The sequence below is a fragment of the Aythya ferina genome (assembly GCF_964211825.1).
Source record: "Aythya ferina genome assembly, chromosome: 8".
In the NCBI taxonomy this organism is placed as follows: Eukaryota; Metazoa; Chordata; class Aves; order Anseriformes; family Anatidae; genus Aythya; species Aythya ferina.
The window spans coordinates 12,269,859-12,513,994 of NC_140304.1; the positions used below are offsets into that span (position 1 = coordinate 12,269,859).

Genomic DNA, 244,136 nt, shown 5'->3' on the forward strand with positions numbered 1-244,136 from the left:
GCTCACGTGCCACAGAGCCACTGCCGTGCAGCCTCTTTTCATTTCTGGAGGAGTGAGGGATCTGCACAAACCTACAGGTAAAAGAGAAGCCAGGGCTGCGAGGCTGAGGTTCAGCAGCAGCGCAGGTTTTCAGGGGGAGCCCAGCAGCGTGAGAGCACAGCCGGGGAGAAGCAGCCCAGATATCACCCAGGCTGCCTCCTAACAGCAGCGAGCTGTCCGTGAGCAGCTGCTCTCAGCAGCACTGAGCTCACATCTCCAGATAACTCACCCTTGGAACCAGAGCCACGATGTTTTGGCCTCGGTAGCCACCTCTAGTCAAAGCCCCTCGCTTGACGGGGCTGTTCCTGCCTTCATTAAATAGGATTTGCTTCCTCCACCCTGAGCCGGCGTGGTTCAGGGAGCGAGCATCACCTCCTCCTGTGCGCCCAGATGGCCCCCCAGCAGTGGGTCCAGCTGTCAGCGTGCCACACACAGCAGCGAGCCCAGGGCTTGGGGACAGCATCAAGGGGTGCTCGGGGACCTTGTGGTGCCACCTTGCAGACATCTGCCCTACGAGCATCGCAGCGCTACGACGATGCGAAAGAGCAGCCATCAGGTTGTGGTTTTTCCTTTTATTTTCATTAGTTCAGCCTCACCCTCCTCTTTTTAGGGTTGCCTGCATGGGCATCTCCAGCCCTACTGCCCTCCCCACTCCCTTTTGCTTTTGCCCTCCTTCCCTTTCCACGCCCACCGTGCGCTTGAACACACGGCACAATTTAATCCACAACCAGCAGCACCAGAGAAGCCAAGCCAGGCTGAGGTTCAGCTTAACGGACCGAAACCCACTAAAAAAACCCAGCCAGCTGGTCCAGCCCACAGCTTCCCAAGCTGCTGCTCCGAGCCAGCCCCGCTGTGCAACCACCAGGACAGCTGCGGGGCTGCCAAGCGCCCAGATTGCCCCAGCGGGGCAGCGAGCCAGAAACCCACAGCCACTCGCTGCTCCTGCCAGAGCCCTGGAAATGCAAATAAAAGCGTGGCAGCTCGAGGGGCAGCGTGCTCAAGCCCAGGCTGCACCCCAGCCACGTTTCACATCTGTCCCCACGTGCACCAAGGGTGCCGACACGGCTTCCCCTGCTCCCGCCTGCCTGCAGCACGCAGGGGCCTGGCTTTGCTTCGGGCTTCTGGGGGCTGCTCTCATCCACGGCACAGAGACGCAGAGAAAGGGGAGCTCGTGGAAAAATACAGACGCCAAACAAGCTCGCCCTGCCCCAAGCCCCTGCGGGGCAGTGTCCTCCCACCCTACAGCACCAGGGGCTGAGGGAAGGGGCAGAGTGTGCAAAAGCAGCTTTCTGGCCTCGTTTCAGCTGGGAGGAGACTGCCACAGACCATCCTTGATCTGCTTCCTCCCCAGGCTGAAACCTGAGCTGGTCCCACAGCCTGTAATAACATCTCGGAGTTAATTCACCGGGGCTAAAGCCATCTGTGGCTAAAAATAAGGTGTAATTCCTTCCTAAGGGGCTCACGCAACACACCTGCAGCATCTTCAGCTCGCACAGCTGCTGGGAACAGGGAACAGGCACCTGAGCTTGAGGCCAGGACAGCAGGGAGGAGAGGGAACACAGCACACAGATTTCTCCTGGAAATCCTCAATTTGAGCACACCAGCAGTTCCCAAAGTACCCTCACCTCTCCAGGTCCTTTCCCCCTGCCCGCAGCACCCTCTTGCACCCCTCTGCTCCTGTTTGTGTCGCACAAGGCAGCTATTCCTGCTGCACGGTGCGAGACGATGCTCCCCGAGGGGCAGGGAGGGCTTGCTAACTCGCAGCACCTTTGCACAGCTCACGCTGGCTCCCAGATGTGCAAAAAAAAGGCGAGAGTTGCTGCTGTGGTGTAACACCACGCGCTCAGGCTGGGACAGGTCCTCCCAAAATGCCACCTGTGTAAGTGAAACCCACACCTTGGCGAGAAAAATATTTTTAAGGTGTGATGGCACTGCTTTTTTTTCCAATTGATTCGAGACTTGAAGGAAATGAGCAATGGACTGCAAGCTCACCTCAATGCCCCAGGGACCAGGGTGGCTGGTGGCTCAGCCATGGCCACCCCTGCTTCATCCAGAGGCTGCAGAGGTGCAGCTTTTTGTCCCCAAGTGCTGACCCCCGCACAGGGCACTGCCTGCTGAGTTGAGCACAGGAATGAACCCTGCTGGGAGGCAAAGCCCCTGGATTCATTTCCTTCCTCTGCTCTTCCTGTTTCGGAAAGGAAAAAACACATTGCTCGCGAAGCAGATCTGCGAAAATCAATCTGCAAATCGCATCAGCTATGGCAGAGTGCTCCGTGAATCGACTGCCTGGGTCCCGGGGGAGGCAGCATGGGAGGGAGCACTCGGCTGGCTCGGGCAGGCACCCCTACGTCCTCACCCCTGGCTCCCCAGGTGGCACCCGTGCCTCCCCTGGGATGTCAGAGCATCGTGCCCATGGCAGCTCGACCTGGGGAAAGGGAGAAACTGAGGCTTTTGGGGAGCTCTTCCCTGCTCTGTGCCATTTAACCAGAAGGGGCAGTGGGTACTGAGGCAGGACAAGCACCGTCCTTCCTCTTTTTCCTCCTGTAAAGCCCAAGGTGACCCGAAGGAGCTCCCCAGGTGCTCCCAGCAGGCAGCATTCACCAGCTGGAGATGAGCGGGGCCGATTTCCAGGGCAGCCCTGTGGTGTTTCACCTGCTCCCGTAGGGCCTGGCAGCTCAGCACAGCACAGCACTACACCACCAAGCAAAGGGCAGCAGGAAGGTCACTGCCCAGGGACGTTTAGGACAGGGGAAGGATGAAAATAACTAAAACCCAAGCTGCTTGAGGAGCGGAGCACAGACTGCAGGTGCTCGCCCAGGCCAGCCCGCCACGTGGCTCCCAGCGTGAGCAAGCACAGCCCCACTTCACAGCCCACACACATCCTCGGCACCGGGAGAGCGCGCCTGTAGGCACCACCGGAGGAATGAGAAAGGGAAGGGGTGGACGAGAACCACCCCCGGCAGCTCCCCTCCGAGCTGCTCGGGAAAAGCTCCCAGCTGCTCGGAAAGCACCGGCCCCTGGGCTGCTCGGGGACGCCTTCGCCAGCAGGACAGAGGTCTGGCACGCTGACAAATGCACCCGGAGCCTTCGTTTGGCTCTGCAGGGGGACCTGGAGCACCCACAGGTCACCTCTGGGTGCCACCGGTGTCCCCACGGCTCCCCAGGGCCCTGCCAGGAGGAGCAGCCCCGGCGCCCCCGCCAGCATCTGTTCCTGGGGAACTTTTGTTCCCGATTTATCCCCTGTCTCCTGGAGCTATTCTAGGCAGGTACAATCTGCATCGCCATTGTTATTCAGATGATGTACGGATAATTTTAACCTTTCTGTTCCATTTGTCAAGGTTTTTCTTTTTTTTTTTTTTTCTTTTTTTTTTTTTTTTTTAGCCTCCTTGCCTGCCAGCAGAGCGCTGCCTCTCCGGCAGCAGGGGCTCCCCGTTCTGCAGCACCCATTTCCCTCGCTAGGGCAAAGCTCTACCTCCCCCAAAAATCACTTTGGGGGTCTTCTCCACAGCCCTAGACAGATGGGAAAGCAGCAGAGGGGCTCAAGCACTCAGCCCATGCCATCCATCACCTCTGCAGAGAGGTCTCATCGTGGTATCAGCCTCTCAGGGACATCCCTTGGGGACCCGCACACTCAGTCCTGCTTCCAGAGCCTTTGGGGTAATTCAGATTTAAGCCAAAAAAAATTAAAAACTGTTAACGCAAGACTTGTGGCTCGCCAAGGAGGAGCCGTGCTCCTCATAAGGCTACCAGAACGTAGCACGGTGATGGGAAATCAAAGGAAAAATGCACAAAGGGCACCACCAAAGCAGCTCCACCCTCTGCCTGCAGGCTGGCCCGAAAACTTTTAGCACTTCCAACAGCTCTGCACAGGAGCGACGTAAGCCCTGATTTCAGCATCTTTGGTGGAAAACCCACCCGAAAGCTCCAGGCCGGGCAACAGGAGCTGCAAGCACCCGACCTCCGCGTGCAGCACAGACAGGGCGCGGGGCGGTTCTTTACAACAAGGTTTTATTTTTCTTTCCTTTTGACAAAAAACATTGAAGTTGTACATCGCTGCCCGTCGGTCCGCTTCCCTGTCCGGGTCCGAACGAGCACGGTTTGTTACAACATCCCGCCCCGGCGGCGGAACATCTCCCACCCCCCCTCGGCTCCTGGCGGCCACACCAGGGGTCTCTGCCCTCCGAGACCCTCAGGGGGGACACAAGGATGGGGAGGGGGCGGCCGGCCCCGAGGGGAGATGCTCCGGGGCTGTCCCATCTCCCCACACACCCCCACAACCCTCTGTCCCCCTCCTCCCTCCCATGGTCAAAAACGACCACCGACGGCGGGTCGGGGGCTCGGAGCTGGAGGAAAGGTCCAAAAAGCCAGGGAAGAGAGGTCGTGCAGCAGCAACGTGAGTCCAGCGACTTCAAAAGGAGAGACGCGGGCTGCAACAGTGCCCGGGGGCTGGTTCCGCTCCCCCCTCGGCGGAGTCCTTCCCGCGGTTCTCCCGGGGTCCTTTTTGGTTTCGCAGGCTTGCTTTGGAGGCGCCGCCTGGTCCCCGCGTGTCCCTGCCTGCCGCGGGAGCAGGAGCGATGGCTGCTGCGGGAGAGGCAGGATCGGGGCATCTTCGTGCCCCCCAAGGGGAAAAAATAACAAAACAAAAAAAAACAGGCTCTGGTTTGCTTTGTACAGTTTCTGTATGTTGGTACAACACAGCTCTCAGGTAGCAAAGCTCGGGTTCACCGACTGGTGTCACGTCGCCTCCTTGCACGCCCAAATCCCTGCCACCGGTGGTCATGGTCACAGCGCCAGACATGAAGAGCTGCCTCCTCCCCTGCCCTCGGGCTCTTCCTCGCTGCCTTTGGAAGGAGAAAATGCCAGCACCTACATTTTAGGGACCTACAGCATCTCCTCCTGCAGCACTGCCAGCCCCGTCTGCGTCCCTGTCCCCCACGGGGCATGGCTCGTCCCCAAACATGGAGGCTGGGACAGTGACAGAGGTTTTTTTGGGGGAACTTTGGGGACCATTTTGCAGCTGGAAGTGTCCGATCAGAAAAAATAAGGGGCTGGCAGGGCCAGCAGAGGTGCACCCACCGGGCAGTGAGGCAGTAGGGGTTTGGTTCCACCACGGAAACCCCTTTCCTGGGTGAACAGAGGGCGCTTTGGCCATTAGAAAAAGGGTTTTTGGCTCACGACGAAGCCCGGCACGGGGCGGGATTTGCTTCTTGCAAAGCAGAGCAGCTCTGGGGGAGCTCCCTGGGGGCAGGGACTGATCTGCACATGCAGGAGCGGGGCCGTGTGTGCCCATAGCATCTCTCGGTGGGGAGCAATGGGGACCAAAGCCAAGCCTGGCCGGCCAGAAGTGCCGGGGGCAGCCCTGGGGACACCAAGCAGAGCATGAGAAGGGCAGGATGAGGTCCGTCACCTCCCCGGCGGGCACACACCACCTGAGGGCACCAACTCAGCACCATCCAGACCTCCGGCCCGCAGCACTCCGGAGGGCGCAGCACCCTCCTGCTCCCCATGGCCATGCTCTGGCTCCCCACAGACAAAACTCACAGCCAGGGCGGGCCACCGGGCACCACGGGGCCATGTAATTACCAGATTAATTAATGACCGGCATGGGGCATCCCGCTCCCGCTGCCACCACACGGCACGGCCGGGCCACCCCTAAGGCAGAAAGCGCGATTCCCACCGCTGTGATCGCCAAGGGACAAGGGGACCGAGGGGACAAGGGGACCAGGGGGACGTCCCTGCTTCTCCGTCACATCCACCGACATGCAGCGAACCCCGCAGAGGCTTGGTCAGATGACTAAAACGAATCCATGTATGTGTATATCTTTATATATACAGCATATAAATATATATACACACACATACCGTATGTACACGCACAGGCACACCTAGAGTTAGTTCTCCGTGTAGAAATACAGCTAGGTCGCTGCCAGACGGGGTACATTCGGCAGCGCCGAGCCCCCCTCGCTGCTCCCGTCTGCCCCAGTACAAACCAGTTGGCGTTGGCGTGGCCCACAGGGGCAGGCACAGCCGCTCCCAGCCGCCTCGTGCACCCTGGCCCCCCGTACCTCGCCCCTTCCCCGGGCCGGTCTGAGACCCTCGGGGATGGAGGCTCAAAGCCACGGCAGCACAAACCCGAGCGACTGAGCCCTGGGACCCCCTTGCTGGGGTTTTTCCGGCCGCGGGGAGCAGAAAACCATCGTCACGAGCCTTCCCGGGTCCTGGGGCTCTTGCTCGTCCCCAGCCGGGGCCACTCCACCTCCGGTCAAATGCTTCTCTGTGCAGAAAAAAAAAAGTGATCGTAATAAATGAAAGTCGACAGATTTTAATTTTTTTTTTTTTTTTGCACAAAGACTTTTTTTTTTTTTTCCCCATTCCGGTCAGTTGGGTTTTCTTCTTTTTTTTTTTCATTTTTGTTTTTTTGTTGTTTTTTTTTTCATTTTCCCCTTGCGTTTGGTTTTGGTTTCGTTTCATTCCCAGGCGCGGCGAAGAGCATGCATTGGGGAGGGCAGGGCGGCGGGGGTGGCGGCGGCGGCGGCGGCGGGGGGGGCGCAGCCTTCTAGCACTTGTCATCTTCCTCGGTGTCGCTGAGCACGTCGATGCTGGCCCCGCACATCACGCCCTGCCCGGCCCCTCGCCTCCGCCGCCGGTAGTGCCCGTTGGGCATCTGCCAGCTGTGCCGCAGCGGCGGGGCCGAGCCGATGGTGTTGGAGCGGCCCAGGCTGGTGGCCACGGCCGCCTCGAAGGTGAGTGTCTCCTCCTCGCCGCAGTCCGAGGCGTGCGAGTCGTCGTGCAGGGCCAGGTAGGGCTCCGAGATGTAGCGCTGCGGGGTGGACGGCCGGCTCGGCTTCCCCGCCGGGGAGCTGGAAGACTCGGTCAAGCCGGCGGCGTTGGGCTCCTTGGAGAGGAGCGGGGACCCCCCTTCGGTCTCCTCGGGGGGCGGCGAGGCGTCTCCGGCGGCGTGCCGCAGCATGGAGGCGTAGGAGAGGAGGGGACGCGGTTTGGGGGGCACCGGGGGGAGCTGGCGGCGGCCTCGCCGGGGCGTGCTGGTGTCCGAGATGGAGGGGATGGAGCTTTCGCTCAGCGAGCCCGTTCCCTGCAAGGCACCGAGACACGAGGGGGAATGCAGGGGCTGAGCTCTGCTCACGGCGGCGAAAAGCACAAAAAGATTTTGGCATGCCGCGGCCAGCGAGAGCAGGGTGTCTGCAAAGCCATGGTGGGAAGTGCTAACTGCTCTCTGGCTGCCGGTCGCTCTGCTCCAAGCGCTGCCATCTCCAGCTTTTGCAGCTGGGACACCCCAGCCTTGGCAGGGAGCAGGTGCCACGGTGGTGGGATTGGCTCCAAAGGCACCAAGACCCTTGTCCCCTCTCCCCACCACACCGCAGGGCGCACCGGGCATCCCCAACCCACCAGTGCCACGCCAGGGGACACGGATAGATGCCACCACCGGGAGGAGAGACACCGCAGAGCCCCCACAGCCGGGGCTCATCTCCCCAGCTTTGGCAGGGAGCTCTGTTTTTAAGCCTCCTTTTGCACTTCTGAAGGTTTTCTCCACCCACCTGCCTGTTGGGTGTCTGTGACCTGCCCTCGCTGGGTGACCGGGACTCGCGCCGCCGCTCCGGGGACTCGTCGTGCGCCTGGGGACTCCTCTCCTCCGAATTGCAGCGGGAGATGTCAGGGGACAGCAAGTGCTTGCGCTCTTTGGATCGGCCCCGCTCCCTGCCGCCCGAGCGGTGCCCGTCGGACCTGTGGCCTGCAGCAAACCCCATCAGTCCCCGCTCTCCGTCCCCAGCAGCAGGGATGAGAAGGGACGGTGCTGGGCTGGTTTTTGGGGATGGGAAGGGGCTCGCAGCCGCCCGACCCCGCTCACCCGAGTCGGCGTTGAGGCGCCGGGCGGAGAGCTGGAGCGAGGAGTGGTAGCTGCGCCGGCGGGACTTGTAGGTGTTGTCGCTGCTGCGCTCCATGGAGAACTCGTCCAGCCAGGAGGTGTTGGTGCGCTTGTCCCGGATGGTGGAAAACGACCGCCGCATGGAGCTGGTGTCCGTCACCACCTGCAAGCAGCCCCGGCCGGCCGGGGATGGGGTGAGCACCAAGGTGGGAGCTCTGTGGGATGCTCCAGCAGGACCCCCACCACCACCCGCAGCTCCTTAACGCAATGGGGAGGTTTTGGGGAGCGGCCAGCCTGGGCACAGTCCCCCAGGATGATCTCAGCACGGATCGGGGGCAGGAGGGAAGTGGGTTGAGCTGAAGCGTGCTGCTCAGCAAAGCGTGCGAGCGTGGCTCGCGGCACGGCCAGGTGCCAGAGGAGGGGCGGCAGCATCCTGCCCATGGCACGGGGACAGCACGGGTGCTGTCCTGGCATCCCTCCCGCCTCGGAAACAGGACCAGCAGAGCAAACAGTGGCAGTGAAAAATACATCATTACAAGGGAAGGGAGGCAGGGAGGGCCCTGCCTTCTCCAGTGGTTATTTCCCCAGCTTTTACACATCCCTCCCTGGTCCTGTATTATCCCCATGTCCCCTTGCCCTGCACTCACCCCTTCTCTCCCCATGCACACTGTTGTTTTATCAATTTTCCTTTCCTTTTGCTCTGCCATTCTTCTTCCTACCTTCTCCCTTCCTTCTAGCTTGCATTCTCATATGTTTTGTGGAAAGCATCACCCCCTTATATATTTTCCTTTGCTTTGCTTTAACAGCTTTGTACCTCTCCAACCTTGAGTCCTTCTCCCTGTCTCCTTTCCTCCTCCCAACCATCTTCCCCCACTGCCAAATGCTCAGGGAAGTCCACCAAAAAAAGCTTCCCTTCCCCTTCACGTCCCCAAAGCACCCTGCAGCAATGCCACGCTGCACCCACACCCACATGGGGTGCTTGCACCAGCACCTCTGTCAGAAACCACTGGCTTCACGGTGAAGGGTTGCAAAACTGACCCCCCAAAAAGCTCCCGTGCCTCGGCCAAGGCTGAATACGAGACAGTACAACAGAGAAACCAGGCAGACAAACGAGGAGGTGAAATGTGGCCTGGGCTCCCCCGGACAGACTGTCCGAGGACACATGCGGACAAGCACATGTGGCGCGACAAGGGGAAAAGAAGGAGAAGGCATTTCATCCTCTGGGACCTTACAGCCGGGCAGAGACCCCAAAAACCTCACCCAGAGCCTGGGGCTGGAGGAAAGGAGGGGTGCCCCATTGCCTGGGGGCCCTGCTCCAGGTCCTGCTCCACCATGGACCAGGTGCTCGGTGCTCCTGGCTGCTGGCTCCTGGCACCCCAAAGATGGGGAGATGGGGCCACGGACCACTGGGGAGCTTCCTCATGGAGAGAAGCACCAGCGTTACCTTTGCTCGGACCCGGCACCCGTGGGGGCTTTGCTTGGTTTTACCTGGGGATCCACAGTGAGACGAGGCATGGAGGAGGCCCTCCCAGAGACAGCGTGGTCCTGAGTGTCCACGGGAAGGTAGCTGCCACGGTTAGAGGGCTGCACTCTTTGAAACTCCCTAACCTCTGGCTCCTGGAAACAAACACACAGCCACGCTCTTGGGATGGGGTTGGGTCACGGCAGCGCGCTGCTCCTGCGGCTCTGCAGGGGACAGCCCGGGTCCACCAGGGCTGGGTTTCACAGGGGGCCAGAAGGGTCTGAGACAGATTGTCAGGATCAAAAAGGATTTGTATTTCACAGCTTGGTGCAGGTGAGCCCATATGGGGACCTTCACGCTCATCTGATGCCCACCTTGCACCTCTTTCCTTCTGATGGTGGCAGTGGAAGCCCTGCCTGGATCAGCCCGTCCTCCCGGGCTTTGCCTCCTTCCCAATTCCCAACACAGGGGAATTTGGCACAGGACGTGGCAGCGGGGACGGGGAGGGCCACACGTGTGCGTGGGACAGAGCTCACAGGGTGCGACAGAGCACGGGGACACGGAGCGGGCTGGGGACGCACGGGGGCACAGCGCTGCGCCCGACGGGCGTCGGGGTGGTGCAGGGCTGCACACGCACAGACACGGAGAGGCAGAGATATGTATATGTATATATGTATCTGTATATATGTGTACGTATATATACACACACACACACACACGGACACGGCTGCCGCCCGCCGGAGTGACGGTTTGGGAGCTCGCGTCGGCTCGGGGGGCAGCAGCACTGACAACAAAATGAACACGGATCCGAAAACATCAGATACCATCGCTCAGCACGGGGTGACCCGCTGAAACGAGCGCTCAGCGGGGGAAAAAAGAGCAGCCTGCGGAGAGAAGGATATTTTACTGCAGGGCATCGCGCCGCGCTCGCGGCTCCGGCTGCAGGAGGCGAGGGGCCAGAGCCCACCACGCCGATGGTCCCACACCTCCCCGTGCCCACCAGCGTCCTCCTGGGACCACAGACAAGAGCCCCGGAGGCAGTGCGTGACTTTACCAGAGACTGGTGCTCCTGGAACTGCCCGTGGGCCGGGTCCATGCACGCCAGCTGGAAGATCTCCTGCGGCGAGAGCGGGCTCAGCGAGGGGAACCCACTCCGGCTGCTCCTGCAAGGATGGTTCGGCTTCAGGGAGAGCACAAACGGGGTGCTGCCATCGCTGGGGGCCCCCACGCTCGCCCCCCAGGCTGAGACCCCCAGGGCAGACACCATGCTCCTTGGAGAGCTCAAATGGTGCCCAGGAAGGAGAGGACAGCGGCACCGCAGGTCCCATGGCAGCCAGGAGCCATCCCAAATGCAGCACCAGTAATTCAACCATCTCCTTGCCCTCAGCCAGGGTGCTGGGGTCCCCTGCTGGCCCTGCACCACCTGGGCTGCCCCCCAGCTTCCGCGCCACCCCAGCCTGCAGGAGAAACCCGTTTCATGTAGTGCAGAAGCTGGTGTGAAAAACAACCCCGTGGGACAGCGAGAGGAAAGGCTCAGTGCTGTCCTGCAGCCAGCATTTGGGTGGAAACGGTTTGGGGTCAGAGCGTGCACTTAGAGCTGGATGCTCCTGCTACAAGGTGTCCGTGCAGACACCTCAGCGTTCCCCCTTCCAGGAGCAGAAAAGCTGCAGGAAAACCTCACCTCTCCTCGGGGCGATACTCACAGGCCCGAGAGGGTGTCCTGCTGGAGGTACGGCAGAGCCTTCGCGTTTGAGATGATTTCCTGCGGCAAAGAGGAGGGCTCCATGCGCTGGAACATGGGCGCGTTTTTCTGTGATGGGGGAAAGGGAGAAGCTGAGCCTGGACGAAATGCAGACGAGCGTCCTGCGCTTCGCCAAGCACGGCTCCGCCGCTTGGGAAGGCGATGGGGTGCTCACATTCACTGCTGAGGATGCACAAACAGGGCAGCTCACCTGCTCCTCCAGCTGCTGCCTCTGCTTCTTGGCTTTGCTCTGCTTGTAGTAGTCCATGATCATCATGGCTGCGTAGATCTTGCCAACAGTCAGGTCAGAGGCTGAGAGCACAGCAGGGGAAGGAAGGGGGGATGCTTTTATGGCAACAGGAACTGCGGGTCTGAAGGCACCAGCGCTCACCTCGGGAAGAGCCCTGCTGTGGTCGCCCTCAAAATCTGCTCGGTGCTGGAGCAGAGAGGGCACCAAACACCCGGGTACCCAGGGGAGATGGAGGTGGCTTGGCAGCACCACGATAAACCACCAAGGCCATCATCAGATGTGGAGGAGCTGTGAGGAGGAGGGCTGGGCCAGGTGGCCTCCAGCAGTTCCTCCCAACCTCAGCCACCACGTGGATCAGCCAAGTGGTGCTCAGCCTCCTGCCCCTATGTGCTCCTGAGATGACTTACGGAAAACTCTGGGTTCATCAAAGGTTTTTTTTTTTTTCAGAAGGACTCCCACGAGCACAAGCCCTCATCCCACCTCTTCCCCAGACAGGACCGGGGCTGCAGAACTTGGCAGAGACTCACTTTTTGGCATGGGTACCAAGAGGTCGAGCATCTTCTGAGACAGGTGAGGCCAAATGGTCAGGATCTCCTTTTGAAGCTCGGAGTCTAACTGCTGCCAGTCTGCACCACCTTCAACAGCAGGGAAGCAGTGGTCAGCGCGCACCAAGAGCTGGCGCCTGGGCCCATCCCAACACCCCCTTCCCACCCCGAAGAGGGGCCCCCTCGCAAAGACAAGCAGCAAACCAGCTCTCGGGGCTGGGAGAGCCACGTTGCATCAGCCAGCCGGCTCTCCTGCTCCTGCGGGGAAACTTTCCTGCCATCCCCTCCATATGTGCCGCCACCTCCCATCCCCTGCCCTCCCACTCAAAGCTGCCATCCTCGAGCTCGCCTTGGGTCCGTCTCTGCGGCTCCGATCCTACTGCAGCCCACACACACCTGCTGCTGCCCCACTTTCTCTTTTCTGGGGAGCGGATCATGTGCTGGTGCAAGAGCAGCTCTGCCTGGCTGAGATCCTCGAGCAGGAGGGGAGCAGAGCTCTCTGGCCAGCGGCGAAGGGATCTGCCATGCTGAAAGCCCTGCTAACGCGTGCCAAAGCAGGGAGTAAATCCTGGGAGAAGGAACGTGGCCAGGCTCAAATCCCTGCTTTATCATCCAGCCAGGGTTCAAGCCTGGTGTTTCAGGGCGCGGGCTGCGCACCGGGCTTCTGCTGAGCTCGCCCTGGGTTGGATTTTCTGAGTTGTTCCCAGGGGACGATTTATTGCAAGTGGCATGTTTCCGCAGAAAGCTTTTGATCCGATGAATCAGAGCATTTTCAGCAACAACAACAAAGCAGGTTTTTTTCTGCTCTGAACATAAAATGTTCCTTGCGAGACGGATTTCTGCTCCACAGCCCTAGGAGGCCAGGCACACGGGACTGTCTCCCTCCTCGGTTTGGTTTTGCACCAAAGAGGAAATTCTTTTCTTCCTTTAAACTCTGGGCATCGGGATATTTCTGCTCTCTAGCAGCAGCTTCTCTTGCAGAAGGAGGCAGATATTTGCCTGCCTGGGTGCATCACCCCCATCCACGAGGCTCAACCCCACTTTGGCTCTTGTGATGCCCGTGGGACCTCCCCCAAACCTCCTTGCTCTGCCCTTTCTCGACCCCCCGACGTTACCTTTGGCGATTTTGATGTCCAGGGCGGTGCGGATCAGCGCCATCAGGGTGGAGGTGAAGTGGACCGTCATGTCCTCGGCCACGGGCATGTTCATCAGCACCAGTCTCTGCGCAAGAGAGAGAAGAAAACAGCGGACGGAAAACAATATCGAAAAACACATCGACCGGGCTGGAGGAAAAGAAATCAAACGTTAAACGAAAGGAAGAAAAAAAATAAATAAAAAGAAAAGGAAATTAACAGGAAATAAAAAATAAATAAATAAAAATAAAAAGCAACAAAGAGTGTCAAAACAGCACAGCCAAAAAAGAAGGGCAAGGATCACCCCGCCGCCCCCGCCCCCGGCTCCTTCCACCCCAGGACACCGGCTCACTGCCTTCCAGGGCTCCTCCTGCGCCCCAGGAACGGCCCCTGGGCCCCCTCCCCAAAAAAACGAGGCTGGCACGGGGCCGCCGCGGCACCTCCCGGCACTTTGGGGAAGACGCCGCTGAGCCAGCAAGGCGTCGGAGATGCTCGGGAGGGGGAGAGGGGGCTCAGGTCTCCGTTCCCGGGTGGTTTGGCTTTCCAGCTCTCAACCCTTCCCAGCTGGGGCAGGGGAGAGGAGGGTCCCTAACCTGCGGGGACTTCGGCTCGGTTCCTCTCGCATGCTACATCCTGGCGCCCCCTTTTTGCGTCTTTCAGAGATGAAGTTTGCCAGCACATGCACAGGGTCCGAATTATCCGAGGGTGGGGAAGGGGAAGGAGGGGGGGTGAAAAAGTGCAGGAGGAAAGAGAGGAGGGCAACCAAGGCAGGTCAGACACGCCATGCTCCTTCCCCACCCCGGGCAGGCGGGGTGCAAACCGAAGTGACCAGATCCACTTTCCAGAGAGTATATTTTGCTTTGAGAACACCTGGGGTCATCCCTTCCCTTCCCAGTCCTTCATCCCCCGGCTCCTCGTGTCCTCTCCCTGCCTTCAACCCTCCCTTTCTCTCCTGGGGGGCTGGCACACGTGTGAACCAACACACGAGAGCTGGAGAAGGGGCAGCCAAGCAAAGCTCCAGCTCGCTCCAGGCGGGCAGCACGTGGCTGCACAGCGCCGGTTCCTGTCCTAGGGGCTCCCACCCCAAATCCTTCAGGGTTCCCTGGGTGCCTGCTCTGCTCCCACGGGGCCAGGGCTGCCCCGGGAGCTGTAGGGGGGAATCTCAGAGGTTTGGCTCCGGTGTCTGCCCCGCACGAGCCGTCCTTAGGATGTCTCGTGCCGATGTGCCTGGCTCTTCACGCCCCACGGGGCTGCTCCTGTGGTTTGTATCCTTGCAGCCCAGCGGGATCCCACCTCCGTAGGCTTTTAGCTGGCTGGGAATAGGGTGGCTGCCAGCCCAGGGGATGAACTTGGGCCAGCGTGGTCCTGCAAAAACATCCCACCTTCCTGAGAGTGCTACGGGGCCGCTCCTCACCCTCTCCACCTCCAGGCTACCCCTACCGCTGCCCCTCTCCCTGCTCTCCCCCAGGGGTCTTCCACCCCACAGCTCCCCAGGCTTGCAAGCGACAATGCCAGCATCACCTGCACGGGCAGGGGAGACCAGAAAGCGTGGCCGGGACCCCTGCGGGCACACCCCAGGAGCTGAGGACGGGTGGGAAGCCCCCGGTGCCTCCCCGGCTCCCCCAGCCCCACCTCCCGCCAGCTCCTGCCGGGCTCTAGCCCCCCGTAGAAGGAAGGGTTGATCTACCTTATAGGCCACTTTGGAAGGACATCTCTTGCCGAGGCCTAGCGGTGGTGACATAAGAGTCAGCATTTCATACATCTCAGTGTAATGGATTCGGCCACTGCTCATGGAGGGGGAAGGGGAGGGAGGGAGATGCAGAGAGAGAAAGAGAGAAAGAGAGAGAGAAAGAGGAGGCATTCCCAGAGAGCGGAAACAACGTACGGACAAAATAGTACAGGGAACAGGAGAGAAAGAAAGAAAGAAAAAAAAATAAAAAAAAAGAAAGAAAGAAACAACAAACGGACAAACAGGAAAAGAACAGGAAACCCGTTAATCAAGGCAAATCATACACGAGAGACTGTCCTGCTGCGGATTTATAGCACTGCTCACACAGACCCAGGAATGCCGGCGGAAAGCGACTCACCCCTCTCTCCGCTGCTGGCCTCAAAGCGCCTGCCCCGCCAGCAGCCCGGGGGTCCTCGTCCTGCCTCACCCCGTCCCTACAGCCCCCCGGCAGCCCCCAGCTCGCCCCACGGGTTCCGGGGCTGTGTGCGAGTGGTATAAATCAGATACACGGCGCTCGAGCCATGGGTTATCGGGGGTAGGGCGCTTCGCCCCACAGCGACTCAAAAGCGCTCGGTGGCCGCCGTGTCCTGTCTTCCCTCCCGGGGGGGGTCTGGGGGTTGCTTCGGCCACCTAACCCATAGCCAGAAGGCTGTGTATCCCCATCTCGTGGGGTCTATGCAATTGGGAGGCAGCGTCTTGCATAGAAGGCAGTGGGCCAGGGTCACTTGTCAAAGGAAGATGCCCAGTTGCTTCCGTCTGGCTCTGCGGATGGACCGCGTCCCCACCATGCAGCAGTGCAAAAAGGCATGCTGTAAATCGGCTGGAAAAAGAAAAAAAGAAAATCAGGAGGAAAAAAAGTTGTGCATGCCATGCTCCCCGCCCTGGCTCTCTCCCGCATGCGGCTGCAAGTTCCACCAGGTTGGAGTTTAAAGAGTCTCGGCAGAGGCAGCTGTTTGGCCCTTCCAACATCGATTGAGGTGCCTTTGGGTTTCCCCCGGGGGGAGCAGCACGGAGGGACCCCCGCCTCGCGCTCCTCCACTCTTAGGGCCAGCCTAGGATCGCCACAGCGAGGGGTGCTCCAAAAAATGCCCCGCGATGGGCTGAGGGGTTTGGGCTGTGCCTCCCTCTCGCCATACAGCCAGCGGGATGCTCAAATGCGTCTCCCCGGGGGGGCGCCGGGCTCGGCCACCTCTTCTTCCCCTCGTGCCAAGCTGCTGCAATATTTGGGGTGGCTGCGGGGCAGGGGACACCTCAGCAAAGCAGAGGCACCGACCTCTGCTGCTGCATCGCAGCGGGGCTGGGAGGAGGGTGCTGGAAAACAACGTGCTCCTGCTGGGATGCTGGCTGCGTCCCCAGCCCCGTGCTGAGAGCAGAGAGAAAAGGCAGCGAGAAAAGGGCCAAAGAGCCCCCGCCAAGATGAGTCCTGGTGGTTTGGGGGTGAACATGAGACAGAGACCACCCGCAGTGAGGGTTTGGGGCACAGAGCAGGTGGGACAAGCCGTCCCCTTTGAGACCTGAGATGTTAAAAGGGTCGGAAGGAGGATGACAGCAAGAGCAGGGGCTGTTAGGTGGGATGATGAGGAGAAAAGATCCAGATCCAGCAGTCCGTAAGCGGCACCGCTGCAGAGCTGGCTGTGCACTGACTTGCTGTGCCTCACCGCGAGGTGACTTCAAGCCTTCACACTTGAGAACTTTGTTCGGAAAGGAAGCAGGACAGTGAAATTGAACCCGCCGTTCCCTGCGGGGCGGATTTCAGCACCCACAGCATATGCCAGGCTTTGTCTTGTGCGCTGAGATTCCCTGCACCACGAAGGAGGAACAGATTCCCGTGAAAATAAAGAGATTGCAGCAAACCCCAGCAAATATTGCATGAGGACCGTGCTGTTCTCAGACGGGCTGCACGCTCTGCATCTGCCCGGAGCAGACGCCTTAAAACTGCGCTGTGCCCAGACACCACGTCCCCGTGGAGGAGGAAATTTAGGGCAGATCTGCCCTCCCACGGGTAGGAAATGACCATAACTGTGCCGTTGCTTGCTGTTGGGAAGAGAGCACAGGAATACGGAGCGGGGAGGGAGTAGGTTCGGGAGCAGATGTCCGTAGGGACACGAACACCAGGGATGCTTGCAGGCAGCAGAAGCGATGCCTGCTTTCCTGGCTCATTTCTGCCTGACTGCCAGAGGCAGACGGGGTTGAAGAAAGGCAAGAAGAGCCCCAAGGAGTGGAGCAAGACACGGTTACAAGACCTGCTCTCCCCAGCACAAGGACAGTTTGCTGGATCTCCACGGGAAGGCTTTCTGCATCGATGCCCCCTTGTAAGCCCACCTGCAGATTCACTTCCACACCCTGCTGCACCCCCATGCAGCACCCCGGGGATGCCCAGGCACCACCTTGCCCAGAGCACCCTGTCCCCCACGTCACAGACACGTTTTTGGCTTTTCTGCTAGCATTTGTTGCCAAATTGCCTGGTAGGAAAGGGGTGTGGGCTTGCATCTCTGCAAGATGAGTGTAGGGTTGGCATTTGGGGATTTGGTCGACGGTGGCAAAAGCGTGACGTCCACGGGGGTCTTCCTTCTTCATCAGTTCCCTTCTGGGAATTGCTCCAGGCCAGCAGGAACCCCTGAAAATCTCTCAGATCCTCAAAATCCCTAGCTTTGGGGGGCAGCATTTTCCAGTTAAGCCCTGACATCAACTGATAAAGAGTAGGAACTCCTCCTGAAGGCGTCTTCTGTCCTCGGGACCTCAGCACAGCCCCAGCCTTTGCCAGGAAGGCGGCAGAGAAGAGTGGAAGGGCTGAAGGGACCCCGTCCTCGAGGGCCTGAGATGTCTGAGGGTCTTGAAAGAAGCACCCACCTTTCCTTACACCTCTCCCAATAAATGAGATCATCATGTCTGGTTTCCTCTGCCCTGCTCCTGGTGCCAGCCCATCCCATAAGACTTCGGGCAGCAGTGGGGTGAGGCTCTCCTCCCTCGCAGGATGAAGGCTGCGGCCAGGGGTGCCTGAGCTCCCCTCGCACATCTCGGATGCCCGACGGGTGAAGAGGAAGGAGGAGCTCTGGTTCAGCCTGTTGTGCCATGGAGATGGGTGGCGTGGCACTAGGAAGAAGAAGGCAGCAGGCACAAGGTTTTGCTCGGTTGCCACCCCGAGGAAAAACGTAAAAGGAGGTGCAGAGATGCACAAGGAGGCCTGGCCACCACCTTGGACTTAAGGCTGAGAAGCCGGCTCAAGCAGGGGGAGAGCTGAGCTCCAGAGGCTGGGAAGGAGCCCAGGTGGCCGCTGGCCCCCGGGGGAAAGGTGCAGCCCAGGCTGGGGCTGGGACAGACCCCATGGAGCCAGCCTGGCCCCACAAGTGCCCCCACACCTCCTCCCAGCGGGGCTGGCAAGGCATGGGCACGATGCACAAGAACCTGGCTCCCCAAGAGGGTGCCACGGGATGTCCCCAGATGTCCTACAGGGAGAAGGGTCACCCTGGCGTCCCACCCTCCCTCTCCCAAGCAACAAAAGCCCCAGATCCTCCATCCCCAGGAGCAAACCACACCTGAGCCCCCTTTCCAAACAGGCATTGGAGGGGAAAAGCCCTGATCCCACTGATGCCACCGAGCGGGGACGGTGGCACGCGTCCCGGCGGAGCTGGGGGCTGGCTGGGGGCAGTGCAATTTATCAAACACCCCCAAACCCCCCCAGGAGGCTCCGGGCCCCCCCTGGGGGGGACAGCTGCTGGCCCTGGCAGGCCGCGGACCTCTTTAAACTCGAAGGAAAGCAACGTGAGGGTTCCCTCGGGAGGCGCGGTGGCGGTGGAGCGGGGGGAAGGAGGGGTGGATGGTGCGTCCCGTGGCCAGGTTGTGGCGGAGGACTGGGAGGCAAACCTTGCACGCCACCCTGTAGGGGCAGTTCTCTCCTAGGCCCAGAGGAGGCGAGATCACCCGTACTAATTTGTACATATCCTTATACGAGATCCTGCCGCTGCAAAGGAAGCACAGGTGGGTTAATAGGACACTGAGAGGGTGGAGAGCTTAACCAGGGGGGCTAGGACCAGCTGCGGGGCACAGCTCTTCTCCTTCTGGCTCCGTCAGACCCAGAGAGGGGAAAGCTGGGAGCATCGGTGGCCACCTTCTCCATCACAGGCCAGCTCACGCCTCCTCGCTCTGCCCCACGTGCCCCCGGCCACTGACACCTGGTGCTGGGACAGGGCTGGGATTTTTGGGGCAAGGGGGGGAGGTTGCAGCCGGTTTGGGCCATGAGCCCTGCTGGTGGAGCCGCGTCCTCCCCAGTGCCACCAGCTCTCTGCTCCTCCCAAGGGCCCGGGAGGCCGGCAGCCGAGCGAATCGTGTCTCCGGTGTCTGGGGACCCCGAGGCAGGGAGACATAATGTGACCGCTGGCTCTGGTGCTAGCACCTAGGTCTCTCACCAGAGCACGCTGTGCCAAGGGTCCACATTATTGTCCCGTACACGCACCTCTTCTCCCCCAGGCCCAGTCGTTATCGTGGCAGGATACATCCCGTATCCACCCACCGCCAGCTGGAGTAACGAAGCAGTCGATGCAGGAGCTGTGCAGGGCCGGGCGCAGGGGTGCTGAGCCCCCAGCCCCAGCTCCGAGCCCTTTTGGGAAGCGCACGGGGGCCGTGCTGAGGTGCAGCGTGCTGCAGCCTCCTGGGCATCCTTGGACAAGCTGGGAGGGAAACCGCACGAGGAGGCAAAGAGCAGCAGCGCTACCGTCCTACCCTTCTTTGCCTCTGGTTTCTCCTCGCCCTCCTCCCCCCGTCCCCTCTCCATCGCTGAGCCAACCGTCTGGGCAGAGCCAGTCCCTGAGCCTGCCTGGCCTTGGACCCGCGTGCTGTCCCCACGAGACCCCTCCTGGGAGAGCTGCTGCCCTGCGTGGGTGCCGGGACCCCTGGGGATGTACTCACCCATTCCTCGCCCCGCAGCGGGGGCCGGGGCTGCCCCGGTGGCCCCAAGACCACCAGCTCTCGTGCACGGCCCCTAACCACCGTGGTTTGCTCAAAAATCAGAGGGGGGCTTCCTCAGGGACTGTCCTGGACAGTCTCCTGGGGTAGATTATGGTTTTAGGCTCAAAAAGATAAAAAATGAAACTGTGGCTGGAGCTGGCCTCTCACGAGGCAGGAGGCCAGCAGTGGAGGTGAGGTCTCCAAAGGGAACATGCATCTGCCGAGGGTGCTGAGCCAACATCACCCTGGCACGGTGGCGATGGGACACGGCTCCACAGAGGCTGTCCCCAGGCTGGGGGTGGCACGAGCCACCCTCACGGTGCCAGGGCTGGCAACCTTGGAGAGGTGGGGGCTGGCTGGGGGAAAGGTAAGCCCATGCCCAGCCTCCACAATCCCCAAGCCCCTCAAAAACTCTCTGAATCTCGTCTGCAGGTGACCTGGTAGGAGCCCAGCAGGCCCCCAGCATGTCCCCAAGGCCTGGGACAAGCCACCCTCTGCCCTGCCCCAAGAGGAGCTGGGGGCGCTGGGAACCCAGCCATGGAGGCTGCTTGGGCAGAGGCTGGGGAGGATGCTGAGAGGGACCTGTTCATGGGATGGCAGGGGAGGAGAGGGGGAGCAGGAGCCTCCAGCTCTCAGGATAAACACCACGGCCAGCCACGGATGTCTTCAGGCTCTCAGCTAAGGTGCCTGTGCCACCAGGCGTCGTGGGAACTGGCTGGTACCTTTGTAAGGACCGTGAGCGAGAGCAGCCCTGCCCTGGGCACTGCAGCTGGATTTCGGCAGCAACAGGCAGAGGCACTGCTCAAAACCAGCTCTGAGAGGCTGCCCGGGAGAGAAGGAGCTGGCTACATACCACGCTGCTCTGTCATACTCTGCCCAGATCCGGACAAACTCATCCAGATGGTGAGGCCCCAGGATGGAGGAATCACGGGTCAGGTATTCGAAGTTGTCCATGATGACGGCCACGAACAGGTTGAGCATCTAGGCGAGGGGGAAAAGGGTGGAGAAAAAGGGAAATGGGAGAGGGAGCAGAGAAGGGAAGGGAGAGAGAGAAGGAAGGGAAGTCAGAGTGAGATGGAATTAAACGAGGAACCGAGAACGCACAGCACGGGGCCGGGGAACTCACCAGGAACGAGCAGAAGAAGATGAAGGAGACGAAGTAGACGTAGGCCAGGTCGGTGCCACAGCGCTCGTTCTCGTTCTGCCCAGACGTCGCTGTTGTGTCCGGCTCGCAGCCCTTGCCCTCCAGGCAGGACAGCATGATCTCCTGCCATGCCTCCCCGGTGGCACTCCTGCGCCCAAGGCACCGCGCTCAGCACCCCGCGGCAGGCAGGATGGAGCAGGGAGGGCAGACCCCCCTCTGCGAGCCCCCCACATGCAGTTCCCTACCTGAAAAGGAGCATGAGGGAGCCCAGGAAGCTGCGGAAGTTGTTGTGCCGGTTAATGTGGCTTTCCTCATCCAGCTTGATGTTGCCAAAAACCTGCCGGAGGGAGAAAAAGGTTCGGGCAACACCGCCGGTGCTGGGGAAGTGGCTGCGTGCTCACCTTGGCTGGGGGTGCACGATGTGGTGTGGGATCAATCCTGCCCCAGAGCCCAGGTGGAGAAGCAGCCCCATGAGGGCATGCGGGCACAAATCCTGCCCAGCAAGGACAGGAAGTGGTAGAGGCTGCTGGAGGCTGAGCTGCCATGGAAATGGGGGCTCAGAGGGTCTGGGATGAGCCGAATTTGGCCGCTGGAGATGACCCGCGATGCTGGAGTCGGGCACAGTGGCACAAACAGGGTGGGGAAATGCTCAGTGCCCAAGGGACAGACGGACCACTAGCTCACCACAGACAGACAGACACTGGGGGTTACCAGCCCAAGGCCCTTCCCAGGAGGTCCCCAGGGCTAAAAGAGGCAACGAATCCCCAGATTTGTGTAATATCCTAACAATGACCCACAGCCAAGGCCACGATAGGACAAGGAACGCTTGCAAAGTGCCTCAAATTGGAAAAATGTGCTGTTATTACTGTTAAATATTTATTCCACTTTCCGTGAATCTAAAAATACACCAACTGCAGAGTATTTTTTTCCCTGTACAGGTTTTTTTGCAATGTGTAATTGTAGAATATTTTCTGCCTCCAGCTATTTTGCTCAAATAACGCCCACAGACTTTACTGCTTGGGGATTTGTTCACAATAGTGTTAAAAAATAAAATAAATCAAATACTACCACACGGCAGGGAGGGGGGCTGAGTCAGATGGCAGTTGTTTAGCGCGGAGAACACCTGGAGCCGGTGCTGGGATGTGTGGGCCAAGAGCAGCCACGCGCCTCTCGGGGCGGGAGGAGGCCAAACACCAGCGCTGCCAAGCAGCCCGAGCCGGAGGCGACCGCACTGCCCACTCCCCAAAATCTGCTCCCTCCCCTCCCCGACCCCTCCTAGCGCTGAGAGCGTTGATTATCGCGGTGGCTGGCTCACCCGGCGGCTCCGGACCCTGAGCGTGAGCAGAGATGCTTTGTGAGAGCCTCAGCGTGGGGCTTAGTCACCGAGGCAGCCCCGCCGGCACGTGTTTGACCGGGAGCTTTCACTCACGTGCCACTTCTGCACCAGGCTGGAGCGTGGGGAGCTCACGGCTCTGCACATCTCCCCTTGGTAGGTTGCTGCAGGGCCCTCAAATCGGGATCCCACCAGCATCGAGCCCACAAAAACCCTAGGTGGAGGGATGGGTGGGTGCACGGCTGCGGGTGGCCGTGCCATGGTCCCTTTGGTTTTAGAGGTATTGGGTACAACCCCTAAAAGCACAACGCCTGTGGGATGAAGGGGTGGTGATTTGGGAGCAGCTGCCACACGGGGTGCCCAGCTGAGCCCCCACATCCCCAGGGGTACAGGTGAGGAGGGCAGCTGAGGTCCCAGCAGTGCCACAGGCTCTGCGGCTCCCAAATGAGCTCTCCCACCCCTGGGACCCCCCTGGGCACCCGGGCCAGCTGCTGTGCAGCGTGGTGCTGAGCACACGGCCATGCCAGAGGGCTGCTCGCCGAGCTGTCCGTGCCCACCTGCATCCCGATGATGGCGTAGATGAAGAAAAGCATCGCGATCAGGAGGCAGACGTAGGGGAGGGCCTGCGAGGGAAGCACATGAGTCATCTCCTTCAGCTCGGGTCCAGCTCCAGAGGCATACAGAAAGAGTAGCGAGCAGGTAAACTGCTCCAAACCAGCTCTCCTGCGAGCCAGCAGGGCAGCAAGGCCCGGGGAGCAGCACCCTCAGTAGCCCCGGGCACGGGGAACTTACCTTGAAGGACTGCACGAACGTCCAGAGCAGGATGCGGATGGTGTAACCCTGGCGCAGCAGCTTGATGAGCCGAGCCGCTCGGAAGAGCTTCAGGAAGCTCATGTTGAAGCTGCTGGTGTTCACCAGCTGCGAGCAGAGGAGGAGGAGGGGGGTCAGGGGATGGCAAGAGCCCCCCAAACCCTGCCAGCCCCCCCCCAGCCCAGCCCAGCCTGTCACCTTGGTGTCCGTCAGGATGATCTCCGTGATGCTGCCAATGACGGTGATGAAGTCAAAGATGTTCCAGGTGTCCCGGAAATAATTCTGCAGGAGGAAACAGAGAAGGAGCAAGGATTTGAGATCGGGGTGGCCAGTCTGAAGGGCGCTGGGACATCCCCATTCCCATGCAGAGCTCACAGGAGGCACGCAAGGATCCCTTCCCTGGCTGCTCTGGCACCGGGATGCCCAGCCCGCTGGTGGCCACAGGTGGCAATAACTCATCACACCAACCCCTGGGGCCACAAGGCTGCTGTGTCCTCCAAGGGTTGCAAAGAAAAAGCAGCCCGGGACTTAAAAGAGCAGCTGGGGACTTGAGGACCAGGAATTAGATGGAGAGGTCTCGCTGCTGGTCAGGTCTGGCTCAATGCACCAGCACCTGGTGGCTCCCAGGAACAAGAAACCACTGCTACCAGCACGGTGGCAGCAGGGACTGCACGGTACATGGTCCATGCCCCAAGCACAGCAGAAACGAGGCAAAAAGCCCTGCAGCATGGCTTTCCCCAGCACGACACCCACCCGCAGCAGTGGAAATCTGCTTAAAGCTGAGCAGTGCCAAGCTCTGGCCGCAGGATGCCTGCTGCTGCAGGCTGAACCGATCGATCCCTTTGGGCTTCACAACCTGCAGCAGCTCTGGCTGCTGGCCCGGGAAGCCTGGAAGGACTGTGCTGACCGAGAAACCAGCATCTAGCAGTGGGAAGTCTAACGGGAGCCAAAGAAGTGGTTCCAACCGCCAGCCTCCAAACAGCTCCCAGGCTGAGACCCAAAATAGATGGCATTGGCCTGGTGTTATTAACACCTTCCCTCCGTGAACTGGAGGGATGAGGTGTGCTAAGTGCAAATTAACGCCCTCGTCAACAACAGGATCAGCCACTCACCAGGAAGCCGAAAGCAATGATCTTGAGGACGCACTCCAAGGAGAAGACCATGGTGAACGCAATGTTCAGGTACTTCAGGGCCAGCTCGTAGGTGTACGGAGCAGAGTAGTACTGATGGAGACAGACATTGCAAACTTGGAGGGGGCCAGCCAGCCTCTTGTGACTGATGTCTGCCCCCAGGAAGATGTGGAGGCCCCTGCTCCTTGCCCACAGTGCCTAGAGACCACCTTCTTCATCCCCTCCCCACCCCTCTCCCAGGACAGGGGCTCTACTTCTGAGAAGGAAGAACAGAATAATTGCAGATCTTCCTGCAGCAGAGAGAACCCTTTACAGGATTTGGAAGTTTTCTTACTCCTTTTCACTTTTTAAAAGTTTCAAGAGCTGGAGTGTGGAGAGAACAGGTTTTCATGGTGGGAAAGTGGAAAAAGTCTCCAAACCCAGGCTTGGGAACAAACAACTCTGTTTGGACAAGCAAACTACGTGGTCACATTTTTCACCTGGACATGGAAACTTGCAGGCACTTGCTCAGAGCCCTCTGAAAAGCTGCTCTGGTCCTCTAGTGGACCACTCACAGTCACTGTGGACCACATACTAAAGACACCAGGAGCTGAGGCTGACCCTCTTGTCAAGCAGCAAAAAGATGCTCAGGCTCTGCCTCAAAGCATCTCCTAAGAACAACCTCAGTACCCTCTGGTCCCACTCAGGACAGGATCTGATTTTCCTCCTCCCCGCCACCCTAAGCAGGGCAGCCTGACCCTGCCCGGCTCACCTTCATCATCAGCACCACGGTGTTCAACGCGATCATGGCCATGATGGTGTACTCGAAGGACGGGGAGACCACGAAGTGCCAGACCCGGTACTGGAAGGTGTGCCGGTTCTGGGGCATGTAGCGCGTCAGGGGCTTGGCACTGATGGCAAAGTCAATACAGGCTCTCTGGAACAAAATCACGTGCGTCAGACCCTGACCAATGGTGACGTGGGGAACACTGGCTGCCACACTTCTTTTATGGGTTACTTGCACCACTGGAAAGCCTTTTAAATGCCCGGGGAGCCCCACGGTCCCAAACGCTCCCCAGACTGTACCTCGTTCTTCTCCAGACTGCACTCCTCCATCATTTTGTCTCCTTGCTCTTGGAAGGTGATGATGATGAGAGCCACGAAGATGTTGACAAAGAAGAAGGGAAAGACCACAAAGTAGACGACATAAAAAATGGACATCTCCATGCGGTTGCTGCGGCTGGGCCCGCGGTCCTCCTCCGTCACGTCCACTGAATGCTGCAGCACCCTGTGGGCAGACAGGTGAAGAAGAGCAACCAGAGATGTGTCCCTTGGGACTGCCGCTGTACAGCACCTCCCATGGGATCCACCTCGGGCTGTCCGTGCTGTCCCAGGCTCTCCTGGGCATGGAAAGAGGGCTGTTCCTACAGCCAACACTAAAACTGACCCACAATTAATATATCATATCTTATAGCCATGCAGGAGCAGGGATCATCCATCATCCACTTTCTAAGGAAGAAGCTAACACCAACTTCATCTAGGGGTTAAAATCTCTTTTGTCCTGCCCTAATTTCTCAGCCCTCCCTGCTACTATCAGTTCCAACCCCCGTCCCACCTGGGTATATCCAATTAACCCAACCAACACAATGGGGACGTGCCCACCCCATTCAACGGAAGAGGACAGAGAAAATACTCACTGGGGCCAACCCTCGCCCGTGGAGACTGTGAACAGGGTGAGCAGTGCCCAGATTATGTTGTCGTAGTGAAACTCGTGTCGTTTCCACTCCCGGCACTTCACCTCCATCTTGTTCTTCTCGTGGTCCACGTAGTTCCCTCTGCAGGGTTGGGAGAGAGCAGAGGCCTTGCTTTACATCGCCAGACAGGAGATGGGGGCTTTAAACCTGGGGGCAGCATGTGGTGAGGGGACACCACAGAGGGGGAGAGGCTGGATAAGAAATAGAGGGAGCAAAGAAATGGGAGAGGAGGAAAGACAACAGGATGCAGAGTGCTGATACACAGCAATGGGACAGGACTCGGACTACATCGCCCATCCCAAGAAACTACAGCCAAAAAATGAGCAAAGGACTCCACCGCTGGATACCCAAAGGGACATTGCCCAGCACCCTGCCTCTGCCAGAGCTGTCGGCCCACTGCGTGGGGCACCTACATGCAGTCCTTCTCCGTGTCCTTAGAGCTGTCAGTGCAGTAGAAGAACTTCCCCTTGAAGAGCTGGACGGCAATGACGGCGAAGATGAACATGAAGAGCTTGTAGACGATGAGGATGTTGAAGACGTTCTTGAGGGAGGTCACGACGCAGTCGAAGACGGCCTGCAGGAGAGGGCACAGCTCACCGTGGGCAGCAGCCCTGGCACGGGGCAGGGCCCAAATCTTCCTCAACACTACCGGGTGGAAGACGTCTCCCACTCCCAGTAGGAGAGAAAGGAAAGAGGAAAGAGCCTCTGCTCTCTGCAACCATGGTGGTAGATGCCCAGAAATGAAGTGACATGAGCCAAAGACCATCCACCCACCAGGAGGAAAAGCTGGGGCAAAAAACTCTGCCTCTGGGGTGCCACCCTGGGCCTCATCCACCAGCCAAAAATATCCCTTCATGGGGATCACTCAGGGCTCCCTTGGTCTCTTAGCCCTTTCTGGCTCCATACCCCATCAGCTAAAGCAGGGAAATCCACGATCCTACCTGCACTGCATGAATAATCCCGCTATTCAGCAGGGAACCACCCCCCTGCTGTGACACGAGGACAGCACAGCGTGCAAAATCTGGGCTTGTTCGTGAGCTGCTCTGGTGGGAAAGATAATGAACTTTGGAGAGGGATCTGAGCTCTCCCAGAGCCGGGGCCGTGTACTCCACCAGCAGAGCAGCTGGGCTTTGCTGCCTGCTTTCCGTGCCAGCCCCGATGTCCCTGGCAGAGCACCCGGCTCGGATCTATCTGCTGGGCTGGCTTTAAATAACTCACGGCACCGCCAGATGTGGAGCAGTCTGAGAGGAGCCGTGTTTGGAAACAGGGCTCCTAAAGCACAGCAAACGCCCTGGAAATGGCTTGTTTAATCACGACGCTAGCGCCGGGGGCGGGCAGCGTTACCTTCAGCTTGGGCAGCCGCTTGATGGTTTTCAGGGGCCTCAGGACCCGCAGCACACGGAGGGACTTGATGGTCTTGATATCCCGGCCCTTGTTGGTCCTGCCGCGTGGGAGGGAGGCGCAGGCACCCAAAAATGAAGAGGAGACACAATAACCTTCGGGACCTGGGGCTGGGTGCTTTCAGAGCTGCCCCCAGCACGTGCACGGGGAGGGGACTGGGGCCATGTGCCACAGCACCGGGCAGCAGTCACAGATGTGCTGCTGAAGGAGAGCTCAGCCCAGCTAAACACATCTCCTTCCATGCACATGCTTGTCAGAAATGAAAAATAAAGCCAGCCTCTCCCCTGGAGGATTAGCACCTTTGCTGGGGCTCGGCTACCTTAACGAATCCCCTTACTGTGAGGAGATGCCAGGTCCCCAACCCCTCCGGCAGGCACAGGACATTTCCAGATGGGGCTTACAAAAAGCCACCACTTCTGCAAATGGTTCTGCTGCTGCCTGCCAGAAATCCCCAGTAAAATAAGGGATGAACCCAACAGGCAGGTCCCTCACCAAGGGTTTTCCATCCTGGTTCAACCTCAGGATTCAGCACCCACACCATCTGTGGGTTTTTTTGCATAGATGCCTCATCCTAAGGTTTTCTGCCTTTTTCCATCAGTGCCCCCTGATGTGGTCAGCCCTCCCCATGTCAGGGTCGTGCTCACCTCCACCCCAAGCCAGCTGAGCAAGGCAGAGCTCCCCAGTGGTGGTTCCTTCCTAAAAAACCCTAAGGCACCCCCTTGACCCTCATTTCTCAAAAAAACACCAAGGAAAGGACTTACAACGCCAGACACTCCAAATTACACAGCTCCTTTGCGAGGGTTAATGCAACAGGGAGCACAATAACAGGCGTAATCATTAACAGATTTAAACAAAGCCACTAATTAATGCTCCTCCCCAGGAGTGTGGCCTCACAAAGGGGTGGGAAGGGATTGCACCAACAGTTCCAGGACCTGCTCTGCACCTTTCACCTCCCAATTTTTGCCCAGTGTCAGGGCCTGGACATGCAGCTGGAGCATCTGAGAGGGGGGGTGTGGGGCAGATCCCTCTGCCTTTAGCTCCGACAGTGCTTTCTCCATCCCCTGGGTGTGCTTCCCACCATCACGGGGTGTGCACGGACACTGTGACCCGTGGTGAATGCATCCTCCTCTAAAGGAAGGGAGATGCATTGCTTACAAGGAAAGTCCTGCCCGCTCTTCCATCCTTCCTGCACCTGCAGGGTGCACAGCAGGGCGCTCAGACCTCAGGGAATGGCAAACAGGGACACAACTAAGGGGCAGCACGGATGGCAGACAGACGGATGCCTGCACTCCCTCCCCATGTCCCCACCCCACGGACACTCAGGCGGCATAGTTACCCCAAAGCATTCCTGCCGGAGATCCCGAGCCACCGAACAGCATGAACAGAGGGGAAAAAAAGAGAGGAGAGAGAGAAAGAAGGTAAGGAAAGCATCACGGGAGATGCATGAGGATGACCGCAGCCCTCTTGAGCAGCTCAGCTCATCTCCGGCGGTGCAGGAGAAGGCTGCCCAGAAGAGGAGGTGCAGGGGAGGTGGCAAGAGCCAGGCACTGACCACTGCTCAGCCTCTCCACCTGCTGCAAACCCACAAACGTAGGTCTTACAGCCTGGCAGCTCCGCAAAGCTGCCCGCTAATGCCTCCTCCGAGGGTGCCACGGGAGGCAAAAGCCGGCGGGGTCTTTAGTTATGGCTCTGGTTATTCCAGCTAATTTAATTCCAGCTCTTTGGAGATTTATGGCAGCGTATCAGGCTTTTTATTTAGGCTGCGCTCGGGCTGATGCATTAAGCTCTCCGTGCTGAGAGCAGCCAACAAGAGGCAGGCACAGGCAGCCTCTCGCTCGTGAGGCGCAGGCTCTGAGCGGGCAAACTACAACATCATCTGGAGACGTGGATGGACATGAGCTCATTTTTTATTTTGAGGTGGCACTGATGGCCAGGGGGTGATGGTGGCACCATGGGAGGGTGATGGTGGCACCACGAGCCAGCTCGCAGACCTCCTGCTGCAGCCACAGGGGAAACCCAGCCACAGAGGGGGCAGAAAATACAATTCAACACCAAAGCACCCTGTATAATTTTCTGCCAGCGAGTGCTGGAGCTGCCCACGAGCTGCTCTCGCCACCTAACAGCATCAGCCACCCCGCGGGCATCGCTATGCCTGCCGACAAGGAGATGGGCACCTGGGGAGACATCGGTTCTCCCCGTACCGAAGAGCTTAGCGAGGCAGAAGGAGGGGAGAGGAATTCAAACAGCCCTGTGAGAGTTTTTCTCCCCAGACCATGAACCAGGCAGGTCGGGACAGTTGTTGCCGCAGACTCCCCGTGGCTCTGGGGGTGGCAGCATGTCACTCCCGGGCCCTGATGGCAGATGCAGGCATTCTTATAAATGCTTCGCAATTCAAAACCCATCGGAAACCGCTGCGCTGCCTTTGTTCCCCTCACCCCCGAATTTATGAGATCATCTCCTCCAGCAGGAGCCACCGGGGGACACGGGGGAGAGGGACAATGGTACAGGTTTACGTTATAAAGGGCCCTCCTCCGTGGCACGAGCAGCTCAGTGACTGCCCAGCCAGAGGGGCAGGTTACGTGTGTTTGCTGCAAACATCCGTGGAGATGCACAGGCCCCTCGAGACTTCAGCTGCCTCAAGTCAGAGGGGACCTCTCCATCCCTTGGAAGGGTGGCTGGGGACAGGAAAATGCCACGATGCTGCCCACCAGGCAGTGTCTGAGTGTCACAGCGAGGAGGAGCTCAGAGCAGGACGCATCCCATCCCTGAACTCAGCACCAGAGCCCAAATACCTGGCGAGGATGCTTAGCAGGTGAAAGCTCCACTTCTGCCACCCATTCCCTTATTGTTAAGGGCCCCTTTCAGGTCTGGTTCCACCACCAGACTCTTCCCAGCATCTCCACTGCTTTCCCTCCCTCGCTCCCTGCCTCCTCGCTCACTGGTATTAGACAAGCAGGGAGCAAGGAGCCTCTGAGGCTACCCAAGTTTTGGCTACCAGGGGTACAGCCGGGCTTTGCACACTATTGTGAGGAGCCGTTCCTAAAGCAGAGCACAGAGAAATCCCCCCAAGCCCATCAGGGTCCTGTAGCCACACCACGTGTCCGCATCCTCCCACCCCAGCCGAGGCAGAGCCCAAAAGACAACAGCCACTTACGCCAAGGCGAAAGCCACCAGCGCTCCCACCACCACGATGAAGTCCAGGATGTTCCAGAGGTCTCGGAAGTAGGAGCCGTCCTGCAGGATCAAGCCCTGGTCGATCATCTGGGAGGGGAGAAGAGCGGGCAGGAGATCACCAACTCGGCCATCGAGCGCCCAGCCAAGCTGGGAGACACATCAAGGAGCACCGTGTTTTGGGGGAGCCTGGAGGCTGATGTAAGTGGTGTTGAGCTCTCCTGTCTCCTATTGCTAAGAACCGGGCTTTAAAATTTCTGTTGTTCACGTTTAGGACCAGAACTGAAAACTGAGCTATTTCCCCCGTGAGCCACCCCCTGCAGCAAGGATGCTGTGGGACCTGCTGCCTCCAGCACAGCCTTATCTTACCTTGATAACCATCTCGAAGGTGAACACCCCGGTGAAAACGTAGTCAAAATACCTCAGGACCTGCGGAGAGAGGGCAGGGGTGTTGCCAAGGGGGGAACCAGTCCCTGGGCACATCGCTATCTCCCCACTTTAAGCTGGACAAAGCCCTGCTCCAGACCCCTGGGCCCTACATCCTCGTGTCTGAACGTGCTCCCCCCGTGAGGCTGTGGTCCTACATGGCCCCTAACCACTGCAATATTTTCTTGAAGGCCAAGGGGGATTTGCCAATCGGAGTTGCTCAGCTTTCCCTTTTTTTCTGCCCCATCCAACCTGCCCATCTCTGAGATGCTGCCAAGGGCACGAGCCGTCCCTATGGCCACATGTGCCACTCCAGCTCAGTTTTACCTCTCACTGCCAAACCCCAAACACCCCTTTTTCACACCAAACCCATGTCCTCCTTGCCTCCTTGTTCCTACCTTCTCATTTGCTCTTCCCCCAGCCCAGCCACAGCACCTCGGAGCCCACCAGCAGCCCATCCCCAGACATCACCGCGACACCACAGCGGGCATCCCTCTCGTTTGGGGATCACATGGGGCTTGCAGTCACCTTGTTACGGTCTGAGTTGGTGAGGACGGGATCCTCAGCCGCGAGGGCGATGCTGCTGGCGGCGATGACCAGGAGGATGCACATCTCGAAGTAGCGCAGGTTCACGATGTAGTGGCAGGCTCTGCGCACCCTGTGCCGAAACAGCGCCCAACCCACTCACCACCGGCATGCCCCGTGCACCCAAATCCCACCCCACATCCCCAGCTAGTGACCTTATTGGTACAGGCTCCCAGGGCTGGGTCATAGCAAAGGGTGGCAGAAAAATGGAGGGGTGTGCAACTAGCATTGAATAAAATCCCAGCTAGCACCCAATGGTCAAGAGGAAGCGATGAGCAGAGCTGGCACAGGGGGAAAGCGCTCTCAGGCAGGGAAAGACACCGTTAACCAGGTTGTTGGGAGATATTTAGCCCCCTTCCCAAAGGTATCACCTCTTTTCCATGAATACGAGGTGTCTGTCCCCTCACAGCCCTCCCAAGCCAAAAACAAAGGCCAAAAATAAAAGAAATCTCACGGGTTCGTGGTGCTGAAGATGAACATGGAGCTGTGCGGCACCATCGCTTTGCCCGTCTCGCTCTTCTCCTTCTTCCGCTTCTTCTTCTCCATCTCCTCCTCGTCCTCCTTGCTCTCTGCCTCCTTCAGGGGGCTGGCTTCCCCGTCGGTCTTGTTGCTAACTGCAGAAAAACGAGAGCCTTTGCCAGGTACGGGGCGAGGGCCAGCTTCTGCCTCCAGCCCTGCCCTGCACCCTGCCGTGGGGACCCGGGGAGGAGAAGGCACCCGATGGCCAGGGATGGGAAAAGCCACGCAAGTAGCTCTCTGCTCCCCCCAAACTCCCCCCCAAGGCTCTCAGGAAAGAGAGAGGGGTCCTCACTCTGTACCACAGCGGACTCTTGGACATCGATCATGATGGCGGTGCTCTCGGTGGCCTTCTCGGTGTTGGCGGTGGCGGAGGAGAGGTCGGGCTCGCTGCGGCTCACGGTGCGGCTGGCCCCCAGCGCCGCTCCCCCCAGCAGGGCTTGCTCGCTGGTGTCTGGGCTGCTGCAGTCCTGCTCGCCCAGGCTGCCCTCCAGCCCCCGTGGGGGCTCGGGTGCCGCTGTCGGGGGGCTCCCCTCCTCAGCAAGGACCCTGTTAGTCCTGTGGGAGGAAGGGGAGGACAAAAAGGTGTATGATAAGTGGAAACTGATGACCTGAGGATTTACAGAGACTACAAGATTCCCCTCCCCGAGCTACAAACCTGGTGGGCTCCCCGCTCGCCTCCGGCTCGCCCTGGATCAGGTCCAGCGCCGCGGCAGCATCCCCGCGCCGGTCCCCATCCTGCGCCCCCTCCGCGGGGCCGGCCTCCTCCAGTCCCATCTCCTGGCTGCCCGAGCGGCTCCCCAGGGCCGGATCCTTCCCCTCCATCCTGGCTTTCCGGTGCCGGCTGCGCCGCTGGCTCTGTCTCATCCGCGCCCTCTCCTCGATGCCACCTCCTGCCCCTTCCTCGCCCGGCTCACAGTTCCCGTGGCACGCTTTTTGGTGCCACAGCTCCTTGTCCCGCCTGGCCCGGGGCGATGGGCTCCTCCTGTCCTCCCCGCCGCCCGCCTTGCTCCCTGGGGCCGGCTGCTCGGGGCCCTCGGCAGGCGGCCGCTCGCCCTTGCCGCCCTGCTCCTCGTCGCACTTCTCCAAGGCGACGCCGTCGCCCGGTTTCTTGCGTCGGAAGATGCTGGCGTGGGGGTTGATGAGCGGGGGCTCGTCCTTGTTGATGCCCTCCTGGCTGGACATCTGCATGTGCCGGCGCAGCTGGCTGGTGCGCTGCTCCCACACCGACATGTGGTGCCGCCGGCGCCGCTCCCGCCTGCAGCGGGGACAGCCGGGGAGCGGGGTCAGCGCCACGAACCCCCCATGTTGGCATTTCACCCCACAGCACCCCAACTGCATGCACCCACCGCCCCGGTGACGAAACATGGGGGTGCACACAGGGGGCTTGGAGACACAAACACCTGCCTGGTCACCGAGGGTCAGTCCCCTTTAGCCTTGCAGCGTCCCCCTGGTGCTGGCAGGGGTTGGAAATCGGGCTGAAGCTGGACCCCTGCCCCTCCAAAAGACCTCTGCCCCATCCCAGCCAGGTGGTGACCACCGTCCCCTTGCTTTCTTGGGGACACCACTTAAAATGTGGCCGAAGCCCTCCTGCTGCAGCCAGGATTCTGGCACTAGCGATGTTTTTAATCCTCCAGCTCCTTGGAGCCAGGCTCCTTTTTGGAGCATCGCTGCCCTCATGATAGCTGAGCTTGGGTGGCAGTGCTGAAGGGATGGGGATGGAGAGTAAAAAGGGAAAAGGCGCCAGGTACAAGGCTGGCCTGCTCACTGAGAGGTGCCCCTCTCCGCCCTCCGATGGGACATCTGCAGTGGGGCACCCCTGGACACACAGCCCCTTTCCCTGCCTGTGCTCGGTGTGCAGCCAGCACGTCCCACGGGGAGCCCGTGTGCGAGGATTTGGGGCTAAAGCTGTTGGCTTCCCCCCCGTCCGGGGGTCCTCTGTGCTCCTGCGGGTGCGCTCTGGGGGAGCTGCGCCTCCTGGGGCTGTAAACGGATCCTTTCCACCGCCATAAACACGAACACAGACACCCCGGCGAGGACAGACGTTCCCTTCCCGACACACGGAGACACGCACGTGCACACACGTACACTGCTCACCCACGGAGCACACGCCGGTACACACCCACGGGTACACCGACACGCACACACACACTGCGGGGAGGCTCGGCACGCACAGAGCCACGAGCGCACGCAGGGACACGGGTGCAGGGCAGCGCCCCGAGGCACCCACAGGAGGGGCAGGGGCTGCCCAAAAAAAAAACACACGGGGGGCCACAGAGGACACGCGACCCACGTACAGGTGGCTGCTGCGCGGCTCCCACATCGACATGTGGTGTCTCCTGCGCCTGTCTCTTCTGGGGAGGAAAAAACAAACCCATTGAATCCCCAGCACCCCTCCTGTGCCGGCCCAATTTGCACACCCCGCCGGGGCTCACACACCACTGGGTGAAGGGATGCACGCAGCGGTGCTCACCCCAGGGCTGCGGATCTGCTCTGGGGAGCAAGAGGGATGTGGCCAAGCGAGCTACCTCGCCAGCCACTCAGAAATCCTGGTCCTCAGGGATTTAGCAGCTCTTTCCAGTGCAGAAGGAAGAGCTGTTCACTCCTACCCAGCTCCACGCGGTGCTTTGACAGAAGAGGTGATGTGCCAGGCCGGCCCCGAGCTGCTCAGAGCACCACCACCCATTTCCACAACCGTGCGTGCTGCCCTGAGACCACGGAATGGGATACGAAGCTCATATATGCAAATCTGCATGTGATTTACATTTTCTGCTTTCTGCAAACGCCGCATGTGCGCTGTGAGCAAAGACACCCCGACTGCATGCGATCGAGCACACGTGTGCGCGCAGAGCTCACGCGCGCGAGGCGGGGTGCTCCCTGCTGCTTTCCTGCAGGGCACCCGCAGCCCCAGCATCCCCCCGCTGGTGACTGCCACCATCATAGGAGCGAAGGGACAGCCCGGTGCCACGCTCAGGGTGCATGCCCGCTGCCTGCCACCGTCCCCGCAGCAAGTGGCCGCGCGGCACCGCTGCGTCGCGGCACCCGCGTGCGTCCATCTGGCCACCCACTCACCCAGCAGCCCGAGCCATCTGCACCACGGGCACCCGTGCGCACACGCTGTGCTCCAATCTGCACCGCGGCCACCCACGGCAGCCTGGCCACGTGGGAGCACTCCTCCCGACGGCAACCGGACCTCTCCGCCGGCGCGAACGCGTGCGCTGAACCTGCCCGTGCCATGGACCCACCGAAGCCATCTGCGTGCACCCAAACCCGAACCGATCCTGGAAAACATCACCCCCAGGGCATCACATCCCTCTCCCCTGTCCCTGGAACTAGGGACCCTGAGGAGGGGAAGGAACTAGAAAAAAAGAGCTGCAGATATCACTGTCTCCCATTTCAATGCCACAGAAACAACAACAAATTAAGATTAAGAAAAAGTAATCTGCTTTCCTAGCCAGCTGGACATGACAACGGCAGGAAGACCAGCAAGGATGTGCGGGCAAATCCTTCAGTGCCCTAATATATTCCATCTCCAGCCTCTTCCTCTTTTATCTCTCCCTTCTCCAGCCCCTTCTGCAGCCTAAATCCTTTTATTTCTTCACTTTATCCAACGTGTTCACACTGGCAGCCAGAGCCAATGCCCGTGAGCTGGTCACAACACGCAAACTCTGCCATCTCTCCTATAAACCCCCCAAATCCTGCTTGCGAGGAAGAGAGGGAGATTTCTCTCTTATTAGGAATCTCTCTTCACCCCCAGGCAGGTCTTATAGGCACTCGTGCCACCCCAAAGCCAGCAGGGTGGGGGACCATCGCATCCCATCCCTGGGAAGCCGAGGAGCTCAGGCAGCTCCCCAAAATCCGAGCTGAACCTCGCTGCTTCCTCCATCCCCACGGGTTGGAGCTCGCCTGGGTTTCTCTCGGCAAATTTGCAAAGAGACGCAGCCGTGTGTGAGCTTGGCTTGGTTTCAAAGCATAATGAAACCTAAAATTCCCTGGGAAGGGATTCTATGAAAAAAAATAAAAAAATAAATCCTTCCAGCCGTACCGAAGTGTACTGTTTTGGGAAACAAATCAAAACGCCTCGTTCCAATGTTGACTTAGAAAGTTTTATGTGATTTAGACCATATGACAGGGCAAAATAAAAGAAAAATAAGGTGTCTAGGAAGGAAAAACAGAACTTTCTGCTGCTGCAACGCAGATGCAGGGCTCCTCAACAACAGAGTGTCAAGGGTTTCATGTGGGTTTGGGTTTTTGCCTTCCCCAAATCAAATTCCCTTACCATGAAATGCGATTTTTGCAAGCCTGCTCCATCCCGTGTAACCGCATTACAGCCGGGGAAGGAGCCGGGGGGGGGGGTCAGACTTTGGCACTGCTGGGACCCCCAGCTCCCACCCGCTGCTCTCCCCCTGCCCCACCACAAAGAAACGCTGCACAGGAGCGTCCTCCACCCATCTCCTCCTCCTCATCAGCCTCTTCCCTCACCCTTAGCAGCAACCTCACCTATCGAGGCTTTGTGTTTTGGGGCAGGAAGCCTCTCTGGGGAGATTTCTGCTGTATGCAGGAGGTGAGGGAGCATGGGGCAGCCCCAGGACCTGCTTTGGTGGCCTGGTGTCTGCCTCATGGAGGGCGCACATCCATCTCCTCCTGTCCCCCTCTGCACCCCCGGGGAGGGGAAGGGGGCTCAAGGGGCTGTGGGGTCACTCACTCGATAGCTGGCATGTTGGGGGCGGACATGGGGCTGACTTCCTTGGCTTTCTGAAGGGCGTGCTTCTGGTTAAAGGCCTCCTCTTCCTCCTGCTCATCCTGCAGAGGAAACGGAGGGGTTGCTTAGGGGGAGGCCGGCGTTTTGGGGGAATGTGGGCCCATCGGAGGCGGTGGGGTGAGCTTCGGTGCCAAGAGAAAGGCACAGGGACAGCCTTCGTTTGTCTCACGCTATGGGGATGCAATTTCCCCATCACACTGGATCTCACCAAAGGCGTTAGTGCTACCTGGAGAAGTGAACCCAGCCAAAACGACCCCAGATGGCATAGACCAGCACAGCCTGTCCTCCACAGCCACAGGGTGAAGTGGGGCAGAGAACGGGAAGCCAGGGACCCACAAACAACCCCAGCACAGACCATACAGCTTTAACGAGCCTGGCCACATCTCCAGAGCAAAAAAAAAAAGGTCCTTGGGAGTCATCTTAGCACATTCAGCCTCTCCAAGAACCTCATCACCTCCAACTGGTGCTGCCGGCACACCACAGGGGCTCACCCAGCCCTCTCCCCCCGATCCACAGCCCCCAGCACGTGGGAGGACAGGGGGATGGGAGCCCCCTGGATTCTCCTGTCCCATTCTGTTTGCTGGGAACAGGTTGGATTTACCTATGGGGGCCACCCGGTGAGCCCACAGGAGCCAAGGAACAAGCATGGGCTGTGCAAAAAAATGAGCAGCGTGGGATCTCTGGGCTTCTTTGAAGAACAGCAATGACCCCTGCAGCTCTTGCCTGCTTTACCCAAAGGGCACCCCAACATTTCAGCCTTTCCCAAATATTCCCCAGTGCGGTCTTAAAAGCAGCCAAGCCCAACAAGCTTCTTGAGCACCATCCTAAATCACATCCTAAACCACCCCCGCTGCCCTGAGAGCTCCCACCAGCAAGGAGGAGCAGCTGGGACGTACCTTGGTGAGCTCCTGAGCGTTGGCCAGGTTGTCCACCGCGATGGCCAAGAAGACATTCAGCAGAGTATCTGCGGGCAGCTAAGGATGCACAAGCCTCGTGGTAAGGACATGGGCATCTGCAGCCACCCCGGGAGGGTGGCCCTGGGGGCTCCTCGCCAGCTCGGGGACAAACTCCTCGCCCATCCCATCCATCCTGCCCGCAGCACATCTCCAGGCAGCTCCTCCTCTGCGCCCGAGGTGTCCAGGGCTGCCCCACGCGTGGTGGGACCCCCTCAACGGGGAGAGGAGGAAGGGGCAGAGGGTTGGGAGGGGTGGGTGTCCCCGGGGAGGGAGATGAGGCGGGGTTGCCCTGCTACAAGCACAGCAGCCAGGCGGATACAGTTTCCGAACAGGGTGAGGACGATGAAGTAGATGGAGGACCACATGCCCGAGCGAACGCCTCCCTGCGAGCGGATGCCGTTGTACATCACCTCGTTCCAGTCCTCGCCCGTCAGGATCTGCACAAGAGCAAGCCAGCAGGTCGGTCACCGGCCACCCTCGTCACCCTGACACCCTCTTGTCACCTGGACACCCTCCAGCCACCCCACCAGCACACACAGGGCAGCCTTGAGGGAGAAGCTATGGGGCTTTGCTGAGGATTTGGGTCTCCTCGGAAGGGTTTGGAAACTCTTCCACCTTGGAAGAGTTGATAATAACGGAGAAGAGAGCCAGCTGCTCAGTTTTGTGGTAGGAGAGAGAGCGAGGGAGTTCTGTCCTAGCAGCTAGACCCGTTTGGCTTCAAGACCCCATCCAGCAGTGGGCAGACGGCCCCAAGGCCATGGGGTGGTGTCCCCCTGCAGCCTGGCTCCTACCTGGAACACCGTCATGATGGCTGCGGGGAAAGTGTCGAAGTTGGCCGACGGCGTCCCGTCGATGAAGTTAAACCTGGAACCACAAGGACAAGAACAGGCTGGGGTAGGGGGCAGCGAGCCACGGCTCTGCGCCATCAGCTCGTTGGTGCTTCCAAGGCCTCCCCTTGCTCCAAGGAAGGTTGTTCCCAAAATATGCCCCATCCAGAAGGACCACCCAGCCCCGAGCACATCCCAAGCAGGGCTTTTGGTGCAGGAGAAGTACCAGCAGAGGCTGAGAGCGAGGCTGCAGACTTCCTAGATGCCCTTTCCCCAGACTCGCTGCGACCTACCTGCCTCCGAACAGCTGCATGCCCAGCAGGGCGAAGACCACAATAAAGAGGAAGAGGAGGAAGAGCAAGCTGATAATAGACTTCATGGAGCTCATCAGCGAGACCACCAAATTCCTCAAGGATGCCCAGTACCTAGAAAAGAGACGTGGCTGGAGCACCCGCAGCAGTGCTAGCAGGAGAGCAGAGACTGGATCTGGGGGTGGCTGGCACCTACTTGGTTATTTTAAATATCCGTAGGAGACGAAGGGCTCGTAGGACACTGATCCCAAAGGAGGTTCCTGGTCTGAAGATGGCCCAAACCACTTCAAAGATGCTTCCCACTGTGACCTGAGAAGTGGACATGGCCGTGAGTCAAAGATGAGCTCAGGATGGGAAATCTTCCCGTGCCCCATCCCCGTGGCCACGTACCCCACAGTCAAAGCAGTTGAAGGAAGAATGGAAGTACAGGCGTGGCCCCATGCCATACATCTTCAAGGACATCTCCAGGAGGAAGAGCCCAAGGAACAGGAACTCTGCATAGTCTGGAAGAGAAAACCCAGTCCCTTGGGACACGGAGCATCGAGGAGCACCAGTAGCCCACGTGGCACACGGCAGAGGTGGGACACGCCGAGGAGCACGCTGCTTCCCCCAGCTCTCAGGCCAGAGGATGGGGTTGGGAAGCAAGCCTGCCAAGAGCTAATCTGCGAACAACAGGGCACCAACCCCACAAATTAATCTTCAGGGTAGGTACACTGGTGCCCCAGTGGTTAGAGAAGGCCAGAGAGGGCTGGCACGGAGCAGAGCAGCTCCTCAGCGTTATATGGTGGCGGTTGGGGTGTCCGCAACGACGTTAACCACATGGCACTGTAGGGGAACATTAGCAAGCTGGACGTAAATCATTGCACGGCTGGAACTTGGCCAGGGTAACCAAGCCAAGCAGCCATGAGCCAGGGAGAAGCTTCTCAAGCTATTTCACCAACATTAGAGGGCCAGAGCCTGGCTCTTCCCCTTGCCCAAAAGCTGCGCCTCACCACGACCAGCTGCCATCCCACACCGTGCCCTGCTGGGATCCCGGCAGGCCTGAGCATGCCAATGCAGATTTGGGCAGGCCTGCTGCTTGACAGGGACGTTTTCAAGGTGAAGAAGAGTAAATGTGGATGGGAAAGCAGCAGCGTCCCTCCTGCAGCAGCTCAGGAGCAACACACGGCTGCCGGGGGTTGAGCACAGTGCAGCATGCCAGGTTGGATGTGGATGTACCGAGCACCACCGCTCACAATTTTGGGATAAATCCACCTGAATCCTGCAATCTGCCTGAGAAACCCATCAGACCCAAAGGGCATGAGGCCAGGAACACTTCTCCACGTTTCCCTGTGAGGCCAAGACTGCTACCAGTGGCCAGGGTGTGTTGGAGATGAAAGGCTACCCCAGGTGCAGGAGGTTTTGCCATCCCACGCACGCTCTGCCCCCGGCACGAAGGACTCACAGAGGAAGTGTGTGAGCCAGGCGGGCTGGTTGTGATGCACGATGGCCACGCAGGCGGTGTTGAGGGCTACCAGGCTCAGGACGATCCAGTAGAAGACCTGGGATTTCACCATGTGGCGGACGGAGATGCGCAGGAGGCGCTCCTTGTGCCGCAGATAGGAGGCACCGTCCACCCTGGCGCCTTTCAGGCCTGAGCGGCTCAAGGGGTTACCTGAGGGGGAAAAAAGGAGAAGATACCAAGGTGAGAGGACGAACCGGGTGCCCCAGCCCCGCAGGAGCCAGGTCGGGGGGAAAAAAGCTTGGAGCAGCACCGACCCAGGGTGGGATGGAGAGGTCTTCTCTGCGCCAGCCTCCGCTCGCCCACCGAGGCGATGTCGACGCAGTGCTCGTCGCTGGAGTCGCGGTTCATGGTGTCCGTCCGGTTCCTTTTGATGGTGGCTCGCCTGAGCACTGGCAGGGGGAGAGGAAGGGGTGCTGGAGCTGCGGTGGCACGGCTCTGCCAGCAACACACTCATGGCTCCACACCCCAGTGCTTGGCTGACCCGGGTCTGGCGGTGGGATGTGCCCCCTGGCACGTCTGCAGACCTCCCTCCACCCACGGAGGAGGGTTTCAGCCTCCGTTTGTGGCCAGCCACCAGGAAGGGCTTGGCTCCTCTTACCTTCTAAGGCTGAGGTCCCGGAATTTTTGTTCTCTTCGGCCAGCATGACTTCCTCTACGCAAAACACACAGTTCAGCATCAGGAGACAAGACACCAAAGGTGGAGCACACCACACGTCACTGCCCGGTACCTAAGCACTTTGCCCAGCCCAGAGGTGGTCGCTACAGGTTGCAAACTCTCATCAAGCATTGGGGCAGTGTCCCAAAGCAAATTCTTTGGGGTGGCAAGGGGCAGCTACTGCACATTGCATCAGGAAGAGAAATTACTTCTGATCAGCCTGGCTTCTGTAACCAGCCTCCATAAATAAGCTGAGTATTGTAGACAGAAAGTCTCTTTTCTGAGTCATGCTCTTGGAGGAGACCCCTCTCCGTATCCTCTGTGTCTCTGAAGGGCTCCTCACCTTCTGCTAACTCCTCGGAGGAACAAAACATCTGCCCTCTACTCACTCACAAGCTGATTTTATTCATGAATTCATGAGTATAAAGAAAAGAAAGCAAAAAAAAAAAAAAAAAGAAAGAAAAAAAAAAAGCAAAAAAAAAGCTGGGGATTTATCTGAGTCTTGTGGATGCCAGGAAAGCTGGGTCCCAGGGGCAGGCAGTGGCACGGCAGAAAAGGGAGCTGACTATGGCGCATGAGGCAGAGCTGAAGGTGAGCAGTGCTACCCTTGTTTAGAGGAACGATAGGAACCTGAGAGCCATCACCTCTCCAGGGGAAGAAAAATAAAAATAGAAATAAGGTTAACAGGTGGAAAACCACTGGTGCCACTCACTGCTCTGCTTCCCCACTGCCCACCTCTGCGTGAAGCTCCAGCGAGTACCAGCAGACGGGGACGTGTTGCGCAGCAAGGCTCACGGCTGTGAGGGCTCAGCTGCCTCTCCTGGTGGCACTACGTGCCTCACACCCCAAATATTACATTTCTGTGCCACAAAACGTGAGGTTTCATCAGCTGCTGGGGATGTCCCTGCTCACAGCCTGGCTGGAGAGCTGCTGGAGCATCACTCCTGCTGGGGCTGAGCCCGTCCGTGCGCCCAAGGTCACCACGCGAGCACCCAGACAGCCCTGGAGTTACCCTGGGTGATGTCCAGAGATCCGTCCCCATCTCAGCCACCCTCAGCACCATCACCCCCGAGGTCCCCAGCCTTTACCCGCTTTGTCTATCCAGGCCCTGTAGCCATTGAGCTCCCGCTCGATCTGCTGCTGGCGCCGCAGCTTCATGAAGGCTCGGCGGTTCTCCACGCGCTCGCGCTCTTTGGCAAACTCCCTGGGACAGGGCAGAGAGGGAGGTGAGAGCACAACCAGGGGGTTTTCCTGCCCCACGGATATCCCATCCCGTCCACCTCGCCACCCTGCAGCCCCCAGGTTGGGCACTGCCACCTCCTGTGTGGCTTTGTCCCCTCCTTCGCCTCATGTCCAGCTGCCCCCTGATGTCCCCTGTGGCTGTTGTCACCCATCCGGTGGCCAAACCCAGCGAAGCAAGGGGAGACCAAGAGCCTGGATGAGCAAAAATCTGCCAGAAGGGACAGTTCCAGAATGGGGGAGTTATTTGCAAGGGACATGGGATGAGCAAAGAGGGAAAGGGAGCAGCGCCCTCAGCTCCTCTCCCACAGGGCAGAGGATGGAGCACGGGGAAGGAGCCAGGGGAATTTGGAAGAAATGGAAATATTTGGCAAGAAACACAGATGTGGCAAAGCAGGCAGCCCCACGCACAGCATCCTCACGCCAGCACCCTGTGTTACTTGGAAGGTGACTTCAAGGAAGTCCCACACCCATGCTCGCACACCCCAAACACCTGGGGCATCTCCACCCACACATTCCACCTCTACTGCTGGACACGTTGACACGCAAAAAGTGTCCCGCCCTGCAAAAAGACATCCCCCAGCACACCCTTTCTCGCACAAGCATCACCAGGATGGGCCCTGCACCAAGCACCCCCGCCCCACTGTGCCCAGATGAGCAGCAGATGGGGAAGAACAAACAGCTCCGCTCCCGTTCGAGGCGAGCATCTCTCTCCCCAGAGAGCAGCAGCAGCAACCTCCAGCCTCCAAATACTCAAAAGAAGCGAAAGAATCGGTCTGTCTGCTGCAGAGGGAGTTCAAGTGCATTACCCCAGCTGAGCTATTACACCCTTAATGCTGTGTGGGCTTTTGCATGTGCGCGCGCGTGTTTGTGTGAAAAGCCCTGAATGTTCCCTGCATCTCTTGTTTAAGATCCCCAGACAATTCGAGCATTTTTAATTCCACCCCAGGAAGGTGAAGTTTCCTGCCGCTCCGGCATTAAGCATCAAATGCCTCTCCCCCTCCAGCTCCGGCTTTCAGACTGAAATGAGACTTTCTTCCTAGGGCAGGGAAGGGGGAAGAGAACAAAAGGGGAGGAAGAGAAAAAAGCAGCCTAAGCGGAGGGAAGGAGGGCGGGGGGAGAGCGAGGAGGAGACCTCCCACAGCCGGCGGGGAAAGGCGCTCGCCGGTTTGGGCACGGCATGTGAAAAACGCTCCTCGCCTGGCGCGGAGGAAAGGCAGGATGATTTTGGCTTCATCCCCCACGCCGCTTTCTGCACAGCAGCGAACTCGAGGTGCCAAGAAGCGGGGAGCTGCCATTCGCAGCCAGAGCCAGCGGGGACGCTGCCTTTGTCCCTCGGTGTCCTTTGTCCCTTGGGTGTCCTTTGTCCCTCAGAGCTGGGGGGTGCCAGAAGCAGGCACCAACGCTTCCCCGTGTCCAAGTGCTTGCTCGTGCAGCCCTAGCTTGCAAGAAGCTGGTGCCACGCACACAAACCCGGGGACACCGCGGTCCCTTCTGCTGCGGCAGCATCTCCGAGGGAGCCGCTTCCCACACTGCTGCTCCCTAATGGAGCCTAATTGCTTTTGTCCATTAGGAGGAGGAAGGGGGGCAGAGAGGAGGCATAAGAAGAAGAAGAAGAAAAAAAATAAAGTTAAATTCAAGTTAATGAATTATTACATCTCAGAGAGACACGTTACCGAGCGGGGCAGCAGCGGGGGCTGGTGACATCTGAGAGTGGGTAGGCGATGCTGACAGATCAAGGATTGCTCAGAGCCAATTTGCAGCAGCGGGTAGAGATAACGCTGCGGTGCGAGCACGGGGCCGGCCGCGCTGACTGGCAGCCGCCTGGGAACGCTCCAGGCACGGGGCTGGCCCCCCGGGAGGATGCTGCTCCCTGAGGTGTGCGGGTCACGGCTCAGGGGATGGCACCGCTCGGCTCTCCAAGGGGCTCCGGGGGGCCAATTTGAGCAGGGCATCCCTCCCCAGGCCAGGGGGGCTCTCCAAATCTGTAAAGGCAGGGTGAAAGTGTGCACAGAGAGCCTGATGTAGGGGTTTCAGCCTCCAGCCTCCTCTCTTTCCCCCATGGAAAAGCCTATGCTGAGCACGGGGATGTGTTGGACCTGGTGTGGTTGCAGCTGTACCCTTTGGAAAGCCAAAAGCGGGCACCGAGGGATGGAGGTGGCGGGGGGAGCTTGGCAAGCAGTGTGCCATCATCCTCCTGCAGGCAAGGAACCATCCAGACACCATGCCCAGCCTTCCATGGCGATGGGAGCAGATGGTTTGCTCCTCCCAGGGAAGAAAATTCCCGTTTAGAGCCCTGGCAGTCCCCTGACGCAGGGTGAGAGCATCCTGGTGGGAGACCCCGGGGGCATGGCCACGCTCAGCAGCCTCCTGCCCCAGGCTCCTGCGCCCTCACGGCAATGCTGCTTCAGCATCACTGCTCTGCAGGGCCCAGATCCAGTCTTAATAGAAGAAACATGTTAAAGCATCCACAAAAGTGCCCCATTTTGGGGAAATAAATAAATAAATAAGGGGAAGAAAAAAATATCATGGGTGCTGCAGCCCACTTGTATCCTTCCAGGAGCTTCTCTGAGCCCAGAGATAGCACTGGTCACACCAACACTGCGCTTTCCATGCTTTGAAACAAGCCAACCATCTTCAAAGCCATCTATTCATCACCTTTCACTGCCTTTAAACACACCTCCAACAAATCTGCTACCAAAAGGGTCTTGAAATGACCCGAGGCAGCAGGAAGGATGGGGTGGGGAGAGGAGAGGTACTGGCTTACATGCTGGAGAGGAGGCAGCAGCAGCATGCTGCTGTGGAAAAGCCAGCTGTGGTGGGCTGTACGACAAGGAGAACCATCTGTATGGCATCAGGTAACACTTCTGCTCTGCTCAGCACCAGCAAGGTCTCAGCACATGGCTCCTGTCCAGTTTCAAGCACCACGATTTGAGGAAAAACGCCCTCGCTCCAGGAAGGTGTCAGAAAAGGTTACGGGACAGAACTGACACCAGGTGGTTTGGAAAACAGGGATGAAAAGGTGCAACTCAGGAGGATCGGATGGTATTTACCCAAGAGACGTAAAGGAACCACAATAAGCGTGCTGAACTAATGGTGCAGCCTGTAACCTGGCACCCGAGCCTAAACAGAGGGTGGCAAGAAGGGAGCAGGGCTGGCAGCACCAGGCAGAAAGTCTGGTGGTGGCACCGAAGTGACAGAAAAGGCTGGAGCAGGGACCCTGAGGGTCCAAAACCCCTGACTGTACTCCTGTGGGCACACTTACAGCATTTAAGAGAGGCAGGTGCTGGTGGTTGCCTTCTCCCCGGGAGAAAGCTCGTGATTTAAAGCAGATTTTCCTATGGGTGCTGCTGGAAGTCTTCTACCAGGGTGAGGAATCTCCAGAGGAGAAGTCACAACTCCCAGCACCACAGGGCTCCTTCTATAAGCTGGTCCCTCAAAGGGATGCGGGCTGTTGTGGCTCCACGTCAAGCCCAAAATCAGTGGGGACACAGCCACCACTGGCTGGTTATTTTACGGGACACCTCACTTTTCCCAAGGAGCGACGCTGTTACAGGCACTGCTGCTGACGGGCAATAGGAGGAGAGAGCAGGCACCCTGGAGATCTCTCAGGCCTGGGATTTGGGCAGCTTTGAAAATAAAATCCAAAAATTCAAATAACCGGGGGATGAGCCAGAGTGGAGACAAGACAGAATGGAGACACTGGGATGGCAAAGACACATTGAACCACTGGGGCCAGCAGCACAGCCCCTCCATCCAAGCCAGCCGGGTTTTCCAGCTTCAGGTTTCCTTTCGAGGTACAGGCTGCAGTCTTTGGATCTAAACTCACAAAACCCACGGATCCCCACGGCTGGAGTCGTTCCTAACCTCCCAGCTACGGCAGCAGCATCTCAGTGCAGCCCCCGCTGCATTCAAGGTGCTCAGAGCAGTGAGAAACATGGGAGAGGCTCACACTGCGCCTGCTGGTGGCGAAGGCAGCCCACTGAGCGCATTAAATACCTCCCCTCTTCTCCCCAGCAACTTCTTGTCTGCACTTGGCTCCAGTCAACAAGCTCTCACCCATCCCAGAGCAAGCTCCACCATCGTTTGGGATCGGGGCCAGGCATCTGTGTCACTGCAAAGTCCCTTGAGGATGTCTCTGGTGGAGCAGGTGCCCTGCACTTCACGGGGCTGCCAGCCCCAGGGCAGCTCAGCACCTCTGCGCACGCACTGCGCTCGCTCTCCGGGAGCAAGCAGCACTCCGTGACCCGAGAGAAAAGAGCAGCCGAGAGCTTGCAGAGCTCGTTGTTTCCAAACAGAGGAAAACAAGTCAAAGAGGGCAAACAGCACATGGAAAAAGGGAGCCAGCCGCCGAGTGGCAGCTCCAACGTTTGTCCCGAGGTGACAGCGCAGGGCTTCACAGCTCCGTCCCCCCTGCTCGGAGGGGGTGGCATCGAAGGCAGCATAGCAGGGTCAGCCCTTGCTGCCAGGAGCGTCTGGCAGCCCAACGAGAGCAGCAGAGGTGGAAGCTCAGGGCTTTGTTCCGCTGCAGGCAGGGCAGCACCGGTGCAGGCAGCGCTGCTTCGAGCGCCCCGGGCTCTGCCAGCAATCGCTGCCTCCAGCTCACACTGCATCGCTCCTCCTATCCCCTCCCCGGATTTTGTCTCTGTAAACAGGGAGGGTTTTGTCCCCCCTTTGCACGTGACAGCAAACAGAAAGTGTGGGACCAGTGCTGCGAGTGAGCTGCAGCACAAAGCAGCCACCGATTTCCAACGTCTCATGGCGCTAACTTCCCAGGAACTGCGGAGCGCTCTAATTGATGGCTTCCAAGCGAACACAATGGCTCCAGAGCTAAGCATCGAGCGTGAAACCCACAACGCATCCGCTAGGTATGTCACTCTGCTGCTGCGAAACAAACAAACAGCCTCCTACGACGTGCGGAGAGCTGGCAACGTGAAGTGATTCATTCAGGGGATCCTGCCCAACCCACCCAACACCGGCACCAAACACCCTTGTAACGTGGTGTTGGTCACCGTGGGTCGGCACCTTTCCAAGGCCAGAATCACCTGGGTTGGAAAAGATCTTTGGGATCATCACAGAGTCATAGAATCACCTGGGTTGGGAAGGACCTTTGGGATCATCGGGTCCAGCCATCAACCTGACAGCTATTGCCAACCAGGACAACTGAAATTAAGGAAGACCTGGAGCGAAACTCCAAAAACAACACATGAGCTTTCCACTGAGTGCTTTGTGAAGAGCATCAAACCCCAACCTGTCCCCCCCCAGCCTACAGAGCAGATCCCCAGGAAGGCACAGAGCCCAGCAAACGCAACGTGGCTGAGACCTGCTAGCAAATAATCCCCAAGGAGAATCAACGGGGAGCGCCACACATCCAACGCGCCGCTTTCCGGGCACACATGGTGGCATCCTGCTGTCACTGCCGACGTCCCCACCAGCTTTTCCGTGCTGTGGCAGTGTGTCTCCCTGCTTTCCCCTCCGCAAACCACCCACCTCCCAGGCGTTGATCCTCTCCTTCCCAGCGCTTGGCTTCGAAGCACCTGATCCAGCTCGAACGCGGGGCCCGGGTTTTGCACGGAGCCGTCAAAAAATAAAAAAACCCAACCCTGCCTCCGTCGAAAACGTGCGCTCGTTCCTTCAACGCCCTTATTATTAATTGCTAAAACTTAATCTTATTCATCGTTTGTTATGCCTCAAAATTGGAGAGGAAAAAAATTCAAATTAAGCCAAGTGAAAAGATTTCAGAGATGGTACAGAAGGCTCCTGGAGGAGCTGAAGAATGCTCTCCGGAGACCGGGAGCGCAGCGCTAACCCAACCTGAAAGAAAGAAGATCTTAAGACAAAGAAATCTTGCCAAATTGATCCTTTAATTATAACATTAGTCGTTTCTTTCAAAGGCTTAGTGCAAGAGCTGGGGGTGGGGGGCAGAAAAGACTTAAAGGGAGAAAAGACTTAACATCACCAGGATGAGTGGAAGCAATTAGCAGGGTTTAAATTACTCTCTTGTTTGGTACAAGGCAGATGGATCTCATTTTTCCTGCCATCGTGCTCAGCTTCTTGCTCTGCCATCGGCTCCCAGAGGACCTCTGGTTGGCACTACCACAGAGCCTCCCTGGGTCAGTCCCCATCCCTGTCCATGCTGCAGACCACGAGGTGCCACCGCACCGGGCCAGCATCACTGCTCCCACCAGGTCTCTGCAGCTTCCAAGCACTGCCACGCTGGAGATGCAGCCCGAACACGTGGATCCAAATTGGTTTGCACGGAAAACAACCGAGGAAAATGAAAAAAAACTCTACAAATTTGCAGACCTCTGCAAATCTCCAGCACGGGGCAGCTTTTGCATCCCCCTGGCTCGAGGCTGAGCCCAGCCCCGGGACACACGACCTGCTGTGAGCCTCATTCTTCCTGAGCTCCTGATCCACAGCCTGCGACGAGGCAGAAAGCAGGGCATCTTGGCTGGTGCTCCATCCTCGCTCGCTCCAGCTCTTCTGCCAGGATTATTTCAGGAGCTGTGTAGCTTTAAAAGCTGAGCAGTCACATCTCCTTGGGCTCTATACCTGCAAAATGTTCTCAAAGCGGAATGGGGCCAATTTTTTTCCTTTTTTTTTTTTTTTCCTCTCCTTTCTGCTTTCAGTTAGAATTAATTGATCCGTAATTGCACCCATAGAGGGGAAAAGTTAATAGACACAGTAATAAATGCCAAAGCCCCAGAAGAACTTGCTCTCCAAGCCCCTGCCTGGAGCGACTCCATCTCCTCTTAATAGCCTTGCATGCGATTCCAGCACATGTGTGCGTATTTAGAGAGAGAACTGAGGAGCCTCGCTAGGATGGAAATCATTTCTTTTCCTCTCCCACATACATTGTGCTCGGGAGCAGATGGATCCAGGCTGTTTACATCACGGAGGTCATGCCTCAGCCTAACAGTTGGGGAACTGACTGTTGGGAGAGATGCGCATCGCAACCAGGAGATTGCTAAATCTGGGCTCCGGCGAACTTCTTCTGATGGTGGCACATTAAACAAATGTCCTCCTGCAGCCTCTTGGCACTCAGGACCTGCCTGGGGCGTCTGGTTGGTTCCTCGGTGAAAATAGTTGCGAGATGAAGCAAGAGGAGGAGGCTGGAAGAACCAAGGGGACCTTGTCAGTAGTCAGTGCAGGTTGCAGGTTTCTGCTCCTCATCGTGGGTCACGCAGATGATTTTTTGGGGTTGGCCAATGCACAGCAGCATCACTGTAACCCTGTCTCAGCCAAAGTCATGGTAAACAGGAGGGCAGAGTCCAGAGAAAGACTCCTGCCTGCTTTTCCCCTACAATAGCAGATGGGACCAAGTACGTGGGCCACCAGGAATCGCTGCCGAGCACAGCGCCCCGAGTTAGCAGAGCAACCGTGTTTTCAGCTGGCCACACACAGCCTTTTTTCCTTCCCCCAGAGCAGCGCTATTACACCAGGAAACATTTCTTTCCCATGGAGATGTTTCCATGGAGCTCGTCCCCAACATGACCTCCTCCTCCCCGCTCAGCCCAGCGCAGGGGGATGCGGCCGGACCCCGGCTGCAGGGCACGGTGATGGAGAGGTCACCTTTGCCTCCTGGAGCGGAGCCCGGAGCTCTCCTCCAGCACAATAGAAGGGTGAGAAGCATTAAAAACAAAACCTCAGCAAGCAGAGTGAGGCAAGGAGCCCTCACACACCTTCGCTCAAGGACGCACGGGGCGTGCATGCAGAAGCACCGAGCCTCACACCCCTCCACCAGCTCAGCAAGAGGACAGCCAGCCTCGCTGCCAAGGGGGTCCCGAACCCACGGAGGTGCTGGGGACACCACAGCCCCCTTGGTGGCCTTGCACCCATGGCAGAGCCCAGCTTGCCCAGCCCCGCGGGAGCTGAGCAGCCGTGCTTTTCCCTAGGTAGCTGGCACGCCACGAGAGCATCTCCATTGCCAATTAGGCCACCCGCCCACGCGCATCCTTCCCCAATACAAACCCTATCAGCGATAAACAAACAGTGGAAATGCCAGCCGGCGCCTGGGAAGAGCCCGAGACAACTGCATCCAATTCAGTGGGCACGGGAAGGGCTGCCCCATACGGTCCTGGTGGGGGCAAGCACCCAGGGAGGGGCAGGGCACAGCTGGGTGTCCCCGCGGCCACCCCAGACTTGGCATCCCCAAGCTGGACGTGGCATAAGGAACACAAAAGTCACCCAGTGCTGCTTGGGATTCATCATCCTCCGCAAGGCAGCGTGTTACCTCGCTGCAGCCTGTCCCCACAGCCCCTGCACCTGGACCTGGGGAGCTGCAAGCCACCTGGAGATGCTGAAGCCCTGCCTGCTTCTCTAGAAGCATGTCCAAAACCACCACACCACCCCTGAATGCACAGGGATATTTAGGACAATGATAGAGATGGCCAGGACCAGCTTCCACTTCGATACCCGCATCCCAAAATCACAAGCCATTAAGAAACAAGCACCAAGGAAATGTACTACATGGCTTTAAGCTCAAGGAGAAATGTGCTGCTCACAACACCAGCCTGCACACACAGGGAAGTCTTTTTTTTCTCACCAAACGCTATCTCCGAATCCAAAAGAGCAGCTCGGAGTGCCCACAAGGCTACGTGGGGATGTTGATCATACACCAGGAGCCCAGCACAAACCCTCACAGTGCCCCCTGCCCTCACCGCAGCCACCCCTCACTCCCGACAGCCTCGCTCCCTCCCCGCTCTCTAACCCCTGCCAGAGCTGAGGATGCGCCAGTGCAACCTTGGTTCATCGTCATGGAGACGAGAAGCCTTTTTCTCTCCAAACCCAGCTTGATGGCTTGGATTAAAATCTCCGTTCCTTTGGGAAGAGCACCGAGGTGCCCCAAGCCCATCCTGTGCCCACCACACACCAGCAGCTGGCAAATGCGCACCTCGCTGCAGACACATCCCGAGCTCGTACCCATTTCCATATCGCTCCCTCATGCCCTGATCCCACCAGCAGGTTGCAGATTTGTGCCAACAACAACTCGCACATGACCAAAACCACAAGCTCGTCAGGAAGGAGAACCAAAGCATCTCCAACGAGGGTGATAAACAAGCACCGGGCGGTGCGGAGACCATGGGGAAGGGGGAGGACACTGGTGGAGATCCCCACTCCAGCATCTCTCCCCAGGGAGCACAGGAGATGAGCCACATTTTGAGCAATCCCCTGCTGTGGGGCAAGTGTGGAAGGGGACAGGGGGACCTGAGGGGCACAGCAGAGCAGAGTTTGGGGCTCAGGCACGGCCCGGAGGAGGACAGCATCTGGCTTACCCCGACAGCACTCCCAGGACAAGGTTGAGGACGAAGAAGGATCCAATGATGATGAGGGGGATGAAGTACAGCCAGTTCCAGGTGGCTCCTAAGGCATCATTGGTCTGGAGGGGAAAGAAAACACAGGTGTGAGGTTACACCCAAGGCAGAGGGTGGCACTTCTCCCCCCACACTGACCACACCACCCTCCTCCGGGCATTACAACCGTGCCCCTGAACCTGATGGGCTCCTGCTGTCACCCCGCTGAGTTATCCCACCCCGGCCCCAAGGAGCAGGCTGCAGCTCCAGGCAATTATTCACCGGGGCTTTTAATAAGGCAGTGCCCCCCCCGGTACCCTGCAGCCGCTCCCCGGCCCCATTTGTCCTCGGGCGCCAGGCAGCGCGCACATGACGCCGGGCTGGAGGGTGATGCGGCAGAACGTGACTGTCTGGGGGAGGTGGCATCAATCTTGTTGCGATGAAAGGCTCTTTCTCTTTTCTCTCTCCTTCTTCTCTCCCCCCCCCCCCTCCCCTTCCCTTCCCCGTGCTAATTAAGCCCTCATCTTCGTCTGACTCATTGGCACTACGTCTCCCCGCCGGCCAGCGCAGGAGCCGAGCCCATCTCCTGGAAGGGAGGAGAAAGCCACCATGCTCGAGCCTTCCTCCAGTGACCAAAGTGTCCTCACCGTGCCAGCACGGAGGATCCCAGCGCTTGACCAGCACACGGAGGGGGATGCTATGGGCAGAGACCCCGGTGCTGCCTGCCAGCCCCTTCCCTGGACACCCTGAATGGGTGCCTTGGCTTTGCCCCATCCCATGAGCACCTCTTTGGGGTCAGGGCAAGCACCTGCGGAGGCTCATCGCCCTCCTCCTTTGGCAGCAGGGGCACCACACATCTTCTCAAGGTCCTACTCCACCACAAGCCCCATTCCTTGGGGCCAGAAGTGAGCACGAGGATTGGGAACGGTGTACGGGAATCTCAGGCAGCCAACGCTCACCACCACCCTCCAGGGACACCCAGATCTCCTCGAGTCCTGGCTCCAGGCCACTGCTCTCCAACAGCCCCGTTTTCCAAGGCATCAGCCTTGAAGGCACTGTGCACCCCTTGGACCAAGCCCACGCAGGACTCCAGCCTGCTGTCACAGTGCCGTTGGGTGCCTGCCACCCATGCTGGGACCGGTCCCTTTTGGACCTGGCCCCTGCCTGAAAGCCAGGGGATTTCCCCCAAGATGCAAAATAGCTGAGTCTTTAATGGGTGAACATCTTCCCCCAGGGCTGGGCACAGGGCAATTTCCCCAGGGTCACCAGCAGCGCCCCGACACCACTGTGCTCTGCGGGCACTGCCTAAACTGGTGGCACTGGGGACCAGCACTGCCCTGCTCCAATGGCCAGAATTTGTCCTTTTACTCCCCCAAGGATCTTGTGGCCTGAGGGGCTCGGCATTTCCCACTGCTTCTCCAGCCCATCGTGGCCACCTCTGCACCCCAAGGCTGAAGCAGGCCAGCCCGTGAATAACGCACTATTCCCACTGGAAGGCTCCTCGAGCAGATGCTCTAATGGTTGCCCTAACTCTCAGCCTAAATTTATTTGTGGCCAGTTTATACCCATTTGTTCTCTTGCCAGCATCGGCCTTTGGCTTAAAGAGCTCTTCGTTTCCCATCCCGATGTGTTTATAGATAGCGATCACGGCCATCCCCAGCCTCCGCCTTGCTAGATAAAGCAAGGTTCCCCCAGTTTTCTCCTAAATCACTGCCTCTCCCTCCCTGATTTTCCTAGTAGCCCCTTCCCTGCTCCAGCCCATGGTTAATGTTCATCTTCCCTGGACACAGGAGACCCGAGCAAGCCATCCTGATGGGTCCCATGGCATCCCAGCACGATGCTGTGAGCCTTCATCATCCTGATGGCAAACCTCTCCTCCTGCCCCTCCGCCTCCACCCTGGCACTTCCAACCACAGCGACCTGGGTTCTTAGGGGGTGTCTTCACTCTCCTCCAGCACACACGTGTCTCATCCCCATGAAACCCCACCAGCAGGTCCCAAAGCCCCATCCAGCCCCACCTCGGAGCTGCTCCCTTCCCACCAGCTCCTCTTCGTCACCTCTTTCCCATAGCAAAAGCCTTACTATGACGAGCAGCTCTGCACGTTTCCTGCACTCAGAAAACCTGTCCTCTGCTGCCAGGTTAGCCCGGCATGACCTACCTTTGGCAAACCCATGATTCATTTTCCTCTTTTGCCTCCAAAATCTGTTCCGAAATGGCATGCAATTGAGGTCAGGCTCGCAGCCTTATTCCTGCCTGCCTTACTTTTTCCTTCCTCCCCCCGCTTTTAAATATAGGCATCGCATTCGCTCTCCTCCAGTCAGCTGGTGCCTCCCCCAGCATGCCGGAGCTGTTATAAATACGCGTTACCAGACCTGCCATTTCGTGTGCCAGCTCCCCCCAAAACGCGGGGGGAGGTGATGCCCAGCGCCACGGTGATGGGCACCATGGGCTGGGGCCATGGCCATGCTCTCGGTCATGCTGCCCAACCTCTGTTTGCCTCCGTGGTTGTGTTCACCAAAACTAGGGTGAGAAGCCCATCCAGCACAGGAACCATGCCCCAACATCCCCAGCCTTCTTCTTCCAGTGGCAGAGTGAGGAACCGCTTGCTGCCCCTTCAAGCATCCTTCATGAGGTCCATGTTGGCTTCAGTTTTGGCACTTCTTCGGCACAAAGGTGTTGTTCTTTTTACCAAGCAGCCCCTTTTTCCCAACCCTTTGGAGCACAATTTACTTTAAATAACCTTCCTCAGCCAATAATTCATTGGCCTGGTCCCCTGTGCCTTCCCATAGGTTTTTCCCCTTGGTCATCCATCACATGCAGAGGCCAGGGCAGACACACCACGGTACTTTAATCCCTAGTCTACACAATCCCTAGTGTCCTCGTGCTGGAGACCAGGTCCCATCGCTCACACAAGCCCTTTGGGAAACCAAGGCACTGCCTGATGGCTGATCCTTCTTCTCCCCTTCACTTTAAAGCTGCAACCCTCTTACTATAGAATTTTAGATCCATCTCGGTTGGGAAAGACCTTCAAGATCACCAAATCCAAGCCAAGTCTCCCCATTCCCCTCGGTGCCACATCCACACGTCTCCTGGATACCTCCAGGGATGGGACACCCCCACAGCCCTGCACACCCTATTACACACCTCAGCACCCAAAACACCACCACCCGTGCTCTTCCACGGCCACCTGCCCAAGAAATATGCTCGCTACCACCTTCAGGAATACCTGAGACTCCACCGTGTGCCTCCAGCCTACAAGGGACCCAAGCCACCCCATGGAGCTCTGTCCCCAGGGGTGATGGAGCCAGCCCTGCAGCCACCCCAGCGGGCACCCAGGCACCCCAGGGAGCAGCTCTGCTCTTTGGGTAGCCCCTGTGCTTCCGAAGGGCAGGAAAAGGCGCAGGGAGCTGCAAAAGCAGGTCTCACTCGGGGGCCAGAAATCTAAAGAAGTCTAAATATATCCCGCCGTCGAATGCAAAGCACAGGCTTGCAGCCCACACGTACCCTCCCTCAGGCTGTGCTCGCATAGGAAACTTCAGGATTTCTTTGCTGGGTTGGGGGGGTGAAATAATAAAACAACCACAAACTCAATTTCTCCTACCTAAAAATAAGCAGAAAGCGCCTTCTGCCTTTGCAGGGCACCTTTCGTCCTTATTTCCCGGTGGCTTGATGGAAAGTGGAAGGAGAGGAAGGGCGATGGGTGGATGGAGAAGGAGCAGAGCTGTGCTCTGTTGGAGGTGGTCGCTGCGCCCAGCACCCACACAGTGCCCTGCACACACTGGTGGCCCGCACGCAGCCACCTCCCCTGTCAAAATTCATCTGCATTAGGAGAGCCTCCACGATTTCTGCTCGAATCTGGAGCGAGACAGCAGGTAATTGGATTGGGGTGATATACAGCCAATGCCGCAACCGCCTGGCCACCTGCTCGGGGACACGCGCAGCACGGGGCACCACGATTCGCACACCAGATCCCTGGTTTGGCATCTCCTGATGGCTTTTTGGGGTGGCTGGAGCCATCCCTCCTCATCCCCACAAACCGCAGCCACATCCAGGTGAGCCACACGCACAGACCAGCAGGCGCAGCATCGCAATCCAGCAAAAAGGAAAGACAACAACAACAAAAAAAAATCTCCCAGCAGATTCCCTGACCTAACCAGCTCCCTCAAGACCTTGACACCCGCTGCTGCTCTCCCCAGCGCAGTAACAGATCTCCTTCTTCCCTTTAATAGCAGTAATTTCATCTCCCGCATGCAGGGCCATGCCTCACTCCCCGCCAGCCGCGCCTGGTATCCATCAGCGACCCCGGTGCTGTACAAGATCTGAATGAAAATGCTTTTCTTCTCCAAATTAGGTTAATGAGGAAATTGGTACATTTCCTTCACCGAGCAAGGGCCGGCCCCCGGCGGGCCGCATCCTGCCCTTGGTGGGCGCCCCGACGCTGTGCCCACAGCACCGCACAGAGCCCAGGGGGAAAGGGGATGGGGAGTGGGAAGAGGTCCCCAAAACAGGACACGGGATGCTCAGCGAGGGCTGAAGCGCATGGGCACACGTCTTGCTGGGAAGGAATGGGGAGAGGGGGAAAAAAAAAAAAAACAAAAAAAAAAAAACAGCAAAGAATGGGGAAAAAAACTCCGTTCTATTTCATTTTTCTATTTTCTAAATTTTTGACTGGGAAAAAATGATGCTAAAAGCATTATGGAAAAAAATAAGTGTTTTGGAAATTCCTGAAACAGGCGTGGAGACTGGTTTTGGCTCTGTTCGACTCTGATCTGCTGAGAAGTCGCAGCCAGGCACCCCAGCACCGCCTTCCAGGGGCTGCGAAGGAAACCTTTGCTGGGATGCAAAAGGCAATTAGAGGCTCTGGGCTTAATGAGGAGGGGTCCGAGCCCCCTGCCCGTTCTCGTTGGGCAGTGCCAGAGCATCCCAGGCTCTGCTGCCTTCAGCAGCCGGCCCAGGGCAGAGACTTTCCCTGGCAGGCAGGCAGAGGGTGTGGGCAGGCAGCTTGCAACAGAACATGCCTGCGAAGCTGTGGATCCAGCAGACACAGTTTGTTTCTTGCTGTGTCATTTCAGCGTGCACACACATTTAAAAAAAAAAAAAAAAGCAGGAACATTTGGCAAGCTGGAGAGGGTCTGGCTTTAAGTGCTAACAAAGAGCCGAGCCAGGAGGGGAACAAAAACCCGGCTTTCTGCCCGTTTCTGCTCAGGGTGCGTGCAGCAGCAACTAGCAGGGCGCAGCGACCAGGAGCAACCTTGGGGTGGGGGGAAAGCAGCTCAAATAGTTAAAAGTTAGGATGGTTTTAAGGCTTTGGGGTGGAACTTCCTCGGCTCCTCCTTCCCGAAGCCCTCGCTTGCCTTTTAAACCTGTGGTTAAGTTGCAGGCAAGGAGCAGAAGGGGCTCTGTCCTGTGGTGCTGGGGGCTTTTCGGCTTCCCTGGCCCCCCAAAATAGCCACGGAGGTAATAAGATCTGCACCTGCTGAAGGCATGGTGTGTCGATTAAATTTTGATCCCTCTCCAGCCGGGTTTTTTGGTTTGTTTTAATTTGAAGCACACGCAGCAGGACTCCTTCTCCCTCGGCGAGGGCTCCAGCTCGAGCGCCTGGCGGTGTCCCAGGGCATGGAGGGCTCAGCCACCGAGAGCTTTCCTCCTTTTGACACCTCTCCCACCTCCTTCACTCGCCAGCATCCCTCCCTCTGCCTCCTCTCCCTTGGAAAGGCACCGGGCTGAATGCACCTGAGCCATGCTCAGGGCCTGCCAGTGCCAAAAATGTTGGTCTCGTGGCACCCCCTGTATTTTACCACCCTCTTTTTCCCCAGTCCTGCCTCCTGTGTTGCAAAAGGGATTTGGGGTTTACAGCAAGCAGCTGTGGCCTGCTTGCTCCCTTGACGCCTTGCCATACATTTTTAATTAGCAGCACGGATGCTCTTCCAGTGCTGCTAGGGAGGCAGAAGGATTTTACCCATTAGTGCTGATGGCCGTGGCCCTAGGCAAAAACGGAGCCGGCTGCTTGCACGATGCAGCTTCAGCACGGCTACTGGGGCTGTGCCAGCCCTCCTGTCTGCCTTGGGTTGCTCCAGCCACCCTCATTTCACTGGGGCTGCCTCTTCCCACCTCAGCATCCCTCCCCCAGTGAGGAAAGGAGGGTTTTTTCCACGCTCTTGTCCTGCACCGACACCTGGCACGGGCTGCGGTCCCTGCACCACGCAGCCAACATCCCCAGCTCCATCAGTGCTGGGGGCAAAGCACACAGCTGGGACAGGCGAGGGTCAAACCCTATCCCAAGGCCACGTTCCTCAGCCTGTGTGAGCACTGGGTGCCCTCACTGGGTGTTTTTGCCCCAAATCCCAGCTCCCAGCAGCGTGGGGGAAGTGGCTGCCAGCAGCTCCCAAAAACGCGCTCCTGCCTGCTACCTGCAAACAGCAGCCGAGCGCCTCTGGAGCTGGAGCAAACAAACAAATCCTGGTGAATAAACAATAAACACAGCCCTCGGAGCCGGTGTTGTGGAGGAAGTCATGATTTCAAGCTCCCTTCCCTGCCTTTTCACCAGGCTGAGCGTCCCCGCCGCGCTCAGCATCCCCGCGCCACTGCAGCAGGGAGGCAGGACAGGGGTCCCCTCTGCCAGCGGGGGTTTCCCTGCGGTCCCAGCAGAAATCAGGCCTGGTTTCAGAGCATCCCAGGCAAGGGGGATCTGCTCCAGCAGCAGGAAAAGCAAAATGTTCCTCAGCTTCCATTTTGGACAGCTGGAGGGACCACCAACCAAAACCCACCTCAAAAAAAGAATGAAACCCTTCACGCTCCCAGGGAAAGACACAGCACCCCGCAGTCTGAGGCTTGTTTTTCCTCCCCCCAAGCACACGCCAATTTCTGCAGAGCAAGCCTGCCTTTCACGCAGGCAAGGCTGTTGAAAACAAGGCGAAAGCCAAGCGCATCCACAAAATAACACACGTGGAAAGCACCGCGGGGCTGATTAGCTTTCCGCGACGCTTTCTACAAATTGTGAGAGCCGCGCTCCAAGACCTGGCAAAATTGGGGGAAAATGGGTCTTAAAATCACGAAGCAGCTACGCGGGGGAATATTAGAGTAAGCAATTTCTCTGAGAGATTGCAGAAGCGTTTTCCCTGCCACCTCCTCTCCCCTGCAAGGCTGCCTCGCTCACCTGAAGGGACTCGGTCCCATCACTTGACACCAGCAGCGTAAGGCAGAGACCCCCTGGCCGACCCCCCCAGACCTGGAGGGGGTGAGAACCCCCCTGGGGACCACAGCCCCCCATGCACATGCCTGCTCACACCTCCACATTTGCTTTTTCCCCAAAAAAGGGTCCTAAGCCCATTTTGCTGCTGTCACATGCGGGGACAGAGTGCCCGCAGCATGCGCATCCCTGCAAGACAGGGGGAGGGCGAGGGACGTGCAAAGTGAATCAGCAGCATTTTACCACCAAGACCCAAGTCCTCACTCAATTAGCAGCCGAGGAAGGTCCCTGATACTTCCCATTACGGGTAAGTAATAGCTGGTACTCTGCAGAGGAGCGGGAAGGGGAGGCAGCGCGATGTCCTGGCCGTCGGGGACAGGATGACAGAGCACAGCTGGCCGCCGAGGCGCCTGCTGCTGGGAAAATCATCCCAACACCCAGTCCCCAGCATCCCTGAGAACCCCAAATTAGCATCAATGCATCCCCCCGGTGTGATGGCTGTTCAATTCTGCCCCATTCCCCACCAAAGCAGCGAGAGCCAGGCACCAACAGCTCCTTTAGGGGGAGGAAAAATGAATCCTCATGGCAAGACAGAGCCCTGGCCACGAAACGCTCCCCCAGGCTGGGTTTGGGTGGTCCAGCAGCCCCGTGGATGCTAACCCATATCCCTTAGCACAAATAAAAAGGAACGAGGTCCCAGCGCTTGCAGCACACCACCTTTTCTGGGGTTACAGAGCAGTCTTTCTCGGCAAACATTGAAGCACATCTCCCCATGCCAAGCCGTGCAATTTGCCTCCCGCAGAGTGATGCCACCCTGCGAACCTCCAGGCGTTACGGGAGCCGGGGCAAATCCCACCCAAATGGGACGCGCTGGCACCATCTCCATCCCTCAGGATCTCAAAGCCTTTCAGGCCACGGAGCTGCCATCTCCGGCACCCTGTCCCCACACCCAGCCAGCCCACGGACCCCCCGGCCTCGCCACTCACGTTGTACAGGACTGTGGTCCACCCTTCCATGGTGATGCACTGGAAGACGGTCAGCACAGCGAAGAGGATGTTGTCGAACTGCGTGATCCCGTCGTTGGGACCGATCCACTCCCGGCACTCGTAGCCCGGGGGGCAACCCTGCACCCCGCACGGGTGGGGGGGGTCCAGCTCCTCCAGCTCGCCTGCGGGCACAGGGCAGAGCCAAAGGACGCGGCGGTCAGGGAGGAGAAGAGCCCAAACGCAGGGGGGCTGGGGACAGAGCAGGGCACGACAAGGAATTGATGCACCCTGGGTGCAAGCCAGGGGTCGCATGCACTACACGGAGCAAACCATTTTTTTTTTGTTTTGGTTTGTTTTTGGTTCTTTTTTTGCATGCTCAGGGTGCACAGAGCTGCCTTCCTCACCTGAATTGTTCGTGTAGCAGGCTCGGTGCAGCTTCCCGCTGTAGAACTCCAGGCCGATGATGGCAAACATGAGAATGGCGAAAAAGAGCAGCAAGCCGATCTGGAGGAGAGGCACCATGGCCTTCATGATGGACTTCAGCACGATCTGCAGGCCTGGGAGGGAAAAGGAAGAGCCCAGCTCAGCTCAGCACACGCTGTTCAGAACCAGGCACCCCTGCTCCCACCTCACCAACAGCCAGAGGGGCAGGGTGAGCTCCCCAGCACCACCTGGGCATCGCTGGGATAAACCCCACGACACCCCCAGAACCCCAAACTGCTCGCTGCCTGCAGCACATCACCCCTACAGTCTCCTGGGAGGGGGTGGTAAAGCTCTGGGCATCCAGGTGAGCATCTCCTCAGGGCAAGGCGAGCAGGTGCCCGAGGAGGGAAGCCACGGCAGCAGCCTACTTTATTTATTTATCCCCGTTCCTGCAGAGGAAACCTTGCAAAAAGATGAAATCTCCCCTGAATCAAGTCCTGAGAGGATCCACCCACAGCCTGCTGGCCAGGGAGCAGGACCCCAGACCTGGCAGGGGGCACCAAGCCACCGGTGGGCTGGAGGGGACGTGCCACCTGGGGACACCGGCTGGTCACCTCCCTTTGTCACCCACCAGCTTCTTCCCCTCCCTTTCCCCAATTTCCACCCCACATCACTGAGGTGAAACAAGCTCCCCTTGGTCTGGAGGAGACGGGAAAGGGACACGAACGCCCCGGGAGGAGAACTGGGATTGTCTGACTTACTGGGAATGCCCGAGACGAGCTTCAGGGGCCTGAGGACGCGCACGGCACGCAGGGTGCGCAGGTCCACGTGCGTGTTGAAGTGCGTCCCGGCCGTGGCGAGGATGCTGCGGGCAGACATGGAGAGAGCGGGGTTAGGGCCCCGTGGAGCATCCCCCACCCAGGGAACGAGGTCCCACGGGCAGGACCCGGTGTGGGTGCAGGGATCCAGCGCCTCCCAAAGCCCGCGTGCCACCAAAGCCCCCTTGGATGCTGCAACCGGGGCTCGCGGGCTGCTGCGGCCAGCCAAAGCTCCCCAACCCTGGGAACCCCCAGCGATACCCCGCCATAGATAAACACATTCAAAAATATACAGCGATGAAAGTTTGATGACCTTGGAAAGCACAGGAAGGGCTCCAGAGGTGATTTTTTAAACACAGAAACTTCCCAATCTCTAGAAAACAAACTGGGGCAGAAGGGGGCCAGCACGCAGCAGGGCCAGCAGTGGAAATACCCGAGGTGCTGGCAGTGCAGGAGGAATTGGGGGGCTTGGTGACACCGACAGCACAAGACGGTGTCACCAGAGCTCGTGGCCACCCGTCCCACCCGGGCTGGGTGAAGAAGAGGAGGAGGAGAAGGCACCAGGAGCAGGGGGAGGAGAGGAGGGGACGGGGAGGAGAGCGGGACAGAGGGCGGCAGCCACCTCGGGGCTGCTTGCAGCAATCCAAAAACCGAGGGAAATTGGGTCATTGTTCCACTAATCCACCTAATTACAGGCCAGAGCGGCTCTCTGGCGCGCTGAGCAATTAGCACTCGCTCCCTGCCCCGCTCCCCGAGGCACGCAGGGCCCGGCGCCCCTCGGGAAGGCGGCTCGGTTTCCTGGCACCAGACCCTCCCAGCAGCACAGCAGGCTCTTACAGCCCGTTTCCGTGCCCTCCTCCCCATTTTACCAGGCCGGTTTTGTTTGCAGAAGGGTGGCACAGCCTGCCCCAGCCTCACCCCGACACCACCCAGGGCCCGATCCCAAGGGACCCCTGGGCTCACAGCCACGGTGGCACCTTCTGGACAAGCCCCAGTCCCTGCTAAAAGCTGACACCAGGCAGGTGGGAGAGAGGAGAGGGGCTTCATGAAGCCAGGAGCACCCAGAAGCTCGGTAGAGCTGCTTTGTTAAATCGTCTGTGAGATCAAAATCAATAATCGATACAGCGCGGCCACTCGGCAGCGCACGGGAGGGAGAGGAGCGCGGGTGCTTTCATGTCTTTGGAGCCACCTGCAGTGACAGCAGGACAATCCAGCACTCCCCAGCCACCAGTGGAAGCACACCCTGTGCCAAACGGCCCCCAGGACCTGCAGCTTTTGCTCCTCGTGTCCCTGCGTCCCACAGGGATGAGGAAATGCAGTTGCACCGAGCTGGTCCTACAGAGCCTGGGGGAGCGATGGAGATGGAGCCATCCCAACCTCACCAGCATCTCCCCAGCTTCCAGCACCGGCCGGACACCCCACGAGCTCGGACCAGCCCTGGCTGCAAAGTCCTCTGCTAACCCAGATTGCTTTGAAGGGCTCGGGAGCCTGTGCGAGGAGCCTCCAGGCAAGGTTCATGCGATTCCAGGGCAGCCCTCCGCCGCGCCCTAAATTCGCTGCTAAGAATGGGACTCCTCTGTGGCAAGGTGACGTGCTCCTTGTCCTTGCGGGGGGACAGGGCACATCACGAGCTCTGCCACCGGGGGGGTCGGACAGATCCCCGAAGCGAGGTGGTGGCACTGTAGATGTTTCTCCCAGCCAACAGCCTAAAGATGACCCCACGCATCCTTCCCATGAAGGAGGGCGTACCGCTGGAGCTGCTGCTGGCCAGCCCAGAGTCCCAGAGCACCCACACGGCCCTGAGCAGGGGCTCAGCTGCCCAGGATTCATTTTAGACCAACCGAGGTGGCTGGAAAAAAACAAGCAGGCTTTCAGGCACGCAAGCCTGGCTTCTGTCTGCTTTTTCCAAGCCCTTTGGTTGCCCTAATAAAACACATCGCATCTCCCCATGGCCAGGCTTCTGTACACACAGACATCTCTGCTCGTAGGATGCTCCAAACACCCTCCTGCTCTGGACACGGGCGTTTCTGGACATGGGCAGCTGTTAATTGCTCGTTAACCCTCCCAGGTGTGCTTTTTTGGCACAGCGTGACCCACATCGCACCGCGCGACCCACTTCTGCTCCGGGAAGGCGCGAGCCGGTTTCAGCGCCACGCGCATCGCTCGGGGAAAGACCTGGTTCTGAAACCACCCGGGGAAGGTCCAGCCTCTCCTCCTCCCCCCTTTAAATCTGCTCCAGGGGCGTCTTTAAAAGCTTCGTCAACTCAAACGAACCGAAATGAAATTGGAAACGAGCTTCAGCAGCCAAAATGTGAAAAACGAGGGAGAAAAATCGCTCCAGCACCTAGCCCGCTGGCGAGCATCAGCCCCAGGGCCGGGCAGCAGCATCCCCTCGGCACGTGCCCACGGATTTTGGCACGCCGTTTTTGGTGCCTTGTGGCTTCCTGCAGAGAGGGGACGGCTCCGTGCCGATACGAGGAGGCAGCTCTGGTATCTGCAGAACAATTTCAACCCTCTCGAACGCTTTACAATATCCACGTCTGAGGTACTAATAATTATTCTTTATTTTTAGGCAAGGACCCAAACTAAAATTACATCTCACCATCCAAGTTATCTGAAAAAGCTGCCAGATTGGGCTATAAAAATCCCAGTGATCTCATGCTTTTCATCATATGTACCGGAGAAAAAAAAAAAAAGAAAGAAAAAAAAAAAAGGGAAAAAAAGTGAAGGCGTTTTTATAGGTCACCCAGGCAAAGGGGCGAGCTCTACTTCTTCGGAGGGAAGGGGGAAGAGAGATTCAGGTGGAGAAAGGAGCAGAGAGGATCCAGTGGAAGGATGCAAATAAGAGAGGAGGCAGGATGGGAAAGATATGCTAATCCGCAGAGTACCAGCGAATAGTGAGCAATCAGCAGCAGACAAACACATGCTTAGGAGAAAATAAATAAATAAATAATAATAAATTATAAACGGACGGAGCCGGGATGTGCTCCTTTTATTTACGTGCAGCCCCTGGAGCGCGCGGTGAGCTCCGGAGGCACCTTGGGGCTGGAGCCCTTGTCCCGGGAGGGGAGGGAAAAGAAAAACAAAACAAAAAAATCACATCCCAAGTTCCCAACAGGCAGCTCTGTCCTTAGGGACCCTGCTGATGCGTATCCCAAAGCTGTTTTCCCAAGCAAACGCTGACCCCCAAAGCAGACGGCTCCGTCTCCCCCTCGCCAAACCGAGCACCCCCCGGCAATGCCCACCCGGGCCCTGCACGGGGCTGGAGGTGCCAGCGAGCTGCCAGAGCCATCCCGGCTCCAAATCTGGGCCAGGCAGGGTGCTGGCTGGCACACAAATTAATATTTATAATTAAGTGGAAAGGCCCCTCAAGGCCTGAACCGCCACCTGACTCCGTGAGGGAGACTAGCGCGTAATTAATAGACTGGTCAAACGGCTCATGGAGAAGAAGCTACCTGGTGAATTTACCCCATTCTTCCCCTTTTTGGCCACTGGATCACCCCCTTCTCTGCAGATACCAGCACCAGTTTCCAGACCAACACACCCCAGCAGTCCTGCTAACAACAACCCCGCTTGCCCCGATATTCCCAAAAAGTGATGGATGCACCACGGGGACACAAGCCAGCCCCACACCCTGCCCACAGCATGGTTTGGAACGACCTGAAAGACATTATTTTTTTTTCTCCTTGTTCTTTCTAGGTTTTGGGGCTGCAACATGAGTGGATTGTGGGGCTGCAAAGCTGCTGGTCCTGATGGCACAGTGGCTCCTGCATGGGGAAGGATGGGGTGAAGGTGTGTGAGTGGCACACGGGATGGATCCTGAACCCGGGGAACGCAGCAGCACAGCTCCCTCTCCCTAAGCATTAGGAGCCCAGACCCTTTAGGGTTTAGAAATCAGGGTCTTTCTCCAGGAGGATGCTTCTGCACCTCCCGTGATCAAGGCTGCAGCATCCCCTCTGGTACGGGGACACAGCCACATGGTCACCGAGCCAAGTCATGGAAAATGAATAAAACTGCAACAAAACGGCGCTTTGCTCCTGGAAACCCTGAGCTGAAAATGGTGCAGAGCATCAGGGCGAGCAGCTCTGGCTCCTAAACTGGCCACACAGTAAGATGGGGGGATTTTTGTGCCCCCCAACCCCAGCCCTCGGCTCTGCCTGCCCAGGGGCCTCCCCGAGCCCCCCAGCCCTAACGCGCCCCCTGCGCCTGGACGCTCCCCATCCCTGCCCTTTGTGCGAGGTGCCGGTGGCAGGCACGTCCCGTTGCCATGGCATATGGCACATGAATCATTCACAAAGCTCGGGAATTAATTATTCATCCCAACGAAAGACCAAACACTTTTACTAATTGTCCTGGAAGGGAAGAGCAGGGGAGAGGGGTGAGAGGTGGGGGAGACACCATGGTGGAGCCTGGCTCCATCCGTGGGAAAAAAAAAAAAAAAAAAGGATGACCGAGGTGGCCATCCCAAAATCCCATGGCCATTTGCTGATGATGATGAGCCCCAAACCGACTTGCCCTAATCTTCATCAGGGCTGGGACAGGCAGGCTTTGATGGCACACGCTGCGGCCACCCTGCCGCCCCTTGGCTGTGCTCCACACCACAAAACACCCGCGTAGAAACCTCCGTGCCCGAGGGGGTGGCAAAAGGGACCCAGCTGGTTCCGACCTGGGCATTTATCCCCTCTACATTCAGCAGGGATAACCGCCAGGACATCGGGGCTGGCACAGCCCAAAGACGAGCTTCCCCAAACCTCCGCGATACAAAGGGAGGCGCAGGAAGGGAGAGCACGTGCTGGAAAGCAGAGCGACCCCCCGACAAGTAGCACCAGCAGTCAGAATGAAAAGAAAACCTTTTGTGCCAGCATCTGGCCTTCACACAACTCCACAAGGGCCTTTTGATTTCCGTTTTCCTTTTTCCCTGTCGCTGGAAGTGTTCCCCCACCCCTTCATCTCGCACGTGGCGCCTTATTGTATTGCTGCTGCGACCAGAAGAGCCGGCACACAGGGCGAAGCACACGCCTGCCTGGGAGCTTTCAGAGCCAGATTAACCCTTCTTTTCCACGAGCTCTTTCCCATCCAGTGCAGGACAACGCGGGCTGTTTTGGGTCGGGGCTTTCCGTTCATTACACCACTTCCAGACCCAGCCCTTGCGCAGGGAGCTGACGCTCCCATCGCCGATGCTCCATTAACCTCCAACCTCTCCCTCTTAGGAACCACTGGTAAAGAAGTGACCATGATCCACCAGCCCTTTCTGACCATTTCTGAGCAGTTTTCCCCCTTTTTGGTCCAAGAAATCCTGCACCAAGCAGGTCCCAAGCTCAGCTTGGGTGCCTGGCCAGGTCAGGCTTGCGCAGGATGAGCATCTCCATCCCCATCCTGGTTCTGCCCCAAAACCCGTGAAGGCAGCTCACTGCACATTTTCTGAGAAAAGTATTTTTGGCCGGGGGAGAACAGGCTGTTTTTCAGGCAGCGACGATGATTTGGAAACCAGAGGTTATAAACGGAGCAGGTTTATAAGCGTGCCTATTAGTTCCCCGGTGGAAGCTTTAGCATTAGGGAGTTTTGGGTGGGCGTTGATTTCCACCGAGATGAAAAACCTGGGTTTATTGACATAAGAAGCAAACACCGGTTGAACCCGAGGTGCCATCCATCCCTGCGCAGGGTCCCAGGAGGCAGCTCATTTTGCAGCCCCTCGTTGGGGTAATTTGTGCCCCCACGGGAACCTCAGTGAGGTGCCTGGGCGGAGATGCCAGCAGCATGGAGCACCTCTCCGACCAGACACGTGGTGAAATAAACTCAGCCAGGGAGTGTCACCCGTGGAGGGACAGGCCAAGGGCCAGCAAACATGATGCTGGGTCCACCAGGACAGATCCTGCTCCTGTGGATGTCCCCCCTATTCCCTCTCCTAGCCCTTTGTCCAGAGGCACACGAACCAAATTTCGCACCATCTTCAGACCCCGCGCAGAGATCCCATTTGCCACCCACCCAAGGCAGTGCATATGTCCCCCACGGGCTTCCTGCAGGCCACCGGCCAGCCCAGCAGCACTTCCTGGAGAAATTCACCCAAAATTTGGGGGAGCTGACGCACACACGAGTCCCTGGTGCGGGGAGGCGCCGCTGCCACTTCTACTCGCGCCTCTCCAAGCGCAAGCGACACAGGGGGGAGAGCTTTTTCCATCTGCTGAGGCACAAATCGGGATGCCAGGAGGGGAAGGAGCAGCCCCTCTGTGCCTCATAAGCGTGCCGGGGGGGGGGGGTTGGCACCTCTGGGCACACCAGCAGCCCGGCACGGGCGATCGGTTCCCTGGCACGGGGCCCGGCGCAGGAGGGAGCTGGCGGGTGAGTAATTGCTGAGCGCTGACTCAGCACTGGCTCGGCCGCAGCCAGCCCGTCCCGACCCGCAGGAGAGGTCCCCGTCGGCCCCGTCCCCACCCCCAAACACAGCGTTTCCCCTTGGCTGCGAGCCCCAAAGGATGCCCAGCAGGGCCAGCCTGCAGCCCGCGGGCATTCCCCGTCACCGCTTTGCTGCTTCGGGTGGATGCAGCCCTGCACCGTGGCTCGTCCCCCGGTCCCTGCATCACCCCGCTGTCCCCAGAGGTGCCACCACAAGGGCCTGGCCCAGCTCCTTGCCCGTGGGCACACCAGGATTTTCCTCCCAGCCCACACCTCTCCACCCTGGGCACGCAGTGCCCATCGCCACGTCCCATGGCATCACCACGCTCAGCGTCCCCTCCAAACCCCTCCTTCCACGTCCCACGCGGTGACACCACGCAGGAGCAGGCTGCAGGCCAGGAGAGAGGGCTGTGCAGCTCGGCAGAACCCTGGGTACAACGCCTGGTGCCGTGCCTCAGTTTCCCTCCATCACCCCGAGGCGATTCTGCTCAAGCCCCTTCCAATGCCAGCGAGCAGAAGCCCAAACGCAGCCGCCCGCTCCTTTCTGTGCCACCAGCACAGCTCGTCACGGCCCAAGCAGGGCTCCAATCTGGGCCACGTCCCCAGCAGGTGACACGAGCAGTGACACAACCAGCACCCGCCATGCTCTGCCACCCCCAGCACTGCTGCCGGGAGCCAGCATCACCCCGTGCCCTGGAGCCCGTGGCACCACCAGGACGCGTCCCCTGCCCGGCCACAGCCGTGTCCCCGCGCCGCCCGACTCACCCGCTGAGGACCACGATGAAGTCCATCACGTTCCAGCCGTTGCGCAGGTAGGAGCCCTTGTGGAACACGAAGCCCAGAGCCACGATCTTAATCCCAGCCTCGAAGCAGAAAATCCCGATGAAGTACGGCTCCGTCTTCTCCTGCCGGAGGGGAACGGGGGGACACGGTGAGGGGTAGGGGGACACGGGGCAAAGAGCGCCGGACATTTCACGTGGGGTGGCTTCACCTCACATCTTGCCCAGCTCCTGTCCTGTCCCACCTTCCCCAGTCCCATCCCACCTTCCCCAGTCCCATCCCACCTTCCCCAGTCCCTTTCTCCCCCCCCAGGAGCTCTCCCAGCCCTTCCTCAGCCAGCACCAACCTTGGAAACCCAAAGTTTGGAAACCCAACGCGGGGGCTGTGACCCACTCAAGCTGCTCAATTCCCCACCCCACTTTTTAGGATTTTTAAACCTTCCCAGACCCTCTCCATGGAGGAGGAGGCTGGCGGGGTGCCCTCCTGCCCCACCACCCCAAAAAAAAACAGCCGAAATCATCAGGGGGTGCCCTTGGCTGGCACTGACCAGTCTCCGCGACATGGGCGTCTTGTCGTCCTCGGGGAGGTGCTGCTCCAGGGCCAGCACGATGCAGTTGGCGATGATGGTGGCCAGGATCATGTACTCGAAGGGCGTGGAGGGGAGTCAAGGAGCAGAGCAGAGGTGGATGGAGTTCCTACCACCCTTTTTATCCCCAAAAAGCATGCACAGAGCCCGGCTTTCACCTCCAGGCAGGACATTTGCCACCAACAACCACCCTTTGGAGAGACCACGAGTGCCTCATCAGCAGGATGTGCTTAGACCCTTGCCAGCATCCCAAATCCCAGGCTTATGGCAAGTCACGGCACAGCAGCGGTGACCACCGAGCACCAAAACCCTCTCACACCTCGCCAAAACCCCGCAGCCACGTGGGCTCCGTCTCCGGTGCCAGCGGGACGGGCACCGGAGCAGGATGGCTGCCAGGAGGGGCAGCCAACCAAAGCTTGCAGGAGCTGGGATTTATTTAGGGAGAGGAGCCAGAACAGATTCAGCCAAGGCGTTTAAAAGGCCACTCAGGGAAATTAATAGTTGGGGAGGCAAAAACAAACCGGGAGAGACCTCTGCGGCGCACGGGTCCCGTGCAGAGGGTGCGGATGCGCACAGTGAGCATCTCCCCGTGCTCGGCCAGCTCAGACCCAAGTTCTCCCAACATGGGACAGTCGGGGCCGTGGCACCGTGCCCTACAACTCCTGACGTGCTGGGTTCGGGGAGCCCGAGGGGGAAAAAAAGCTTCCCCTAGGGCCAGCAGGAACAGCCGCCCAAAGCAGGGGGAAAATAGCCACACACCAGCAAGCGTCCTCCCAGCTCGGGGCCGGACAGCGCTCGGTCACATCATTTCCTCTCTCATTAAGCATTAATGCCCTGACCTTCCAGCCACCCAAACCACAGAGCACGTCCCTCCCAGCCCAGCAATGAAAGCCCATCTCCCTCCAGCCTTCTCCTCCTCCTTCGTCTGGCTTCTCCGGGAGGATCATTAGGGAGCCGATAAAAATAGGTTCCCTTATTGATTTATCTCCTTTATCCACGCTCTCGCCCCTGAATAGTTGACTCGTTTCCTTAGCAACTCTGCTAATCCCCCTGCACACCTGCAGCCTGGTGTGCTCGGGGTGGGGAAGGTGCCCCAAGGCTACGCTGTCCCCAGCCCGTGTACCCAGCCCGTGTCCCCACTGGTGGTGGCGATGCCGTGGTGGAGATGCCGAGCTCGCCCTGCCATCCCCACCCAGCAGATATCGCTCACGTGGAGACCGTGCCCAGCTCCCAGCTGGGATTTGTGACGCTGGTGGCATGTTGGTGAGACCTCACCGAGTGACTGGGTGGGATGTGAATCCCTCCCCAAGTCCAGGTGAGGTTTGGGAGCCACAGGGAGCTCCCCTTACCTCCCCTGCCAGCAGAAGCAGCTCCGTGCTCGTGCTTTTCCCCACTTTCGAGGCCAGTAGGGGCAGAAGGAGCAGAGAGAAGCCTCCTGGGCATCTTCAAGGACCCAGCCTCCAAAGGGCAGGAGCAATTTCACCCCTCCAGCATCCCCCAACCCATCGCCTATAAACCGAAGCCTCCATTCCCCAAAGATCCCTACATTTCCCCCAGGACCTGCTCCCCTGCAGGGCTTTCCCTGCTCCCAAGCTGTGAACACGACGGACCTTCAGCTCCTACACCATCAGGGGGCTTCACCCTGCTTGCACCAAGCTGCCTCCTCACTGCTACTGGGAGCCATCCACACCGGGCGCATTTTGGGTGCCCCCATCCCCACACCGTGCTTCTGAGCAACCCAAAATCCACCTCTGCCTGTAGGACACAGGGACTTGGTCCCCACCCAGGACCCTCCTGAGGGCTGAGCCCAGCAGGATGCAGCCAGGCCGGAGCTGCCCGCAGCGACGTGGGCGCAGGCGCCTGCCTGCCACGTGCAGCCAGCTCCGGGGAGAAGCCTTCTCCTCAGAACTGGAAACCAAAACCTTTTTCTTTTTTTTTTTTTTTTTTTTTCACCCCACTCCTTTTTTTTTTTTTTTCTTAAACAAAAAAGAACCGCATCATGTGATTTTCCTGCCTTAACATCAGTTTTTTAACTTTGGTCGCCGCAGCAACGGGATGCAACTTGGCGTCGCCATGACAACAGCTGCCTCTGCCCGAATTCGCCATCTGACGGGCGGCCGCGCTCCAGCCCCGGCTGCCAGAGACGGCCCTGCCCTGCACCCACCCGCCCCTCCCCGAAAGACCACGCTTCAAAATCCCCGACGGATGAAGGAAGGGCCCCAAAAAAAGGGCCCCGGAGGAGAGGAGATGCTCCTGGGTAGCGCCAGGAGGTGCCCGAGGGCGGCACGGTGCGGTGGAGCTCTTCCCGCAGGGAAATGGTGGTGGAGGGGAGGCGATGGGGACAAAGAGGCCACCACTGTCCCCAAGGGACGGTGCCCAAGAGGCTGATGTGGGGGTGCTCGCTCACCCCAAATTGCTGCCGTGTGGCATGCACATCCCTCGCGGTGGCCACCAAGAACGGCCTTGGGCACCGGGAGGTCGCCGCGGGCGCAGAGGAAGGTGATGAGGAAGGCTCGCCAAGGGGCTGGGGACGGAGCCAGAGATGGCACCCCCTGTCATCTGGCCCTCCTGGGGAGGGAGAGGGATCTTGTCCAGGTCAAATGCGATTAGGCGGATGAAGGACGGAGCAGGGAGAGGAGCTGCAGCCCATCTCGTGCGCTAACTGAATTGCGGCTCTCCAGGCAGGCAAACAAATGAAATCAGGGCTGAGGGCCTGGCCGGCAGAGCGGGGCTTTGTTTCGGGAGGAGAGGAGAAGCGAGGAGGAGATGTTCCCACAGCCAAAGCAGCGGCTGCCTCGCGTTTTGAGCCTGAGCAGAGAAAAGAGCAGCTCCGGCAGAGGTAGCAAGCCGGGCTTTCGGCAAAGACTCGCTCTCCCCACGGAGCTGAATCCCGGCCCCGGTTCATCGTATTTCTCCTCCTTCCCCTCCATGCATCATCCCTATTTACACCGGGAAGCCAAACTGCAGAGGCTGCTGGTTATAATTATACAGTTACCCAGCAGATACCCAGGCCTGAATCACCGGTTATTTTTAGCCCTATTACCTAGTCAACTGGAGCTGGATGAAGAAGAGCCTCCACTCCTCCCCTCGCTCCATCCCGGCCCCGGGTGCCGCGGGCCAGATGCGCACAAATCCCCCTGGCCCTGCCAAAAGGCTTCCGAGGAGCGGAGCAGCTCGCAGGGCCACCGGTACCGACACCAGCTTCCACCCACAGAGACCTTGCCACGAGGTTGGTGTGGCCCAAAGCCCTGAGGTTTTGGGCACGGGGCATTTTGGCAACGCCCGGCGTGTTGGGCAGCGTGCCCTAGCGCAAAGTGAGGTGGCACCGAGGTCCTCTCCACCAGGCACAACCACGGAGCCTCAGGAGAGGCTTCTGCCTTTCCCAGCAGAAATGAACACCTTCTGAAGGCCCCCTTTTCCCCAATATTTCACGCAACGGGTACAAAGCCTTCACCAAAAAGCCCTGCCCTCGGGAGCTCGAAGGGAAGAGCCGCCGTGCCACGCTGCAAGCCCCAGGGTGGGCAGCTCAGAGCGGGCTGGCAGCCACGCAGGGAACGGCCACGGGGGCTCAGCTCCACGCACTCACTCAGGGATATGCCACTTCTTTTAGGGGAAAAAAAATAAAATAAAGAGCCAATCTCCCTCCTGCCACGCAAATGCCGTGGAAGGATAACGCCGAGGGGTTTTTGCAGCGTGGCGGCCGAGCGCCAGGCTCCGGGAGAGCGCAGCAGACGAGCTGTGGTGCCGCACCACGCCAGCACGGGACCCCGGCCCGCAGCAGCGCCTGGAAGCAAAGCTGAGCAGCAAGGGCCCTCCCACACCGCGCTGGAAAAGCACATGAATAATTTGGCATATTCTGGAAAACAAGCCCCGCCGGCCCGGCGAACGCCCTGCAGTGCTCTGAGCGGAGCTGCCGCCTGGCTGAGCCTGCCTACCCACGCCGCCGCACCGCCGCTCCCAGGGCACCATTTGGGGACGGCGCAGGGGGTCTTGGCGAAGCTGCCCCCCACCCCGGGGTGCCCCTGCACCCCCAGAGCACAGCCAGCCCCCCCGAGCATCCTCTGCAGCTGCCTGGGCAGGACTCGGAGGCAGCGATGCAGCAGCACGCCGCGGGGGTCATCTCCCCAGCAATGCTTAGCGCCGGGGGTGGCACGTCCCGCGGCACCGAGGGCGTCCCCGAGGCACCTGTTGCACCAAATAACGCCGGTTCTGCTCGGTGCCAGGGCAGGTGCCTCCATCCCGCGCCCAGCGGAGGAGCCGGCAAGTTAACCAACAAGTTGCAGGGAGAGCCAGCGCCAGCAAGAGCCGCACGTAATCACCACTGCAGAAAACGCTACGGGGAGGGTCCTCCGGGAAAAAAAACGTGGCCACGGGGAAACTTCGGGCTTGTGTCCTCGGCGAGGAGGGGACCTGGGGGTCAGGGGGGTGCCGAGCACAGGTTGGATGGAGAGGAGCACGCTGCGGTGCTGGGCACCAGCCACAGTGCCCGGGGGCACCCATGGGAAGGGCGGGAGGGAAAAGAAGCACATGGGGGTATTGGAAGGATGGGGGAGCTGTGGGGACCCGTGTCCTCCACCCATCGTGGATTCCTGGGGTGAACCATGGTCCCCAGAGCAGATCCCAGAGGCTGTGGGGAGCAGCAGGGGGCAGGCAGAGGGGCTGGCATCTTTCTGTGCCCCAGGGAGGGGGCAGCTGGGTCCCAGGGGAGTGGGATGGAGGCAGCGGGGTGAGGACGGCTGTGCCCCCGCCAGGGGCGAGCAGGCACACGCAGGTGACCGCAAGGGGACAGGGAAGCCGCCACCCTGCAGGCTGGGGGGCTGGCAGGGGCCCGTCCCCAGCAGGAAGGGTGGCTCTGGGTGGGGTGGCAAAAACTCCAGCGAGACATCGAGGCGCAGAGGAGAGGCTGTGACCCCCCGGCCACGCACCCCCGTGCCCGAGGAAAAGGTACCCCGAAACGCGCAGCGCCAAAACCGCATCGGAGAGCCCCTCGCCAGCACGGGGGGGGGCTTCCGAGTTCAAGCCCCAAGAGGGGCTGGGGTCACCCGGAGGGGGGAGAAGGGAGAAGGAGCCCACCCCAGCACACGCTGAGCAGAGCAAGGGAGGGGAAGCAGCAGCAGCAGCAGGGCGAGGAGAGCATCCCCGGGGACGCTCTGGGGTGCCAGGGCACCCCTCTCCGCGCGCCGAAGGAGAGCAGAAGGCAGGCGCTTACCTGCCAGCCAGTGCCACTCGCACGTGTCCTGGGAGGCCACCGAGGCAAATCCGGGCACGGGGAGCAAGGGGGGGGCTCGCCGGGGGGGTTGCAGAAAGGATATGGCCAGTCGATGAGCTTCTTGGCGTATTTCCTGACTATGTTCTCTTCCCCAAAGAGGAACAAGGATCTGTTGACGGTGAAGCAGTTCTGCCGGACGGGGATGGGGTTGTACAGAGCCATAGTCCGGGCTCGCTGCGCTTTGGTTTGCTTGAAGGCTCCCGGGGTCCCTCCCGCAGGGGCAGGAGCTCCTTGCCGGCTCCGGTTCTGCTCCGAGCCCCCATCTCCAGAGCCAAGCCTGCCGGCCACCGCCTCCCCGAAGCGAGCCATCCTGGAAGAAAACGCACAGGTGAGCCGAAGCCGCGCGGCCGAGGCAGCGGGGGAGAAGAGGGAGGGAGGAGGTAGAGGGGTGGGGGGGCTGCGGGGCCCCCTCCTCCTCCTCCTCCTCCTCCTCCTCTCCGGGTGATGCTCAGCTCCGGCGCTCCTCCAGCCCTCCCAGGGAGCCGAGACCCGCGTGGGGAGGGAGAGGCAGCGCCGGGCTCGGCACCCGCGGCACAGCGGGACCCCAAACTGGGGGGGGGGGGCACAGCGGGGAGCCCCCGGGGCACGGCGGAGGCTGCGGCGCCCCGTCCCTAAGCAGCCCCCGCGCCTCCAGCCGTGATGCCAGGGGTTAAAAGCAGCCCCATCCCTCCCAGCACCCAAAGCAGCCCCTTCCCTGCCCCTCCTGGCGAGCCCTGCACCCCAAAGCCCTCCATCCGCCACAGCACCCGGCACAGCAGCGCAGGGGAGGCCGGGGGAACAGGTTGCAGCGCGGTCCAGCCTAGTTGGAGCCTCGCAGCCAACTTCCCCCCGCCGGCTCCATCTTCGGCAGCCCCCGGGAGCCCCCCGGGTGGCCCAGCTCGCCGGGCCTCGCAGCGGGGCCCGCAGCCGCCGCAGGGATGCCGGAGCCTTGGGCTGCCAGGGCACGAGCACGCAGGCACCGGCGGCTTCCCGCAGGAGCCGGCCACCAAATCGAAGGCTCGCTCGCCGCGCCTCTGCAGCTCGGGGCTGGCTTTGCTTTAATGAAGTCGGCTGCAACACCACACACACACACACACACACAGACACACGCGCACACGCACCCCGCACGCACACACGCAGGCGGGCGCGCACAACACGCGTGCACGCACGCCCGGCTCGCTCGCTCGCTCCATCCAGTGCATTCTTTTGGCAAGCACGGGAGCCGCTGCGAAAAGGGAAGGCAGCGGGCGAGGGGAGGGTCTGAAGGGAACAAAGGCGCCGGCGGAGCCCCCCCTGCAACAAGCGCTCGCCGGCTGCAGAGGGGTTTCCAGCACCCGGGCGAGCGGCTGCTGGTGGAGACGGGGTTTTGGGGGTCTCTGCTTTCCCCCCCCCTCTCTGTTTGCAGGTCGGGGTGGCGAGGGGCTCGCCCCACCTCAGCCTGCACTGAGCTCCTCTCCAGGCACACGCACGGCCCCTGGGAAACCTGGGGGCTCCCCCCGGGCTGCCCTGGTGCCCAGGGAGAGCCCTCCTCTAGATTAGGCTCCTTCACCCCCCTCCCCAAATACACCCCATGCTGGTTTTTTTATTTTTTGTACCCACAGGGGAGGCGAACGGGGCTGTGGCTGCCCCCACCCACCCCATCCTGCTGGGGCACGCAGCTACCGGGGTGGGGGACCCCACATCCACCCCACCCCAGGGCTCCCTCCTCACCACTCACACCTGCACATCCCCCAAGCGATGCTCACAGCATCACCCGTCCCTCCCCCCAAAACATAAAATGAAATAAAAGCAGCCCTTAATCAGGTAATCAGCCCTCATCAGCCCAGCTGGGCGAGGGCTGCACCCACCAGGCAGCCCGACAGCACCTCGCCGCGGACATCCCCACCTCCAGGCACCACCCTGGGGTTGTCTTTTTGGTCCAAAAGAGGAACATTTAGCTAAAAGGCCACGGGATTGCTGCACCAGCACTCAGACAGAGCCCCCCGAGCCCACCAGCTCTCCAAAACACCCACCTGCCATGCCTTGCACCCACACGAGCGGTGAGGGTGCTGCCGGGGATCTGGCGAGGCCCCCCCCAAGCTTTGCCACCACAAAATCACAGCAAGGAGCGGAGCACCCAGGGCAGCCCCCTCCCAAAAGGCAGGGATTTCACCCTGCTGCTGCTGGGGGAGGCCACCCCACCACCAACTCCTTACAGCCCCACTGATCCACCCCAAAACGCTGCCCTAACCAAACCGGGTACGATTTGGGGAGCGCTCCAGGGAGCGTTCCCTCTGCTGCCTCCCCACCACCGGTGTGCCATTAGGATCGTGCCACCTCTCAGCCCCTTAAGATGCCGTTAATTAAGCCCAGGGCTGTGCTGATTGCCCCGAGCAGATCCTCAGCCCTGCAGATCCCCCACCTGAGCTTACCTCTGCATCCCCAAACCTTCTCCTGCACCACCAGGGCAGGCACCCAGAGGCTGAGGATGGAAAAGGTTGGACCCTGCACCCCTTCCTGGCTCAGAGGTGCCGTGAGAGCCTCGCTGCTTCTCCTCTGCCCCCCCCGGGAGCTCAGGCACCCCCTTACCTGGGCACCTCTGCCCCGGGCTGGGTTTGCTCTCCTCCCTGCTCTGCGCTGCAGGATGACCCCGCTGGGAGCCTCTCTCCCTCTCCGCCGGTGCTAAAGGATGGGATATTTATGAGCCAGCAGCTCCTTAAGCGAAGATTGAAGGCACAAAAAAAGAAGCCCTGGCTGTGCCAAGAGGCGCAGGCTCCGCTTCCCAGGATGTTTATTGCCATCCCCGTCTTGACCCTCACCCCGGCATCCGTGAGTCAGGGAGAAGCGTGCCTGATGCCTACATGATTCAACATGGCACGGAGCTTCGCAGCCAGCTCGGTGGCGGTGCTTTGCACTGCTTTTTATTATTAATTATTATTATTATTATTATTATTTTTGTCAATGAAGGAAATCCAAGAAGACAGGGCACCGGGGGGGGCACCAGGACGGGAAGGAGCCTGGTTAAGACTTCCAGAGGGAGGCTAACTCCCCTCCCCACGCGATGGCAAGGTGAAACCCAAGCTTTTTTTCCTCGATTTTCTCCCCCAGCAGCACACCGAGGGCTGGGGTCTCCAAACCTGGCCCTGGCAGGGGACCCCCCCCATCCCCGGAGCCCCCCGGTGCTCGCAGCGCGGTGATGCCCCGAGCGGTGCTGCCCTGCCCGCTCCGGCACCGCCATCTAGCGGCTGCTGGCCTCGCCCTGCAGCCCGGCTGAGAGAAAAAAAAATACATAAAAAATTCAAATAAAAGCACTCCGTGCTCCCACCGCAACCCCTCGCTCGCTCCTTGCCTTGCAGAGGGCAGCGGCGCCCTTACGGCACAGCCTCCAGCTCATGGGGACCCCAGGGGACCCTGCCTGTCCCCCCCCGCGTGCTGCCACCCAAAAATGGGGCAGAATGGTTAAATGCATCCCCTGTTTGCTCAGTGAACTCAAGATCACACGTGAGACCCCTCATCTCGGGGTCAGGTCCCTCAGGCACCCAGGGCACGGCTCCGTTTCGGTGACCGCAGCTCCCGGCAGCTCTTATGGGCTGCACTTGGATTAGAAAGTGTCTTTTGGCATCATGATTCTTTTTTTTTTTTTTTTTTTCATTTTTTTAAGTAAGGCTTCAACCGTGCGGAAAGGGGGAAAAAAAAAAAAAAAATAGGCTGAAATGAGAATCGTCTACATGGCTCTGGCCCCATTTCAAATTGGGACCGGGTAGCTCTGACTCAGAGGCGTGTTTATAACCACGCAGGACTGGAAGTTTTTTCCAGGAACAGATTCATTACCTGCAGGGCTAGGAAGAGGTGTTTCTCCTGCTCCCCACCGGCACAGCTCCCCCACGGGCAGTGGGGCCGGGATGCTGGTGGAGAAGGGCCAGGCAGGTCTGGGGGGGTGGCATCCTGGGGGCCCAACACCACGCTCCAACACCACGTCCTCACCTTTCCCCAAGTGTTTCCCTAAGAGGACCCATCCCAGAGCGACTCCAGCCCCATTTTTAACAACATTCACCGCTCTGCAGCCGACAAGCAAAGCGCAACACGTCCCAAACCCACGGTGGGCTGCCAGGGCCCATGGCACATCTTCACCACCTTTTTTTCGGGGAGCTCTGGGCAGAGCGTGGATGAACGCCCATGCGTCTCCAGCCCTTCTCCTCCTCCCCTCTCTCCCGGCGCTTGCGCGCACGCACAGATGCTTCCCAGTGGCTGATCTGTTGTGACATCCACCTGTACAAGCAGAAGGGGAGACGTGCCGGAGGTGTCTCCACGAGCCAGACGAGATGTCAGAACAGAGCTCAGGCGCGTGGATGTGCTGCTCCCTGTGCTCTCCCCGGGCGCCCTTCAGCGCAGGCCGGGCTCGGAGCATCCCATCCATCACAGCTGCTAGTGGAAGGATGCTGCGTGCACCGGGGGAAAGCCAGTGGTTGTGAGCTGAACAAGTTGGAAGGGGCCTAAAGACAGCCAAAAAGCCCACGGTCCTGAGCGTTTGTAAGCCGTGAGGTGCTTTTGGTGCTTGGTCTCACCACCCAGCAACCTCTGCTCCAGGCACCTGCCCCACCACGGGCTGCCCACAGTTTCCAAAAAGCCCAAACCGACCAGCACACATCACCAAAGAGCACAGGACTTGCTGGGGGCTCAGCAGAGGCTCGCCACAGGGACCCCTGTGGGACAAAACCTCTTCTCCGTGACCACCGTGTGCCTTGGGCCAGCTCTCGTAGCTTTAGGCTGGGAGGCTTCGCAGCTCAGCTGAAGAGCCCTGAAATAATTACCCGTTAATAAATTGCCTGGAGTGCCCCGCTGCTTTATTTAGCCTGGCAAGTCGGGCTCTAATTGGCATTCGCAGCCACGTCCCGGCTGCTCCGGGCAGGCACGCAGCAATCCCAGCACCCAAACAGCTCCCTGCCTGCCTCCCGTCTGTACCAGCGAGTTCCCATCCCTGCTTCCAACCCCAAAATCCCTCCGTGTGGCTTCTCCCCTTGGCTAAGGAGCATCCCAGCTCAGCTGCCAAGCCTTACGTGTGCACAGGACCCAGGAGACCAAGCTCAGAAGAGACATCCCATGGCCATCTCCTTTCTCGACAGCGGAAAGCTTGTTGCTGGTGCAAAGGGTCCTTCAGGCATTGCTCCAACTCTGTGCTACCTGAAGCAGAGGAAATCCTTCCCATCCACAGCTGAGGTTGGCAGAGACCTCTGGGGGTCACCTGGACCAACAGCTCTGTGCAGGCAGGGACCCCCAGGGCAGGACACCTGGGGGGCTTTTGGAGGTCTCCGAGGAGGAGACTCTTTGGGCAGCCTGTGCCCTGTCACCCACCCGGCACCCTTCCTCCACCAGCATCCTCTTGGCCCCCTTTACATCTGCCAAAGCCAGCAGACTTTCTCCTCAGATCTCCCCTCTGCCCCCAAAAGGCAGGCGAGCTCTGGGCTCTCCGTGCCCAAGGAACATCCTCTTATCCCATCCTCTGCCTCCCCAAAGGCTCAAGTCAAACAACCACAGCGACCTCCTGAAAATCCCCCCAGCGATAAAAAGAAAGCCAGACCAGAAAACCAAACCAGAAAACCACCATCCCCATCCCCGACACAACGAAGCCTAGCTCACAGGCTCCGCTTTCTCAGGAGCGACCGTGCTCGCCTGCTAGCAAATGGGGTGGCTTCGGTGAAATTACGCTGTCAGGACGAGAGCCAGGAGAAGATGGAGCTGTGGAAATTCTCCGGCAAGCCTGAACTGGCGCTGAGCAGCTGATGCTCCAGGCAGCCACACGAGCACCAGCCCTGGCTTCCAGCCAGGGGAAGGAGATGCTGCTCGCGCCTTCCCAAACCTGCGAAATAGAAGGGGCCAGGGAGCAAAAACCTCTCTCCGAAAGCTCCTCGGCGCTGGGAGGTGCGAGAAGCGCCCCCCTCCCCGTGGCACCAGGTGGGCACCGAGCTGCAGCTCCTCTGCGAAGGCGAACGCCCTCGCTGAGCACACCTCATCGCCTTCCTGAGGTTCCTCCGCGGGGAAAAAGCCTACTGAAAACAAAATAAAAATATTTAGGCTCGTTTCCACCCGAGGAAATGTGTGGAGGGGACAGCTGCGGTGTTAGCTGGTGTGGGATCATCTCACGAGGTGCAGTGGGGAAAAAAAAACAGCCCCTGGGAAATTCCTTGGGGTGTGGAGGCTCAGGATGCTATCGTGTGCTTTCCACCGATTTTGCAGAGCTTTTTCCAGCTTGGCAGCGTTGTGCCCCAAGCTGCCAGGGCAGCTGCTCCCTCCAGGCAAACCCTCCTGCAGCTGGGTGGCTCCACGGCGAGGATCAGCCCCAGCTTTTGGGTGCCTTTTGGGAAGGGCTGCAGCAGCCCCGCTGATCTCCAGCCCCAAATCTCCCCGTGCTGGGGACCAGCACAGCTCTCCCAGCTGAGGCTGTGCACGCACAGCCACACAGACAGCGGGGGGCTTTTGGAGACCTGCGTAACCCCACGCTGAAGGATGGGAGCAAAACAGCCATCTGGGTGTACAAAAAGGTAAGTGGGGACAAGAAACGCGTCTCATCTCTCCTCCTCTCCAAGAGATCCCTCCACGTCTCAAAGGCCACCTGGGGAAATCAAGGAGCAAGCTGGGAGCTGCTCCAGTGCGGCCCCCAGGACCTCCCAAACTTCGTGCATCAATTTTTTGGGCTATAGCACGCAGAGCAGGCCCCCAAAGGCAGGGATTTGTGTTTGTCGCTCATGTCTGCAGCAAACACCTCTAGAAGTAGGAAGGACAGGCTGGCGAGTGAGGAATAACGGGCTGCAGCCCTTCAGAGGGAGCTGAAGACGGACACGAGCCAGAAATTCCCCCATCGGTGGCGGTCAGGTGGAAGCGCAATTTCCACGGGAAAAACAGGCGAGGCTCTGCAGGGCTGCCTGCATCAGCTCCGACAGGGAATTCCTCCAGGGTGTGCCAGAAACCCAGGCTTGGAGGCGGCTCGGGAGGAAGGATGCTGCCGTTGCCAGGACACGGGCTGGAAGCGGGGTTCATTCGGGGTCAGAAACCAGCCTCAGTCTGCGCCCAGAGGAGTAAGAGGGAGAGGAGAAGGGGCAGGGGGCGAGGGATGGGCACCTCTGGGAGAGATGTGTCACTCAGCCACTGCCCGAGGCCAAAATCCCACAACGAATCCAGGCAGCGTTGCTCCCAGGCAATGAAACAGCACAGCCATGGCTTTTCCCTGCATCGCTGCTCTTGCGGGGTAAAACAAGCAGGGAGAGCCAACCTAAAGCATCCTAAGGGCATCCTAAAGCAGGAGCATCACCGGTGAATAATTTATGGACGGATGAAGAGGGTGCTGGTCCCCAGCTCAGGGATATTTCCTGGGCAGCCCCGCTGTCCCCACGGAGCCGGCAGCAGGGATGCCCCATGCGCACCCGCGCCCTCTCCATCACCTCCGCCAGTTAAATCCAGATGGTGCCACGCGCTGGGGAGCAGCAGCAGCGCACAGCAAGGGGGCCTTTTGTGTAGTGCAGCACCGAGGGAAAGAAAAAAAAAAAAAAAAGGAAAAAAAAAAAAAAGTCGGCTTCATTTGTAGTCTGGGATGCAGCGCGCGCACGTAACCAGCCAGATTGCCAAGTTGTAAAGAGATGCTGAGATCTGCTAGCAGCACCGCGCGCGTTTTCACAGCTTCTGCCACGCTCCTGCTTCCCCCAGGAGCAATGCACGAACGCGGAGCTGCTCCTGGCCACGCTCCCTGCACGGATGGCAGCGAGCAGCCGGCGCCTCCTGCCCTGCTGCTCCACGCCGCAGCTCCCAGACGCGCCCCGGGGGACCTGCAGAGCCCTCGGCTGCAGCGCTGGGGTCGGGGAACTGTTCCCAAAAGCAGGGCACAGTTTGTGTCCCTCCCCAGCCACACAAGCCAAACTCCATAAATAAACATGTCCCGCGGATTTACGCCGTGCACGGTGGCTCCTGACCTCTGCTGACTGAGCTCGAGGCTTTCCTTGGGGAAACCATAAAGTTTAGCCTCCCACAGAGCCATGACCCCATGCACACTCGAGCAGCACGTGGTGTGCCGTGCTTTCTGCTCTCTGCCTCTGTTTCCCCATGAAAATATAGGGACAAGAGCGTTGTGCCCCTCCTGTTGTTCCCTCTTATGAAGGGGAAAGCACACTGCGCTATTTTTCCACTGCCAAAAGGCAACAGTGGCAAGGCTTTGGTAGGGACACCCCCCCCCCCCAAGCTATTTTCCAGGTGCTTAACTTGAAGGCTGCACTCAGCAGAGCTTTCCAAACACTAAATCTCAGCCAAAATTCATCATTACAAACAGAATGAAAGGTAAGGAAAATCATTTGACGCTTTTCTCCCCCACGTGCTACCCACCTAGTCTGAGAGGGCCCTGGGCACATACCCACGGGTGGGTCGGGGATCCCACCAGCTGCAGGGCTTCTCCAAAGCCTAAGGGACCTTCCCAGCCTGGGGAACCACCCGATTAAAGAGGGACAGGTTGGGTTGGCAGCCCCCTGCAAGTCCCCATGGCATTAAACAAAGAACCCAACACCAGACCTCGTGTCAGAGCCACTGCTCAACGGAGGGGCCGGCGAGGGCGCACCCCGTGCCCAAGGGCTCCGGGTCACCTCCCCACCACCCCGCGGGGCTGCAGGCACAGGCAGCTAATTAGCGAGCAGCCCTTGCAGGAGCTCGCTCCTTAACGAGGCCAGTCCTCTCCTTCCTGCCTGCCCATGATTTATTCATCCGGCAGCCCCGGTGGGGTGTGGAGGATAACGAGCCCATGTGTCACCTTCCTGGGTTGTCCCCAGGCTCGGACACGCTGGTGCCCAGCCAAAAAAAGTGTTGGCCTCAAGAGAAGGCACAGCTGGCTGGGAGCAGCCTTGATTTTATCACAAAACCTGGCAGTGGCAGAGCAGGATATTGGGCAGCAGCTCATCCCTGGCTGTTTTTTTTTTTTTTGCTGAGCAGACACAGACGGGGAACACCCTTGCAATTAAATGCGGGGTCGCAGCACGTGGCTGCAGCCCGGCTCGTGCAGCAGATGCTGGGCAAGGGAGCGTGACCCCAGGCTCAGTGCTGTGAGAAACACCCAGCTCCAAGGCAAACCATGGGAGGGAGTTAATTAAAGGAAAGTAATGAGTAAAAAAGCTGCAGCAGGCGCTAGCTCTGCCCAGCACTTTGATCCTTGTCTCCCAGGCTCGTTAACATCCCCAGCTGGCTCTGAGTCAGGGGCACTCGGCCACCTCTCAGGATGAAGTGCAAGCCCTCTTGCAGCGGGGCTGAAGCCACAGCAAAAGCAGAAGGCGATGACCCCAAACACATTCTGAGGGGAACTCCATCCCACCAGGACCCGGCGCGCACAGGGGTCCTGGCCTGGCCGCCTGCTGGGTGGCAGAGCCACTGCTGCACCAGGGGGAGGTGGGGATGGAGATGTCCCTGCCCAAAGCTCACAGCAGGGACCTCAGCAGCCACCCAGGTCCTGTTTGGTTGAACTGCATCACATTTCAGAGATAAAGGACATCCAAGACAACCTTCCCCAGGCTCTCCACCTAGGGAGCCCCTCACCTGCCGAGGCTCCCTCACACCGTTCCCATCAGATGCACCCACCAAGAGACACCCCCAGCCAACAACCACCACAGGGAGCACCACGTTATCCCTCCCCATCTCTCCCACGCACCCCACAAACTCCCCAAAATCCCATCCTGGACATGCTGCAGGTCGAGCACCGCCATGCTGACCGCCCCACGGCGCTGACACCGCTGCGCCCGCCGCCCCCTGCCCACCCTTTTGACCCCGGCCCCTACTTACTCCCACTCCTTCCTCCGTGCCTGCGGCGTGCTCTGCATCTTGTGCGCCTCGTGCGCCTTGATGATGTCCCTCTGCTCGATCAGCCCACCCCGACGGCGCTTGATGACGTCTGGGCTGATGGGGACGTACTGCCCCAAGTCCAGGGCGCTGCCACCGTCGCCGTCGGCATCGCGGGGCTGGTAGAGGGCGTCGAAGCTGGCGGCGCGCGACACCAGCGCCTCGGCCAGGCTCTGGGGCTCTAGCAGGTTGCAGGACTGGGTGCTCTGCATCAGGCCGAGCCGGTGCTTGCGCCACGTCTCCTCCTCGGGCAGGGCCAGGACGTAGCGGGGGGGAGCGGCCAGCTCAGCCCCCCTGCCCGGGGCGCTGACGGAGCACGCGCCGAGTCCGAGCATCCTCGGGGCCGGTGCAGCTCATCACTCTGGGGGGGCACAAGAGAGGGTTTTGACTCTTTGACTCTTTATTCCCTCCCAGAGCAGCCCTACAAGTCCCGTTTCTCCTGGGGGAGAGCACGGCAGGGACCCCCAGGCTGGGCTCAGACCCCCTTCACCACCACTTTCCATACAATGGAAACACTTTGGCTTACAATGAGGAGAGGCTGGCTGCTCCCACTAAAAACCATAGCCAAAGATCCCTATAAACAGAGATCCTTCACTCCACTACTTTGTTTGCCCATGTGACTTTATTTATTTTTACTTTTTAAGTGCATTCATTAATTTCTTTTAAATCCAGTCCTGGGTACCCTCGCAATTCGGCGTTTTCCCAGCTCACAGCCCTTCTCCTGACCACGCTTTGCTCACTCTCACTCCTAGTCCGGCCGCTCTGGTTTATCACAACCACCCTGCAGCCCCATTTCTTTCCAGAGCATCTATTTGGGTAGGGGAGGAAGCAAGGGCAGGGGCTGTTTGCATTGAGCAGGGCTGCAGCAGAGCCCAGGGGCCAGGATCTGTCCCCAAAAAAGACAGGACAGGGGCGCAGGCCGTGGTGCTCCCCTAATCCACACGCACGAGAAGCTCCAGGGCCACGTTTTGGGACTTGGCTGCTCCCAAGGCTCGGAGGCAAGCGAAAAGATCAAGCGGAGCCATCAAACTGAAACGCCGAGGAAGTTTGAGGAAATAAATAGAAATAATTAGCTCTGCCTTCGCCTTGCAAACAGGGCTCACGCTGCCAGGAGAACAAGGCACGTTCCCTCCGGAGCGGTGACAAGCAGCGGAGGGAGGATGCCAGAACATTTTGTTAAGGCGAGGAGCTGATGAGGCTGCGCGCTAACGAGGACGCCGAGCATCTGCAGCACGGCAGCCCCTGCTCCAGCCCTCGGTCCTCCTGCTTACCCCTGAACCAAACCGGCTTTATTTTTACCCAAAACCCGAGTTAGTGGGAAAAAAAAAAAATGCATTTCTTCACCCAGCTTCTGCTGTTTCATCCCAAGCCTGGCCCCACACAAACTCAAAATCAGTGCAAGCCAACATGCAGCCAGCTCCAAAAATGCACATGCCCACCGGGATCCAGCCATAAATGGGTTAAAATTGGACAAAACAACCCAGAGAAACTCTCGCTGCTCCCAGTATCCCCCCAAAAAAGCCCCGTGAAGGTGTCCTGCAGTAGGGGTGAACTGGCTGCGGTCCCACCACCGAGACGGGCCCAGGGGAAAATTAGTTAATGACAGCTGATAATTAAAAAAGCGAAAGGCGGCGGCGTGGGTAGGGAGATTATTAGCACTGCTCGGGGGAGCCGCGTGTCGGGCTCCAATAATCAGTTCCCTGGGAGATTTGGGGAGGGAGGAGAACCAGAAAGGAGCTGCTCGCCCAGGGATCGCCCGCCCGGGTGCTTTTGTGCTCGGTGAACAAGGAGCACTCGTGGCGGCTGGCACAGGACCGTGCGTCTCACGGCGTGTACCAGTTAGCAGAAAACCAAGCTGAGAGCAGAATTTGGCAGAAAAAAGCAGTGAGTTGAGGGGTTTGCTCCTTGCCCCTGAAATAGGGAAGCCTTTAAGGGACACGCACCGAGCCGGTGAGCCCGAGCTGTGATGCCAACGGGGTGCCCCATCCTCAGGAGACGACCATGTGCTGCCAGCTCACTCGACCCGTTTATTGGAGGTTTCGCCCCAAAATGCTCACCCAGGCCGCGGGAGCAGCAGGGCAGCTCTCCCGACACGCTTCTTCTCCCCTCAGCGGCTGATTAAAGACCACAGAGCCGCGGCCAGCTCCCAGCCGAGCTGCACGAGCACGTTCCTTTTTGGGGTTTCTCTGCCTGCCTGTTTACATTGCGGTGGCAGCAACCGAGCCTCCAGCCAAGTAACTCCCTGTTACCAGAATAACCCCGCTCAGCTCACAAGGAGCTCCGAAAGCTCTTTGCAACTCTTATCTGAGCAATCCTCCCCGAATTTAAACAGCAAACGCTCAGTGCTGTGCTGCCCCACGGGGCTGAGCTGCCCCCCAGGCTGTCATTTCTGGGGGGACACAGCACCCTGAGGCCACAAACCTGCCTGCCAGCACTCCAACAAACTGTGGGGGATGCGGAGACCCCTTCCAGTGACAGCCCTCAGCCTGTGATAGGAACAGCCCCCGGCGGTGTCCTGCTGGGACAGACAAAAGCTGCCAGAGCCCGGCTGTTGTCCAGCAGCCCAGCATCCTTCCCCAGGGGTTTGGGAGGTGCTGAGAGCAGGGGGCAGCTCTGCTTCAATGGCAACACGTCCCCCTGTGGGTGTCCGTCCTGCCTGCTGAATAAATAGGGGGATAGAGGGGGGGAGAAGCAGGCAGGAGCATCCAGGAGCTGCTCCAAGAGCACCCTGGGCTTAACCCGAGCTGCCCTGTACAGGGGAGGGCACACACAAGGACACAAAACAGAGCAGCACAAGACCTCGGAGAGAGAGAGAGGCCTTTTCCAGACAGCCTTTTGTCTGGGAAACAGCCTTTGTTCCCTGCAACCTGCCATGCCCCCACGTCCCCGGGCTGAGCATCGCCTGGCCTCCCCAGGACAGCCCGGAGAGCCGTCCAAGTGACTCTTCAGCAACCCCACTATCATCAATACAATAACACCTCGAGGACAAGGCTGGGAGAGATGGTGACTGCCAGGGGACACGAGGACAGCGAGGTGTCAGAGCACGGGAGGGGGAAGCTGAGGAGGCGTGTGGTGATTTGTGAGCAGCGCCTGAAGCCGGCGGCGCCCGGGGCGGTGCGCGCACCCAGCCAGGGATCGCGCCCCGAGGAGCTCCCTTCCCAAAGAAGGGCACAGCCAGGGCTCCTCAGGATCATTTCCAGCTGCAAGCGCCGGGACAGCCTCCAGGAACACAGCCCTGCCCCACGGGGCACGCCGCCCTCCTTGCAAGGAGATTTAGCTCAAAAAAAAAAAAAAAAGAAGATGCGAGGTCACTGCTGCACCGCCTGCTACGCACAGCACGGGGCAGGTGGGTGATGCTGCGGTGCTGGGCGTGCAAACCAGCCCCAAGCAGCACCTCCACACCACCCCCTGCTGCCCCCGAGGATGGCGTGGGGTTAAGGGCACAGCTGCTGTGACCAGCAGGCATCACCCCAGCATATCCCAAATCCCCCCGACGCTCACCCCGCGGGAGGCTCCAGGCGAGCGTCTCCAAGCTGCTGGGGCCAATCCTGCCCCGCAGGGACAGGGGACGTGGTGCTGCCCGGCCTGGTGATGCAGGGCAGCTCATTTCAGAGCCAACAAACGTCCCCAGACGGTACCCAGCTCCACGCTGCTCTCATCCCAAAGGCGACCGATGAAACCGCCGAGGTGGAGAGGAGCAGGAGCTGCCAGCGCGCGCCTGGGCGCGTTGGAAGTTGCTGTGCAACAGGGAGAGGAAATGCACTGGAAAATCAATAGAGCGGTCTCCCAGAAACGCCACTGGCAGGGAGCTGCTCTCTCCCGGAGCACCTGGACCAGCGGCGGTGGCACCAGCGTGGCTGATGAGGGACACGGGTCCCTGCGAGCCACAGGGAGGGCTGAAAGCAAACCGAGGGGAAAGCACGGAGCCAGGAGGAGCCTTCATGCTACGGCTGCTCCAGAAGGGCCTGGTGTCCCCCCACCACCACCAAACTTCACCAGGAAAATAACAGCGGGGTGTTTCACCTGGCGAAGCTGGGGAGAAGCAGCTCTCGCTCCCTGTGGCGCCTTCGCCACGGTGACTCACAGCCCCCAGCGTGTGTCACCACGTAATAGACCCGCCAAGGCGGTGACAGCGCCGAGCAAACAGCACGCCCGTGGCACCGGGAGTCACAGCACCCCTGAGAGGTTAAAACAATGGGATGCTGCGGAGGTGAGCCACGGGAGGCTTTGTTCTCTGACTTTCCGCCTTCTCGTGCGCAGATGCTCACTGAAAAGGTCTTGTTGTTTGTGCAAAAATAAAAATAAAGAAGGCTCTTGCACGGATCGCACGGCGGAGAAGCAAAGGGGATGGGGAATTAGCCTGCCCTGCCATGGAAAAGGCTTGCAGAAGAAAACCTATATACATATATGCAGACTTATATGGACATAAACACATACACACACCCTATACACACCCTATACACCATGAGGTCCTCACCCACCACGAGCCCCAGGACCAGGCAGAGCAGAGCAGGGGACATCACACCGCATGGGGTTCCCCTTCACCAGCAACCCCAAAGAGCAGGGATTTGACCCCAAAAGGGCATTTTCATCATGCTCCCTTCTCCCCAAAATATTTATTTTTTCCCTGAAAGCTCACCCAGCCCCTCCAGCCCGCGAGCTCTGCTTTTCCTCTTCTTTTATCAGTTTCCTACAGTCACTGGCATGGAGCTGCTAATACCTCTCTTGCCTCTTTTCTTCTGCTCTTTATTTGCGGCGTTATTTTCTAGCTGCTTTTTCATCCCTCTGAAGCCCGGCACTTGGAATAATTTACACCTGTGTAAGCGCCTTGAGGGGGAGCAATTTGTAGGACGCCGACACCTGCGTGGTGCAAATGAGCCCAAAAATAGGGCTGAGACGGGTTCGGGGGGCACAGGCACAGCCAGGAACAGCGCCTGGGCGCAGCCTCTGACCTCCACATCGCCAGCAGCCACCACCTGGGAGGATGTAGCAGGGGAAAGCGATGCACCTCTTGTTTTTTTTGCATCATTTCTTGATGGTTTAGTAATTTAATCATTTTCTCTGTGCTCTGCCAGGAGCAGTTCTGCCCTGCCCTGAGATGGGACTTTTCCTTCCACCACCATGGTGCCCGTCCCAACCCGTGCCGTGGTACCCACCGGCATCGCTTGCTCACTTTTGGCACCTCGGCAGCAGGAGATGCTGTTTCCAACAACCTCAATTCCCCCCTTTCCTCTTGCCCTCCCGCTCCTTCCTAAATAGTTTATGAGGATTGATTTTCCCCATGCCACTCAGGCGCTGGCTCCCAGCAGGCTTCGGCAGCACCGCGGCCTCGGGAGCGCTGCCTGTGCGCAGCCAGGGCCCCCCCAGGGCCAGTAATTGGGCAACTTCTTCCCGTGGTGCCTTGGCTCCTCGGCCCCAAGCCACAGAGCTCCCAGACCCACGGGATGGTGATGGTTTTGCCCAACCTACGCCTTGGCTATGAGATGTCGAGGGGCAGTGATCTCCTGTGGCAGATTTTTGCAGGTTTCTGCAAAGCAGGAGGGATCCAAGACTTTACGCTTCCTAGCCAGCCTTCCACCTCCTTCCCTGCTCTCCCCTGGGGGGGCAGACCCCAAAATTCATCCCTCCAGGAGGGCAGTGACACATCCTCCCTTCCACAGCTGGATCCAATGCAGTCCCTTTACGTTTTGGGTTTAAATCAGGTTGTTCTCTGGCCACATATCACCAACAAAACCTCTCACGAGGGCTCCCACTTCCCCTTGCAAGCTCTCCTCTGACATCTGTCAGTCTGTTTGAGGTGCTAGTGTAGGATCCCCACCCAGGAACACGAGCCCTGAGCCACCCCAGGGCACCCAGCACCGACCCCACCCCAGGCAGCAGGGGCACCCGTGCCGAGCCGCACCTCCACACCCACACTCAGATGATTTCCACCACATTTTGCACCCAAAAATAAAATAAAAATCCCCAGAAATTTAGCACCGGAGCTTGTGAACATAAGCAAATCCAAAAAAAAAAAAAAAAAAAAAAAGAGGAAAAAAATTGTCAGCCCTACTGCAAAGAAATTTCCAAGCAGTCAGCATCTTCGCTGTGCGGGGGTGCAGCGCCGCGGATCGCACCCAGCCACCGAGGGGTTTCCAGACAGGAGGCAGCACAGCCTCGGCGCTGAAGTTGCCACTCCAAGAGAAGCTTTCGGGAGGCAGGAACACCCCCCCAAAACTGCCAGGCTCTTCCCAGCCACCTCCAGCCTCCACCTGAAGCGTAAAACACCCGTGCCCAAGAGCAAGATGTGCCCTGGCGCATCTGGAGCGTGGGGATCGGGGCATGACGGTGCGATGGGCCAGGACCCCAAAGCACAGCCTGATCCCCGATGAGGGTTTAGAGGAGGATATCGCACACCGCAGCCCCCTGGGGAGCTTTGCCATGGGAAGAAGCCGAGGGGGACGCAGAGCAGCCCTGAACCCCCCCGTGCTGAGGACCGCAGCCTGCTGGAAGCGGCTAACGCGGCGCCTTCACTCCAGGCTTGCTCCTTCCATATGCCAGCGAAAAAATCAAGTCCAAAAGCAGAGCAGCAGCGATAGATCTCTACGGCTACCATAGCGAGGAAAAAGCCCGTGGTACAGAGAGCCACGTGCCGTCTCCCAGAAACTCCCCGCGCTGCAAATGCCAAATTATTAAGTCAAGAGGAAGAAGGGGGAAAAAAAATAAACCCTCTCCATAACAGATTGCGATTGTGTTTCCTCTCAAAAGAACAACACTATCCACATTCCCTCGCTGCTGCTTCCCTGTGTAGCCCTCGCTCTGGCAGCTTGTTGTTTAGGAGCTGGGGAGGAACACCTGCACCCATGGGTGCCCCCTCGGCTGCAGCACCCAGTCCTGAGCTGGCACCCACACCCCCGGAGCGGCGCTCGATAAAAATAGGCTCTACCTGCAACAGTGCCAGTGGCACCGAGCAGCGGCATCGCAGCTGGAGGGAGATTTCCTTGGCATCCGAGCCAGCCCAGCCCCGCAGGGATGCCCTCACCCCACAAAGTCAACACTTGGGGTATTTTGGCAGAGCCCAGGGTCTGGAGGGGGGCGGAATTTGGGGAGACTCAGCCCCCACTGCAATGGGTCCCTTCCTGCCCGCCTTCCTCTCGTTGCCGGGTCCCAAAGTTTCAGAAAGCAGAGACAGAGCTGAAAATGGGAATATAAGGAGCAATAATATTTTGCAGCTCTTTAAAAAAATAAATAAATCACAAATTGTGATTTTTTTTTCAAACATTTCTGTAAGCTGATGGGACACTTACATCGCCTTGGCTGGGGGAAAGGTGGCATGCTTAAAAAATGATGTTTCTCTTTTTAAATGATATCTCCAGGAGATAGAGAGCACAAGGCAGGGTGCTCATGGTCCCTGTCAAAGGATGTTCACGTTTTCCACGAGGAATTCAGCACCACCTGGAGCAGAACCACTGAACCCCAGCGCTTACCCTGTATCTCCAGGAGCCACGCTGCCCTTATTTGCCCAATCTGCTCTCCTCTAACACTAAAAAGGCCCTGAATTATTGAGGGAGCTGATGAATAGCACACCAAGACGACCACACTAGAAGCTGCTCTCACGTCTGCCCACCACGATTTTGTTTAGCTCCCAACCCCTCGCTCTGACACCACCCCACTACTGCAGGAGGGCCAGCCGCAGGACGAGCCTTTATTAATAAAATGGATATTTGCTCTGATGGGGCATTTTCAGCCTTTTTTCTATCATTTTGCCCCAGTTCTCCTGGTGAAATACCTCGAGGACGAGAGGTGGTGCAGGGCTGGTGCCAGGGAAGCCGCCTCTGCCCCCCGCTCACCTCCCGGCACCGGCCGAGCATCGCAGCTGATGGGAGCAGGAGGAAAGAGATATCGCATGCAGGAGACTTCCAAAATTAAAAAACAGAGAGAAGGGCCTTCGGGGAAGGAGCCTGGATAATTAAAGCATTAATTCAGATCTCGGCGCCTGCTCGGAGCGAGTCGCCCAGGAGCCTGCAGGATGGAGAGCAGCGGGCTGCGAGCATCGGCCTGCCAGCACCTCGCCTCGCGCACCCGGGGGCTGCACCCAAGGGTCCCCAGCAGCACAGCAAGGGGGTGGCAGGGGCTGAGCCGAGCCCCAGGTGCCTTCCATTAGAGGGGACAGCGGTGACAAGCTCAAGCTCCCCGGGAGCGGGGAGAAAGCCAGCTAGCTGGAATAACAAGCAGGAAGCAGGTGACAGCTCCGAGGTTAATAAACCCTCCCAGCAGCGCTGGCAGCTCCCTGCACGAGCAAAACAAAGTGACTACAACAAAGTCACGACAGGCGCAGGCAAGCCGAGCGAGGGTGGTTCGCTGAGCATCCCCGCTCCGTGCCCAGCGCCAGCCTGATGGGAGAGCAGCATCTCCCCAAAGACCCTACACAAGGCTCAGGTTTGCACGTTGCCATCAGGGTAAGGGCAAAAATCCCACAGCAGAGGGAGAAAATCCACCCGGCCAGGCCGTTAATAAGCACGCACGTGTTGCCTGCCGGGGCTGCGAGGAGCAGAGCCAGGCACGGGGCAGAGGAGCCCTGCTGAGCGGAGAGAAAAGCACCAGCGCCAGAAGTCGCTGGGGAAAAGAAAAAAAAAAAACTCCAAGAGAAGGAAAGAAGGCATTTGGAGCAGGTGGAAAGTGTCTGCTCCAACCCAGCAGACACACTTCGTTTCGGTTTTGCTTTTTATGTCACATCCACCAGAAGAAAAAAAAAAAAAAAAGAAAAAAAAAAAAGACACGCACCACCGGGTTTGAAAAAGCAGCTTCCAAGCCCCAAATCCTGGAAGCGTTTGCCTCCCTGCTCCAGCAGGCAGCACAAAATCTCAGTGCTCTCCAAGCTTCTGCCCTCTCCTCCCTCTTCCTCTTGAATTTGCCTGGTGCAGACCAGCGTTGCTCCATAGAAACATTTCGGTATCAACCAAACCAGTTGCTTTGGGGCTGGGGAACTCGCCGTGCTGTGCCACCAAGCCTCGCCGTGGCGGCACGTCGGATGCCTGTGGGCTCCGTGCACCACAGAGCTGCACCCCCAGGGGAATATTTCCCCCTCTCCTCGCTCAGCTCGGTGCCCAGGCACTCGGAGAGCATCCCTGGTCCCCACCGCATTGCTCGGGTCTAGGATGCAACAGCTGAACATCCAGCAAGGAGAAGGGGAAGGGCGAGAGGCACAAAGGGATCTGTAAATCCACGCACGGAGGGGGAAAGCCAGGCGAGTGGGGGCTCAGCAGAGGATGCTGGCGGCCGCCACGTAGCAGCGCACGGTGAGACGCCAGCCCCGGCCCCCAGGGACCTGGCACCCTGGGAAAACCTGCCCAGCGTCTGCGTCTTGCAAACCTGGGCTCTAAAAATAGCCGGCGGTGCAAGTGACACATTTCGAGCAGAGCCGGCGAGCGGCAGCCCACAGAACCAGACTCGCTTAGCATCAGCGGAGATGTGTTTTGTAAACAGATTTTTTTTTTTATATTATTTATTTTTTTTAAGGTTGCTTAGTAAGGCGCTGATCAACCAGCAGAAGCATTCCTCTGATGTGGCAGAAATGTAGTGGGGGGGGAACCTGGCGAGACGAAAAATTCCTGCGTTGAACCGGGTGAGAGGAAAACCTCAGTGGCTGGTCCCGATTCCCACCATTTCCCCATGCCCCAGCCCCAAAAACGGGGCTTATAGCCCCAAATATCATACCTACAGCCCCAAAAATGGCACTTAGAGGAGGTGGAGGAGCAACAGTGGCTGTGTAAACCCCGCTGGCACCAGGTGCCCCCTCCCCAAGCCCCCCGGCAGGGCGCGATGCACGGGGGCCGGGATGACCGGCAGAGCGCGGAGCAAGGGAAGAGTCACCCAAACTGTTGCTCAGTTAATGACGGTAATTAGCCGCCGGCTTGAGCGACTCCCATTAGTTACAGCCCGATTTCCTCCGCGCACGCGACCGCAATTAAAAACTCACCGCCCGGCCAAGTTGGAAGCGGCCCCCCCGGCCTGCCCGCGGGGCTCATCGGGGACGCACGCGGACGAGGTGCGCGTTCCCTCCGGAGACGCGGATTAATTAGCTCCAAGCGGGGCTCCTCTCCCAACCCCGCTCGAAAAAAGCCTCGGCGGCGGTGGCACGGAGCAGATGCCGCGTGGCTCGAAGGGGAGAGGCTCGCTTCGGGGCTTGGCTCCGTGCCCCCAGCGCAAAATGGAGCTGGGGTTTCTCTCTGGAGCCGTGCCCGCGCCGAGACGCAGACGTCTGGCCGAAGCGGAGAGCTTCACAAAAATAATGTTGTCGGCGGCCCCTACGAGCTGCTGGCAGGGGGATGCTGCTGCTGCTGCTGCTCGGCGCTGCCCAGCCCTGCCCACGCCTCCGGGCTGGTTTGGGGTTTATTTATAGACACCAGCCCTCCGAGGGTTGCGGGAGACGGAGCTCACAGCCGCGGGGCTGCCCCGATCGGGCAAATCCAGGCGTTGATTTCACCTGCAAGGGGGGGTCTCCACGGCAGTGTACGGGCATGCTGACAGCAGCTCTCCGTGCTGGCGAGGAGGGGAGCATCCCTTCTGAGCCGACAGCTAACACCGGAGCCAGACAGGGCTGCAAGAGGGTCCCCTCGGCCTTGCCGTGTCGTTTTTTGGGATCGCTCCCCAGCAAGGCAGCCCCTCACCCCGCAGGTGCCACGGCTTATTTTGGAAGGGAAACACAGCACAGTTCATGCCGGGGACCTCTGACCCAGCCCATCCAAGCAGGGCCAGGCCGATGCCAGCCACAGCAGAGAGGGAGAACCCCTCCAAAACACCCCAAACCTCATCCCCCCGACCGCCGGGCCGGTTTCCCAGCCTGACAGAGCACTCGTCAGCCTCTCCCCAGGCACGAGGCCCCGCAGCCGTGACTAATGGCCTGTTTTGACATCCCCCAGACACTCCAGCGCTTCCTTGCAGCCGCGGGGAGCAGGAAGGAAGGAGGGAACACGGCAGCGGGGGGCCGGCAGTGGCAGCGAGGGGCAGGAAGGGGTTTTGCAGGAGCAACAGGCGCCGAGAAGAAAAGCAGCACGGGAGGGATGCGGGAAGCGGCACCGGGAAGCCCATGCGGGGAGGTTCATTAAAAAGCACCCTCCTCGTGTTTGCACAGCCGCCTCCGGTGCCGGGGGGGCACAGCAGAGACACGGCCCCAGCCCTTGGCAGGGCAGCAAAGAGCATCCCAGCCACCAGCCGGGCTGCAGCCATCTGCCACCAGCCGCACCGCGGAGAGGAGCAGCCGAACCCCGGGGGCATGGCTTGCCTTTTTTTTCTTTTTCTTCTCCTTTTTTCCTCCTGACAGCTCTTGCTTCTCTTGCTCCGCTGGCCCCGCTGCACCCCGGTGGGATGGGGAGAGGGAAGAGCACCGGGATGCGGCTCCAGATCTCCACGGAGGTTTCACAGTCAGAGCGGAGCAGCCCTGCAAAGCTGCCCCAAAACGTGCCCCGGTCTCACAGCACACATCCAGGCCTACTCCAGCCGAACAAGAGGAGAATCCTCGAGCACTAAAACATCACCCCAGTGTCCTGCCATCCCCCTCGGGCCACCAGCATCCCCAGCCTGACCACGGCACGCAGGAAACCAGCAGAAGCCCAGCCGCTGCCACCAGGGCACCACTCACAGAAGTCCCCCGGGGTCACCGTGGGCAAGGAGCCCGATGCCAACAGTAGTGGTGCCAGGGGGAGAGGAGAGGGATTGTTTTCTCTCTTCAGCTGTCACCGAAGCCATCAGTGTGGCTGTGTGTGAGTGATTCACACCAGTGCATGAAAAGCCGGTGACTCAGTCCTGGGTGCAGTGGGTGGGCGCATTGACTCAGCCGCGCCAGGGGAGGGGGCGCAGGGAGCCCAGGGAGGGTCCTGCCGGCGGGGGTCAGGGGCAGCGCTGGCCGGGAGCTCCCCCCACGAGCTCAGAGCACGGCGTCCCCAGCAGCAGGGGCGGTGGAGACGTCTGCACGGCGCCTGAAATAGGTGCCAGGGCGCGACGGGGAGGGGTTTGTGCCGCCCTGTGCCACGGCGCAGAGGAGACCCCCAGGATGAACGCGTCCCAAGCTGCTCTGAACAAACTTTCCGGGTTCTCCGGGACCTCCGAGGAGCAAGGAAAAAGTCAGACAGGCAGAGCCCAGAGCCACGGGACAGCCTGCAGCCACCACCATCTCTCCACCTGCCAAACTCAGCCAAGGATTCCCAGCCCTCTGCCACACCAGCACCAAGACCTGCCCCGTGCCACCTGGAGAGCCACGGAGCAGGGACACAAAAAGACACCTCGAGGGACCCAAATCTTGGCCCCCGGCACCCTACTGCATGCCAGCAGCACCACGCAGGCACCTTGGGGAGGAGGAACGGAAGGGAACCCCTCCAAAACGCATCCCCATTTGGACGATGCTCGGTCCCCGACTGCTCAGCGGGTGACAGCGACGCCCGGGTCCTGCCAATGATGCCACCAGCAGCCAAGGCTGCAGGCTCGTGTCTCACCGCGCCGACAGCGCCTTCCGCAGCGCCGCGCCTCGTCTGCCAAGCAGCCCCGGCGGTGGATCCGGACCAGGCGAGAGCGTCACCGCATCCCACAGCATCCTGAGCCGAGCCGCTGAGACCTCCCCATCCGCAGCGCGGCCTCACGTCGGCACCCAGAGCAGGATGAGCTCACCCACCCCAGGGGACGCAAGCAGGGGGGTCCGGGGCTTGAAACGAGACGTGTCTGCTGGGGATGGCAGCAGGGGGTCACCCCCAGCCCCCCCACCCAAGCAGAGGGAGCCACGAGCACCAAGCCATGCGCTCTGCGCCGCGAGAGCTGCAGGAGCGTGGCAACGCAGCACCCTGGTTTGGGGGGCTCCTCGCTGCCATCAGCACCTCCTGGGGGGGGTGAAAATAAACTTGTAGCAGGGCCGGGACCCTCAGTGGAACCACGGGGGGGGGACATGAGATTTGGAGAGCCCTGGGGGGGTACAGGAGGCCTCAGGGCTGGATGAGCTGAACACGCAGCCAGCCCCCTGCCACCCTGTGCAGTGCTGGGGGGGGCTCAGTGAACGGGCCTGGCCCCCCTGCCCCAGCTCAGCCCCCCGGTGCAGACCCACGGGTGGGGGTCCAGGGGGTCCCCCGTTTGCCAAGAAGCAGCTGAAGCGGGGGGGGGGACAGGAGCAGGGCCCCCCACGAGCCACCTTAAGCACACCCAGCGGCCCCCCCGCGCTCGCAGGCTACCTTAATAAAAACTTTGTCGGAGCGGGGCTCCTCTCCAGCGCTTGGCCAGCCAGAGAATCCCTCGGAAATCCACAAAACGGGGGACGGCTCCGAAAACTTGGGTGCCCCCCCCATCCCCCCGCGCACCTCCCCAGGCGCACCCCGCGCGCGGCGGGGCCGGGCCGGGCGCACCCATGGGTGCCACCGCGCCTCGCCCCCGGCTCTCTCCTTCCCCCCTGCGGCGTGGAAAGAAAAAAAATAAATAAATAAAACACCGAGATCCGAGCATCCTCGGCTGCCAGGGCGAGACAAAAGCCTCGGGAGATGGGAGGCGAGGAAATGTCCACCGGGAGGAGGAGGAGGAGGAGGAAGGCGGCTGCCGGGTGGGCAGCGAGCAGCCGGCGGCTGTCCCCGGCGGGTCCCCAACAGGTAGCAGCTGGGCTCGGCGACATCCCCGGGGACACGGAGAGGGGTGAGGGGGGCCCGGGGGGGGGCTTACCTGGGGCGGGAGGCATGGCTCCGGCTGCCCGAGCTATTCCGGAGGCATCGCGGAGATGGCAGGGGGGGAGCCGCGGGGAGGGGAGGGAGGAGGGAGAGGAGCGGGGAAGGGAGGAAGGCGAGAGGGAAGGGGGAAGGGGGAGAGAAGGAGAAATTATTAAAAAAAAAAAAAAAAAATAGAAAGAAAATAGAGACAGTTAAAATCTGTCTCCTGCCCACACAGTGGAAAAGAAATCTCTGACAATCGGAGAAAGAACTCGCGCACGCACACACACACACACCGGAGGGGGCAGACGGGGGATAACAAAGGAGGGAAGGAGCCGAGCTCCGCCAAAACACGGCGAGAAGTGTCCGGGCACACCCCCTGCACACACACCCCCCCCCCGTGTGCACACCCGCCCCCGGTGCCCACCCCCAGCTGCCCCCACCCCGGCTGCTCCTGGGCTCCTTTGGCCAGATCCAGCCCGGGACAAGGTGGGGACCCCGCGGTGTCCCCGTGTCCAGCCTCGCTGCGCACAGCTCTGTCCCCAAGCTGTCCCCAACCTCCTAGGGAGCCAGGACATGGTGCTGCGTGGTGCTCAGCCCTGCCCCAGCACCTCGCCATGCAGGGCACAAGGTGCCACCACGGCCACAGGTGTCACCCCTGGCAGGGCAGGGTGACACCGCAGGCTGGGGGTACTGGAGATTTGGGGACGGGTCATGTTTGTCCTGCTTCGCCAGGGCGTTGCATGGCTCTGCAGCACCCGTGGGGCCACGCACCCAGCACCCCCCTGCAGGGCTGCACGCTTGTGCCACCCAGCCCGGGTGCTGTCTCTTTAAAGCCTTCATCTGGAAATGTGAATGGAGCTAAGGGGAGAAAATCCCAGAGATGAGAGCTTCACTTCAAGCGCGTCTCCTCCAGTGCTTGGGTTCATTCACACGCTCACCAAGAGCGCTCGCGCCCCGGCACGCTTCCTCCACCAGCACCTTGGGGAGGATGTGCATGGCTACCCATCCCTGATGCACAAAAATCCTTCAACCCACTGCCTGTGGCACCGATATCCCAAATCCAGCCCAAGCAAGGCCATGCTGGCACGTCCAGGAGGAAAAGACACCACTTGGGCTTCTGCCCCCGATAACTCGTGCACATCAGCAGCCCCACCAGCTTCTCCCATTTTATTAGTATGGGATTGCACAGGGATGGATGCAGCTGCACCTCGTAGCACTGCCTCCCTCTGGCCCCACAGTGGCACGGTTTGGGCACAGCCCTGCACCCGCCACTCCCCCAAAATCCTGCCCCACGGCTCGGGCAGCCCCGGTGCTGCGGCCACCCCGAGCACGGAGCCAGCTCTCCCCGCCACAGGCCTGGGGTCTGCATTTTCACACACGGATGTGCTGCGACTCGGGGCCTGGCGATGCCTCGGATTCGGGTGTCTCCATGGTTACCTGCTCACGGTGGAGCTGGGGGTAATCGAGCTCGCGGGGTTCACCGTCGGGCGCGCATCGCCCTCTCCCCGCTCAACCCAGCCCCGCTTTGCCCCCCTGGGTGCCACCGCCAGCCGGGCAGGAGCAGCGAGGCTCACCCCGAGGACTCAGTAGGTGCGTGGTGCCGCCAGCCCCGCGGATGATTAGGCACAAAACCAGAGCGGCATCCCGAAAGCAAACGCAATCCCGAGCCGCGCAGAGACGAAGCCGAGCGTCTCCTCCCACCGCCCCGCACGGCTCCGGCGAGACGGGAGCGAAGCACGGAGAGGGGCGGGCAGGATGCGGAGCTGCTGGCGGCCCCGGGGAGCCAGGAGCAGCAGCACCCACCCACACGTGGCTGGCCCCACGCCTGCTTCCTCACAGGAGCATCCCTTGGCCGCAGCGTGCCCGGGGCCACCAGCCCAAGGCGCTGGCTGGAAGCGCTGTGCCAAAAATAATAATAATAATCATCATCATAATGCAGAGCTGCAAAGCACGGCAGCCCAGCGAAACAAAAATGAGAGGTTTTATTATTAGTATCTGACTTTGCCTGACCCTAAGCTTGTGGGAGCAGCCATCGAGACACCCAAACCCGTTGCCCAAACCCAGCAACGCTTCGCTCTGCAGGCACTGCCCAGGCTTTGCGCATCCTCGCTGCTCACTTGCTGACCCCGAGCCCCCTAGAGCAGCACTCTGGGGTAACCTCAAGGACCTCCAGCTTTTGAATCCTGCCTTCTTTCTGCACCAGCACCGAAGCCCAGGCAGCTTTTCCTCGCCTCCTCCCTGCGTGCGCAGCCACAGACTCCTCAGATGTGGACTAATTGGAGAGAGTTCGGAGGGCAGCAAAGAGCACACAGAGGGCAGCAAAACAACCTGTTGAAAAAAAAAAATGCCCCCAAGAGCTGGATTTGTCTGGTCTGGAAATCAGAAGGCAGAAGAGACGTGATGCAGTCTTCAATTATGCAAAAGGTTGCTACAAAGGGTGCGGGAATAAATTGTGCTCCATCCCCACTGGGAACAGGACAAGAAGTAATGGGCTGTAAATTGTAAATTAGACACTTGGAGGGGAAAAAAAAAAAAAAAAAAAAAAAAAAAAAAAAGATACTTAGCAGCAAGATTGCTTAAGCTTTGGGATAGATGGCTGGGGAGCCGCTGGGCTTTGATAGCAGGCAGACAAGCCCTGATGAGCTATGGTCTGGCTAAAGCAGCTCCCATTCTGCTACAGGGAAGGGATGAGAGCAAAGCGTGCTCCAGCCCTCGTGGCAGCGCTGAGAGCTGCAGAGCCTGCCCCAAAAAACACAGGATGCCGAGGAAAACGAAAAAAAAAGAAAAAAGAGAAAGCAGCAGCTAAGGATTGATGCGCCCTGGGGCACCAGCCAAATGCTGGTGCCCTCATTAAGGTCTGTTTCCAAAGGTCTGCAAACCCCAAAATACAAGCTCATGTTCTCCAAATCCAGACAATCCTCACCCAGAAAGCTCTCCAGCAACAGAAACTTCTGAGACTGTTTTCAGGAGGGAAAGCAGAGCTATTTCCAGCCCGGGCAGCACTGTGCACCTCCAGGGTGAGCGATGCTGCGCAGCTGGAGGCAGCTCAGGGCCCAGCCCTGTCCCTTGGGGACCACGCTGCCGCCCAGCCGAGCCATAAGCAAGCTGCACCCCAAAGGAGATGATCATTGAACACTAAAATTGTCTTCTATAAATATATATGTATAAACCTATGTATAAATATACAAAATTATCCTTTGGATATTGCAGACAGTGATATCAAACACCTCCGGGATGCTCTGGCCAGTTTTTGTCGCTGGGGTTGGTGACGGGACGAGCCCTGCCCGGTGCCACCTGGGGCCAGCACCACGCCGTGCCCAGGACCAGCACCAGCACTGCTCTCCATGGCTGAGCTCCCCCCTGCGTGCCTTTTCCTGCTGCTCATCCCTCTCTGGTGCCCAAGGTGTGATTACCCCTCATGTGTTTTAAGCGCATCTGCCACCTGGAAACCACGCAGAGCCCCGTACCCTCGCCTTGCCCCCCTCCACCTGCACGCAGCCCCAGAGCTAGGCGCACAGACGTTTACCCACTGGTGTTTTCTCCCCCCCCCGCTTGCGTCTGAGCTGCTTGACTCAAATCTGAGCCGTTTCTCAGGGTCTGTCTCACAGCCCAGTCAACACGGAGGGAGCCGGTGCCAAAAACCCAGTTCCTTCGGATCTGATTGTTTGTTTTCCTCCTTTCCCAGTTTGGGATTTTTGAAAGGGAGCCACACGAAACCAACTGCTCGCTGTTCACTGCGAAGCCTGGGGCTGCATTTCAATCGTTCGCCCGAGGATCAGGTGGATGGAGAGGAAATTAGCTCCTCGCAACAGCCCTGCGCCCGCTGGCTCCCCCAAAACCACCCCAAACACTGCCCCAGCACCTCCACCTCCTGCCCCCTTCATCCCATGCTGCTAACACTGCTGCTGTCTCCTTACCCAAAATATTAACTCGAGGCAGTCTGAGATGCCTCCCCAAACCCACCCTGTGATGCTCCTCCGCTCACAGGAGCGCCACACGGATCCGGTAACTTCCTACCCTCCTCCAGGTCTATTGATGTTAGCCCTACTCAGGTCAAAGGATGCCTAAACCTGCAGTGAATTAAACCCAGCTTTATCTCAACAACCAAGCCAACATTTCACGTTTCTGCCTCTGAGCTAGGCTTGCAGGCCAGCAGAGGATGAGCACAGTCTTTTGGGTCCTTTTTGGGGGTCTTTTGGAGCCTTTTGGGGGGTCTTTTGGGCAGCAGCCAGCCCATCACGAGAGGAGCTCTTTGCAGGAGCAGAGCAGGGGGGAGGACACAGCGTCCTGCACAACCTGCCCTGGTTTCCCCCATTTCTCCTAACCATGGGCAGAGGCAGCAGCTGGGCTCAGTCTGTTCCTGACCCCAGTCTCATCCTCACAAAGCCCCAGAGCCTCACAACACCCTGAGTACCTCCACCCAACGCCCCAAACCTCTCCCAGCCAAGCATCCCCTGCTTTGCTGGGAGCCGTTCCCACGCAGCATCCCTCCCTCCCACCCCGACACCCAAAAATGGGCTGGATTTCACCCATCCTGTGCCCCAGGGATTGCCCTGGAGCTCCCCACGGGGCAGCAGCAGCCACAAACCCACCGTGCCCAGGTCCTTAAGCAGCCCCAGCTTCACCCAAAACACCAGCAAAGCTCGAGTCCCCCCCCCAGCAGAGCCGGGACTGGGTGAGCGACGCACCCATGGGTGCTGGTCCTGCAGGGAGCACCACGGCACCCCGCCAGGCGTCGGGGCTGGCAGCCCCCGAGGCTGCTCAGGCTTTGAGGCACGGCTCCAAGAGGCAACAAACAGCAATATTAGCAAAATAACACCGAAACGGATCCAAACAGGAGCCTCCTGCCAGCAGGCGGGGAGGGCGTCTCGCCGCAGGGGAGCACCCGGAGACGCGTGTGAGCAGCGGGGAGACGCGGCGCTGAGCAGCTTTTTTGGCATCCCTCTCCTCCTGAGGCAGCTCGCCTCAATTCCAGGCACCGAGCAGCCTCTCCCCTACACCAAAATGGTATTTTTTTCTCCCCCATTACTCTACTGGAGGGACGGGCAGAGCCCTGGTGGCTGCTTCCCATGCATGGCTCTAGCCCCCGTGCGCCCAGGTTAACCCTCAGAGCAAGGGGGCTTTGAGGAACTTCGTAACCAGACCATGCAGGCAAATCCAGAGCAGAAGCATCGCCCTGCAGCTGTAACAGCACACAGAAACGTGGTGCTTTTCCTACCAGAGTGACCGGTGCCTTCGCTGACAGGTCCCAGATGTGCCCCCTGGTTGCTGGGAGCTGCTATGGGGACAGCCCATGGCCTCCCAGGCTCCCGTGGACAGAGGTGAGGGACTGGGAGGTGGAAATCCTGATAAGGTACAGATAGGGAGCATCGTGCACAGCTGAGAGGCCTCTGTGGTCCTAGCCTAGGTGAGAAATTAGGGTTTTAGGAGAGCAGGGGAAACGCAGGCATGGCTGGGGCATGAAGCTGTGGCCAGGACAGGACCTCGTGGAGCTCCTGCGCATCCCCTGGGGCTCCCACCGCAGGTCTCACAAACCCCAAAACCCATGGGGGGTGTGCTGGCAGCCAGAAAATGAGCCGAACACATCCATCGGACACAGAACTGAAAGCTGGGCGTTGGGAAAGGCAGGGAGAAGCCTCAGCTTTGAGCCCTGGGGTGCCAGCCTGCTCTGCCGCCCGGTTCCCCCCCTGGTTCTCCCCCTGCAGCGCACGTTTGGGCAGCTTCAGGAAGGCAGCAAGGAGCTGGGGAAGCTGTTGCTGGGAAACTGTTCACAAAGCCTGGCTCAACGAGGCACCAAAAAGCAGGGGGCTGGCAGCACCTGAGCATCCATCCATCCGTCTGTCTGTCCGTCCATCCTCAGGTCACCGCTCCGTCACCCTGGTGAGACCGGCCCCGGGGTCTCGGCCCCATTCCCGTGATTTCTGCCCCCAAATCACAGCGCAGCTCATCTCCACGTCCCTCCGAACTGGAGGGAGAACTGAAGGCATGAATCACTTCCTCCCCAGCTTCTCTTATCCCCACAACAAAAGCCCAAGGAGCACATCCATTTCCTTTCCCTCTGCCCTGCAACGAGCACCGAGGGGGCACTTGAGCTCCTCATCCCCAGCCTCCAGCAGAAAAGCTGTGCCGACGCCCTTGGGCACTCAACAAAACCCTTCAGAACAGCTTCGGAGCCAAAACCATTTTTGATTTTGTGATTTGGATGCTCGGGGTGCTCCATCACACGGATGGGGAACCCCCTTGGTGGCTTTAGCAGGGGCAGAGCCCCCAGCACGGCACCAAGCAGACCCTACCCTGCTGCCCCACGCCTCCCAGCCCCACATCCCCCGCCTGCTCTCAGGTCCCAAAGGATGCTCGCAGCCTCATCGCCAGCCAAAATCCCTCTGGAAGCCCCAGGCAGCTCGCAAAGCCAGCAGCACCAAGCAGATCGGTGCCTGGGGAGCACACAGCACCCCAAATCCCACACCTCGGGTCACCCCAAGGAAGCTGGGAGCCTGGGGATTTCAGCTCTGGCAGCACTCAGAAACGCAGCTCTGTCTCCATACTGAACAATCACCTTTTATTTGCAGCCTGAGACAGCCGAGTGCTGAAATGCTGCAATTTCCTAACGGGAAATCTGTTTTGTCAGCTCATGGAAGACTAAATTGATGCAACCCAAATCTCCGCCCGCCTCCCCTAAAGCACGTGGCCTCCCACCCAGCTCCTCGTCGGGAGGCAGCCTGCAGGCTTCGTGGGGCTCAGGTGCCAGCCAAAACTATTTTTTCCCTGCTCCAGAGACAGCCACAGCCAAAAAAAAAAAAACAGATTCTCAGTGGCAGAGGAGGTCCTCGCCACGGCACCAGAGGATGTGGCTCACTCCACATCAGAGCTGGCATCGCCCCCAGCTTTACAAAACGTCCAAGTAACCTCAAAAGAGTCTCATTGCAGGGACCAAAGTCAATTTAATCTTCCAAAGTAGGATTTTGGAAGGCCCTAAGGGAAGCTGTGGCAGACACGTAGCAGAAGGCTTTCAGTGCTGGAGGTGTTCCTCCGAGCTGCAGGTAGTTTACAGCAGGAATTCCAGAAACGGGATGGGATTTATGTTTGTTTGACTTTTTTTTTTTCGAGTGCCTTGGCCCAGAACTCCCTCGGCAGGAGGTGAGGGATAAATCAGCAGCCTCGTGAGCCACGGAGGGGGCTGATTCATCAGGAACCAACGAGGAGATGCAGCACAGACGAGGAAGGAGCGACGGACATTGGGCGCACCCCAAATCCCTCCCTGGGGACCCCGGGAGCACCTGGGGCATGGTGAGGGACAGCAGGAACTGCTGAGAGAGGCGTGAAAGCCTCTGGCACCCAATTTTGGCACGGCCAGGAGAGGCTGGGAAGAGGAGGCACACGGCCAGAGCACGAGACCCAGAGCTCAGCACGGGGCTGCCATCTCCACTGCGGCAGCAAACAAACAGCAGCCCTGAACGCGTGCCCGAGCACAATGGGTTTAGAACAATAGATCTGCTCCCGCACCTATTTTTTCAGGTGCAGTGGGTAATTAACCCGCGGGACTCATCCTCACAAGGCTAATTGAGAGCAAGGACTCGTTGGAGCTGCAAACAGAGCAGCGTTTGTGCGTGGTGAAGCACCTGAGCTGGCCGAGCACGGGGGGACGCATCCCCCCTCGTGGGCATCCAGCTGAGCCTGCCCGGGGCTCAGCACCCCCACCAAGGGCACGGGCTGCGTGCTGCTTCACCGAAACGGGGGAAAACAAAGGAGATTCAGCACCTCTTGAGAGCTCCAGCAGCTGCACCTGGCGCCGTGAGTCACCCCGAGCAGAGCTGCGAGCAGATGGCACGAGGGGACAGGCCTTGGAGAGGATCACGGTGCCCCTTGCAGCACGCCCACTGCTCTGGGGCAAGGGGAGGCCAAGCCTTGCCCTATTTCCACCAGCTCTGGCAGCGGAGCAGAGCCTTTTGTTTTACCAGCAGTCATTTTGAGGCCGTTACCATCTCCCCTGTGGTGCAAGCCAGAGGTCTGCATCCCAAAACAGCCACTGCCAGGGATGGGCAGCTCTCCCCAGCGTCGGAGGGATGCTCCAGCAGGATCCCCAGATACCTGCGTGTGCCAAAAAAGAAACATCAGGAAACCAAAGTAGCTAAAATTGCCCTTTTGGAGCAATTTAGTCCCTGCTCCAGCAGCCTGCTGCTCACTTACGGCTGGGGAGCACAGAGGGAGGGAGGAAAATTGCAAAATGCAGCCCTTTATTTTTGGAGGTGGGGTTTTTCCTGGGGGAAATGTGGTGCTGCTGGTTCTTCTGCCTGGCCACGCAGCGTGGTGCTGGACATCCCGGAGGGCAAGCAGTGGGGCTGCAGGCACGGCCCAGAGCTGCCTTGCTGAGGAGCTCCACGAGCATCCCACAGCTCACCCCTCCTGAGGGCTGCCAGCATGCAAACGCTCCTTTTGGGGTGGAATTCACCATGCAAGGCACCGTGTGCCATCCCAAACAACTCCCCTAAGGCTCCTAATCACGAGCTGTGGCAGCAGCAAACGAGGACTTATTGTTGTTGAAGCACCCCCAGCAAGGAGCCCCACTGCCTGCCACCACCCCACTGTGCGCGCCTGGATCCTGCTGCAGCCCCACAGACCTCACTTTGGGGTCCGCAAGCAAGCGATCCACCTGCATCCTCCCCGTGCCACCAAGTCCTCCAGGAGGCCCGGGGGGCTCAGCAGCTCTCCCCAGACTGCCCAGAAACTCTCCCTGCCCTGGGTGCCGCCGGCTGCTCCTCGAGACACCGCGTCCCTCGGAGCCGCGGCTCCCCCGGGGTCTGCAGGGCAGGACAGGAGCAGCGAGGAGCCGGCAGCGACAGGCAGCTCTGCAGCTCCAGTAAAGAGGATGAGAGAGTCATTAATTCCCATCAAATCACTCTACGCCCATGAGGTTTTTGTTTTATTACTCTGGAGATGGCAGAGGGTAATTTATTGATCGAAGCAGGAGGTGCTGCTGGAGAAGCCAAATGAACGCTGAACGCCGCGGCTCTGCGCTCACGGAGCCGGCTGGCGAGGGGGGGGAAGGTGGCAGGGAGACCCACAGCAAGCAGGATCCTACACCAAAAAGGGCCGGGAGCTGTGCCCGGAGCAGCTGTGGGGCAGATTTATGCCTGGGGAGGAATAAGCAATAAGAATAAGAAGCTGGGGAGCTGCTGGAGGTGGGACATCCCCGTGCAGGAGAGCAGCAGGAGGCTGGAGAATCAGAGCCACCCAACCCGCCCCAGAGGGCAGGGGACACCAGTTCCCCCTCTCCATCCCCAAAACAGCAGAGGAAGGCTCTCAGGCACTCACGCAGCCTCACTGTCAGCCCCAAAACCACCCAGTCTTCACCCAAAACTATTTTTCCCAGCCCCCAGACCCCGCAGGCACCCCGCCGCAGGGCTCTGCGTGCCACGGGAAGAGGCAGGCTGGAGAAAACCAAAGGGCTGGTGCCGAGCGAGCAGAACCACTAAATATTTACACAGCCTGCCATCAGCCCCCGGGCGAGGAGGTGGCAACCGTGCAATTTCAGCACAAGCAGCACAACAATTTTTTTGCGTAGCGAGAAGTGCAGGGAAATTGCTTAACCACAGACCCGAGGCGGGGAATTAAACCCATTCAGGACAAAAAGAGGGGGGACGGAGCGCCTGGGAAGCAGCCTGAGAGCTGGGGTTTGCTCTTCGGGAGGCATCCACGGCCCCACGGCACGCGGGGACCCCTTGCTGCTGCCCTAAGAGAAGCGGCATCGGGGTGGGGGGACCCCAGGAGAGCGAGGAGGGGCAGGAGGCTGCTGGAGGCAGGGCGTAATTTCTCCGCCTGGAAGCGAGCCAGGGCTCGGGGGCTGACAATGGAGCGGTGGCTGCAAGGTGGCCATTAAGTGGGGCCTGGAAAGAAAGCGCAAATAATCCCTCCGGAGATGCTGGCTCGCTGTGCCAGACGCTTACATGCTACAAGAGCCGCGTGGAGGACGCCGCTCTGCAGCCAGCGCCACGGCCACCGTAACCAGCACGGCGCACGGGAAGGTGCCTGGAGCTCGGGGCCACAACCCCGTGCTCCTACTGACACCACGGGCAGCCCCACGGGTGCATCCAACCAGCCCAAAACCCAGCCCGAGGAGAAAAAAAAGAGCAAAGCACAGCGAGGCAGGCACAACAGGTGAGCCTGAGATGGGGCGAGGAGCAGCACGGACGCACCAACACGGGACAGGAGGACAGAACTCGCTGCCTGATTTACCCCAAGGGGATTATGGCAGCAAACACCTCAACTCCCCCAAAAATAGAGGTCCCCAGAGCCCAGCCCACACAGCCACACGTCCCCAACTCGGGGCTCTGCCCCAGGAGCAGGGCACCCCACATTTTGGGAAGCTGAAGCTTGCCTGATCTCCTCATCCCAGCCCAAAGCAGGGCAGGAGGTGCTGCTGCAGGTCGGACATCCCAGGGCAGAGCAGGGCAGCCTCTCCTCGCACAGCCCAGCCAAAAGAGGGAGGAGGAGCCCTGGGCCGAGCTTAAATACCCCCTGACCCCACAGGGGGCTGGGGCAGCTCCAGGTGTGGGCATTGATCTCTGTGGAGGAAGGCAGGGACGTATCCTGCTGCCTGCCCCAGCGAGGAGCCCATTTTGCTGGCATTTATTGCTTGTCTTCACCCCAGAGCCTCTTCTCGGGCAGCTGATTTCCCCACCCGTGCTGCCAGCAGCACAAGAAGCGCCCCAGCTCCCCCCAAAAATCACCGGGATGGGCAGCAGGGGCTCCCAGGAGCTCGCCCCGGGGTGCTGGCTGGCGGCGCAGCAGGCAGCCGCTCGCTGGCAAGCTACTGCGGGCCTCCACGAGAGGGCTTTGCTGCACAAGGAAAGGGAGGAGGAGGAGGAGGAGGAGGAGATGGGGACGTTGGCACAGCGGTGGTGGCACCGTGAGCCTCCTCCTGCGGCAGCCAGGGCCCAAGCGGAGCCCACAGGGTGCCGAGCAGCACCCAGGGGTGCTGGGTGCCCTCGGTGGCTCTCCAAGCTCGCCGGCTGAAGGAATTCGCCCCGCTCCCCAAGCAGCAGCAGAGGCAACTTCCCCGGGGTGCCGAGGCTGACAGGGATTTCTGTCCCCTGCTGCTCAGAGCCACTTCCTCCTGCTGCCTGCTAGCGAAACCCCAGCCGGGTTTGGGATGAGGTCCTGGCGGAGCCCTCCCGGCCCCGTCGGTGCCCTCCCGCTCTGGGCTTGCCAAAGCAAACAGGAGGAGAGCGGCCGAGGGCAGAGTCCAGCGGCGGGCAGCACGCGGTGCCGGCAACACCGAGCTTCCCCTGGCTGAGGTCCCCAAGGAGGGGGCAGATTTGGGGCTCGGGCCTCCCGTGATATTTTCACGGCCAGGTCTTTCCATCCTCCGGGTATCGCTCGGTGCCAGCGGGGGAATGTTGTCCCCAGGGGGTTGTTTGTGCTCCTTCCTGCGTCTGCTGGATGTGCCTCGGCCTGTCCGGGGCTCGGATTAAGCCCCTGAGCTACGGGAGACGACAGCTGAGGTCTCAGAGGCGAGGAGGAGGAGGAGGAGGAAGAGTGGGGTGAAAGGATGTGGGGCGACATGCCATGGGATGAGGTGCCAGAGCATCGGGCACGTGGAGCAGCCCCGTACCTGCCTGGCCGCTGCTCCAAGCCCTCCCCTCCCCAATAAATCGCTCTGCTGGAGGAAACCAGAGGCACAAAACCTCAGCCGGAGCCTTTTTTTTTTCCCCCTGCTGTTGCAGGCAGCTCTGCGTTTCATTACCGCTCCCCGCGGGGCGGCCAGCCAGCCGGGGGGGGCCCCGCAGGGTGCATGCATCGAGCAGAAATTACAACCAGAAGGTCACCTTCATCCCCATATCCCAGCGCTCGCCCGGCCCTCACCCTGCCTCCAGGACCCTCCTTGGCCTGGATTTTCTCTTTTTCTCCCCCCGGCCCTCGCTCGGGTGCCCCCCATGCAGCCGGGAGAGGCCCCAGCAGGCGCGCAGCCCCGAGGCGCTGGCCTCCCTCCCTCCTTCCCTCCTTCCCTCCCCGCAGCTCTCCGGATTCCTGAGCGCTGACACAGCCCCGGCAGGATGCTGCAGCACCCAGCCCACACCGCCCGCCCCGGGCAGGGTGGCCCAGGAGGGGTCACAGCGGGCCGGGATCGGCAGCAGTGCGACGGGATGGGTGAATTGAGAGCAGCAACAGAGTCCCGCAGCCTTTTGGGAGCGGCGCGAGGTTTGTCTGACGAGCACAGCCCCCAGGAAGCAGAGGCCGGGGAGGCGAGCTGCAGCTCAGGCAGAAAATCCCCAGCTGGGAACAATTGGGGCGGCCACAGAGCTGCTCCCACCCTTGCCCGGGGCCAACGCAGCCGCTGCAGCCCTGGGAACGGCCGCCTGCTCCCGGGCACTCGGGCCACGGGGAGGCTTTGTTCTCGGGCGCTGGATTTAAGGTACAATTCTGGGGTTCTGCTGCTTCCAGCGGGGCACGGCTTCCTTTGAAAACACACGTGGTTTAAAACACACTGGGGGAACACAGCGAGGAGCAGCCCCAAATGCCTGGCTCCTTCGGGGACACCACGCATCGGTGATAAGCGAGGACCCGCTCATTTCAAGAACAAAACTCAAATTACGAATGACAAATTTCAAGAAAAATCAAGTGAAGATGGGAGAACTTGGGCTTTCCCACGTGGGAACCGCTAGCTTGTCCCTCCACGACATCCCAACCCAGACAGCTTCTCCCCCACCCTCTGTTTCGTAGCATTTGCAGCTGCCACAGAAACGAGGCATAAAAATTGTGAGGGCACAGAACTGCTCCCATTTCATCCACAAAGAGAGAAAATGAAGAGCTGAGGGGTTGTGATCATCATGGCTCACCTCCCAGCCCGCTGCCCAGCTCTCCCACCCCAGACAGACCCCGATGTCTGGGAGATATCCCGGGCTGCATCGCACAGCGCGGCTCGGAGGGCACACTCGAGTCTTCCCTGACTTCGGGAGATGTAATCTGCAGTGGAAGAGTTCATTAATTAGGAGCAGAGAGGCCTCTAGTGAATCTCCCAGCAAGAAGCAGGAAAAAAAAAAAAAATCCCCCACAATTCAGTCTAATTACAGCGCCCTGGGGCACTCCCAGCGCTGTGAAGCCCAGGCCAAACTTTTCTCCCCACCCTCCAGAGCAGGAACTTCAACCCAGTTCCAGCTTCGCCGATAGCGAGGGAAATAAATAAAAAAGTAAAGCCCAACATCTCCAACCTCCTGCAAGTAGCAGCAAACAGGAGGCACAGAGTATTTTTGGCAGAGCAGTAAGTGGCCAGGAGCACAGCCTATGTCCGGGAAGCACCAGCTCACACGCCCCCGGACCTTGACCCGGCCACGCTGGGATTGCGCCCAGCCTCATTTCGGGGCAACCACTTCCCACCCAAACCAAGCCAAAATTAGGGATTTCTGAGCAAAACCTCAAGCGCTACCACAGCTCCATGCCCTGGGATTAACGAGCCTGCATCAGGAGCACTCCGCGCTCCCACCGAGCCCCCTCTCCCTGCCCAGAACACCTTGAAGGGCCCCCGCGGCCCCAAAAGAAGTTCCCTTTCTCCCCCGCTCCCAGAGGAGCTGGACTCCAGCCCTCCCCAAGCCTCTGGCGAGGCAGGGTGGATCCAGCCACAGACATGCAGCAACCACACCCTGCTGCTGCCTGCCCGCGGCCCTCCCCCTGGAGCCAGGCGGGGGCACAAACAGGGACTAAAGGCTCATACAGTCGAAAATATTTAATACGTGTCGTACACGTAGAATTACATTTTTATACAAAACGAGATACATCACCGAGGAATACTGTACAAAACCCCTACGGGATCCCCCAGCCTTTATACAACAAAGACCGGGAGTTCCCGAGCCTAACAAACAGGCTCGAGGACTTTCCACCAGAGCATCTGTAAACTTTTTTTTTTGTTTCTCTCCATAAACACTTTTAAAAAGCACCATGTGATGATAGTTCTGACCTAAGCCTTTCCAAAATAGAGACTTTATTCAATAAACTTAATACTTTCCAAGCTTTAAAAAAAAAAAAAAAAAAAATATTAAACCGGCGGGAGCGCCCCCAGCGTCGGCGCCGGCCAGGGACGCTCCCCCCGGGGCGCCAGCGAGGGCGGAGGCCCGGCCGGGAAGGGGAATTCCGGGAGGGCAGGGCCGGGGGCGCTCCCAGGGCGGCTGCCGACGGCCGGCTCCCGGCGAAGGGGAAGTGCTGCGGCCCCGCGGGCCTTCCCGTGCGGCCGGGAGGGAGAAGGGGGGTCACCCCCGGGCCCGTCTGTCCTTTTTTTTCCCCGCGGAGGGGCGAGTCTGTGCGGCCGGCGCGTCAGAAGGCCACGATGGCCGTGCTCCAGGGGTTGAGGGTCCGCAGCACCGGCTCGTCGCAGCAGATCTGCCCCGGCTCGCTCGCCGCCTCGGCGGGGGTGGCCGCTGCCGTCTCGCCGCCGTCAAGGGGCGGCCGCCGGCGGCCTTTGGGCTCCTTGCTGAGCAGTCCCGAGAAGCTGGAGCCGAAGATGCTGATGAGGCTGGCCACGTTGCCCGTCTCCATGTCCTCCTGCTCGCCCTGCGGCGGCGGTGGGGGCGGCGGGGGCGGCTCCTCCGCCTCCCTCCGGGGCTTCTTCACCGGCGAGCCCGCCTGGCCCCTCTCCGCGGCGCTCCTCTTCCGCGGGCAGTGCGGAGGCGGTGGGGCGCTGGTGCTGGCGGTGGCGCTGGCACAGTCCTGCCGGGAGGCCTCGCGGTTGCCCTCGCCGGCCGCCGAGGCGCAGCAGCAGCAGCAGCCGCAGCAACAGCGCCGCGGCCGGGGACCCGGGCAGGCCGCGCCGGGCAGCCTGGGGCCGGCCTCGTCCTGCGGGGGCGGCGGCGACGGCGGCGGCGGCTCCTCGGGGGGCCCGCAGGCGGCGTTGGGGGGCGGCTCGGGCGGGCAGCCCGGCTCGCTGAGGTAAACCTGGCGGGCGCTGCGCAGCACCAGCGACACCAGGAGGTTCTTGTGCAGCTTCAGGCCGCCGCGCTGGCCCCGCGCGCTGTAGATCTTGCCCAGCGAGATGCTGACGATGCGGTGCGCCTCCAGCTTGAACTCCATGGGGGGCAGCGGGGTGGGCCGGGGCCTCCTCGTTCCGGGGCCGCCTGGTTCCGGGCCCTCCGCTCCGCGCCGCGTGTCCGCGCTCCGCCCGCTCTCGCCGCCGACTGAGGCGAGCCCCACGCGCGCGGCCGCCTTTTATACCGCCCCCGCCGCGGCCAATCAGGGCGCCCCGCCGGCCGCTCCGACCAATCGGCGGCCGGCCCCCGCGCGCCCGCGCCGGCCAATGGCGAGGCGGGGGAGCGGGTTCGAAAGCTCGCCCCGCGGAGAGGGCCCTTAAAGCGGCAACGCCGGGGGGAGGCTGGGGGTGGGCCCACACCGGCCACAAACCTAGGAGGAGGAGGAGGAGGAGGAGGAGGAGGAGGAAGAAGAAGAAGAAGAAGAAGAAAAAGAAAAAAAAAGAAGCAGCAGCAGCTGAGTCCAATGTCAAATGGGGACAACCTGCCCTTTGCAAAGCATTCCTCCCCCACCAGCCCTTGCTGCCACCCACGGTGCACCCGAGCCCACAGTGGTTCTGCAGGGGCACTGAGATCCACAGGTGGGAATTTGGGCCAGAACGAGCAAAACGTTTCTTGGAAAAAAATTTAAAAAAAATAAAAAAAGGAAAGAACAAGCCTTGTTCTGTGCAGAACCAAAGTTTCGCTACCGGCCTCGACTGTCTTGTGGTGCTGGAGAAGGAACCGGTGCTGGCTGGGGAGGGGGAAGCGCGCCTTTGGGTGCTTCAAGGAAAATGTGCCCAAATTTTGGCCAGGAACCCAGCAGAACCCTTCCAGGGACGGCTGAGAGCCCCCTGCAGCTCCTCTGCCCGCAGCCAGCCCCTCCGTTTCCCCTATGGATGAGGTTCGGGGCCGGAGCAGGGCCCTCCCTCCCCAGTGAGCCACCACCGCCCGCGATGGAGGCGGCACGGAGAGGCAAGAAGTGAAAGGACGGGCCCAAAATTAAGGAAGTTAAATGTGCCGCCCTGGAGTATCGGTTTCTATCTGCGGAGTTCCCGGCCGACACGTGACAGCTTGCTGCCACCTCTTGTTTTTCACGGGGACTCGGCCCTAGAGACCCCAAAATGAGGCAGCCACGGCATCAGCTGATGGGGGCGATGCAGAGGATGAGGGGAGCTGCTGCAGGGCGAAAAAGGGATGCTGTAATTTTGCTAGGGAAAAAATAAAAATAAATAAATAAAAAAGGAAGGACTTTTCCACTCTGCAGGAATTTCTCTGCCGCTCTGCACGCTCTGTGCCAGCTCCCCGGTGCACGCAGCTCGTAGCCTGGTCATGGCATCCTGGCGGGCAGGGTTTGAGCCTCCCCGACCGACTCCTGCCTCTGTGCTTTGTTGATAGGGGCTGCCACCACCTCCTGGCCTCCAGGAGGGACAAGGGTGAGAGCTGGTGAGAGCGGTAACAAAAACCAGGTGAAGACTCGGCCGCAAAAACATCAAGACGCGGTTGGCACAGCGGGAGCCTTCCTGCCCCCAAAACCCCAAACGCGTGTTCTCCTCCTGTCGGAAAGCCCCAGACGCTGCTCTGGACGGAGCACAGCAGCCGCCTTGCCCTTCCTTGAGAGGCTGTGGAGCAAAGCAGGGCAGCGGAGCAGGGCTTTCCCTCCCACACCCGGCGTGGGAGGCCGGAGGAACGCGGGCCGCGGCGGTGGGAACCGAGCGCCGCCGTCGCTGTCCTCGGCTTTTCGGACCTGCCGAACCTGCTCCCGCGCCTCCCAGGGCCAGCAACACCCTTGGCCTGAGCCCTCGGGTCAGCCTAACCAGCCGGGGCAGGTCTGGGCTGGGATATTTGGGGTGGCAGTCACCGCTCCTCGCCCACGGCCGGCGTGGCTGCCTGCCCGCCGGTGCCCGTCCGCGCCACGTCGCGGCCTTGGGAAGCGAGGCCAAGGGGTTGCGTGGCACCGAACGGGATGCTCTGGGACCCCCCGGCTGCTTGCAGGACCCCCTTGTCCTCGGCAGACGTGAATAAAAGCAAGAATAAAGCCACGTGTCATGCATTATTGGTGAGGGTCCTTCTGATGCCACCGGCCTGACTCAAGAGCAGCGGCTCCCGGCCTCTCCGCGGCCCGAAATGAAGCTGAATATGGGCAGGCAGGACCCGGCACGGGGATCCGTGCTGAGTAAGAGCTGAGCAACCCGTCCTGCTGCTCGCTGCCTCATCCCCATGACACGAGGCGACATTTCTCACCCGTGGCCGCAGCCTCCCAGCCTGCAAAAGGCTCCCAGGGGGAGAAAAGCCCTGCCCGACCCCGGCTGCGTTTCGTGCCCTTTGCAAAAAGAAGCGGGGTCAGGGTGCGGCTGCTTTTTTTGGGGAAAAAAGAAAAACGTGGGAGAGGAGCTCTCAGCCAGCCCTTTTAACGCAGGCGGTATTTTGGTGCCGGCTTTTCCCTGCTTTTCCCTCCCAGGCTGATGTCACGCGTTAGGAAATTGGAGGCAGCGTCACATGGCAGCCTCTGAGGTCAGCTCCCGCGCCTGGGGCTGGCTTTGTTGTCCGGCTGTCCGGCCGTTCGGGCCGTCTGTCCGGCCAGCAGCCCCCAGCAGGGCACCCACGGGGGTCTCCCGGAGGTGCTGGGTTCCCATGAGAGCAGGCATCACATCTGTCCACCCGTCCACCCATCCGTCCATCCATCCATCCATCCGTCCGTCCATCCGTCCGCCCCCCATGTCCCCCCCCAGGTCACCGGGGGATAGGAAAAGGAGGCGGAGGAAAGGGTGTGACAAGCCAGAGGCACTCTAATCTCCGCCTGGGATCTGGAAGGGGCTTTGGCAAACAATTAACAATCTCCTCCGGCTCAGCTGCCCCGTTCCTGAAATAGCCGGGGCCGGGGGAGGCGGCGAGGGCTGCCAGACAAAGGTGGCCCCCGGCCGCGAGCTGCGGCGGGTGGAGGAAACCCGGGGGGCCGAGCAGCGGGGAGCCCACGGCCCCACCTGGAAAGGCAAACAATGCCAGATAAAAGAAGCTCGGGACAGGAAACAGCTTGTGGTACAAATAATAATTGCAGCGGGCCGCGCGCGCCACCGGTTTATTTTTTATTATTTTTTTTATAGGCGTTGAAATCTGCCTTCGACATCAGCGCCGGGGGACTGGAGCGCTGCTGCCTCGCAGCTGGGAGGCCTCCTGAAGCCCCGGCAGCGTGGGCTGGGTGGTTTTTGCTGTCTGAGAAGGCAGAAAGCCCTCGGAAACGGGGTGGGTGAGGGTGCTGAACGCCTGCTTGGCGGTGGGAGGCCAGCCTCGGGTCGCCCCGGCCATCTGGTGCGCAGCGTGGCCTCGCCGACCGGCAGGGCTGCGGATGTGGTTGCCGAGATCCTGTTTGCACAGCGGCGCCGGCCCTCCGGCAGCCAGCCCCGCGGCTTGTCACCAAATGTGCGCCGGGCCCCGGGGAGCGAGCTGCAGCCAGGAGATGGAAAAACCTCACGGCGAGACCGCCGGTGGGAGCTGGGTCTGCTCCTGGAGGCACGGGGTGAGGCTGCTCATCGCTTCTCTGGATGGTCCCAGCATTATTTCATCGCATCATCCCCCCTTCTCTTTGGTTCAGGATGGGGTTCGTGGGATAGGCTCTTGCTGGGGTGAAGATAGGAATGGGATGCTCTCTCACCAGCAGTGGGGCTGGGATAAAAGCCTTCAGGCAGAGAGCTTCCCCCGAGTGAAAACGGACCCTCAGGGCAACTAAACCCCTCAGCAGACCCAGGCTGACAGAAACCTACAAGGACACGGAGGAACATTTCCAAATGGATTCATGCATAGCCCCAGCCCGAGTTCACTTCTAGATATCTGAAACCATTTGTGTCAGACCCCCGCAGGGTGCAGGGGGAGGAAGAGGCTTGTTTGGGGTTGCTTTCCACCCCCAAAAAATCGATGATTCATGCGGATGCAGCCTCAGCCTCCCGCGGTCGGATGTCAGCAGCTGATCCCCCAGGGTTCCCAACCGTCCCGGTTTATCCCTGTTTGAAGATAAGGTCGGAAGAGCTCGGAAACACCCCAAAACACAGCGAAGAGCACTAACCGCTACGCAGCGCCGGGTGAAAACCAAACACAACACAGAAGCGAAACGACGAAATCAATACAAACGTGAGGCTGAAGGGGAGGAAGCGGCTCCCTCAGCTTCTGAGAGCGCCGATGTACCTGCCCTGCAAACCACAGCAGAGCGTGTTCGTGCAGCGCAGCAGGGTGCTAGAAAGCAAAGGGTTTTTCCGGGGTTAAAAACCCCCTTCCCATCAGCAGAGATGAGAGCGCCGATACCCCAGACGGGCAGCACTCCCTCCTACACATCTTTTTCTCACAGTGACCTGGGATTTCCCCCTTTCCCCCCTGCACAAATGATTTAACATTTTCCCTTTCCTCTCCTCTCCTCAAGACCCGTGACCCGGACCCCTTGACCATCAGAAATCCTGCTGCTTCTCCTAGGGCAACCTCTCCAAACACAAAAAGGGGAAAAGCAATAAAAATAAAAGAGCCCCACACCCAGCTATCAGCTTCTTCAGGCAGCCATTTCCCTTGGAAAAACGTGGCCCCACATCTTCCACTGTTTTATGAAATTGGCTTTGGTTTCCTGGGGAAAGAACGCATTTATTTGTCCGGGGTTTCCTATCAGACAACCCTTCTATTGTAGTCCACCTTCCTGTACTTTTTTTCCTCTCTGATATGGCCACAGTGGGCCCCGTGCCATTTCCAAAGAAGTGCAGAGGACCGTGGCCTGTGGCTCTCGCTAACCCAGCGAGGCAGATGGAGGGATTCTCCAGGGAATAACCAGGGCCACGCTGGGATGCGGGTTACAGACAGCCCTTTGGCTTCCCCTGCTTCCAGCTCGCCGAAAGCATCGCCGGAGCAATTTGCTCTGCTGTCTCACCTCAAGGGATGCGCTCCCTCCTTGCCAAGCACAAAGCAGCCTTGGCAGTGTTCACCCGGCACAGGGTTAAAAAAAAAATCACACATTAATTGTGCAAACTCCACACAGAGGTGAGCGAAGTCACAGCTGAGCACACTGCGGGGCAGACTGCCTGCCCGAAGGAGTCGCAGCCTAATTATTTCTTTCCTCTCCCTGCGCCTCAATGTCACCTTCCTTTTAGCTGGCGGGCGAGTGCCGGCTGCAGCCCCGTGCACATCCCAGAGCGCAGATGTGGCCTCTCTTCCCCTGCTTCCCGTTGAGGCGCGATGGGGAAGGCTGCACAATGCCTCGCAGCTGTTCTCCTGCGCCTGCTCCAGCTCCAGGCTAACAAAAGGGGGGTCTGGTGTCGGCAGGACTGGCTGGCAGAACACGCCAGGCTTATTTAGAGTCCAAAGGCACGGGGACTTCCATGCCCTCAGAGCTGCAACCGCCGAGAAGAGCAGCACGGGCAGAGCAGATCCTCTCTGTGTCCAACCCTTCTTCCTGCAATGAAGGGAAACGGCAAAATGTGATGTCTGTGCCTGTGCTGACTCTCCCTGCTCCGTTTGATCTGTGCCCCTCTCCTCCTGCAGGGACCTTCCTTGGGCCACCATGCCCTTTATCTGTGTTGTGGGGCTGACTCTGGCAGGGCCTGAGGTCAGGGAGAGCAGCCTCAGGAGAAAAATCATCCTCCACGGACATGGGGATAACCAGGAATTGTTCAGGGTGGGGCTGCCAGAGGAAAATTCCTTCTCATTTCCTCCCAGGATGGGTTCACTGGGTGTGCACATGGGTGCCCCAGACCTCCCATTTCACATCACCCACCACAGCAGCACAGCTCCCACCATCAGCTGGAGTCAGCCCGGCCTCCTGTCACCAATCTACAAGGTAACCAGGGCTCTGGCAACCTCGTTACTCAAGTAACTTAATCACTTTTTAGCTTGAGACAAGCCCTCAGCACCACTGGCATCCTGCGGCAGGGAGTTCCAGAGGTTTGCCCTGCAAAAAAAGTAATGCCACCTTTGCTCAATTGCATTTCTCATTTTCCTCTTCATTAAATAACCGTTTATTCAGGCACTGTGAAGAGGAAAATTAATCTTCTGCCAACCAATACTTCTTCCAAAGAGTCACCCTGAATCCTCCGTGAATTACCACCTTGCTGCTGCTCATTTACTCCATACCTAATGGCATTGTGGACATTTTTGTCCAGTTGCCCAATCGGTCTCTGCACAGACAGACCTTTCACTGTTACGAACCCATGCTAGGGTGAGGCTATGGCACAAAACCAGCTTTTGCTGAACAGAGGGCACACGAGGGACAGCAACAGGAGGAAGGCTGTGACCACAAGGAGAGCTGCGGTCAGGCTCCACTCCTTCCCAAACAGCAGAAAATCCAGCTGCAAGCCCATGGGAACCCACTCCATCAGCTCTGCCTCACCTCACCCCTTGCAGACGCATTTCTTGATGCCCCTGAGACCTTCAGTGCCGCACGAGGACCATGTCTTGTGCCCTAAGAGGGCAGAAACCCCTCTGATTTACTGACATCTCCCTGCTGTCTCCTTAACCCATGCGCAGCCCAGTGCCTTCCAGCTTCTGCCTCTCGCTGGCCCTGCATGTGCGCCTGGGAGCCTCCAGCACCCAAGGCTTCTTCTCAGCAAGGAGCTGTCACCTCCTGGGACATTTTTTCTTTTAATACCTCAGTCGCCGATGACACACGACCGCACCTTTCGGGCCTTGTGTCGTCTGCCTCCTTTTCACTTCACAGTTCAGTCACCACAGGTTTCTAAAAACAACACGACACCTAATGCTTAGCCACAGACTAGTGTTTCACGTCAAGTTACCACAGGCTTAATCCTCTTCTCACAACCACCATTGAAAATCTTCAACAACTTTGACTAAAAATGCAAATGAGGAGATAAAAAAAAAAAAGAAAAGAAAACACAGAAGCATCTGAAACCCATTTGTGCTTTATTGCTTCTTCCTCTAGCTGTAAAACCTTGTCAGTGGGGGAAAACAAAAAAAAAAAAAAACAAAACAAAACAAAAAAACAACACCAAGCACCTATACTTTTGCAAATTCAGATTCAAACCAAGGCAGCTTTTCCCCCAGAATAATAAAAAAAAATCTCTTCCACGTCAAATGCATGTTCTTAACGCCAGGCTACCAGCTAGCATGGGATCACACGCACAGCCCTGTGCGTGTACAGACACGCCACAAGAATTTTCTCGATAAAACTTTCGGTGAACCCAGTTCTTCTCTGCAGACAGTTTGGATTTTGACGAGCTGGCACTTCTCGCCGCAGAAGCGTTTAATCAGATCTTTCCTGACCAGTTCTGCAGCTGTGTGCCACTTGCTGTGTGCTCCTCTCCAGAAAGGAATCAGCCAAGCACGAGGAAAGCTACCGAAAAGCTCCCCAGTGCTTCCCAGACAGAAGTCGGAGCTTCTCATGAGCAACAGCAAAAATGTGCCCATTTTGAAAAAAGACAGCAGTGCAGTTGGAGTGGCTTTCATGTGAAAGACCTAAATAATTTTCTAAATCATGTAAATGAATTTCCAGTGTCAAAGGCTGCTTTTTTTCTTCCTGTAAAGTCTGCAGCTTCCCTATGTTTCAGTAGTGCCTCCATATTTTCAGCCTTTGGCAGCTCTGCAAAGATTTACACATTTTCACAGACCAGTAAGAACCATTATCTACGAAGTGAGTGTGTAAAGGGTTCCTAAAATCTATGAAAGGTCTTCTGAAACTCTTTGCTAGTAATTTTCAGAGGTTTTTCCCTGTTTCATTCACAGCCTGGAGAAGATTTCACGGGATGAGAGCGAGTTGAAGTGCACAGCCGGTGTGCACTGAAGCAAAAGCGCTGCGAATTGCCCCCGCTAGCCTTTCACAAGTGTTTGAGCAAATCTAACCCTGGTAACCCTCGGTGCCCTGCTCAGCACACACCACGCCTTGAAGCGCACGAGCAGACCACCTACGTAACCACCACAACCAAACCCGAGAGTGAAAAGCAACTCCCTGGGAGGCTCCGACATGCTCCGGCTGCCTCCGAGGGGTTTCGCTGGTGAGGGCACACGTTCAGGCACGAGGGAGATGTCTCTGCCATGGCATCCTGCGCCTCCAGAAGTGGTTAGCACACAACATGATGAGAAACACGGCCTCTGCTGGGACATCTTCCACAGGAGGAACCCAGAATTGCCGAGCAGCCCCAGGCTGACCCACGCTCCCCTCTCTTTGCTGTTTTTCCTCCTGTGCCCAGGCAAAAAGGCCCAAATGACTGGAGCAGGAGGTAAGGGCTGCAGCACAGCACAGGGAATTATGGCAATGGGTTGTTTTTTTTTTAGTGGCAGCATGATGACTACAGCAAGGCAAGGCAGAAATGAGTCCTGAAAAAAGAGAAGCTTTGGCAGCTGGGCAGGGGGAAGGCAGGAGCTTGGAGGAGCATGAAGCACAGGTGGAAATCACAGGCTGATCATGGGGCCCTGCAGAGCATGAGGTCTTTGCGGGACAGGGACAGACCTAACTGGCTCAGCGTCTCCTTGGGGAAGCCCCTGCTCAGCGCAGGACTCATTTGCTCATTTGTCACGGCACGTTTGCCGGCGTGGGAAAGAAGCCGTGCAAGGCGCAGCAAGGACCAAGACAGGCCCTAAAGCCACCCCGCGTTGCACCACACCTGACGAGCTGCCTTTTCCCAGGCGTGGGGCTGGCCAGGGCAGGAGGCAGCTTTCTTCCCTCGCTCCACAAGCTGCAGAAACCAGTTTTACATGCGTCGCGGCCTCCCCACCCCACAGTCATGAGTAAGCGTGCTGCGGTTGCAAAAGCGACCTCCCCGGTTCCCATGCTGAGGAGGCATCTCTGCAAATGGGTTCAGAGCCTGCCCCGTAAGCAAAGCAGCGCTGCCTTTGCTAGGGGGGCTGGACCGCGGCCACGTTAGGAAGGAGCAGGCAGGGGCATGCCCTTTGGTCAACAGGGCCAAGATTTGGGGGATTGCTGCTGCTTCAAGAGCCACCATGAGGGCCAAGATCTGGGGGATTGCTGCCTCCTCAAGACCCACCATTGTGGCCGAGATTTGGGGGACTGCTGCTGCCTCCTCAAGAGCCCCAGAGGGGCCAAGATTTGGGAGATTGCTGCTGCCTCAGGAACCACCATTGCAGCCAAGATTTGGGGGATTGGTGCTGCCTCTAAAGCCACCATGAGGGCCAAGATCTGGGGGATTGCTGCCTCCTCAAGACCCACCACTGGGGCCAAGATCTGGAGGATTGCTGCCTCCTCAAGACCCACCACTGGGGCCAAGATTTGGGGGACTGCTGCTGCCTCTTCAAGAGCTACCATTAGGTCCATGATTTGAGGGACTGCTGCTGCTTCAAGAGCCAAGATTTGGGGGAATGATTCTGCCTCAGGAACCACCATTGCGGCCAAGATTTGGGGGATTGCTGCTGCTTCAAGAGCCACTATCGGGACCAAGATCCGGGGGACTGCTGCTGCCTATCCCATGGGGCTGACGTTCCTCCTCTGCCAGCTTTTCCAAGCCCAGGGCTACCGGTACCCATAGCGGGGAGCCCCACGGTGGAGAGAGCAGGGCTGAGGGAACAGCGAGGGGCTGGGGATGGAGGAACCCCAGGAGCTGCCCCCGGTGCTCCCCCAACCCCATACCACAGCAGCTCCGCGGGGCACCCTCCCACCTCCTTATCATCCCGGGGCTGAGGGGCTGCCACGACCCTCTTCCCCCAGCACCCTCCCTTCCCAAACCCACATCAGAACTGAAGGAGAAGGGGACCCCAAAACCCCTCAGGGCCCCGGGGGCCGGGCTACCGCCATGACGGGGCGGAGCGGGGCCGGGGCGGGCGCGCATGCGGTGCGGGGAGGGCGGCCGGGGCGCTCGGCGGCGGCGCCATCATGTCGATGGAGGACCCCTTCTTCGTGGTGAAGGGGTGAGCGGGGGGCAGGGGGGGCTGAGGGGGTCTTGGGGCACCCGTCTGGGGCTTGGGGGGCGAGATCGGGGCCGGGGAGGGGTGAGGGAAGGAGCGAGGGTTGGGATCTGGGGGGGCTGCGAGGTGTAAGGCGAGGGGTGGGGGGGAGAGGGGTTGGGGTGGGGGAGTGAGGGGTTGGGGTTTTGGGGAGAGGGGTTGGGGTTTTGGGGGGCTGCGAGGAGGAGGAAGGGGGTGGGGGTGGCTGTGAGGGCTGAATGGGGCGAGGGTTGGGGTTTGGGGGGAAATGAGGGGGAGGAAGGGGTGTGGGGGGGGCGGTGAGGGTTGGGGGGGTGTCAGGGTTTTGGCACTAAAATAAATATGTCCCGGCTAAAACCCCTGATTGGGGGGCTGCGAGGGGAAAATTGAGGGGGAGAAGAGGCTTGGGGGGTGGTCTGGGAGGAGGAGAGCGAGGGTTAGAGCTGGGGGCTTGGCGAGGATGAGGACGGGATGTGAAGGGGAGGAAGGGCATCCAGCCCCACGCCCCCCCAGCTGTCACCCCAAAGCTTATCCCAGCCCCCCTGGATGCCCCACACACAATCTCAAAGCCCCCCCAGTGCCACCAGGGGGACATTTGGGGCTCCCCTGCCTGCCCGGGGGCTGTCCGAGCAGCAGAAACCCCCGACGGCAGCTCCAGCTCCGCAGGCAGAGCCCGAGGCGAGACGCAAGGCAGAGGAGGGCTGGAGGTGTGCGTGCTGCAGGTGCAGCTCCTGGCACGCTGGCGTGGTGGCCCAGCTCCCAGCCAGGTGGCAAGGGCTTGAGAAATGTCACCCAGCGGTGAGCAGCTCGCTTCCAGGTCACCCCAGCTCTAGGGTTGTCCCCAAAAACGCCAGAGCCCGCTGTGGGTGGGGAGGGAGAGAAAGCGCAGCGAGGACAGTGGCACGGAGAGAAACCAAGCAAGGGGAAGGCTGAACAAAGGCAGGCACAAAACAAAAGGCGGTGGATGGAGGCCGGAGGAAAGGAAAACCGTAAATAACAGGGCGAAAGCACCTTAGCCAGCGTCTAAAATTCAGCATGGAGCCACCTTCAGCTCATGCCGTGCCGGCATCAGGCTGGCACGGTGCTTAGGGCAGAAGGGGAGCGGTGGGAGCAGCCATACAAGCGTGAGAGGTGTGGGAAGGGCTGCTGCTGTGGCCAGCAAAAACAGATCACTACCAGGTCAAGCTGGTGCTGGGGGGGAAAAAATAGGAATCGCCGTGGGTGGGGAGCAAACGGGCTGTCAAACTTTCCAGAGAGATTCCCGCGTCGCAAGGGGAAGGGCTGGGAGGGGAGAGGGGACCTTCTGCCGCTCCTGGCGTTAATTATTAGCCAGCAGATTGGGGTGGAAGGGGTTGGTGGTGGCTGGGCCCAGCCACAGTGTGTTTAGTTTGCTTTCCTGGCGTTCGTGACTCCTCCCATCAGGACATCCAGCTTTGCGTTGAATTCCTGCTCCTAGGTACTTCCCCAAGTACGCTCAGGTGAAAAAAAAAACAACTTTTGCTAGCAAGTAGTGGAGGGAACAAAGCGCGCCAGGTCCTTGATGCCAGCTGCTGATTTCAGGGCACTGGATGTGGCAGATGTGGAGCCACAGATGTGCGAGAAGAGGAGGAACACGTCGGGGTGCAGAGAGACTTCAGCTTAGGCAACAAAACTGAGTGCTTCAGGCCATGGTGCAAGGTAGAGAGAGCTGTAGCCCTCATACCCCTGCAAGGGCTGCAGGGTGCAGACATGATTCATCCACTCTGGGCTTCCCCCCACGGATAAACTCCTTTGCTGGGGATAAATACCTGCATCTTACCTGGATGCTGCGTGCAAGCTCTTGGGCTGGTGGCCACCTTTCCATGGGCTATCACAGCAGCAGATTTACCTGCATCCCTCATCCAGGCTCTCCCTGTACCTATAAACTGCAGCGTTGGGTACAGATAATGGCACGTACCAGTGGTTACCTGCTGCTCGCCCCACACCACGAATGTTCAGGGCTGGCAGCAGAGCCGGCGTTCCCATGCCGTGAACGCGCTCGTCTCCAAAAAGCTTAGAGCAGCAGAAAAGACTTCTGTTCCCCAAGCCAGCCTACTAGAGCTGTGTATTTTTTTAATGCTAAATTAAAATAAACAGTGCTGCACTCAACAGCCTGCCCGGCTCTATTGTGGGGACGGGTTCCTGTAATTTTGTTTGCCCTTGGGGTATCCTGCTCAGGTAGTCAACAGTCTTTAGAGGAAAGCTGTTGAGAGGAATGCAGAATACTAATTGCCGAGGAGCAGCCTCGTTCAGAGCTCACACTGCCCTGTCTCGCCTTCACCACACTCAGCAGAAACTGCCCCAAAAGAAATTGGTCCTTTCGTTAATTGTGGGAGCTGAGCTGGAAGTTGTTAGCGCTCATCACTCCCTGCTTCAGCAGGAGGCCAGGTTGTCCTGTGGGTAAATCCTTATCTTACAAAATCAACTAGAGATGGTTGAAGGAAAGATGTCCGGGAGGAGGCTGCGCTTCCAAACTCTTTTGGACGTGGCGCTGCCCCAGCGTGCCTGCTGATTGTAATCCCGTCACTTCTCTTTTATCACCACGACTGCAGGGAGGTGCAGAAAGCTGTGAACACCGCCCAGGGGCTCTTCCAGAGGTGGACAGAGCTCTTGCAAGATCCCTCCATCGCCACGCGAGAAGAAATCGACTGGACCACTAATGAGCTCAGGAACAATCTGCGGAGCATTGAGTGGGACCTGGAAGACTTGGATGAAACAATTAATATCCTTTCCGTGGTCCTTTGGAGGTTGGGGCATGCAATTCCTGGGTTGTAATGAACAGCTGAGCACCAGTGCTTGCTAGTTGTTACTTTTTGCAGAAATCAGGACTGTTTGGGTTTGAATTTTGCACATTGCTCAGCTTTTCTCAAACGGCAAATGAGAAATGAAGGCAAATGCGTTCAGCAAAAGGATTTCCCTCTGCCTTTTTGTTTTCCTTTTGACAAGGTGTATTATAAGGTGCTTTGTTCTAAAGAGCCTGTTGTGCGTTATGATTTTGGGTTTCTGTGTAGTCAGTCATCCTCTAGGCTGGCTTCCAGAATTATTCCTTTTCCCTTGTGTTCAGCTGAACACTCCTGAAAGCGCTGCAGAGCACTGGAGAACCAAAAAAAAAGCCAGAGAGAAACCTCATGCTGGTGCACATACCATGCTGAACATTGCTGCCGTGCCTTTTTTCCTCCAGTGGCTGGTAGTTTGCTAATGAAATTTGGGGAAAAGGCGCAGCACACTGGGAACGTGCTGCTTCGTAGACTCCCTCCAGGGCAGTCGGTGTGTGTGTGTGTGTTCTGAACACCGCTGACGGGGACTCCTTGACTCGCTCCCTACGCATCGTTGAGGCAAACCCTCGGAAATTCAACCTCGATGCCACGGAGCTGGGCGTGAGGAAAGCCTTCATCACGAGCACGCGGCAGGTGGTCAGGGTAAGGACCCGAGCACCCGGGATGGGAGCAGGGGGGTGCTTAGGTGGTTAAAAAGAAGGGAAACTGGTGTTGGTGCTGAACAGGGGAGGAGAACAAGCCTGCTACCTGCCTGCTCTCAGCCTTCCTCTTCCCCAGTGCTCCCCTCCAGGGGCTGCCTGAGCAAGCTGCTGTTGTTCCGATGGACCTGGAAGCCTGTAGAAATCGGAAAGGAAGCCTCAAAACCCCTCTGCCTTGCAGGGGGGACTGCAGCCTCCCTTCGGAGGTAAAGGAAGTGGTGACTGTCCTGAGCTCCTGTCGCTGGTTTTCAAAACCAGAGAGTCCACTTTGAACACGGACAGCTGTTTAAAGCCTCGTGTTACTTACGTGGTGACTTCAGCTTCCTACTGCTGCAAAACAGTCAAAACAACCATTAGCTCTATTTTTAACTCGGGGAAGATGGTTTTTTTTTTTTTTTAGTTTAAGCTCACTCTCGAATACCAGTCCATCAGAGAGAGGCAGAGCTGGCAAAGCTCTGCCCGCTGGGCAGCGGTTTCACACAGCTCCATGCTGGAGGCAGCGCTGAAGAGAAGCTCAGCAGCACCTGCAGGAGCAGAGGCGTTGATTCACGTAGTGGTTAGGGAGGATTCAGAAGCAAGAGGGGGATTTTAACAACCTGGTGGTAATAAATAGAGAAGGAAACATCTTCCCAAACATCTTCTCCCTGCCTAGTAACACGCTGCTAGTTAGGAAGTGCTCTCCCTATTAATAGCTACGCTGAGCGTAGCTTACTTTCTGCTTTCCCTCATGGTTTGGATGTTCCTCCTCCACGAGCTGCACTGCTGTGGCTGGCAGCAAGCTTGTTATCCTACCTGCAGCCCTGTGGGCTGGATGCAGCTCTTACGGTGAGCTGCCTGGGATCTGATTCTGAAAACACACCGGGCCCAGCAGCGGGCATGTGCTCGCTGCCTTGCCCTTGGTGCAGTCAGCTCCCCAAACAAACAGGATGAGGCAAGCCTGCTTTTCGGGTCCTCTTTTCCTGACTGAAAACTGCTGGCTCATGGGTTTTGGAGCAGCGTCTCTTGCTGTTAAACGAAATCCTTCACTGGCGTTGCGCAGTTGACTTCCATTTTCCACGGGGGGGGATTCATGCAGCAAAGCAGGGTGTGCGTTAGCCGCTGAGAAGTAACTGAGTGGGATCTGCTGCTCCGGTGATGTAGCACACATCTCTGAACAGTAAAACATACCTGGTGACATCAGCACTGGATCAGCATCATGATCAGCATATGCTGGATCATATAAAAACCATAAAAACTTCACGTTGTAATTGGTGGCTTTCTGTGGCTAGCCATCTTCTACAGGAACTCGAGCAAAATTGAATTCATAAGAGACCAAACGCAGGCACAGTCAGAGAGGTGGCCACAGGGCAGGACATCTGTCTTGTCCTATGCGATAATAAACCCGATGCAGCTGGGAATAGTGCAGGCTGTAGGCTTCCAAGACGTTCAAGGACATAACTCTTCCTTACAGCCTGTCAGTGGGAACGTTAGTGTTACACAAACCACAGCCTTTCTGGCTGTAGCAGAACAGAACGAGTAGTAAATAAGGAATATTCTCAAAATACCCTACTGCCATTGATCCTGATGTTAGTAAAAGAATGAACTGCAATGGAGCTTTTAACAACGTTTTTCCAGACTCATCAAAACTGAATGTTTTCAAAGAAAATCTTTCTTCCTCCACTCCCCCAAAGAAAGCTTGCTGGTCATAGACAGCCTGGTAATCAAACTGAAGCTGCCTGTCGTCTCAAATCTAATGCTCACGTGCTACTTCTTTCTTTGACCAAACAGGAGATGAAGGATCAGATGTCAAACTCCTCCATGCAAGCACTGGCTGAAAGAAAAAACAGACAGGTGAGAATCAGAAACGGGCAAGTTAAGTGACTGCAATGGTTATTTGGTACTTTTAAAGAGTATTTTAAAGAGGATTTATCACCTCTAGCACCTGTTGTTTTTAAGATAGGTGTTAGGGGAAACTTATTTCCATATAGTCTGGGGTCCCACATCATAAGGTAGAGTGCATAGCATTGATCAAAACTCCCTAAAAGCTGTAATTACAATATTTATCCCGTTTTGCAGCTCATCCCCTTAAAACCCTTTATTCTGGGAAGGGGTTTGTGTGCTGCAGTAAAGCTGTGTGTGAACCATGCCTGTCTTGCTGACCTGAGAGCGCTGGTTCTCGCAGGCACGTTGCTGCCCCCCTCCTTCAGGCCTGGCTGCGAGCACTAAGTCACCACTCACCATCTGTCTCTGTCTCCAGAAATGGTTGTGTACAACCGTCAGCGTTGCATCACCCTGTGGAAAGGGGAATCTCCCTCAGCTACAGGAGGAACAGAGTCAGAATCCATGCCTGTAAATGTAATCCTCCGTATTTAGGAGCCAGGACAGCACATACCCTCACAAATAGCTACTGGGCACAACAGTGTGGGAAGATGGAATTAGTTCAAGGAGTCTCAGGTTGTCTGCGCTTGTAATCTAAGGAACAGGAACAGATGCAGCTTGTGCTTCTCAGCTGATGGGGAAACTGTAAGGAGATCTCTGCACTGACTCCCAGAGCTGCCTCTGTAAAAATTGGCATGTTGTTCGTACAACAAACTTACCTAGCTGCATCAGTCTTACCGCTAGTGGCAAAAAGGACAAAATGCAGCAAGCTGCTGAGGCACTGAGCTGATTCCTGAGCCTCTTAGAGGCTCGATTGAGGCGCTTGGTGAAAAGCAGAGAAGCAGAGCCCCTTACCTCCAAGTCTGTAGCTGAGTTTTGCTGCTTTCCTTTTCTTTAAGCTCCTGCTGGCTGCAGGAGACCATATGGCCCAGCTCATGCGGCGACATCTGGTCAGGAAAACTGATTTCCCCTTGCCGCCTTCCTCTCCCTTCCCCAGCCTCTCGCCTTCCCTCCAGACCACAAAGCCCGAGCTGTGCTGGGCTGCAGCAGCTTTTCCAGGAGGCTGGCTTTCGGCTGCTGGTGACCTGACCCTGGTGGGCTGGGGCTGCCAAACAGAGGCCTTTCTGTGCAAGCTGCAGCAAAACTTCCTTCCGGGGCCCAGCTGGGAAGCCACATCTCTGCTGGCTTTGCACAAACCTCTCTGAGGTTGTAGAGCAGGTAGCAAGCGTGGTCTGGTGTGCTGGCAACTCAGCAGGGCGCCAGAGGAACGGGTAACCTGAATCGAAGAACACGATGCGTGAACCTCCTGCTCACTCTGTCGGCCGTGCTGCAGCTCTCCCCTTGCTGGAGCAGTGTTTGTGCAGTATCAGGCTGCGGAGGTTTCCCACGCTGGCACTGCATTGTTTTAGTTTGTGCCAGCACTCTGAATAGCCACAGAGCAGGAGGAAAAGGATGCTGTGTGAGCGGACGGGAGCGCTGCCGTGTCCGCTGTGCCCTGCGGATGGGCTGCAAGCAGGCACAGGGGTGTTGCTGAGGGGTCTCTGCCTCTGTTTAGGCACTCCTGGGAGACAGCAGCAGTCAGAGCTGGAGCTCGGGACCTGACAAATACAGCCGTCTGGACCGGGAGCTGCAATTAGCAAATTCACACTTCATTGAGGAGCAGCAAGCTCAACAACAGGTAAGGCAGCTGGCACCCTGCAGCCCGAACGGCTCTGCCTGCCAAATGGGCGGCACGGGGATGGGGCACGGGCTGTGGGAGCCAAAAAAAGAATTCCAGTCCCTGGCTGGTCTGGATCCAGGAGCCTGACAGCCGTCGTCTGAGCTTGCAGCATATCTCCATGCGTGTGTTCCACGTACGGTGCAGCTTCGGATGTGTCTTGGCGCAGTTTTTAACCGCTGAGGCTTCAGTCTTCTGCTGCGTACAGGAGGCAATCTGGAAGCCGTAGCGTGCGAAGCTTTAATAGTGCAAGGACTGCTGAAATCCTTGGGGAAGCAGAAAGCTCTCAGCCGGGAGGGCACACATTGCTCACACAACTTTCCCTCACTAAAAACCGAGCTGGCTGCTTGTGTGCTGCTGTTTGCGCCCATCTTCCTCAGGGCAGCGAGGGAGCAGGAGCACGTGGCTGCTGCCTTTTCCTGCCTTTGTCAACATGAGGTTCGTGAGAAAGGCTGGGCGAGAAGCCCTGGCAAGGTGCTTCCCTGGAGCCGGGGGAGTTTGCCTGGAGCAGAGCCCGAGCAGCACAGACCGCCCTGCAGCAGCCCACCCAGGCACAGGCCCTTAAATAGGCCACTTGCAGCAAAGTGCTGAAGCTCCTGACGCTCACCACCACCCCGGCTTTCAGGCGAGCCTTACCTAGTGACTGGAGGAAGATAAACAGGCTCCGAAGTAGGTAACTAGGGTAAACCAAATCCTCGGCGTGATTGCGCCCTGAAAGTGACTTAAAACATCAGCAGGCCTATTCCTGGGGCAGGCGGAGAACCAGACTTGTTATTTTTAGCTGCAGAAGCTGCGGCAGCCTCGGACTTGCATTAACCCCCTGGTAACTGCAGCGTGCTCCGGGTTAGGCACCAGCACGGCTCCTGCTGCAGGCACAGCAGGGCTGGAGGAGGTTTTGCTGGCCAGGTCCTTCACAAAACCAGCTTGGTGGTGAGTGCAGCAGGGAGGGAGCGTGGCTGAGCTGAGGCTGAGTTTGCAGGCAGGGTAGGGGAGGCTGCAGCCAGCTGGGGAGGCTCTGCTGCTGCTGCCTCTTCTCAGGCATTTCTTAGAAACACAATCCTGGAGACCTTGGTGTGTTCCAGGCACCGCAGTGGTGCTTGGCCATCCGTCCGAGCAGCTGGCCCCGATGCAGCAGACCTGTAACCGCCCGTTCCCTTTCTCCTTGCCCCCAGCTGATCGTGGAGCAGCAAGACGAGCAGTTGGAGCTGGTCTCTGGCAGCATCGGGGTGCTGAAGAACATGTCGCAGCGCATCGGCGGGGAGCTGGAGGAGCAGGCAGTGTAAGTGGGAGACACAGCACCAAAAACCCCGGGGCTGGCTGCACACCTGGGGTCCTCGCTGCCACACCTCTGCCCCCGTTCAGTCCCAAAATTTCCCAGTCCCCCGGCGCCGTCTCTCCTAGCTCGTCCCCTCCAGCACCCTAGACTGCCTTTGATTTCAGGCAGCAGAAAGCATTTCTCACTGCAGCCTGCAAGGATCCAACCGCAGTCTCGTTGCCTTGAAAGCCTGCACCTGGGGCAGGTTTAGCTGCCAGTTTACCTTGCCTTCTCTCTTACTCTTTTAAACACCACCCCTAAGGCACGCAGTAATGCTCCTTGACTCCAGGCAGGCAGCAGCACCGAGCAGCTGAGGGCAGGCACTGCCCTAACAGGAACACTGGGTGCTTCCCCCTCCGCAGGGCTTTGTGCTACCCATGGAAAACTGCACGGAGCTGCTCAGAGCTCTGCCTTGCCAGCCCTACAACATGCAGCACAGAGCTGCCTTCATAGCTAAAGCTAAAAATAACCCTCACCCACACAGAGGGTTAAAGGCGAGCTCACAAAGCCATTTGTATCCTCCCATTTACGTACAAATTAGAATTCTTTTCCCTGTGCATGGCCTTTGCAAACAAGAGCATAAAGCTTCCAGTTAGGAGACACTGGGAGGGTTGGTTTGGCTGATGGGAGGCCGGAGGGCGATGCCCCACCTGACATGATGTCTCTGGTGGACAGCAGGAACTTTAAACCACCTCCTGCAGGATTCCTGCGAAGCAGGTCAGTGTGGTGGGGCCCTTTCTAGATCACCACATAAGTGATCAGGGCTTGCTAGACAGATAATTAAGGCAATACAAGTTTTACAGCTCCTTGTTCTCCACCAAGAGAAGGTTTAACAAGTGCCCTAGAACTCCAACTGAGGGAAGCCGTCCTTTTAAACACGTTAAGCTTTCAAGTCCCACTCACTGGAGATGGCTGGGATAGCCGTGATGCTGGATGTGCTCGTCTGTCTTCAAGTGGGTTCTTGGCACTAACAAAACAGCTTCAGAAAGGTTTCAGAAAGGCTTCCAGATTGTTGCAGCTGCTGTGTGGAGGAACTGGAGGGGTAACGTCCATACAGAGCTTAAGAGCACCCTAAAAGTGCTCTTCCCACCACAGCAGAGCTGCTGCTCCAGTTGTCGTCCCCGCTTTGGGTGCTTTCAGGAAACCAAGCTGCTCGGCTTTTCTCTGCACTGATCATCTTGGCATTTTGATCAGCATGTTTGGGCACACCGAGCAGCTCTGGAGGCATGTGTGGCTTTGCTTGTTGATCAGTACCATGCTTCTGTCCCCAGGATGTTGGACGACTTCTCCCACGAGCTGGACAGCACTCACTCGCGGCTCGACAACGTCATGAAGAAGCTGGCCAAAGTGTCTCACATGACGAGCGGTAGGTCCTGGGAGGTGGGAGAGACAAGTGCTTGGGTTTTATGGCTGGGGCGCTGCCTGCTCCCACCCACCCAGAGCCGAGCAGAGAGGAGGGAGCAGCTCTGGGTGCACAGAAGATTGGAGACGGGGAAGATTTCCAAAGCTTGCAGCTGCTCGTGCCCAGACGCTGCTCTGCAGCCTGTCCTCGGCCTTTGTTTTATTTACAGATGCCTTTCTATTTATGTTCTTACTGCTGCAGTGGGAAAACCCCCTTCCCAGGCGATAGGAGGGAAGGCTCTGCAGCCTCCTGCGCCGCTTGCACGTTTCCCAGGCCACCTGCTGAGCAAAAGCTCTGGAGGTGGCACAAAACATCGCCACCGCCCCCCTGCTCCAAACCTCGCCGGCCCCGGGGCTGCTGGCGCCAGCCCTGCAGACGCGGGGACTGTCCGGGGACTTTCTGGGCTCTCAGCTGGTGGAGGAAAGAGGCGAGGGAGGCCGAGCTCGTGAGAAAAGCCCTTAAAAGGCTGCACCCGAACCCGGTGGGCTGGCGGCTGGCCGGGCGCCGCGGGCAGAGCAAACAGGAAGCTGCTGCCTGCCGGGAAGTCCCCGCCGCCCTCCTCCCTCACCCCTCTGGGGGCTCGTGTAGCTGCTGGAGGCAGCAGCGAGGGCTTCTGCCCTCCCAGATGTAGCCAGGGCCCGACAGCAGCTGCGCAGCCTCACGTCCCACCCCCAGGGTCGGAGCTCAGCCGGGGAGAGCCAGGCACCACGAGTGATGTGGCTTCTGCGGGGCGGCCCCAGCTCGCGGCGTGACCGTGGCTGGTGCCGGGAAGTCGGCGCCGAGCACGAATCCAGATGGGGGAAACTTTCACTGCGGGAGCAGAACGGTGTCAGACGGCGTAGAGCAGCAGCGCAGGGTGGTGGTTGAACGCTGGAAAAGGCACGAGGATGTGTTTCCAGAGGAAAGCCAAAGTTTCCCTTACGGTGGTGTGCTGAGCGCCCTGGAGGCGGTGCGGTGTGGAGCATCTGCAGAGCACGCACGGGGGCTGGCAATTTGTAGAAAATATCCTGGGGAGACTCATTCCTGGCAATCTTCTACGGGGAGCTGCAGCGAGCTCTTCCCGGCAGGGCTTTTTTTAGGAAGCTTTCACTGCCCCCTTCTTTTTCCTCTAGCAAGCAGGTTACTCCACAAACCAGCAGCAACACACAGCGGCCCCCTGCTTGTTCTTCCCCATCACTTTTGGAGCAGCTTATCAAGTCTGCTTGAACTTGATTGGGGAGAAACTTCAAAATGGCACGACTGTCCCAAAAACCAGCAGCATCCTGGGGAACAAGCGCTGTCACCCCGTGAGGAGCCTGCAGGGGACATGCTGCTTGTCCTGCTGTTCAAGGAGCTGCTCCTTCAGCATTTGTGGCTTCTTTAGCTTAATTTGGGGTCCTAGCAGTACGGTGAAGAAAAGCTCTCCCCCGGTTTCCCTTCGGTGTTAACGCAGGGGGTCTGACTCTTCCTTTTTCTTCCAGACCGACGGCAGTGGTGCGCGATTATCGTCCTCTTTGTCATCTTGCTGGTGGTGCTCATCCTGTTCTTCGTCCTGTGATGGACTGAACTTCCTCGGACACCTCTTCTCCACCCCCCCCTCCCCTTGTAGCATGGGGAAACGAAACTCTCGCCGTTTCCGTCCGCCCGGAGCTCCCCGTCAAGAAAACCTGCATCTGGCTCTCACCTTCCTCCTCCAAGGACCAAGGCTTGGCTCTGCCCACGTCTCACCTGGCCCCGGGGAGGGCAGAAGGAGGGCAGGAGCAGTTTGTGGCTCCCCCACAAACCCGGGGGGTGCTCGCCAGCCAAGAAAGCATTCCCAGGAGGAGCAGAGCGGGGCCGTGACACCCCACGTGAACCCACGGCCTGGCTCAGCACCGCCCCGATGGCACCGAACCGGGATTCAGCTCCCAGACCCCTCGGCAGGAGCTGACACGCTGCAGGTCGGTGAGCTGTGGGTGTAGTGTCCCTGCCACCGGCACGAGGGGTGCGATTGGAAACCCCACAGCTTTAATCTTGGGTCGCTGAGAGCTGGCAGCCGGCCGTGTGCCCGAGGCTGGATTTCTTAAAGCTTTTAAAATCGCCTCCTTTGTTATACAAGCCTCTAAAGCTCATTGACTGATGCTTTCTTTGCCCTTGTATGACTGAGTAACTGCTTCTGTTTAACAGCTGCTTCCCTTTGGCAAGTGATTTGTCAGGTCTGAAATAACTTATTTTTTTTAAGGAAAAAAAAAAACCTTTAAAGATTTTTTGATGACCATTTGAGCCCCATTCTTTCTGCAGATGCAGGACGCACTCTCAGAGGAATGGAGCTTAACTATGTATTTTAAGTGCGTATGAACTTGTAAATAGGATGTCTTAATTTTTTTCCCAACTGATATTTTTTTTGGGAACTTCCATCGTAAGCAACCAAAAGCCAGGAAAGTCGAAGCTAGGTCACGCTTCTGTATGACTCCCCAGTCCTTTTGTTACCTTGGGGTTTGTCACCCTGATGGGCTCGGCACTGGTGGATTAGGATGTAGCCAGGTAGTCGACACCAAAATGAAACAAAGCTCACCCTGGCAGTATTACTGGGGAGAAATACAGGTCCTGTGCTGCAAACATTGACTACAGAGATATGGGACGGCTCCTCTGCAAAGAAGAAACTTGCTAAAGCCTGCACCCGTATTTAAGGGTGTTGTTTTTTTCAGGAGGGAAAGATGCCACACACCAGGCTGACTTCCACCTTCCATCTGGCTCTCAGATGGGGCTGGGGGAGGAAGTTAGCTGGTGCTGACACTAAGAGTCCTGCTGAAACTGCAGGCCAGGCCCCCGGAGTCGTACTCCCCATAAGGGAAACTCAGCCCGGGCTGGACCCTGCTCCCCCAGCGGGGTTTTGGGCTCTGTTGAGGCGTCTGCGTGGTCCCTCCTTGCAGGCACACGGCGGCTCCGTGCCTTTCCCTGCCGTGCCAGGGCGGCTTCTGCACCCAACGCACATGTGCCCTTCACGCCAGCCTGCACGGCCGACCGCGGCGGTTCCTCTGTCCCTGCAGAGCATCTTGCTGCTTTTGGTTACGCTGCTGGCTCCTTCCCGAGGCTGCCTCTTGCAGTGGCTGCACTTGGGCTCAATCCCTCCCTGAGTCTGAGACCCCGAAGGTCCGTGGTCATCCTCCGGGCGCGGGCACCACGCGGTCCTGCTGCTGTCCCCGCCAGCCTTGTTGTTACGGAGAGGATTTGCATCCGAGCACCCGGAGCTGCTCACCCTCACTGCGTGGGACTAACGGAGCCGTGCCCGTGGGACTGCCTCCTGCACAGCGCCAGAAGCCAGCTCCAAAACGTGCTGGGGAAGGAGAACGCCGCCTCCTCTGCTCCCCACGTTATTTTCAGCACAGTCCTGTGTCCTCCAGGAGCAGCTCGTGATGCTCCAGGCAGGACCACGCTGTCCTCAGCCCGTCGTGCTGCCGGAGGGCAGCCCAGCCGCGGCGCTCGTGTGTCTGTCCACGTGTCCCTGCAGTCTGTTCCCCCTGTACGTTTGCTTTTCCTGTTGGTGGTGGTGCTCCCCTCTCCTTTACTGCTAAATAAACGCGTTGCTGCTGCCCGGTGTGTTGCAGCAGGGGAAATCATTGGTTGCTCTTGCAGAAATCCTTGCTTTTGGGGACAAGAGGGGCGTCTCCAGCTGCCTGGAGCCAGACTGCAGCAGCTTGATCCCAGGGGTGGCTGGCGGTGTGCACCATGGGGGGGGGAAAGCTGCCAGCACCTTCAGTGCAAGACCAAAACACAGCCCCCATCCTCACCCCAACATCCTCACCCCGACAAATCCACCTGCACCCCACTACTCCACGTGCCAGGAGGGAGCTCTCAGCCTCCACGAGGAAGGGACTCGTGCTCCCAGGGGGTGAAGGAAAGCTCTGGGGGCAGCCAAACCCCAGCGCTGTCACCACTGCCACACAGCTGGAGGGGATTTGGAGTGACCAGCCCACAGAAAACAGGCAGCAAAGACCCCGAGCCCAACCAGAGACCTCCTGTGCCACCCCACTGCCACACCAACACCAGGACACTGCGGTCACACACCTGGGGGGCTCAGCCCCACGTGAAGGCATCCACATCCCCACGTGCCTGGGACATGTCCCCCACCACCCATCCCCTCTGGACCTCTCAGCCCACATCACCCCCAGCCCAACCACGCCACCTGCCAGCAAAGGGAAAAAAAAAATAACATTTATCCATGTATATAATATATAGATATATTTATATGCATTATATATATTTTTTTTCAGTTTGAAATAACTTAAAAAGAAACCCACCAGCCTCCGGGGGGAGGTTTCCAGCTGTGGCAGGGACGGGCTGTCTGTCCCCACGCCAGCCCCGGGGACGCTGGCGGTGCCCTGGGGCAGGCCCTCGGTCCTGCGGTGTCCCCGGGGACCCCGCATCGCACCTAGCAGGGCCGCTCACGGTCCCTTTGTCATGTCCACGGCGAGACCCAGGGCTTTGGAGATATCCGTGGATGCCTCTAGGTCACCGTCCTCTTCCTCCTCTTCCTCCTCTTCCTCCCGGGAGCCGCTGCTACCGGCGTGCCGGGCGCTGCCGCAGCACGCGCAGGGAGAGGCTGTCGGCGCGGAGCAGCAGCTCGCGGATTCGGGCCAGCCCCAGGCCCGACACGGCGGCCCCGTTGACCTGCAGGATCTCATCGCCCACGCCCAGCAGCCCCGCGTACAGCTTGGCCGTGCCGGCGTCCGACATCTCCTGCACGTAGACGCCTGCGGACGGAGGCACGGCACGGCTCGGCTCAGCTCACCGTGATTTAACCCCCCCAAAAACGGTGATTTTTTTTAAATTTTTGCACAGCCCCACGGTACCTGTGTCGGGCCGGCCGTGCCCGGAGGTGAGGAGGAAGCCGAAGGAGCCGTGCGGGGGCCGCTGCAGCTCCAGCTGGCTGGTGCCGTCGGGGAACACCTCCACCACGCGCCCCACCGTGCGCGGCAGGCCGGGCGCGCCGATGTCCTCCACGCTGAGCGAGCGCCGCGGCCCCGAGGCCCCCGTCCTGCGGGGACAGGGGTGAGCGGAGACCCCGGGACACCGTGGCCAGGCAAGAGCCGAGCACGGTGACGGCCCCGTCCCCGTCCTACCTGTCCCCGGGCCCCGGCTGGGGCAGGAGGTAGGCGCTGGCGCGGGGCGCCTTGCCCAGCAGGGCCTGCAGGCTCTGGGCGGAGGCGGCTTTTCGGGGCTGGCAGAAGGGAGACACCTAGGGAATTGTGCCCGGCTGAGGCGTGCGGTGCCGGCACCCCAACCCTCCCAAATCACCGCTGTTTGACCCCCCTTCACCACACCAGGACACCCACCAGCGTGAGGTGGGAAACACGAGCCATCCCCCAGCTGAATGACCCCATCTCCCCTCCCAAACCTGCCTCTCCGTCCCCTTTCCCCCCCATTTCACCACTTCCCATTTGGCTCTCGGCATTTCACCCCCCTGCGCTCTCCTCCCAAAGGCAACAACGCCCCGGCTCCTCCTTCACCGTGCCCCCCGCAGCATTTTGGGCTCACCAGGGACTGCAGCGAGGGCGACCTCTCCACGCCGGGGCTGCCTCCGGGGGCCGGGAGCTGCTCCATGCTGTAGCAGCGGAAGCGGCCCAGGCGCTGCTTGGTGCTCTGGCTCAGGCTGCTCAGCAGCTTCTTCAGCCCCGAGGCGCCGCTGCCCTTGCGGCTCACTGCCCGTGCCGGCTCCCTGCAGGGATGGGGATGATGCCCCAACGGTGTTTAGCAGGAGCTTGTCCCCAAAAGTGTCCCACACCACCCACAATATAATTTTGGGGAGGTGCCAAACGGCACCCAGTGCCTCGCACCCGGTGCCAGGCACGCTCACCGCTCACCCAGGTGCCGTGTTCCCATCCTGCTGCGCCCTGGGTGTCCCGGCAGCATCCCCAGAGGGCTCAGCCCCGGGCTGTGGCGGTGCCCCTGCAACCACAGCGCGATGTCGGGTCCCCAAACCCACCGGGGACACCCCAGCACCCCCTGCCCGCGGCTCTCTTACCTCCTCCTCCTGCCCCCCGGCCGTCCTGCCCGCGGGTGTTGTTGCAGTTGTTGGTGGACAAGGCACGGAGGGGGCTCCCCGGGAGCCAGATGGGGCCGCAGGGCCCCCGCCGCTGCCCTGCGCCCTCGGGTTTGGGGGAAGCGCCCCCAGCATCGGGCTCTGGGCACCGGTGGCTGCTGGCGAGGTTTTTCCTGCAAGGCACCTGGGAGCAGGCTTTTTTGGTGGTGGTGGCGCCAGCAACGGGGGGCGCAGGGACACGGGAACCCCCCGCTGGCTGTGAGGAGGGGGCTGGGGGCTCGCTGCTGCCCAGTGCCTCAGCGGGGTCCCCCCCGTCCCGGCTGCCAGAGGGCAGGGGGCGAGGTGCCCCCGAGCCCCCAGCCCCAGCCCGGGGGCTGCTGGCCACGCTCGCCCCCTTGCTGGCCCGTGCCTCCTTCTGTGCCGGGGACCGGGTGGTGCGGTGGCCACGAGCCCGGGGGTCCCGGTGAGCCCGTGGGTGGGGGCTGCGGGGTCCCACCTCCTCGCTGTCCGTGCGGCAGCTGTCGGAGGTGTCGGTGCTCTCCAGTGCCGAGTCCGCCTCGTCGGCGTGGCGGGCGTCCCCGATGTAGGTCTCCTTGATCTTCTCGGTGTGGATGCGCTGCCGGGAGGGCAGGATCCAAAGCGGGGACCCCCCGGGACCCAGGGGCCGGGTTTTGGGCTCCGGCTGAGCAGCTCCAGGCCCTCCACGCTCCCGGCCACGAGCCACGGGGCTGCTTTCGGCCGGCTCAGCAGCCCCGAGGAGGGAGCCACAAGCTCGGCACTTGCCTCCAGCAGGGACGTCACCACCCTGGGATTTTACAGGGTGGGCTCCGTCCCCCAGCTGTGCGTGGGCTTCGCTGCTGGCGCGCTCCAGCGCCGAGCCCAGTGGGCGGCGGTGCCGCAGGCGCTCCAGGTAGCGCACCTCGGCGTCGCGGGCGGACTCGTCCTCGAAGCGCACGCGGGACGGGGAAGGGCCCCGCGGGCGCCGGGGCGCGCAGCCGGACTCCCCGCTGGACGAGTCGCTCAGGCTGCCGCCCGCCGGCCCCTCGCCCTCCCGCGGGGTGAAGCTGGGCCTCGGCGTCCCGCTGGGCTCCCTGCTGCGGGGACAGACGGACAGGCGGACAGACGGATGGATGGACGAGCTGCCGGGGCTGCCTGGAGCAACTCCTCCGCCTCGCTCAGCTCTCCCGCGGGGTCAGCCGGCACCGAAGGCGGTGACCCCACACACAGCCCCCTCACCGCCCTCCAACCGGGGAGGCAGCGCGTGCCAGCTGGGAAAGTCAAGTCTCCTGCACAAACAGTGCCTCAAAACACCTCGAATCACCCCAAAAATATCCTGCAGCAAAGCCTCAATGTGCGCCCAAGCAGGGGGAGCGCTCCTGGGGCAGGGAGGGCACGAGGTGCAGCCGGTGGGACCCTGGCCTTGCACATGCCCCCTTTGCCAAGCACGCCTGAGGGTTTTCCGTGCTAAATCCTCGTGCAGTGCCCCGGTACCGCGGATTTGGGACTCACCTGGGGCGCGGGGCGGTGGGGAGGAGCAGGAGGTCGTGGCTGGCGCGCAGCGGGTTCGTGCGAGCCTTCATGCGGGCGCGCTGCAGCAGCTGCTTGGCCTGCTCGTGGCGAGGGCTCAGCTCCAGCTCCTGCCCGGGAACAAAGGCCCTGCGGGGCGGGGGGGTGGGAGGGGGGCAGCGGGGGGAATTAGCGAAAAATAACAGGGATTAGGAGTGGTTTAGCCCTGACAGCGCAGCTCCGCGGGGAGGAACCAGGACCCGGGCTCCCGATGCAGGGGACACCCCTGCGGGCACCCCCAGTGCTGCTGCAGCTTCACAGCAGCCATCGGGGGGGGCTCAGCACCATCCCCGGGGTGCTGGAGCCGCAGCGGGGGGACCCCAGAGGTTTTTTGGGGAACCTGAGGCAGCCCCAGCCCCGCAGGTTTGGGGTGATGTCCCCGGCCCTGCTCCCCTCCCGCTGTGCACCGGGGGCTTCCCCGCCCTGGGGGGGACCCGCGGCTGTCCGAGGGCACGGCCCCGCTCCCGCACTGCCTCCCCCGTTGGCCGTGGCCCTAATCCCCCCCGATTAAAATAATCAGCTCGGGCTGTCACTTCGGGGAACCCGGCGTTAACCTGTTCGAGGCAGGAGCACCGCGGCCCTCGGGAATCCCCCCTCATGCCAAGCCGGGGGGGTCCGAGCCCCTTCACCCCCCATTTTGGCTGCCCCCGTGGGCATCCCCGGCTCTCAGCCTTGCACCCACCAAACCTCAGCTGCCAGAGCACTACAAATTTGATAATTGCCAAATAGGTGTGTTTTCACCCCAAATTTCTTCCCCCATCCAGCCTACCCCCGAGCCCCAGCTCTGCCCCTGCAGCCCAGCTCACCTGCCCGTCCCTCCCCGTATTTTTAGCCCTCGCCGCCGGGGTTTATCATTAGGCCAACGAGATTACGTGCTCCTGCCTCCCCTAAGCCCTTAAGCACCTGCAGCAAATTTCTGCCCCGCTCCCCTCCCCTCTCCTCCCCCTGCAGGACCCCGAGCACCCAGCACAACGCCCAAACCCCCCGGGCTGCCAGGGACCCACGAGGATCAAAAATCCAGCTGCTGGCTCCCCACGGGCCCCCCCAAAACCCAAACCAAGCCCCACGTTTCACCAAGCCCCCCCGGAGGAAGCCTTTGGGGCCGACCCACCTGCAGCCCTCGGCGTCCTGCAGCGAGACCCCCGAGTCCCAGTCCCCATCGCTCGCCAGCACCTCTGGGTTGGGAGGAGAGGGAAAGGTGTCAGTCAGGGCCCCCACCCCACTGAGGTCAGCACCCCGTTCTGGGGCCAATTCCCCAAATTTCAGCTCCCAAGAGCCCAGGGAACCATTTCAGGCCCCGGGGCAGCCCCGTGCAGGGCGCACCGGCAGGGATATGGACCATTAGGGTGTGTGCTTTGGAAAGAGAAATTAATTCCCTTTTCTAGCACTGTTTGCCACAGGAAAAACCCTGCAAGCCTCAAAAACCTCAGGGATTAGGGCAGGGGTCCCTCAGCCCTGCTTTTAGTGGGGTGATTTCCTCCCACTGACCCTGACGCCTGCGTTAGGGCCAGGAGCACACGCCCCAGTCTGCTCGAAGCCAGCCCCGCAGCCTCCCCCCACAGCCCTCCAGAGAGGCGTCGAGGAGGATTTGCTCCCTCCCGGACCCCCGGCACGCACCCTGCGCCGAGCTGGCCGCCGCCAGCCCCAGCACCTCCTGCAGCAGCCGCCGGTTCCTCTCCACCCTCTCGGCCAAGGAGAGCGGCTCCCATCCCGCTGCCACCTCGCCGCCATCCGCTGCCGGGGGGGCACAGCCCCGGGACCCCTCCTCGGGGTGCTGCTGGCTGCTCCCCGAAACCCTCCGGGTCCCCTGGGGGGGCTCCGGGGGCTCCCCGGCATCCAGCAGCCCGTCGGTCAGGTAGGTGCGGAGCTGAGCCCGCGGCTCCGCCACCGTCGCATCCACCCCGGGCTTCCCCCTGCGGGGTCGGGGCTTTTTGGGCGAGGGGCGCTCGGGGGGAGTGCCGGTGGTGGTGGTGGGGGGGGTCCCCAGGCGGCTGGCGCCTCGCTTCTCCTTCAGTGCCTTCACCTTGCTCTCCAGGACGGCGTGGGGACCCCCCCGGGGGGGCTCGGGGCGCTCCGGTGATGCCGGGGGTCGGGGGGCTCGCCCCGGCTCAAGGCGCCGGCCCCCCTCCATGTGCCCTGCGGGGAGAAAGAGCCTGAGAGGGCGGCCGGGGCACAGCCCTGCATCCAAAAGGGCACAGAAAGGAGGGTACAGCCCCCAGGGAGCTGTGCGGGGGGAACACCATCACCCGAACGCGATGCCAGCCCCATGGGAGCCCCAAAGCCCCCGCAGCACAAATCCCACTGGAGGCACCTTGCCAGCAGCTCGCCGTGCCCCCGCAGCCCCCCGGGCTCGCACCTCTTGGCCTTGGGATCCCAGCGGTCCCCAGATGCTGCCACCCCCTGTGCCCCCCAGGACAAGCCCCCAGCGTGGCCACGGGACCCCCCCGGGGCTCCCCGTGTCCCCCGGGTGAGCCGGACCCCGCTGCCACCCCCCAGGCACGGGGAGCATCGGGACGGGGCGAGCGGGGTCCCCGCAGAGCGGAGGCAGCGGGAGGCGAGGGCCGGGCTTACCCCCGAGCATCAGGAGAGGGCCGGGATAGAGGGAGGAGAAGGCGGAAGAGGGGAAGGAAGAAGGGGAGGAAATTAAAAAAAAAAGGCAAAAAAAAAAAAAAAAAAAAAGGCAAAGCAGCAAATCCCAGCCCCTTCAGCCCAGCCCCAGCTCCGCTGCTTGGCCGGCCCTGCCTCCTCCTCCTCCTCCTCCTCCTCCTTCTCGCCAGGGCTCCCGGCCAAGCCCCACGCAGCCCCAGCTGCCGGAGCCCGTCCCCGGATAACCGATGGTCCCAAAGGGTGACGCCAAGCCCGGAGCAGTCACGGGGCCACCCACAGCCCTTGGGGACATGGTGGCCCCACAGGGAGGAGAAACCCTACACCCGCACCCCGTGCCGAGGCCCGGGAACCTCGTTCTTTGTTTGTCCAGCCTGGGAATGGAGAGCAGGGCTGGGATGCTCCACACCCCCATCCCCGGGGTGCTTCCTCTGCCAGCGGGCTGAAGGCCACCAAACCCCGCGGTGCTGGAGCATCCCCTGTGAGCATCGCTCCTCTGTGGATGTGCTCCGAGGCCGAACCCCGCTCTGGCCCCATATTAGCACCCCAAGAGGGCTCACCCTCCTTGCTGGAGCACCAAAACCCCATCCCCATCCCAGAGACCCCCCAAAAACCCACCCCAGATGGGGCAGGAGCCGGCCCCGTTGGGCACCGCTTACCTGGAGGCAGCGGCGCCGCCGGCCCCACGGGGACCAAGGGGAGCTGCGGGGGCCATGGGCGTCCCGGCCCCGCTCCTGGGCTGCCTCTTTAAGCCTCAGCTTTTGATATTCCTGATTGGTTTCATAATCCCGATCAAAAGGAAATGGCCGGGATTATGAAATTGTTTTAATCCCCCCGGCTCCCGCCAGCACGAGCGGCGAGAAATCGCGGTTATCTTCTTAAAACCTCCCCGCCACCCACCCGGGGCATTTCAATTTCCGCCGGCGGCCCTGCCCTGCAAATCTCCTCGGGGCCAAAAACGACCCCCGGGGCTCCGCATCCCTGCCCTGCCAAGCTCCTGGGGGCCAAAAGCGAGCCCCAGGGCTCCGCGTCCCCGCGCCAGGGCGGGCGCGAGCGGAGGGCGCAGAGAGTGGTGAGACACGAGGCGTCAGACCGTTGGAAAACAAAGAGCTTGTAATCATGGAAAAAAAAAAGGACAGATTTCGTAACCAATCACTTTTTCCTTTTAAAAACACAATCACAGTAACTTTGCTTTGATACAACCACCTAGGAACTATGAAACAGTATCACATTGTGCATTATTATTTTTTTTTTTTTTAAACCTACTTATCAAGAAGGGTATTCCACACTCCAAAAAATGATATCCATTTGGGAAGGAAAGAGGAGACAGCTAACAGCGCAGTCACAGATACATCATGAGTCCAAGCAAGCGGCAATTTCTTTGTCCTCACCTTTTCCACTTAGCCAAAAAGAAGAGTGGAGAAGGGGATAGCGAAAGAGAAAGGAGGAAAGAAAGAAAGAAAGCACCCACAGAGGACTAATCACACTCCATAATTACTTTGGACATCTACAGGTCAGGGCTTCAGAGAGTAACCGTTCAGACCAACACAGCGAAAACGATCCCACGGCCTTTGGAATAAAACAAACCAAGGAAATGCTCGAGGCGGAGCTCGCCCCGGCCACGGGTGCCCACGGAGAGGTGGAGGTGAGACGGGGCCGGGGCAGAGCCAAAGGGGGCAGCGGGGAGCTCCAGGTAGCTGAGAAACCCCCGAGGCTGCAAATCCCAACCTGCCACCCCGAAATCCTCACCCCCTGCAAGCCGCGGATCCCTGGCAGGGCGGGCGGGATGGAAAGCAGCAGGGAGCAAAGAGAAAGGAGCACATAGGGAATCCCCAAAAACCACGGCCCACACTGCAGCATCGCCTCCCCTTCGGTGGGACCATCCCCAAGGGCTCCAGCAGCTGGAGGAGGTTTCCCTGCCATCCCCACAGCCAGGCTTGGGGTGAGTTTCAGGCCGTGAAGGCAAGGGGAAGACCTCAAGACCACCGAGCTGCCCACCACAGCTCGAGAGCAGCCTTCGGGCACATCCCAGCACCTAAAGCACCAGCTCCTCATTCTGCTCCCCCGGCGTTCCCAGCTTGCTCCCCTGCTTTTCTCCCCCCGGCAGTGTTTCCAAGCCCCCTTTTCGGTTCCACTCACAAAACTCGGCCGCCCGCTCCCCTCGCTGCAGGAGCCCGGCACCATTTCTCTCCACCTCTGCCCGGCTCTGGTGGCCAGATGCTCGCAGAGCCACGGGGCCGCCCGGCTTTTAGCACCGACCCCCGGGGGGAATCCGCATTTCTCAGAAGTCTCCGGGGGGTCGGGACCACGCGCCGGGGAGACGGGGTCCTTTAAAAGCCACGCTGCCAGGAAGTCAGGCTGCTGTCCCCGCAGAGCAGCCTCCCTGCCAAAAGGGATGGCGTTGTGTTTCAGGAGATAACGTTTGCCAGCTGCGGCATGCCGCCTCCCCCTTTGCTTATTTTATTTCTCCTGGCAGCAAAGACAGAGGAAAAAAAAAAAAAAAAAAGAAAAAAAAAAAAAAAGGAGAGAGCTGGGAAGGAGACAGGCCCGAGCAGCAGACGGACAGATGGATTCTTGCTTTGATAAACCACAGAGTAAAAACAACTGCTTGCAACTCGCTGCTCCCCGTCGGGATAGCACCAGGGGCCCCCGACGTGCCCGGCTCTCCCCAGCCCCGCTGAGGAAGGCAGGGAGCTCCCGGCGGCACCTTAAATCCCCTCTCAGAGACAGGCTGCGATGCATCCCCGAGCTTTCTTTACAAAAACCACCACCGGAGTAACCACACTCGCGTGCTCCAGCCTGCTCCCCTCGGTGCCGCTGCCCTCCCAGTGAGCTGCCCCCAGCTCCGCAGGGCTCCAGCAGCGACCACTGCCAATTAGCACAACTATTTGAAGGAGCTTCAGACCTCAGGCTCTGCTTGCCTATGAGCAGGGAGTGGTGGATCTAGGGGAGCTGGCAGGGGAAGCAGCTCGTGGGCACCGAGCAGACGGAGGCGGCCGCCGCACCGCACCGAGGTCCCCGGCGAGCTCAGCGCATGTCTCGGGCAGCCACCGACCTGCAGTGTTGGCCTCGTTCTGTCACGGGTTCACTACCACTTAAATTTTAAGCTATTTCAAATGAAATGAACTACGTTTCCTTCTTCGGTTCCTCTGGGCGAGAGAGGCACAGCAGGCAAAAAGTGAGAAAACGCAACGCACCGGCGGGCAGGTGGGGAACCGCGCTAACAGCTCGCCAACGCAAACAGCGGGGCAGCCAGGCCGGCGTTCCTGCAATTCCATCACTGAAAACAGACAGACAGCAGTGCAAGGATCCTACACCAGGAGGCCCACCTCGCCTTCGCAGCAGCACACAGCTGGACACAGCTGTCCGGGAGCCAGCCACCCGCCTGCCTCCTTCTCTACGGGAGGAGACCGAGTGCTGCGCTCCCAAACCACAGCCAGCTCGAGAACAGCAGGAAAGCCCCCTGCTTGGCACGGGGTGGATTGTGCCCTCACTTAGCTAACGATTATTAAGGCTTTGAAATACAGGTTTTGATCCGGACAATGTTGTTCCGAAGCCTTTGTCTGCCCGGCTGTTCGCACGATCGGTGGGACCCGACTCTCCCTTCGAAAGGGTGTCGGGATCACTTGCACTGCTCTCACACAGCTGCAGGGGAAGTCGGCATTGAACCGGCACAAGAGACGTGCCCAGAAGCAGTAGCAGCAACTAAAAGTCAGAGAAACTTTGGCTTAAAATAAAATTGAAAAGAAAGAAAGAAAGAAAGAGATAAAAGGTAAACAGGTGCAAGTCGTCTCGCGAGAGGGGTACGTGCAGAGCATAACCCCACAACCCTAGAGATCTAGATCGACATTCCCGGCTTCGTTTTACTGTTACAACCTTCATTGCACAGGACTCAGAATCACTCTCATATGGTTGTTAGGTTTCATAAATAATGTGAAAACTATACGCAACAGGTACATCATATTTCCAAAAAATTATAAGAAAAGTTACATCAAATTAAAAAGTAGCTTCATGAATGAAGATACTGCTCTAAGTGCACTTTCCCTGCAAGTGCAGCCAGTGCCTCAGCGCTGGATATGAAGAAAAAAAAAAAAAAAAAACAAAAACCAAAAAGAAAAAATCCGATTTAAAAACTTAAGTCCGGTTTCAACCAGTCAAAACCGGGCCAAGCAGAAACCGAGGGTGTTCTCGGCACTGTCCCATGAGGGAGTCCCTATGATGCTTCTTTATCCAGATAGGTTTGTATGTCCTTGTTGAGACTGTAAACAATCCTTCTTTCCTGAACTGTCCTCTTTATTGGCAAAAGAAAGTAAAATATTTTATTTTTAAAATAGAACATCAAAATTAACCCAGAAGAAAAGAAATGAAACACAGTGAGCTTGTTGGAGTCCATAGGATCTGGTCTGGAAGAGCTCGGAAAACGTGTTCAGTGTTTTCTCCTGTTTTCAGCTGGAACTGTACCAGAGATTGGGTTACTTGGGGAAGAGGGGAGCAGAATGAGAAAACAAAGGATGCGGAATAAAAGACCGTGGCCGTTTCATGTGTTCACTTCTTTCGCTAGTTCCTCTATCAATACCTTAATGTCAGAAGCCTTGGACCTAGAAAAAAAAAAAAAAAAAAAGAGAGAGAAAATACTTGCTGGGAAGAAGGAATTCCCATTTCTACACACAGACAACAGAAGAACAGTGCACCTCCAAATCTCTTACGCAGACAGGGGGTAAGCAGGCTACTGGAACTGCCTCACACGCTGCCTTTCTCCCTGGGAAGAGGAGAGCCTTAGAAATACACCCCAACTGTCCCTCTGCAGTGACTGCACTGTGCTCCTTGCACGCTGTGCTCCCTCACCCCTGGGGAGCCCAAGCTTGCCTCTTGGCCACGGAGCCGTGCTGCAGGGGAAGAAGCCATGCCTGGGAGCATCCAGGCATCGCTTGGGGTGGTCTGCAGCCTGGAAACGGCTGACTGAAGAGAACCTGTCTCCCAGGTCTGGATTTATCGCCTCTGGCAACTCTTACAGGTTATTTTTGCAGGAGGGGAGTTCTGTAAACAGAATCGCCTTTTCCAGTGGTTTAACAGAACCCAAAGACAGCGTAAAAGATAGATCAACCCTCCAGCAGGAGCGTATTCACTTACAAACCAGACCTGTCCACCCTGACTGCTTCATCTGAGCTCCTAGCATGATTACCCCGTCCGCAAGCAGCCACTGTACACAAAGCAACAGCTCCAACATGCGGCTCGGCTTGTTGAGCTGGAGGAAAGGAAAAACGTACTGTGAAGCAAGACGAGGTCTGCGCAAGGATATGCTCTGGCTGCGCTTCCACTGTTTGTTTTTACGGCGATTTCGTACACCATCTTCCTGGTCCATCATCTGATCCAAGAGCGTCAGGTCATCGGCGTTGAGCGGGGCCACGGAGATGTCCCTCACGGCACGGAACTCCCCGCAGTTGTTCAGGTGCTCGTTCTCCAGACGGAAGAAGTTCCACACAAACCGCCTGCAGGGAGAAAAAGCAAAATTTATCGCTGCAGTCCCACTCGTACGGGCAGCACCCGCTTGTCGAAGCACTGATCCGCAGCACTGGCTGCTCTCGCTGATCACAAAGTGCCTCTGGGAACGTGCCTGGAGAACCGAGAAATGGCAAATGACCAACAGCAGCACCTGCTCCAACATCTTCCCAGCTCCCCGGAGAACAACAGATCCAGCAGGCTCATTCATTGTCCTAACGATGACAGCCCTGGTCCAGAGAGCATGGAGGCAGCAGGCATTACAAGCGAAAGGAAAAATATATGGCAACCCCTGCCACGTACATGAGTGAGGTTCAGCTTCAATGTTTTTTTTTTTAATTCATCTCAAGAAGCTGTGGGGGTCTCCAGCTAGAGTAAGAGTGTGTAAAGAGCCCTGAAACCTTGCAGGGTCCAAACCAATGATCCACATGAGTGTTTGGAAAAGCAGCAGGAATTTGAGAATAATTGTAAACATAAAATCAAGTGAAATTTCAAATGCTTCTGCCAATAACATAATTTTAAGGAGAAATTTATTAATAGCAAAACTCTCTAGATTATGTCTAGGTTCAGAGGAAATGACAAATGCTAGTCCTAGATTACTTATTGATTTAATTAATTTTTTTAAGTAAAATAAAAAATACAAATTAATGTTTTAAAAACTAGGGGGGAAAATAATTTTCAGCACAGTAAAAAAAAATTAAAGCCACACATCACTACAGAGCCCTGTATAACTTCCTTGCCTCGGCACCTGATCATATTAAATGTTCCTGTAAGACTTTGTCTTCAGTTTTAAGGACTTGTATCTTACATGTCCATGAGCACAATGCTTCCCACTGTGCTGATGTTACACAGGTAATAAAAACCAGAAATGAACTGTTGGGTCAAGCAGCCTTACCTGAAAACCTCAAGTGGGGCAAAAACAGTAGAAATGATGTCCCCAGCATACGGGAAGATTTGCATGGAGGTGAGGGAGATCTGGATGGTCCACGCAAAACGCAGGATCACGTCCTCTACAATGGCACAGTAGTAGTAAGCCTGAAGAACAGGACAGACAAACAGGACAGGTCATCTGGGATGGTCTGCACAAAACACAGATCTATTCAGGCCCTCGGAAAGAGGCAGGCCTGCCTGCTTAAACTTCTAAATCAGCTTGGTAGCTTTCAAGTAGACAGGAATTACATCCTACACTGCTTGCTGAATACCTACAGGAATGATACTACATCACTTACTGCACTTCCTACACTTTTCATTCCTGGACAAAAGGCTCCAGTAAAGTTCAGTTTCGCTGCGAACCCTCCGCATATCCCCCATACTCATGTGCCTGTATTAAACTTGGAAGAAACGTGACAGAATACTGGTAAAAGTGAGTTTCACGGGCCATTTCTGGTGGCCTTGGAAAGCACCACTGAACAGCACCTGCAGTTCAGCAACAAAACCAGCCAGTGGTCTATGCAAAAGCTTTGTACAGCTGTGGTAAGAGCTGCTTGAAAGTTGGTTTACATTTGCATAGCTTCTACTTGCAGATACAACCGTCTTGTTACAGAGGCAGCATAAAGACAGAAATTGTGTCTCAGCCACCAGAAACACGAACGGTGTGAAATGATCTCTGAATTAATGACCTCTGCTGCTAGAAAACCGGGGTGCACAGCTTTCAGGAAGCCAACTGCAACATGCTCTATGCTCAGGTCTTGCTAAAAAGTTAAAGGCTTTCTCTAGCACGAGAGCAGGCCATATACGCACTTTCTGTGGGTACACAATTCCTTCTCGGAGAAAGGTGTTTTCACCAGCGTTTTTGTCAAAGAGACCCCAGTCCATCTTCAGGTCCCAAATGAGCGTATAGCAAGAGCTGATGAAATAGAAGATAATCCACAGGTAGAAGAACACTTGGGTGTCGCTGTGGTTTTTAGCTGCAAAAGAGAAGAACAGCACACTTCTGTACATCTTACAGCAGACTGCTTCTTAAAACAGTGATAAATTGGCTGACTCCACCAGGGAAAGTAACACCCCTTATATTCACCTTCCTAGAAAACCAGGCTAGTTCACCTGAAACCAACCGAAAGCCTTACCAGGACCGGCTTTATACTGTAATTTAAATTGCACTTTAAATTCATTCAACGTTTTGCACCTGGAATTGAAACATGCATTAACATTTTTATTTCTTACTTGTGGCAGACCTGTCATTCTAACTCCGAACAGCAGGTGGAAGCTGAGGGCCGTGTTTCACAAAGGACACGGGCCTCTACAAAGGATAACGCAAGGAGGCAATGCTCAGTTAGGGGGATTTTGTTAGAGTGTATTTGAGTTTGCACAAATGGGAACAGTAAATTAATGCTCTAACAGCCTGAAAGCAGATGGACAGGACAGGAATTCCGCTAGCAGAGGTTGTGGTGACAGGGAAAATAAGCAAAAAGAAGGCAATACGTGTACGTATAAACCACAAAGAGTTCTGATTACCCTTACAGAGCTCTCTCGTGTGTGACACAGGACGGGGGGACCAAGGTTTGTTCACCTGTGGATATGTTTTTGTAACTAAGCTGCTCCCTGCTGCCGCCTGAAAAGGCTGCGCTGCCCTCTCAATCCAGCTGCATTTCCTTACATCGGTCAGCTGGGCAAAAAACAAACAGAGCTGATCACTTTGTTTGCCTTCAGTTAGCAAATCTGGGTCATAAAGTTCATGCAAACAGAAGATTAGGATGCTTCACCAGGCTGAGACACTGCATCTCTCTGCCGTTAGCAGTCTTTTCTGCGCAGCAGCTGAGATTGCCCGTCCTCTGATTCCTTCTAACAAAGCCAGCAGCACTTCCAATACAAAAAAAAAAGCCAATAATGCCTCCAGTGCAAAACTGATGCCATACTGACAGTGTTGTTTTCCATATACATGGCTTTAAACCAAGAGAATCCCTGAAGCTGATCTCACACGGAGCAACAGGACAATTTGCTCTCTCCTTCCCTTTCTGTTTTTTAACAGCCGTGATATAAACGTGCTGCAGCAGCCCGATAAAACTAATGGAGGTGAAAATGAGAGGCATCGTGTAAGAGCACATTCTTCCCATTACGCCTTTCAGGCTCCCTGGACACGACGTGCAGGATATAGGTCAAATACACACACACATTCCCTTTTCAAAACACATCCCCTACAGCAAACCTATTAAAACCACTTATGCAGCAAAGCCTATCTGCAGCCAAGCTTCAAATCAGCAGAGGCAAAGGACGAGAGATTCGCTTCAGCTCTACAGCTTTGGCCAGCCTTCCTGCTTCCGTGCAAGGCCAGAAGTGTTTGCACTGCAGCCCTCCTCTCCCTGCAGCTCCGTCCGACCCCGCTGCCCAGCTACATTAATGCTGCTGCTAAAACCTCCTCTCCTGGTCCTTCTCAAAGAGCAGTTGCCCACAAAACAGGGCTCAGGCTGAGGCTTAGCAATTAGGGCTCTACTGCAAGATTTCATCCTCCCCCAGCAACTCCTCCAAAGCCTCCCCTACGTCATTTCATACGGAAGAAAAGGCAGATGCTGATGTTCTGTGACTCAGACACTAAGGCTGTGCTTTCCTCTGTTATTTTTAGCTCATTAGATCTCCATGTTCAGCTCCCCTACAAGATCCCAAACAACAATTCAGAGAGGCAGTTAAGGGGTTAAGTGCTTTAAAACACCTAAAATGCTCCAAACTACCCCGGAGGCTGCATACTTCCTACAGGCAGCTTAGGTTTGAAGCTTGGCTCCTGCTGGTTTGTGGGTTTTGTTTGTTTGTTTTTAAGGACAGAATGAAAATAAACTGAAACTGCACACCTTCAGAGAGACGTGGGAGGCAGTGCTGGCAGTGCCATCCACAGCCATGCCCTGCAGTGCTGAAGGACAGCCAAGCATCGCTGGGATGCTCCTTTGGTGTTTTTCTGCTCTCTGTTCACGGAGGGGATGGATGGTCTGGCCCCAGAACATCGTCTCAAAGTATGTAAGGGCTAACATGTATGCAAACAGAGCTAACAAAACCGTACACTAAACTGCCAATTAGGAAGGTAATTAAAAACATTCATGCAGCTTAAGCTTAAACTGCCTGACAGGTGAGCATGTGCAATTCCCAGAAAGAAGAGTGCCAGAAAGTAAAAGGCCCAGTAGAAATCTTGTGGCACCAACTTCACCAAACTCAAAAGGACGTGGTTGCTTCCCGTTAGGCTATCCTGGCTCCTGCTCCCTTTCTCAGCCCCACGCCCCTTGCTCCTGCCTGTTTTCTCCCCCACCAGCTCTGCACTGCATTCAGCTCCTTAAAAAACTCCATTACAAAACCAGATCACTCCCTGGTAAAACGCTCTCATCAGAACAAGCCTATTGTCTTCATCCTTGGCCTTTGAGTCCCTTCCTTTAATCACTTATCTTCTTTTTCCTCCTGCCTGCAGTTCTGCTTGATACCTTCCTTCCTTCTGTCCTCATTGGTATTCTGCTGGTGTACAGAAATATGTTACTGCTCTAGGCAAGCAATTATATCTCAATCTCCACTGGCTGGTCCTAGTGGCCCTCTTCAGTGCTGCTCAGGGGGTTAGGAAATCAAGGCATTCATATTCTGCCCAGAGGCTCCCTCTACTGCCTGCCCGTTCTGGAGGAGCAATATGTTGCTGTGTACAGGTGTGATGATGTCAGGGTCTATTTAAACAGGAACTGTTTCATCCCGTTTTTTAATTTGCTTAATGACGTGCCAAAACCCACCAAAAACACCACCAAAAACCCACTCGCTGCAGACGATGGGAAGCAGCACGCTGCAGGGACCACTTGCAACCTTCAACACAGGCAGAATTGCCATGAGCACCCTCAGCTTACCCTGTAAAAGGCGATTCCGGCAGATACTCTGCACAAATACACCCACAAATTGCCCCAGAAGGTCAACTGGATGAATAATGGAAGGCTTCAACCTTTGAACTGGAGCTGTGAATGGCCACAGACCAGGAAAACAGCCAAAGGCACGTGCAGCAGCAGAATTTACTGCCTGCAAAAATTGCTGATAGACAAATATCTTCGATACCAAAACCAGCCACAGGGGACACAGTATCTGACTAGCATTTTGAGAGAACAATACTGTGCAGAAATTATAGCCCCTTCCAAACACAGGCAAGAGAAAGGTCGCTTTCCATCAAAGATAGACAGCAAATACTATCCTGAATGCAGTTAATATTGACTTTACTTCCAAAGAATACTATCTGTTTACCCTGCTGAATTATTCCGGGGAATGTAAACACTATATAGTATTCAACACAGCAAAAATCAATGCCATGTATTATTGAAGACCTGGATAAGAGCACAATGGCCCTTGATAAGCACTCCTGGTGTGTCAGCCGCTGCAGCCGGCTGTGGTTTTTGCTGATGGTGAAAGCTGTGATAAAAGCTGTAAGAAGTCTGAGGTTATCAGGAAACATAGCAGGTAAGCCCTGCTACACCATACAACGCTGAGCGTGCCGGAGCAGCTCCGCCTCCAGCATGAATTAAAAACCTTTTGATCAAGGCACGCCAAAGCCAGTCTCCTTTGATGGCTAGCCTTTCGATTGCAGATTTAAGCAGAACCTAAAAAACAAATAAATAAATAAAAGATTTACAGCGTGCTAGATGAGAGATACTATAAAAATTGAGCATGTACTTTCTGTTACCAGCGAGGCTGTGGGTGATGCGTGCCTCTTAACTCCATCCCAGCACACAAAGGGAGGAGCACGAAGGCTGAAAGTGACTTACCTCCCCGAGAACTGCCACCAGAACGGCGTCCCAAAGCACTTATCTCACAACCTTATGGCTTGAAACGCAGCCTGACTGATCCCTCGGTAATTATAACTATTAATGAAGGGATAGCAGTAGTGCTCCCTTTCCCCCCCAGCCTGCTTGCACCTCTATTTCATGCGGATCAATGGCAGAGACATGACACGGCCGTGGACTTAATGCAGGAAAAAGGCAAATAACTGCAAGGAGCACAAGGACGCGCCATCGTGCACTGACAGGCGTTGTCAAACACCAACCCCTTCGTATGAACAACCTTCTTAGACTCTGCAAACCTCTCCCACAGCCTCGAGGCACAATTTAAAGCAAAGTAGCAAAAGATAGCACGGTGAAGAGCTGTCAGGAGGCAACCTCTCGTTTCTTCTTCTATTTTAGATTCTGCGTTTGTAAAACAGGGAAATCCCTAAATCCTGTTTTCACTAAAAAAAAAAGCTCTGCTAGTTTGCATTGTAGGAAATGCAACCGTGTCTGATTTAAAGACAGAGTAATTTCATTGCTTGTATCTCACAAGCAAAAGAAACGTGATTTAATTGCAAACTGGAGGATGCATTATCATTCCCTGCTGACAGATTTGATCAGATTCTTCCTCCAGCATCTTCTCTCACGTTTGAGAAGTGATACTGGGGGGTGTTTTAACAGCTACCTTGAGGATGGGGTTTCCAATCTAACCATTAGCCAGTGGTCTCGCTAATAAGAATTTCTGCATTCACAATCAAAAATAATTTGTGTGATAATCAGGGCCTATATTGTGACTGGACAACATGGGGGTTGGGACACAATGTCATCTGGTACCTCTATAGTACTTTGAGATCCCCAAAGAGATTCCTTCCAAATGCAAAAGTGATAAAAGAAAAAGAAAGATGGATTATTGCACCTCCTAGATTTCTGCAGCACCAGAGAACTCCAGGTCTGCATTCATTTGGAAGGTAAATTGCTTGTGATGCAGTCAGTTGCTTCTTCTAATATGCTCCATTAAGTAAAAAAAAAAAAAAAAAAAAAAGCCAGGCTTCCCCCTCTTAAGTGCCCATGAAATGAGGTATGGGTAGGCCATCCTTTCTACTTATTCATTAGCGTTTTCGCTTCTCCAATCACCATTAATTCAAAGCTGCATTAAGTGATATAAACGGCACCGCCAGTCCCCTCGCAAAGCCCCGGCTGTGGCCATGCACCTCGCAGCTGCAGGTTTCGGAACCACATGAATGAATCACTCTCCTGGTAGGGTGCCGAGGTGCCTCTCCCCCACAGCTCGGCTGCTGGCAGAGGGAAGCATCCCACTTGACATTTAGAGGCCTACAAAGCATTGGAAAATTTCCCTGTGGGATTTCACGCCTCATTTGTGCTGACATTCAGGGGGCCGTGGCAGCTCCCGAAAGCGCTCTGCCTAAAAACTGAGCCCTTGCTGAGTGCAGGCATCGCACCCAGCCCGCTCGGGGGTGCTCCTCGCGTGTCCCTGCTCCATCCCCAGGTACCTGGAGCCCTGGCTGAGCAATTAGAGGAGCCAAGGCGGTGTTGGGGGTCAGGCTTGCTCACGGTGCCGCAGAGATCATCAGCAGAGCTGGGATGGGGTCGGAGGCCAGGATGGAAATGTTTGCCCACGGCAACGCCTCAAATTCTCCGCTAATGACACTGCCACCGCTCTGACGGAAAGGATCTGAAAGACTGGCTAATGAACACAACTCGTTACCGAAGGCCTCCTGGGCATGGGATGACAGGGTTTCAGACAAAAATGCATCCTAGCTCACAGCAAAGTGACAAGACATTGTGCACTTCGGCTCCAAATAATCACCCTGATGGAGCTGCCAGTGTGCCATGCTAAGGCACGCTGCACAAAAGCAGCCACTGCTAAGAAAGAAGACAGTTAATCCCAGTACAAAGTTTGTTTTACTTCAAGAGGACAACCTAAGCACCCTGTAAGGCTCTTGTGACACCTAAATCCAACGATCTGGCTTGCCACAGTGCTAACAGCTGTTCTTACAAGGAGAAGGAGCGCTCTTGTACCGACACACAAGGAATAACCGGGGAAGAGGATCCCACAAATGCTGTTTGTTGGTTTCACCCTTCTGAAAAAAGTCTTTCTTTTCACCCTTCCACGAAAAAGTCTTTTTTCCCACTAAAAATTTGCACTTGAACTCCAAATGCCCTTTTATTTTGCCTTGCCAATTCTCAGCAGGGCTGAGATGCAGTCAGGTATCCTCCAGCAGCTGCCAGTGACACTCAGTATTGCCACCATCCTCTCCCCCCTCCATCCATCCATCCACCCATCCACCCATCCATCCATCCATCCATCCATCCATCCATCCATCCATCCATCCATCCATCCAGGTGATGGATGGCACAGTTGGGCTGTGGTGGGAGCGACCGTGGGAGAAGCAGCGATCCATTCCAGCTCCAGCACCCGGTACGACTGCTGGGAACTGCTTCAACCACTGTGATTAATGAGGAGTGGGGGGCCGCTGTGAGACCTGAACCAGCCCTGGAGCCTTCTGCTAGGTTTCCAAACAGCAGCACGTTTCCCATTCATCTTCATCTGTTCCGGCCTGCTTGAACCTCCCCGTGAGTAAGAGACGGTCCAACACCTTCCTGCAAAAGCCCATTAATCTAGGGATGATGGCTCCTGCCTTGTCAGGTCACATCTCTATTCCTAGGTAAGGCAACGACTTTCACAGTTTTCATTTATGCTAGCTTAAAAACAAACAAACAAACAAAAAAAAAAACACAAACAAAAAGCACAAAAGCAAAGACACAAGGAGTTATACATCACTGCGGCAGGATGGCTGCTTCTGAAGCGATGCTGAGAACGCAAGTGGAAGCACTGAGCTACAGAAGCAGCCCCGTGCAGTTACTGTCAGTGTCCTGCACTGTTTAATGAGAAACTGTGTGGCAATTAAATTGTCTTAGACCCGGGAGCTCTCCACTGCTTTTCCAAGCTGATGGCAGCTCACGTCCAGCAGTCTTATCTGGGGTATCTATTAAGGGTGTGGGAGTGGTACGGAAGGAGAGACACTTGCACAAATTCCCAGGACACATGGCTTAGCTTTGGATTAAATCAGAGGTCATTAAACAGCTGGGTACCACCCACGCCACAATGATTTCATGGAATAAGGGGTGTGAATCACACTGACGATGGAAGCTTCACATAAACCACTACATCCTTCCCTCAGTTACAAGATAAAATCCCATATAGTCAATTTTAAGCCAGCAGCTGTACTTGAGCTCACTGCCATGTTCCTGAAAAGTCAAGGTAAGCACACAAACGCTCACACCAACTGCGAATCACACGAAACAAGAAAATGATGGAAGCACTTGAAGAAGCTTAGTTATTCAAGCACGGAAGCCAAATCTGTATTCTACACGAGCCAGGTATTTCAGATGACACCACGGGAGCAAAAAGCATCGAGACGAGAAAAATGAGAGGCAGCAGGAAAAAGCAGGAGGCATTGCATTTTACAAAGAACAAAGTGAGTGCATGTGTCAGGCACGATGCTCAGGAAGCAACCAGCACTCTCCTAGCACAACACAACTCCAGTTGCACTGCTTCTTGATGTGTTACAGTAGGAGCCAAACTCCTAAATACAACCGCTGGATCTGAAGCGTTGGGATTTAATGGCTTGTTTCCCTGGAGGCACCCAGGTTTCTGTATGGGTTACCTGAAGCACTGCAACGTTCAGCAGGCCAGCTCTGGGTGAACCACTCAGCACTGCCGGTGCTAAAAGGCAGAGAGGAAGGGGAGGAAGAGCCGGGGACAGAGGTGGCTGCTCCGCCGCGCCGCGGCTGCGCAGGGAGGCACAGGCTGCAGTTGCTGGGTCGCTTAGAGTTACAGATCTGCCTCATTTGCCTGGGCAAACATATCCCGGAGGACTATATTTACAGAACACGGCCTTTGCTTCCCATTCCTTTGAGCGATATAAAAATACTGAGAATTCTTCCTTTGGGAGCTTAGCAACAGTTGCCCTTTGGTTCCTGCTGTCTTCCCCGAAACGCGGTCGTGTTCCTGAGCTGGCGGTGAAGCGGATGGCTCGAGTTAGCGCTCGTGCACGCAGCCGCTGCCTGCTCGAGTCCCCCGGTACGGGGCTCTCGCTTAAGCATCACTAATGCAGGAGATGCTGGCTCGGAGGGAGCCCTGTAAACAAGCTGGATTCCAGCACTGCGAGAGTGCCAGTCTGGGAGACGAGACGCAACAGGATTGACTTGGGTATCTACTGGGTCTCTCATTACAACTGCACAGAGCAGAGAAAGTTGCATTTTGCATCCAAATCAGAAGGAAGAAAAGTAAAGGCTTCTCTACGGGAAGAAAGAATGCACCAGCCAAGCAATATGAGGTCTTGAACAGTGATCCTTTGGGGAAGCTGAAATGCCAGTCCAAAGCCTACAGTACCACCAGGACAGGGAGGAACCTTACAAACCTACAGCAGGTTGGGAAAAGGCAGTCCCGCATATGCTGCATACACCAGCCGTACGTAACAAGGTGGCATTTGGACATTTGTTTAGCTCAAGTTGTTTCCCAAGCAGTCTGTGAAAACAGAGCACAACAACGCCACGAACGCGCTCCGTACGAATTAGCTGGCTTTCAACACTGACAAACCCTCCCAACCACACCGTCCATCTTCACGCAGCTGGCAGCCACAAAACTGAAAAATTGCAGAGCAACTACAAATTATTCACTGTTCTGACTCCGGGAGGAAGACAACCCTCCCCAGAGGGCTGTGATGTTCCCCAGGACTCCCAAGGAGAACAGGCTGGTGTACGTTACCTGACCTCCCAAGAAAAGGCCACAAATTACCCTCTTCTCCTGGCAGCTGAAAGCTGTCATTCCAGACTTATAAGTCATAGACTTGCAAACAGAGGCATGAAAGTCTGTTTAAATAAAACTCTCGTTAAAACAGCAATTAACAGGTTCATTACTCACTGAAATTTAGAACAGGTCCAAGTAGCAAGGATCTTTACCAATTTGACACTTGCTTTGGGCAGTGCTTGTTCCTAGCAGCAAACATCCCTAGCCCCAACAGTTGTTTTGTAAATAAGAGATGAGTGTTTGTCTCTGCTATACTTAGGCAGACAGAAAGCGTGGGGGAGCAGCGCTTCTGCTTCCAACAGGAACATCGTAAACACTCGGTAACAGCCCATCTGACTCCAAGTTGAGAAAGAACTGGAAATCCAAGCAAAGTGCTCAGATAACATGTTAACAGATTTTAACCAAAGAAAGAAGTTATAACAGATCCAGCACACTAGGAAGCGCATTTGTGGCAGCATGGGAATAAGCCAGCAGGGCTGACAAGGCATAGCAAGGTCTTCAGGCAGCACTCTGAAAATCACTGCCAGTCCAGGCACGGTGACATTTGCAAAAGCTGTGCGAACGTGCAATTTCCAAACACGGGGAAGCTTCCAAATTTTTTTTGCATGATACCAGCAGCTATGTGCTATCGACTGCCACTAACAGAACGGGACAGACCAAAGCTGGGAGTCACCGAGGTCTCTCGGCAGCTGGAACAAGCCCATGCAGGGCTCATAAACACCTCGTTACAGCCCACTCCCTGCCAGATCCCAGGAGCAGACAGCAGTTGTGTATGGCAGCGACAAGAACAAGGGTCAGCAGCACTGGCACAGACACAAACCTCAAGGGGATAAGATGAGGTCAAGTTCTTAAACAGGACGTTTTGACAGATGCTGATTTTCCTCCTGTTCCAAACAAACCTACCCCAGCCTGCCCATGGGAGGCTCTTCCAGGGTGCCCCCACACGAGGGAGAAGCATTCATCAGGCTCCTAAAAGCAGGCACTGTATATAAAACGTAGAAGCACCGACTGCAGCCAGGCAATCTGCATTTGTCTCATCTCGCGGCTTAGCAGCTGTGACTAACGGGGCTGCAGGGCTGGGAGCGAGGAGCTGCAGGATGGCACCGAGCAAGCAACTTCAAATGGGAGCAAGCTCTGCGGCTGTGGCAGCAGGAAGGAGATGTACGAGGAGCCAGGCGATGAGCTGCAACACCATCTGCCAGGGATGCTCCCTCGGTGGGTTTGTGCGTGCACCTGGATGCAGAGCGCCCGACTTCCAACCTTCAGCTTGCCCCAGGGCGTTTCTATGCCACTAGGACACCAGGCTTGGCAAACATTACATGTGTGACTTGAAAACAGCCATTTCTTGGCCACAGGAAGGTTTCTAATAACCCTGCTCCCCCTCCCCAAAACCAGCAGGTTAAGTAGAAGCACACCTTGAACACCTCTCCCTGCCCTGCCCCAACCGTATTTCAGGATAAGTAGTTGCTCACCAGTGTGTGTAGCTGCTAATTCCTGGAGATATAGGAGGCGTATATTTTCAAATGAAAGAATACAGCTTTTAGGGCGTCAGAACAATGAAAGGCAGGGCGACTGCCTGAAGTGCAGAAACTAAAAGCTTTTTCCTTCAGAACAAGAGCAGAATCAAGTAATTGTCGTTTCCAGGGAGATGGGGAACTTAGGGATCAGAGCTCAATCTGCAGTTAAATGGATTGGAAACAACTCCCTGCCAGCTGCAGAAAAAACATGGATAAAAACATGCAGAAAAATCCAGAGAGGACATTTTCCCAGCACTGTGAACATCCCCGTGTCCAGGAATGACAGACTGACTTTAGTTGTTCATAAAAGCCAAGGGAGAAGAATTTCCTACATCCTCCTTTTCCTTATCCATCCCCCATCCAGCCTCCCGTCACAGCAAGAACTGACAGGTATTTATTTCAGTTTCCTCCTTTTGAGAGAGAAACCTGAACATTCTTTCTGACACTCCTGAATCACAGCTATAAGTACACTGCGTATGCAAAAAATACCCAAATGAAGATCTTAAAATACTCTTTGCAAGCTAGGCAGCCCTTTGACTTTCCACTGAGATATTTCACAGGTGCCAAAAGACAAATTCATGCTTCAAAGCGAAGCCAAATCCTAAGTTTCTCCCACGTAAGAGGAAAATCCCATGACTTAGCCCAAGATGTTCTACTAAACAGAAAAGCCTGGTAAGACATATTGGCTGCACCGAAGCTGCATGTGGGAGATTTATACAAGTACACACCACAACCACTCCTCACAGCACAGAGCCACTGATGGAAAACCAACTCAGAACCAAAATACAATGATTTAAATGCAAAGAACCAATGCTGTGTTTTCATACTGCTATCACCCTGCCTAACTTGGTAAAAAAAGTGACTGAGGTGGTCCACCAGGATTCCTTCCAGTGGCTGTCCTGAAAAGCAAAAGGAGCAGGGACTGATAGGTAAATGACTTTCCAAAGTAACCCGTACCTTTGTGAGTGCTGTAGAGGGCTGCAAATGTCACCACGAAGAAGGTGGTGGAATATTTTCCAGCATTAACCAGATGAAAGGCCCGTTTATTATCGCGGTAACGGCGCAGGCACTGGATGAATCGCAACCAAGCAGGGATGCACTGGACAACTGCTCTCACTCCGTAGGAGTAGCTGTAGCAAATCTGATCTTCTGCAAGAAAAAAAAAGTGTCAGGGATACAGAGTCAGTAAGTTTAACAACTCCTGTTGTCTTCCTTTCTGTCAGAGCAGTACCAGTGTACCTGAGAGTGCAGTGCCCCATCCACGTCTTATACTTGTGCACACACACGTTTGCAACTTGCACACATACGTGCACAAACATTCAGAACAGCAAGAGACTCAGAGAGTATTCCGATGCCCTTTACACTATCTTGCAGCTATTCAGGTGACATGACATCAATAACACATCCAGACAGATAATCTTCTAACTCTTTCACTGCTGCCAGTGTAATTAACATGCAAGAAGATTAGAAATAATCTATTTTTATATTTACTTTGTGCTTTTGGCACTGCTGCGAATAACCAAATTAAAGATGGAATTACACATGGCCTTCTCGACTGAATTTTTGTGCATAAATGGGAGAGCATTCCTAAACCCAGCAGGACAACTCAAAAAGACTACTTTGTCTAAGATGTCCTTGACCCATTTTTAACTTTTCTTGCATATTATAATAGGAAAAAACAGCTTTCAGTATTTTTTTTCTTATTTTTGTTGGCTTTCTTTATTATTATTTATTTTAGTATTTTAAACAAAGACAGGGCATAGCCTGACCACAGCTTGAGCAACTGGGGTGAGAGGAAACTACCTCTAAAATAAACACCCCACTGATTAGCAAATGTTTGTTTCTACTCACACTAATGGAGACAGGTTCATTAGCTGATAATTATTCCAAAGCACTATGTTGTTATTGCAGTGTTTGGAGGACAAACCATTATCCACCCAGTTGTTTTATAACTTTTTTTTTTTTAATAAATAAATAGTTAATTCCAACACTGTCTTAAAGGGAAGAGAAAGATCAGATTGGAAAAACAAAGCAAATACTGATGCTTATCGAAGCATACCACAATCTCTCATAGCAAGTGTCAACACCATCAGACAACACAATTTGCCAGCAGTCACTGCTTAAAGTGGAAAGAAAACAGCCTGATCCAGTAGGAGCCAGGGACTATTTTGTGACTGGAAGGCCAAAGTCTGCCAACTCCGGGGCTCTTCTGACTAGAAAGGAGAGAGGCACAGCATCAACAACCCTGGTGTCGCAGCACCAACCCTAACTGAATAAGGGGCAGCACCAACTAAGGAAGTTTCTCCATCCTCTCTTGCTTTAGGATATGGTGATGGTGCCTGTAAGAACCAGGCTGCAGCACGAAACATTGTGGTTCACGGCCTTACACAACTCATTTTCGTGCTAAGCAACAGGCTAAAAGCAAATACATGGTTAAACGACTCGAATAAAACAATGCCAGGAAAAGGGTTTTGTCTTTCCAGTCAAGAAGTGCTCTGCCTACAGTCAGACGAATACGCAAGTCAGGCCAAACAACTGGCTTAGGGAACGAACACTGATGTGAAATGCCATTTCTCTGGATGGAAGCAAGAAACAGTAGAATCTCTAATGGCACTTTTACAAGGAACGTCAATTATTTTAGTTTCCTATGTCACTGGTAGGCCTCTTCAACACAGATGCCCAAGAAGTGGCTTTGCTTGGTGCTTTTCAGGTCATTCTGACAGCATCCGCGGGGGTGTCAGCATTTCTCTACCTGTATCTGCCAGAAGTCCAGCATTGTCCTCCCACTGAACCTCGAAGCTGTAGAAGCAGATCATGTACTCCAGATCCATGAGTATCACGACCAGGCTGTTGAGCTGATCAGCCAACCAGAAATCTGCGAAGCCTACTTTGTGGAAGGGAGCCGTGAACACTCGAAACTGTCAAGAGAAAAAGGAATAATTCATATGACACAGTGGCAAAGACACCTCACCGCAGCAGCAGGACATTGCAGCATTGAACAAATATGGAAGTAACAGAAACGCTTCAAGATTTATTGCTGACCTTTTGCTCCTGCTGAAAAAAGAAAGATAACTGTCTCTCTGCTTGAAGTACAAATAAAATTCCTCCTTTCAGACATCTAATTCTTCTCCTATTCACTCCCTGATTTTTTTTTTAATATTTTTTCCGCAACTGGAAGAGCCCAGCCTCCTCCAACCAAGCTCTTCCCCAGAAACTTGGGGTCTCTGTGTAGGAGCTCAGCTCCTCCAACTGATCCTCATGCTGACCAGCACTTCCTTTCAGGCATTTATGTCGTATCTACTGACGTCTTCCACGTTTATCTTCTGCCTCACACTTAATATCAGTTAGCTTACAGACCCACAGCTTGGCCATTAATCTGATCGTGGCCCAATTTACTTAACTCGAGCTGTTCTTTGGTGTTAGAAGCTGTACCAGTGGATATTGTTACTCAGCTGGATCTCCCAAGCCCTCTAGCACAGGAAGAGTTAAATAAAGAGCAGAGAAAATCCTATTAAGTGTCAGTTAGACTCCGTCTCCATCCCAGTCCACTTTCCCTCTAAGCCTCAGCAGCAGTTTTGCCACTTTCAAACCAGACGGTTTTCATGGTCCATTACCTTTGATTACAGCTCTCCCTGCCCAGTTAGTTATAGCTACTAACAGCCAATTTCTCCAAGAGACAGCACCAGCATCATCCTGTAGTTCAGAGATTTATGAACCTTTACATTAATGAAAGCACAGGCTAACACTGGTCTTTACATTGCTCTCCTTATTAACCTAAAGGCACGCAGTTTCAGGAACCCAGGAAAGGACTGACACGTTCCCATCCAGCCCGGAATGCCAATTCAAGGCTCTGGTCCTAAATTTCAAAGCCAAATAAGGGATCAAGACTTCGTGGCATTGAACTGCAGATAGGGACCTTGACCCAGAAAGCACTGTGTTTGGTAGGACAGCGCCTAGTGCAATGGCTCGAACGTTAGGGAGCTCTGCTCTGGATGCAGTCCTGTTGTGGAGCAGCCTCTGCAGACATGGGAGAAGGCAGAGCACCCGTCCTCAAGAAGTCCATCCTCCCTAACCCAGCAAGGCCCTGCTATCTCCACCAACACTCCCCAAGGATGGGAGCTGCTGTCTGAACGCTCCTAACCCCACTGTGGTTTCTGACCAGGGCTGCTGCACGCTGCCCCAGGCACAACCCAACAGTCAGAGGGTGCCAGCACTGCCCGCTGGCAAATCCCCGTTGCACAAACCAACCCACCTTCCCAGCTCAGCAGTGCCTGCAACACCCTCTGGTGAAGATGGGCTCCGAGAATAAAGGCATGAAACACCAGGAGCCAGGGACAAACTTAAACTTCAAGCAATCGATTGCGATTATATTTGCACAGCTCCACAACCCAAGCGCAGACTTTCTGGTGCTGATACTGCAGTTTCGCTAAGCGCTGAGACAGGAGATGTTGAGCTAGAGCTGAACACTTCCTAGACTTTCACCTCGCACAGCTATGCTCCCTGCAGTTGTTTCCCCATTCCAGCACCCTGCAGGGAGGACGGTATGGGGATGCTATGCCATTCTCTGCGCTCTGATCTGATTCCTCTTGGCGAGCTGCTCCCCTCAGCCTACACAAGTGCATTCAGCAGGCTCCTCGCCTGGCAGCAGAAGCAAAGAACACTCACGTGATCAGGATGCCACGTAAGGAAGAGAGAAGGGTCTGGCACAGGAATTCAACTCACTACGAGCTAAGTAACTTTTTCATCCAGAGGAAGATCAATGAAGGAGTAAACTGCATTTCCTCATGGATTATCAAATCAAATCCCACTCACAAATTGCAACAAGCAGGTGATGAGCACAGGTGGATGCAGAAAGCCTCCTAGCTCTGAAATATCCCCCTGATTTGGTCCTAGAACAACTGGAGGTACCAATAATGCTCTGCTACGCCAAGTACACCATTTTGGCCAGAAATGAAGCACATGAAATGTGAAGACAAACACCCATCAAATCAAAATTTGGGCGAACAGCACATTTCTAAGAATTGCACTATTTACACCTCCTTGCACCCAGATAGCTGCTGGCAAAAGAAGAAATAAAATACACCCAGCCAGCCGATTTCATATGATAAGAATTAGAAAAGCCTAACAGCTATGTGCTCTGTCTGGCCTTTTTTCCCCTTCCCCCTGACACACAGAAGCACTGTGTCATTTTCCACCATTAAGGTGATCTTGCATTTTGATGAAGCTTTTCTCCCCAGGAAACCTCGGGATGAATTGGCCTCTGCACATTAAAGACACGTCTGTGCTGCACACTGCTGCATAGTCTGGAGAAAGCAGGTACTGGGAAGGTGCTGTGAAGCTCTGTGAAGACTGAGAATCTCACCCTGTTAAGATATTAAGGTAAATTAGCACAGATATTGCTCACACAGTTAGACCGCTGCCGGTACTTCCCCTAACACCAAGGGACAGCAGTAAGACTAATGAGGCTTGGGACTAAAAGGTACGTCTGTGAGAGGTGGCTGAACGCTGGAAGGCAAAAAGGGAGAAACTGACACAGTAGAAACCTAGGAAATCAAATAGCAGAGGTAAGCGCACAGAGGTTAACTAGGTGTGTGTAGAAATGCAAGCACACGCTTGAAACGTGACTCTACATTTCATCTCTGTCATGTTCCAGATAAAGTTAATCGTCTTAATTGGCATTAAAATGATTTTACGGATAACGTCAGCCAGCCCAACTCTCTTCTGCTGAATGCTCTCAGAGTAGTTCTAGCAAGAACAACGTATCGAGGGAACCAAACTGATGGAAGTTAATTTAAAAGGACATTCAGGGTTGGGATGAACACATGAAACAACTGTTTTTGAAGAAACTGAAGAGCCATCCAACAAGTTTGAAAGGTGTACTTTTGGATTCCCACCTACAACTGGAACACAGATACAGCACGCATATTTACATTTAATTTACCAGGAAAAAAAGAGCTGGGTCTTAAATGAGTAATTTTGTGTAAGAACACAACAGATTTGCTGAAAAAAAAAACAACCTGTGAACATAATTTGAGAAGCAGCAACCTTTGCAAAGGTTTCCTCTCCACCAGTGAACCTCTCTTTGTTGGCACTCTCCCATTTGGGGCTGAGAAGCACCCGTGCAGCTGTGCCTTAGGGCCCTACAACCCTAACCAAACCATTCTGCTGCATTAAGGGACAAAGCTATATGCAGCTGTGTATGTGAAGATTACGAACACCTACCTGCAACATAAGATAATAATACACTTGTAGGGACAAGCAGAAGTTGTTTCAGTAACCCCATCCTTGCAGTCAATACCTTCTCAGGTCTGCTCTATAAATACACACGTACAAAGGCATACCACTCCTCTTTCCTGAAGATTAGTGATGTTTGTATATATTTCAACTGCTACAGCTCAACTACAGCTTTTTATCTCTTATTTATTTATTTTAAAATCAGATTTCAGACTTACCAATAGTTTGAGCAGCCAAAAACGGGACTTGTAATATAAGGTTTTGGTAGGGTTGATGAGAAAAAGCAACATGAAGCCGTACAAGATGAGTGGATTCACCTGCATAGGGATGTAGGTGAATTTACCATATATACATGCCAGCAGGCTCAGGCACCACAAAACCCCCAGGAATCCAGCAATCTACAGAAAGACAGAAAAAAATGCAGATACCTTGTGAAAAAAATAACTCCAAATCCTACAATGAGCTCTCATTATAAGAAAAGGGAGAGCAGTGCTCAATCCTGTAATCTAATCAGACTTCAGCAACTTCCTCTTCTAATTGTGTTACAATTCCTTGCCAGGAAATGGTGCAGGATTTATCCTCCTGATACGCACAGCTCAGCCACTCCTAACAACCTGCTCTGTTTACCTCAAAGAGATGTTGATGGGACAAGTTGCTGCGGGGATTGAGTTCAAAGATGAGGACATGATTCACTCCAGCCTGTCTCCAGCCGTACGTGTTGATACCCAGGAGAAAGAGGAATTCTATCAGGAGAAAGCCACCTCGATAGATTCTCACCAGTGGCCACACATTTGGTCCTTCTATAAAAGCCACACCTGACAAAGGAAAAGATGAAACAGCCATAATGATAGCACAAGGCATGCCACAAATCAAACCTGTGCTCCACTTCCTCCTGCTGGTTCTCAGACGCTCAGCTCCAGCCCATGGAAACAGGGTACACTTGTAACTCATATAGCAGCTGGAGGACTTTTTGCCTCATCTGTCAGAGGATTTATGACTATTCTGGGGAAAAATTGCTCTCCAGCTTCTGCAGTCAGGTCATTAGCAGCATCTCAAGTCCCCTGTCTCACACTACAGGCACAAGGGACAGCGCTAGCATAAATCATCTCTATATTCACTTAAAAGTTCTGATTTAATGGAGAAGAAATCTCAACAGACTGAGATACAAATATTTCAGCTCCCCACAAAACCAAGAAGTACAATTTACAGCATTTAAAACAATGCTAAACTGTGCCTGATCACCCAAGTCCATACAACTGTAATGTAATACATATTCATAGCCAGCAATATAATTTCCAGCCGCACCCAAACAGAATAGCCAACGCAAGGCAACAATATGGGAAGTCTGTTTCTTCCTTTGTTCGGTCTACAGGGTTCTGAAAACAGATTTGCTTAATTTCAAACAATGAGCAGCTGCACTCTAAACCAGCAGCTTTTCTAGCACAAGCCCCTTTGCAAAATACGGTCCCTCCATTGCCTGATCTGAGTTTTATGAGAAAAACACAGATGAAATACAAGTGTTCAAACCCTCTATTTTGCTTTCACTGAGCATTCCTCATCCATATGCCTTTTAAAAGCAGAAAAGAACAGGCACTTTTACAGAATTGATGCTGAGAATTTATTTTCACAACCCTCCTGCCTGAATTACAGCCCCTAGTTTTTCAAACTTTTCTTCACAGAAAGCGTATCTGTAAGACACTTCACTTGTACTTTATATCACATCAAATTATGGAGGAAAATCGTGCAAGGAACAATGACTGACAAACAGTTGCTTTAAACTTATAACCTGAAGCGAGTATTGGATTCAGGCAGAAAAGTCCAAGTTTGGATAGAAATGACAGACATGCAGAAGCTGAAAGAAATGAGGCTTAAGTACAGAATTACAAAAGCACATCTGAAATGCCTCCAGTTGCTTACAAACAGGACACAGTAGCCCTAAAATACCGAATAAGAAATGCAAAAGCTCCCAGAGAGACCAGAACAGATACGCTGTGCTATCTGAGACAGAACAGCAAGACAAAGGTTTATCCTGTGGTGAGCACACTTCAACACAACACTATAGCATGTGCTCTCCACAGCCAATGCCACTGATCTTGTTTCTTTACTCCCAGGGTGGCAGAGGATCCTAACTGTAGCACTTGAACAGCAGCTGATTCTGGAGAAAAAGCAGATATGGAACGATGCATTGAGCTGAGCTGTGGAAATACAGATGCTGTGAGTATTTCTGTGTACTCCCTCCTCCGAAACCAAGGCCCTACCTAGCACAGCTTCCCCAGTGTAAGGTCTAGATGTGATTCCCTTCTCACATCTCCTAATTTGACCATGTTCTTCACCACAGCTACATGGCCTGGCAGAAGAAGCTCAAGGACCAGCTTGCAAGGCTTTTGTGGGCTTTGTCCAGCAAAGCCTTACAAGGCCTCAAACTGGTGCAGCACGGACACGTTTACGCCAGCTATCAGCCGAAAGGAGTAACCACAAGGGGCCAGTCTGGGTGGGAGGAACCATCTCGAGTGCCATGAGAACCGAAAGCATTCCCCAGCATCTCAGGGTGAAGAATCACACCTCCTCCTCCTGCATCACCTTCTGTGTAGCTTGAGCTAGTCAGACTGAGGGTGGAAAAACACAACGTCTGGTAACAGGCACATCAGTGGAGAACAGAGCTAAGGTGCAGTTATGAAACATTTTTCAACCACGTCTGAAAATTCAGACTTTTTCCTTTTTTTATTTTGTATTTGAGTTTACAGACATTTCTGCTTAGGCAAATAAAGGAAGGGATCTGGCCTGAGGGAAGCAGAAGAACTGGGGGAAACTGTCCTGCTTTGCAGCTACCTCCCACCCCAGCCCTTTGAGGCTTTAACTCTGCATTCCTGGCCTCTCATCAGCACGCTTTCCCTCGGGAGAAGCTGTGCTGATACAGGAGCAGATTAAGACCACAGCTCCAACATAACCCATTGCGCAGCCCTGAGGTCTGTACCCAACCCCAAGGCAGAGAGATTTTCCATTTATCTCTTGTTTCCACTTAAATCCAGCACCGCACATCAAGTCACTTCCCCACGTCAGCAGGTACGTGACACTGGATTAACTCGCCCCTTCAGTAACTGACACCAAACAGCAGATGCGGGCTCCTCACGAGGTGTTCAGAGGAAGATCTCCCTGGTGACAACCCCAACACCACCACAACCGAACTGTGCAGACTCTCATCCTGCCTCAAATGTGTTTTAATATATCTCTGCGCATTCCTTTTACAACATTCAAACAAAATTACTCACCTAACGAAGGCTAAGTGTCATCCATGTGAGTACCCTAAGACCGTGAGTGCCCGATGACAAAGACCCACACCACTTTCCTGATACAGTCATTACTGTCACGGAGAGATTTTACACTCAGTCACGCGAATGCCACGGCACAGCCACGTTCTTCCAGCTCAAAGCTCGCCCTGCCACCGTGCTCCTTCCCAAACCAAAGACAGAGCACTGCTGCAGCATGAGCAGTAACTTGTCTTCAGATTTTGTGTGCAGTCTTGTAGGTTTCTGATTAATAAAACATACACTTATTTCCGCGGCCTTTCAACCCCAATTACACATTAAATTGGCAGCTAGTAAAGCTGATAAAGAAACAGTGAGGCAGAAACAGAGGCTGATACAGCAACAGAACAGTGAGGCTGATACAGAAACGGTGAAATTTATGCTTGAAGGAGACACTTCCCTGGGATCCACCTGTAGCAGCTGCAGCCTTCAATGGATCCCAGGTGACTGTCAACTCATCTCTACAAAATGTTGCTGTTCTACTTTTAAAATCATAGAATCATAAAACCATCTAGGTTGGGAATGACCTTCAAGATCATCAAGTCCAACCATCAACCTACTGAGTCCCACCAGTGACCCCCGTCCCTCAGTGCCACGTCCTCACGTCTCTTCAGTACCTCCAGGGATGGGGATTCCACCATGCTCCAGTGCTTGGCCACCCTCTGTGTGAAAAAATTCTTTCTAATGTTCAGCCTAAAGCTCAGGCATTGTTGATATGGTTTACTACTCGTGGGCATGTTCTAATGCTGTTTTACAGATTCTACACATACAACTCTAAGACCCTACTTTAGTCAATCAAATCATAAAAACAAATTGGCAAAAGTAGCATAGAGGTTAGCAAATAATATCCAATTAAAATCAAAATTTGTAGTTAGAATACAGTTTTTGCCCAATATCTGCAGTAACTTATAGATATCAGATCATGTCTGCTGATACAAACATACCAATTATTCCACTAGTTTAGTAAGATCTGCTTTAGAGGTTTAATCATTTTTATGAATTCATTCTCACAACTGTATCACTTTTTCATTCTTACTACTGCGATAAAATGAACATATCAGGCGTCAGTCCTATTTGCACCTCACAGAGATCAAACATGCAAGTTACACAAACAAAAGATATGATGAATAAAGAACAGCTTCTACACATTCAGTGGACCCTTCACAGACGGGTCAACTTTCTGCCTCTACCACAGAAAGACCAAAAGGGAAGTATTTGCAAACAGCTAAAAACAGATAAATTTTATCCCAGGAGGCTGGATCAAATTACAGAAATATCTGATTATATTTTTTATAAATATTTAATTATTCTTTTAAAACAAAGCATAGACATGGGCTTCCCTAATGCAAGAGTTTATATGTTGATTTTCCTTTGCACTGCTTGAGCAACGTACAAGGCTACTGAAATCACACACACAATTAGTAAAGCTGCTTGTGATGAAGGAGCATATCTGGATCTGGAGTACCAATATAGCTCTTACTCTGATGAAAGTTCAAACTCAGAAGGAGCAAAACAGAATAAAACCAAGGTCTGAGATACGTGATAATTTATTCTAGCTTTTAAACAACCTTGCCAAAATCTGCCAACAAGAAAGATTCAATTAATTGCATTAATAAGCACCAGGCATTGAAATCCAACAACTTTCTACACAGAATAGAACAGAATAAAACAGCTCAGCTGGAAGGGACCTAAAAAGATCAAGTCCAACTGCCTGACCACATCAGGGCTAACCAGTTAAAGCATTAACCAAATGTGTCCTGAACACTGACAGGCTTGGGGCATTGCTAGGAAGCCTGTTCCAGTGTTTGCCCACCCTCGTGGTAAAGACATTTTTTCCTAATGTCCAGTCTGAGTCTTCCCTGGCACAGCTTTGTGCCATTGCCACGTGTCATGATGAAAATGTGCCGAGTGGCAAGGTGTTCACATCGCTATATGTCTGTTCTCATTCTCTGTAAGGAACCAGTGCAAAACCTATGCAAAAGTTAAGCTCTACAAACACCTCTCAAGGTGGGATAAGATTGTGTGCTCACAGAACAGTAACCCAAGTCTTTAGACATGGATTTTGCACTTCCAGAACATCCCTCCACGAGTACGGAGGAAACAAGGAAAACAGATCACAATACATTCCAAGTCCAAAATCCAGGTAAGTAACATGAGAAAGACATAACCTATGCAGCCCTAACAATTCACAGCAGTGTGCTCTGACTCCAAGTGATTTTACCCAGAACATGCTGACCACCCAGCTCAGATCTAGGTCTCCACTAAGTGACAAGAACGTATCCACACTGGAGCTTTGGAGCCAAAGGGTTCCTGCTGAGGATACCCACCTGAAAGTATGACAGTCACGTTCAGTGCAATGAACAATCCACAGAACAATCCAACCCTGAATGTAGTCCAGGCTGGTACAGGCTGTGAACAAAGCAATGGTGGAGTTAAAGGGGATTGAACAGGTTTATCAGCAAAATTAGATTCATTTGCAGAGTAAATTTAAAATCAGGGATACAATAATCATCTCTGACTGCACTCTTTCTCTGTGAAGTGCAGCACTGAAAAGGCTGTGTAATATTTTTGCCTATCTTGATGCCATGCCGTGTTGAAACAGAGCTCAATGGTTCTCAAAAAATGTTCCAGACCACAAAAACACTAAGCATACGTTATTAGTATCACAAATTTCCCTTCATTATTCATCTTATCCCTTCATTACCTTGCCTGCACGCATTAGGAAAAATTATTTCTGTATTTTCCAGAACTAAAGCAGATTACGTGACCATGCTCCTCCTTGCAATTTGTGGAGCATGCTCATACCCGTGTGTTTTCACCACTTTGTTCCAATGCAAATCTAATTTGGCACCTCGACAAGTTGCAGAAGCAGCTTAGCTATGTAACTTGCTCACCTGAGCTGCTCCCAAAGGTGGAACACGCAGACGTTTCATAGCCTTCTGTCTGTCCCCATCTTCTAACTCGTTGGTCACCACTTCCTAAGGAGATAAAGACACACATCGCAGAAGGTCATGCTAATGCTAAACACCTGATACTGCATTAAAACAAAAAATAAGTCAATTTCCAAGTTACATTTGAGCCCTCACCCCATGTTATTCCAATGTACTGTAACAAAGATATGAAAAGTTTACCATAACGCATCTAGGTGTTATTATATGATATAAGCTAACACTGTCTTAGCTTTTCAGAGTGAAAATTTACCAGCTGAAGACATGTAGTGGGTTTACATAGCAAGGTTTTGGTAGCAGGGGGCCACAGGGATGGTTTCTGTGAGAAGGATCTAGAAGCTGCCCCATGTTTGGTAAGGGCCCCACTGTTCCAGAGCTGAGCCAATAAGCGATGTTGTCTTGTGCCTCTGTGAGAGCATATTTAAGACAGGGAAAAAAACGCTGCGCCACACAGCAGCTGGGAGAATGAGAGCAGTGAGGAACAGCCTTGCAGGCGCCAAGGTCAGTGTAGAAGGAGGGGGAGAGGTGCTCCAGGCGCCAGAGCAGAAGTCCCCTGCGGCCTGTGGTGAGGACCATGGTGAAGCAGGATGTCCCCCTGCAGCCCATGGAGTACCACGGTGGAGCAGGGTTCCACGCTGCAGCCCGTGGAGAGGAGACCACGCAGGAGCAGGTGGCCTGGCAGGAGCTGCTGCCCGTAGGGGAGCCAGGTTGGAGCAGTTTTCTCCTGAGGGATGGACCCCGTGGTATGGACCCATATCTGGAGCAGTTCTGGAAGAGCTGCTGCCTGTGGGACACCCACGTCAGATCAGTTCATCAAGGATTGTATCCCGTGGGTGGGACCCCACAGCACAGGGGACGAGAGTGATCAAGAAGGAGCTGCCCACTCGAGTGGAACCACGACAAGACAACATACACAAATTCATGTAAGCAATGCCAGAAATCAGTGGCACTTTAAAATCAACCAACAGTTGCCTTGGTGGTGAATACAGGCTACAGGCAGACCTTGTGGGGAGCAATAGTGAAGAAGAACACGTTGTTTTCTAGTTACAAAAGCAGCAGCGCACAGAGCAGCATCTTTACCTCTGTTTCGGAGATAAGCTGGTTGATTTTCTTGCAGGTGTAGAAGGGTGCCACCTCCACCTCGGCCACCCGCCACTCCGCCCCTCGTGTCGTCTCCAGGTTCTTGTCATGTTTCTTCAAGATCTTGCGGAAGCCTGTGAAGTTCAGGTTCTGCAGGGAAGAGGAACAGTTACTGGCCATTAGCCTCAGTCAGATCAGAAGAAAGTTACGTGGCTACATGCCAGCGCTAGCAAGGAATAAGAAGAATCAAAATTCTTGGATCTATGGTCAGGAAGATTTTTGTGTTATCACTTTATTAGAAAGTTATGTATCCTTTGTAAAGGATAATGCTCTCTCTGCATGGGTACCAGACTGCTTATATCCCACATGCACTACACCTGGTCTCTGCATGAGCAGTAATGAGCTCTTAAAAACAGAAAGCTGCAGAAAGAGTATGTATGCTGCGCCTACCCCAAAGCAAGGCACATATTAATTCTTCCAAGGGTTTTTCCCCTTCTGAAAAGACTAGGCTATGGATTTCTAGTTTTTTCAGTCTTCTTGGTTTCAAATAAAGTTTGCAGAATAAGCACATTATAAAAGAGAAATCCTGATACAACAGAAAACTTGTGAAAAGTTTAAACGCTGCAAGTGAAGCCCTGAGAAGTGCATCCCCTGACAGCACGCTCTCACAAAGCACATTGCACGATGCCTGCAAAACTGGCCGAGGCTTGCAGACAGAGGAGATAAGAACACGATGCCACATTAAAGGGAAAAAAAATGATGGTTGATTTCCAAGTTACGTACGAGCCCTGACCTTAGGCTCTTGTAACGGGCAGTAACAAAGATAGGCAGAGCTCACCACGCTGCATTAAAAGCAGGCGATTGCTGTGATGAGATGTGTTTGAAATGCTGTGTTTCATTGCACAGAAAACACCTCTTGAAAGGCTCTGTGTTTCCTTCAGGCACCAGCAGGAACACGGACAGACCGTGGCAAGAGTCACTTCAAAAAAAGCTTAGAAAGTAGCTTGGAAAGAAAAACAGAAAATCGCAGAATCCAATACCCCGGGGAGAGGCGCCAACTACTCGCTGAAATTATTTTCAATCTAATTATGCTCAGAGTGATTTAATACCAGACCCCTGCCATATAGGTGGGGAAATGAGGCTAGGGAGATGGGAGCAGGAAGCCAATGCATTAGTGATCTGCATTATTGCAGACAAGAGACTTTAATTACTTTCTATCGGAAAAGCCAGCATCCCACCCCAGGGAGAACAGATCACTATTTCATAAATTGGAAATGGGTAAGATGCAACAAAATGCTGGTTTGGGTCCGAGACTGCTCCACAGCCTGAACTGATATGGCTTTGTGATGACATTAGCAGAGCCCACAAATCCTGCCACCCCCATGGCCTGACAAAAACACCGCGGGCTACGATGGCACCGCAGCGATGACACCGAACGAGAACAGCCAAGTGCCATCTATGCAGCCACGGGTTTTGCACTTCTTGCTATTTAGTACACTTCTATTTGGCAAGGGGCCTTCTCCAAGCCTGACTTCCATTTCTGAAGGTGGCTAATTGAATCTGTGGAAGCGAATTGGCTAGTGACATGCTTTGCCATTAAAGGTGAAAAAAAACAGTGCAAATAATGTTACGCAACATCAAGTAGGATGAAACAGCAGACTCAAAATCTTTGCTCGCATACAAGTGCATTGGTTAAATGCACCACCAAGGCAAACACATGGCAGTGTAGTAAGAGTGAATCAGCCCCCATTATTTGCCCCATGAATTAATTTCTCAAGATTTGTTTGTTCTGAGACACAGTATTTCATTTTAATAGGTGAACATACTCTAAGGTTCTAAATTACTGCTAATAAATTACTTTTAATGGAAATTTAATCATAGGTAGTTTTACAAAGTACCAGCTGGCCCAAAGTTATAGTTTCACTTCACGTTTGCTTTGTGCACCTTACGAATCAATGTGTGCAACTTCTCCTCTTGCTTCAGTGCGAACGGACTGAGGAATTTGCTCCACGTGGGTTTTCTTTCCTCGGTAACCCAATGCCAGCCTTCAGCATCTTGTCAAAGTCATGGCTGGGTATCTATAACGCCCCTGGTGACCTCACTTGATCCCCTACTTGAAGGCCTCAGCCATGTCATCTTCCCTCCAGGTTACTGTTTTCCCTCTCCAAAACTGCAAGGCCTCGAATATTTCTAACTCTTATATTCTAATCTCAAATGTGATTAAAATGAGTATTTTGGGATTTGGCTTTATGCTTGTTTTAGTACATGTACTCCTTGTCCTCAACTTCAATACCAATCTGAGCTAATTTTCTTATTCTCTCTTTGAAGATATGCTGTAGAGAGAAGCTCTGTCCCTTTGGAAACTGAGAATGATCAAATCCAGATGGTTTTCACATCAATTTTTAGCATATATACAGTGCTCCTGGACCCACGGTGGGAAAAGGTAAAAACATGAGTGGGAAGGATGCCTTTTTTGTCAATGTAGCGTAGGAGAAGATTTTCCAGAGGAATGACCTATGTCATCCTCTATTTAAATTCATCAAGCCTCAGAAGTGATTTTTTGTAACCAGAAGTAAGAGCTTTTTTAAAGAAATGGAAGAAATCACAGTAGTCAGTGTTGCTTTGTTCCATTCCTGAAAAGCTAAGGGTACTCTGCCTTTGATCTTGAACTAGAAGCTGTCTTTAACTGTTCCAGGGCTTTATTAAGAGACCCACAGAGAGCTTCAGCAACTGTAAATCCGTGCCCAGGAGTCGTGGAGGGATGTCTGCTCACCCCATGACAACAAGCAGTCATAATGTCTGTAAGAGATGGTCCCAGCACTTCCCTGAGAGCTCTCCTTTAAGGCTTGTTCTAGTGCAAGCTGGACAAAGATGTTCCAAGCTGGAAACCCGATATTAAACCTAGGAAATTCCAGTTGAGGTATCTGGAGTGAGTAAGTGACACAGCATCATTTTTAGGAGAGGTTAACACTGGGAATTTTGGAAGAATCAAGCTTTGTCCATACTGCAGAGTGGTATTCAAGTATTTCTTACAGCGAATTTAGTTTAGTAAAATTTCCCAGTGCAATTGCCGATGCTGGTAAAGACCCAAATATAGCTCTAGCAAATTTAAGTTAAAGAATTAAAGTTGAAACATTTTTAATTAACAAGCCAAAACAAATAAACACAATCAGATATTTATGAGCAGAGTGAGTCTAGCAAAAATCGATCAAAGGTTTCAAATTTTTGGAACAAAATCATTGTCTGCAATATTTATCATGCCCTTCCCTGCTAGAAATCCAAGTACAACTAAAGATTTGTTTCCTCATACTTCTTTCCAGGCAAATGAGCCCGTATTCTTCAGAACTAAAAACATTTATTATTTTAAATGGATGTTTTAACAAGAAATTCTGATCTTAAAGGTCAGAGTTACTACCATGGTAACTCCAAGAGGAAACAGTACGCTAGCATTTCAAGTTCCATTACAAATATGGAGATAAAAGAGCTTCTTCCCCAACTTCCCAGCCCTGGCCCCGCACAGAACAGTGCACTGCAGAAGGAGGTGGCCCCGGTGTGACTGCAGTGACTTCACATTGTCACCAGGCTTGTGCCAAGGTTGCTGGGCTTGGGCAGCCCAGAAAAGGATGAGAATCGAAGGTCCTGCAGGTGAGCTGAGCATTTCCAGCTCAGCAAAACACAACAAGGACTATGTTGTTGGCTGCTAGGGATTTGCCCTTTCTTTGACATTGTCTAGCGACCCCAGAGCCAAAATGAAACCAAAAACTGACTTGAATGAGGCGAGTGAAGGCAATGCAAGCACAGAGACACACACACACATAGGGCTCTGTCAAAGCACCTCCCCTGGTGGGTACCTGATAGTTCTGCAGTAAGATGAGGCTGAGGTAGAGCTCGCTGAAGGCCAATTTCAGGTCTTTGATATTCCTATGCTGGACACGCTCCTCGTGGGACAGGTGGAAGACCGGCTTTTTGCGCCGCTGCTGCGTGGAAGCCCCGCTGGCTTCTTTCTGTGCGTCCAAAGTTGACTGCAGCTCCGTCCGAAGGGTCGTGAACCTGCGCTGAGCTTCTGCAAGCTTTTCTGTTAGCACAGGGAGGAAGAGTCAGGTGAGTGGTGGCACCTTTTTATCAAGCCTGTGAACAGCGCTATACCTTCTCCTCACATAATATGCCTGTCGGTAAAAATCACTGCATACAATAACCTATTGCATGGCCTTACCCGCTGAGCATTAAATTCAGCAGCTCTCCTTATTTCTTTTTTATGAAGTTTCTTCTCATTAAAGATTTTAGTGCACTTTTATGTATACCATACACTCTCTGGAAAAATAAAGAAGCCTCCACGTCAGACAGGTCTTGATTAATTTAGTCAAAATCAAGGGGCTGTCCCTGCAGTACAGGCTGAAGCAGCAATGACCATGAACTCCAATCCCTTCACCGCTGTGTGATGCTCACTCCTGGGCTGTCTGGACACCCCTTACTGATACCCAACCCAGGCAGCTGCTGCACACAGAATCTGTGCAGCCACCCCATAAAGCAGAGGCCATAAAGCAGCGCTTCTCGGCCCCACAAAGGATGTTTTAGAATCTGCTTGCTCACTACCAACCATGTGGTTGCTATCATTTTATATGACAGCAAAGGAATTGAAGAAGAAACACACTTCACGTGTATGGCTGGATTTTGGAGAGCAACGCAAGCCTTCTGACAAGCTCCCAGTGACGAGCACCGCTTCTGCTTTGATCAGCAGCTACAACACCGCCAGCATCTGTCCACAATCTGCAGTAACCATTTATCCCTCTTTCCCTCAATTTCGGATCACACTGGTTAGAAGCCCCGTCTCATTAGTTAGTGATTAAAGGGCCAGCTAAGCTGAGTTTAATGACCCTCTGAATGTGCTTTCGTGAAGGGGAAGTCCTCTTCCTCATCTCAAGTATGAAAAAGGGATTCCTTTAACATGCTGCTTTACCTACCTTCAGAAAATAATTGTCTATGCTCAACAATATTATTTTACAAGCAGCACAGATGACATCATTCGTGATGAATCACAGAATGGGTTGGGTTGGAAGGGCCCTTGAAGCCCACCCAGCTCCAGCCCCCTGCCCTGGGCAGGAACACCTCCCACCCGCCCAAAGCCCCATCCAGCCTGGCTCAGAGTGCTCCTTTCTTTGTGTTCTGTACATCTGGCTCCTTCCAGGCTTTATTCCTGCTGCAGCCTCAGCACCAGCCGTGGTGTGTGCTGATGAGCACCACACCAAAGCTGGCGTTGGCCATGAAGACGCCGAGCAGCTTTGCAGGGCAGGAGCAGAGAGCTGGGAGCTGGAGCCAGCTGCACTGACCCATCCACAGCCCAAAGCTCTGCCTGGCAGGCTCCTGCTTGCCAATTTAATTCCCTTCGTTAGAGAACAGCTCATAGAACGACTTCATAGCAATTCTCAATTCCTCCTCCCCATACAGGGTAATATCCATCCCGCAGAAGCAAAAAAACCCTTTGGAACAGAAAAGGGAGATCAATATAGGAAAATCAGGGATGGAAGAACCTGAAAGCCTCCGTAACTTTATTGATCGTAAACTGAGTAAGAGGTTTTAAAAGCACAGGGAATGAAAACTCCTTTCTGACAACTTCCACAGCTGCAAGGGCTCCACTGAATGGAGACGACGTAGCCCACAGCGTGATGTGTCTGTCCACAGCCACACAATATTTAACACAGTTGAGGTCAGGTTGCCAAAAAACACTCCCTCCCCCCTTCAGGAGCTCTCTTTGGAAGAAGTAAGAGATGTCTGCTGGAGGATCTGTTAGAATCAAAAGCCTTCATATAAATAACACTCACAAGTTCACTCTCTGTATATTCAAAATGTTACATTAAACCATCTGTGACACACTGAGATTTCCTTTGGATCAAATTATTAAATATGCAGGGGTTCAAACTTACATCTTTCAACTGAAAGCACATGTTCCATTGTCCCTATGTCCAGAAAAATCTTAAAATCCAGGAGTCTAATAACATGGTATTAAAAAAAAAAAAAAAAAAAAAAAAAGATAATGTTTCTGAAATAGTGAGAAAACTACTGCAATTTTCCTATCTGTTTGCAAACCAGCATCCATTAAATAGCATCATCTCCAATATAAACACTCTTAATCATCCAAAAATGTGGCTTGGAAGAACCATTGCAAGTCTTTTAATTCAACCTCCTACTCAAAGCTGGCCCAATATTCGAGCTAAATCAGGTTGCTGCTGAGCAGAGTCACGTCCTGCCTTCCAGACGGCTCTCTCCGTCGGTACAGGCAGCCCACGGTTCCCTGCGGATGGGTTTTTAAAGACAACTGAAGCAGCGTGGTAATGACCTGCTGCTCCTGGAGGATGGCAGCCCTGCCCCATCTCCTGCATTGACTCCAGTTATCCAGCCCGCAAATCAGTTCATCTCGTTACGGAATGATTTTATTACCGAGTCACTGCAGATGCAAAAATAAGAAACAATGTGTGCTGGTATTCTTAAAACCTCCCGGGGAGTTGCCTAGGGAAACCACAACGCAGAGTAGGACTGAATTTCTCAATTTGCAATGTATTCCAAACTATTTGAAAGGACATTCACTGCTATCACTAATTGAGCACTCTGAAAAGCGACTTTTTTTTTTTAAAAAAGAAAGGATGCCATCAAAAGAGTTAGAAAAAAAAGCAGCAAACACTTAGAAACTGGAACCACTCTTGTTTTGCAGCACTCTGCACGACCTGATGACCACAGAGTGCACAGCTCAAGTGTAATCTCAAGGCAAAGACTAAGGAAAAACCCAAAATCAACAGCGGCAGACTTCAACAAAAAGACTTGCAGTAAAAATGCAGCTTTCCCCCCAAAGGTACTCCTAGATCCTGATCAAAGATGGATCCTGATCAAGCTGCTCCCCAAGTTCCAGTTTGGAAAAATGGTCATCTGCATGGTCACGGCAGTGCTCAAAAACTGTTTCAACGGGCAATCTAATAGCCCATTCCTGCCCACAGCTCCTCTGTGCATTTTAGACACCTCCTCCTTTTCTCTACTTGTACGTATCACATTCAATATTTTATTTACCAAGTTAAAGCCAAAGCTTCCTACCAATGATAAAAGGAGCTCCCGAGTTAACACAAAATTGTTACTAACTGAACAGCAGCACAAGCAGAATCTGATTATACCAACTTAAATGATAACAAACTTCCTCTCTAGAGGATCCCAAACAAACCAAAACTGGCCACAAAAGAAATCTTAGCTCTTGAACAGGCACTCCTCTGCTGGAACTATCTGAAAATGTTACTACTAGTGTGTTTTTTTTTCTCCTCTTTCAAGTGTGTGTAAGTTTACTTGAGAGCAGTCCAAATAATCACAAACTGTTTATCAAATCAGATTTATTTAATGGCAGTTTTCCTTCCTACAAAGCCAGAATAATGGCCTGGGGAATTCAGGCTGCGTTTGATGCGAGCCGACAATGTTTGAGCACAGAGCGAAAGGCACAGGCATCCTGCAGCAGGCAGGGCTCATTGAGGAGCCCTCAGGACAGGAAAAGGAGACGAGGAAATAAAACAGAGATCAGCAGAAGGATTAGCTTTCATGCAAGTGGACAATATTTATTGTTGTAAAGACAAATGTATAATAAACCATATAATAAGCCTATAATAAATAGCACGAAGCAGGCCATAATGCAAGCCACCGCCTGCCTGCAGTTACAGCAGGGTCTGACTTGACATATTTCAGACACGAGCAAGGCAAGAAATATTCCTTCGGTGGTTCCTCTGGGTAGCTTAATGTTAGTAAGCCGAATAAAGGGTTTCCATACTGTTAAGGTCACATCGCTCTTCTGCAAATAAAAGACTCATTTAATTCTCATCACAAGCGATTTTCAAATTGCATGTGTTCTCTCCTATATGTTTTTGAAATGACAGCAAATTGAAAAAAAAACCTTCCTTGTATTCTGAGTGGCATTTTATACAATATGGGAAGGGGTGTGGATACGTGGGTGTGTACATGCTAACAGCTCTTCATTAGCGAAAATTATCACCTGCATTGTGCAGGTGAATTGAAGAACTTCCTGCACCGAGTTGCAGAAGATCTCAAGGTAAAACAAAATTGAGAACTGTTCTGAGTGTGGTTAGGTATAGATGAACTGTATGCAGAAAAATGCCTATGGGCTAAAGTGTAGAGCAGGCCCAACAAAACACACTGCTTCTGCCTACAAACCTCCCCTTGCCTTGTTCCTTGCACCCACTATGGCTAGAGCAAAACAGCACTGCCACAGAGCCGGGAGAGCTGGCATAGCCTGCCCCAGGGAGATTCGCTTCCCTACATGGAAGCTGAACAGAGGCAAGTTGCAGCGTACCCTTACTGCATCTATTGTGCCTTCAGCTATTCTCATCTTCACCACCCAGACTCTGCTAGCAACAAAGTCATCGCCTGATAGTTATTAAAGTATTTTTGCACACTTCGACTTTGTCTTTGTTACCAGACTGAAATCAAAAATAGAAAAAGGCTACTATGGAGTGCTGCAAAAGCCTGTTTATTGCAAGATGTTAATAAATCAAGAACACATTAAGAGAAGCATGGCAGCAGTCAGTACATCCCTGTATCCATATTTAAACTGTTTTCCAGCTGAAAACCCTTTTTAAACCTTACCAAAAGAGGCCATAAACCAGCTCAAATGTAATGGTGGGTGAAACTAGGACACACTATTACAAAGCCTTTTGTAGCAATATTACAGGGCAAATTTCTGATTATTCCATTCTGAAGTTTGTTTTCAAAACACAGGGTGGGAAAACAAACAGCACTTTGAAATATGAACCCTAGGAACCCCTGCTCCAACCACCCTTACATTTTTACTCAAATTTAGTAAACAGGATTGTATATACAGCCAGTGACGAATTGCTACTGGCTGATCCAGTCTGAAAAGTTGCAAATGTAAGTTAAGTGCCTAAAAACCTCTTGAACGCATCAGGACAGACAAGTGACCATACATAAGCAAGTCCAGGATAGCTCGTCCAGCAAAAGCTCTGAGAACACCATCTAGGGAGCTTTGCACTTATGCCTAAAACAAGCACAGTAGACTGCCACCATGGGTAGGCTGAGAAACTGTGCCCTATATGTAAGATGCCACTTAAATTTAAGAGCATCTTCAAAGTTCAGCAGGATGCTATTACAAAGCAATGAAATTGCCTGCCCTTCATTCTTCCTCCATTCAAAAACCATGGTTTTAGTTCCACATCTGTGATTAAACCAGAGCAGTCTCCCATATAAACATGCCCTGTAATTACCTGATGGTAGACCTTCGCGAACACTGTGGCTATTCTGAAAGTCTGGGAGCTTCAGACTCCTTTTGTGTTGCCGTATTTTCCACAAATACACACAAATAAGCACTTTACCTGAATAGAAAATGTTGATTTTGGCAAGTTCTTTCTCGCAGGTTTGGAAGAACTTCTCTTCAAACGTGGCAAAACACCTTTTCACTGTGTCTTCATCTGTGTCTATGAAAGAAAAGAGAAAAAAAAGGTTGAAACAGAAGAATATAGGAAGAATTTTCTAAATGGCTGCCATTTGCCAATTGGAAATATTTCTTCAGAGTAAATCCACCTTCTTTGTCATGTGGAGAAAGAAGAATTATCAAGTCCAAGAGGCTTTGAAGGAATGTGAATTTGACTGATAAAGGAATTGCCCCAAAACAGAGAGGGAATGCCCCACATAAGCGGTAGCTGAACCTTGACCAAAGTTCCCATCATCTTTTTACACCCTTCAAGTGCTACTGCAGATCCTGCACACTTCATTTCCACCTCCTAACCCAGCTTGTGTGTGACTGCACTTGTAGTGCCACCCTGGATGAAGGCTGTTTTCACAGCTATCATTACAAAGTCCCACATTGGTGGAAAGGGGGGACCATGTCCCATCCCCAACGTGCACCCACAGCACGCAGCTGTTGTGGGGTGGTCCCCTTCCTCCTTCCTCCCCCCCAGCATCCCACCGAGAGCCGGATCAGGGAGAGATGTTCCGTGCAAAACAAACGCTGATTAAGTAGCAGCATAGCTGCCCCTGACACGTTACCGTTGCTTCACATCAGTGCTAAATTATCATATTAAACCACCCAGAAATTGTTCTGCTCTCCAGTCTTGGGCACTGGCAAGCTCACCAATACACTTGAGAGCAAACCTCTTTAACAAAGATTGGGTCTTACAGTCTTACCCACCACAGACAGAGATCTAGCTCTTTAAGAACAAAGCTGGCCATGAAAACTATTCAGGCCAGATTAGCAAACAATTTTATTTAAAAGAAAAGTGCCAAACTTAACCGAAGGCTTCATTTGACCTTGTTGGTGGACTCACAGGCTTCAGCCACCATTCCTACCTTCTCGTCACTATAACCTTTTTACTCTTTGCTACCACTGTTTCTCCTCTTTCACATGTAATTTTGAATAGTCTCTCCTCAGCAAATGGTTCACATTTTGCCAAATGTCTCAGCTCTTTTTGGTGCTATTTCATTGCACAGCAACCTATTTTCACATCAACCCTGGAGACCTTCACTTCCAGAGGGACATTGCTCTGGCACTCCACACAAACCAAGCCAGGATTTCTCTTTCTCTTGGAGCCCGATTTTTTTGCCAAAGTCAAATTTGGCAATTAAAGCTGCAATTCAGCTGCTTTGTTATTATAAGGAATACAGTGAAACATCTCCAGAAGTCCAGAATGTCAAAGACAATGAGTAAAAATTAAGGAACCCACACTGTAATTTCACATTTTAGCACTGTCATACTCACATACCCAAGTGTTACTAATACTGAAATGCAGCAGATCCTTCATACCTGCCATAGTTTGCTGAGTTCTCATGCAGTCTTACAGACTAAAAAAAGGTAGTGTTATTACAAAGAGTAAAAATTAAGTTACTTAAATGGTCTTGAAAAGCTCAAGAAATAGATCTTGAACTACAGGTTTTTAAAATGAGATAAAAAGAGTGTCTACAAAAAAAATATCAGTCACTGGCAGATAAACATTCTGGACTGTCACAACCAAAAAATCTTTTTCTCTTACCATTAATTTGTAAGTAAAACAACCTCAAAGTAGTATTAATTAAGAGAATATTTAAATATAAACTTTTAGCAGTTGAAATTTCCTGTTGTTTTTTGTTTGTTTGTTTGTTTGTTTTAATGCTTGTGGCAGCATTATTAAACACCATAAACCTACACATACTACATTAACACTTCAAAGGGTTTGGACAGCAAGAGCAAGTAACACCACACAAGCCTGTGGGTGCAACGCTAGATAAAGTCTTTCTTGTTCTAGACTTTGACGATGCACTTTTGGGGTTGAAATAAGGAACACAGAGCAAACGCCGTCCTGCACAGATGAGCAGCGTTTCCAACTCCACCATCCAAACAAGCACTCGCAGAAAAGAACTGCAAGAGCCCCTGAGGCTGCTCCAAATTCTAGGTTTGGCTCCTGGGGACTGATCCTTGCAGATCCGCAGCTCCTCCTGGGGCCCAGGATTCCCTCACTCGCACAGGCAGACCCCAAAATGAGAGGGCTGCAGCTCCTCTTTGCGGAGCAGAAGCCGCCGTGGCCCTGAGGCGTTATTGCCCATCTTGGCCCAAGGCCCCACTCGCTGCCCAGACACAAATCCCTCTTTGCGGGTAGCCTGGAGCACCAGAAGGACACCAAACAGCTCTGTTTGCTTTGGGGCTGGTAATTTCTAAGGGCAGAGCCACAGTGGTTGCAACACCGTACCTTGGGGCCCTGCCAGTAAGGCCAACCTGGACTTGCCTGCAGAGCCCTAGCCCTTGAGCCAGCAGCTGCTAGAAATTATGGGGCCATACGTAACACGCAGAGTTTTGGCTCTGTGGCTGCCTGAAGCTTTTCAGATGACAGGAATTAGAGTATCAAAATGGTTCAAAGCAGCGTGGTGTTAAACTAACACATTGCCAAATAAATGAGTACATTGTTTGCTACGTTACTTAAGGAAACGGTAAGTAAGTCTGTAGAATTGTTTCACTGCATCTGAAGTTTAGAAAAGGACAAAGGGCTTTAAATAAACAAGCCACTCTTGAAAGACCTTCCAAAAACCTTGAGATTAGGAATTCAGGTCTCTCTTTAGACCTCAAAACATTGCTGACTCAGAGGAAAGCAAGGTTCTGTATAAACTATTCAAAAACCTTATCCAAACACCTTCTTATAAAAGATATTTTGCAGGCCACGGTGGATGCCAGCTTTAAAACCCTGGGTTTTCTGTGAAAAGGTTTCCCTTTGGTTCCATTCCCACTGCAGTTCAGCGATTTAGCTGCAATAATAAGCAAGTGCTGCCAAGGCTATTGCCTTTATTTATTTTTTTCCCCCCCAAGGCTAGGACAGGACAACATTTTCTGCCATGAGAAAATGATGGTGCCAGAAACTGGCCTTGGATTCAGAAGCTCCATGACAACAGAAGCTATTGCTAAAAGGCATCGAGCTACCTCTGCCAATAAGGACCAGTGGTAACCTTCCTTTTGTTCCTTTTCTATAGCCCTATTAGTCCATTTACCCTAAAATCCACGATGTTGCCAAGGATCCACGATGAACAAGGCTGCCAAGAAGATAGCCCGATCGATATTGCAGCTTCCTGACCTCGTCTTCCTATGCAACTGCCTGCTGTGAATAGAAGACAGCACAGTGAGCCTGAAAGCCTCTTGTTCTTCCTTGCAAAGCCAAGTGGTAAGCCAGAGCAGTCTGGACGTACTCCCCTGTCTCCACACTTTCTGGCTTGCGCAGAGTTCAGATGCTGGCTCACCTAAAATATAACCTGAATTGAAAAATTAACCTGCAAGTGGCATTCCCGAGCTGGCCCATGGACTCATTTCTCAGCGCATGTGAGCTGTACATCCAATTTCTTGTTTTCTGCAGCTGTGGGATATAAACAAGTGATCAGCATCCTGCTCCGCTTACTCACTTCTACACAAGAAAACAGACGGGAAAGGTTTGCTTTGTTAGAACAGTGCCCCCTGAAAAGGCATCATTAACAAAAAATCCTCGTCTTTATCATATGGAATTTTAAGGGGCAACTAATTAAAAAGATTAATTAGCTGTGTTATGGGAGCAGCACTGGTGCAATTCTCTGAATCACCTTCTGTTTGCAACAAAACAGTTTTATCTGAGTAAGCCTATTTCAACACTTCAGCTGGAGAGGAGGCAATTTTAATTATTTTTCTTTAGGAGGACTCTGCGGTCTATTCCGTATAAAAAAGTCAGACTAAACGTCAGCATGAAACACATTAAATCGTACTGGACTGGTGACCACAAGTCTAATATCACCACTGTTTGTTTGACTATGCTAAACTTTTAATGTTTTTCATACCCTGTTCTTGGCTGCTCGCTAACAAAAAGCTCTGTGCATTGGGCTGGACTAGGACAGCAACAGTGGGACTGTGGCTCTGAAAAATTAGCAAAGCTAGCAGGATTTCAATTTAAAAGGAAGTTTTCTTGTGCCTAGGTCCAGGAGGACAGTAACTGCTTATACTTCTAGGCTCTGTGGCATGCTAGGGAAAAGGAAAAAAAGAAAGGGAGAAGAAAAAGAAAAAAAGGCAGCTTTTACCCACCACTCAAAATTCTAAGAGAAAAAAGTCACTGAAGGAGAAACACATCTGCTTCCAAACCCCCCATCAGCCCTTTCTCTCTACTCAACCATCACCATTTCCTAACATCCTTGATGATTCTACAGCACCAGGGCTGTAGTTTCCTAACCTTTTACATAGTAGAGTGAAAAGTTTTACAGCTAAAAATCCAACTGTGTAGCTCAAATGCAAGAATGATGATCATCTATACATCCTTAATGTGTCGTCCTCGTGTTTACTGGGGGATTTTTCAATGGGACGGATTTTTCCACACGGCAACTCCTTCCTCAGTGCAGAAAGCTACACTCACATCAGCTGCAAATGGTATCACTCACTCACAGCTTCTAATAAATGAATTACTCACCATACATTTTCATGCCCAATCTTGTGGCACATAAACTTCTGCATGAGATTGCTTTTAAGTGCATAGATATAGAAATCTCCTCTTGCTATAGGAAGAGAGGGAGCAGACTCTGCTCCTCCTGTACCACATGGAAGGAACATTTGCTTTCATGCTGTTTTACCTTCACTTCTGAGTTGCAACCTCCACACTCACGTGTAATGATGTGCACCTCTCTTGGAATTTATTCCATCCACAAAAAGTGGACCTTGAAATAAAATATTATGAAATCAGCAAGGAAGAGGCTTCATGCATTAGCTAACATTAAAAAAATAAATAATAAAATAGTAAGAAGTATAGAGACTATACCTGCTTTTCGAAACTGCCACGGATGAGCTGGTCAGCTCGCCACTTAATGACTGCTCTAGCCCAAATTAGATTTGGTTATTCAATTATTTCCCTAAATCTAGTAATAAGAAATGACCAGTCAGGTAGCAAATGAGGTTGGTGCTGTCCGCACAGGCAGTGTTTATGTGCGGGCAGGGGAAGGAGGAGGGAAGAGCTGCTGCAGGTCAACAGCAAGAGTTGTCTCAGGTTTTGGTTCACCATTTTGTTTTCAATCAATTTACCCAGAATGAAAGGAATCTCTTTTAAAATACCTTTAGAAAGTATGATTTTCAGGTGAGTAAAAATTCTGCTTTTTTATTTTTAGGTTGTATCACTGGAATCTTTCAAGCAAACCACCTGGCTTCTTTATTTATCTGGGAAGAAAAAGCAACCTCCGCAACACGCCTACAAGCAAGATGTATAACCAAGCGTCTACTATAAGTTATTTGTATTTGTGACTCCATAAGCACAGACCCTGAAGCAATATCACCATCCTGGTAAGAAATCAGGTGTAGAAGAGACTGGCAATGCACGAGCAGGATGGGATCAGAAGATGCTGCCCAGCAGCTCGAAGGGTGCTGGCTGGGTTTTGTAGTCTGCAAGCACTGCTCTGTGGCAGGGGAGCTGTAAGTCATTCTGCAAACAGCAAACAAGGCAGTAGCCCTTGTTAGGTGCTAGGCAGGAGTCACCACAACAGGAGCATGGTTACGCTGGGACTGGGATCCATCGACACGCTCTGCTGCTGTGACAGCTCCACAAAGCCATCTGGGCAGGCACGCTTTGAAGCTGACCTCCAAATTCTCTAATTTCAGAGCGAAAAGGCTCTAAGCCTTCAGCAGACACGTAAAAGACATGTCTAGATCAACCCTATCCAGCTAGAAGAGGATCTAAAAGACTTCTTTTCTTTCCATATAGCTTGAAAAGGGGGAGGAAGAGCTCAGGGCAGTGTAAGCTCACGTCCCAGCTTCCAGGCCGAATGTCCCCAGTGCTGCTGTTAGAACTGGGCACCATTGGGTTGGCCAAATTCTGCCCACTGCCGGGGGCTCAGCTTCCCCCCGTTGTCCTCTGCTCACACAGGACCACGATGTGCCACTGCTTTCACAGCCCCTCGCCCTCTGTGCTGCGGGAGGTAATGGCACTACCAGCGGAACCACAAAGCCCAGCCTGTGTGGTGCCTCCCATTGAAGGACAGGGAGACAGAAACTTGTGACAGAAAAAAAATAAATGAGAAGTAACACAAATACCTAACGATATTCCACGAACAGCCGTGAAGGCGTTGTTAATGCTGTGTGACAGACCTGACTGCCAGGAGACAGCGCCCAGCGACAGGACTCACAGCACCTGCCTTCCCCGGTTAAGAGCAGCTGGAAAAAGGGGAGTGTGGATGAGCAAGCCCTCCAAGAAGGGTGCTAACCCATGCTGAAGTAAGAGACCCAGAAACGACTTGCAGCTCTTCTGGCTGAAAAGGACAGCACGGGAGTAGAGGCATCAGTAGTCGTGCAGAAGCTCCCTTGGGACTCCTCTGAGAGCCAGGCTTTCTCCTCGCACCCCGCAGTCCCGGTACAACTGTCTGTACAATCAGAAGATGTGCTTCCAGCTTTCTCAGTAGCTCCCTTACCTCAAAACTTCCAAGCAGGCTTTGTTTGGTTACTAGCATCTGTTCACCAACTTGTGTGGCACCAGAAACGACGATTTCAGATGTAGCCCTCAGCCCACCTCACCAAGCACCCTGGTTTTGGTAGTTATCAGCACTGGACAAAGCACTTCAGCACCCATTCTGACTTGGCACAGCAAGGGATTACGCTCCAGAAAATGCCCTGAAACCCCCAACCATGACTTGTTGCCATCGCTGTGACCAAACCATGGGAAGGTTGAGCTGGAGCCACGCTTTGGCACAGCAGAGACCGGTCACAGTAAATGCACCCAAAACCAAACGGGTTGCTGACATTCAAGCTAGCAACTACCAGCAGGAAAAGAAGAAAGCCAACATATTTCATGTTGTTGAAACTAGTTCAGAAGGGGCTGTTTTCCTACCCAGCAAGGAGAAGATCCATTTGGACTAGCAGGGAGGGAAGGACTGCAGAAAGTTTCCAAAATGGAGATGCTTTGTCCTGCCAAGCACTTGCTGCCTTCCCCAGGTACCGGCATGGTGCAAGTGCCTGCAGGAGCTGGAGGTGAGCTACAGCCTCCTCCTGCACGCTGCCAGCACTGATGCTGAAAATCTGTAGGGAAACGGTGCAATTAAGAGCAGCATTATAGCTTTTTAGAAATCCGGGGAGGAGCAGAGTGCCTCATGATGCTGCCGGCGTCGAGGCAGGACAGGATGGGGAAGGGAAAAGGGAAAGGGAAGGGAAAGGGGAAGGGGAAAGGGAAGGAGAAGGGAAGCCCTGCTCCTACCAGCACCCTGCGTCCTGGAGACCTCGCTGGGGACAGGCAGACAGGAGTCACGGCTAATGGTTGAAAATCATTTTGCATAATTGGAGCTGATAGGAGACCCACACCCATCACCCCAGGAAGCCATTTGCATCCTTGTGACAGTAACAGAACAAACACCATTTGTAAGTAGAGCAAAGAAATAAAACCATTCATAATTGGCAGAAAGGACCAGGTGAACAAACCACCACCACTACCCAGAAAAACAAAACCAGCACTGCTCTGAAAACTCTTCAGACACGTGAGAGCTGGGGATGTCAGAGCAGGGGGGAGAGTAATGAGAAAGGGAAGATTAACAAAACTGTGTCTTGGGAAAGACTTCAATTAATATTAAGAGCAGGCAGAAAGACAAAACAAATGATGCAGAGCCAGCTACCGGCTCCCCGTACGGAGGAAAGCAGAGACGCAGCACAAAGACAAACCTCCCTTAAACACGCTATTGATGGCTTAATTTCCCCCCGGGGAACAAACACGATTCAAATTCATTTTTCCCTTTTTTATTTCGTTTTATGTTACCGGCTATTAAGAGCAAACAGTTGGCAAGAAGGTAATAAGCAGGCAATTATCGGATGAAGAAAAACACGGTTCTGAGGTTATCTTGGAGAAATGCCACGGGACTTGAGAAGGGCTCTGTGCAAGATTTTACCCGGGGACCTTTACAGCCAGCATGCAGCTTCTTCCAACGTCCCAGGAAAAAATTAAATAAAAAAGCTTTTTAATTCTCATCAATGTTTGCACTAATGTCTCCATAAACATTTTGCACGATTTAAACCGGCGTTTTTCTTTTGAAATGCTCATTACTTAGAGAGTTCAAACAGCAGCAAAGGAGCGTTAAGGGTAGCGGCTTATCTCCTCAAGCTGGCAATTCTTCTGTTTCGGTTCTTGCAATATCACAGCGACAGATGCTGTCAGATCCTCAGCCATCACAAAGGCTCAGCCCTTCCCTCCCGCCTGGGCGCAGCACCCAGCTGAGCCCACCCTGCTGCTCGCTGCAGCCCGGAGACACCGCGCTCACGTCGAGATAAGCACAAGGCCTCCGGTGCAGGTGCCCCCACAAGTCTGGAGTTTTAAACACGCTTTCAAGCAGCATCCCTTGCCTCCCCTTATTCTCCATCCCGTGCCCAAAGGGCTCGTTTTAATCCGATTCAAGCCAAAGAAGCCCTCCTCAGATGTGTCTCTGCAATCAGAAGTTTTGCTACAATTTAAGCACGTGGAAGGAAGAAGCTGGGGTTCAAATGCCCTTCCCCCAAGGTGAGGGAAGATGGCCTTTAAAAAATGGGGTTGATTTGAGAGTTTATGCCCATTGCAACTGCTCAACAGGGCTTCTGTGTTCAAGGGGTAATTCTGGTTTAAGATTAAAATGCAGCAGGGACCAGGACCGTGCTCATTTCTCTGCCTGTCTTGTATGTCAGTCTCCCTCTTTGTGCAGCGCCAGGCATCTCCTCCTGCAGCATCCCTGCCAGGCCGGGACAGGAATCCTTTAAAAAAGGATTTTTACACCCGGAATGAGAAGAAAGATTTAGAGGCACGTGATTTCCCCCCCCCAGCTCCATGTGCGGCACTGCTGGCACTTCCCAAATAAAGCGGCAAAAGGAACCCTTCAGCAATTCCTATTGCTTGCAGAACAAAACCTGGTAGGAAGGGGGTACACAAACCGCACAGTGGCTGCCAACACGAAAGGTCCGTTCTGCATCCAAACACGAGCTAGAAGCCAGTGTGCTGAGGGGGAAAACAACACGCTCACCGGTGAGCCAAGGCAGAGACCCAGTTCCTTTAGGGACCCAGTTCCTTTCTCCATCCTACCTTTACATTTCTCAGCCTTTATATGCTCTTACCTTACACACAGGCACTTACTCTGTTAAGGGTAAATGAAACAAAGAGTACTTTGCTGTAAAAAAAAAACCAGCCCCATGCCTGATCCTGCTGCATGTGGCGCCTTTGCCAAGCAGCAGCCAACAAGGTAATGCCCACTCCGCAGCTACAGCTCACCAGAAACTTTACAGCTTGCACAAGTGATTAAATTAAAGATTGTTTCTTATTTAAAGCACGGGTGACACAACCAAAGAGTCAAACACTCAAAAGAGCAGCGGGAAAAAGCCGGGAGGAGCTCAGAGCTCCTTTGACCTGGCATTTGCAAGCTTTTGCTGCGCGTGCTCCAGGAAATCTCAAGCCGCCCACGAGGCACCCCACTTCTCACGAAAGCAGAGCCCCAAACCATTATTCTTGCTGTGCTTCATTGTGCTTCAGCCTCACGACAACTTCCTCGTAGGAAAGCCTCACGGCAGCAGACACGAGCTCTGCTCGTGTAGCCGGCACGCCGCTCGCAGCAGCCGAGCAGATGGAGTGCGAACCTCGCTGCCGGGGGACAGGAGGCTGTCACCGTCCCGCTCCGCAATCCTCCGCGAGCTGTTATCAATTAGGAGCTAAATTCAGAAAGGATTTTGGTGAAAGACAACACTTCAAGGTGTTTACGGGGAAATCAATCTGCTCCTTCAAGAAAAGGAAACCGTGTACGGCAAGGTTGCTCTGCACTGCTTAAATCTGTCAGCAAAGCACCCGCGCCAAGTTGTTGTTGTCCCGGTTTTCTTTCCTGCAAGGATTTTAATTTAAGCTTTAGGCAAATTCATCCATTACTTTAATCACAAACAGAGTCAGGATGGCCTTAAAAACGGCGTGATTTTCTCCTCATCAAAAGTTAAGCAGTTTTTTTCTGGCAAGTGTTTCGGGGGATGGGATCCACTCAAGAGCAGGAAGCGCACAGAGTGACAGGGAAGCAAAGGGGGGACAGGAGGAGAGCCTAAAATGTCACCCCAAAGCCACACGGGACAGAGGAACTGTTTTGCCACAGCCACACCAGTGTGTATCAGCAAGAATCAGCTTCAATAGGTTCTGGGGCTTCTTTGAACTGTATTCACCCACACAAAACGCCGAGGCCGCCCCAGTTCATTCACTCAATTGATTCACCAACTGCTCTGAAACATGAATAAATATGTAAGCAGCTACTCTACCCTAATTAGTGGCATTCAGTGAATCTAACCAGAGAGCCTAGACCTCCAGCCCCTGCTTTTTAGCTCTCAGTGCCTCCCTCCTGGGAACTGAATAGCAATCAGCTATGTAATCCAGAGATGGTTGCTTTTTTCTTCCTATTTAAGGTGGAAAATAGGGGGGTAGGGCAGCGAGACAGGACTGGAAAACAATTAAATCCTTAAACCCAGGCAAATGGTCTGAATGTGCTTAAAGAATGTGTCTAAGAAAAAATTATATATATATATATATATGTATATATATCTATATATACACATACGTTAGGAAATATGGAGAAGAAATAAAGGAAAAATAAAAATGATGGCAATTGCAGAAAATATGAAACAGATGATGCATTTCCTATGTGATAGCTTAAACAAGTCCCAGGGCACACCTCCTAAGTCCATCAAACACCCAATTTACATAAAATCATTAATTCATTACGGTCCTGAAAGAAAAAAGGGATGGGTTAGGAGGGAGGGGATGGAATGAATATAGTGAAATTGTGAGCCAGAGACATGAGCCCAGACACCCCTATCCGTGCGCACGGAGCTTCCTGAAGGCGAGAGGTACACAACCAACCTGAAAGAAATTTTTCAGACTAAAAAACTTTAAAGTCTGCCAACACTGAACCACCATATTGTTGAATATATGGGAAAATGTGCATATGATGGTAATACCGCCTGCACACCCGCTCTGAGGCAGCACAAAGGGAACCTGCTGAGGCTGCACTTGTCCCTACCAGTGATGAGAGCTGTTTGCTTCTGGGTCAGTTTACAGCACCCCGAATTAGCAACACGGCCCCTGGCCCTGCTAACCAAGCCCGAGGGCTGTCAGGCTCTCAGCCACCTCTTTTGACCCACTGGGGCAACCTCAACTTTTCAGGAAGCTTCTTGCTTCGTGCCCGAAATAACGGGAATTTTTAACCAAAATTAATCCAAAAGATTCAAGCCCCCTGCAAACTCGCATGTAACATATGGACTAATTTTAGGTTTCTTTCTTGTTTTATCACTTGAGTCACACACACCCTGAAATTGCAATTTGGTCGCTATCAATCTGCCTTCAGAGACAGTGCTATCAGGGTAATCCCACAGCACAACATAATTGGTCTTACAGACGGCTGCACTATTTTTAAAGCAGAGCATGGAAGTATTTTCCTTCCGTTTGCCAAACAAGTATATGAAATATGCCACATGGCAGGTAGCATGCAGATGACAAAACAGTCAAAATTCAGCAGAAATACAAGATGGGGTTGTCAAAAGGATGCCAACAAGTCTGCATCAAAAAAAAAACACTAACGGTATCTGCTGCAACAAAGCTTTGGCATATCTTTGCTCTCCGGAGATGATGACCTCCACAAGCATCGCTACCTTTGTAATCTTGAATTCAGCTGAATAAACGGGAATTGCAATTAAACCCAAAGAAGTGTCCTGGGTCTTGGATGCACACTTAGCAAGGAACTGCTGGTGTGCCTGTCTGAACCCCTCAGATGCAAGAAGTCACCAGAAATTAGGAGGATATCACAAGACGAGCTGCTGACACAAAGGAAGCAGCTTGCACTGAATGCAAAGATAGCAAGTGTGCTGTAATGGATAGATGGAGACAGCACCAATTTGGTTAATTTTGGGGAAATGTCCAAATTTGGAACCAACCGGACAAACATTTACAGGTTATCATGCACCCAACACTGGGCACGGCAGGAGCAAGCCTCTGGGAAATCCCTCTAGGAGAGAATTCAAGTCTTCAACCAGACGAGGGGGCCAAGCAACATTTCAAATCCATGGCCAGGACTGAGCAGAGCATTTGCTGCAGTCACCGTGCCATCTGGAACATCCGTTTGGTGCTAGATATTCTAAGCAATGATAAAGCAAAGATATCCACAAGACCTACAGGTTTTGTATTGCATGACTACGAGAGAACAGAAGGATGTAAGGTATCAAAGGCAGCGAAGACAAAAGGTCTACAATAAAGCGTAAAAGCGTTCAAAGGAAATTGTATTAACTTATTGAAAAGAAAATGGCTTTCACTTTTGGGGAGTAAAGGAAGAACCTGAAGGGCTGTGCAGGTACCTGCACTAGGGTCAAGTCAAAGCAGCCCTGAGCCACGAGCCGAGGCCTCTCTTGGCAGAGGCCGAGCAGCCCCCGTGCTGGCGGTGGCTGAGCCGACAGCATGAATTACTGTGGGTTGTTCTGAGGGGCAGGAAAACGCCCCCAAGGCACAAAATACAGCTACACAAAGGCAGCCTGGGCACAGAAAGTCACTGGTCATTACATCAGCCTTGCTTTTTTAAGAACCAGCTTGGAAAGACCAACCCAACGGGCTGCTGCAGAACCAATGGATATATTTGCTTTTGCGTTTGCTGTACATGGGCAAATCTGGGAAATTTATAGCAAATGATGTTATATGTTACGTATATGCATTTTTGCAGCTAAAGAATTAATTCTATCATTTCAATTTCCTATCTCCAGACATCATGAAATTAGAAGCCCTTGGGTAAAGCCCATGGACTAAGACCTATCCATGACAGGTTCATCGGCACGTCCGTGCCAGAAGGCTTTTCTAAAAGGTAAAGATCCATTCAGCCCGCAAGGCTTGGAAGGGTTTTAAACCACCAACCTGATGTGACTGCCCCACAGCTCTCTTGAACTCCCCATGATCTTTGCCATCCCTTTGGTACGCCTGAAAGCCATGACTGAGAACCTGGCTTTTGTTTTCTGGATGAAAGGTGAGGAACAAGAACCCATGTGGTTGGACATCCTGGGAGCCATCAGTGCCTTTCTCTCAGGAGCAAATCTAAGCATTTACTAATGTGTGACCTCACATGCCTCTCCTTTACTAGCATGTTTCTTAATGCTAAGGAAATGATCTGTGAACTGTTCATTGAGTACCCACAGACAACGTGGGTTCAAATATTCACAAACATTCAAATATTCACTCAGGAGAGGCCAGCTCGGAGCAGCAAGCTGCCTTTGCTGCCACAGGCAGGCAGAACAGCTCTGAGCAGTGGTTAGTTTTCTTGCCTGCTTTCACCACTGCTCTCCACAGACTGATGCTAACCACGAAGTTCATGCAACTCACATCAGTTACCGCACCAGAGGTCAGGAAACAGCAGCCAGAGCAGAGGCGAGCACTGGAACTGCTCAGGACCCATGAACCTGAACCCAGCCCCTGGTTCCAGCTGCCAGCAGATGCATTCAGGTGTGCTTGGGTTTCTGCTAGCTGGGATGCTCTCACTGCTGCTGCCCACAGCTGAAGAATCTACGTGAGAAGGGCAGAAAAGCCAGGGATGAGAGCTGAGGAATATGTGGTACATCAGACTTGTGCTGTTGTACCCATCTAAGAGAAACAAAAAAAAACAAACAAGCCCACAAATCTATAGAAACTAATTCCTCTGAAAAGGTTGCTGAAGAACCAGAACAGTCTCACTTTCCAACAGAAAGGACTAAACTTCTTGCAAACCTTCCCGTCCACCCCCCTCCCTTTCTTTTTTGCATATGCAAAATCATTAACGAATTTGCCATCTGCACTCTCACTGCTGCTCTTCACATTTGTGCCGCCTGAAAGGAAGATGGTATCGGTGAGCTGCAGTCCTCTTTGGCAGCTTTCAGAAATGAAATATCAAATCAGTCTGGTGACATCTTTGACCCACGACGGCACTGCAGGTTCTTGGAAGGAAATTCCTGGATGAAATCGATAAGGTGCCATAAAACCCTGTCAGCTTAGCTATTGCTCCACTAAAGGGCTGCATCAGCAAGACAAAGCAGCCCAGAATTCAGTCCCAGGATGTGGGAAGGTAGGGAAAAGGCTGGGCTCTTACTGCTGCGTGAGCTGCGTGAGGGACGGTGGCTTCAGGAATAGGTCAGCACCTGCAGGATGCATACTGCATGAGCAGACAGCAAGGCAGCCCTTCTCCTGATCTCCTGAACTCCCAACAGCTGGGAGATGGTCCAAGAGCTTTCTTTCTGAAAAGAAAAACTGCACCACCGTTTGTAAAGCAAACAAACAGATCATTGTGAGGTTCGCTTTCTGCTGGTACCTGCTCACTGCGCAGGGTAGCGCATCCTTTCTCTGCTGGCAGCCAATTCATTCTGGAAGCCAGACACACACATACACAGCTTGCGAATGCACAAGGCTTGCCAGCAAGGAACTCTCTCCCTGCCACGTGGGACAGGAATATTTCACCACCCTTTCTACCCAAACAACAGCCTCGGTGCTACATCGCACGTGCCTGGCAGCCAGGCGAGGAGCAGCAGCACCAACCAGTGCCAACATCACCGTTTCCCCCCCTGCACCTTTCCACATGGCCAGCCCCAACTCCTGCCGCGTTGGGAAGACCCCTCATACTTTTTCCAAAACGCTGTTTGAAGGCTGCAGGCGCTTTCCCCCGGCAGCACAAAGCACCCGCAGCCCTCTAATGCTCTCTATTGTCTCTGCTCCCACTTGTTTGAAATTCCTGCGGGATCCTGACATACTTCAGTGGTACTTTAATAATAGCCTAATAATCGTTCCAGACAATAACTTACATTGTATGGAGACCTCGTGTGCTGGGTTGGGTGGGAGGGGTTGCCTTGGTAACCAGGAAAAAATCATACGACAAAGAGACACGAGAGGACACGAGCTGATCTGTTCACTCCCTGCACAGAAATCCATTGGAAACGGTGAACTGGCACAGAAGTAAGGTTCTTTGGTCAGAGTGAGTAAATCTCTCTAAAAAACAACTCATTTAGAGACGGCCTGGCAAGTAAGGACTAGGTAAGACAAAGAGGACATCACTACTACAGCAATTGCTCTCCAGTGACCGAGACTGTCCCTCCTACGACTACATGTGAGGAATCAGACCCTTGGGCTTTTGTCTCACTAAATCCTGCAGGTCATAAGTGTGTATGGCAGCTGGCAACGCATGGCTCAACACGAAGGGTGGCTAAGAAAAGCTCCATGTCACCAGCTCCCAGGAAGATGGCCAGCCGGTGAAGACGCCACCATAATTTATGCAGGGAGGGACAAAGGTGGCAGGCACTACGGATCCGGTGTGCTACCAACAGCAGCTCTGATGTCAGTAAGATGGAAGCTCGTAGTCTAAATGGCTTCATTTTAATTGTTGGAAAAAGGTAATGAGGTCAGCAAACTCCTCGCTCAGATGGCCCACGCTCATGTTTCCTCTTTGCTCTCTTTTGATCAAGTTGGCAGCTTTCTTTGAAAGGCATCAATATTGTAATACGCAGCCACTCAAGCCCAGCTTTTAAAACATGGCAAGGATTGCTACTCTATGTCTGAAAATAAACACGCGCAGACTACACATTCTTGCGTTTGTCCTCCAGAAGAAGAAAAAAAAATAGCTGCTGCTAGCGCAAGCAGCCCAGCTAACTGCCCCCATCCTCCAAGCCCGCAGAAAAACATGGCTGCTCACCAGGAAAAAGCAACCAAGAGGAGGACAAGGGTTATTAGTGACATTGTGGCTTGCAGGTTCATGCTCCTCAAAGCCTGAAAGGGAAGTAGATGGAGCAGGCTGGCAGCTGTGTCACCTCAGGAGAGGCGGCCAGGCTAACGGAGCGCTAAGGCCTGCGGGCCCGGCAAGGGGCTGAGGCGCAGCCATCGTGAGGAGCCAGCGGCAGCGCCGCCGCCAAGCAGGCTCCCCTAGCACCTCCTCATTAGCTCAAATTAAATGCCGTGTCCAAAGCACAATAACAGCAAGGGTAGCTAATAAAATTCCAGTCCCACGACGCCGTTTGATGTCTGTCTGCTTCTCAGTTCTCAATGGCTGGGCGGGCTTCCCTGCTCTGAACCACCGGTGGAGACGGCCACCACACGCACTGACAGGGGAGGCCATGAATTCGGGTCATCACGCCTACAGCCCTTTTGTGGGAGACAGGGCTGGCAAAGGGGAAAAGGGGAAACAAAGTTTGTAAGGTGCTGGGTGTGGGATGAAGGGGAGAGGGCTCCCTGGGGGCCAGGTGGAGGATCTGGAGGCTGAGCAGAGGAGGACCACGGGCGGGATGGGGCCGGCACCGCTCTCATGTGCGAGGAGGAGGGAGTCACTGATGGAGGCTTGCCCCTGAATAAAAGCTGCCTTGGCTGTGCACTAACAAGGCAGCTCACAGGGGGGATGCGACGGGCGAGAGAAACCTCTAATAAAAGAGAGGCAGGAGGCGAGGCACAAAGAGCTGCTCTTCAAAGGGAAGCGGCGCGGGCTGATAAGATGGACTCCTTCCAGCGCGCTTCCTTCCCAGCAGCCAAGTGCAGGGGTCGGCCTTTCTTCGCGTTGCCTTTGGAAGCAGGATCAGAATATGGATATTTAAAAGCATGTTCTGGCACAGATCCAGTTTCCTCGCCAGCAAGACTTTCAACCTCTAACACTGAGCAAAATCCTACTAATTGAGGAATTGTTCTCGCTTCAAAGAGCCATTTTTACAAAGCTTTTACAAAGCCAAAGATATCAGATGAGGCCAGTAACATTTACTTCTTCTGTAAAATACTTAATGGCAGGAATTTAAACCTGCAGGGATCAGGAAAAAAAAAACAACGTTGTGTAGTAACTATAGAGACCTCATTTCATTTTGAATTCCACATTTCAAACAGCCGGCAGAAAACTGAAAGAGAAGCCATTCACTTGACTGCGAGCTGGAAACGTAGCACCGACAGAGAAAAAATGGGGATCAGGAAAGGGCTGGAAAGGTGAAAATCCCTCGAGACATCCTAATCATGTTTTGCTGCGTATCACAGGATAGCAGACAGCATCTCAAAAATGGAAGCGACAGCCGCCACTGCTATCACGAACATTTATCTGGTGCATTCTCAGACCTGGGAAGGAAGCAGAGCAGTGATACTGCCATTTAGTTCAGCCGTCCAAATTGACTAACCAAATCTATAGATATGACTAAAATGACAACTTTATCTACAATAATTACATGCAGATTTTTTTTTTTTTTTACGCCAGACAGCCGAGGAAAAAAAAAAACAACCATGGTCTTGTTATCTGTGTTTCAAGATAAGTACTTCAGCCGGTCACCTCTATCTTTGTCACCTGCACTCTTAAAATTACAGACATAAGAGTGTGTGCCATGGGAAACAAAGGCATTTCTTCAATGAAATAGTTTTTATTTCCAAACAAGCCAAGCCTTTTTAATAGCCTTCAATGTCCTTTCAGTACCCCAACTAAGAAAATATATGAGAAATAAAAGACCACTTAGAAATAATTCCTACAGATAGATAGGTACACATGTAACACAGCTATTTTTTACCCCAGCTAAAAACTCCGAGAATAGTATAGACCAAACTTCAAAGGAATGAAATAGATGATAAAAACCATGACTATGAGAAACTGTTGTAGATACTGCACATACACTAACATTTTTGTGTGGGGAAAAGAGATTTAATAAAACTAACACTATTTTAATAGGTTCAAAGCTTAAGCTAACAATAGTGAGTACACTGAACAGAAGAAAAACAGGACATTACGGGAGTAAAATGGGATAATTGGCCAATTACCATGGTTTTGCAACAGTAAGACTGAAGCATGCTGCAAGACAGTTTGAAGCAAAACCAGGATCTCTCAGGAAGCCATGCTGGCTGCTTGAACATTAAGCAATGGAGGAAGATGGAGACACGGCCAGAAATGCTCATCTCAGAAATAATTCATGCCAGAGCTGGTCTTTTCCATGGCAGAATTATACCTCAGTGTTAAAAGTTACGAAGAGCCAGAATCCAATTGATTAAATTATGAAATTTAACAAGATATGCCTTTTTTTTTTTTTTTTTTTTTAAGCAGTATTTCTTAAAAATAATTGGTTCTTAAAAAATAAGCAAGATGTAGACTAAAAGAGTGCACGGAGCTGGTTGAGAAACACTGAGCTGGAAAACACACCATGAGCAAATACTAGAACTCCCACACCTTGTTTGCAAATAAGCTTGCGTTATAAACTTCAAGCAAATGTAATTACCAACACGACTGGTGAGCAGCTGAGGGTAGGCATATGCCTGAACTGGTTAATTCTGAGAACACAACATTACAAAGATGCTGGGAAAACCACTTGCGTGACCTTCCTGCCTCTGCACCCAGGGCTTTGCCGTGCTTGCCCCTCATGCAGCCCCAAAAAAACAACTCATGGGGCTGGGCATTGAGTCAGGAGCTGACCCAACCCCACGCAAGCAAGCACTTACCACGCTCGCACTCCTCCTTTCCTTCTTCCCCTGCTCTGGGGGAGATAAACTCGGAGCCAGGTCACTGCCCCGTGACCCACACGGTCAGCAGGAGCCACCTTCAGCAGCTGCGCGCTTCTCGAATTAATAAACATGCTTAATCTATTAAGAGAAGATTAGCAGGGAAGACTTTGGGCTGCTCAGTATCCCTTCTTTACTTCTGAAAGTCACGTTAGGATACAGCCAGAACCATATGTGCCTAAAAAATTCTCGGAGACCTGTCGGAACTCGCAAGGAGCCCCTTTGCTCAGGGCAGCAGCCTCCTGCCGGCTGCGCAGGCTGAACCGAGCGGCAATACGCAGCCCTTCTGGACACAAGTCTGGCAAGGCAGGGAGTTCCCCTTGAGCTGGACTTGTTTACAAACAAATCAAGCCTGACACAAGGAATACAGTGTCTGCAAACAAAAGCTGTTGAGACTTGTCATCTGCAACAAGCAAGCAAGCCTCAGCAGCCTTTCGCCAACTGGTACCATTCCAGCAGATATTTGCTCCCTTTCACCTTGAAAAGCAAGAAGCAGCTGAAAAGCCAGCAGTCCTCTACAGCACCGGCATCTCTTGCAAGAACGCCAAAGATAAGCAAGCTGAGAGAAGTGAAGAAGACTGGGTTTGTTCAGTCTGAAGAAGATGAATGGCCAGGTCTTAGAGCTGCCTGCAACCACACAGTGGGAGGGTACAGAGAAGACCGAGCCAGGCTCTTCTTGGAGGTGCACGGCAGAAGGACAAGAGGCAACGGGCAGCTGCAACACAAGAAACCCCAACTAGAGGGAAGATTTTCCCCGCAAGGATGGTCAAATGCTGGATGTGAGTCCAGACTGGTGGTCAGCACGTTCCTCCTTGGAGATGCTCAAAGCTCTACTGGACAAGGTCCTGGCCAGCCTGATCTTGTTGGACCTGCTTTGAGCACGGCCTTGGACCAAAGCCTTCAGAGGGCTCTTCACTCAGCTACACTGTTCCATAAGGCTGCAAGAAGCATCTTTCATCACTGGAAATGACGTGTGAGGTCTCAAAATAAAACAAATAGAAGTCATTCCTAGAGGCTGGACAGATGTCAAAGAAAGCCAGTTGGTGCACTGGGCTGTTAATGCAGGCTTGACACTGGTTTTATTCTGCTGAGCAATGTCTTCAGGTCAAGGTTTGAAAAAAAGGTATATCTGCAGGCTCTATGACTTCTCTCAATGTGATGAAACAGGAGCAAAAAAAAAGGTATTATTTGGAAGGTCTCAAAGATACTGATAACAGAAATGAAAAATTTACTTTTTTCAACCAACCTACCTTCCAAGGCAGCTTTTTTATATACCATAGTACCTGTAAAAAGAAGAGTGGTAAATCACCTTTAAAAATGCCATTCTGTTTAACAAAAAATAATTTGGAGGAGCACTGTAGTTACAAACAGTACATTGCTGTTGTTTTCAAAGCTAAACTGCATTTGCTTGACTTCAAAGCATCTTATCCAAACATGGGAATACCGCAGGGGAGGAAAAATTGCTTCATTTACGATCAAAATTTGTAGCTCAGAAATCTACGCCAGAGGTTTTAAATCAGAGCCACTGTAACGATTAAAGATGTTTATCCACTTCGTGGAGAAAAAAGCCAGCACGATGCTTGAAACAAATAAAAATCCCTCACATGGAAGTACAGCTTCTCCTAAGGGCAAGGTCACTACACCTTACCTGGAGCCGAAAGCAGGGCACCCACCAGGCTCCTGAGAGGCCAGGATCTCACAGCATGTGCATCCCTGGACAGGAAAGCTCCTCCGCAGTGCCAAAATAATGCTCCTGGTGTTTCAGTAAGTGTGTGTGGAACTGGACCAACTTCACCAACATATTCGTAAAGCTGTGCAGAAGGTCACAATCTAATTGCGTTAACTCACAGAAATAAATAGCCCATCCCAAAAGATTTTTATAGCAATTATTTAGATGAATGATCACAAAGTAGGCTATTATTCTAAGCTTAAACTTATAGCACCCAAGCTTAAAACAGCACCTATGGCACTCCTGGCTCACACCATCTCTCAAAGCCCAAAGTTACAGCCCGGTCCCTGCATCGTGCAGTTCACAGGTGCCCATTTAACACAGCTGAGTCCCTGGACATGCATAAATCCAGGACTGCATTAGAGAAAAGCTCAGAAGAAGAAGCAGGTGTTGAGGGCCTCAGCCATGGGCAGGCATCCCTAATGACTGCTGAAGGACAAAAACTGCAGGACCAAGCAGGATTAAAGCAAGATTTATGTTAGAGTCTTGTGAATTCATAAAGCAAGAACTATTTACCCCAGTTGTGGTACCAGGGGACAACAAGGGTACAGAAACTGAATATAAATGCCCAGCTTTTTTAATGCATGACAGGAGCAGCAGCGAGGGCCTGGACCGTGAGCAGAGCCAACTGCCAAGAACCCATCTGCCATGTGAAGGCTGTGGCAGCAAGAGCCCCCAAAATGACAAAAGATGGGAAGAAGAAGGCTTAGCCAAAGCACTCTGCTTTAAATCTGTCATCTTATTATCACAATGTCATGAGTTGGAACCATACACGTGTTGGAGGTGAACTGGAAACCATGGGTTTAATTAAATATACTAGAGAGGATGTTTCTGACGCTTGCATGGTACTTTTTATAGTCTTGGTGTTGTGGCAACACAGGCAGTGACATTCCCATCAAAGACAGCACCCCTCCCGCAAACACCAAGCGAGGTATTTGCAAGTGTATCTGAGCAGTAGGATCGCCCAGGTTAATTGCCAAAAAGAGAGAGGGAAGCACAAAATGTGAAGAAAATGCCTAGACACAAGGGGCAAGGCAAGGACTGAGTGCCCCTAAGAACTCGGAGGTCACCACCACCTCCTCCCCTGCCGGTGGTTTGGCCTGCAGCACATCCACTCAAGCTTGTGATCGTTTTATTAAGCATTGCTCTTCTTTTAACCTCCAAAGAAGGGCTGGCACGCAGGAAGTCTGCTTAATACCGAGAAGGGAGCAGGAGGCACGAGCATGCACGCACGGCGAGACCTTTCCTCCGGAATTCAGTGGCTCTGGAACGAATCCTGGGCAGCTCCAGGCCAGGCTGCCAGCTGCGCCCTACAAAGCACCTGCACAGGATGATGAAGGGAAGAATACATGACTAGAGGGGTGATAAAAGCAGAGCTGACCGGTTAGAGTATCTGCTCTGACAAGGAAGTGACACCAGCCCAGAAAAGAGCACCAAAGAACTTGGCACTGAGCTTATTCCAGAAATAGTTTTATACAGAAACAGAGCAGAAATATCTTCTTTCCCATTCTACTATAAAAACATAGAAAGGAGTCTGGCTACCGAGATAGACAGGATTAAACACTGGATATTTTTGCATGATAAACATGTTAACCAGTCCAGCAAACTCGCTCTCAGAGGGCCGTGATGGTAAAGGTGGGAACAGGGAATATACCAAGCTGGTTAATATTCTTCTGAAACAGAAAAACTGGCACAAGGTATCTCTACATCACATCTTAGGTACGTAGAACGGGAGGACTTTTACCAACACGACAAATGGGTAAAAGCTTTAATATGTAGCAACCTTAGAGGAGAAGCTTTGAGCAGCCTAAGGTAAGATGGGCTTATTTGCGATACTCAAGGGGAAAAAAAACAAAACAAAACAAAACAGCACTGTTTAGGTGCTGTGCAATCGCATCTTCAAGACTTAAACACCAGTCTTCATTTTTTCCATCTCTTTTCCACAGCAAGCATCACGTTTGCAGGGTGAGGTGTGTTTATTTTGAGCAGAGCTGCCACACCAGGTCAATACTCTGAAGCCACCGCATCAGTTTAGATTTTCAGTTGTCAAGCCACAACCTTCCTTAGGCTTCCGTTTCTTTAGGATCAGGGTTATGAACTGAGCTCTGGTCAAGAAACAGTCACAATACAAGCACAAAAAGGATATCAAATGCTTCTTCTCTAGGAAAAAAAATCAAGAAGAAAGAAGCTCCTTGCTGCAGCATGCATTGTGTTTACTCATAATTTTAAGGCTCAGAACAGTTTCCCGCTGCCTCTTGAGCAAATCTTTGCATATTTTGTTATTAGATTTGTTTCAAGGTAGGGAAGTTAAATGAAATTATAACCAGGAAACAGCTCAAACAACATGACTGCTTTAAAAGCCGGTACCAGGTTGGAGTTTTCAGACCATTTATCTCAGTTTATGAACATTTGCTTTCCCTTTGCAGTTCATCCAGCCACAAACCAGCAGACTTCTTCCAATATTTGCAATATTTTACTTGGTTGAATGACATTTTTCTTTTCCTGAGCACACAACCGCTCAATTTTTAAAACCTAGCAAGTGACATTTAATTCATCTTTTGTGTAAACGCATACAGCTCGGGGGAAGAAAAAAAAAAAAGGCAATCAGAATCTTTCCAGTAGCTGGAAATATCACCAGTTTGATTTTGATTTAGAAATGCAAAGCTAAACAAGTCCATCATCTTACCTAAACAGTCTGAGAACTGTTAGAGAAAGGGAAGAGCAAATGCAGCAAAGTGAGGAAGCACCAATTATTAGCAGCTGTAGCACAAGAGCTACCTAATAGCAAAGGAAAAAAAAAAAAAGCTATATACATTAACATTTCAAAATCTCCCCTGGGCTTAGCTAATTGCTATGATCAATTCTGGTTTGTTCACAAAAGCCCGGACAGCTCTAGCTAGAGGGGGTAAGGGAAGAGCCACAGAACGGGAGATGCAACTTTAATGAGCTTTTAAACAGCCACAGCAGCATCCCGCTCCGCGAGCAGGTGCTGTGCACCCCTGGAGACCATCCTGAGGGGCCACAGCTTCCCTCCCACCCAGCAAACGGCTGAGAAAGGCTTGGCCAAAGCCATGAGCATGCATTAATCTGTGTGCGAGCCCCTGGAAGGGGAACTAGCAGAGCCACGCAGGACAGCGCTGGGACACAGCCACTGCCACCCTGCTTGCGGGCAGCGTTTTAACAAGAGGCTGATCACACAAACAGAGCCGTAGCAGCTGCTGGGGACACACCAGGATGGATTTCGGATGTTTAAAGCCAGACGTGTTGCCTCACCTACCTCCTGCCCCACGCATGAAGAGTGTGTGCATTATCAGATGTGCGTAATCAGGTGGGCAATGATGAGCAGCGCCCGTCACTGCCCCGCACCCTGCTGTGGGGTGATGCTCAGCCAGCCGGGCTGCCTCAAGCCCTGGGCAGTATCTCACCAGAGGTTGTGGTAAGGTAACACTTTGTTCTTCAGAAGAAAAAACTCCCAGTGGCACTTATTAACTCCAGAAATATTAGGATTTATTTTAGTGAAGCAGTGCATTTGATTTCTAAACAGTATTTACAAAGATGGGAAACAACCAAACCCTGGGACACACACGTGATGTTGTTTTCAGTACAGATGACACGGGGATACATAATCCTCTTAAATAACTACCGGAAAGCGTGGCTAAAGGTTCATAACAGCGTCCTTGCTCTTTTCTTCAGACGTAACCTGGTTCAATCCAAGCACTGCCTCTCAGGACCAGCCACCATCCTTGCCCCACTGCTACATTCCCCTGGCACTGCAGTCATTCCCACCTGGTCAATGCAAAGCTGGATTTAAACTACATCTGCAGCGGTGAAAAACAGATTACTGTTAACGTGCAGGCATCCCATTTGTCAGTGTTAGTTGCCAGTACAAGTATTATTTGGTAAAATAAAACTTTTACCAAAGAAATTCCAGCTCAGGATTAAAATATATATATATATATATATATATATATATATAATTTTTACATCCTAAAAGTAGAAAAGCTTACCTTGTCAAGTGATCTTTACCAGTGATTTTCTACAGCATTTAAGAAATTTTTCTGAAGGCGGCATCTCCAGTTTAGGGTTTCAGAAAGCACACGACATGCAGCACACACTGCAAGCCAACCCAGAGTAAACTTCACCATGTCTGCAGACAAATCCTACGCCTTTATACCACTTGGTTGCTTTTCACGAGGACAGATGGAGTAAAATTAATGCACTATTCACAGGAACAGGGACCAAAACCTGTCCCCCATCTCTTTAAATTAAAGCAAGCAGAGCAGGGGTATAAAAGTTCCCACCCTTCTCATGAAGAACTTCTAGTTATTATTGTATAAAAGATCAGACTCTACTTTTTGGTTTTGTTTTAACCCAAGAGATGCAGTTCAAGCCCTTTTTGAGGTGTGTGATGAAGGCAGCACGTAAGTTAAGAGGTGTAAAAAGGGATGCCTTTAGAGGCTTGCATTGCCAGGACACTATTAACACGCTAATTTTACAGTTCACATAAACCCTCGTACAGTGGTAGGCACACTAAAAGTCACCAAAACATCCTCCTAAATGCTCAGCAATGACTGCTACAAGTCCTTTGGCAGTAATTAAACATTTCTGGTGAGGATTGTGCTATGACTTGTGACAAGCAGGAAAATGCTGGCTTCCGAGATAAAGGATAACCAAATCCCCTTCTTCCACTACAAATTCTGTTCAGCGCTGCATTTAAGTGAGAAACACAGCATCAATCTGCTTGAAGATCTGCTACAACGTCCTGAGAAAAGAAGAGCCCTGCCCAAGCAGTTTTGCTCGGAGTAGTTAGGGCCCTTTTGCCAGCTGTACTACAGGAACAGCCGCATCAAGTGAGGCAATAAGGCAGGTTAGCCCAGCAACCCTTTCCCAGCATCACCCAAACATAGTTAGCCAGGGAAGAACGCAAGGAAAAGACAACTGTGTAGTGAAACTTACCCTAAAATAGCCTCTCCAGAGGTAGCTGTTTGTGGTTAAGGGGCTTCCTGACTTTGTGTCTGGAGTTTAAATACATTCATCTCCTATGGAATTGGCCAACCCCCTTTCTGAGCTCTCAAACTCCCAGCACCTCTAGACCCGTGCCAAGCTAGTTACTTCTCCTTTTGCTTTGAACCTGGCACACGCTGCTTCCATGTGATGTCCCCTGGTGCTTGTTTTGGCAGAAGGAGCAAGCTGCTCACCTTTTTAATCAGGTAGACTCGTGTCAGATCTCGGATTCAGGGCTGAATAGCTCTAATCAGCTCAATCACTGGCCGCACAGCAGCCAGTCATTCATTCATTCATCTTCACTGCCCTCCTTTGTACGTGGCACAGCTCTGCTATCAGCCTTCTGGAGCAGGAAATGCTGGCTGGGCAGAGCAGCACCAGGGCTGAATGAACAGGACAAAACGAGGGGCTGTGCATCAAAGCCAGTCCCTGGCCCAAATTCAGGTATGTCCACACCCTGTGCACTCAGGTACATCCACATTTCCTCGCTTCCTATGAACAACAATGCTCAAACTGCAATGCATGGGAACTCGAGACAAGGCACTGCCAGCCAAAAAAAAAGACTGGCTGCAGATAAACCACGAGGAACTTATTTTATATCCATCTTCCTCATGCACTGCCAGCTTTTAGGGGGTCTCGTTCAATCATTTGAGTGTGCTGTCCTTGATAAAACATCAGCCAAAACTGTGAAAATAACATGCAAGGAAGTTGCTGCCGTTTCTTGATCTTAATTTCCACAGTTGGGTAGCTATTATAGCAACATTTCGTTCTTTCATGGGGATGCGAGAGACAACTCGCATAGAGTTCAGCTTGGTAGGATTAATTGTCAAAGAAATAAATCAACAGAAAGGAAGCAGACGGAATGCCAAACCCACTCCGAATCCTCACATTCAGTCAATCAAAAGAAAATGAAACACAGGGGTTTTGTTCATCATTTGCAGACTCTGCATACACACACACACACCTTGAACATGCTGCCCAGGGGGAGTTCTTGTCTTTTCTGGAACAGTTTAGCCTGGTGTACGAGAACAACACAACTCAGTTATTAACAATATACACAGTTCAGCTAACCAACACACAACAAGGGCAACATTAGATGGCTCCATTACATATGCATCTTTGTGTCTCAAATGCAGCGAGCCTAAATCTGTCCCTAAGATGTTGTAGTGCCCAGAGACAGGAGCCTGAAGGGCAAACAGAGGCCAGCTCCCATGCCAGGAGGAAGGCAAGGCAGAACGGCACGGTGAGCTAGCTGCAAAGCTCAAGGTAATGAGCTTGTCAGCTCTGAGATCATCATGGTAAAACAAATGCAGCAGCAAATGCTGAATTTAAAATCATTTATTCAGCACAAAATACAAGTTTTGCTAGGAAAAGTTTGGCTCCTATTTAAAAAAGGCCTATGAGTTCAAAAGCCCAACTTGTTTCCTTCAGGCATGCAGTAGCCACATGGGCAGGTAACGCCTCCATCCCCCACCAAGCTTCTCCTTTTCTTAAAACTCACTCCTCTCTTACTTCTACGACTGCTGTTCTATTTTCAGTTTCCAGGGAGATGACAGCGAGCTCTGTAACAAAAGAGACATCAAAAATCCCAATAAGCTGCAACTCCAACCCACGCAAGCTCCATTCTCACAAGGCAGCAGCGCACGGATCCAGCTGCTGTTACAAGATTCCCTACCTGCCTTCACTTAAGGACTGATAACAAGGAGAGTTTAGTGAATGCTTTCCCATTTTCCTGGCAAAAAAACAAAATTAAGTGAGAAAGCCAGGGTATTAACATGATTCTTTACTGCCAGAACAAAGAAATCTGAACACTTAGCAAGCTTTTCAAGTGTAAAGTGAATTTTGCTCTGATGGCAACTGCAACAAGAGCGCTGTCCCAGCAGATCGCTGTGGTGTAAGCATCCAGGTGGGCAGGCGACCTGAAAGATACCTGTTTTTGGTGCTTAGCTCAAATTGGCTGCAAGGACAGCAATCAGCAGGGCTGCCCACCCCCCATGAAGTTATTGACAGCACCACAAACTGTTCTCTCCATTTATATTACACCCTTCTTACCCCTTATGCGTCTTACCTAACCTACATGCAATAAAACAGGAATTATTTCCCTCTTCCACTCCCTCAGATCATTGGCTGCAAGATTTTACATCTGAAGTCAGAGCTAAAAATCTCTTCGCTTTCCAGCATTAATTGTTCTGCTTGTTGGTACTGCTAAATATAAACCACGCTGACTCCTCGGGCTACAAAGCTGTCTGCCTTGGTCCCACCTGTCTGGAAGAAAAATTCAAGAAGAGGCATTTGGAGTGCACATGTTTGAAATTGAAAAACATTACGTAGTGACAGAAAAAAACATTACTGGGTTTTATTTTTTTAAACTAACACCTCCTACTAGAGCTGCTCTGCAAATTTCAGCCAGTGAACTTACCCTCGTGGGTGAAACAATGTAAGCCTGAGACCTTTCTGTTTTCCTTTCTTCAGGTTTATTTTTGGAGCACACTCATGCCCTCTGACAGCAGCAGGGGCTGACACACACATAGTACTGTGCACATACACGTGCATCAGTGGGTACATGCATTCACACACCCTTTTTCTTCCAAAAAATGCAGTGGATATTTAAAACCAATGCTCAGGTCCTCCCTCCCTGCTGTCTTCACAAGCAAAGCCTGCATTTTTCTAGGAACACGACCAAACAAAACTACACATTCTTCCATTGTTTTCCAATGGGAGAGTTCTTTGAAGGCGTTTCCCTGTTCTCAAAGCTGGTTTTCCACTAGTCCTCTCACATTCTGGCTTTTTTGGGGGAGCAGTGTTTGGAAAACGGCATCACACTGAAGTAACAGTCATGCTTGCTGGCAGAGGACTGACTGCTTTCTTCAGGTATTGTTATTTTCCAGTAAAACTTACTGCAAGTTAGTTGGGAATTCCCCGTTCCCAACTCCTTCTGGCACTTTGGAGCCGATTCAAAAGATGGAGAGCCAGAGATAAGTTTGGTTTTCTTCTGAGTTGAAGGCACCGTGCAGGTACTGATTTCACATCTGCTCTTACAGAAGGTTTCATCCACGGCTGCATCAACACTCGATGGGACACTCTAGCCATGGGCTTCTTTCCAATCACACTGAACTCATTTTTCTGAGAACTTTTCAGGGTCAAAAGGAGAGCTGACATGACAAGTTTTAGCTAATGGCTCCTCATGTAGTGTTCAGGGTGTTTGAAAAGAGCAAACTCCCAAGAAAATCACCAGCTGGACATTCCGGGAAGGTGGGCCCTAAACCAGACTGATGCCTGAACAGCACCACAGGCAGATGCTGTGTTCCTCAGAGCATCCACAATTTACTGAGAAGTAAATATGAAAAAGCATCTGGTGAAGGTCTGCTTCCAAAGGTCACAGCCTAACATCATTTCTGAACACCCCTGATCTTTCTTTCCCAATTTTCAGGCTTAGAGTGCAGGAAAACACTCTTAACCTCAAGATCTTAGTATCTCAGCCTTGACAAAATTACTCAAAGATCCTCAAAAGTCACCTCTATGCTGCCCATCCATCAGCTCCAGCCATCAGTCAGCAATCTGAGAGGGAACTGCACCTGTGGCTACGCTGGAGAAAAACACCAAGTTTTGAAGTGGTGCATGCTGTGAAAGGCCTCCCCGCAGCCGTGTCCTTCAAGCCCTCATACAGCACAGCTCCACGTAACCCACAGACAGGGAGATAACTTTATAAATAGCAGCAGCACGTCGTGGCTACTCGTCTCAGTAAATTCCACAGTGAATAAGGCTCGGTGACTCAAGGCTGCACAGCACTTGATTCAGTGGTCATGGGGAAATAGTTCCAGTGAGCCACTGCTTTTCCATCCACAGCTCGGAGCTGTGCCCCTCGCATCTGCCCACGCAGGGCAGCTGAAGGACAGCCAGCAAGAAACCTGGGCGCTGCTGCCAGCGCCGACTCTGAGCCAAATCCCTGCACTTGGTTTTGTCTCTCTCGCTTGCCCTCCAGCCTCACAGATCCAATGAGCTCAAGCTTAAGGGATTCCTGTCCTGCAGTCGTAGCTCCTTGTTGCTGAACTGATGTAAAAGCTTCGGGGACATCTTTTCCACAGATGGAGTCAAAGCGTGCTGCGAGGATGCAGCTGTTCCTGGCTTACCGTGGAAAAAAAAAAAAAAATAAACACAGCCACAATCCACCTCCACTCCTATACTTACTGATTACTTTCTGATTAAATGCTTTCCATTTTACAGGTCTCCTGCCTTGCTTTTCTTCCAGTGCAGCACCAAACACCGGTGTTACTGAGTCCCTAGATCACAGGATAAGCACAAACAAGCTAGAACAATGAGACAGGGCATTACCACGACATCTCAAATATGAATCGCCAGGCGCTTTATAAACACAAGCGTTGTTAACTTCTGATCCATTTCTGTGCTGAAGGCTGCAATTTACCTCCATTATGGTTATGGAGGTCAGCCAGCCAGCCCCAACACCATCACAAAACTGCCTCACCAGCCCCAAGCCAGCAGCAGCATTGAGGCGGAGGGCTGCAGGACCAGCAGCCTGCTGGGAGCTCTTCACGTTCAGCAGCTCGTACAGGGCATGCACATACACGCCACCCGCTCATATTTTGTGGGTGAAACTTGGGAATATTACGCACAGAGATACTACACAGAAGGGTAACTCAGGTTGATGGTGTTCTGGAGAAGCAGCAGCTGCCTCGCTGTGCTTCTGAAGGAGACCCAGCACTCTGACAACAAAAACGCCCCAGAGCAACGATGCACACGAGGCTCACTAAATCAGCAGCAATCCCCATCCCCTGCAAAGGGCACCGAAGGGCTCAGGAGGCTCCACTCTGCCTCCAGCTGATGCAGAGCCCCGATTTACAGCCAGAGAAGAACATGAAGTTCACTACGATAAGCTTCGCAACATGAAGCGCCGCGGGATTTTATTTCTGACAAAATTTACTATAATTAAAGTAAATTAACAGGAGCCAAATATAGAGACAAGTTACTCTGTTCTACCAATTAAGTGAAGCAAAATTACTAGGTGGGAGCCTTTAGGTGGACAAACTGGGCAGCTGAAGTTTTGAAACTGGCACCAGAGAAGATGACATTAAAGGGCGAGAGATATTTAGAAGTTAGAGGCCCCGCCAGCCCAGAGGAACAGCTTCGTGATAAATACACAGCAGCGCTCCCATTCGCTTTGCCTGGAATTCTTGACACAAGTACACAAGATCACCACTTTCCAAGGGGTAACAATAATAAAACTCAAGAGTTTCCCAGCATCAGTCAGACTGTAGGAGCTTCCTTACGCCAAGATGGGCTGCTCTGCATCAGCAGCTTTCTGGCCTCAGTGCCCAGCCAGCCTCTATGAAACTGGGGAAACTTTGCACAAAAACATGATTTAACGAGGGGAAAAAATATCAGTTTTCATCACTGATCTCTGTCATAGCAAGCCTTGCACCCTGTTGCTTTATATTGTGTCAGTATCCAACACAAGGTCAAGATCATTACCTGGAAAATTTGAGTCCGGGTGAGTGGGAATGTTTCTTCCCTGTGACCCGAGGCAGACTCAGGACTAGCCCCAAGTGCAGCCCTGGCACAGTGGGGTTACTGCACAGAGGAGTTATGCCAGAACTAACAGCCTACAAATTGCTTGACTGATTCCCTTAAAGCCTCTGGAGCACTTTTTGGTGTTGTTCTTTACTCGTCTCCTAAGTGAATTGTTCTTAAATCCTGACTACTAGATCTATTTTATGCCTAATGTGGCGTTTAAAAGAAAGCCACAACTTTGTTCCCAAACCTGATTTCATCCTCCAAGCCCTACCAGCTCCCTGGGGAGTGCTCTGCTGCCTCTGACTCCTCCATTCAGCCTCCGAAGAGCACGAGCAGCCAGCGTAAGCGAGGTCGGGCTCCAGTGACCCGTCAGGAAAGCACATGAAAGCAGGAGACAAATCTGGGTGATGCTCACTCATCTGTGTCAGCTCTCCATTTGAAGAATTCCCTGTGTAAAACACTGGCACTTTTCATTCTGTGAAAGCATTTGTAAGGTTGGAACAAGAGAATTATAAAGAATAAAGAAAACCCTGAAGAAGAAATGAGCTGGGAAGACAGAAGAGTTCAGATCATGCTAACAGGCTTCCCAGAAAAGGCCTTCATTCTCCAGTTCAGGAACCTCTTCATAACCGCTACAGGGGAAGTGACTTTGCAGAGTAATTCAAATTCCATTTTATGAAGTTGAGAACTGTAGAAAAAGTCATGTGTTTCACCTGAAAAACCATGTCTGTAAAAACACGTTACAGACTCACACTACATACAGAAAAGCGGGTTCTTTCAGAGAAAAATCCTAACAGTGCAGATTTCTCCAATCAAGATATCCTTTTGACAAAGCCAACCCTAACCAGGCGATCATCACTACCACCTAGCACACCTTATATCGCTATTCACCTCTCAGAGAAATGCAGGCAGCTGTAGATGACGATAGTGACGATAGATCAATGCTTAGTGCTTCAGCGAGCCTGCAGTCCAGCAGCCCATTTCCTTGCTAATCAGGCTGCTTCAGCAATTTCTGCCACCAGGGCTCAATCAATGCAGCAATTAGTAAGTTAGGTGCACCGTGACACGCTGGCTGGCAGATTTAGAGACAAGATAATTTGGGGGTACATCTGGGAGTGTTGTCTTCAGGAAGCATGACGACTCAAGCCTGGTTCCCACCGGTCTGCCCCCAGTGCTCCCTCCCTCACCCCGAACTCTCTGAACCCACCAGAATTTCCCCAAACATAATAACGCAATAGGTGGAGGGGAGAGGATGAAACACCCCCAGGCATGCCAAGAGTTTTGGAGAAATCCTTGTCTAGTCCTGTTTGGGTGCGTAGGGACTAGCTACCAAAGTTATTAGATTTTATTATTTTGTGCAATATGCAATACACGTTAAAAACCCAGTGCTACTAGCACTGCAATGAAGAGGATACATTCCCATTATTTCAGCAGCTGCTAAGTCTCAAATGATCACAGTGATTAACTGGAGATCATGTCAGAAGCTTTTCTTAACTAGAAAACAGAGATGCGGCTGATCGCCCACAGACATGAACCCGAAAAAAAGTCACCAGCTATAGAAATTGAATAAATATTGGTTCAATTCCTTTTATTTTTCAGTGAAGAGCAATCTGTTTTCCTCCTGCCGTTCTAAGTTAAGCTATTCCAGTATGATGTCTCAGAAAAAATAAAATCAAACAATATGTTAAAGTTAGAAAATGAATCCCATTTAATTATGATGTTGTGGCAGTACGAGCTTCAGAACAGAAAGAGGAGCAACCTAATGAGATGTTCGTCTAAAATAAGATGAAAGTTGTCTTAAGAACACATTCCAACTTCTAAAGACTTCTAATTTCTATGTAGGGATCAAATTTAGATTGCAAGACTTAAAGTTTCTCATGCTCAAAACTACCCCAAATAACCACCAACAGGCTCTTGGGCACAAGCAGCCCGTGGATCTGCCTACCTGCACCAGCCCTGGAACTAAATATTCCTCTCGGAGCATATGCTTGGCAACCCTAAACAGCCCAGGTAATTCGGGAACAAGTTTATCCTCCGGCTATAAATTTATCCTCGGGCTATATGGCATTTCACAGAGGTAATCCAGCCCCAGTAGGATCAGCCTGCTGACACTCAGCTTACTGGGTATGAGAGCAGCCATCAAAAATACAGAAATGAAACTGGAAACTCCAGCGATGTTTTCAGAACCTACCGTGACCCCATATTTATACAATTATTCAGTAACAAATAAGCTGGTAGCAAAAATACCAGCAAGGATATCCTCCTGGATACCTCTTCCCTCCCTCCAGCATCACGGTGTGATAAATCAAACTCACCCTGCAGAGCTGCCACGGGACACCCTGCTTTGATACCCCGGGTTTCTCACGTGCCCTACCAGCAGCAACAAGCACGTCGATTTGATCCTCTTCATCACCTCTCCTTGCAAAATCCGGTAGGGACTCGTAACACCAGGGCCTTCTGTAGGAACCACACTAGGCTCAAAAGCTGAGCAAGAGGCAGAGGACAGTCATGAGCCTCACACCAAGACAGCAGGCAATAACCCTACCCAGGGCAGCTCTGTCTCATTTGGAGTTAATGAGCTTCACTTGTGTTTTATAGAGACAGTAGCACATCTGGTCCGAGTCTAAAAACAAAAGGAATTCTTATTTTAAACTCATTTCTAAATTGAAATGCTGGAAGTAAGACACAAAACGCATGTGGAGTACTCTCCAATTTATTCCTGATTTTCTCCCTCCCCCTGCAACATTTTAAAAATTAACCTGGCAATCAGAGCCTGTTACTAACATTGCAGGCAGCCCACTGCAAAATGAGCGCCACGCTCATTTCAGGGTTTTTATTTTTAAACTCCTCTTCCAGTAAAAAAAAAAAAAAAAAAAAAAAAAGGTCTAATTGCTAGTACAAAATGAACAGTTTTAGTGTTTTCTCACTAAATATTCTCACACGATCAAAACTTTCAGAGGGTTTTCCCTAACAGGGGATTCCTACACTCTGTTAGCACAGCTCATGTCTTCAAAGCGTGAACAAAGCCCTTTGGGTCGTGCTTGTGCAGAGCAGAGAAATCCCACTTTTAGCCTGAAAAAGGAGTCTACACATTCCTTAAGCAGCACTTTTACAGAAACAAATTGTATTTACTTATTTCTAAACTTCACACAAAACCTGAGTGCCACCTGCTCAGCTTTCCCCCCTGCAGTGAGAGGGGGCAGGTGCTTGCATGGGCCCCGTGGCAGCCTAGCACCACCCATGTACCCCTGAGTCCTTCTGCCAAAACCTACCTGCAGCCCTACAGGAGCCTCTGGTGTTTGCTGCTGATCTGGAGATACCGTGAGGTCAAAGACCTGACATCCTTTTCTCAATGGTAACATTTCTTACTGGTTTCAGGTATCTCACTTTGGCTGAGACAAAGAGCTCCTCATTGCTTGCTGGCCGTGCTCGCCAACACCGAGCACGCAAAGCACTGAGGACAGCAGTGCCAATTTTTATCAGATTGCCTAAAAGCCAATTACAGAACCCAGCAAGATGAGGAAGGGGAACTTTGGATTAGCCATGCCTCTGTACTTACGGCACGAGACAGCCTAAGAGCTCTGAATGCACCCCCTGGTTTAGCGAGCAGCACAGCCGTGTACGGGATGGAAGCGGTTTGGTGCAGCTCAGACCTGGTGTAAGCACGTCATCCCCTTCTGCAGGCAACACCTACAGACAATGGACCTACGGTGGAACAATGCCTTGTGTGGTAACACCAGCCTGAGACCTTCAGACTCTCACCACCGCCAATACTGGCTGCATCCATGCAGGGAACCAAGGCAAAGCCACAAGGGCAGCAGGGGCACAAAGCAGCAGCTCCGGGAGCTCTCCCAGGAGCAATCGTTGCAGTGTGCACACGTGCAGGGAGTCAAGGAAGAGCAGCAGAGGAAGAAACTGGGACTGAATGAGCCCAGACACAGCTGCAGGGGTCTAAAGAGCAGAGCTGCTTGCAGCCTGTGTCACCACCACGTGTACCAGCTCCTCCAACTGCTTTTAGGTGGCATACAAACACCACCATTTGTGACAGGACATAAGTCAGCTTCCATAGTCCAGTTAGTTGGAAACAAACCTGGTTTTGAGCTGTTTTATTGTACGGACAAAGATAAATGGAAGAAGTGCAGTAGTAACCAATAGCTGAGGTAACACCGCTTCCTGCCTCCAAGCCTCTCCCTCCCGCATCCCCAAACGCTCGCTCTGCATACGAATCCTTGAGCCTGGATGGCAAAGATAAGAAACTTGGGTAAATGGGTGAACTCCACAAAATTAACTTGTTTGAAGACGTTAAAGTAAAGAAAATAAATAAAAGAATACATGCAGCACTGAGGGAAGCATTTCTCTTTGAACACCACTAAGTGAAGGCTGCCAAAACAGATAACGTAGCTTGCATTGGACAAAAGGTATTCAACATCCATTGAAGCTGGAGCTGCCTAAAGAAGTCTCAAAAAAAAGTTTTCTGGAAGTTAGAGACACTGAAAGCATCCAAAGGAACATCAGACGGGCTCAAACAGAGCACTGTATCACAGAATCAGGATTCTCACCATGGCAGGAACAGATTTTGCTGTCCTCAAGGATGTCCAACAGCACAGCCTGGGCAGGTACAGGACACGTAGCACTGGCAGCGGGTCAGAAAGAGACCTACCGAGTCTTGAAATAACTCTGAGCTTTGCCCTCACCCTGAAAATTTCACCACTAATGCACCCTCTAAATACCAGCTGCCTAAAATCAGGAAGTCTTCCTGTAACACAGGAGTTTAAACTTATCCACAATTCATCTCATCATTTCTAGAAGTATTAAACAATGAGCTCTTGTTTTCCTTTTTTTTTTTTCCCTCTTAAGACCTGAATTATGAGCTCACACAGAGGAGGTCAACCTCTTTGTCTCAGCTGACTCAAATGAAAACACACTGAGATTACGAGTAAACTGTAGCCATTAATCTTTTTCCCCAAATTAGTTTCTACAATCAACTGAAGAACAGCATCAAGAATACCCCGAAGACTTCAGCCAGAAACATCGATTTATGCGATGTAAATGATCACTTTTGAAACAACTGGGAACATGAAGATAATCACATACTTCCCTAAATGCAGCTGCACAGGATTTTACCCATCACTGTGGAGCTGAAGATGAGCACAGCCTTCCGCCAGTGTTGTAGTCACTGCAGTCATCTTAAACTCCATCTAATTCTTCCTGAAGCTCAGGTACCGTCTGTCTTTTTAGGTACACCATATTTTTTGCGTCAGGTAGGTATTCACATTACTATTGTAAAGCAAGTTGGGTAAAATTTCTCTGTATGTGGCACTCCCTAGCATTGTGACTAGGTTTGAAACACAGCCTAAAGTTAAGGACTCATTGAGACTCGCTATTTCCACTGCACTGGAGTCGCTGAAATCACAGTCACATGAAGCCTGTGGTTTATCTGAAACCTTGCCTTTGCTTGTGTAAACACCACTAGACGCCTGTAAGATTGGAAAACAATTCATCCTTCCCACATCAAATAGGATCCTTTGTCCTCGGGCAAGAGACACATGCCGTCTCCTTTAAACCCCTATACCATGCGTACACAACCATCTACGTCTGTGCATCAGTTCAGAAAAGAACTACAGCGATGTCTGAACCTGACTCGGGACACCTATGGGCAGCCCCTAGTTAGTCAGCTGCCTTTCCTCATCCTTTATAATTGCAGAGATGGTTTGTACATCGCAGTAAATTAGCATATAAAAAGTCTGAACTCAAAGAGTCCATTTCTCCCCTCACCTCCCTTTTCCAAAGCCAGTGAGCCATATGATAAGTAGTCTAAATAAACAAGCTTTAAATGAGTGCTGTGGATCATCAAGCAGACAGGGCTGAGCTGTACATAACGATGCACTCACTTTCTCCCTTCCCATATCACATCTTCCTCAGTCCCGTTCAGGAACTTTTAACAGCACCACTGGCATGCTCCACTCCACTCCAGTCATCCAGCAGCCAAAGAGCACGAGAACAAGCCTATCTCATTTGTCAAATCAAATATTTTCTTTTGTAAGGGATCTATTTTTACTCCACTGTCATCAACGTGCACCTAACAGACCGCTGCGCTGCTCAAAGAAGAGCAGAGCTTAACTATTAGCACAGGGTCGTGGCGTGTTAATGGATTTCGCTGCGCGCTATATACATTGGTGTTCTCAAAGACTAACGGCAGAAAACTGCAGTAATTAATCATCTTAATCAGCCCGATTGTTTCTGTAAAGGAACTGCAAGCAAACCAGTTCTTGTCCATGAGTGGAAACCACACGTCGTGTCCCGCATAGCTCAGCTGTGGTTACCTCAACCCACCACGACATGACTTGCACCAGAGCCCTATAGCCCCCATCAGCGGCATGCTCATGCCAAACGTCACCAAGGGCTTCTCTGTTCCAGAGTAGAGACAGAGCTACAGAAACACACCAAAAACCACTATTACCAGGGGGCAGGAAAGCAATATATACTTCTTAGATCTTGTTTGCATCTAGAGCTCTAATTTTGTGCTAATTCCAATGTGAGAATAAGGGACCGGTTTTGTTATTTCTGTTATTCTCTGTAGGTACCATTCATGACTTCAAACAATTGCTTCTGGATCAAGTAACAGGTATTTAATTTTAGGTTCAGTTTTAGGTTCATTTGCAGCTGACAGGCGTTTCAGCAGGTTAGCTTCTCCCTCCTCACTCCAACACCCAGCAGACTTCTTAACAAGCATTTTTCAAAAGCCACACTTGATGCTACAACCTTAACGCTCCATTTGGGCAAACCCACAGAGTGTGCTGCTGCTTTGGACTATTTCAGCGCTCAGCGACAAAGCACAGCTCAAGGCATTCATCACCAGAGCTGAAGAGGAACACCAGTTTCACCCCACCGTTGTTTGGAAATGAGGACAGCCAGTCCAACTCCAATGTGGTGACGTCCCATGGATGAACACTTCTCCCATGAAGCTGTCTGCCCGCTCCTGACAGCGCAGCTTCTGTAGGATTAAGAGCTTCTCTTCTACTTGGAGAAAATTAAACTTGTTATTCTTGGTTTCAGCTGGTGACATTTTACCCTTCCTGAACAGAAACTGAACTTAAGATGTCAAGATTTACGTCTACTGCTTTTTAAAATACACTTTACAAATAACCACCTCCTTTAACCATCACTTCAATTTGCTTTATTTAATTGAATTAAGGCATCTCAGCTCAGCAGTCTGACAAAACCTTGCGAGAAGCCTACGCAGAGCCCTGGTCTGGGAGCCCACCGCAGAGAAGCTACCTGCGATATGGATTCCAGAAGCCGCCTGCAGTTGGAATTGCAAAAGCAGCTTGGAGCCGCCCACATCAACCAGGGGAAAATATAGATCTGCTTGCTTCTGTTTCTGCCACAGAGAGAAGATTTTTGCCTTTGTAGCTGAAGAAAAAAGAAAAAGAAAAAAAAGGTTTCTTAAAACCTGCTTCTATTGATTTTAACAAGAGGGAGGAGCACTCAGAACATCAGCAAACCAAATCCTCCAACCTTAACCCCTGGGAGGAAATCCCGTGGCAGGTTTCTCAGCCCTTTAAGCAAGGAGCTGCCAAATGCAGCCAGCCATGTACAGTAGCCACGTGTTATCTGACCACTCGTCACAGTTTGTGTTTTTGACTGGAATTCTGAACTGACACAACAGCTGCCCAGATGTATTAAAGGATAAACGTTCATCTAGGGCAGGTATCCACCTATTTGTCTTTGTACTATTTGCCCCAAAGCATTCAGACACATCCTAGCAGTCACGTAATTAGATCAGTTAATGAATCACTTTAATATTACAAGTCCTTAAGGGTCTTTTGGATCCTCTGCTGGATTTCATGAATTTCCAACTAGGTATGCGGAAATACAGAAAAAAATCTAGATGATTAACGTTTCTTCCATGGGATAAGTGTCCTTATTATAGGAAAGTCACTTCCAAGATATTCAAATGAAGTACCGGCATCAGCAGGGAGAGCTCCACCGCTTCCACACGCAAACAGCAGGAACAGAGGGAGGCCGGAAAGATTTCTTCCATCCCTAAGAACTTTACCTGAGTACACGCTTAATTCCACACCGCTGGTAGAAGCTAACAGCAGAGTGAAATCAAACGAACAACACCCCCCCCCCCCCAAAAAGAAGTGCTTCAAGTACATGAAGAGGAATCTTAAAGAGATTAAATGTAGGAAAAAAATAAATTCCTAAAATATTATTCTCAAGGTGCTTCCTAAAACAGTATGTGCATCCACAGTATGTGTATCCCAAAGCTGTCTTTTACAGAATGACACTCCTGAAGATTATTTGCTTACTTTCACCTTTGCCAAGCCCTAAAAATACCATGCACCCATTCTCCCTGGAAAGCAGAAGCCGTACCTCTTTCAAGGTGAGGGCACCAACCCCAGCAAACATCCAAAACACCACTCCTCTGGCCAGAGGGAAAGCGGCATCAGGAAACCCAAAATATCCTGACTGCTGGTTCTTGCAACTTCTAAACACAAATAATGACCTGGACAGAATTTACTCCAAGACACAAGACAAGGCAGGATGCCTTTCAGGTAACCTAATAAGCCCATTTTAACAACTTGAGGGAAAACAGCGTTGTTCATAGGCAACGTGCCACAAAGCAGTAATGCTCTGTAGTAAGACAAGAGCTTACTCTTATCCTATTTGCTTATTTTTAATGAACATGCGGAGCAAAACAGTTCAATGCAATCAGGCGTGGGTTTTCCCCCTTGTCAAGAGCCTTCTGCAGAAGCTCACTCCTCACCCAGAGACTGACCCACAACCTCCTCTGCTCCCTAGCAGTTGCACATAATCTAAATTCTGCTGGATTCTGTTCATCTTCAGTTACTGGGCACTAAATTAGCTCTCCGAAAAAATGAAAAATGAAACTCTGTAGTGCATCAAAGCAAGCCACAGCCAGACTCAAGAGCTTCTTCTCCCAGAATTAGACACCAACTCCTGCTTCAGTCATGAATATTCCTTGCTACACAGTAAGGAGAAATTCAACGAAAATAAAGGTAAAATGACAAGAGAAAGCTGTTAAACAAAATTTGCCTTTAAAAGTGATCTGATATCACAAATAGTACTTGTACTTTGTGAACGTAACAGATTTGACAGGAGCAGTAACTGGAAACAGATTGCAGTTGACATGTTGACGTATTTCCACTCCTGATTTAACAGGCAAGTCTTCAACTTTCAACTGGTTTCCTAATTTGAAGTAAAATAACAATGAAAGAAGAGAAGCAAGCCTCGCCATATGCAAGGAAGAGGCCACAGCCAGTAGCAGCCGCTTTCTTCAACTCACTGTTTCTGGACCAGGACAGAGCATTTTAGCAGATTAAGTTCTTAAACCACTACAGCAAAGTCTGTGCTATTCAATTATTTTATTATTAACAGAGACTTTCAGGACTTGCATGAGCTTCAATTCACAGAGAACCTACAAAAATTATCGTTTGGAACATAGTTTTAAATTTAACTCAAATTCCTTGTATGCAAACCACAAATGGAAATGGTTAAGGGCAGAAGATACTGTGAAAAATATTATCTATTTGCTCTAAAAACTATTTATTTTAAGTGAGGAAGGTTGATAACAAATGCTCACTATACATACAGGTAGAACGTGTCCCTCTTCAGGTGATCCATTCAGTGCAGAGAACATTCATTTGTTATACCTGGTATTTCTGAAGAGGCACAAGGGCCAGCTAAACACCTGAAATATCTTCATACATTTAAAACTTGCCTGTGAGCATTGTGAATATAATGTGCTGGGATGTAATCGAACTTTATGCCTGTAACTAAACCGAATTATGCCTGCAGATGAACTTGTACAAATGCCTTTGGACCACTTGTCCCTTTTCTCACCAAAAGGACGTAGATGCAGAGATGCTCGAGGCTTCTGGAGAGCACCAAGCACAGCCACACAAGCAGGATGGCCCAGCAATACAAGCGGAGACACAGGAGGGAGCAGAATGACAGGTTTTAGTTCTGGCTAGATTGGTCTTGCATGTCAGATGAATAAAAAGCAGTATCACAGAGAAAACAAGAAGACAGCCTTTCAACACAGCTACCTAAATATGGCCATTTAGGTGACAATATCTAGTTAAGTTACAGAAACTGGAAGATATGGGGAAAAAAAGACACAACATGAGTGCCTACCCGTAACACAAAAGGCAACTGATCTGTAACGTATTGCTGGTTTCATACTCCTCCATTTGAGAAAAATACACTCCTTAATAAAAGGGATATAACTGTTCCTGGGCAGGTTTTACATTCAGACTGCTAATACAGGTGTGCCAAACAAAATCCCTCTTTTTCTCCCTAAGAAAAGCGCTCTGAGAACCACAGAGGCTGTCCTATATTCCCTCCAGCTACCTGAAGATGAACTTTTTACCACATACGTAACTCCACAAAAGATGGCTTTCTGTTAAAACTAACCCAGTTGTTTGGGCTTTGAAACGCAAGAATAAATATTCCAAGAGAACAAACGACATCTCTGTTAAGAACAAAAAACCACAAAAACAAATTATTCACATTATGCTGACAACAAAGAGCCTGCCTGTTCAGGTAGGCCTGCTTCAGAGCTGCCACTTATCCCCGCTTGCCAGTTCAGTTTGTGGCAGCAGCGTAATCTTCCCTCTTTGATCAGCTGCAAAACTGCTCGTCTTTAACGGGGAGACGTGGGGAACAGCCAAATTGTGCCATCAGTCTTCTTCCCAGAGCCTCCCCGGCCTGAAAGCAGGCACCAGACAGCGAGTAACAGAGCTGGCTTCCTGAATTAAAGATCAGGATATCTGTACATAAATGCAGGTTGCTGGTTGTTAGCCCCCAAACAGAGAGGTTTTTCTCTGACACGGTGGAAGGGATGGTGCCTGCTTAACGCCAAGCCCGCAGGCAGGCCCCGTGCAGCAGTGCCAGGCACCCCGGCAGTGCCCTCTTTTCCAGCTCTTCTCAGAAACAGCCAAGGTCTCTGCAACTGAACTCTGACCCTTCCTCTCCACCAGCAAACAGTCCCGCTAAGGGCAGCAGAGGATAAAACCCAGCAACCTCGCCAGCAGACAGCATTCTCCCCGCTTTCTTCAGGCTTCACCAGCCAGCTGAGCCTTCGCTTTCAGTGCTGAAACCTTCTTGCTGCCCCTCAAGGAGGAAAACTGAAGCTGTGGTAAGTCAGCTTTCAAAGGAAGATCAGTGCCACGTTCTCCAAAACAGATCAGTGCTGTGCAATTCAGAAGCTGTGAGTGCTCAGCAGCTGCACTCGCTTTTGACGGAGCACAACTGGATTCAGGCTACAACTCGCAAGCTGGACGTGGTATTAAAATCTGAGTCTCGAAAGATTAAGAGCAGAACAGCACAACCAAATCCAAACCCCTAAATACGACTCCAACACCTTCTGCACAGAAGAGGTGCCACCCTGAACATGCTATTTATAAAGCAACAGGATCCAACAAGGCTCAAGCACCCAAGTGCACTACTTCAAGCACTACCTCATTTTTGCTAATTTCTGCAAATGAACTTACAATTAAGAGAGAGCAACAAAATACCAGCTCTCAAGAAGGCCAAAGCATTCGCTTCGCCTTGCCAAACGGCTGGAAAAAGTGAACATGAGAATGGGAACATAACTCATGGTGGCAGTTATCTTCGTTCCTTTGTATTTTGAACAACCATTTCAGCCAAATATTTTCATCTGAGGAAAACATAGTCCAAAGAGATGGAAGTACTGCAGTTACAGTTACAGGCTACTCCTAAAGCATGAAAATAAAGCTGTTTTGACATGGGGTAATAGTCTGAGAGGGTTGATTTTTATGACCTCTGCTTAAAAACCTCATAGCAGCAGAACCACACAAAGACTGCAAGGTCTGATGGATACCTGGAGAGCTCAAGGCAGCTGTGGTATCTGGCACCAGCTCAGCTTCTTCCCTTCTCTCTCTCTCTTAAGTATTTCAAGCAGGATCCCCTGTAATTGGTGTAAAGGGACTGGAAGCAGTTGAAGGGTTTGGGCATCTTTATTCAGTATTCAAATGCAGTCGCTCAAAGCCCACACCACCAGCCAGAATCTTGAGTTTCTTGTGCCGCTTCCCCTGGCTGCAGCAGAGAATCCCTCATTTATCTGCTGCTGCACGTGGTGTTTGTCCAACAAAGGCAACAAAAATTGACGTCCTGGCTAGGAGCCATAACAGAAACTCTCCAAAGGATCAGCATAGGTGGAAGTCGTGATGAGGAAAAGCATAAATCAGGAAGAGAGTATTGCCACAAGCTTTTTTTATCCACTCTGGATCAGAGATTGATCCAGTTATGTACAGAAGAGCACACTACCATAACATCTATTTCACATTTAATAGGTAAAGCTTCCAAACATCTCAAAATAATTATCATACTTGAGGCCAGCCACATGCCACAGTGGAACACCAGCAAAAGAGGAAGAAAACAGAACAAAAACAAGAGCTGTGGCCAAGGATAAGAAGGGAAAAAGAGTAGAAACATCTCTTCCCAATCCCACCCTGGTATAACCCATGCATCTCAACAACCACAGAATGACTCCTGAAATTAATGTAGGCTGGCAAACTCCCCTGGCATACCCTGCTTACCATGAGAGCAGGCTTCAGTTGAGTTACCTTGCGCACAGGAGACTACAGAACTGCCATAATTACGGTCTGCTGCCTTTGGTTTCAAAATAGCCAATTAACAAATACTTTCATATCATTTAGGCAGAGAGGCCCTGGCCTTTAAGCACACACTGTAAAGCATTTGTGCGACTACTGAAATGCCAAGGAAAGGCTTTGGCAAGGCGGCCGCGCTGCGTTAAGCGGGGTAGGGAACTTCTCAGCTGGCGACAAGTTCCTGCATCAGCAGTTCCTGCCTGACAGCTGGGCTGCGCCCGCCCCGGGATCCGTGTCCCCAGGGAAATGAATTCCACGTCTGATGACTAATTCATTACTCGGATTTGTGCTTAGGCAAGACCAGGCCCAGATCAGGCACCTTCCAACGCTGAATTCCTGCTCAGCCGGAAGGCGAGCGGGCGTGCATCAATTCTAACCGAGCTGCCTGCGGATTTCTAAAGCTGGAGATGCTCGGTACCCCTGGAGCCTTTGAGACTCCAGGTTAAAGCCTTTTTGAACACTGACAGCAACAAACTAACCTGCCAGGGGGGTGAAGGTAACACCAGAGCCAAAGGCACCAGCTGGGGAAGAACAGGGTCCGTGCCCACAAGCCAGAGCCCAGCAGCGTGGCTCAGGCACAGCCCAGCTGCAGGCAGGCAGAGGGACCCAGGCACCTCGTCACTCCTCCTGCTCCTCCACACTTTCAGGCTTCACCGCCAAGAAGACATCTGCTGAGGAGAACAATATTAGAGCTGTGGCAGGCTCCCCATTGCTCAAACTCGCACCTGATGAGGGGTATTTTTGCAGGGTCTGATGTGCTCACCAGAAGCAGCAGCCAAGGTTGTTACAGCAGATGCGTCTGACCAGGCGTGGCAAATGCTGCAAGCTTGGTGTCCTGCCTCTCCTTTCTTCCTCCAGCTGCTAGACAAGGAGGTTTCATTCAGAACCCATGTTTTACCAACCTACACTCTGAAACATGAAGTTTTAATGAATGAGTCTTACCAGCACCCTTCTAGAACTACAATATAAACAAATACCATGTGTTAAGAACACCTCCTAGAGCATCCGAAACCCAGAAACGAAGCCTCTGTACAGACAGCTATCATTTGTGAGTACTGATGCTAAGCCAGCTCCATCACAGAAGAGCCAAACGCGCTCTTTATCCTCCCTGGGAAGGTTTCCTTTCTCCTCTCTGGGCAGCCTTCTTGTCTCTAGGCAACTCAGTGAATTATAACCTCTTAAAGGCTTTAAAAGGACATGAAACTTTCAAGAAACATTTCCTTGCACCTGTGTTCACCAAGGTCAGAGCAGAACCAAGCCTTGACCCAGCTTCTAATGAAGGAATGCATTATCCTGTTACTGGGCAGGGGGAAAATTGAACCTTTGTCTTGGATCGTCGCGGAGTTCAAGGAACATCTGGCACACACAAAGGAGCAAAAAGGCTCTGAAGTAAGGCAGAGCAACAGATCAGGCTCTCAGATTGTTTATTTCCTTGCCACACCTGATCAGTCCTACTTCTGATTACGGCAGGCAAAGCCATACCAAAACACTACGGTACTAAACAAACTCCTTCAGCCTATTTATAGGCTTTGCCTTATAGGTACATCAGCCAATCGTGCTCGTTATTACCCCATTTTGCTGCAGTGCCTGTGACTCACTCCTACAGCTGTGCTCACGGGGAGCTGCCTATGGAAAGCATACCTGGCTTCACAGACCAGCAGCCACAGCCACTGCTGCTGCTGCCCCAGCACTAAAAGACACTCGAGGTAGCTCACTGAAATATCGATCGGCTAGAATAGGAAATGAAGCAAAGAATGAAGGTTTGGAGCAGCGAAAGCCGTTCATCCTTGCAGCTGGCATGTAACAGGATGGGCAGCAAGACCTTCTGCTTGGTACTGAAGCACTGGGTTTTGGTAGAGGTGAGGAGCTCGGTGTGGGACAGGTACGGGCAGCAGCACCAGTGTGCAGCTCTGGGACAAGGCTGGTCCTGACTCTCACCCACCTTTTCAGCTTCTCTGCCCTTCAGCCCCCCCACACACTGGGAGCATTTATAAAAGCACGCTAATCAACAACAGGAAAAATAAAGCCAAGATTATAAACACCGTCTGGAAGCCAAATTTACCTCCTGTTGGCATTCAGAAGGGGCATTTCAGCACACAAAGAATCCTCCCCACCTACCCCTCCCCAAAACACGTGCCTGAAGCTATACAGCACATGCAAAATAAATTGCATTTATATTGGTGTGTTATGGCATGCAATTTCCCTCTTCCCAATCACCCTGACTGCCTCCCTTGTTAAGTCAAATAGCCTGTCAGCTTCTCATCAGGAAGTAGAAATTGGTTTTTCCATCTCCTAGGAGATAAACAAGGCTTCCTCCTCTGCGGCGGCAGCGCTGCAGGCCAGGCTGTGCTCACCCGGGGGCTTCGCACGAGCACAGTGGCTGTGCCCAGGGCACCCCGTGCCCGCTGCGCTGCTCTTCACCCCCCTGTGCACAGCAATAACCACGCTCACAAGGAGGTTTGTGTACTTCCGTGGAGCTCTCTCTGTGGTTTGTAGCTCAGTATACACAACCTGGGCTGGCGGTGCTGCTGCCTTACTGCTAGGGTCCTCTAGATGTTCTTGAGAAACCCCAGGGGGGGGGGAAAAAGAGCCTGCACACTTCTCTGCTGCTTTCCTGAAGCTCTGTCCCTTCACGGCTCACCTGCAAGCACAACCATTGGATTTGATTTTTATGTTTCAGTTGCACAAATTCAGGGGAAAAGGGTGACCACATTCAACAAAAATAACATAAGACATGTGGAAATATATTTATTAGCTAAATGGCTGTATAATAATGGAAGAATGGGAATAAAATGTATCATTTTTAATCTTTTTTTTTTTTAAATTGTGGCTTTGTAAAGCCAAGATGCTGTAATTTTGCAATTTTAGACTATAACTATAGATTGGGTATTTACAAAAAGCGTATTTGTATTTTTAAATGAGCCTATTATCCACTTTTACTCTAAAGGGGTCAAGCTGCAGGGCTACAGACGCACTGGGAATAAAAGAGGCAAAGTGAGCCTGTGCCACCTCAATGACCACCTCTTCAGCGACTAGCCAGCTTCTTACTTTAGGAACCAGAAGGAAACATGACCAGGAGTGGGTTGACTTGTCACCACATCCTTACTAATTTTAAAATGACTTAAAGTGACAGACCTTCTCATGTTCTGGGAACGTGGCACGGCCTTACAGCAGATGAGGGCAACAAAACCGAGGGGCTGCTCAAGGAGGAGGGTCCCTGGGGACAGCCCTTGCTCCTCCTGCGCTGCAGCACGCAGAGCTGTCAGGACTCCACGGGTATCGACAGCCTGGCCATTTTTCTGAGGCATCTTACAAGCAATTCTGGTGCAGAAGAATGAGATTTCCTTCCAGGGACAGCCTGCTCACTCCCTGCCCACAGCATGCATTTTTAACGAGAGGAGAAACCCATTGAGTTTAACTCACATTGCATTATTCACCGAGTAGCTACAGTCTCATCCCAAATCTTAATTGTCTAATAATTCAAGCCACCTCTTTCAAATGCGGCTCCGAAGCGATGACTAGAGAGCCAGAGGCTGCCTCCTACACGCGCCGTAAATCCTGCTGTTACGATGTCTATCGCAGCCTTTTCTGAAAGGCAGCAATAAATACCGACCTCCTGTCCGTGCATGTGCACCGCTGCTTCACGGCTACAGCCCGAAGGCTCTTTGATGTCTTGCTGCTGTCTCAGGAGCGCTTCGCGGAAGGCACACTTCTGTCAGCCTTCCAGCTCTGCGAACTCTCTTTCTGCTTTCCAACCCTCAAGTTGTGACCACTAACGCAGAACCTGGCACCTACCAGGTCAATTACAAACAGCGTTAATTTCTCTAACCACTAAAAAGGCACCGCACTGGCCTTTCTAAACTACCAGAAGGCAAAAGCAGGAAGGGGAAAAAAAAAAAAGCATTTCTGATGTTGAATTTACCCCACACCATTATGGAATAATCTCCAGCCCTGCTGCAGCCAGACTGATAAGCAGTTTGCGGAAGAAACCTGCCTGTAGGTGCAACCCTTTCATATGGGCTAGATCCAGCTTTCCCTGCTGCCTTCTGTACATACAGCTCTTCGATATCCCAGCTTTAACAGCTCTCTGTACCACAGGACGCTTAAAGAAAAAACAAAGCATACAGAACAAAATTAGCAAGCAATTAACTGCCCTTCTCCAGCCCCGGGAGCAGCCTCGAACCTGGGTGCTACGTGGTGCACCTGGGACTCGAGTCCTTCACCCAGAGTGAATGCCTGAGAGAGCTTTGAACCACAGAGAAGTCCCCCAGAAACACATCTCTGAGGGAGGAAAAGAGAAAATAAAATGAAGGTGTGCTCAGCAACGCCACGAGCTTGCCGGCCCGTGCAGTGTCGGAGCTGGATGTTTTGGTGGCCATCCAGCTGTTCCCTCACATTGCTCTCCAACCACATGTGCTGTTTACTTTTCAAATTTTATTGCCTTAGGTAAGAGACACCAGACATCACCTCCTCCTCTAGGCGCTGGTACGCGGCCAGCTTCTCCCGTCTGGTGGCTGCGAGCTCTGGAAGCTGACGTTTGCAATAAGCCCAACGACCCATTTTTCCAGAAAGCCCAGTACCCAGCAGAAAGTCTCCAACTGGGAAGAGGACCACAATGGGATTTTTTTGCATTTAGAAAGCAATTATCAGCACAGGGGCCTCCAGACTGATCAGCACTGCACAGGATCCAGGAGCAGCTCCAAGCACACCGACCTTCAGCCACACGCATCCTCCAAAAGGCCCCCGAGCTCCAGTCCTGGATGGGTGTGAAACAACCCATAACAACAAAGCATTAATCTGCTTGTGGCTGCTTCGTGGTGGTTGACGTGAAGCAGTTCTGCTGAAGACTCACTTAAACTCTCCCACGTCAACAAAGCCTCAACCCGCTACAAATAAGTTGGTGCGATTGGGAAGAGCTGTTTATTTTGACATAAAAAGAAGACAACTGGATGGATACAGACAATCCTGAAGTCTCTGTTCAGCCCTACAAGGCAAGGCTGCACATAATGAACACGACCTGTCACAGCCTCGTAACTTCCCTTGGAAAAAAACACAGAGTTCCCATGTCCTATCTTACTCACTGGGAGTATTTATCACCCCGAAGAAGGCTGTTTTGTTTATTTAGCAACAGAAATAAATCTGAACTCGAAGATCTTTAGCTGTCAGCTAACACTGCTAGTGTATTACGGATTAGAGCAGGAACAGGGACACACTGCCAGTGCTGGCACACTGAGAACATCCCAGACTCGCACCTCTCATCCAGAGCGAGCAAAGAGGTGAACTTGCAGAGCACGAGCACCAGCAGAGGATCTCCTTTGCCACTGAAAGCTTCTTCCCTGTCAAACAAACTTTAAAGTCACCTATTAATTTTGGTTTGGAGTTCAGCCTTCAAGCATTCCTACTCCTTGCTTCCTCTCTGTTACGGCATTGCAGGTTCACACACAAGCAGAGATCCCCGTTCAAGCCATACCACTGGAATTTGGGATTGAGGTTAAGTGGAATAAGTAATCTCCGTAATAAGAGGATGCAACGGAACGGTTCTGTGCCATCTGATACTACAACAGGATCTGTTTACACAAGTATTAAAGGCAGGTTAAATTTCAATATCTGAAAGACAAATATTCTAGGAAGTAATATTTAGAATGGGCCCTGTCCATTCAAGCAGATAATCAGAATGAATAATTTACAGCCACACTTTCATCTCTGCTGCAGCTGGGAAGAGCTGAATCCTAAGGAGCTTGGGGAGATGCCGACACATCTGCCCAGCAAGTGGAATAATCAGGAGGCTGCCGGTGGTCCAGTAACCTGTTTTACGTGGGGAAGACTCAGCTGTAGGAGGAACGAGGAATGCAGAAATCAACAGGCTCGTGGCGAGGTCAGTATTTTGTGCTTTTGCGATAGGGCAAGTTCTGCCTCAGAAAACAAGCACCACGCTACATTTTCACCTCGGAGTTGTCCCGGCTTCTTCCCAGGAATAGGTGAGGATGGCTGCCTGCTGCACCGACCCAGCACACTCGCACACAGACCCTGCTGCCCGTCCACGAGGCTTGGGAGCTGAGAAGGACGTCCTGGCAGCACCGATCTGCTCAGAGTGGTTCATTAGCAGGAACTAGCACGTAACAAACAGCTAACAAAGCACTCTCCAGAAATTCAAGCAAGTCCCGTGGTACAACTGGGAATCAAGCATCATTTGACGCATTTTCCAGTGATGTGGATGAGACTGAATTAGCAGACTACACCCTAATTCTGTACAGATGTGGAAGGATGGTGCAGCTTCAGTGGAAAGCCTTATAAAAAGATGAGGGGAATCTAGAAGAGTAGCACTGGCATAGAGAAAATTGTCATTACAAGGTGCACAAACAGGGAGGAAAAAAAAAGTCAGATCTTTGAACAGATTAAAGAAACCTGTGTGTGCAACTAGCAACTGCCACAAAAAGACACGCAGACAGTCTGGTAGGGCTCTGATGAAAGACAGGGAGCCAAAGCACCTTGCAGACTGCCTGCTCCTGCAGAAGGCAGGGTACAGCTATGAACAGCCTTCTCCTGTCAAGCAGCTTTGATCGCTTTTTACTTCTCCACATCTGTTTCTTCATTGCTACTTAATACTACAGTCTGTGCTCGCAACCTGAAGATGGGAAAGAACAGACACATAAGAGTCAACTTAGCACAATGAGAGGGGTCACCATGGAAGTAGGTAACCAGCAGAGGAGGAATGCCACAATTTCAATCCAAGATCCTCTTCACAGCAACACTTTTCCCACTAAAATAGCAGCAGCCCCATCAGCTGCACAGCCCCTGAGTCATTCTGAAGTTTGCTTTGTTTACCCGTGTCCCAGCCAAAGGCAGGAGATTCCCAAACACAAACCCATTGGCTGCTGTTAACGGGGGGTGGCTCACCCATTGCTTGCCTCGCCCATTACTTACACCGTGCCTTCAGTGGGCAGCATGTTTTAACCAGCTTCCAAGTGCTCCCAGCACACTGCTAAGCATAGGAAGCGTTCCTGTGCGCATAGAAATTTTACCAAGTGATACAGCAAGCAGCCTGCAGCAGAAATTGAAGGAACTCATTCACAAATCCTGAATTCTGTAGCACAGCAGCATAAAACCCAGGGACAGCCTCGGCTTTGGCACACGAAGCTCCCTTCACGGCCCGATGTACTGGCTGAAGATTAGCCCTACGATACATCTAAGGTAAATCGAAACCAACCGCGCACGTCCACAGCATCTGGGATCAACGAGATCAAATGAATTTTCGTTAAACCAGGCTAAAATGAGATTTACGCTAGGCTCGCGTGGGGTAGGTGGGTTTTAGTAGCACCCTCCTGTAGTTTCTGTGCTAAGCTCAAAGGAACAGAAAAGCATCAGCTGTAAAATCCACGTTAAACTGGAAACATGCAGGCCAACAGGCAGCCCCTGGCAATACCTGCTCCAGCCCTCTGAAGTACCAGGAACCTGCTCCATCTGCTCTGGCAGGGATGAGGGAAGCGTTTCGGGCACAGCCTGCGTGCAGTCGCACGGTAACCCCAGCATAAGGCTTCGCTGAACCACACAAACCTTCCCTGCAGCTGCAGCTGATGGCAAGACATCTGCCAGCCTGTTACCTCGGCGCTCCCACCGGCAATGGGTGGATGAAGGATCCGCTGCCTCACATACAGCTGCCCTTGCAGATCCAACAGCTCAACCAGACCTGTTCAAACAGCCTGGTCCCGACCTAAGACACGCTCGATTTTTAGAGAGGGAGCCAGAAAATAAGATGCAAACCAGATTTTAAGCAGAGAGGAAAAGAGGGAGGGAATTAGCACACTGCAAACAGACTTAGAAACAAAAACCAAGCCACCCTGCACGCACTTAGCCAACAAGAGGTGCAGGAATTAGGATAGCTGCTCTCTACATAAAAGCAGCTCAGGCAAGACAGAGACAAATCTGAGCAGTTCAAAACAGTTTGGATCACTTTGTTCTCTACAGTACAGAGGAAGAGATCTGATCTCGAAATAATGAGCAGAAGATGCTTCTCATAACTAGCATGATGTTAAGTCATTATTCTCCTTTTTGTTGATGTTTTGAAAGCATCAAAGCAGCAGAAGCGGGTTTAAATTTTAACATTTAAAAACCAACATGAAGCATATTAAACCTTTTTGTTCTTCCCTTCCCAAGCATGTTTAGACACAAACATTACAGTACGTACAGAACATCTTCATATCACAATGAGCAAGGGAAAAAAAAAGCCGTGAGTTACCCCACAGCAACCCCAGTGCCCATGGGGCAGGCCCTGCAGAAGATGCTTGACCTCTCGTGCAGGACCCGAGGAGGTGGCTCACATGTCCCTCGTCCCAACCGATCCCAGGAGCTCAGCGGCCAAGCCACCCTGAAATTCCAGCAAAACTCAGTACATCATCCTCAAACATCACACCACAAAGTTATATTTGCTCCCACTGCACTGGGATTAAAAAAAAAAAAATCCTTGTAAACACTCCAGTCTTCTATAAAACTGATGCTGTGTTATTTTTTCCCCTCAACAAAACCAGTAAACTGTCTTTAGGAGTTAATAAAGATGGTCAGTTTGGCCTACACAAAACATAGAAAGCGTTTTGTGCTGCCTGGGGGAGAGATCCTCCAGGTTTGTGGGTTTTCAGGCAACTTTGTCACTCAGAAAAATACAAGCAGGACTTCCCCCTTCTGTCAGTGTATTGTTTGCAAGCTGCATTTGTGTTTCCCAGAGCCCACACACTTTACCCATGTATTTCAGATGATGCCAGCACCACAACCACCTGCTGGTAGAAGTTCAGTTCCAGGACCCACAAGTTAAGAGCAAAGGGTACGATTGATTTAACAAAATAAGAGGGCTGAGACAAATAAGCAGCCAGGTGTCAGGTTAAATCTAAGAGGTACACCTGTCTGAGCATTGCTTCAAGGAAGCGTTCAGCTCAGACTGCACCTCTGAAAGGCATCACTAAATATTGCCCCCATCACAGCCCCATTCTATTAACCAACACAATTGTAAAAAGCTCATGAAAGAGCAAGTAGAGTTAAACCCCAAAAAACAGTATTCCATATTCCACTGGTGAAAGCACGGAGTTTAGAACAGTTTGAAATCCACAGGAAGGGCAAATAAGTAGGGACCGAAGCAACATAAACTATTCAGTACTTCAAAGACAACAAAAGGAAGAAGAGAATAAGGCTGTAAAGGACTCTGTGGAGAACTACTGCACTTATCACTTAAACTATTCAAAACGCAGAGAGCTTAATACCATACGCTGCATTAAAGTCACTTATCTAGAGGATTCAGCGGCAATAAACACATTCAAACACAAAATATACTCATGCCAACGTACGAGAGGTAGCACAGCCTTCAGGGAGCACCCGGGACGAAAGGATGAGACTCTCACAGCTCCAGCCACGGGTGACACACCAGGAGCCAGCGCCTCTCCACCACAATTACCTCCCGAAGCTGCTAGCTGCCCAGGAAAACAAAGGTCTATTCTCAAGCGACGAGGAAAGTACTTGCACCAGTGAATGTCCTTATAAGCAAGAGGAATCCAGCTGTTGGAGTCCCAAGCTCTACAGAGCCATTTATTGTTCTGGTGACAGAGGACAAAGAGTCCTAACAATCAAAAATAGCTCGCAGGCTGTGAAGGGCCAAGCGCTTGCCCATCAGTGCATTATGTTGACCAATTTTGGAGGACTGGGGACAGAAAAGTAACACTACTGTGTGCCCAGCATCCAATGCCAAGACAAACACGACTCTCAGTTGCAGCTCGCTTACCTTCTATAGAAGGGGCCTCGTCCACAGCTGCATACAGCATCTCCTTCAAAGCCTGGAGGGGAGAGAGAGAGAACAAGGAACACTGTCAGCATCAACAACAACAAAAAAATTACATTGTTTTGATACGCCTGTTTGAAAAGAAAAGCAATTAAAGTCCTTTTATCCCTGCAGACTGACACCCAGAGCTAGGGAACGTGATGTCAGTGCCGTTACACGCATCTCTGGTAACAAAAGAAACACGCGCTCAGGTTTACCGACTGCTTCAAAGGCCTGTTACCTTGCTAATCGACACCATTTATTCCAACTGTATTTCTAAACATCTCCCTTTGGAAGAAATGTTTCCCGGTTGGTAGGATGTTAAAGGTTTCATGAAAAAAACAAACTGTGAGGTGACATAGAAAGGAGTTTGTGAAGACAAACGGAGGAACAGCAGCGGCAGAGATTTAGCACTGGTACAGAGTGCAGTCATACAGAAATGCTTAGGCATTCTGAGAGCTGAAAAGGAGCTGATGGACCAGAGCAGGGAGCCACGGGAGGCTGCCTCTGGAGGAGGAGGACACCAGAGGGCACAGCCAGCAGAGGCCAGAGCTGCTAGCCAGGCCCTCGCCCCATGGAGGAGGCAGCATGCTGCTCCTGGGGACAGCCAGAGCCAAGGGCTAAAGGTGTGCGCTGCTGCACATCACAAGCACGTGCAGGAATCAAGCAACTTGGATCCTGTGGCTGATGGAGTAACTCTAAATGTAATTTTGGAACTGGGGGCAACTAGGAAAGGTCCATTCCTACTGCAGGACGTTGGTTTACACAGACGCCAAGATCACTTGGAGCAGAGAGGCATCTTAACTCACACAGAGAGTGTAAGCCTGCTTTGCAAACACCTGCTGCAAGACTTGTGTTTTATTCCTGGACTTTTGAACCTCCAGCAATCTAACCCACAAAAGCCACTCGGGTCTGTCAAGCTTCCTGCCCCTGCCTCCCGTTACCCAGCAGGTCCCAGAGCTCCACAATCCCTCCACTTCTCGTGCCCCCTTCCCTCCCCCAGGGAGAACATCCCAGCCTCCAACAGCTGCCCTAACACCCCCATAGGGGAAAAAAACCCCACGCTCAGCAAGTAGAAGCTCAGCACTGTTGTAATGTGGGCTATGAGCCTGCTAAGTAAATATAAGGTCTAAAGGACAGGGCTGTTTATCACGGGCTATCATAGGTGGCCGCTGAAACAGGCAGCTCAGCCATCTCTCAAAGGTCTCGTTCCCAAGTCCACAGAGGTCTCAACAAAGGTCACTTGCATAATTGTTTTCCCAGCTAAGCCGTGGCTGAATGATCCTCATTCCAGTGACAGGGCTCTCTCCTTCCCTCGGTCCCGTTTCCATTCCTCCTTCCTCCCGTGACTCACCGCCCGCAGCGCGTGACCCGCTTCCACGCATCAACTGGTCAAAAAAAAAAAAAACAAACAACCCCAAACCAACCACGAGCCACCTTCCCCTTTTCCACCCTGCTCGTCATCCTCGCCTATCTGTAACTTTTTCCACGAACCAGTGCCGCACGAGACAGGAGAAACAACCCCAAAGAGACAGCAGGTGGGAAGCCACCCCGCACCCCGTAGGGGCGGCACGCTTCCAGCACCGCTCTCACTGCCCCTTAGCCAGGAAGGAGCAGAGATCCCTTGGGCACCAGACCCGACACCACAAAAAGCTGTTCCAAAAAGCCACCCATCGCTGTCAGCTTCACATGTTTAAGAATTACTCCTCCAGGCCTCACATGAACCAAAAATGTGGGGTGGTTTGGGTTTTGTTGTTGTTTTTTTTTTAGTTGTGCTTCTGATACACCTTGTAGAAACTCACCTAAACATATATCAGACAACAAAGCAGAAAGAAAACGCTTCAAAATGCAACTGCCAAGCCAGGGCAGTGAACAAAATTCAAGGACAAAAGCCTTCAAATGCTGGAACAAAGCAGCTGGTTTAAGTGACTGGCTTGCAGGCTGCTAATGCTCTCCTAAGCTCGTCCGCTAGCACCCAGAAGGACAACTAGTGAAATAGCACAACAGATTTGTGTCAGGAGGTGGCAAGCTTGGGTGCGAACTGCCTATCATGAAGCCCTGTTTGAAGAGCAGAGCTGGCCACGTCCCAAGAAACGAGAGACTGCTCCTGGAAGAGGCTGAGGAGGACGAGCAGGCTACGCGCACCGCGCGGCGGCTTTCGTTTTCCACGCCTACTTCCCCCACTGCAGGCTTTGTCACAGAGAAATGATTCTTAAAACTTCACAACCTGCTTCCCCTACCCGAGGTGGAAAGGGGTTAACGCCCAAAGTCTCCGTTAGAAGGGAGAAAAAGCCACCTGCTCCTACATCCTACAACCTCTCCCATCAAGTTCAGGCCTGGAGCAACTGTTCCCATTCTCCTCCTTCCCCAGAGGCATTAAACACTTGTTTTTAAACATCAGCTAATTGCTTTTTTCTCTAGAACCCCCCATGGCAGGGAGGTTGGAATTAGATGATCTTTAAGGTCCCTTCCAACCCAAACCATTCCACAACCCTAAGATCTTTTCCCCAAAATTGGTGGATGCTTCTCAGCCTTCCCTGCTCCAGCAGAGCGCGCAGCAACGAGTTAAACACGCGGGGAAACAGAAGTGTGAATAGACTACGTGCTGAAGAGACTTTTAAGAGCTCACTAAAGAGACTTCTGCACCCAGATAAACAAATTCAGGCCAGATAAACTGACATGAAACTGCCATCTGGCAACTGTAAAACTCCAGCGAGCTCCCAGCAGACTGACAGGCACGCACACACTTGTGTCGGGAGGCCTGAGCAGACTGAGCAATGCTCTCCTCCTTCTCCTGCAAGCACTTCAGAGAGGTACGCACTGGCAGAGGAAATTTGCATCGTGATTAAGGATAAACAGAGGCCTGGCAATCCAAGGTTTCCACCGCATCTACAAATGCGCATTAAAGGCAGAAAAGAATGGGTTTAGAAAAAAGCATCAGCTGAAACTAATCTGTGAGTCACCCTAACTTATTCAATTCTATGTGAAAAAGTAAATTCTGTTGTCTGACACAAAGATGGGCTTTTGTTTCATCTCATGTTTTCACACCAAAGGAATCGAAGAGTAAAGGAATGGTTCAAAACCTAAGGTTTTAAGGCAAGAAGCAGTGCTGGAGCGAGCCTTCATCCCGCTGGGGAGGCCACCAGCTCTGCAGACAACAGGGTGCCAGACACCCAGACCTGGCCTCAGCACAGACAGGGCAGCAGCTGCAAGTCTAAAGATTTGAGCAATCTTTAGAATGAAAAGTCAAATCAAGTCAACCGAGGTTTCTGTAAACACTGTGTTAACGCTCACTCAGTCACGGCCCCTGTCTTTGTGAAGAGCTGAATGAGCCGGAGCAGCATGCATCATCATTCTTCTTTTTCACATGCCAACTGCTCTTTCTTAAAAAGCAGGCACACAGCAATGGCACTGCAGCGCTTTTGCTGAAAAAAATAAATAAATAAATAAATAAGAATCCAAGCTATAGGTATCAAAGTAGATCTTTTTCTTTGTTTAGAGAGGGGAAAACCCATTCATTTTCATTAAACGCTTCCACGGACCAAGTACTCGCCCCAAGGCTGGGCAACTTGGGCGCTTCCTACAATCACAGTTACAGTAATTAAACAGGTCAGTGATTGAGGGAAAGATCGCATTACTGATAAGAACTCAGAGGGCTGTAAATCACTGAGGACCATCTGAAAGTGAAACTACACGTTCAGATTTTCAAAACATCCTCATCCTTCTTCTTGACATCATCAGCAACAGATTACATCCTCCTTCTAGTCTGACTGGCCATTTGTGCAAGGCAGAGCTCCTTGTAGCCTTGCTTGTCTTCAAGCCAGAGCCTTCTCACCTGGAGAGGACCTCGGGGTCTTACAAGACTTAGGGGCTGTGTGAAAGCCACCTGCTCTCCGAGGGAAAAAGCTACAGACATCAGAGTTTAAAAATCAGATGACTACATGTGAGCCTTATCAACAGAATGCCTTGAAGACAACTGCTATTCCATCTTCCTGTCCTTTCATTATCCTAACCTGTCATGGTAAGTCCCTGCAAACGGGACTGATCTTTTCCGAGTTAAACACAATGGGATCTTTCACTCTGAAATGCAAACTGATTGCTGCTTTAATTAAGGAGAAGATATAAACTGTCAAATAAAAAAAAAACACATTAAGATATTTCAATGAATTATACACTTTTTTTTTTTTAAATTACTACGATGCAACTGTAAGAAGTACTGCATCCAAATAACGAAAGCAACATCTGCCAAGCAACAGCTCGGCCTTTCTCTTGACAAAGGAGGGCTGCGTGCTTCTCGCCTCGAGGCTCACCAACAAGTAAACCAAGGCGCCGTGCTCCACACGACCACCAGCCACTGAATAATAAATGCCAGCCCATTGCACTACTGGAATATGCATGAGCAGCAGGCTGACTCACGTCCAGCCAGCTAGAAGGCTAACAAAGAGTTTTGAAACTTACTACTAAAAGGGAGGGTGGGGTTTTTATTTTAATGCCCTCAGCGTTCAGCTATCCGTCCAACAAGAACACTACGTCTAGAAAGAGAAACATCTATTAAGGAAGATTTTACTGAAATCTACCTTGATTTTAAACTGGGATGAGGGAAGGGAGGAGAGAATATCAGTGCCCTAGTTAAAACATCTGAAAATTAACCTCCCGTAACGAAAGCAGCGGCCAACGCGCAGCAGAGTTCTTCACGCATTAATCGAGGTGTCATAGTTCGCTGGGTCTCCTTCACCCTCCCTCCGCTTCCATCTGGTCAGCCAGGAGCGCAGCCTTCTGCACATCTTTTTCCCTCCTTGACTTCCCTTCCAGCCCCACCTCCGATCCTTCCCTTCGGACCTCACACAAGTTTTCTGCTCCCAAAAGCAGAAAAAAACCCCAAGAGCTCTCGCACAGATAATCCATCAGAGACCCGATGCAGAACTAATCTGGCACCGTACTGAGACAATGGGGTCCCTCCTTCGCAAAAACCCATGCATTACTCGGGCAGCTTGTTCTGCAAACAGCTCAGGTGGATCATGGATTTGTTCTAAAATAAACCCTGCCTGCAGTTTTTAAGCATCTATTCCTTTGCACTCAGGTAACGGAAAACAAAGGAGTGGTGAAAAGGGAAGATATAAACTTTTAGAGTCTGACAAGAATCACACAGCAAGCTAAGATAAACACGGTTTCCTTGCGAGAGCAGACAGCTTCATGGGGATGCGAGACATAAATCACTATTAGGGTCCCAGGGAGAAAACCCCGGCCCTTGAACGATAACAGGCACTGAGCGTTTTTTTGCCTGGCTCAGCAGGTCAAGCAGCCCGCTGCCGACAGCTCCCCTGGAATCAGCTTTCAGGTTTAATTATTACTCGTGGGGATGACCGGTGCTGCTGGGGAGAGCGTCCCTGAGCCCGGACAGCGCAATAAGCAGCGGTTTCAGCGGGGCTGACAGCCTCCCTGAGCACCAGCCCAGAGCCTTCAGCGGGACGAAGCTCGGGCTGAGCTGCTGAGGTGTCAGCGCGACCTTCCCACAGCAGGCAGCAGGGGCTGGGGGGGGCTGGAACCGAGCCCAGCACCCCCTGAAGGAGCTGAGGGAGGTTTGTGGGGACCCTCCGGTACAGCGGGCACCCCGGGAAGGTGCCACCTCGGGGTTATTTCTGCTCCACCCCATGCTCTGCTGACCTTCCCGTTAGGCCGAGAGGGGAGAACGGGACCCGTAGCGCCCAGCCCCGAGGCCTCATCCCTCACAGCCTCACCCCTCGGGGCCTCCCCCCCCCCCCAAACCCAGGCCCGCACCCCCCTCCCGGTGCCTCCGCCGGTGGGCGCGGGCAGGGGCAGCCCCCACCTCATACTGGATGTACTGCTTCCGCCACTCGGGGGTGATGTGCGCCGCCAGGTGCTCGGCGAACTTCATCCTGCCGCCTCCTCCTCCTCCTCCTCAGTCGCTCCGAGCCTCCTCAGCGGCTCCTGGCCGCCACCGGGCCGCCGCCGCCGCCGCTACTGGGGGGCGGGGGGGGGCCGCCGCCGCCGCACATGGGCCCCCGCCCGCCCTCCCCGCCGCTCCTCAGGCCTCAGGAGCCGCCGCGGGGCTTCCTCAGCTCGGCCGGGCTGAGCTGGGCTCGGCTCTGCCCCGCTGGGCTCGGCTCAGCGCCGCCCCGCTGCTGCCGCCGCCGCCGCTCCCTGCCCCGCTGCCGCCGCCACAGCCGCCGCCGCCATCTTGGCGCCCCTCCGCCCCGCCCCGCCCCGCCCCGCCCCGCCGCCGGCACGGCCGCGTCGCCACGGCAACCGCCCGCCGAGGGGGCGGGGCTTAGCGGGAGGGGGCGGGGCTTAGAGGTGCTCGCCTCAGCGCTGGGACCGCCCCCAGGCGCGGGGCGGGAGTGGGGGTTTGGGGGGTTTTTGACCCAAAAATTGGCCGTGGGGCTGTGTGGGAGCGCGGAGCACGGCACTCAGGGGCCGTAGTGGCACCTCGCTGCTCCAGCCCCTTCCTGCTTCCACCACGACTCTCTCCGTGCTGTTTCGGCCAGGAGAAGACAAAAACACCGGCGTTATTCCCTATTTTTTCACTTTTTTTTTTCCGCTTTTCATCGTTTTTTGTTTTTTTTTTTCGCTTTTTTTTTTCTTTTTTTCTTTTTTTCTTTTTTAAACCGACGAGGCGGGAGTGGGCTCTCCGCCAGCGCAGTCTGGCACTTGCTTTGTGGAGAGCATATAGAAGCATTTATAAATAGCGTGTTTTTCTTCTCAAAATACATACTTTTAGAGATCCCGCATTGCTGGGGAGAACAAGTCTTCAAAAGAGGCCGGAGAAAAAGAGTCCTTCAGAGGGCAAACCACCCGGCGGGACACCGGCCAGTCTCCCAAAGGCTTGGTTGCGCACAAGCCCCCCAGCCCCACAGCATCGCCCTGGGCTTCCCGCTGCCCCAAAACCCCAAAAAATATCATAAAACGGAGGTTTAGGGAGTTATGGAAATGGGATAGACAAATGTGAGCTACACAAAACGAAGAGCGGCCAGGTTCACGTCCCAAAACAAACGTTTTTTCACACAGACATGTCAGGAGATGGGGAAGGAGATGGACGGGGCAGGAGGCTGGGTGAAGCAAGATGGAAACGGAGCTTTTTGATTATTTTTTTTAACTTCACACCAAAAAAAACACTGTCAGTCAAACAAAAATGAGATTTCTCCCGTTATTTGCAACCTCTGGCCAGCCGGGCGGCCATGGTGTTGGCTGCTTCGGGGAGAAGCCACCGGGGCCATTTGTATGCACCATGGCGCAGGAGCTTCCAGAAGGAGGGAATCAATGTTTTATTGATATCTACAAAAACTATATGGCAGCTGCACTAATTACATGCTTTTCTCCCAGATCCCCTTTGCTGCATGTGAACAAGAGGCCAGCCTGCAGGTAGAACCTGCGAGCACCGCACGCGTGCCTCCAGCCCTCCACCATCGACAGGCGTCTCCCATGGCACAACGAGGCAGCCTTAATTACCCCTTTTCTTTGTCTGCTGTGGAAAAAAAAAGGAATGTAAGGAGGGCTTAGCTCAGGAGGTGGTTGCCGTACCCCACACAGGCGGCTGAGCATGTTGGAGCCTGGAGACCATGTCCTCACTGCCTCTGTCCCACCCTAAAGGCTCTGTGGTGCCTTGCACCTTCTTCCATGCCTGCTGCAGGTCGGGTGAGAGGATCAGGCCCTCCATGCAGTTGCTCCTGAAAGAAAGGCAAGGAAAAACTGAGCAAAATCGAGCCGCAGGTGCTAGAGCAGGGAGAGCGTCATGGCCTCTCACCATGGAGACCAGAAGGAAACCGAGCGGAGGCCGTGTGCTTCAGATAATTTGTCTCAAATACTTCGTGAAGCCCGTAGCTGTGCAGACAGAGCCAGTCACACACAGGACATCTCTCTGTCCCCAGCCCCAGGCACGCAGTGGCAACCTCCTGCGCCTGCCTCCTCGTGTTGTCCCCCTCTCTGCCTCACTTTGCCCACCTGTGAAATGGGCGGAGGGGGCCAGGGCAGGCTCAGGCCGGGCTCCCGGGCACACAGTGCTGCCAAGGTGGCCAAGATCTCCTTACGGGACACGGCGCTGCCATTT

The 244,136-nt window shown here is 54.1% G+C and overlaps 5 protein-coding genes and 1 long non-coding RNA gene across 20 annotated transcripts; 1 reads left to right on the forward strand and 5 right to left on the reverse strand.

Annotated features, from left to right (window-relative positions):
- Positions 1-5,857: 5,857 nt before the first annotated feature.
- Positions 5,858-94,078, reverse strand: CACNA1E (calcium voltage-gated channel subunit alpha1 E). 13 transcript variants are annotated; one of them, XM_084527224.1, is made up of 50 exons: positions 93,750-94,078; positions 83,735-84,152; positions 74,016-74,282; positions 68,665-68,770; positions 68,103-68,242; positions 60,888-60,991; positions 60,108-60,260; positions 59,704-59,885; positions 51,510-51,613; positions 42,081-42,196; positions 40,936-40,989; positions 40,592-40,750; positions 40,278-40,487; positions 39,224-39,336; positions 39,030-39,142; positions 38,816-38,947; positions 38,487-38,559; positions 38,015-38,132; positions 37,636-37,703; positions 36,683-36,780; positions 34,275-34,331; positions 32,636-33,235; positions 32,273-32,535; positions 31,916-32,075; positions 31,405-31,534; positions 30,820-30,879; positions 30,434-30,540; positions 28,616-28,627; positions 27,223-27,319; positions 26,292-26,452; positions 25,822-25,959; positions 25,211-25,412; positions 24,897-25,061; positions 24,128-24,238; positions 23,214-23,297; positions 22,998-23,123; positions 22,763-22,828; positions 21,118-21,209; positions 20,855-21,020; positions 20,582-20,709; positions 18,649-18,745; positions 13,038-13,143; positions 11,905-12,012; positions 11,339-11,439; positions 11,090-11,196; positions 10,441-10,549; positions 9,413-9,541; positions 7,907-8,087; positions 7,596-7,789; positions 5,858-7,132 (listed from the first exon to the last, which is right to left on the reverse strand). In XM_084527224.1, exons 2-50 carry the CDS (start codon positions 84,124-84,126, stop codon positions 6,596-6,598), a joined length of 7,296 nt encoding a protein of 2,431 aa, XP_084383350.1. In that variant the 5' UTR covers positions 84,127-84,152; positions 93,750-94,078; the 3' UTR covers positions 5,858-6,595. The 13 variants fall into 13 exon arrangements, with proteins under 13 accessions (XP_084383350.1, XP_084383352.1, XP_084383353.1 ...); XM_084527226.1 differs by lacking the exon at positions 18,649-18,745 and adding an exon at positions 14,743-14,839 and having other exon boundaries at positions 40,592-40,726; positions 93,750-94,077; XM_084527227.1 differs by having other exon boundaries at positions 40,592-40,726; positions 93,750-94,077.
- A 5,299-nt stretch (positions 94,079-99,377) lies between these two features.
- Positions 99,378-107,929, reverse strand: LOC311441029. Its single transcript, XR_014695748.1, has 2 exons — positions 107,825-107,929; positions 99,378-99,777 (listed from the first exon to the last, which is right to left on the reverse strand). It is a non-coding gene; the product is annotated as an uncharacterized lncRNA (long non-coding RNA).
- A 3,225-nt stretch (positions 107,930-111,154) lies between these two features.
- IER5 (immediate early response 5) lies at positions 111,155-112,611 on the reverse strand. Its single transcript, XM_084528670.1, has one exon. The coding sequence runs from the start codon at positions 112,504-112,506 to the stop codon at positions 111,754-111,756; it is 753 nt and encodes a 250-aa protein (XP_084384796.1). The 5' UTR covers positions 112,507-112,611; the 3' UTR covers positions 111,155-111,753.
- Positions 112,612-122,211: 9,600 nt separating this feature from the next.
- Positions 122,212-135,659, forward strand: STX6 (syntaxin 6). 2 transcript variants are annotated; one of them, XM_084528672.1, is made up of 8 exons: positions 122,212-122,282; positions 124,868-125,048; positions 125,651-125,734; positions 127,558-127,620; positions 129,203-129,325; positions 130,537-130,643; positions 131,951-132,045; positions 133,542-135,659. In XM_084528672.1, exons 1-8 carry the CDS (start codon positions 122,248-122,250, stop codon positions 133,616-133,618), a joined length of 765 nt encoding a protein of 254 aa, XP_084384798.1. In that variant the 5' UTR covers positions 122,212-122,247; the 3' UTR covers positions 133,619-135,659. The 2 variants fall into 2 exon arrangements, with proteins under 2 accessions (XP_084384798.1, XP_084384799.1); XM_084528673.1 differs by having other exon boundaries at positions 124,868-125,037; positions 125,640-125,734.
- Positions 135,660-136,279: 620 nt separating this feature from the next.
- On the reverse strand, positions 136,280-143,082 carry KIAA1614. 2 transcript variants are annotated; one of them, XM_084528508.1, is made up of 10 exons: positions 142,912-143,082; positions 141,266-141,784; positions 140,760-140,823; positions 139,592-139,738; positions 138,065-139,176; positions 137,904-137,988; positions 137,578-137,758; positions 137,163-137,278; positions 136,893-137,077; positions 136,280-136,793 (listed from the first exon to the last, which is right to left on the reverse strand). In XM_084528508.1, exons 2-10 carry the CDS (start codon positions 141,777-141,779, stop codon positions 136,600-136,602), a joined length of 2,598 nt encoding a protein of 865 aa, XP_084384634.1. In that variant the 5' UTR covers positions 141,780-141,784; positions 142,912-143,082; the 3' UTR covers positions 136,280-136,599. The 2 variants fall into 2 exon arrangements, with proteins under 2 accessions (XP_084384634.1, XP_084384633.1); XM_084528507.1 differs by lacking the exon at positions 142,912-143,082 and adding an exon at positions 142,220-142,276.
- A 260-nt stretch (positions 143,083-143,342) lies between these two features.
- XPR1 (xenotropic and polytropic retrovirus receptor 1) lies at positions 143,343-242,250 on the reverse strand. The gene is made up of 15 exons (XM_084528647.1): positions 241,899-242,250; positions 236,036-236,087; positions 182,746-182,847; positions 177,226-177,449; positions 173,375-173,524; positions 172,241-172,324; positions 171,674-171,755; positions 166,669-166,856; positions 166,260-166,439; positions 162,560-162,725; positions 160,765-160,956; positions 149,492-149,658; positions 148,647-148,786; positions 147,520-147,741; positions 143,343-146,850 (listed from the first exon to the last, which is right to left on the reverse strand). The coding sequence occupies exons 1-15, from the start codon at positions 241,965-241,967 to the stop codon at positions 146,790-146,792; spliced, it is 2,079 nt and encodes a 692-aa protein (XP_084384773.1). The 5' UTR covers positions 241,968-242,250; the 3' UTR covers positions 143,343-146,789.
- Between the last annotated feature and the right edge of the window lie 1,886 nt (positions 242,251-244,136).

Coding starts and splice junctions, on each gene's coding strand:
- CACNA1E (XM_084527224.1), bottom strand. CDS start 84,126: ATGCTCGGACTCGGCGCGTGCTCCGTCAGCGCCCCGGGCAGGGGGGCT. Junction 39,143..39,223: donor TCAACTGCTTTGACTGTGGG/GTACGTGGCCAC, acceptor TCCACTTCTCAG/GTCACAGTGGGAAGCATCTT. Junction 25,960..26,291: donor GACACGGAGAAGGACTGCAT/GTAGGTGCCCCA, acceptor CCAACCCTGCAG/AGGGAACTACGTGGACCACG.
- IER5 (XM_084528670.1), bottom strand. CDS start 112,506: ATGGAGTTCAAGCTGGAGGCGCACCGCATCGTCAGCATCTCGCTGGGC.
- STX6 (XM_084528672.1), top strand. CDS start 122,248: ATGTCGATGGAGGACCCCTTCTTCGTGGTGAAGGG. Junction 129,326..130,536: donor AGCAGCAAGCTCAACAACAG/GTAAGGCAGCTG, acceptor CCTTGCCCCCAG/CTGATCGTGGAGCAGCAAGA. Junction 130,644..131,950: donor GAGCTGGAGGAGCAGGCAGT/GTAAGTGGGAGA, acceptor TTCTGTCCCCAG/GATGTTGGACGACTTCTCCC.
- KIAA1614 (XM_084528507.1), bottom strand. Junction 140,824..141,265: donor GGCGGCCAGCTCGGCGCAGG/GTGCGTGCCGGG, acceptor CTCCCAACCCAG/AGGTGCTGGCGAGCGATGGG. Junction 137,989..138,064: donor CCGGGGGGCAGGAGGAGGAG/GTAAGAGAGCCG, acceptor CTGTGGTTGCAG/GGGCACCGCCACAGCCCGGG.
- XPR1 (XM_084528647.1), bottom strand. CDS start 241,967: ATGAAGTTCGCCGAGCACCTGGCGGCGCACATCACCCCCGAGTGGCGG. Junction 172,325..173,374: donor AGCTTATCTCCGAAACAGAG/GTAAAGATGCTG, acceptor TTATCTCCTTAG/GAAGTGGTGACCAACGAGTT. Junction 162,726..166,259: donor TTTGGCTGCTCAAACTATTG/GTAAGTCTGAAA, acceptor TTCTCTTGACAG/TTTCGAGTGTTCACGGCTCC.